Raw genomic sequence first — 288358 nt, 5'->3', positions numbered from 1 at the left:
TAAAAAAAAAATACTAATCAGAAACTTTGAACTCTGACGCTTCTAAATGCCAAGCATTTCTATGAAATATCACAGGGATTCAACGCAGGCTAAATGTGGAGCAGAGAAAAAGTTGTAAAGGTGGCTTAAAATTGGTATTTTGTAACCAGGTTCTAAGAAGCAGAGACATCACCCTGCCAACAAAAGGGAGTATAGTCAAGGCTATGGTTTTCCCAGTTGCAATTTTGGCTGTCAAAGTTGGACCATAAGGAAGACGGAGCATCAAACAATTGAAGACTTTGAACTCTGGTGCTGGAGAAGACACCTGCGAGTCCCTTGGACTGCAAAGTGACCAAACCGATCAGTCCTAGAGGAGATCAACCCTGACTGCTCTTTAGAAGGCCAGATCCTGAAGATCCTGAAGAAGAAACTCAAATACTTTGGCCACCTAATGAGAAGGAAAGACTCACTGGAGAAGAGCCTCATGCTGGGAAAGATTGAGGGCAGAAGAAGGGGACGGCAGAGAAGGAGGTGGCTGGATGGAGTCACCGAAGTAGTCAGTGTGAGCTTAAATGGTCTCCAGGGGATGGTAGAGGACAGGAAGGCCTGGAGGAACATTGTCCATGAGGTTGGGATGGGTCGGACACGACTTCGCAACTAACCACAAAAAAAAAAGGTTCTGCAAATCATAGAGTTGCTTTTTGTAGCTGGTGGCGTGTGGGTGAAGAAGAGGGGAAGGAATGTGAACTCCTTTGGCTTAGAAAATAATGAAAAACATTTGAGACCACATAAGAGGTATGGTCAGGGCTAGGGTTTCATATCTTTCGAGTCTTTTTATTGTGCTATAGAAGTTGCCACTTATTTATTTCTTCTGTTGGAAGAAATGTTCATCTGGGTTCAGTTCCAAGTGGGGGAAAAGACATTGGAAACACGGAGACTGATTGGAAAGGTGGTTTAATTGTGGACAGGATGACATGCCTTGAAGACCCTGGGTGAAGAAAAAAGGGGAAGGATGCTGCGGCTCCCTGGGTGTTATGCCCTCTCTGAATTTGAGCTTGTCAGACTCCCATGGGGCCATGAAGGGATAACTTTATAGATTGTGTTTGTTTCCCAAGCTTGGTTGAGCCTTGCTGGGTAGTGATGTAATGAAAGGGCTTTGGGCAATTCGTCCTATGGCTCTGCCTGAAGGAAGTGGATCTCTGTTATGTATAATAGACTGGCCCAGGCCTTAATGGCCCATTGACAAAGGGTGGGGGGGTTGCTGAGTTTCGGCCTCCCTTTTAAGGAAAATATTCTGCCCTTTTAATATTTCCTAAAATATCTCATTTTCTAAAGTGCTCACTTCCTACACTTCCAATTGCATTCTGTGTTTTCTCTGGGAAGGTAAGGAAGCTGGTGTGAAGATCTCATCAGATCCCCACAGTTACAAGGCTGTCAGATGGGGAGAACCCACAAAGATTGAGCAACAGCAACAAAGACAAAAAGGAAAAAGGGCTGAAGGACAATAATGACTTTCTTCCAGCAGGAGCTAAACCAAAGGGGGGAATGTGGTGAGAACCACAAGAAGGAAAGAGTAAGGAGGGAATAGAAAGGAATCTTCAGAATTATTCCAATTGGAGTAGAATTATTTATGCTGTTATTTCAATACTCCATTCGTCTGTTAGAGCTTGGCCTTGTTCCCTTGATGATATCTTCTTGTTCAGGAATGATGGGTTTTTAGCCTGGTGTGCTCTGCCTAACTGAGTGACTTTGTGATTTAGATTTTTGGAGAACGTTGCAAAGACTTTATTCTGTCCAGAGTATTGATGCTTGGGAATAGATCCCAAACCAACAGGCTGCCCATTCCAACACAGATTATATAGCTGCCCATGTTTTAACCAACTCTGGGAAGCAGTGGTGGGATTCAAAAATTTTTTACCACCAGTTCTGTGGGTGTGGTGTGGCTTTGTGGGTGTGGCAGGGGAAGGATGTGGCAAAATCCCCATTCCCTCCCCACCCCATTAACCTGCTTTCCAGCTCTGTTCTCCTATTCAGGGCAACAAAAAAAGATCTGCTGGGAGGCAGTAGGGGCGGGGCCAGCCTATTTGCTGGTTCTCCAAACTACCCAAAATTCCCGCTACCAGTTCTCCAGAACCTGTCGGAACTGGCTGAATACCATCTCTGCTGGGAAGTCTCCCAATAATAAGGTTACAAAACCTTATTAATACTATAAAACTGAATAGATTAAAACAGCCCAGTCCTGATCCCAGCTGCAGCGTCAAATGTGCAATTGGCCAATCTCACCCCAGTGTTGAGGGAATAAACTTCCTCATTGACTTTTTGTCAGCAGGGAAAGACAGAGGCAGACTCCTCTGCTTTGAATATGGCTGTTTTCAGCTGGCTGTTCATTCTTTCCTTCCTATTCATCTGGTTTTGGAAAAATAAACCTCCCAAAGGTTTTCCCCCTGGGCCGTGGAGGCTGCCCCTGCTTTGGAATCTGCTTCAGATCAATAAAAGGAACCCTCTGAACTTCCTTGATGAGGTAAGAATCCTTAATTGCTCTTATATCAAACTCCATGCAATCAATTTGCAGAAAAGAAAGGAGTTTGGCTGCCTTTTTTAAAAGGAGGGTGGCTGAGCAGTTCTGTGTCTTTAAATGTTTCTGCATGTGCTTGAAAATACACCCTGCAGCCCATTGAGGAGAAATAATAGAATAGAATAGAATAGAATAGAATAGAATAGAATAGAATAGAATAGAATAGAATTCTTTGTGGGCCAAGTGTGATTGGACACACAAGGAATTTGGTCCATATGCTCTCAGTGCATATAAGGAGAATAAAATACATTCATCAAAAATAAAAGATACAACACTTAGTGATAGTCAAGGTTACTAATAAGCTATCAAATCATACTAGGAAACATAAAACAATATAAATCATAAAGATACAAGCAACATGGTTATAATCAGAAGTGGGAAGAGATAGGTAATAGGAAGGAAGAGAATAATAATAGTAATACAGTCTTAGTAAATAGTTTGACAGTGTTGAAGGAATTACTTGTTTAGCAGAGTGATGGCGTTTGGGAAAACACTGACCTTGTGTCTAGTTGTTCTGGTGTGCAGTGCTCCATAGTGTCGTTTTGAGGGTAGAAATCAAAACAATTGATGTCCAGGATGCGAGAGGTCTATAGATATTTTCACAGCCCTCTTTTTGACTCGTGCAACATACAGGTCCTCAATGGAAGGCAGATTGGTAGCAATTGTTTTTTCTGCAGTTCTAATTATCGGTTGAAGTCCGTGTTTGTCTTGTTTGGTTACAGAGCCAAACTAAACAGCTGAGAAAGTTATGCTGATAATCAGATTCCAGGTACCTTTGATCTGGAGCAATCCTAACCACCCCCCCCCCCCCAAGGACATTGAAATGCTTCCAAAAGATTCTCCAGAGTTTATTTGCATTGCATGGAGGGTTTATGAATGTTTGAACTGAATTCGAAGGGTCAGCTCTGCCCTTTTCCAAAACAACATTTGGAATTTCCTAGAATACAACCAGAAATCTTTCTAGACCACCTTAAACCCCGCCAAATTATTTGGAGAAGGAAAAAAGGCCATGCAGCTGCTGGAAGTCACTGCTTTCACTTTCTTGTAAACATTGCAATTCCATTCTGTCACTCTGATGCTAAATTTCTATTATACAATTAAGGGAACTTCTTTTTAAACAAACTCTAACATGTAGCAATTCCCCTGGATAAAATGTCCAAAATGTTATGTGTAAGATTTATAATGTATGAAATGTTAATTTAAGATTTTAACGATGAAAGGCTTCCAATAATTGCTGTTAGAGTTTGCGCTTTGTCTTTGCCCCAAGGAGGTGTGTGAATTCTCACAAATGTGAAAGTTAGAGAATGGGACATTGTTGTTCCTATGTGTTTCTGGCCTATTGTAAGTACAAATGGGCCTTCTTGGAAAACATATTCTGCCATGCAATAGCAATAGCAGTAGACTTATATACCGCTTCATAGGACTTTCAGCCCTCTCTAAGCGGTTTACAGAGAGTCAGCATATTGCCCCCAACAATCCGGGTCCTCATTTTACCCACCTCGGAAGGATGGAAGGCTGAGTCAACCCTGAGCCGGTGAGATTTGAACCGCTGAACTGCTGATCTAGCAGTAGCCTGCAGTGCTGCATTTAACCACTGCGCCACCTCGGCTCATGCATCGTTCTTTGAGCTGAATTAAACTTGGCATGTTCCTACTTCCTATTTGAAGGATAAGCATGAAGTATTGCCCGACAGGGGATTACACAATGGCTCAATGGCTGCTAGGCTGGCAGTTCGGCAGTTCGAAACCCTAGTGCCGTGTAACCAAGTGAGCTCCTGTTACTTGTCCCAGCTTCTGCCAACCTAGCAGTTCGAAAGAATGTAAAAATGCAAGTAGAAAAGTACAAACCTTTACCTTACTTCCCAACAGAGAAAATTGAAAGGTTATTTAGACATTGAAGTGGAATCTGTTTATAACACTTCAGTATTAAAATGAGGTTGCTGGAAAACCATGCTCATATTTATCACTTATAGCTTTTATGTACGCTGGGAGCTTATGCACCAAAGACAAATTCCTTATGTATCCAATCACACTTGGCGAATAAAGAATTCTATTCTATTCCATTCCATTCCGTTCCACTCCACTTAACTCCACTCTACCTATTCTGTTCTGTTGGGTTCCGTTCAGTGACGTGCGGTGAGGTTGATACCTGGTGAGGCTCAGCAGGGCAGCGGTCGCCTCAGCGGGGGGGGGAATTGCATCGCGGGAGCAACCAAGCGCCCGGGTCTGCAGCAAAGGCGTTTGGTGGCTCCCGCAATGCAAAGTGCCCCGCTGCCCCCCCGCTGTCCCGGCCTGCGTCCGCTGCTTCTCCAAGCTCCGCTGCTGGAAGTCCCAGATTGCCTCTGGGGGAATGCTGAGTGAAAAACGGAGCGAAGCTTCTCTGCGGCTTCCCGGCGCTGCCCAGAGGCTCTTGCAGGAGCACGTGTCAGCGGCCGGTGGCCTGGAGCGGCCCCGGCTGTGAGACAAGGGAGCACTTAAAGTAGCCGCTGCCGCTGCCGCCACCACCACCCCACCGGGCGAAGGAGGGGGGCACTTTCCCGGGGGGCTCCCCGTCACTTTTTGCAGTTTTTTCCTTTCGTGCTTAAAAAAAAATTGGGACTTTGTTAAAACGCCACGGGACACGGGACAAATTGTTCAAAAGTGGGACTGTCCTGCCAAAAACGGGATGTCTGGTCACCTTAAACTAAGTGGTAACTAAAAAAATAAAATAAGCAGGGGGATAGCCTAGAATGCCTCTATGGTCCCTTCCAACTATTCTATTCTATTCCATTCCATATTTTCTATTCTATTCTATTCCATTCCATTCCACTATTCTATCTATTCTATTCTATCTGTTCTAATAGTATGGACTTTTGATATCACATTCAAATGATTTGCCACCTCACAACGTACATTTCTACATCTGAACATTGTTTCTCTGTGTTATAAAATCTATGTGGGTATATGCTTATTTATTTATTATTTATTTATATTATTGTCATGTTTATGTAGTGTATATTGGAGGCGGTGACCTCTGAGAGCTGAATGCATTGAAATTTCATTCTAATGTATGGCAATTAGTGTACATTTAAAGTGACAACAAAGTGATTCCAAGTGGGTCCATCTGTCAAGAGGTACCATGCCAGAAAGCAGGAAGAAGAGTTATACTGTTATATAGAAATAAATCCTTTCCCCTCTACAATATATTCCCTCTACAATATTCCTACTAAGTAGTCGAGTGAAAGTTCTGTATATAACATGCGTACAAGTTGAGTGGGGTGGGGGTAACAGCAGATCTCTTTGAAAAATGGAGCAGGACGGAGCTACAGGTAATTGTTCAAGTTCATCACCTTGGTGAGGCTTGGTCGTATCATTGCAGCGATTGGTTCTCTGTGATTTCCTAATAACTTATAATCCTCTTGTTTCGTTTCAGTGTGCAGAAAAATATGGACCCGTCTACTCTCTTTATTTGGGAACCACACCCGTAGTCTTAATTCACGGATTTCCTCTAGTGAAAGAAGTCCTCGTGATAAAAGGCACAAAATTTGCTGGGAAACCAGACTATTACATTGTTGATACAATCACTAAGAAGAAAGGTAATGATACAGTTTTCAAGCAGTTTGAATGACTCTTCAAGTTTACTGTATTTTTCGGAGTATAAGATGTACCGGATTATAAGACACTCCTTAGTTTTTTGGGAGGAAAATAGGGGGGGGGGAATTCTGCCAACCAGGTATTCATTTGGCTAGTCCGTAGCCTGATAAGCTTCAGCACATTAGTTTGCTCACTGGTTTTGAGGTTGGGAATGGTGGGGGCTGTGCAGGGGTTGGTTGCTGCCAGCATAACTGCCAGTTCGGTGCGCATGCAATTTTGCCCATGCAAGTTTGCTTTACTCGCACCCATGCCAGATGCATGCTCCCGGTGCATCACCCAGCAAGGTTCAACCAAACTTCATTCAGACAACCTAAAAAGTTAGCTATGACCTATAAGATAGCTACAGGATACATTTCTTGCACAGGAACAGGAAGCTCAAGGGCAAGGCCCAAGAGAGAGGAGAAATAACACTCACTCTACACTCCATGTGCTCATCTGCATAGGACCTAAAATCCACGTGCTCCTGTCCATCAATAAACTATCTTTCCAATCAGCCTCCATGTTTGCAGTGTATTTCTCCTCACTTGGAACTGAACCATGATGGATATTTCTTCCATCAACCTTTTGCAACCTTCTGACAAGCAAAGCCAATGGGGAAGCCACATTGGCTTGATGGCTGCATAATTCACTTAACACCTGCTATGATTCTGTGCCAAGGAAGGTCATAAAACAGAGCAAAACTCACCTACTGTCTCACTTAGCGACTGGAAATTTGGGCTCAATTGTGGTTGTAAGTCAAGGACTACCTGCATCAATCTTTGACTTGACAGGCATAATCTCACAGTCTTATGGTGAAGTGTTGAAGGAGCAAAAGAGGTTTTCACTGAGGCTGTTCAGAAACTTTGGCGTGGGGAAAAATCTGATGGAGGAAAGGATCCTGGAGGAAGCATCGTATTTGACTCAGGCTTTTACGGAGAACATGAGTAAGCTTTCCCGGGAGAGGGTGGAATGGTTGGGAATTGTCCTTTTGTAGCTGCTCCCTTTTCCATAGGATACAGTTGACCTCAAAGTTGGCAATTGAATTGGTGCACTCACGCAGAATGGGAGAAACGTAGAATTATACATAAAATTCGAAGCCCTATTGGCCAAAATAAGACCTACCTTTTATTTCATTTAACTGTAATGTTTCTAAGGTTGAAGTGCTTAGTTCTTGGTTGGCAGAAGGTTGATAGAAGTTTGGGGTTACGTGGGAAGTTTCATCATGTCTAAAATTCTAGAAAATGAAACGAGTCACCGACTTTTGATTTCCTGGAATACTGTTTGCCACCATTTACTGGGTATATATATAATGTATCTACCTACCTACCTACCTACCTACCTACCCATTGATCTCTATCTTATCTCTCTAAGATTTCTCTCCCACTACTATTATATGAAGATAGATAGATATAGAGATAAAGCGAGACAGAGACATATTGGTTCAGTCCTTCACAACGGTCCCAGGTGTTCATGTGGCAAAAATATTCCCTGATTTATAGTGATATCTTTCATTTCATTCTGCAGGCACAACTTTGGAGCCTCACGAGCTCCTTGAAAGTGCGGTCACCAACATACTTTCCACCATAATATTTGGGAAACGTTTTGAATATGACAGCAACTTCCTGAAATGCCTGCTGGACCTGACCCATCAAAACTTCAGACTGCTGGCAGGACCCTGGGCTCTGGTATCCTAAATGAGAATCCAGACAAACGTTCAGATTTAAGGCACAGCTGGTGGGGATTAGAAAGTCAATTTTCTTGATGTTACCATCGCCAGACCTTGAATGAGAAAGGTCTCACCCATCTGGGGAAATGGATTTTCCTTGCAATTAGAGGCCTTTGATCAGAGTGCCAGGAGGAGTGGGTGAAGGCTCTCTTGAATAACAGCAGTTATCCAAATTGAATTGGTTATAATTCTTCTTCTTCTAGGGTTTTCTCCACAACTTCAGGATCGGTTGGTTCTTGATGTTGTGGGTTGCGAGAAACTGACTGGCTCAAAGTTACCCAGCTGACTTTTATGCCTAAAATGGGACTAGAATTCACGATCTCTTGTTTTTTTAGACCAACTCCGTCACCAGTGTCCAAAGTGACTGAATTAGGTTCTATATTCAAATTTCAGTTCATTTCAACATTTGACTCCCTTTCAAACTGTGAGAGATATTTATATGAACCCTTTAGGGATTTCTTTTATCTTTCAATATAAAGCAATAGCACTTAGACTTATATACCGCTTCACAGTGCTTTACAGCCCTCTCTAAGCAGTTTATAGAGACAGCCTTTTGTCCCCAACAATCTGGGGCCTCATTTTACCCACCTGGGAAGGCTGACTCAACCATGAGCTGGTCACTTCTGTCTGTGGGCAGAGATAGTCTGAAATACTGCATTCTAACCAAATAACCATTTTTTTTCTTTTCTTCTGTTTGTTGGCAGCTTTCCAATGCTGTGCCCTTAGTGAGAAATCTTCCCCTGCCCCATCAGAAAATATTAACAAATGCCCATAAAATGTTTGCTTTGTTTGAAAAAGAAATGGAGGAGCACAAGGCAACTTTGACTCTTGGAGAACCCCGGGATTTCATTGACGCATATTTGGAAGAAATCCAGAAGGTAGATTTCTTAGTCTTGTTTTTCATTTGTATATTATATTTTTTTCATCTCACATCTCTTTCTCTAACATAACAAGTTGTGCGAGTACAACAGTTCTTTAGCACATGGCTGTAATTTAGTCCGGTGTTTAAAATACCACAAAGGTCTTTTGGGGGGGGAGGGGTTGTTAAAAAATTACAGTCTTTCAGAATTTGTGCCCCTTGTGCATTTTGTCCAGGGAGAAGGAAATCAGAGAAAATTATTTGGGTGCTGCTATCGGTCTTTGCTTAGCTTGTTCTGTAAACCTAGCAAAGAGTGAAACTTCCCTGTTAAAATCAAACTCTTTGAATCTGAATTTCAAACAAAGCGCAGCTATAAATACTATAAATATGCAGCTATAAACCCACTGAAAGGAACGCAAAGTCAAGAGTCCACATTGGCTCTTCTGCGATATGCAAACCAGCTCACTAATATTTTTCAAACCTTTTCTATCTCTCTTGCAGTCTCTCTCTTGTGTTTTGGTGGCCCCAAAATGAAATCAAATCAGTTTATTTCAGCCATAAATACAGAGATACAACAAAATACCTAACTGAAGATTGTTACATGCATTATCCATCTATCAACTGTCTTTCTGTCTATATATCTACAGTCTATCTATCATCTCGTATCTATCCATCCATATCCATCTATCGACCAGCTATCATCCATTCATCCATCATATATCTATCTATTTCTTTTTCTCTTTATCTATCCATCCATCCATCTATCTATCCATCCTATCTATCTATCTTTGTTTCTTTCTTTTCTTTCTTTTTCTCTCATCTACACATCCATACAAATCCGCCCCCTCTCTCTGAAAAACGATGAGTTTAATAAGCTCTACATATGAATAAGAATATTGTAAAAAGTGAAATAAGTACCCAAACTTAGTTAATGGTGCGATGTACTGTATAGATGGCAGTGCAAAATGGGACAACCTGGGAGGAGATGTTTCTCTGAAAGAAGTAACAGTAAGCAGAAATTCCACTCCCTGCCTGGAAATTTCTTCAAGATCAATTAAATGAAGATCTTGTAGAGCAGAGTTTCTTAATCTTGGCAATTTTGAGACAAATGGACTTCAACTCCCACAGCCAGGAAACAGTGGGGACACTTCCTTTTCATCATTAAATTCCTGAACTGTTTTTGCCCTGATGAATTTTTGGAGAAACTTGGGCATTTGAAAGATTTGCCGTTTCTTTGCTTGCTTGCTTCTCCTCCTCTTCCTCCTCCATCTCCACCTCCTGCTTCCTTTTCTTTTTTAGTGATACTTTTCAGAATGAAGTCTTCAGTTTGCTTCCTTTCCTTCCCTTCCCTTTTTCTATCTTCCTTCCCTTCCCTTTTTCTATCTTCCATTCCTTTCCTTCCCTTCCCTTTTTCTATCTTCCTTTCCTCCCCTCCCCTTTTTCTATCTTTCTTTCCTTGACTTTCCTTCCCTTTTTCTATCTTCCTTCCCTTCCCTTTTTCTATCTTCCTTTCCTTCCTTTCCCTTCCCTTGAATACATAGATGTTAACAATCCTATTTCCATTCTTTTTTTTAACCAACTGAAGCCAGAGAGGAAAGGTTCAAGTTTTGAAGAAGAGCAACTAGAAGTCTTATTGTTTGACCTAATCAATGCTGGAACAGAGACAACCTCAGTAACACTGCAGTGGGCATTCCTCTATTTGGTGGCCTTTCCAGAGATCCAAGGTACAGAATTGTCAAATGCTGCCCTTTAGTAGCAATAGTAATATCTTCACCAATTACATAAAATGGGAAAGAAGGGAGTTAGCATCATGGCAGGAGATTCAGTGATCTGTGTACAGTGCTTGGAAGCAAACTAATATCCACTTAAAGTCAATGAAATGTTTTCCAGAAGGTAACTGAGCTCTTTGTTCCTCAGAGAAATGCTGGAAGGAAATAGACAAAATCCTGGGAAACAAGGCGAGACTGAAACAGGAGGATCGTATAAGGTTGCCCTACACAAATGCCGTCATTCATGAAATCCAACGCATATCAAATATAGCTCCACTTGGACTACCTCATAAAACTATTAATGATGTGCACCTTCTTGGATACAAAATTCCCAAGGTAAAGGTAGAAACCTTTGAGTGGGAAGGGTATAGCGTTGGTGATTCTCCAGGCAAAAATCTGTAGTTGTCTGATGTGAGATCTCTCTGTCTCTCTTTCTCTGTGTGTGTGTATCTCCCTCTGTCTGCCTATTTTATTAAGTTTTTATTTTATTTTTCCATTTTCATAATATATAATCACATGTATTACATAGCCAACATCATATTGTATTATTAAATGTTTACATCAATTACCACCAGCTCCCAAAAACTATTATTGGCTCTTCTGCTCCCCATACACCATATTTGTACCTTATACATCACTTTCTTCTCCCTCTCTCCTCTCCCTCCCGACCTCCTTTCTTCCCTCTGTCATCCTTCTCTACTTCCCCTTCCTCTCTCCTTCTCCTCTCTCCCCTTTCCACTCCTCATTCTCTCCTCCTCTCCCCTCCCCCTGCCCTCTCTCCTATCACTCTCTTCTTGTCTTACCTCTCTCCTCTACTTCACACTCTTCATCTAATTTACTTGGTGTATTTCAGCTTCTCAGCGAGCTCCATTTTATGTTAATGGTATTTATAATTCCTTTTCGGTATACATATTTAATTTTGACCAGTGATGTGCGGTCAGCTTTACCCCCGGTGAGGCTGTTTTTAGACTTGTGGACTTCAACTCCCAGAATTCCACAGCCAGGCATGCTCAGTTCTGATTTAAAGCGACAGCATTTTTTCCCCTTGCAAAATAAGTTTTCCCATTCTTTTTCTTCTCCCCCCCCTCCTTCCTCCCTCTCTCCCTTCCTCCCCCTCTCTAAAAACAGACACACGCACACAGAGAACTTCGATCCCTCTCTCATTCACTCACTCTCAAACAGAAACACCGAAGTTGGATTGGATATATTTTCCAAAGGCTTGAAAGCAGCTCCTCTGCCATACCCCCCCCCTTTCCCTGTTGCCTTCCGATCAAATTTTTGGAATTCCTCCCCCCTCCCCCCCACACCTTTTCCAGCTGTTTCAGAGACGATTTCAACTCTGCTTCTCCCAGCCCTCCCCTCCCCTCTTGAAAAGCCAGAGCTCTGAAGTCAGACTGAGCTACTCGCTCCCAGAAAACTCTAAAAAGCCTCTAAAAATGCCCTCTACAGGAGGCGAGAGAATACGTGCCTCATTTGAATAAGAAATTTTTCACTTGTTAACCCTTGCTTAACTCTTAAAAGGCGAAAAAATCCTTATGCAAAAGAGGCCCCTCGTTCTCTGGCCTCCTCCTAGTTAATACTGAGAGCAGACACCAAGCCACTGTGACTTGAAATCTGGTAGCAACTACCCTGGCTTTAATTATTTTAAGAAAATTATTTAAAATCCTTTCCTTTCCCTGAGGAGACTGGTGAGGCCCCGCCTCCCTTGCCTCTAGTGACTGCACATCCCTGATTTTGACATATATCTTCCTCCATTTTTAAAAAAAGAAGAGAACAAAAATGTATACATATATAATTGTGCTTTTAAACCACACACACATCAGCCTATTTTTGGCCAAGATGTAGACCTGGTTACAATTACCAGCTATTCTCATCATTATATTTATATAATTATGCATCCTTACACACACCCAATTTGTGATTGTCTTTAAATCTCAATAGTTTCCTATTGTAAGTATATTTCATGTTCCCTCTCCATTTATCCATATCTTAGATTAGATTAGCCTTAATTATCTATAAATGGCAATTATAGTTATTCTACTATATAGAATAACAAATGGCACACTTTATTCATCCTCTGAAAGGATGTGTGTGTGTGTGTGTGTGTGTGTGTGTGTGTGTGTATTTGTCCTGATAAATAAATAAAGGGAGACTAGTATAGATCTATTTCAAGCTATTTAGCTCTCATCAGCTAGCCATACCCTTACTGGGAATCGAACCTGTGCTGTCTTGCATCTTAGGCAGATGTGTTAACCACTAAGCCACAGAGTTCGACTCCTTATCAGCTGTGCCGGGGTGAAAGATATCTATTTAGAGTTACAACCCTAGAGTTGTAACTCTAAATAGATACCTTTCACCAGAAGAACTGTCTCCGTGCCGGGGAATTCCAGCTGCATTTGCAGCACGAAGTAAGCTCTCCTTTTCTCAGAACAAAGCTTGATTTATTGATTTCAAGGCGAGCAGGACTCGTATGCGAGAACCTTAATTGTTTATTCAAATCTTAGCTTCATTTTTACAAGATCTTCTTCCGATAAACTAGCTATCAAAGAGACACTTAAAATGGCGACAAGCTTGCTGACTTGCTTTGTAACAATGTTTACCCTTTGAAATTCATCGTAAAGTCCTACGGAGTTTTAAAACCTCAAAGGAAAGGAGTGATTTATTACCTCGCTCCACAGTTGTATAACTGGCCAGCAGAGTTTTACTAATTGGTCGAAGATAAAACTTGGAATGGCCTCTAAACCAAATGTTAATTTAAAGATGCCTCCCTTGGCTCCCAGAAGCTCTGGCACATCGCCCATACCTGGCACAAAGTTGCAGCCTCCGCTCTCTACGCCCCCTATAGGTGACCCACTAACGAAAGAATTCTTTTTGAAGGAACTGAATGAGTCTTTTAACACCCAGACAATAAAGGTGGAAGCCAAATTTAAAGAACTTAAAGAAGGGCTCAAAGAGGAGATATCCATGGCGCATAAGGAGTTGTCTGATAAAATTGATACCCGGGTCTCTAAAATCAGAGATGATATGTTGGGGATTGTAAATGTATTGACAGAACATGTTTCCGGAATTGAGGATAGACTAGATGATCTTTATGAAGCCAATATTAATTTGACATCGAAAACAGAGGTGGTGCAACAAAAAGTTGAAAATGCTGAAAAAGAAATTATTATGATACAATACAGACAAATGGAAATGGCATTAAGAGTAAGGGGCTTGCGTGAAGACAAGCAGGAAAACTTGAAACAGATTTTTTTCAGAAGCGTTTGATGGTCTGTTGGGAAGACCAGGGGGTAATTTTGACTGGCAAATTGACAAAGTTTATCGCGTTAATTCTTGGCTGGCAAAGTAGAAGCAGCTCCCTCGGGACATTGTTATATATTTTACCACAAGAGAGATCAGAAATACGATACTACAAGAGTCCTATAAAACTAAGCTTCAAATTGGGGGTCAGGAATTGACTGTTTTGAAAGATACCACCTCAAATGTTAAGATCCAGGAAAGATTATGCTTTTTTAGTTGAAGAACTCAGAAATCGTCAGATACAGTACAGATGGGACGCACCATTTGGCCTAGCATTCACATTTGACAGGCAAAGATACCGTCTCAACTCAGTATGGAAAGCTCAAGATTTTTATCACAATATTTTGATGGCTGGACATCCTGCACCATCCGGACCTAGAGAAAGACCACAAGAAGGACAAGATAGACAGCAAACCACACAACTACCAGATAAGATGGATCATCTTTCTCTCCTAGAAGCACAAGGAGCTATGGAACAAAGACCAAACCATATGATTACCAGACGAATGGAGCAACAATCCAAATTGCAACAACTCCAACAATCACTTGCTATCGGTCAAGAAGCTATAGTAACCAGTCTAGAAGCAGTGGGAGGAGCCAGGCCAAAGGTTAAACAGGCTATGCAGGAGGCTCTAAAAAAGCTTCAGGAAACCAAAAATGACAATTAAGCTTCTAACATGGAATGTCAATGGATTGAATTCTCCACAGAAGAGAAAGAAAATATTTCACTATCTTAAACAGTTCAAGAATGATATAATTTGTTTGCAAGAAACTCATATTAAATCAACCGATCAAAAATATTTGATTAACCCAAGACTTGGCCAATATTTTATAGCTTCTGCTATAGAAAAGAAAAATGGTATAGTTATATACTTAAGAAAAGACATGAAAGCTGAATTAATCGAAGCAGACCCCCATGGAAGATACATCGCATTAGATCTGGTACTAGAAGGGAAAAAGACATTGATTTTGGGAATTTATGCTCCTAATCAACAACAAGATGGATTCTATAGAAACCTTCATGCTAAATTAGTACAGTGGGATTATAGGTCTTGTATACTATTGGGTGACTGGAATGGTGTTATAGATACTAAGAGAGACAAGAAAGTTTCTCGCCCAAACACTCAGATGCGAGCAAAACTACCTAAATCCTTTTTCGATATGATGGATGACTTTGAATTGAGAGATATTTGGCGAGAAAGAAATGCAGAAGAATATGACTTTACCTTCTTTTCTGATAGGCATCAATCTTTCTCTAGGATTGATTTTATACTAATTACTAATGATTTGCTTTCCAGGGTGAAGAAGACAAAGATTTCGGCTAGAGTTTTTTCAGATCATAATCCAGTTTGGATGGAGTTGGGAGGGGTGGCACAGGCAAGAAGGTCTTGGAGATTGAATGAAAATTTATTCAGATATGAAAAGTATATTAATGATTGTAAAAAATTGTTAACAGAATACTTTGTTTTTAATATGAATAAGGGTACACCTATGGAAATTGTATGGGATGCAAGTAAAGCGTATATGAGAGGAGTCTTGATAAATATAAATAAATCACATAGACATAAACAAGGGCTAAAACGAACAGAATTGGAAGATGAAATTAGGAGGAAAGAGCAGGAGTTAACACTAAACCCAGGAGATACAAAGACTAAGGAAGCAATTATTATATTAAAGGCTCAATTTAACATGTTGATTTCTGATCAGGTGGCTACTAGTTTGTCATACGCAAAACACAATACCTTCTGCAATGCAAATAAACCTGGCAGATGGTTAGCTTATCAGATTAGGAAAAAACGGAACTCTCAAAACATATCTAAACTGATTTATAGAGAGAAGGAGGTGTTCCAACAGGATGAGATTCAAAAGGCTTTCTGGGAACTTTTTTACAGAGTTGTATAAGGGGGATAAAATAACAGTCTAGATATAGAGAGATACTTAGATAAAGAGAAAATACCCTTAGTTAAAGAAGAGCACAGGCAAAAATTGAATCAACCAATAACTTCGGGGGAAATTCTACAGGTAATTAAGCAGTTAAAGGCAGGGAAGGCACCAGGCACAGATGGCTTGACAGCGGCTTACTATAAAAACCTACAGTTAGAAATGGTAGAACCTCTTAAAGAATTATTTAATAAGATTCAAACGGAAGGTAAGGTGCCCCCATCTTGGAAGACAGCTTTTATATCCCTGATACCCAAAGAAGATCAAGATATTACTCAACCAAAAAACTATAGACCTATTTCATTACTTAATGTAGATTATAAAATTTTTACCAAAATCCTAGCAAACAGGTTAATGTTGGTTATTCAACAATTGATACACAGTGACCAAACAGGTTTTATTCAAGGGAGACAAATAAAAAGTAATGTAAGACTAATTATTAATGCATTAGAATATTTTGGGAAAGAACAATCAAATTCCTGCTGCGTTCATATTTTTGGATGCGGAGAAAGCCTTTGATCGAGTTAACTGGCAATTCCTGTTGAAAACATTGCAAAAAATGCAAATAGGAGAAAGTTTTTTACAATCAATCAAAGCAATATATCAACAGCAAACGGCTCAAATTATAGTCAATGGAAGTTTAACAGACTTCTTTTCAAATTGGAAAAGGTACAAGACAGGGTTGTCCCTTGTCCCCACTATTGTTTATTATAACTTTGGAAGTATTGCTGAACAAAATACGGGGCTTGGACGGTCTAAATGGAATTAAGATTAGGCAGCAAGAATACAGAGTGTGTGCTTTCGCGGATGATTTGGTTATAATATTGGATCAACCGCAGGAATCTAGTATGATCTTAATGAATACGATCAATCAATATGGTCAAGTGTCTGGTTTTAAAATAAATTTAGGGAAAACCAAAATATTAGCTATAAATATGAATACTAAACAAAAGGAAGAACTAGGGGGAATGTTAGGATGTGAAATAGTCAAAAAGGTCAACTATCTCGGAGTTAATATCTTAATCTCAAATGGGAAATTATATAAGTATAATTATGAATCACTTTGGCATAGTATACAGATAGAGATGAAAAAATGGGATAAGTTGCAGTTATCTTTGTTGGGAAGAATAGCGGCAGTGAAAATGAATATTCTACCCAAATTTTTATTTCTTTTCCAAATGTTACCTATACTTAAAAAAGATGTGAATCTTTTAGAATGGCAGAGTGTATTAATAAATTTGTATGGGCAGGAAAGAAGCCGAGAGTAAAGTTAAAAATAATGCAAGATGTACGTGAGAGGGGAGGTTTGAAATTACCCAATCTAAAATTATATTATGATGCAGTAGTATTATCCATAATTAGTGATTGGATCAATTTAACCAATGATAGGATACTGAATATTGAGGGACATGACTTGATATATGGCTGGCATGCTTACCTGTTATTTAACAAAAAAGTGGACAAAAATTTTAAAAGTCATATTTTAAGGAATGCTTTATTGCGGGTTTGGAAAAAATATCAACATAAATTAAATGACAAGATACCCATGTGGGCAATTCCTAGACATGCAATAGAAAATATGAATATAGCACAAAAACAGGATAGAATTACTTACAGACAGCTTCTTACCCTGGAAAGAGGGGTACTACAACTAAAATCCTTAGAGGTACTAAAAGAGGAGAAGGTAACTCAAACATGGTTGAAGTATGGGCAATTACAGGCCAGGTGGAAAATAGATCAAAAAATTGGTTTTATCCAAGTTGAGGATAATCTATTTAAACAAATAAGAGATCAAAGCTTAATGCATATAAAGAGAATATACAATGTATTAGTACAGATGGATTCGGAAACAGAATTAATTAAAGACTGCATGATAAAGTGGGCTCAAAATATTGAAGAACCAATAATGTTGGATATGTGGGAAAGAATTTGGGTAAGAAATGTGAAATTCACACAAGCCCAAAACCTGAGAGAAAATCTTTACAAGATGTTCTATAGATGGCATTTAGATCCTAAAAAATTGACTTCTATGTATTCGAATTTACAACCCAAATGTTGGAGATGTGGTTCTCTTGATGCTACATACTTCCATATATGGTGGACTTGCCAAAAGGTTAAAGCATTTTGGATAAAAATATGGTGGATTATACAAAATATTCTTTAAAAAAGGATAAAATTTACTCCTCAGTTATTCTTGTTAGGTATAATTACTGACTGTACAGCTGTAGAGGTTAACCTGATTTTGCACTTAATAACGGCAGCAAGACTGTTGGTGGCGCAATACTGGAAGAAGGAAGATTTGCCTACAATCCAAGAATGGACATTGAAAGTCACAAATTTAGCTGAGATGGCTAAAATATCTGCATATCTTAAAGACCATTCAAATGAGAGATATAAACGAGACTGGAAAAAATGGATCGATTATATACAAAATAAATATGAGACTAAGAAATTCCAGATAGCCTATGCTTAAGATAAGGAATGACTTAAATTGTTTAAAGTTAGTTTAGCAAGGAGGAGCTAAGTTCAACGCAAAGATGTTATTAACTTCTTACTTTTATTTTTATCAATATATCTTAGACTGTGGTTGTTAAATATCTATACCGTGTACGGGTTCTGGGAAGTCGGGGGGGATAGGGTGGGACTCGGGGGGAGGGTGGGGGGCTCGGGGGGGAGGGTGGGGGGGAAGTATACTGGCTTGATTTTAAAGCAATATGATTGCACATGTATATTGTCCTCTCTTACAACATGATATTGTCTATGTAATAATATACATGTGATTATATGTTATAGAAATGGTTAATAATTTTTTTTAAAAAAAAACAACAACATTTCAATGGGGTCCTAGAAATTCATCCAGAGCCATGTCTGACAATGAGGGTTTTCTTCAAGATGACTTCATTTGTTTTGACTTCTGCAGGACACTATGGTTTTGGTCAATATCCAATCTGCCCATCGTGATGAATCCCAGTGGAAGTTTCCCAATGAGTTCAACCCCTCCAACTTCCTGAATGAAGAGGGAGAGTTTGTGAAGCCAGAAGCCTTTTTGGCATTTTCAGCAGGTGAATGATTCTCTCTGTATTTCTCTCATTCTCTATATCTCTCACTCTCTCTTTCTCATACACACACAGACACACACACACACACACACATACTTTCACACATACAGACACACAGACGCACACAATCCTATTCTGTGTGTGTGTGTGTGTGTGTGGGTCTGTGTGTATGTGTGTGTGTGTGTGTGTGTGATGCACACGTTGACTGACAATTCTTGCAGCATGAAATGATCCCAAACAACCCAACCTTTCTTTAAAAAATCCTGGAAGTCTGTTCCTGGGCTTTGATTGCATGTCAGTGTTCCCTAGGAAAGGAGAGCCAAAAAGAATCACAGGGGACCCTGTTGAAAACTATCATTGCAGAACAACTGAAAAAATATTTTTTCTGGTCACAGAATTCACAGGGATTCGAACTGCCAAACTGCTGATCTTTCTGATCGAGAAGCTCAGCAACTTAGCCACTGAGCCACCCTTTTTCCAAGGATAAAAGAAGGCAAAAAAAAAAAAACCTTGGAAACATCTCTGCTAAATTTATTTCTAGGATATTTGCAGTTTGGCCCAATATTTCAATCAGTCAACCATTCCATTCTTCCTCTTTAGTTTCCTTCAGTTTAGCATGAGTTTAACGATCCAGCTAGATGATTTTAAGGCCTTTTTTATCTTTAGAGAACCAAGCAGGTCTAAGGAATTGTAACAGGCTGCCAATTTCCAGCTGTCTGAATCTGTCTGGCTTCCCTCTTTCTCCTTGTCTTTTCAGGACCGAGATTCTGCTTAGGAGAAATCCTGGCACGGATGGAGCTCTTCCTCCTTTTCACCAGCATTGTCAGGAACTTCCAGCTATCCTGGCCAGATAAATCCCAAGCACCAGATTTGACACCACACTTTGGGGTTACGCAATCCCCATCCCGCTTTAAGGTGTTGTTGAAATGTCGCCAGCCAAGTGGGTAGATTGAAGTGATGATCTGCAAGATAACCCATTCAAGACAACCTCTCCAACAGCTGGAGGCCTTCTCTGCTTCAAATTCACCACAAGATCACTTTTTGAAATGCATGAATAAAGGGCTATCTTATGCCACATTTTCCAATGGATGACTAGTCTTCTTTATGAGGGAGATGAAATCCATTTTCCTTGTCTCTTTTCTTTTGCTTCAAGGTTACTGAAAGGAAGAATGGAGAAAAGCAGAATCCATAGCTTCTTTATCACATGAATATTCCTGACCTTGTCGATCAGAAAGGTCGGCTGTTTGGCGGTTCGAATCCCTAGCACCACGTAACCGAGTGAGGTCCCGTTAGTTGTCCCAGCTTCTGTCAACCCAACAGTTTGAAAGCATGTGGGGAAGGTAACAGCGTTCCATGCACCTTTGATGTTTAGTCCTGCTGGCCTCATGACCATGGAGAAGTCTTTGGACAGCAGTGGCTCTTCGGCTTTGAGCATCACCCCCTAGAGTCGGGAACAACTAGCACATATGCGCGAGGGGAACCTTTACCTTTACCTCTTTAAACTAATCTCTTGCTCAGTGACCAAGTAGGTCTGCTCGATAATGATCCTGAGAATAGTTCTTCCAGATACAGAGAAATAGAGTATAGGAGAATAAAATAGAATTCTCTATTGGCCGAGTGTGATTGGACATACAAGGAATTTGTCTCCGGTGCAGAAGCTCTCGGTATATATACAACAGCAATGTGACAGGTCATAGATCATAAATCATAGTTACAATCATTAAGCATAAGGTACAAACAACAAGTGATCACTTCCCCGTTTAGCAACAGACATTTTGGGCTCCATTGTGGTTGTAAGTCAAGGACTACCTATACAGGTAGCAGTCCCCGGTGTGCTATTTGTCTGCAGGACCTCACAAGGCTGGCAGTAATCTTGTGAGTCTGAAAGTACTTTCTCCTCCCCTCATGTTTACAATCCATGAAACTAGGGGGGGTCCCTTCTAAGAACTTTGCCCTGTCTCGTTTCTTTCCACAGGCTGAGCTGCTCCTTAACTCACTGTTGCCTAGTCCACAGCTCTTCCTCCTGTCTCCCAAGGTCAGGTCCACATACCATTATATCCAAAGAACAGCATTATTTTTCTAAATCAAGTTTATAATATTGAAGATAATTTTTTCAGATCATCTAATATAAATTGTTTGTTCGTGTAACTCCTTTAAACCACGTAGCCTATGAATTTCATCTGGATCTCTCATATTGTAACGTGTGGGTTGTTGTTGTGAGGGAATTGACACGCAGGAGCCATGTGCAAGACAGATCTTTATTATAACACAGGTGACAAGCAATTCAAACGTTCCCTGCAACTGTCAGGGTATTTATACTAGCACTCAGACCAACTGTCAAAACGACCAACCAATCAGGTCGCAGCTGGTATTTGCATATTGAATATGCAACACTCCTTCCCCCCAGTTCTAAAGACCAAATGACCAGCCAATCACGTCGCAGCTGGTATTTGCATATTCAATCTCTCTCCTTCCCCCCAGTTCTGCGCATGCCCAGCTAAATTTTAGGACCAGGAAAAAAAAACAGGTCCTTTGGAATCTTTGCAGCATTGTGTTGTAGGAAGGCTCTCGTTGGTTTTAAGGAGGCTCTCGTTGGTTCGAGAAGCAAGCGGTGGCAGTGTTGCATAGGAGTGGACGTGCTCATGGTGTAGAGGACAGTCTGGTGTATGTTGTGAGTGTGCTAGTGTTGGAGAGGCTTTAGACAGGCTGAGAGAGCGTAGCCAGTGGTGCTAGGTGGCAGCTTGGAGAACGAGGCTGTTGTTGAACGCAGCGGTTGGAACGAGGCGGTTGGAGTGCCGTAGGAACAGCTGGTGGCAGGCATGCCGTAGGAACAGCTGGTGGCAGGTAGGCAGGCAGGCACAGCTGGCGCAGTTTAGCCATCACGGTCCATAGCTCGTCCCTGAGTAGCGGCGGCGGCTCCAGTCGAGGTTAAGCGTAGGAAGCCCGTCCCTCGGACGGATGGAGGCCGCGCCTGGGAGCTTACTGAGGTTGGCTACAACCGGAGGCCCACGGCGGTGGGTACTGCTGTTGATGTCGCTTGCTGGCCATAGCGGCGGCCCTGACAGGCCCTCAATGTAGGAAAGAAAATTTTTTTCCTGCGTTCACGTTGGCTGATGTTGTTAGGCTCTGCGGGAATCGCATATCAATCCCACCCTCGTCGCCAGTATTGTAACCTGTGGGTTGTTGTTGTGAGGGAATTGACACGCAGGAGCCATGTGCAAGACAGATCTTTATTATAACACAGGTGACAAGCGATTCAAACGTTCCCTGCAACTGTCAGGGTATTTATACTAGCACTCAGACCAACTGTCAAAACGACCAACCAATCAGGTCGCAGCTGGTATTTGCATATTGAATATGCAACATCTCAAGGGTCTTTGCTTTGAGCGATAGAAAACCTTCCCTTGATCTAGTCACTCTAGTCCACTCACACAGCTTTTCGGGGATATTTTAAAGCTTGACGGGAATTGTGTGAGACCAAAGTTAAGTGTGAGATCGGGTCCCTGGGATTTATCTGGCCAAGGTAGCTGGAAACTTTTCAGGATACTGGTGAGGAAGAGGAAGAGCTCCATCTGAGCCAGATTCCCTCCTAAGCAAACCCTTGGGCCTGAAAAGACAAAGACAAAGACAATCACGGCTATTCGTCTAGAGCAGCACACACTTTGATGATAATACCTCACCCTGAAACTCAGGCTTGTAATGTTATATGAAACTGGCTAGTGTCCTTATGATTAATGGATTTATATGTGTGTGTGAGAGAGAGAGGGAGAGAAGAAGGGGAGAGGGAGAAGGAAAGGGAATGGAATGGAAAAGGGGAGGGGGAGAGGCAGACGGAACGAGAGAGGGGAAGGGAGGGGGAGGGGGAGAAGGAAGGGGAGGGCAAAAGTGAGAGGGAGAAGGAAAGAGAATAGAAAGGGGAGGGGAGATGGAAGGGGAGAGGGAGGGAGAGTGGGATGGATGGGGAGAGGGAGAAGGAAAGGGAATAGAAAGGGAGAGAGGGAAGGGGAGAGGAAGAAGGAGAAGGAGAAGGAAGGGGAGAGGGAGAGAGGGGGGATGGATGGGGAATGGAAAGGGGGAGAGGGAATGGAAGAGGGAGAAGGAAAGGAAATGGAAAGGGGGAGAGGGAGAGGGAAGGGAAGAGGGAGAAGGAAGGGGAGGGGGAAAGGTAGAGGGAGAAGGAAAGGAAATGGAAAGGTGGAGAGGGAGAGGGAAGGGGAGGGGGAGAAGGAAGGGGAGAGGGAGGGAGAGGGGGATGGATGGGGAGAGGGAGAAGGAAGGGGAGGGGAAGGGGAGAGGGAAAAGGAAAGGGAATGGAAAGGGGGAGGGGGAGAGGGAAGGGGAGAGGGAGAAGGAGAAGGGAGAAGGAGAGAGAGTGGGATGGATGGGGAGAGGGAGAATGAAAGGGAATGGAAAGGGGGAGAGGGAAGGGGAGAGGGGGAACGAGAAGGAGAGGGAAAGGGAGAGGGAGAAGGAAAGGGAACAGAATGAGGAGGGGGAGTGAGAAAAGGAGAGGGGAGGGAAGAGGGAGAAGGGGAGGGAACAGCAACAGTGGTCAATGCCTGGAATGCACTACCTGACTCCGTGGTTTCTTCCCCAAACCCCCCAAACTTTAACCTTAGACTGTCTACTGTTGACTTCACCCCATTCCAAGGCAGTCTGTAAGGGGGCATGTATAAGCGCACTAATGTGCCTACCATCCTTGTCCTAACAACCCCATTTATTCATATCATACACGAAAACGTATGACTAGTTTTCTTGTTTTCTTTTTTCTTTTCCCCCTAATTACTTGCATTGGGATTGTTCTTTATACTATTTTTTAATATATTTTTATTGTTTTTAAATTTAAAACAGCGCAGCACTGAAAAGTCGTAGTGACCATACAATCATATGATATACACATAATCTCATCCATTAGCTGTCAGCCTACTTAATACATTATCTATCCTTCCATCCAATCACTTTATTTACAGTTTGTTCCAGTTTGTCACCTTGTCACCAATAATAAAATCTGTTCCAAACCTTATAATATTCTGATTCCCCTTTATTTTTTAGTTCAAGGGTAAGCCCATCTGCCTCCTCACAGGCTGAAATTTTCCTAAATATATCTAACTCTGATGGTGTATTTTCTTTTTTCCAATACTGCGCATAAGCTATACGCGCCACAGTTAGTACATGTATAATTAAATAGAACACATCTTTCTTATACTCCTCCGGTATTATGCCTAGGAGAAAAATTTCTGGTTTGAACAAAATTTGATCTCCCACCATTTGTTCCAACCACTGATTGTAAGACCATTCCGGTCTTTCTGTCTATATATCTAACATCTATCTATCATCTCATATCTATCCATCCATATCCATCTATAAACCAGCTATCATCCATTCATCCATCATATATCTATCTCTTTCTCTTTCTCTATCTCTATCTCTATCTATCTATCTATCCATCCTATCTATCTATCTATCTATCTATCTATCTTTCTTTCTTTCTTTTCTTTCTTTCTTTTTCTCTCATCTACCCATCCATACAAATCCGCACCCTCTCTCTGAAAAACAATGAGTTTAATAAGCTCTACATATGAATAAGAATATTGTAAAAAGTGAAATAAGTACCCAAACTTAGTTAATGGTGCGATGTACTGTATAGATGGCAGTGCAAAATGGGACAACCTGGGAGGAGATGTTTCTCTGAAAGAAGTAACAGTAAGCAGAAATTCCAATCCCTGCCTGGAAATTTCTTCAAGATCAATTAAATGAAGATCTGCCTAGAGTCCTTGTACAGCAGAGTTTCTTAATCTTGGGAATTTTGAGAGAAATGGACTTCAACTCCCAGAACTCCCCAGCCAGGAAACAGTGGGGACACTTCCTTTTCATCATTAAATTCCTGAACTGTAAAAACAGCCCTGATGAATTTTTGGAGAAACTTGGGCATTTGAAAGATTTGCCGTTTCTTTGCTTGCTTGCTTCTCCCCCTCCTCCTCCTCCTCCCCCTCAACTTCCTGCTTCCTTTTCCTTTTTAGTGATACTTTTCAGAATGAAGTCTTCAGGACAAAGCTTCCTTCCCTTCCCTTCCCTTTTCTATATTTTCCTTCCCTTCCCTTCCCTATCCTTTCTTTTTTCTATCTTCCTTTCCTCCCCTTCCCTTTTTCTATCTTCCTTCCCTTGCAATGAATACACAGGTGTTAACAATCCTGTTTCCATTCTTTGTTTTAACCAACAGAAGCCAGAGAGGAAAAGTTCAAGTTTTGAAGAAGAGCAACTACGAGTCTTATTGTTTGACCTAATCAATGCTGGAACAGAGACAACCTCAGCAACATTGCAGTGGGCATTCCTCTATTTGGTGGCCTTTCCAGAGATCCAAGGTACAGAATTATCAAATGCTTCCCTTTAGTAGCAATAGTAATATCTTCACCAATTACATAAAATGGGAAAGAAGGGAGTTAGCATCATGGCAGGAGATTCAGTGATCTGTGTACAGTGCTTGGAAGCAAACCAATGTCTACTTAAAGTCAATGAAATGTTTTCCAGAAGGTAACTGAGCTCTTTGTTCCTCAGAGAAATGCTGGAAGGAAATAGACAAAGTCCTGGGAAACAAGGTGAGACTGAAACAGGAGGATCGTATAAGGTTGCCCTACACAAATGCCGTCATTCATGAAATCCTACGCATATCAAGTATTTCTCCACTTGGACTAGCTCATAAAACTATTAATGATGTGCAACTTCTTGGATACAAAATTCCCAAGGTAAAGGCACGGTATAGTGTTGGTGATTCTCCAGGCAAATCTGTAGTTGTCTGATGTGAGAACTCTCTGTCACTCTGTCTCTCTGTGTGTGTGTCTCTCTGTCTGTCTTTTTTTTATTAAGTTTTTTTTTTATTTTTCCATTTCCATAATGTATAATCACATTTATACTATTACGTAGCCAACATCATATTGTATTATTCAATGTTTACATGAATTCACCTTATCATCAGCTCCCAAAAATATTATTGGCTCTTCTGCTCGCCATACACCATATTTGTATCTTATCCATCACTTTCTTCTCCCTCTCTCCTCTCCCTCCCTACCTCCTTTCTTCCCTCTGTCATCCTTCTCTTCTCTACTTCCCCTTCCTCTCTCCTTCTCCTCTCTCCCCTTTCCATTCCTCCTTTCTCTCCTCCCCCTGCCCTCTCTCCTATCCCTCTCTTCTTCCCTTACCTCTCTCCTCTACTTCACACTCTTCATCTCATTTACTTGGTGTATTTCAGCTTCTCAGCAAGCTCCATTTTATGCTGATGGTATTTATAATTCATTTTCAATATGCATATTTAATTTTGACATATATCTTCCTCTTTAAAAAAAAAAGAGAACGAAAATATATACATATATAATTTTGCTTTTAAACCCCACACACAACAGCCTATTTTTGGCCAAGATGTAGACCTGGTTACAATTACCAGCTACCCTCATCATTATATTTATATAATTATATATCCTTACACACACCCAATTTGTGATTGTCTTTAAATCTCAATAGTTTCATATTGTAAGTATATTTCATGTTCCCTCTCCATTTATCCATATTTTGGATTAGATTAGCCTTAATTGTCTATAAATGGCAATTATAGTTATTCTACTATATAGAATAACAAATGGCACACTTTATTCATCCTCTGAAAGGTTATATATATCCATGTTTCATATATTTTAACCCATGCTTAATTGTCCTTCTATTGTCATATTCAATCAATTAGCAACTCAGTTTCATTATCATGTAAAAAAGTGAATCACAAACCTCTGCTTTACAATCTCACCATATCAGTTTCATATTTATCCATATTCCATGTATTCTGACCTTTATTTAATTATCTTGCCATTATCATATTCAATCAGTTAGCAACTCCATTTTATTGTCATATTTACAAATAAACCCCTTATCTTAGCTTTATATTTTCCCATATAAAAATTTCTAGTTGTCTGATTTTTCCTAGTAACTCTTTTGTCCCACTTCTCTGTTCCTGCCTTCTCCCTTTTCTTTGTTTTGACACATCCACCCTCTTCAATTTTCCCCATTCCACCGTCAAAGAAATCTTATATATTTCTCTTTGTTGGGGCATAACCTCCTATTTCAATTTTCCTTAAGCCACTATCAACCTCCAAAACATCGTTTGTCTGCTTTTTATTCTCTTTTATTGGGAAACATCCCCTCTTTACCATTTTCCCTATACCACTGCCAAGCCGAATTGAGTTTTTTGTCTGCTTTTTATTTCTCAACGTTTCTACCCCTTCTTTAAATCCCTGCTTCTCTGGGTTCAAAATTCTTTTTAGGCTTGATTTTAATGATTTTAACGATTTATGCATATTTTTTTATAATTTCATGTAGTTCTTCAAATTCCCAGCTTTCTATGATATCCAGTTCCAAAGTTACAGTTAGTTATACAGTTCTTCTTTCAGAGTTCTGGTCCACTTTAAATTTATCTACTTCAGCTGCTATGGGGAAGAGCGACAGGAGCCATCTTGGTCTTTTGTTCTTCCTTAAATGTCCAGTTCCAAAATTGCAGTTAGTTATGCAGATCTTATTTCAGGGTTCTGGTCCACCTTAAATTTAGCTAATTCAATTTATGTAAAAATGGAAGAGAAGCTGGAGCCATCTTGATGTTTTACAAAAAAAGTAGAAGAAAAGAAGAAAATTTTTGAAGTTTTCCAGTTTTTTTTTTTAGGATTTTAGGATTTTATTAAACATTTATATGCCGCCCTTTTCCCTGAGGGGACTCAGGGCGGCTTACAACAATGGAGGGAAGGGAGTGCAAGACAAGACTTAAAAAGAAAAAGAAACGTGAATAAAAGAAATTAACCATAAAAACACACCATTCACTCAACATTCGGGCGGGGTGAGAGTAATCCTATCCCCAGGCCTGACGGGATAGCCAGTTCTTGAGGGCTGTGCGGAAGGCCTGGACGGTGGTGAGGGTACGGATCTCCACGGGGAGGTTGTTCCATAGTGTCGGAGCTGCAACTGAGAAGGCTCTCCTCCGCGTAGTCGCCAGTCGGCACTGACTGGCGGATGGAATTCGGAGGAGGCCTACTCTGTGCGATCTGATGGGATGCAGGGAGGTAATTGGCAGGAGGCGGTCTCTCAGATAGCCAGATCCACTACCATGGAGCGCTTTATAGGTGGTAAGTAAAACCTTGAAGTGCACCCGACGATCGACAGGTAGCAGCGCAGCTCACGGAGGATCGGTGTTATATGGGCTAACCGTGGTGCGCCCATGATCACTCGCGCGGCCGCGTTCTGAACTAGCTGAAGTCGTCGGATGCTCTTCAAGGGCAGCCCCATGTAGAGCACATTGCAGTATTCCAGCCTAGAGATCACAAGGGCTCGAGTGACTGTTGTGAGAGCCTCCCGGTTCAGGTAGGGCCGCAACTGGCGCACCAGGCGAACCTGGGCAAATGCCCCCCTGGTCACAGCTGACAAGTGATGGTCGAAACTCAGCTGTGGGTCCAGGAGGACTCCCAAGTTGCGGACCCTGTCTGAGGGGTATAAATTTTGTCCCCCCAGCCTGATTGATGGAACGCTAGCCGAATTTTTGGGAGGAAAACACAACAGCCACTCGGTCTTTTCCGGGTTGAGCACCAGTTTGTTAGCTCTCATCCAGTCTTTAACAGCCTCAAGGCCCCGGTTCATCACGTCCACCGCTTCATTGAGTTGGCACGGGGCGGACAGATACAACTGCGTATCATCCGCATATTGGTGGTACTTAATCCCGTGCCTCCGAATGATCTCGCCCAGCGGTTTCATGTATATGTTAAATAGCAGGGGGGACAGAACCGAGCCCTGCGGCACCCCATAGGTTAGGGGCCTCGGGGACGATCTCTCCCTCCCCACCAACACCGACTGCGACCTGTCCGAGAGGTAGGAGGAGAACCACTGTAAAACAGTGCCGCCCACCCCCACCTCCCGCAGTCGTCGCAGAAGGATACCATGGTCGATGGTATCGAAAGCCGCTGAGAGGTCAAGGAGAACCAGGATGGACGCGTGGCCTCCATCTCTGGCTCTCCAGAGATCATCGGTCAATGCGACCAAAGCGGTTTCAGTGCTGTAACCGGGCCTGAAGCCAGACTGGAAGGGGTCAAGATAGTTAGCTTCCTCCAAGGTACGCTGAAGCTGTAAGGCCACCACCTTCTCAACAACCTTCCCCGCAAAGGGGAGGTTGGAGACTGGACGATAGTTATTAAGAACTGCTGGATCCAAAGACGGTTTCTTCAGGAGGGGCCTCACCACCGCCGCCTTAAGCGCGGTGGGGAGGTGTCCCTCCCGAAGAGAGGCGGTAACAACCGCCTGGATCCAGCCTCGTGTCACCTCTCTGCTGTTGACAGTCAGCCAAGAGGGACACGGGTCCAGTATGCAGGTGGAGGAACTCACAGCTCGCATAGCCTTGTCCACATCCCCGGAGGCAACATCCTGGAACTCAACCCAGAGATGGTCTACCAAGTTATTCCCCTGTGTCTCGGCTGGATCTGCGGGGGTGGAGTCCAGTTCCGATCGAAACCGAGCAACTTTGTCCGCCAAGAACTGACTATACTCCTCAGCCTTACCCTGCAGGGGGTTCCCCGTCTCCCTCCTATTTAGGAGGGAGCGGGTTATCATGAACAGGGCGGCCGGGCGAGACTCGGCGGACGCTACCAAGGAGGCAATGTGTGATCTTTTGGCGGTTCTCAATGCCCAAATATACTCCTTGGTGCAAGCTGTCAACAGTGCCCGGTTCGATACGGACCTGTCGGACCTCCACAGGTGCTCTAGGCGTCTCCTCCGGCGCTTTATCTCGCGGAGCTCCTCGGTGAACCAAGGGGGCCTCCGCGAGCCGCTGACCCGGAGGGGCCGTAGTGGCGCAATTCGGTCCAGAGACTCCGATGCCGCCGAGTGCCAGGCCGCAGCAATAGTCTCCGCCGAACTGTGGGCGAGAGCATCTGGAATGACCCCAAGCTCCGTCTGGAACCTAACAGGGTCCATCAGTCGCCTGGGGCGGAACCACCTGGTCGGTTCCTCCTCCCCACGGTGGGGGTTTGGCCTCCGGAAGTCTAGCCTCAGTAGGTAGTGGTCTGACCACGACAGGGGAATGATCTCATTTCCCCTCAGACCAAGATCATAACTCCACTGCTCCGAGAGGAATACGAGGTCGAGTGTGTGCCCCGCTGAGTGGGTAGGGCCTCGAATTACCTGGGTCAGGCCCATGGCTGTCATGGAAGCCATGAACTCCTGCGCTCCGTCAGAGTGTTCACCGAGCGAAGGCAGGTTGAAGTCCCCCAGAACCATTAGTCTAGGGAACTCAATTGCTAGCTCGGCTACTGACTCGAGGAGCGCAGGGAGGGCCGCTGCAATGCAGTTGGGAGGCAGGTACGTTAGCAGCAAACCCGCTTGACCCTTGAGGTCCAACTTCACTAGTAGGGACTCACACCCGGCAAGCTCCGGAGCAGGGATCCTACGAGGAGCTAAAGACTCCCGGACTACAATAGCCACACCGCCACCCCTTCCCTGGGCTCTCGGCTGATGAAGCACCTGAAACCCGTCTGGGCACAGCTCTACGAGGGGGACTCCTCCCTCCGTGCCCAGCCATGTCTCAGTAATACATGCCAGGTCTGCCCCCTCGTCTACAATCAAGTCCCGGACGAGGGGAGCCTTATGAATAACAGACCTGGCATTTAGCGACAGCAGCCTGAGACCAGGGTCCTGATTGCTCACGCCATCTGACCTTGGAGTGGGACTCATAGGGCCGGAAGGAGGGATCTCTGCGATATAGCGAACCCTCCTTCCCCGGTAATGGCCAGCCCTAAAGTCCCCGCCATATCTGCCTCTCCCTGTTATGACCGCAATGCTCCGACTCTCTCCCGTGGGCATAATTCCCCCAACCACCCCAATGGCCCCCGCTTGCCCCGCCAGGTCCTCCGAATCAAACATACTCAAACACTCACACTAACAGTCCCCACAATATAGTTAAAACACGAAAAGAATACAGCAATAATAATATTAAAAGTGGGTCTTTCATACTAACACATTCAATCCCACGCACCCTTGCTATCTTCCACCTCTGGTTGGTTATAGCTGTGCAAAATATATTAATTGGAACAAAATTGCAAAAGCCAGACTCGGATATGTTTCTCTTTGCCTCCTGTTTTTCTAATTTCTGATTTATGACAGCTGGTTAATTAAAACTTCCTGCACAGTCAAGATTAGGTTATCAGTTATCAGTGAGAAGATAGCGCTTTTTTCTTGATTTTTCTCCCTAACTGAAGTTGCTTAAGATATATTTGTTGGAAGAAGTTCAGACAAAATCCCTTGGAATTTTTGGTTTCTATTTCAAATCCAAAACCAAATTTAGAGTTTATATTTGAGTGGGTTTGTCACTTCTCTGCTTTCTCCCTTTCTGTTCGAATTATTTCAAACAAATAGCTTTTTGGGAGGGGCTAGTGTTTCAACCCTCCATTTTCCCTTTATTTCGTTCCTTTTGCCAAAATCCAGATCTGTCTATTAATACTGTTTGTACTCTCAAGATTCTTTGTCTTTTCCAAGTTTTGATTTATGAATGTGCGTTAAATAAATCTTCTTACCGGTCCTTTTTTTTTTTCAAAAAAGTTTTTTTTTCCTTTCAAATTCATTCTTAAATATACATTGTTATAATTTTACTACCAGTCTTTCATCTCATCTACCGTATGCTCCTGTTCAGTGCTTTGGCTGGAAGCCAGGTTCTGTGCAGCCATGTTGCCATGCTGCCGCCCCTACTCCAATTCAGAGGGCAAATCTCTGACCTGTGAGGAACCTGTTGCCTCCCTATGGGTCTGATGAGACGCTGCCCCTTCTTTCCCCCCCCCCTCCAGGGAGGTTCTGATCCAAAAAGGATCTTGGAATAGGTTTGTCAGACAGAGTTCATGTGAGGCTCTTGAGAGCTCACACACCCATCTGTCCAGCTGGAGAGCTTCCGGTCAAATCCCGTCCCACTATCTGTCTGTCTGTCTGTCTGCTTATCTGTCTGTCTGTCTCTCTCTCTTTCTCTGCCTCTCTGTTCTCTCTCTGTCTCTCTCTCTGTGTCTCTGTGTCTCTGTTTCTGTTCTTTGTGTGTGTCTCTGTCTGTCTGTGTGTATGTGTGTGTATGTTTTCTCTCTGTGTGTGTCTCTGTCTGTGTCTGTGTCTGTGTGTGTGTCTCTCTCAGACTGTCTCTGTTTTATTGTGTCTCTGTTTCTCCGTGTTTTCTTTCTGTCTCTGTCTCTCTGTCTCTGTCTCTCTGTCTCTCTCTGTCTCCTGTGTCTCTTTCTCTCGGCTTCTTTTTCTGTCTTTGTTTCTCTGTTTCTGTGTCTGCCTTTCTCTGTCTCTCTCTCTCTCTCTCTGTCTCTGTCACTCTGTCTCTCTCTGTTTCTCTATCTCTCCATCTGTCTCTCTGTCTGTCTGTTTCTCTCTCACACACACACAGTCTCTCTGTCTCTTCTCCTTCTCTGTGTTTCTCTCTGTGTGTGTCTCGGTCTCTTTCAGTCTGTCTGTCTCTTTCTTTGTGTTTCTCTCTCTGTCTCTCTGTCTCTCTCTATCTCTTTTTCTCTTTATCTCTGTCTTCAACAACATCTCAATGGGATCCTTCTAGAAATTCATCCAGAGCCATGTCTGACAATGAGGGTTTTCTTCAAGATGACTTCATTTGTTTTGACTTCTACAGGACACTATGGTTTTGGTCAACATCCAGTCTGCCCATCGTGATGAATCCCAGTGGAAGTTTCCCAATGAGTTCAACCCCTCCAACTTCCTGAATGAAGAGGGGGAGTTTGTGAAGCCGGAAGCCTTCTTGCCATTTTCAGCAGGTGAATGATTCTCTCTGTATTTCTCTCATTCTCTGTATCCCTCTCTCTCTCACACACACACACTTTCACACACAGAGCACACATACACACACAATCTTGTTCTCTCTCTCTGTGTTTGTGTTTGTGTGAGAGAGAGAGAGATGCACACTTTGACTGACAATTCTTGCAGCATGCAATGATCCCAAACAACCCAACCTTTCTTTAGATAATTATGGACGTCAGCTCCTGGGCTTTGATTACACCTCAGTATTCCATAGGAAAAGGGAGCCAAAAAGAATCACAGGGGACCCTGTTGAAAACTATCATTGCACAACAGCTGCAAAAATGTTTTTTTCTGGTCACAGAATTCACAGGGATTCGAACCGCCAAACTGCCGACCTTTCTGATCGAGAAGCTCAGCAACTTAGCCACTCAGCCACCCTTTTTCCAAGGATAAAAGAAGGCAAAAAAACCTTGGAAACATCTCTGCTAAATTTATTTCTAGGATATTTGCAGTTTGGCCCAATATTTCAATCAGTCAACCATTCCATTCTTCCTCTTTAGTTTCCTTCAGTTTAGCATGAGTTTAACGATCCAGCTAGATGATTTTAGGGCCCTTTTTTAATCTTGAAAAGCTTCATTAAATCTGATCATAATCATGGAGCATTTCTTTAGAAGTTCGGAATGAGGGACGCGACCACAGGGTGAACAGTTAACAGGATTTATTCCAAGCTAAGTATAACAGCGATTCAGTTCATAACCAGCCCGCCAAAACCTTATATACTCGGCTTCAACCAATCAGAAACAAACATTCAGCCGGCAACAGCCTCCCTCGCGTCCTAACCAATCCGGACGGAGGAGGCTGTTGCTGGCCAGCACAATGGTGCTGAAATACAAGAACAGCTATGCCATTTGCATGGCTTATACATATTAATGAAGCTATGAATATTCAATACCCCTTCCCCCCAGTTCCGCGCATGCTCCGCGGGTGGAGCATGCGTAGTCCTGTAAGTAGGCGGGGCGGTGCCGGACCCGCCCTGATCTACGCAGTTCTCCACTAGTCGTCGGCGGAGGAGGACCTCCTTGTGGTAGCTCCTCCCGGAAGGGGGTGTAGCTCCAAGGCACGCCTTCTTGGGATGGCCCAGAAGGAGGGCTCAACTGTACTGGTGAGTAAGGGCGAGGTGGCGTGTCCACTGTGATCGTGTCGTGTTTGGAAGGCGTGTCGGGAGGGAGGAACCTTGGCCAAGGTGGGGATTGCTCTGCGGCGGTTTGAGATGATTGTGGACGTTCCCGGCAGGGGGCGCTCGGGCAGGTAGGGCCTGGTGTGGCGAAGGCCCATGGCGTGTTCTCTCCGGATTGAGTTCTCGGTTGTTGGCAGGAGAGGCCTGGAGTGGCGAAGGCCTCACGCTGGTTTCCTGGGCAGGCGGTGCCGGCATCGGTTGGGTCCGGGCTGCCGGCTGGCGGAGGGAGGCGTCTCCTCAATTGATCCAGGTGACGCCTCCATTGGGATCCGTCAGCCAATCCGACTCTAAAAGAACACGGGCCTGTCAGGGCAGTCACAGTGGCTGGCACCCATCTAGCAGGCCCCGAAAATGCCCGGGCCCATACCGCGTCCCCTAACTTAAATGAACGGGGAGGGATAACCCCCAGGTTGCTCGGCTGATCCCCTGAATACAACGGATGTAGCCGGTCCAGGGGAGTCCGCAGACGCCTGCCCATCAAGAGCTCCGAGGGGCTTCGGTTGGACGTTGGGCAGGGAGTGGAATGTTGGCTTAGCAGGTAAGCCGCCACTTTCTCCTGCCAGTCGCCCCGGTCCATGCGGCCCAGTGCCTCTTTTGCTGAGCGGACCGCCCGCTCCGCCCGGCCATTGCTGGCCGGGTGGTACGGGGCTATGGGCGCATGTCGAATCCCTTGCATGGCCAGAAATTCCTGGAACGTGGTGGACATAAATTGGGGCCCATTATCAGAAACTATCAGGTCCGGCAACCCATGGGTCGCGAACAGCCTTCTCAAGGCCCGGACCGTACTCTCAGCTGTGGTGGAGCCCATCAGGACCAGCTCCACCCAGCGGGAGTAAGCGTCCACCACTACCAAGAAACTCTGGCCGTGAAAGGGACCGGCAAAATCTAGGTGGAGGCGTGACCATGGGCCTCTCGGAGCCTCCCACTCACGAGCCGGCCCAGCTGGGGGATTAGGCCTGGATTGTTGACAGGGGTTGCAGCGGCCTACATAGGCCGCTATCTCTGAGTCCAGTAAGGGCCACCACACATAGCTACGGGCTAATGCCTTCATTCGTGCTATGCCCGGATGATCCTTATGGAGCAGGGACAGGACTTGTGGCCGCAGCGCGGTGGGGATCACCACTCGATCCCCCCAAATGAGGCACCCCCCGTGGAGGGAGAGCTCCGCCTGCCGGATTTTAAAGGGCTTGAAGCCCTCTGCCACCTTGTCCAATGGCCATCCCCTCGAGACCCAGGAAGCGACCTGGGAGAGGATCGGATCGGCCTTGGTGCAGGCCGCGACATCCGCGGCCGAAATTGGGAGACCGGAAGACGTGATGGACAGGACTGAGAGACAGGGCACTAGGGCGGTGTCGGTCTCCGGTAATGGGCAGCGGCTTAAGGCATCGGCATGCCCCAGCTGCTTGCCCGGACGGTACTGCAGCGTATAAGAATACGCTGCAAGGAACTCCGTCCATCTAGTCATTCTGGGGGAGAGGATGGGGGGGGTCGGCTTGTCACCTGCCAAAAGCCCAAGGAGTGGCTTGTGGTCAGTGACAAGGGTGAAAGGCCGACCGTAGAGGTAGTCGTGGAACCTCTTAATCCCGGACACTGCAGCCAGAGCCTCCTTGTCTATCTGGCTGTAATTACGCTCCGCCGAGGAGAGTGTCCGGGAGTAATAGGCCACAGGGGCCTCTAAGCCATTTGGGAGGACATGGCTTAGGACGGCCCCGACTCCATAGGGGGAGGCGTCACAAGCTAACGTCAGAGGCATCCTGTCATTGTACTGGACTAGGACTGCCGCTGACGTCAGAGCTTCTTTGACAGCCGCGAACGCATGCGCTTCGCGGCTCCCCCAGCGCCAGGCCGCAGATCGGTCGAGCAACCGATGCAGCGGCTCGGCTAGTGACGCCTTGTGCGGTATAAAAGGGGCGTAAAAGTTCAGAAGCCCTAGGAACGCCTGTAGCTCCGCCTTGGAGGTGGGAGCAGGGGCGTTCCTAATGGCAGCTACCTTAGACGGTGTAGGGTGGATGCCTTGGGCGTCAATCATGAAGCCCAAGAATTCCACTCTAGGAACAGCAAATGAACATTTGCTGGGTTTCAGTTTTAAACCCGCGCCCCTGAAACGACTGAGGACCTTCCGCAGTACTTCGATGAGTTCTGAGCGGCTGGAAGCAGCGATCAGGACGTCATCGAAATACGGAACCACGCCCGGCAGCCCATGGAGCAGCCGCTCCATCAGGCTTTGGAAGATCCCCGGGGCCACGGAAACGCCGAATTGCAGGCGGCGACAACGGAAAGCCCCACGATGGGTGACGATGGTTTGGGCAGCTGCCGCATCGTCATCCACCGGGAGCTGTTGATAGGCCTGCGCCATATCCAGTTTGGCGAATGTGCAACCCTGCCCCAGGGAATGGAGCAGGTGTTGCACGACAGGGACTGGATAGGGGTTTGCCTGAAGGGCCAAGTTGATCGTCGACTTGTAGTCGGCGCAGATCCTCACCGACCCGTCTGGTTTAATTGGGAGGACGATGGGGGTCTCCCAAGGGGAATGATCAACGGGCTCGATGACTCCCTGCGCCAACAACTTATCCAGTTCGGCGTCAACCTTGGCCCTTAAGGCAAAAGGCACCCTACGGGCTTTCAGCCTAATGGGAGCAACCTGAGGGTCTAAACTTAAAGATATGGGGGTCCCTTTGTAACGGCCTAACTGGCCGTCAAAAACGTCCGAAAATTCCCTTAAGGTGTCCTCGAGAGTGCTAGGAACCACCCGGTGGACCCCCCCAATTGATAATCCCAGGGCAGGAAACCAATCCAGGCCCAGAAGGGCCGGCAAGTCATCCCTGACTATAAGGATGGGTAGCTTTCCCCGGAATTGGCCATAACATACAGAGATAGGGAAGGAACCCAGCGTAGGAATCACCCTCCCTTGGTAATCCCTTAGGGAAACCTCAGATTGCCTTAGGCGTTTCTGGGGCACTTTAGGGCACAGTTTGGCGAAGAGAGACCAGGGCAGGAGGGACCGAGAAGAGCCAGAGTCCACCTCCATCCGGCACGGCTGACCTTCCAGCTGGACGGAGGTCGAGACCTTCCGGGCCCCTGCAACGGCTTGGCTCGCCGTACTGTCAAAAGTAGATGGTTGACTGGTGGACTGGTAGCAATCTTCCGACCTCTTCGGTGGCCGCTGCTGCTGGCGGCGCGGTTGTGCCTGGGAACGGCCGGGAGATTGAAGAAACGAGGGTGCCGGCAATAGGGCCCTGCAGACCTTAGCCAGGTGGCCTTCACCCTTGCACCGATTACAGATGGCATTCAAAAATGGGCAAACCTGGCGTTTATGACGGCCTCCGCAACCCCGGCAGGGCACTGCGGACGCCTGTTGGGCTGCAGGTTGCGGTTTCGGCTTCCTTTTAGGCACAGTCCTCATCTGGGCCACCACTTCTTCCTCTGGATCCTCATAAGCCAGGTCGTCCTCGACCATGTGGGCTTGTGGCGATGCGTCAGGCGGTGCTCGCTCTGGTGTGGCAATCTGTAACCGCTCAATGTCGGCCGTGGATTGCTCAGATAGTTCAGCGGCTCGGGCAGTTTCCACGGCCTGGAGGAGTGTAATTCGGTGATTCCGGAACATGCGGCTCCGCAGGTTGACATCGCGGACCCCGCACACAAACTGTTCCACCAAATTTTCCTCAAGGTTGGAGAACTCGCACTGGGCAGCCACCATCCGCAGAGCCTCCAAAAATTGACTGATGGATTCATTCTGTTTTTGGACTCGCCTGCGGAAGGCAAAACGGCGAGCGATGACTGAAGGGGTGGGTGCATAGTGATTCTTCAATCTGGCCATGAGTTCGTCCCACCCAAGTTTGTATGCTGGCCGTGGGGCTGCCAAAGCTCTTGCTGAGGCGAACATAGATGGCTCGCAGCATGAGAGGAAAAAGCTGCATTTTTCCTCTTCGGTTTGAGCCTGATTTTTGGAAGCGATCAGGTAACACTCAAACCTCTCCATAAACCCTTCCCAAGATTCTCCGGCCGAACCAAAGGGGGCAAAAGGAGGTAGAGCAGATGTCATCCTGACGGTTGTGAAGGGAGAGATACTGAGGGCCACAAAGAAAATTTTTTTTCCCTCTTCAGGCAGCGTTCGTTGCCGGTCTGGAAGGCGGCAGCTAACTGTCTGTCTCTCTCTTTCCACCCTAGCGTCGCGGAATCGCTGATCCCACCTTCGTCGCCAGTTTAGAAGTTCGGAATGAGGGACGCGACCACAGGGTGAACAGTTAACAGGATTTATTCCAAGCTAAGTATAACAGCGATTCAGTTCATAACCAACCCGCCAAAACCTTATATACTCGGCTTCAACCAATCAGAAACAAACATTCAGCCGGCAACAGCCTCCCTCGCGTCCTAACCAATCCGGACGGAGGAGGCTGTTGCTGGCCAGCACAATGGTGCTGAAATACAAGAACAGCTATGCCATTTGCATGGCTTATACATATTAATGAAGCTATGAATATTCAATAATTTCAATTTTGGAACAGTCATGAGGTTTGGGATCCTACTGTAGAGAACCAAGCAGGTCTAAGGAAGTGCAACAGGCTGCCAACTTCCAGCTGTCTGAATCTGTCTGGCTTCCGTCTTTCTCCTTGTCTTTTCAGGACCGAGATTCTGCTTAGGGGAAATCCTGGCACGGATGGAGCTCTTCCTCCTTTTCATCAGCATTGTAAGGAACTTCCAGCTATCCTGGCCAGATAAATCCCAAGCACCAGATTTGACACCACACTTTGCGATTACGCAATCCCCATCCCGCTTTAAGGTGTTGCTGAAATGTCGCCAGCCAAGTGGGTAGATTGAAGTGATGATCTGCAAGATAACCCATTCAAGACAACCTCTCCAGCAGCTGGAGGCCTCCTCTGTTTCAAATTCACCACAAGATCACTTTTTGAAATGCATAAATAAAGGGCTATCTTATGCCACATTTTCCAATGGATGACTAGTCTTCTTTATGAGGGAGATGAAATCCATTTTTCTTGTCTCTCTTCTTTTTCTTCAAGGTTACTCAAAGGAAGAATGGAGAAGAGCAGAGCCCATAGCTTCTTCTTTTTTTAATTAAAATTTTTTAATTTTTAATTTAAAACAAATACAACATCCTTCTTTACATGCTATAGAAAGTGTATCAGTTGGTTACAAATAGACTTTTGTGCATCTCTTCCACAGTCAACAAACATAATTCATGTTAACTCAAGCGTTTTAACTCAAATATTCATACATGTCACCATCATCATATATCCATTTTCATTTGACTATAATTGTTATTAAATAATAATAATAATAATAATAATCGCAAGATACCAGGACTTAAGAATCGAAATTCAACGACTATGGCACAAACCAGCAGTGATAATTCCAGTGGTAATTGGCACACTGGGTGCTATTCCAAAAGCACTGGAATTACATTTAAAACAGTTAAAAATTGACAAAATCACCATCAGTCAAATGCAAAAAGCCACACTGCTTGGATCTGCACGGATATTAAGAAAATACGTTACGACGTCCTAGGCCCCTGGGTGGGGCCCGACTAGTAACCAATGCCAAATCCGGCGAAACAACTGGCTGCTGTGATACAATTGTATAATAATAATAATCATAATAATTTTTGTTACTTAAACAACACATGCCCACACCAGTCGGAAAAGAAAAAAAAAAGAAAAAAAAACCAAAGAAGACAAAAAGAAAAAAAAAACAAGGCAGGGGGAAAAAAAAGAAAAACAAAAGAAAAACCAAAAAGAGACAAAAAAAAACACAGGTATATATTATAAAAAAAGTATATCAGCTGGTTACAACATGTTTTGGTGCATCTCTTCCATTAATTCATATTAATTCAAATATCTTAACTCAAATGTTTACCATATTGTCATCATTATACCTCCACTTTTAGTTAACTACAGTTATTTAAACATCCTTCATCCTTAACTATGCCAAAGAATTAATCCATAACCACATGCTGACATTTCATTTACTTGTTTGTAAAATCCTCTATTAACATAGAGGGGTCTTGAGCCAGGGTCTTGAGGCCGTTAAGAACTGGATGAGCGCGAACAAACTGGTACTCAACCCGGACAAGACCGAGTGGCTGTTGTGTTTCCCTCCCAACAATTTGGCTAATGTTCCATCTATCAGGCTGGGGGGTCAAATTTTATACCCCTTAGATAGGGTTCGTAACTTAGGAGTCCTCCTGGATCCACAGCTGACTCTCGACCATCATCTGTCGGCTGTGACCAGGGGGGCATTTGCCCAGGTTCGCCTGGTCCGCCAGTTACGACCCTACCTGAATCGGGAGGCTCTCACAACAGTCACTCGAGCCCTTGTGATCTCTAGGCTGGAATACTGCAATGTGCTCTACATGGGGCTGCCCTTGAAGTGCATCCGGCGACTGCAGTTAGTTCAGAATGCGGCTGCGCGAGTGATAGTGGGCGCACCACGGTTCGCCCACATAACACCCATCCTCCGCGAGCTGCACTGGCTACCTGTTGATCTCCGGGTGCGCTTCAGGGTGCTGTTGACCATCTTTAAAACCCTTCATGGTAGTGGATCTGAGTACTTGAGAGACCGCCTTCTGCCGATTACCTCCCTCCGACCGATAAGATCGCACAGACTGGGCCTCCTCCGAATCCCATCCGCCAGTCAATGTCGACTGGCGACTACACGGAGGAGAGCCTTTTCTGTTGCAGCTCCGACCCTGTGGAACGATCTCCCCGTCGAGATACGCACCCTCACCACCGTCCAGGCCTTCCGCGTAGCCCTTAAGACCTGGCTATCCCAACAGGCCTGGGGATAAGTCTCTAATTTGCCCCACCCGAGTGTTGAATGTTGAATGCAAGTTGTGTTTTTATTACGTTATTTATTTTGTTCACATATTGTTTGTTTTGAATTGCACCCCCTCCCTAATGATTGTAAGCCGCCCTGAGTCCCCTCAGGGAAAAGGGCGGCCTATAAATCCAAATAAAATCAAATCAAATCAAACATCAAATCCTCATATCCTATTTTAGCTGAACATCCATAATATTTAATACCAAAAATTCCATCTTCCATAGCTTCTTTATCGTATGAATATTCCTGACCTCGTCGATCAAAGAGGTCGGCAGTTTGAATCCCTAGCACCGCGTAACCGAGTGAGCTCCCGTTAGTTGTCCCAGCTTCTGTCAACCTAACAGTTTGAAAGCATGTAAAAATGCAAGTAGAAAAATAGGAACCACCTTTGGTGGGAAGGTAACAGTGTTCCATGGACCTTTGGTATTTAGTCCTGCTGGCCTCATGACATGGAGACGTCTTCAGATAGCAGTGGCTCTTCAGCTTTCAAACGGAGATGAGCATCGCCCCCTAGAGTCGGGAACAACTAGCACCTATGCGTGAGGGGAACCTTTACCTTTACCTCTTTAAACTAATCTCTTGCTCAGTGACCAAGAAGGTCTGCTCGATAATGATCCTGAGAATAGTTCTTCCAGATACAGAGAAATAGAGTTTAGGAGAATGTCAGTTGGTCTTACATGAACTGGATGTTTCGAAGAAGGCGTGGGAGGAGTCACACATGGGTATTACCACAGCCCTTTTACCCTGGAGACTGAGGTAAATCTTGAGGCCACACCTCCATTCCTCCTTCTGACCTCCCAGATTAACCGATGGTTCATAGCAGAGCATCTGGAAGGAAGGGACAGAGACAGCACACGCACACATCCTTCCTACCTGGCCCTGACTGACCACTGAACAACTCAGACCCCTGGCTTGGTACGCTCTAAAGGGGGAGAAGTGACTCCTCCCACGCCTTCTTCGAAACATGCAGTTCAGGTAAGACCAACTGACAGTTTCTGAAGTGAGGCATGGGAGGAGTCACACATGGGACATACCAAAACTAGGTGTCCTTGGGAGGGATCAATGGGCCTGAGCCCCTCGAGAGTCTAGGACTCCCTGAAGAACCCTCCTCCCAAGAGCCGTTTCCGCGGAGGCATAAGCGTCTAGCCGGTAATGCCTGATGAAAGGCGAGGGAGAGGACCAGGCGGCAGTCCTGCAAATCTCTTCTATGGGAGCCTGGGGGGCCCAGGCCGCCGATGTGGCTGCACTTCTGGTGGAGTGCACTGTGATGCCCTCTGGGACCTGAAGTCTCCGTGCCTCGTAGGCCTGTGAGATGGCCGCTCTGATCCACCTGCTAATGGTGGCCAGGGAAACCTTGGCTCCCCGGGTGGACGGCTGAAAGGACATGAAGAGGGCCTCTGAACATCTAAAGGGCGCAGTGCACTTCAGATAGATGCGCAGGGCTCTTCTAATGTCCAACCTTTGCCATGATCTTTCCCTATCCCTGGAGGGCTGCTGACAGAAATCTGGCAGAACTATCTCTAATGCCCTGTGGAAGGAAGAATTGACCTTGGGCATGAACGTGGGGTCCAGTCTGAGGATGACCCGGTTTTCCAGGAAGGTGCAGAGGTCCGCTCTGCTGGAAAGAGCGTTGAGCTCAGACACTCTCCTGGCTAAGGTGATGGCAACCAGGAAGACGACCTTAAGGGTCAGAAATTGTAGGGAAACCTCCCTCAAGGATCAGTGCCTGGAGGACCATGGGTAGGTCCCAGGTAGGGAATCGATGGATCACTGGGGGTTTCAGATTCGCCACACCCTTAAGAAAGCGCCTTAGGACCAGATGTTGAGACAAAGGCGGTGCATCCACACACACACCTGGACTGTGGAGAGGGCAGAGACTTGTCTCCTAAGGGTGCTGGGGGCTAGGCCTTTCTCCAGACCTTCCTGCAGAAAGTCCAGGACCTGGGGTACAGAGGCCGAAGCTGGGACAATGTCCCTTGCTTGCCACCAGTCCGCGAAAGTGACCCAGGAGGCATTGTAGATGCGAGTGGTGGACTACCTCCTGGATGCCTTAAAGGTCTTAATGACCTTTGCAGAAAAATGTGCCCCTCTCAGCTGTCCCCGCTCAATTGCCAGGAGGTCAGATGGAGCCACACCTGATCCGGATGCCCCAGGGAACCCTGGTGAAGAGACACCTCCCCCGGGGGAATCCTCCGGTGAGGAGCTGAGGATAGCTCCACCAAGTCTGCTAGCCAGGGGCGGCGTGGCCAGAAGGGAGCCACTAGGATCATCTCTGCTCCCTCTGACACCAACCTCCTCAGAACCCTGGAAATGAGGGGAAGGGGGGGGGGAAGGGGTAGAGTAGACCTGGAGGCCATCTGCAGTGAAGGGCATCCATGTCCATGGCTCCTCTGGATGGGAACCTCAATACAAAGCTCGGCAGCTGGACATTCGCTGGGGTTGCAAAGAGATCCACCATCGGGTGCCCGAACCTCTTGCAGATCTGCAGGAAGACACTGGGATGAAGCTGCCACTCTCCGTTGTCGACCGTCTCCCTGCTGAGCCAATCCACTTGCTGGTTCTCTGTCCCAGAGATGTGTTCTGCTCTGATGGACTGGAGATGCCTCTCTGCCCAGTTCCCCAATCGGAGGGCCTTACTATCGGAGAGATGGGGCCTTATGAAGCCTCTTCTGGCTTCGCTGGTGCCTCTTGAGCGCTCTCGGCATCCGTAGTAGGAATGCCAGTCACACGTCACCCACATACTCAAGATGGCGGGGTCAAGATGGCGACCGTCGACCTGCGGCCCAAGCTTCTCCTGGAGCTGGGGAGCATTGGGGCGATCTCTGCCGGATCCCCGGTCCTCCGGAGCCTATGCCGGGCTGCTGGAAGCCGAAAGGCCATTCCGCGCACTCTGATTGGTGCGGAGGCTCCTTCCCCTTCTTTGCGACCGTCCGGCCGCCTGGGGAATGCGTGCGTGCTAGCAAGGCACCAAGGCTTTCGCTAGCAGCGCTGAGCACAATCGAGGAGGGATGCAGCAATCCAATGAACTTCTTGAAAGTAAAAATGCTGGAAGGAAAAAATCTACACAAAAAAACCCCTTAATCTTCGTAGGTGAGGGAGAGTCAGATAAAACACTCCTTCTGGGCTGGAGACTGAGGTTAATCTGGAATTTGTCTCCGGTGCAGAAGCTGTTGGTGTATATACAACAGCAATGTGACAGGTCATAGATCATAAATCATAGTTACAATCATTAAGCATAAGATACAAACAACGTGATCACTTCCCGATTTAGCAGCAGACATTTTGGGCTCCATTGTGGTTGTAAGTCAAGGACTACCTATACAGGTAGCAGTCCCCGGTGTGCTATTTGTCTGCAGGACCTCACAAGGCTGGCAGTAATCTTGTGAGTCTGAAAGTACTTTCTCCTCCCCTCACATTTATAATCCAAGAAACTAGGGAGGGTCCCTTCTAAGAACTTTGCCTTGTCTCGTTTCTTTCCACAGGCTGAGCTGCTCCTTAACTCACTGTTGCCTAGTCCACAGCTCTTCCTCCTGTCTCCCAAGGTCAGGTCCACATACCATTATATCCAAAGAACAGCATTATTTTTCTAAATCAAGTTTATAATATTGAAGATACTTTTTTCAGATCATCTAATATAAATAGTTTGTTCGTGTAAAGGGGAGAGGGTGGAAGAGGGGATGGATGGGGAGAGGGAGAAGTAAAGGGAATGGAAAGGGGGAGAGGGAAGGGAGAGGGAGAAGGAGAAGGAAGGGGAGAGGGAGAGAGAGGGGGAAGGAGGGGAGAGGGAGAAGGAAAGGGAACGAGATAGAAGGGGCAAGGGGGAGAGGGAAGGGGAGAGGGAGAAGGAAAGGGAACAGAATGCAGAGGGGGAGTGAGAAAAGGAGAGGGGAGGGAAGAGGGAGAAGGGGAGGGAACAGGAGGGGGAGGGGGGAAAGTGTGGGGAGGGGAGAGGGAGAAAGAGAAGGAAGGGGAACAGAAGGAGGAGAGGGAGGGGAGAAGAGAAGGAGAGGGAACAGGAGAGGGGAAGAGTGGGGAGAAAGAGTTGGGAGCGGAGAGGGAGAAAGAGAAGGAAAGGGAACGGAAGGAGGAGAGGGAGGGGAGGAGAGAGGGAGAGAAGGGGAGGGAAAGGGAGAAGGAATGGGGAGAGGGAGAAGGAAGGGGAGGGGGAAGGGGAGAGGGAGAAGGAAAGGGAATGGAAAGGGGGAGGGGGAGATGGAAGGGGAGAGGGAGAAGGAAAGGGAACAGAATGCGGAGGGGGAATGAGAAAAGGAGAGGGGTGGGTAGAGGGAGAAGGGGAGGGAACAGGAGGGGGAGGGGGAAAGAGTGGGGAGAGGAGAGGGAGAAAGAGAAGGAAGGGGAACAGAAGGAGGAGAGGGAGGGGAGAGGGAGAGAAGGGGAGGGAAAGGGAGAAGGAATGGGGAGAGGGAAGGAGAGGGGAGTGAGAAGGGGAAAGGGACAGAATAGCAAAGTCCTGGTTGGTGAATTGGCATATTTTTCTGGTTAGCCTGCTGAAGGATGCACTCCTGAAGAGAATGAGGGTTTTCATAAATATGGTTGGTGATATCCCCAAAGGGAATACGCTTTTCAGCTGCTCCCCATTGGCCGCATTCACATGATATTAGTGTGCATCCTAGTTTTCTCCATCCAATGAAGCACTGAAGCAGAAGGTTTAAATAAACAGGGGTTGAGTCCACAGGGTTGTCTAATTCCTGGTTCTGTGTGATGGGCAGCCCTTGCCATTCAAAGAGAGAGGGGGGAGGGAGACGGGAGGGAAGGGAGAGGGGGGGCTTCCGGCTTCACAAACTCCCCCTTTGTATTCAGGAAGTTGGAAGGGTTGAACTCGTGTGGGAATTTCTACTGAGATTCATTGTGATGAACAGAATGGAGGTTGATGAAAACGGCTGTGCCCTGGAAAAGCCAGGAAAACAAGATCACATGGAAGAAAGGGCTCAGTGATGAAGGAATCTTGAATTAAGTTGGCTTAAGTTCGAACTTTTGCAATCTAGTTCAAAATTGAGCTGATGATAGTGAAAAGGATCATTCGTAGAATCATAGGGCTGGAAGGGAACTTGGTGGTCTTCTAGTCCAACCCTCTTCCCAAGGCAGGAGCCCTTATAGCGTCCCAGAGAAATGGCTGCCCAACGTCTTCTGGAAAAACTCCAGAGATGAAGAGGCTAACTTTTCCACTGATTAACCATTCTCACTTTCAGGAAATTCCCCCTTATTTCCAGTTTGGAGCTCCCTATGATGAGTTTCCATCCATTGCTTCTTGCCCTGCCTTCAGGTGTTTTGGACAATGAATTGACCCCTTCTTTTTTCTGACAGCCCGTTAAGTATTGGAAGACTGCCGTCATGTCATGTCTCCCCTCATTCTTCTCTTCGTTTGGCTGAATATACCAAGCTCCCTTTTAATTGTGCAGTTTAGCCTCCAGACCCATGGTCCACTTTTGAAAGTTTCCAATTTTACCTTGGGAATTTGATAGCCCCAAAGTTGTGCATTTTGGATGGGCGTGTGAGCTACTCCGAGAGGAACAACAGAGAGAGAAATATAGGCGTGAACTCACAGCCTCCTGATTGTGAGGCAAGAGCGTCACCTCTAGGCCACCATGCCGCTCAAGCATTCGGCCTACAATGATTCTTCTGTATTTTTCTTATGTTCATTGAATGGTATAACTGGCTGATTAATTAATTAATTGATCGGCTGATTCGCATAGCCACTCATCTCCTAATTGCCAACATAAGCGAACAACAAAAGTAGAGAGAAAAACAGTGGTTAGAAATGATATATTGGTACCTTTTTTCTTAATCATATCGTCTACAATTGGATTATCTGCCCTCCCAGCAAATTCTATGCCCTTTGTCACCAGGATCTCTTTGGCTGAAGAAAACCCATGAGTGAAGGCCGCAAGCGTTCCTCCGATGTAGAGGCTGAAGATGGGACCATATTTTTGGGCTAGCTGAAACGAAATCACCGGGATTAACCTACAACTGGGGTCGGCAACCTTAAACATTCAAAGAGCCACAAAGGTCCTAACCTGAAGCTCCCCGTTCAATTCTGGAGCCGACCGGAAGTCCAGTTCCCCAACCATAGAGTCTCCTCCTAGCATGGCATCCTTTTTCCTCTACCTGTCCTAACCAAAAGCCCTACCAATTGTGGAGCCAACTGGCAACAGGGAGTCTCAGCAAAGGGATGAAAGAACCACATGCGGCTCCAGAGCCGCAGATTGCTGATCCCTGGCCTAGAAGCATCAGGAGATCCCTTGGAAGCAATCACTTGCAAGGATGCAACACGGTTGAGATGCGAGATTTGTTGAACCTGCATCACAGGCCATCTCCTTCCAAAACCTTCAGCCTATCCTTTCCCCTTCTATTTGGGCATAGATGGAACTTCTTATATGCAGAAGACTGATGGGATCTGATGAGTAGAATTATATCATTAAATGAAATGGGTTTGATTGTAAATTGTGACCCATCCAAAACTGGATTTCATTCTGGTAAATCTGCAGACAAGCCAAATTATCTTCAATGCAATCTCCATTTACCTTCTGGAAAAAGCACCTTTGGGAATAACTATGACCTGAATGTGTAGAATTTATATTTTACCAATGAAGAAATAAAAGGGGACTAGTATAGATCTATTTCAAGCTATTTAGCTCTGAAAAAGTTTGTCACGAAAGTGGCTGCCTCCGAAGGCAGATTGGGGCTGAGAGGCGAAGGCGGAAGCAGTGTACATCCATCCCATATTTGGGTAGACCAGGTTGCCCTGATAGACCGGTCCCACTGGACCAAACACTTAATCTTTCCCCTGGTATAGTCAACCAAAGCGAGGAGAGCCTGTGGCTTAGAGGTTAAAACATCTACCTAATAAGCCAGTAACTGCCTGGGTTTGAATCCCAAAAGGGGTATGGCTAGTTGATGAGAGCTAAATAGCTTGAAATAGATCTATACTAGTCTCCCTTCATTTCTTTGTCAGTAAATATAAACTCAACACAAAAATAGTCTATCACGAAAGCAGCTGCCTGCAAAGGCTCCTGGATTGGGGCTGAAAGGCAAAACTGGAAGCAGTATGCTCCATCCCATAATTGGGTAGACCAGGTTGCCCTAATAGACTGGTCTCACCAGAAAAAACACCGAATCAACTAACTGATTCTAAAGTCAGTTAGGACTGAAGACATTTCTTGGATGACAAGCAAAATATTTGCAAAGCAAAAACTAAGGAAATCCTGTCCATTTTTATAAAACACCTTTAGGATAATTATGACTTGGATGATTGAGAATCTCCATAGGCACAGTATGATCACAGTTATCAAGCAGCCTCACTTCCCTCCATTCCCACAACCCAATTTACTTTATTAATTTGATCTTGTTTCTGAATCAAGATCAAATTGTTCTTTCATAGGCCCTAGAAAAATATTGAAACCTTAGCCGAGCTTAAAAGCTATAGAAGCACAGCTAAAAAACAGCACACAATGTTATGAAATTGCCATTTAGCTAAGCTCAGTAAAAAAGCATTTTAATTAAGAATAAGCTAACTAGTGGAAATGAAATATAAAATTGTGATACAGATGTAGATGGATGAAAGCCCATTGAAAGGGGGGGGCTTCAGCAATAGAGTGGTCAACACCTGGAATGCTCTACCTGACTCTGTGGTTTCATCCCCAAACTCCCAAAACTTTAACCTCAAACTGTCTACTGTTGACCTCACCCCATTCCTAAGAGGTCTGTAAGGGGGTGTGCATAAGTGCACCAATGTGCCTACCGTCCCTGTCCTACTGTCCCTTATTCATATCCATTTGTTATATTCATAATCATGTTTATACTTATATCCATTATCTTATACATGCTTGACAAAATAAATAAATAAATAAATAAAGAAAGAAAGAAAGAAAGAAAGAAAGAAAGAAAGAAAGAAAGAAAGAAAGAAAGAAAGAAAGAATAGGGAGAAAATTCAACAGAGGTTTTTTTTTAAAGCTCCAATATCTTCACTTCAAATAATCACGAGTGGCAGGTACATCACTACCGTCTTTTGATTACTGAAACACATTTCTTTATTTCTCTACTTATGTTCTCCAAAGTATCAAATTTCTTTCAAAGCCCACGAAGGTCAGACATAGGATTGATTTCATCTCAAAAAGCTACTAATCCTCTCGAGAGCTGCCCAATTCCATTAACTATCAGGATTCCTTCGAATCAAGCATACATCTCTACAGAGCAGAATCCTTTAATATCTAGCTAACATGCTGAAAGTTTGTTTCCCTAAATCTTACTTTGATCTCCTGTTTTGCAGCAGTGGAACAGCTGGCCATCAGAAAGTGTGGTTGCTTCATCACTGGAGGTGGATAGTCACTTCTCTGAAATGGTATAGGGTCTCCTGCTTGAGCAGGGGGTTGGACTAGAAGACCTCCAAGGTCCCTTCCAGCTGTATTCGGATTGATTGAAACTAGGGAGGGTCTCCTCTGAGATGTTTGCCTTGTCACCAGCAGCAGGCTAATTCGCACAGGCCAGCTTACAAGATTCTATTAAGGTTATCTTACAATAAAGATACAGCCAGGATTCCTGATTGTGCTTCTTGTCTGGCTAATCTTGCAAGTCGGAAAATGCATCTCTTCCCTCCTCGTGTTTACAATCCAAGAAACTAGGCAGTTTCTCTTTTGAGATTTTGTCCCATTTTTTCCCGGAGATTCAGATGCCTCTTAAATCACTCCTCTGACTCTTCCTCCTCCTCCTCCTCCTCCTCCTTTCCTCATTCTTTTCTCCTCAATTGTTGGGGGCAAGAGGCTGACTCTGTAAAGCGCTTAGAGAGGGCTAGAAAGCACTGTAAAGCAGTATATAAGTCTATTGCTATTACCCTTCCTTCCCAGTGGATAGAATGCAGTATTTCAGTCTAACTCTGCCCACAGCCAGCACTTCAATCCTGACCAGCTCATGGTTGACTCAGCCTCCCATCCTTCCGTAGTGCGTAAAATGAGGACCCAGATTGGTGGGGGCAAATAGGCTGACTCTGTAAACTGCTTAGAGGGGGCTGTAAAGCACTGTGAAGTGGCATAGAAGTCTAAGTGCTATTGCTTTGGTATCAAACCAGCTGCAAAGCTTCCATCAGTAAGGGAAGCTTTAAGAGAGGACTTCCCACTCTACTAAGATATCTGATTGATTGATTGTTTGATTGATTGTTTGATTGATTGATTGGATTCCACCAAATCACTGTTGCCTCCTAGCAACTTCAAAGGTTTTCTCCATGACGATCAATCCGTAGACTGGTCCTTCAGCTGTTCCATTCCTCATGATAGCTGAATCCACCACCTTGCGGCAGAGTGTCCTCTTCTCCTCTTCCTCTTTCCTTCCATCTTTCCCAGCATTAGAGCCTTTCTTAGAGAGTTGCTAGGTCTCCACATAATGCCCCAAGAAGCACACTTGCCTAATAAGAGAAGTGTGTCCTCCAAGATAAGGAAGCCTGGAACTGCACCCCAAGATATTTATACCTGGTCTGTTGGGGTTCCGTTAACTTGTTATTTATGTAACCTGCTGTTGTGTTATGCAAACACTAGCACCGTGATGGCAAACATATGGCACGCGTGCCAGGGGTGGCACATAGAGCCTTCTCTGTGAGCACGTGTGCCATTGCCAGCTGCTCTTCTGGTTTCCAGTGCACACATGTGTGTTGCCCAGCTGGTCAGACCATGTGCCAGAGCCCCTGTTCTTCAGCTTTCTGGGGCTCTGGCGCATGCGAAGACCAGCTGGCTGGCATGCATGGGCATGCTGAAAACCAGAAGACCAGGTGGCCATTGCATGCATGTGCACCAGCCAGTAGATCTTCAAGTTTCCAGGGCTCCAGTGCGCATGTGCATTCCGGTTTGGGCACGCAGTGCTGAAAAGATTCACCATCACCGCACTAGCATTTTTATATATAATTTGCTAGAAGTTGTTTTTTTCCAGCAAAAGGAAGCCAATGCCCTTCTTATTCTCATTTGGTGGATAAATAAAATGCGTGTGTAATATTCATATAGCCAAGCTGGAAAGGCACAATCTGCTAACATTGGAGATTGATGATGGAGAAAGGACAGCCTGAATTACTGAATTTTTGCCCAAAATATATTGAACTTCTAGGGCATGCTGTCACCTGCTGGCTCACAGAGGAACTGCAAACTCAATGGGAAAAATAGGGCAATATCACGGAAACTTAGATTGTTTGGGACTCTGGATGAGAAGGCAGTGCTTAGGGAATCCCAGGCTCATATCCCAAGGAAAGCTCCATTCTACCACAAATCCTGCTCACCCATCCCCTCGTCACCCAAAATGAAAACTAACCGGCAATTAATCATGAATTGTTTTCAGTCAGTTATCAATAGCTTTGTAGATTACTCAGCTGCTGTGGAAGAGGGAGATCAGTGGTGGGATTCAGCCAGCTCGCACCTATTCGGGAGAACCGGTTATTAGCTTTCTAAGCAGTTCGGAGAACGATTGTTGGAAGAAATCTCACTTTGTTTTTTCTCCCTTTACAGGGCTAATCCTATAAGGAAGGCAGGAAGGAAACATTCTGGTGTTGTTTTTAGCCTAATCTTTATTGCCCTGCTTCCAGAAACTGCCTCTTTGGTTAACCCTTATTACATTGCAACAACTAAGGCGAAGCGCCCATTGATGTGAGTGATGTTGAGTTAGCCACACACACACAGTCACATGACCACTGAGCCCCGCCTACCCAGCTGGTCATTAGGGCAGAGACCCGGTTGTTAAATTATTGCAATCCCACCACTGAGGGAGACCTCGTGAGTCTTGGCAGCTGGCCCGGTTTTCTCCCCTACATGGCAGCTCCAGGCCTCTGGGCTGGCTGGAGCTGACAGCTCAGCCCACTGTGATGTCATGCGTGGTGTGTCCCATTCTGCACTAGAAATCTTGTGGTGTAACGCAAAGAAATGCAACCAGAACCGTGACAGCCAACCTTTTAGGCACCGAGTGCCCAAACTCTTGTGCACACATGCCCAAACAGAAAGGAGTGCACGCAAACACGCAAAATACACATGCATGCATGAACAGACATGCACGAACGTGCACATGTGTGCATAGGCAGCAGGGACCAGCTGGCCGGTGGGAGGCGGGGCATCCCAACATGGGTAGAACGGCAAGAGGTAAAGTCTTTTTCTATCGTGAATTTCTATTTCGTCATTTGCAGGGAAACAGAAGCTCATGAAATAAATGCCATGGAGACCCGACCTGGGGTGACGGCGCATGTGCCAGCAGAGAGGGCTCTGCATGGCACCTCTGGCACCTGCGCCATAGGTTTGCCACCATAGAACTAGATCAAAAGGCCTAGACCTGACCTCTCTGGTTTTTAAAAATTGGTATAAGAGTATCATCTTTAAGCCCCATAAGCTAAACAAGTCAGATCAAGAACTAACTCATGTATGCGTACAATAGGCTAACTTGGATTAATTTTAATCTTGATTATTTCTTGGGCGGCTTATACCAGGTGGATGAGTCCAGCTCATTCCATTGTTTTATGATTCGACGTAATACAAGAATCCAGGAAATGGGCTAATTCAGTATTCAAGATGCATATGCAATATTTGTGAACAGGTGCCAATGTATTATTAGTGAAATTATTCACTAATGTATTTGGTTTCCAGCTACTGTATATACAATTTTAATTAAATGTCAGTGGTAATGAAATTCACTCAAATGTATTCATTGTCCTGGGTTTACTTGGGTCACCAGCAAATCTACTTTTCAGCGTTAATGATGTGGCACATTGTGTGAACCCCGCCAATTGTAGCTTCTTTTTCCAACCATGATTAAACAAGCTGTGATTCGGCACAAGGAACATATCGCCACAAATCGCCGTTCTGAAGAAGAGGATTCTTACAACCCAACAAAATTTGGTTTTCCAACATCGGTCTTTTATTCTTGGCCTTCATCCCTGCAATGGAGCCTCTTGATAGCTCATCATAAAAGCAGGATCCGGCTGGAATGTTCTCCTCCATGCTGCAATGCTCCCTGGCCCAAGAAGGTCCTACTGACAGTAAAAAGTCAAGACGTTTTCCTGGTTGCCTCTGATCAGGATGACGGGAGACCTCAGATCTTGCGAGAGGGTTTCCAGCCAAGCCATGTACAGGCTACTGGGACATCCCTTTCGGCCAACTGGCATGGTTCTGGAAAAAAGTGACAAGGAATGGGAGAAAGAAAACAGGTTTTCTTTCATATGAAGTCTTAATACCACCTTATAAGGCCTTGGTAAGGCCACACTTGGAATACTGCATTCAGTTTTGGTAACCAGGATGTAAAAAAGATGTGGAGACTCTAGAAAGAGTGCAGAGAAGAGCAAGAAAGATCATTAGGGGACTGGAGGCTAAAACACATGAAGAACGGTGGCAGGAACTGGGTATGTCTAGTTAAATGAAAAGAAGGATCAGGGGAGACAGGATAGCAGTCTTCCAATATCTCAGGGACTGCCACAAAGAAGTCAAGCTATTTTCCAAAGCACCTGAGGATAGAATAAGAAGCAATGGGTGGAAACTAATCAAGGAGGGAAGCAACTTAGAACTAAGGAGACATTTCCTAACCGTTAGAACAATTAACCAGTGGAACAGCTTGCCTCCAGAAGTTGTGAATGCTCCAACACTGGAAGTTTTAAAGAAGATGTTGGATAATCTTTTGTCTGAAGTGGTGTAAGGTTTCCTGCCTAGGCAGTGGGTTGGACTAGAAGACCTCCAAGGTCCCTTCCAACTCTGCTAGTATATTCTATTCTGTGTTTGTCTATCATGAACCCAAAAGAAATCAACCCTGGCTGTTCTTGGGAAGGACAGATGTTGAAGTTCAAATACTTTGGCCACCTAATGAGAAGAGAGGACTCCTTGGAGAAGACCCTGTTGTTGGGAAAGGTGGAAGGAGAAAGGAGAAAAGGACGTCAGAGGATGAGGTGGTGGGATTGTGTCATTGATGAATAAAGGTGAATTTGGTATCATTTGGAAACTATATGAGCCACGGTGGCGCAGTGGTCACAGTTCAGTAATGTAAAGTACTTCTACTGACTGCAGGCTGCCTGCAATTTGACAGTTCAAATCTCACCAGGCTCAAGGTTGACTCAGCCTTCCATCCTTCCGAGGTGGGTAAAATGAGGATCCAGATTGTTGGGGGCAATAGGCTGACTCTGTAAACTGCTTAGAGAGGACTGTAAAAGCACTGTGAAATGGTACATGTCTAAATGCTATTCCTTCCTTCCTTCCTTCCTTCCTTCCTTCCTTCCTTCCTTCCTTCCTTCCTTGTGGTTAGAATGCAGTATTGTAGGCTAACTCTGCTCCCAGCCAGGAGTTGAAATCTCACCAGGCTCCAGGTTGACTCAGCCTTCCATCCTTCCAAGGTGGGTAAAATGAGGACCCAGATTGTTGGGGACAAGAGGCTGACTCTGTAAACTGCTTAGAGAGGGCTGGAAAGCACTATGAAGCGGTATATAAGTGCTATTGCTATATTGATGCAGTCTTCCCTTGGTATTTTAGCAGCTCTTTCTCTAACCAGTCATCTTCAGCTCGTCATTAACTACAATTCTCAGATGCTGCTCACAGGTACAGATAGTCCTCGAGTTACGATCACAATTGAGCCCAAAATTTTAGCTGCTGAGTGAAACCTTTAAGAAGTGCATCCCCCCCCGCCCCCTGTACAACTTTTTGTGCCATTGCTGTGAAAGGAATCACTGCAGTTTCTTAAGTTAGTAACACTGTTGTTAAATGAATCTACCTTGCCCATTTTTTTGGCTTGTAGTAAGGTCACAAAAAGGGGATCAGGTGACACACACCCCCCGCTGGGACTCTGCAATGGTCATAAATATGAGTCAGTGGCCAAGCAGCCGAATTGAGATCACGGGGATGCTGTGATGGTCGTAAGGGCGAAAAACGATCATAAGTCCATTTTTCCGGTGATGTCGCAACTTTGAACGGTCACTAAATGAACTGTAGTAAGTCGAGGACTACCTGTATTACTCTTGGACCTGATCTCCACATTGCATAGATTTCTTCGACAACAGAAAATTCCCCAATGAAGGATTTTGCATATGTAGGCATTAAGTGTCATTGCCTTTGCTTTCTGTGGCCACTTCTCTAATCTCTTACGATTCTTTGGAATGCTTATTCCATTTTGGGGTGGAGGGAATTACCGTATTTCTCAGAGTATAAAATGCACCTTTCCCTCCCCCCCAAAAAGCGTGGAAATGTTGACGCATCTTATACACCAAATAAAGCCACTTTTGGGCTCCCAAAGTCCCACTCCCGCATCCCATTTTTGCAAAAAATGGGTGAAAAACAGGCCTTTTTTGCAAAAATGTAGGCATTTTCCCCTTCCCCCAGACCCCAGAAGCACTCTGCAGGCTTCAGCAGGACTGGGGGAAGGGGAAATGCCCCCATTTTTGTGAAAAATGGCCCATTTCCCACTCTTTTTTCACAAAAACGGGGGCATTTTCCCCTTCCCCCAGCCCTGCTGAAGCCTGCAGAGCGCTCCTGGAGGCCAGGGAGGACAACAACTGTTTTTTTTTTCTTACTTACCTCTTCGATATCTTGGTGCATCTTATACACTGGTGCGTCTTATAGTTCAAATAATATGGCAAGTATTCTGAGCGGTGTTGTGACCCAAATTTTAAAAACGGGACATGTGGGATGGGGATGGGGGGGGGGGGAGAGAGACAGACTCATAAGGCCAGAGACTGAAGTAGGCAAAGATAAGCCAACACATGTCGAAAAAGATTCTGAGTCATCCAGGTCTACTTGTCTGGAAGTTGAATTATGGCAACTGGAATTTTTTTTGTCGGTTTGAGACATTTTGCTACCCATCCAAGTAGCTTCATCAGTCTGGTTGGAGGACTTAGGCAGAGTTGTCGGAATTGACAAACTCTTGAAATTCTTAGGGGTATTCCTGCACCATAAACATATAATAATAGAGTTGGAGAGGACGTTGGAGGTCTTCTCGTCCAATTCAAGGAAGGAAGCACTCTACCATGTCACATAAATGATTGTCCAATCTCTTTTTGAAAGCCTCCAGTGATGGAGCACCCAACAACTTCTGAAGCTTCGATTGGTCAATTGCTCTCACTGTTAGGAAATTTCTCCTTAGTTCTAGGTTGCTTCTCTCGTTAGTTTCCATCCATCGTTTCTCTTCTTGCCTTTTGGTGCTTTGGAGAATAGCTTGACCACCTTGTCATTGTAGAAGCCCCTCAAATATTGGAAGATTGCTGTCATGTCTCCCTTAGTCTTTCTTGTCATTAGATTAGACATACCCAATTCCTGTAACCATTCTTCGTAAGTTTCAGTCTCCAACTGCCAAATCATCTTTGTTGCTTTTCTCTGGACTCTTTCCAGAGTCTCATGCAGAGGTAGGTTGCTACCGGTTTGCACCGGTTTGGACGAATCGGTAGTGGCAATTGGTACTGGGTCACCGAACTGGTAGAGACGGCATGCTGGCCACACTCCCGAACTGGTTCCCTGGTCAATCATGCCGTTGTGGTCATGTTTATTTGTCATTTTATAATATTCTGCGCATGCGCAAAATAATTTACAGGCAACTGTGCATGTGCAAGCAACGCATGGCAAAGCATGCGTGAAATGAACCAGCAGTAACGCCGGCAGCAACCTACCCCTGGTCTCAAGGTTTCTTCTCCAAAATGCATAGCAAGATGTCAATGACAATTCTCAGTCATGCAGGTAGAATTGTCTGGAAATTAACGGATTGGTGACTGGAATTAAGCTGCTTCAATGGGCAGCGAAATATCTCAAACTCACAACAAATAAGCCCAGTTGCCATGACTCAACTAAGCCAACACACTCCTCCAACAGCTTTTCCTACACCGATACCACCCCTAGCAACTCCTAACGAGCAAGGTTTTACATTCCGTTCATCTATGACTTCTCTTACTTACATGAAAATAAGGGCAGCATCCCGCGAATAATCCAGCAAAATTTCATTCATTCTCACTTGTCGAAGTGACTGAAATAGAAGGTAGAAAGTAGATATAAAGTTTTAGGTGTAAGCAACCAGAACAGCTCTGACAATGGGTCAAGTTAATTTCTTTATTGTTGACCACCTGCTTAACAAGAATTTCACCAGATTATCTGCCTTCATTTCCAAAATGGCAAGTATAAACTTAAGTTCAGGTTGTTAAATTTCCAGATCAACACTGAGTAACGTTCTTATTCTTCCCCTAAGAAGGTGGGCTTGAAAATACCTTCCAACAGAATCATCATCTTCTTTGAATAACCCCATCATCCTTTGCAAGGTGGAGTCTGGCCAATCGAAGGGAGCTAGCAGAGTGTTTACTGGCTGGATGCCATTCCTGTCACCAATGCGGAGTTTTGTCCAGCAGGTATATTCTCAGCCTCTACTTAGGATTGAACTCACAGCCTCCTGATTGTGAGGCGAGAGCTCCCCCTCTAGGCCACTGCACCACTCCCCTTCCAACAGAGTGTAAAAGGGATTCTAAACTTCCCTGACAGGTTAGCCAGGTTGACCAAAGGTGTTCAATGTAAACACCTGGAGTTAGAAACAGATGATGTCCTCCTCCCTACTTGCCCCCTTTCCTTGTCCTGATGTCCACCCCAGGGAAGGTCATCCGAACCTTAGCTTTGTTCTTTGCAACCTCTTCATCGGAAATTTTCCATGGGCAGCCGTGACGCATCTCGTTTACCACCGCCTCATCTTTGAAGCCATCGTTCAGTCTGAACGGAGCAATTAAGTCATCAAATCTCTTCACACTAGGAACAAAACCACCGTGAGTTTCCATCAGGAACCAGATTCTTCCGTGCCCTGGTCTTAGCCAAAAGGGGACACCTGCTTAGAGAAAGGGATCTGACCAATGGTAAGAACTAATCCTTGACTATTGTGAGGCATGCAAGACCAGGTCCAACCACAAAGCTTCAGTTAAACGGATTCATTGTTAAAAGCTTATGGAGAGGAATCTAATGGACTGTTAGCACCTGCTTAGAATTAGATAAGGGGTCAATGGCTCTCAAAGGGAATGGAATAGGAATAGAAATAGAAATAGAATAGAATAGAATAGAATAGAATAGAACAGAACAGAACTGAACAGAACAGAGTATGGAAAGAATATGGAAAGAATATGGAAAGAATATGGAAAGAATATGGAAAGAATATGAAAAGAATAGAATGGAATAGAAATACTGTAGAAAGAATAGAATAATAGAAGAGAACAGAACAGAACAGAACAGAATAGAATAGAATATGGAAAGGAAGAGAAGAGAAGAGAAGAGAAGAGAAGAGAAGAGAATATGGAATGGAATAGAACAAAATAGAGAATATGGAAAGAATATGGGAAGAATGGAATGGAACGGAACAGAGCAGAACAGAACAGAATAGAATAGAATAGAACAGAACAGAACAGAATATGGAAAGAATAGAATGGAGTGGAGTGGAATAGAATAGAATAGAATAGAATAGAATAGAATAGAACAGAACAGAACAGAATATGGAATGGAATGGAATGGAATAGAACAGAATAGAACAGAATATGGAAAGAATGGAATGGAGTGGAGTGGAGTGGAGTGGAACGGAGCGGAGCAGAGCAGAGCAGAGCAGAATAGAATAGAACAGAACAGAACAGAACAGAATATGGAAAGAATAGAATGGAGTGGAGTGGAGGGAGTAGGGTAGGGTAGGGTAGGGTAGGGTAGGGTAGGGTAGGGTAGGGTAGGGTAGGGTAGGGTAGGATAGGATCGGATAGGATAGGACAGGACAGGACAGGACAGGACAGGACAGGACAGGACAGGACAGGATATGGAAAGAATAGAATGACATGGAATGGAATAGAACAGAACAGGAATGGAATAGAATGGAACAGAACAGAACAGAATATGGAATGGAATAGAAGAGAAGAGAATATGGAATGGAATGGAATAGAACAGAATAGAACAGAATATGGAAAGAATGGAATGGAATAGAATGGAATGGAATAGAATGGAATAGAATAGAATAGAATAGAATAGAGGATTGGATTGGATTGGATAGGATAGGATAGGATAGAATAGAATAGAATAGAATAGAGAAAGAAGTATAGAATAGAACAGAACAGAGAAAGAAGAATAGCGTAGCATAGCGTAGCGTAGCGTAGCGTAGAATAGAATAGAATAGAATAGAATAGAATAGAATAGAGGGATGGAAGGGACCTTGGGAGGGGCCAGCTAGGGGTGGGATTTGGAGGTTCTCCGAACTGGCCATAACCTTAGCTACGGGTTCTCCCGAACTTGGGTGAACCCATAACCGCCCACCGCTGCTCCCAGGGCCATGTGATCACCGAGTGTGACCTTCCCAGCTGGCGTCTGACAAGCAAAGTATCAGAAGCTGGATTAATTTAATGACCACTTAACAATTGTTGTAATTTACTGTATATAAATACATTTTCAACTGGAACATGTTTTATGGTGGGATGCTGTAGTATTGGCCCATACATTAATGCATAATAATAATTCTAATTGCAACAACAACAGCAGCAGCAGCAGCAACAACAACAACAACAACAACAATGCTTTACTGGAGTTCCGGGGAGTGGCCTGTCGCCGTCGGCAGCTTAACAGAGCTGCCCCCAGAATTCAGGTTCGTTATCTACTCAATATCAAGAAGATAACTCTTTTTTCAGACAAGAAAAAAGCAGTGACAGCTTCCGGGGAGTGGCCTGTCGCCGGTCGGCAGCTTAACAGAGCTGCCCCCAGAATTCAGGATCGTTATCTACTCAATATCAAGAAGATAACTCTTTTTTCAGACAAGAAAAAAGCAGTGAGGAATCTCAGCTGGTAAGAATCTTCTTTGAAGTTCACAGTTTGTTTTTTTGTGAGCTGTGGACGGAGGGGGAGGATCAACCCAAAGCTGAGTCATTCAACTCCGATCTGAACTTCGCAGCTGTTGTTCACAGCACTAGACAGGACCCCCTCCCCCTCAGGACAATCTTTAGAAAAGAGACTATTAAAAATCAATACGAGCAAAGACCAACTTGTGAACTTTAAAACCTTTCTCTATCTGAAATACCAGCTTCAATGTTATAAAAACCTCTTTTGTTTAATTGTCTTCAAAATGGCGTTTACAGCTTCTGCATTTGTTATCTCCGGCTTCCTGCTACAGAATTAAAGAAATAATCTCTTATAATTTAATTAGAGCTACTCCCTTAAAGCTTTCAAGACTCTTTGTTGATTCAGAGACATTCCAAACATTCCAAACGGACTTTCTCTTTTGAAATCCTCCGTAAAACCCCTTGAAAAAAAAAAAAAGAAGGAAAAAAAGGAGGGGGGAGGAATTTCTTTTTCTCCACATAGCACAGTGGATTAGTAATTTAGAATAAATAATTAAAACCAAAATATAATGGCATCCAAATCAACCTCTGTTAAATTACCTCCGAAAACGTCTCCCATACCTGGTACAAAGTTGCAGCCCCCACCATCTATGCCCCCTAGTGGAGATGTACTAACAAAAGAATTTTTTCTGGAAATGTTCAAAGAATCCAGAGAACAGAACTTAGAAATGTTTAAAGAATTCAGAGAACAGAATCTAGAAATGATTAAAGATTTCAAAGATGAAATAAGGAATGAGATGGAAGTTCTATATGACAAATTTGATACCAGGGTCACTAAAATGAATATGATGGGAATTGTAAATGTGATAACAGAATATATTTCTGGAATGGAAGATAATTTAGAAACTCTCAATGAAGCTAAAACTAACCTGATATCCAAAACTGAAGTGGTGGAACAAAAAATTGATAATGCTGAAAGACAAATTATTATGATACAGTATAAGCAGATGGAGCTTGCATTAAGAGTGAGGGGGCTGCGTGAAGAAAAGCAGGAGAACTTAAAGCAAATGTTTTCTGAAGCTTTTGACCGTCTGGTGGGAAAACCGGGATCCAATTTTGATTGGCAGATTGACAGGATTTTTCGTGTTAACTCATGGGCGGCAAAACAAAGGCAACTTCCCCGAGACGTGGTAATATACTTTGTTACAAGAGAATTTAGAAATATGATACTACAAGAGTCCTACAATACTAAGCTTCAAATTGGTGGACAAGACCTGATTGTTTTGAAAGAAATACCGCCTCAGATGCTAAGAGCCAGAAGAGATTATGCTTTTCTGGTGGAAGAGCTCCAGAAGGCGTCAGATACAGTACAGATGGGATGCCCCATTCGGTATTATAGTTACAATGGACAAACAAAGATACCGTCTCAGCTCTGTATGGAAAGCTCGTGATTTCTATCATAAGATTCTGAAGATGGGATACCCTGAACCTTCGGGATATGGTGAAAAACCACGAGACGAACAAGATAAACAGCAAACCACACAACCATTAGATAAAATGTATCATCTCCCTCTTCCGGAAGGGCAAGGAGTCAAGGAAAAAAGATCCAACCGTAAGACCACCAGACAAACGGATAAACAAGCTACTACGCAACAATCTCAACAATCATTGGCCACTGACCAAGGAGCTACTGCAACAAGCTCAGAAGCTGTGGGAGGAGCCAAACCAAAGGTGAGACAGGCCTTGCGGGAGGCTCTAAAAAAGCTTCAGGCAACCAAAAATGACAACTAAGATTTTGACATGGAATGTTAACGGACTGAACTCTCCACAGAAAAGAAAGAAAATATTTCATTATCTTAAACAGTTTAAGAATGACATAATTTGCTTGCAAGAAACTCATATCAAATCAACCGATCAAAAATATTTGTTTAACCCCAAACTGGGCCAACATTTTGCGACCTCAGCCATGGAAAAGAAAAATGGCATAGTAGTATATTTAAGAAAAGACATTAAAGCTGAGCTAATTGAAGCAGATCCCTTTGGAAGATATATTGCATTAGATTTAATCTTAGAAGGGAAAAAGACGTTACTTTTGGGAATTTATGCTCCTAATCAACAACAAGATGGATTTTATAGAAATCTCCATGCCAAATTAGTACAGTGGGACTTTGAGTCTTGTATATTATTGGGTGACTGGAATGGCGTGATCGACACCAAAAGAGATAAGAAGACAGCTCGCCCGAACACCAAATTTCGAGCTAAGTTACCCAAACCCTTTTTTGACATGCTGGACGACTTTGAATTGCGAGACGCTTGGCGCGAGAGGCATGCAGAAGAATATGACTTTACCTTTTTTTCCAATAGACATCAATCTCTTTCAAGGATTGATTTTATACTAATTACAAATGATTTACTTTGTAGGGTGAAGAAGACAAAGATTATGGCGAGAGTTCTTTCAGACCATAATCCAGTCTGGATGGAATTGGGAAGGGTAGCCCAGGCAAGAAGGTCCTGGAGGTTGAATGAAAACTTATTTAGATATGAAAAGTATGTTAATGATTGTAAAAAATTGCTATCGGAATATTTTGTTTTCAATATGAACAAGGGTACATCTTTGGAATATGTATGGGATGCAAGCAAAGCATATATGAGAGGAGTATTAATGAATATAAATAAAATACATAGACACAAACAAGGGCAAAAACGAAAAGAATTGGAAGAGGAAATTAAAGGGAAAGAGTCAGAATTAACATTGAATCCAGGAGATACAAAGATTAGGGAAACAATTGCTATATTAAAATCTCAGTTTGATATGCTGATCTCTGACCAGGTAGCTACTAGTTTATTATATGCTAAACATAATACTTTCTGCAATGCAAATAAACCCGGTAGGTGGTTGGCTTATCAGATTAGAAAAAAAAGGAAAGCTCGAAATGTATCCAAATTGTGTTACAGAGGGAAGGAAGTGTTTCAACAGGAAGAGATTCAAAAGGTATTTCAGGAATTTTTTACAGAGTTGTATAAAGGGGATAAAATTAAGGACGGAGATATAGACAAATACCTAGATAAAGAGAAAATCCCCCTAGTCAGAGAAGAACATAGGCATAAGCTGAATCAACCTATAACCTCTGGGGAAATTTTGCAGGCAATTAAACAATTAAAGTTAGGGAAAGCACCAGGCACAGATGGTTTAACAGCTGTTTATTATAAATATCTACAGTTAGAAATGGTAGAACCCCTCAGAGAACTATTCAATAAAATTCAATCGGGAGGGAAAGTGCCTCCTTCGTGGAAGACTGCGTTCATATCGTTGATACCCAAAGAAGATCAAGACCTTACCCAACCAAAAAATTACAGACCTATTTCATTACTCAATGTAGATTATAAAATTTTTACTAAAATATTAGCAAATAGGCTAATGGGGGTAATTCAGCAACTGATACATACCGATCAAACTGGTTTCATACAGGGCAGACAGATGAAGGACAACGTTAGATTAATTATCAACGCTTTAGAATACCTGGGAAAGAACAATCAAATCCCGGCCGCATTCATATTTTTGGATGCGGAGAAAGCTTTTGATCGAGTTAATTGGCAATTCCTGCTGAAGACATTGCAAAAAATGCAGATAGGAGATGGCTTTTTACGGTCAATTGGTGCAATATATCAGCAGCAAACAGCCCAGATCATTGTCAATGGAAGTCTGACAGACTCCTTTCAAATTGAAAAAGGTACAAGACAGGGCTGTCCTCTGTCCCCATTATTGTTTATAACTTTGGAAATACTGTTGAATAAGATACGGGGCCTGGGCGGTCTAAAAGGGATCAAAATTAGACAGCAAGAATATAGAGTTCGTGCATTTGCGGATGATCTGGTTATAATATTGGAACAACCGCAGGAAACTAGTAGGGTATTATTGAATACGATCAATCAATATGGTCAAGTCTCGGGATTTAAAATAAATCTAGGAAAAACCAAAATAATAGCTATAAATATGACTATCAAACAGAAGGAAGAACTGGGGGCGATGCTAAGATGTGAGGTAGTTAAAAAAGTTAAATATCTTGGAGTTAATATTTTAATCTCAAATGGGAAATTATACAAGTATAATTATGAATCACTTTGGCATAGTACACAGTTGGAGTTGAAAAGGTGGGAAAAACTGCATTTGTCCTTGCTGGGTAGAATAGCGGCAGTAAAAATGAACATTTTACCAAAATTTTTATTTCTTTTTCAAATGTTACCAATACTTAAAAGAGATGCGAATCTTTTAGAATGGCAGAAGGGTATCAACAAATTTGTGTGGGCAGGAAAGAAGCCGAGGGTAAAGATGAAAATAATGCAAGATGCACGTGAAAGAGGAGGATTGAAATTACCTAACTTAAAATTATACTATGACGCAGTGGCACTATCTGTAATTAGTGATTGGATTCATCTAACTAATGACAGAATTTTGAATATCGAGGGATATGACTTGTTATATGGTTGGCATGCTTACCTGTTATTTAACAAAAAAACGGATAAGAAATTTAAAAACCACATCTTAAGAAATGCTTTATTGCGGGTTTGGAAAAAATATCAACATAAATTAAATGATAAAGTGCCCATGTGGGCAATTCCTAGACATGCAATTGAAAATATGAATGTAGAACAAAAACACGATAGAACCACCTATAGACAACTTCTTATCTCAGAAAGAGGGGTGATGGAACTAAAATCTTTAGAGGTACTTAAAGAAGAGAAGGTAGTTCAAACGTGGTTTCAGTATGGTCAACTACAAGCTAGGTGGAAAACAGATCAAAAAATTGGCTTTGTAAAAGTTGAGGATAATTTGTTTAAACAAATAAGAGATCAAAGCTCAATGCATATAAAGAGGATATATAATGTATTAGTACAGATGGATTCTGAAACGGAACTGATTAAGGATTGTATGATAAAATGGGCTCAGAATATCGAGGAACCAATAAGGCTTGAAACATGGGAAAGAATCTGGGTAAGAAATGTGAAATTTACACAAGCACAAAACTTGAGAGAAAATTTTTATAAGATGTTTTATAGATGGCACCTAGATCCTAAAAAGCTTGCCTCTATGTATCCAAATGTTCAACCTAAATGTTGGAGATGTGGTTCTTGTGATGCTACATATTTTCATATATGGTGGACATGTCGTAATGTCAAGGCATTTTGGATAAAAATATGGTGGATCCTGCAAAACATCTTTAAAAGAAGGATAAAATTTACCCCCCAGTTGTTTTTACTGGGTATATGTATTGATTTTACAGCAGCAGAGACTAATTTGGTTTTGTATTTAATAACGGCAGCAAGACTCCTGGTGGCGCAGTATTGGAAGAAGAAAGATCTACCTACAATTCAAGAATGGACTTTGAAAGTTATGAACTTAGCCGAAATGGCCAAAATCTCAGCATATCTCAAAGAACATTCAAACGAGAGATATAAGCGAGACTGGAAAAAATGGATTGATTACATAAAAAGTAAATATGGGACTAAGAAACTCCAGATAGCTTATGCTTAGTATCAGTAATAATTTAAATTGTTTAAAATTTGGGTAACAGTAAGAAGCTGAGTTCAATGTAGAGATATTTTAGACTGTGATTGTTCAAAGTTATACCATGTATGGTCTTTGGGAAGTCGGGGGGAGGGAAGGGAGGTGGGGATTTAGGGGGAGGGGGGAGGGGGGAAATAAATTCCATGATTGTATTTGTATACTGTGGCTTTTCAATGTTAGTGCGAAAATAGAACAAACCGAATATACTGGAAGGTAATAAATACCGAAGGAAAGAGTCGAGTGAAAGAAGAAGGAGGGTGGAGAGGGTGAGAGAGAGGAGGAGGAGAAGGGAGGGAGGGAATGGAGAGGGAGTGATAGGGTTAAGGTTAGAAAGAAGGGGAGGGGAAGTAGGCGTAGAGGGGTGTGTGAGAAGGAAGAATGAAAGTTGGAGGGGGTTGAAAGAGGGTGTATGGCAGGCCAAGGTGGTATACTGGGTTTGTATTGTAGAGGGCATTTTCTATATAAGTGAGGGCCGTGTTTATTATTCAATGTTATATGCCCTGATTAAGCACAGTGAATATGTGATTGTATAGAATGAAAACATAATAAAATATATAAAGAAAAAAGCAGTGAGGAATCTCAGCTGGTAAGAATCTTCTTTGAAGTTCACAGTTTGTTTTTTTGTGAGCTGTGGACGGAGGGGGAGGATCAACCCAAAGCTGAGTCATTCAACTCCGACCTGAACTTCGCAGCTGTTATTCACAGCACTAGACAGGACCCCTCCCCCTCAGGACAATCTTTAGAAAAGAGACTATTAAAAATCAATACGAGCAAAGACCAAACTTGTGAACTTTGAAAACTTTTCTCTATCTGAAATACCAGCTTCAATGTTATAAAAACCTCTTTTGTTTAATTGTCTTCAAAATGGCGTTTACAGCTTCTGCATTTGTTATCTCCGACTTCCTGCTACAGAATTAAAGAAACAATCTCTTATAATTTAATTAGAGCTACTCCCTTAAAGCTTTCAAGACTCTTTGTTGTTGATACAGGGACATTCCAAACATTCCAAACGGACTTTCTCTTTTGAAATCCTCCGTAAAACCCCTTGAAAAAAAAAAAAAGAAGGAAAAAAAGGGGGGGGGAGGAATTTCTTTTTCTCCACATAGCACAGTGGATTAGTAATTTAGAATAAATAATTAAAACTAAAATATAATGGCATCTAAATCAACCTCTGTCAAATTACCTCCGAAAACGTCTCCCATACCTGGTACAAAGTTGCAGCCCCCACCATCTATGCCCCCTAGTGGAGATGTACTAACAAAAGAATTTTTTCTGGAAATGTTCAAAGAATCCAGAGAACAGAACTTAGAAATGTTTAAAGAATTCAGAGAACAGAATCTAGAAATGATTAAAGAATTCAAAGATGAAATAAGGAATGAGATGGAAGTTCTATATGACAAATTCGATACCAGGGTCACTAAAATGAATGATAATACGATGGGAATTGTAAATGTGATAACAGAATATATTTCTGGAATGGAAGATAATTTAGAAACTCTCAATGAAGCTAAAACTAACCTGATATCCAAAACTGAAGTGGTGGAACAAAAAATTGACAATGCTGAAAAACAAATTATTATGATACAGTATAAGCAGATGGAGCTTGCATTAAGAGTGAGGGGGCTGCGTGAAGAAAAGCAGGAGAACTTAAAGCAAATGTTTTCTGAAGCTTTTGACCGTCTGGTGGGAAAACCGGGATCCAATTTTGATTGGCAGATTGACAGGATTTTTCGTGTTAACTCATGGGCGGCAAAACAAAGGCAACTTCCCCGAGACGTGGTAATATACTTTGTTACAAGAGAATCTAGAAATATGATACTACAAGAGTCTTACAATACTAAGCTTCAAATTGGTGGACAGGACCTGATTGTTTTGAAAGAAATACCACCTCAGATGCTAAGAGCCAGAAGAGATTATGCTTTTCTGGTGGAAGAGCTCAGAAAGCGTCAGATACAGTACAGATGGGATGCCCCATTCGGTATTATAGTTACAATGGACAAACAAAGATATCGTCTCAGCTCTGTATGGAAAGCTCGTGATTTCTATCATAAGATTCTGAAGATGGGATACCCTGAACCTTCGGGATATGGTGAAAAACCACGAGACGAACAAGATAAACAGCAAACCACACAACCATCAGATAAAATGTATCATCTCCCTCTTCCGGAAGGGCAAGGAGTCAAGGAAAAAAGATCCAACCGTAAGACCACCAGACAAACGGATAAACAAGCTACTATGCAACAATCTCAACAATCGTTGGCCACTGATCAAGGAGCTACTGCAACAAGCTCAGAAGCTGTGGGAGGAGCTAAACCAAAGGTGAGACAGGCCTTGCGGGAGGCTCTAAAAAAGCTTCAGGCAACCAAAAATGACAACTAAGATTTTGACATGGAATGTTAACGGACTGAACTCTCCACAGAAAAGAAAGAAAATATTTCATTATCTCAAACAGTTTAAGAATGACATAATTTGCTTGCAAGAAACTCATATCAAATCAACCGATCAAAAATATTTGTTTAACCCCAAACTGGGCCAACATTTTGCGACCTCAGCCATGGAAAAGAAAAATGGCATAGTAGTATATTTAAGAAAAGATATTAAAGCTGAGCTAATTGAAGCAGATCCCTTTGGAAGATATATTGCATTAGATTTAATCTTAGAAGGGAAAAAGACGTTACTTTTGGGAATTTATGCTCCTAATCAACAACAAGATGGATTTTATAGAAATCTCCATGCTAAATTAGTACAGTGGGACTTTGAGTCTTGTATATTATTGGGTGACTGGAATGGCGTGATCGACACCAAAAGAGATAAGAAGACAGCTCGCCCGAACACCAAATTTCGAGCTAAGTTACCCAAAGCCTTTTTTGACATGCTGGACGACTTTGAATTGCGAGACGCTTGGCGCGAGAGGCATGCAGAAGAATATGACTTTACCTTTTTTTCCAATAGACATCAATCTCTTTCAAGGATTGATTTTATACTAATTACAAATGATTTACTTTGTAGGGTGAAGAAGACAAAGATTATGGCGAGAGTTCTTTCAGACCATAATCCAGTCTGGATGGAATTGGGAAGGGTAGCCCAGCCAAGAAGGTCCTGGAGGTTGAATGAAAACTTATTTAGATATGAAAAGTATGTTAATGATTGTAAAAAATTGCTATCGGAATATTTTGTTCTCAATATGAACAAGGGTACATCTTTGGAATATGTATGGGATGCAAGCAAAGCGTATATGAGAGGAGTATTAATGAATATAAACAAAATACATAGACACAAACAAGGGCAAAAACGAAAAGAATTGGAAGAGGAAATTAAAGGGAAAGAGTCAGAATTAACATTGAATCCAGGAGATACAAAGATTAGGGAAACAATTGCTATATTAAAATCTCAGTTTGATATGCTGATCTCTGACCAGGTAGCTACTAGTTTATTATATGCTAAACATAATACTTTCTGCAATGCAAATAAACCCGGTAGGTGGTTGGCTTATCAGATTAGAAAAAAAAGGAAAGCTCGAAATGTATCCAAATTGTGTTACAGAGGGAAGGAAGTGTTTCAACAGGAAGAGATTCAAAAGGTATTTCGGGAATTTTTTACAGAGTTGTATAAAGGGGATAAAATTAAGGACGGAGATATAGACAAATACCTAGATAAAGAGAAAATCCCCCTAGTTAGAGAAGAACATAGGCATAAGCTGAATCAATCTATAACCTCTGGGGAAATTTTGCAGGCAATTAAACAATTAAAGTTAGGGAAAGCACCAGGCACAGATGGTTTAACAGCTGTTTATTATAAAAATCTACAGTTAGAAATGGTAGAACCCCTCAGAGAACTATTCAATAAAATTCAATCGGGAGGGAAAGTGCCTCCTTCGTGGAAGACTGCGTTCATATCGTTGATACCCAAAGAAGACCAAGACCTTACCCAACCAAAAAATTACAGACCTATTTCATTACTCAATGTAGATTATAAAATTTTTACTAAAATATTAGCAAATAGGCTAATGGGGGTAATTCAGCAACTGATACATACCGATCAAACTGGTTTTATACAGGGCAGACAGATGAAGGACAACATTAGATTAATTATCAACGCTTTAGAATACCTGGGAAAGAACAATCAAATCCCGGCCGCATTCATATTTTTGGATGCGGAGAAAGCCTTTGATCGAGTTAATTGGCAATTCCTGCTGAAGACATTGCAAAAAATGCAGATAGGAGATGGCTTTTTACGGTCAATTGGTGCAATATACCAGCAGCAAACAGCCCAGATCATTGTCAATGGAAGTCTGACAGACTCCTTTCAAATTGAAAAAGGTACAAGACAGGGCTGTCCTCTGTCCCCATTATTGTTTATTATAACTTTGGAAATACTGTTGAATAAGATACGGGGCCTGGGCGGTCTAAAAGGGATTAAAATTAGACAGCAAGAATATAAAGTCCGTGCATTTGCGGATGATCTAGTTATAATATTGGAACAACCACAGGAAACTAGTAGGGTATTATTGAATACGATCAATCAATATGGTCAAGTCTCAGGATTTAAAATAAATCTAGGGAAAACCAAAATAATAGCTATAAATATGACTATCAAACAGAAGGAAGAACTGGGGGCGATGCTAAGATGTGAGGTAGTTAAAAAAGTTAAATATCTTGGAGTTAATATTTTAATCTCAAATGGGAAATTATACAAGTATAATTATGAATCACTTTGGCATAGTACACAGTTGGAGTTGAAAAGGTGGGAAAAACTGCATTTGTCCTTGCTGGGTAGAATAGCGGCAGTAAAAATGAACATTTTACCAAAATTTTTATCTCTTTTTCAAATGTTACCAATACTTAAAAGAGATGCGAATCTTTTAGAATGGCAGAAGGGTATCAACAAATTTGTGTGGGCAGGAAAGAAGCCGAGGGTAAAGATGAAAATAATGCAAGATGCACGTGAAAGAGGAGGATTGAAATTACCTAACTTAAAATTATATTATGACGCAGTGGCATTATCTGCAATTAGTGATTGGATTCATCTAACTAATGACAGAATTTTGAATATCGAGGGATATGACTTGTTATATGGTTGGCATGCTTACCTGTTATTTAACAAAAAAACGGATAAGAAATTTAAAAATCACATCTTAAGAAATGCTTTATTGCGGGTTTGGAAAAAATATCAACATAAATTAAATGATAAAGTGCCCATGTGGGCAATTCCTAGACATGCAATTGAAAATATGAATGTAGAACAAAAACACGATAGAACCACCTATAGACAACTTCTTATCTCAGAAAGAGGGGTGATGGAACTAAAACCTTTAGAGGTACTTAAAGAAGAGAAGGTAGTTCAAACGTGGTTTCAGTATGGTCAACTACAGGCTAGGTGGAAAACAGATCAAAAAATTGGCTTTGTAAAAGTTGAGGATAATTTGTTTAAACAAATAAGAGATCAAAGCTCAATGCATATAAAGAGGATATATAATGTATTAGTACAGATGGATTCTGAAACGGAACTGATTAAGGATTGTATGATAAAATGGGCTCAGAATATCGAGGAACCAATAATGCTTGAAACATGGGAAAGAATCTGGGTAAGAAATGTGAAATTTACACAAGCACAAAACTTGAGAGAAAATTTTTATAAGATGTTTTATAGATGGCACCTAGATCCTAAAAAGCTTGCCTCTATGTATCCAAATGTTCAACCTAAATGTTGGAGATGTGGTTCTTGTGATGCTACATATTTTCATATATGGTGGACATGTCGTAATGTCAAGGCATTTTGGATAAAAATATGGTGGATCCTGCAAAACATCTTTAAAAGAAGGATAAAATTTACCCCCCAGTTGTTTTTACTGGGTATATGTATTGATTTTACAGCAGCAGAGACTAATTTGATTCTGTATTTAATAACGGCAGCAAGACTCTTGGTTGCGCAGTATTGGAAGAAGAAAGATTTACCTACAATTCAAGAATGGACTTTGAAAGTTATGAACTTAGCCGAAATGGCCAAAATCTCAGCATATCTCAAAGAACATTCAAACGAGAGATATAAACGAGACTGGAAAAAGTGGATTGATTACATAAAAAGTAAATATGGGACTAAGAAACTCCAGATAGCTTATGCTTAGTATCAGTAATAATTTAAATTGTTTAAAATTTGGGTAACAGTAAGAAGCTGAGTTCAATGTAGAGATATTTTAGACTGTGATTGTTCAAAAATTATACCACGTATGGTCTTTGGGAAGTCGGGGGGAGGGAAGGGAGGTGGGGATTTAGGGGGAGGGGGGAGGGGGGAAATACAATATGTGTTAAATTCCATGATTGTATTTGTATACTGTGGTTTTTCAATGTTAGTGCGAAAATAGAACAAACCGAATATACTGGAAGGTAATAGATACCGAAGGAAAGAGTCGAGTGAAAGAAGAAGGAGGGTGGAGAGGGTGAGAGAGAGGAGGAGGAGAAGGGAGGGAGGGAATGGAGAGGGAGTGATAGGGTTAAGGTTAGAAAGAAGGGGAGGGGAAGTAGGCGTAGAGGGGTGTGTGAGAAGGAAGAATGAAAGTTGGAGGGGGTTGAAAGAGGGTGTATGGCAGGCCAAGGTGGTATACTGGGTTTGTATTGTAGAGGGCATTTTCTATATAAGTGAGGGCCGTGTTTATTATTCAATGTTATATGCCCTGATTAAGCACAGTGAATATGTGATTGTATAGAATGAAAACATAATAAAATATATATTAAAAAAAACAACAACAACAACAACAATGCTTTACTGTTCAGGTCGGGGTTTCTGGTTAATGTCTGGAAGGACGTGGACCTCATGAAATCCAAGCCGAAACTTGCTTAATAAAGAGACAATCCTGAGGAAGGGGAAAAAATTAAGACGAGGTTAAAAAAAAGTTATTTCAACCCTCTTTATGATATATATTTCCTGTTTTGAGGCTCCCCGACTCCATTTCTCTATATAAATGCTGTACTTGCCACACCACAGCCCTGAATTCCGCAAGTGGGACTTACGCTTTCCGCTCTTCGTCCATCCGGTTGATCTGCCCACCGACAAATACTCGGATCTTACATTTCCCCCATCTCTTTTTGCGGCCAAGGAGGTAAGGGATGAGAAGAGTCAGACCTGGTGATGGAAAACCAGAGAGGGACCTCAATAACCAACACCTCCTCCTTCTCCTTTTGATTGCATTTAAATCCTACTTAGAACCTAGAATAATAGAGATGGAGGTCTCTACTGAAGACCTTGGAAGTCTTCCAGCCCAACCATTCCTTTGGTTGTGACGTGTCAGTCACTGGCCTCTCCAGCAGCTGAATCAGAGGATGAGGAGGAGGTGTAGGAGTCAGGATCAGCATCAAGGCAACCTGACAGCTCCGAGGGGGAAGAATTTTTTTTTTTTTAATTAGAATTTGTAGGCCGCCCTTTTCCCTGAGGGGACTCAGGGCGGCTCACACAAAAACTGGGAAGGGGGGGAATACAGACAGTAGGACAACATGTAATAAAATAGCAAACAACATACATTCATCATTCGGGAGGGGCAACTATCCTATCCCCAGGCCTGACGGGCGAGCCAGTTCTTCAAGGCTATGCGGAAGGCCTGGACGGTGGAGAGGGTACGAATCTCCACGGGGAGCTCGTTCCAAAGGGTCGGGGCTACTGCTGAGAAGGCCCTCCTCCTTGTAGTTGCCAGCCGACACTGGCTGGCCGATGGAATGCGGAGGAGGCCTAATCTATGGGATCTTATCGGTCGCAGGGATGTAATTGGCAGAAGGCGGTCTCTCAAGTATCCAGATCCACTGCCATGTAGGGCTTTATGGGTGATTAATAGCACCTTGAAGCGCATCCGGAGATCAACAGGTAGCCAGCGCAGCTCGCGGAGGATAGGTGTAATGCGGGTGAATCGGGGTGCACCCGCAATCACTCGCGCGGCTGCATTCTGCACTAGCTGAAGTCGCCGGATGCTCTTCAAGGGCAGCCCCATGTAGAGCACATTGCAGTATTCCAGCCTAGAGGTCACAAGGGCCCGAGTGACTGTTGTGAGAGCCTCCCGATTCAGGTAGGGTCGCAACTGGCGCACCAGGCGAACCTGGGCGAACGCCCCCCTGGTCACAGCCGTTAAGTGGTGGTCAAATGACAGCTGTGGATCCAGGAGGACTCCCAAGTTGCGAACCCTCTCTGAGGGGTATAAAATTTGACCCCCCAGCCTGAGTGATGGAACAGTAGCCAAATCTTTGGGAGGGAAACACAACAGCCACTCGGTCTTTTCTGGGTTGAGCACAAGCTTGTTAACCCTCATCCAGTCCATGACGGCCTCAAGGCCCCGGCACATCACGTCCACCGCTTCATTGAGTTGGCACGGGGCGGACAGATACAATTGAGTATCGTCCGCATATTGATGGTATCTAATCCCGTGCCTGCGGATGATCTCTCCCAGCGGTTTCATGTAGATGTTGAATAGTAGGGGGGATAAGACCGAGCCCTGAGGCACCCCATAATTTAGGGGCCTAGGGGACGATCTCTGCCCCCCCACTAACACCGACTGCGACCTGTCCGAGAGGTAGGAGGAGAACCACCGTAGCACGGTGCCTCCCACTCCCACCTCCCGCAGTCGTCGCAGAAGGATACCATGGTCGATGGTATCGAAAGCCGCTGAGAGGTCAAGGAGGACCAGGATGGAGGAACGTCCTTCATCTCTGGCTCTCCAGAGATCATCCATCAATGCGACCAAAGCGGTTTCTGTGCTGTAACCGGGCCTGAAGCCTGACTGGAAGGGGTCTAGGTAGTTTGCTTCCTCCAAGGACCGTTGGAGCTGGAAGGCCACCACCTTCTCAACAACCTTCCCCAGAAATGGAAGGTTGGAGACTGGACGATAGCTATTAAGAACAGCTGGATCCAAGGATGGTTTCTTCAGGAGGGGTCTCACCACCGCCGCTTTCAGTGTGGCGGGGAAGTTCCCCTCCCGAAGGGAGGCGGTTACAACCGCCTGGATCCAGCCTCGTGTCACCTCACTGCAGTTAGTAACCAGCCATGAGGGACACGGATCCAGGACGCAGGTGGAGGTACTTACAGCTCTCATGGCCTTGTCCACATCCCCGGGGGTAACGTCCTGAAACTCAACCCAGAGCTGTTCTACTTGGTCCCCTTGCGCCTCGGCTGGAACTGCAGGGGTGGAGTCCAAGTCCGACCGAAACCGAGCAATTTTGTCCGCTAAGAATTGGGCATATTCTTCGGCTCTGCCCTGCAAGGGTTCCCCAAGGGAATAGAGCAGGCGGAGAGAGGGGGTGGGGGAGCCTGGGCTGTCCGTCAGCCCTTAGATGGAGAGTCAGCAGCCCCCAGGTCTGCAGGTGGCTGATGAGGAAGAGGAGGAACAGCTGGGTCCAGTGCTGATGTGCGAATGCACAGAAGGCAGAGGAGAGGAGAGCAGTGGAAATGTGTGGGCTGGTCTTTAGGATAGAAGACCCAATGCTGCTAGCGAAGCCCCACCCCAGCTCTGGGGATCAAAGGCAGGAGGCGGAGATGAATAGGTTTTGCAGACAACTATTCATCCTCCAGCCAGATGGACTTGTTAGCCTGCGGTGAAAGAGAAACTGTTTGCTGGGGTTGCCGGTACTCCTAATAAAGGAATCTCTGAGTTCACTACAGAGGGTTGGTGGTGTTTGGGGAGCTGGGTCAGAACACCTTCCCAAAACTCAAGTCAGTGTAAGATGATGAGATCTCAGGAACCCAGGTTAACTTCCATAAAGGGGTTGTTGGATTATGGTTCTGAGATCACTTCCTGGAATGAAACAATGCCACTGCTGGCATTTTTAGAGAAGGAAATCAGAGTTTGGGCAGTTAAGAAGCTGGTTGACCAAAAGCATTGGCTGGGTTTGCCTACTAAATTGCATCCCTTAGCGGAATCCCTGCTGAGAGAATGCAAGGTCATCTAGTCCAGGGGGAAAGAGAAGCAAGAGTCCATTTACCTCTTCTGCATGAGAAAAAAGGGGAACCAGCCTTACCTCCATCATCAAACAGCCAGTAGATATCAATAGTTTTCTTGCCTTGATTCATCTGGAAAATGGTGCTCGCCTGTTGTTCCGCCACCGAAGCATCTGGATCCACTAGGAAGGGGGAAAGAAGGGGAAGGAGAAAGGGGAAGAGGCAGGGGAGGAAGGGAGGGGAGGAAGGGAGGAGACGGGAGGGGAAGGGAGAGGAGAAGAGAAGAAGGGGAAGGGAGAGGATATATAATCTCTTCCTATTTTATTATCAAAGTTACAGCCTAATTAGGAAGTTTCTCTCCTTTAAAATCAACCACTTCAAAAATGGGGCTCTTCTAGAGAAACAGCCTTTTCAAATCCAAATTCTTCATTACACATTAACAGGCTTAGAAGAGACCTTGTAGGTCATCTAGTCCAACCCCCCCACCCAAGCAGACCCTGCCCCATTTCTGACAGATGACAGTCCAGTCTCTTCTTGAAAGCTTCCAGTGATGAAGCTCTCACAGCTTCTGAAGGCAGCTTCTATTCCATGGATTGATTGTTCTCACTGTTAGAAAATTCCTCATTTCCAAGTTGAGTCTCTCCTTGTTCCGTTTCCATCCATTGTTCCTTGTCTGGCCTTTGGGCACTTTGGAAAATAGCCTGACCCCCTTCCTTTCTGTGGCAGCCCCTCAAATATTAGAAGACTGTTATCATGTCTCCCCTGGTCCTTCTCTTCCCTAGACCAGTCATGCCCAGTTCCTGCAACCGTTCATCTTATGTTTTAGCCTCCAGTCCTTTGATCATCTTAGACAGATTCAGAGTTGGAAGGGACCTTGTAGGTCATCTAGTCCAACCCCCCACCCAACTAGACCCTGCCCCATTTCCGACAGATGACAGTCCAGTCTCTTCTTGAAGGCTTCCAGTGATGAAGCTCCCACAACTTCAGTTGTGTTGGACAGAAGGTCTCAGCCCACTGATGGGATTTTGCCTTTTAAGGCATGGTTAAGTCTGTTGCAAATCTACCCCATTTGTCATAATATCAGAATTCCATGTATTACGTGAACCCAGGAAATGGATTTGGTTAGTAACCCAGTCAAGATGATTTTTGGAACTGACATGTGCCTGTCACGGCAGGTACTTCACTACTTTTCTGGGGAACTTCCGCTGGATCAAAAGCTGGATTAACTGGAGACAGAAAGGAGACAATAAACAAGGCAAATTCATAATATTCTGAACAATGAACAGCTTCCCGCATTTATATGGCACATCAAGTCATAATGAGGGTTTCCTTATCTAGGCTTCTTAGGCTGTTGAGTGTATCGAGCCATTGTAATTTTTCAAAATTTATAGCTTAGCACAGGGCTCTGCAACCTTAAATACTCAAAGAGCCATTTGGACCCGTTTCCCACAGAAAAGAAAACACCGGGAGCCACAAACCTGGGTGGGTGTGGCCAACTCAACATCACTCACTCCCACTTAGTCATATGATGACCACCACCCAGCCACGCCTACCCAGGTTTTGTGGCTCCCGGTGTTTTCTGTGGGAAACGGGTATCTCTGTGTGTATGTGTGTGTCTTTCTTTTTCTCTCTCTGTCTCTCTCTCTTTCTCATCTCTCTCTTTCTACCTCTCTCTTTCTCTTTCTCTCTCTTTCTCTGTCTCTTTCTCTCTCCCTCTCTCTTTCTCTGTCGCTCATCTCTCTCTGTCTCTGTCCCTCTCTCTCTCACTCTCTAAGGCCAGGTGAGGAGTGACTGGAAGGGGAGGGTGAGGGGTGGGGCCAGACAGTGGTAGGTTCAGCCGACAGAGAGCCACAGCAGGGGGACAAAAGAGCCGCATGCAGCTCCAGAGCCTTGGGTTGCTGACACCTGGGTTAGCATGAAGTGTACCCCCAGTTAATTGTGATTTGATCACGAAATTAAATTAAGTTTAGTACAGTGTAATGGAGTACAGTCTGGATTCCCAGGAGGGAGTGGCTGTATTCCAGAGGGCAGCTTGGAAAGTTGGAGTGGCAGAAAGAGGGTTAAAATGGCTACTCCATAAGCGATTCCCAGAATATATCAAGAATCTAGAGTCACCTCAGCAAAATGGATGACATAGAAGTTTAATAAACAAATCTATTAGTAATGGAAATAGTTGCTTTAGTCTGGCAAGATTCTGTCTGTAGGTGACGAAAACTACTCTCAAGTAACTCCTCAGATCATTCTTGGTTCTTAGAGCCTGTTGTGCAGTGTGTTAACTCATCTACAACCAACACTGCACAGAATTGATAGATGCATTTAGCAAACCTTTGTTTATTTAAACCAGTTGATTTAGATAAACAAACTTAATATAAATCAAACTAACCACCTTATGGCTTAGTGTTGGAGTTTCCCCGTGGGCCAGGAAGATCAATCCAGTTGAGGACGTTTCCTTTGGTGTCCACTTGGTTTTCTACCTACCCCAAACAACTTTTTACAATAAAATAAAAGTAAAAAGTACAACCTTGCCGCAAATTGATACATCTTTTTCCTGCATTATCTTTATTTTCCAAAGAGCAGCATCCACAAAAAAGTCAGAATGCTGTCTGGAGCTTTGTAAGTGACATTTTTTTTTAACATTCACACCACCGTTGCCTTTGCTAAAATTAGAGTGTAAGATATTTCGATGGATTGAAAATCCGAGTCATTGGAATGCAATTTCTCTTACGAAGCAGCATAAAAATGAAGACCGAGAAATCTATAAAAGAAAACTGCCTCTTTCTAAGATATTTCCCTGCTTCTGCACCTGAATCAGTTAGGCAAACCCTCTTCCTTGCACAATTTCTGGAGAAGTCGGCTAGGGGAACTCACTGTGAGCCTGCATGATCCGAGAAATATTGAGTCCCTCCTTCACGCGCATCACGCATACTCCGTATTTGAAGTCAAAAGCATCACTGGAATAGGAGAGGGAAAAAAACTACTCATATATCAGCATGAGGGAGATTTTCAGAGATGGACTAACTAGGATAGTATGGCACGAGTGAGTCAGTCTCTATCCAGGGGTGGGATTCTACCAGGTGAACCAGTAGCTCCAAAGATCTGCTGGGAGCTAACTAATGGTGGGTTCCTACTGCTTTGGACCAGTTCGGCTGAACCAGTATTAGCTTAGCGGCCTGAGTCCTGTAACCAGCAGCGACTCAGGCCTGCCAAGCCCCCAAACTGGTTCTCCCAGTGGCCCCGTAGGCACTGCCATCTCGTTTTTTGCTTCTGAGCATACACAGAGCAATTTTAGTTGTATTGTGCATGCGCGCACAGCGCACAGTGCACATTACGTGCAAAGCTTGTGCGCAATGCATCCCTGAACAAACCAGCAGTAGTCTCTGCTGAAACCCACCCCTTGAGTTAACCGGTTCTCTTCCACGACCATATGGGCCCATCCGCTCGCCCCTGCGCTTTACCTACCTTTATCTTCTCAGCTGAGTTGCGTGGCATAGTGGATTCATGCACCTCAGCTGTTTTCCTTCATGAGCAGTAATCCAGAAGGTAAGTCGTCCACAAAATTTGCACACACGCTCAGAGAACCGGTTGTTAAACCGGTAGGATCCCAACTGTGGGTCTATCCCTACTTTTTTCAAAAGGAAGGCACTCTTAAGGCCATCCAATGCCTTTTTACTTACAATGGTGAGAATTGTTTTTCAAAAGAACAGTTGAAATATAGCTTCACTTCTATAAAAAAAAAAAAAGCCAAATCTGTCCTTCTAACAGCATCTTCTCTCAATTTACTCATATCAGGATGTATTGTGATTCCTTTAAAGAGCTAAAAACTGTGATGCAGTTTTTGGACAGATGCAAAATCATCTCGATATGTAAGTTTGAAGGGCGTGTGTTACTCCAGTAAGTCATCCAGACAGGGAGGATGCAACCAAAGATAGTTGCAACTGATTGATGACATTTTCCTGAAGATCATCTTGGACTTCGAGACTTTTGGAGAAGACTAGTTTGGGAAGTCTGGCTTAGAAGATGTTTAAGACAACGGCCAGATGTACTTACTGCAGAATCCCGATATATTCCTCCACTGTCTGAGGATGTGCTGCTTGCCAATTCTTCTTATATCCAAGCACAAGAACGTTGGGTTTCATTCGCCCAAGACCTGAGGCCTTTATTAAGAAAAAGATGAGCTTTTAGGTTAAAAATGCTTTCTAAATTCATTGTGACCAACCCTTCTGCATGAATGGGATGGGATGGCATGGGATGGGAGAAGGGAAGGGAAGGGAAGGGAAGAGAAGAGAAGAGAAGAGAAGAGAAAATAGAGAATAGAAAACAGAAAGTAGAAAGTAGAAAACAGAGAATAGAATAGAATTTTACCTGCATAAGGACTTGTGCTCCAGTTCTCAGGTCCTCTGCTAAGATGCCTGTGTAGAAAGCTTTGACCTTTCGCTTGGTCAGCCATTTGATGTGGCCTTTGGAAGCAAGTCCCATTTCAGCATTTGCCTGTCTGCAGGGCCCCTGTGAGAAAGAAGCATAGGAAGAAGTCACAATTACAGGAAGACAGGAAGAAATGCGGAGTCCTCAGCGCCCTCTGAGTTTGGTTGTTTGCTTGCAGACATTTCATTACCCAGCTAGGTAACATCATCAATGCTTTATATATATTATCTCCTATTGAAATATGATCTGTGCAGGACCAACTGCAACAGTGAGGTCAAAAAGCCAAGATGGTGACCGCAAACACACAACTGAGCCCGCTTCCTTATGTACATGGTAAGACTCAAGGTGGACTTGTCCTTCCATCCTTCTGAGGTGGGTAAAATGAGGACCCAGATTGTTGGGGGCAAATAAGCTGACTCAGTAAACCACTTAGAGAAGACTGGAAAGCACTGTGAAGTGGTATATAAGTCTAAGGGCTATTGCTACATCATACACAAAGTCCAACTATTAATTTCAGGGTTTCAAAACTCCGTTTAGAAAACAGTTGTTAGAAAACAGCCAAGGTTTGTAGCCAAGCTAAGCATTTAATGTAAAGCTTAACCTGAATGTGGTTTGAATTTGGTTTAGTGTTTTGCTTCATCCCAGTAACTCTTTGTCTGTAAACCACCAATTCAGTCATGTAGGCAATATGCCATTAAAAAACCATGGCTTGATACAATCTATGAACCTGAGCACTGAGTCCAAGAGCAAGAATCCATGTCTCATGGGCTTTGTTCATACAACTTGCTTTAAAAGGTAGTTCAACATGCTAAGCTTGTTTAATACATACCCATGATGCTTTTAGCGGTGGCTTAGTGGATTATCTGTGATTTTTATTATACAGGAAAATGGGCTAATAATTTTGAAATTAAAATAGAATAGAATAGAATAGAATAGAATAGAATAGAATAGAATAACAGAGTTGGAAGGGACCGTAGAGGTTTTCTAGTCCAACCCTCTGCTCAGGCAGGAAACCCTACACCACCAGAAAAATGGTTATCCAATATCTTCTCAAAAACTTCCAGTGCTAGAGCATTCACAACTTCAGGAAGCAAGTTGTTCCACTGGTTAATTGTTTTAACTGTCAGGAAATTTCTCCTTGTTGCTTCTCTCCTTGATTACTTTCCACCCATTGCTTCTTGTTCAAACCTCGTGCTTTGGAGAATAGTTTGACTCCCTCTTCTTTGTGGCAACTCCTGAGATATTAGAACACTGCTATGATGTCTCCCCTAGTTCTTATTTTCATTAAACTAGACATACCCAGTTCCTGCAACCGTTCTTCATATGTTTTAGTCTCCACTCCTCTTTGTTGTTCTTCTCTGCACTCTTTCTAGAGTCTTCACATCTTTTTTACATCATGGTGACCAAAACTGAATGTAGTATTTCAAGTATGGGCTTAATTAAGTGTGCTTAATTATATTAAGCAAATTGGGAAAAGCAGACTTTTCTTCTACAAGAAGTTTTGATTTCGACAGTGATGGCTCAGCTTGGAAGAACATGCTCATATTGCCTTTCCTTTCATTTCAATATGAAATGCCTTTCCTTTCATTTCAATCTGAAATGAAGATTTATACACATCTCTTAGCTATCAAACTGGCGATCAAACCAGTCAGTCCTACAGGAGATCAACCCCGACTGCCTTTTAGAAGGCCTGATCCTGAAGAGGAAACTCAAATACTTTGGCCACCTAATGAGAAGGAAGGACTCACTAAAGAAGAGTGGGAATGATTGAGTGATAATTCTGGGAATGATTGAGGGCAAAAGAAGAAGGGGACAACAGAGAATGGCTGGATGGAGTCACCGAAGCAGTTGGCGTGAACTTAAAGGGACTCCAGAGGATGGTAGATGACAGGAAGGCTTGGAGGAACGTCGTCCATGGGGTTGCGATGGGTTGGACATAAATTCACAACTAACAACTTAGCTGCTTGGTATTTTTAAGGCCTAATTATGTAAAGGATTCAAACATTTACCTATTGAAATTGTCTTTTCCAAGAAGGAAACAAAAAAGAGATTGATTAATGGTGGAACATCTCCAGAGCAGAATGTCCTACGAAGATTGTATTTTTTTCTTCTCCAAAATTGTCTATTTTTATCCTGGCAATTCAAACTGCAGATGAAAACCAAGCTAGCAGCCATTCATTCATTCATTCATTCATTCATTCATTCATTCATTCATTCTTGCTTAATTAGCTTGGCGATTGTTCCAGAAGAACAATTGTTGAAAGCCAAGTGCTAGCTTTGTTATCACACTTCACAGCCATCCAGCCAAGTTCCTCTTGGCATCTGCAGTAAACATGAAATCCAGAGAAGTACTTGGGGCTATGCTTTTGACGATATGGTAGGAGGAGAGCTGTGTTCACCCTTTGCTGCTCCAGATCATTAAGTTCTGATAGCACTTTTTCAGACTAATTTTATTCAAGGGCACACATTTTCACAGCCAGACGCCTCTTGATTTTTGATTGTTGGATGTATACATGGTGGAGGGGAAGATTTAGTTGGCTAGCAATCTGCCGTTTGGATAGCAAAGGATCTCGCTTGGAGGTAAGCCACCGAAGCTGCTGAAATGGACACCTGCCAGCCGTTAAAAGCTGCTCTTTGTTATTTGAAGCCTGCTGGGCTGAAGGCTTCAGTTTCATTTCAGGTCCTTAGCAGAAGGGAGCATTGTGTCCCAGCTGAGATTAAAACTGATTTTTCCTTTCTTCACGAGCCAACATTCAAAGGTCAGCAGTTTGGTGGTTCGAATCCCTAGTACAGGTCTCCTGCGTAAGCGGAGGATTGGACTACATGACCTCCAAGGTCCCTTCCAACTCTGTTACTGTTTATCCTTCCATCACTGGAGTCACTAGTCTGAGACCTCAGTGGTGTTGAGGTCCCTGTAGATTTTTTCAGATGAATTGGAAATGCAGTTAGAAAAGAGAGATACTGTGGTATCCTGTTTCTCTTATGATCAGATGCAATCATCCTTTTAGAATGACGAGAGGGAGAGGGAGGAGAAGGAGAGGGGGGAGGATGAGAAGAAGAAGAGGAGGAGGAGGAGGAGGAGGAGAGGAGGAGAGGAGGAGGAGGAAGGAGAAGAAGAAGAAAGAAAGAAAGAAAGAAAGAAAGAAAGAAAGAAAGAAAGAAAGAAAGAAAGAAAGAAAAGACAAAAAAACAGACAACATCTGGTGTTTAATTAATAAATAATTAAACATCTGAAAGGAAAAACCAAGCTGAGAAAGCACTAAGGACTCCTCATTTCACAAGATTTGTGGCTTCCCCAAGCCACAATTTTTCTCCTTTATTAGAGAGAGAGAGAGAGAGAGAGAGAGGGAGAGAGAGAGAGATGGATAGATGATAGACAGACAGACAGGACAGACGGATGGACGGATGGACACAAACAAAAATGTAGGTAAACAATGGAAATTAGATAGATAAAGATAGCCGAGACCTGCAATTTCTTAATTATCTGGTAGGAACAAATACTCACAATCAACACATTCCCACAGATCATCAGACTCAAATTTTTTGTAAAAGTGCCCACAAAATCAACCAGTGCTGGGCGAAAGTTAGGAGGACCAGTCAGGACGAGACATTGAGGCCTGAAGATAGAACAAGAAGATATTAGTATTTGACTGTTTGTATGGAACCAGTCCACTCCTTCTGTGTGACTGCTGTTGGCTTCCAGAAAGGGCAAAAAGACAATCACAACAAGCAACTATGGTATCAGTGGTGCACAAAGGCCCATGTTTTCATGGCTGAAGGGCAGGGCAGAGGCTCATCAACATCTCTTTGCTCTTGTTTTTGTCCTCCTTCACAGAGTTGCATCTGAATTTGCATCATGGGGCTTCCTGATGGATTGAACCATAAGCAAATTGTAGCCAAACATTTGGGAGAGGGGAATAGAGTTTGGAATTTCTACCAAGCACCAAGATTCTTGAAGGGGAAAGCTGATGTAGGTAATTTTTTGCAGATTAGGGGAGACAGAGCTACATGGCACCTGGACCTCACTGGCAGAGTCTCCCATTGAAACCCAGTGTTTTGACCTAGACTTCCCCAAAAAGCAAGAGGCAGATTCCTGGTCCTGACAAAACCTCTTTTATTAAACAAATGTGAATTCCTCTCATTCACATTCAGAAAGGCCTGGCAAACAATCTTTCAAAGGGATATTTATGACCACAGACCTTATCTATCTTAGAAAGCTGCCATGTAAATATTTTCCAAACGCAGTGCTGTGCAAGGAAAGATTGGGCACAGAGTCTCTGACATTCATGGACAGATCTTCACACTCCTGAAATGAATCTAATGAACGAACAAATTGTTTCCTACAAAAGCCCCCTCCCCTTTCGCTCCTCTTTTATTTCCTATGGGAGGGGCCAATCACCTTCCACCCATAGCCTTACTCCCAAGTCGACCCTGATTTCTGAGCTGTTCTTTCCTTCTGGCAGCTCTGCGCATGCACACACTGGGAACAGGCTCCAGCTGTTCTTCTGCCTCACTGCTGTCTAGCTCTCTGTAGGCACCTGATCACTGCCAGACGGCCTCGGCCCCATATCTGCCTCCGATGCAGAGCCCTCGTCTGAGCCTTCCCCAGCCTCCAGGACTGGCCCATGCTCCTCCCCAACCTCCTCACTGTCTAATTCTGCTGCCAGCTCCACTGCCTGCTGGCGAGCCACAACATCCAGTGGCTTACAAAACCTTACCTGTAATTTTTAATATGGTCATCCACCTCATTGAGACTCACAGAATAATTCAGGGCCATGTTATAGGAACCGGCTTGAACAGATGAGCCCCAGTTAACTCCTGCAGGGAAAAAGTTACCTCAGCTCAGTTCATTGTTTTATTGAGCAGTATTTTAATGTATTTATTTTTTTAAAAAAATGAGCTCCATACCAGGCTTCTTGTAAAGAACATATCCAAGCAAAAACACCACAATCCCGATAGCGATGAGGGCAGCCCACCAGGTTAGCAGGAACATGATAACGACAGAAACAATGGCCCCAAACAGAGCTGCCCATTTGCTGTAATACCTGAAGGAGGGTCTCCAACCTGAAAGGAAAAATTACTTGATATGAGTCCATTTCAAAAGGCCCTTTTGTTGCTCTTCTCTGCACATTTTCCAGGATCTCAACATTTTTTTTCCTATTGTGGTGACCACAACTGGGTGAAATATTACATGCGTGACAGAAAATATATTAAATAGAAATGGCAGCCAAGATATATTATGATGATTAGTGGATTGGAGGCTAAACCATTTGAAGAAGGGTTACAAGAACTGGGCATGGCTAGTCCAGTGAAGAGAAGGACCAGGGGAGACACGATAGCAATCTTCTAATATTTGAGGGGCTGTCACAGAGAGGAGGGGGTCAAGCTATTTTCCAAAGCACCCGAAGGCCAGACAAGGAATAATGGATGGAACAAGGAAAGATTCAACCTAGAAATAAGGAGGAATTTTCGGACAGTGAGAACAACCAACCAATGGAACAGAGGTTGCCTTCAAAAGTTGTGGAAGCTTCATCACTGGAGGCTTTCAAGAAAAGACTGGATGGCCATCTGTCAGAAATGGTGTAGGGTCTCGTGCTTGGGTGAGGAGGGGTTAGACTAGATGACCTACAAGATCCCTTCCAACTCTGTTATTCTGTTAAACTCTTCAAATACTCTAAATAGCAATAGCACTTAGACTTATATACCACTCCACAGTACTTTACAGAGTCATCCTCTTGCCCTCAATAATCTGGGTCCTAATTTTACCAATCTTGAAAGGATGGAAGGCTGAGTCAACCTCAAGCCAGGATCGAACTGCCAACAGTGGGCAGAATTAGCCTGCAATACGCCATTCTAACCACTGTGCCACTACAGCTTCCTTACTTCTCCTTGTTATCCTTCCTTCCTTCCTCCCTTCCCTTCCCTTCCCTTCCCTTCCCTTCCCAAGCAATAGCACTTAGACTTATTTACAGCTCTTTCTGAGGTGTTTACAGAGCCATCATTTTGCCCACAACAATCTGGGTTGTCATTTTACTGACCCCGAAAGGATGGAGGGCTGAGTCAACCTTGAGCCGGTCAGGATCGAGCTGCTGGCTGTGGACAGAATTAACCTGTTATACTGCCTTCTAACCACTGTGCCACCACGGCTCTTTATTATACACTTTATTTGCCTTGTTGCAGAGTGATGATTGGTCAGCATGGGTAATGGTATGCGGGAATGGTGGGGGGGGAAATGATCAGATAAGAGAGGGCAGAGCCCTCAGCAGCATAACAGGCAGAGAAAGGAAGTCAAAAAGGGCTCCTCTAACTTCCAGTTTCCTGGAAGCTCTTGAACCCAACTTGGTGGGTGATCTTTGCTGCTAAGCTGTGGGATGAAAGCCCTCACCTGGTGAGTTGGTGATGGAGGCATGGAAGCAGCTAAAATTGATGAGCGCGTAGGAGCAGAGAAAGAAGTTGGAGATGATAGGAGCGATGGCATTCAGTTCCGCTGCAGAGAGGATGGAAAGAGAGATGGTGAGTTTATTTCTGCCTATTGTTCAAAACATAGAAATTTGGTAATTAAAAAAAACGGAGGGATTTTAACACAGAAGTCTCAGCTCGGGGATAGAGACGTGATGGAATTTTATCTGTCTGCAATTTTAAGTTGACAGATTGACAACTCCTGGACTAATACCAGCACTGGCACCTAGTTATTCTTTGGAATACAATGTAATAAGTCACATATCTGATCTTCTATTTGTGAATTATTAAAAATGGTGCATAATTGGTAATTCTTTGTATTTTCTTTCCAAATACAAGTAGTCCTCCACTTACAACAGTCCATTTCGTAACCGTTCAAAGTTACAACGGCATTGAAAAAAAAGGGACATATGACCAATTTTCACAGTTACAATGTTTGTGGGGTCTCCATGATCATGTGATTAAAATTCAGATGCTGGGCAACTGACTCGTACTTATGCCAGTTGCAGCGTCCCCGGGGGTCACATGATCCCTTTTTGCGATCTTCTGACAAGCAAAGTCAATGGGGAAGCCATATTCACTTAACAACCGAGCTACTAACTTATCAACTGCAGTGATTCGTTTAACAACCGTGGCAAGAAAGGTGGTAAAATGGGGCAAAACTCACTGGACAAATGTCTCACTGAATAACAGAAATGTTGGGCTCAATTGTGGTTGTAAGTCGAGGACTACCTGTAGGCTGTTGGCATTGTCTGGAAGTGATATTCTGTGAACGTTTGTATCTGGGCCTTTTGATTACAGACAGGCCTCACTTAGTGACTGCCTTGTTTAGTTTACTTTTTTTCTCTCTCTCTCTCAATAAATCTTGCTGAAGAGTAATAATATAATTAATATAATATAATATAATATAATACAATACAATACAATACAATAACAGAGTTGGAAGGGACCTTAGAGGTCTTCTAGTCCAACCCTCTGCTTAAGCAGGAAACCCTACACCACTTCAGAAAAATGGTTATCCAACATCTTATTAAAAACTTCCAATGTTGGAGCATTCATAACTTCTGGAGGCAAGTTGTTCCACTGGTTAATTGTTCTAACTGTCAGGAAATTTCTTCTTAGTTCTAAGTTGCTTCTCTCCTTGATTAGTTTCCACCCATTGCTTCTTGTCCTGCCCTCAGGTGCCTTGGAGAATACTTTGACTCCCTCTTCTTTGTGGCAGCCTCTGAGATACTGGAAGACTGCTATCATGTCTCCCCTAGTTCTTCTTTTCATTAAACTAGACATACCCAGTTCCTGCAACCGTTCTTCATATGTTTTAGCCTCCAGTCCCCTAATTATCTTTGTTGCTCTTCTCTGCACTTTTTCTAGAGTCTCAACATCTATTTTACATTGTGGCTTCCAAAACTGAGTGCAGTATTCCACGTGTGGCCTTATCAAGGCATTATAAATTGGTATTAACACGTCACGTGATCTTGATTCTATCTTTCTGTTGATGCAGCCTAGAACTGTGTTGGCTTTTTTGGCAGCTGTTGCACACTGTTGACTCATATTTAAATGGGACTCCAAGATCCCTCTCAAAGTGACTACTATTGAGCAAGGTACCACCTATACTGTACCTGTGCATTTTGTTTTTCTTACCTAAATGTAGAACCTTACTTTTTTCACCCTTAAAATTTCATTTTGTTAGATGAGAACTACATTTTGTACTCTGAGAACTGCACTTGAGAATGAAACTTTTTTATTTCAGGCAACTGTCAAAGGAACGGATGCCTCCTCTTTGGTTAGCCAAATCCCCCAAGACCAAGACCAGATTCTTTGTGTGAACATCTTCTCCAATCTTACCAATCAGAATGAAGCCAACTGCAATGAGGTACGTCAGCATGTAACCCCTAATCGGTTCATTGTTTTTTCCATAGCCCTTTCCAAAAAAGCCAATGGCCGGGTAGAGTTCATCCTTACAAAGGCACTGTTGGGAGAGCAGAGAGACAGTTCAGGCCACCTTCTCAAGTGCTCATGGATTCCCACAAAAAATTAAGACTTTCCATGCACGAAAATGTTCATCATCCAAGGCCGAGGGAAGGAAAGGTTGGTGTTTTCTCAATAGCAACACCTAAAATTTGACGCTGAGGGGTGCTTGGTGCTCCCTGAGCTTGCTTGTTTTCTTGCAAACGTTTCATTATTTGAATGAATGAATGAATGAATGAATGAATGAATGAATGAATGAAACATCTGCCAAAAAAACAAGTGAGATCAGAGAGCACCAAGGACCTCTCACTTGAACCCTGAACTACAAATATTCTCCTTTATTGGAGAGCACATTAAATGTAAGCCATAGTGCCTTCAACTTCAATATCAGAATCTGGGCTATACGGTAAACTTGTGGCTTTTCTCTCTAGCTTTCGATCATGTCTCCTTTTAGATTAAACTAGCTGATAACCCGGCATTGCCCGGGTATTTGTTTATAGAGGGGAAATGTCCGGACCAAACGTAATTTCTAACGTTGGATTCTCCCCCTTACCAGAGGAAGCCCCCTTGTGTGCAGTACTGTGAAGCTGTTACCATGGCAATTCCTCTGAGTTGTACAGTATAAGCCATTTTATAGTAGTATAGTAGAAGCCATTTGATGGCACAACAGGCTCTATCTTAACAGAACACACACTCAAAGTGGTGTTAGGGGTGTCTTACCCTCACAGTATTTTTTTTTCGAGAGAGTAAGTCATCTGTGTACCAAGTTTGGTTGAAATTGCTCAAGGTGTTTCAGAGTTATGCTGGAATACACACACAGAGCCATACATATACATATACATATACATATACATATACATATACATATACATATACATATACATATACATATACATATACATATACATATACATATACATACACATACACATACACATACACATACACATACACATACACATACACATACACATACTATATGCATATGCATATGCATATGCATATGCATATGCATATGCATACATACATACATACATACATACATAGAGAGGGAGGGAGGGAGGGAGGCAGGGAGGGAGGCAGGGAGAGTATATACAGACAATAGTATTGTCTTAATGCCTATTGGCTGGTCTCTGTTTTTCTATATTGCTATATTCTATTAGCAGACAGGATATAAATCTTCCAGTCAGTAAAGCAAAAAGCAAACGAACAACATCAGCAGAGGTGGGGGGAATGTTTTAATTGCCTTTTTGGAGGCCCTCAACCCACCTTTCATTCCTGGCTGTCAACTAATAGCCCAGACGGCAACATTAAGCTTCCTAAGGGAGATACCCATTCTAGAAACATTTATTTACAAAGCCCTGAAGCAGAGCAAACTCTTCCTAGAATAGCTGATCTATAATCTAATTTGGCTCTGCATGTTCCTCTAACTGAAATTATTCTTTCCCTGCTGTTTTTTCCCCACCTTGATGGTCCTGTGTCAATTCGGTCAGTATTCCTATGCCAAAATTCAGATTGTCAATTTCCAGGCAGTTCTTTGTTTGTTTGTATGTTTGTTTGTTGCTTTTGTTCTTCTGAGAAGCCACCTCAGAAAGCAACAGCCAGTTGACCATGACTGATCTCAGAAGCTAAGTAAGGTCAACCGGGGTTAGCATTTGAATGGGTGAATCTCGGAAGTCTAATGCTGCTGGGGGAAAGAATCCTGGCAAATCACTTATGTGCTGTTCCCAAGATCCCTGCTTAGAGGTAGTCATCGTACCCTGTTTCCCTGAAAATAAGTCTCCCCACCCCGGATAATAAGCCCAATTAGGCTTTTGAGCACATGCAGTAAAATAAGCCCTCCCAAAAAAATAAGCCCTCCCTGAAAATATTGCAACACAGCAGCAGCCATCAGGTGACCACGCTCACCGCCTCCTGCACCTCAAAAATAATAAGACCTCTCCGAAAATAAGGCCAAGCGCTTATTTCGGGGGTCAAAAGAAAATAAGACCATGTCTTAATTTCAGGAAAACATGGTAGCAGTTCTTCTATACACCAAGAGGTGAACATTTTCACCTTCACTCTGGCAAACTCTGACTGCAGTGCCCAGAAAGTTGTGTCCATCTTCTTCAAGCTCATGTCTCCCAAAAGGTGGGACTACACCTCCCAGTCACCCAAGACAAAGGTGGGTAATTGAGGATGTTAGGAACTTGGTGGTCCCATTTGACCCTTCCAGCTTTAGGGTTCTTTGGCTAAAATGGCAACATGACACCGGATGAAGATGGGAAAGATTTATTGTCTTCTTTGACTGATCAATATGTAATGCATCTCACCTGGAAAACTTTGGGGGCTGAGACGAGGCACGCCAAAGCCGAAGAGAGGGTGGCCCCAAAAATCCCAGCTGTGATGAGAGGGGCAAAGCCAGAAACCATGCTCATGGTCTGCAGGACAAGCAACAGATAGACAATTTAACCTGAAACATCATTGCCCAGAGGATCATGGGTTGCCCTCTCCCCTCTTTGGAAGAGCTTTATAGCTCCCATTGCCTTAAGAAAGTTCAAAACATTCTTAAAAGATCCATCTCATCCTTGGCACCCCCTTTTTTTAAACTATTACCATCTGGCAGACGGTACAGGATAATAAAAACCAGGACAAATAGGCTGAAAAACAGCTTTTATCCCAGGACAGTAACTATATTGAATTCTAGGGTACAGTGCAATACTAATGGAATATCGGGTTTTCAGTTTTAATTATATAGCATGTGAAAGATGTGTTGTTGTGTTTTTATTTTTATAGTTATAATGTACACTGAAGATGGCATTTAATTTTGTGGTACAATGTGCAATGATAATAAAGAATGACAATAAAGAAAAGAAAACCAAACTAAACTAAACTAAATGTGGATTGTGCGTGCAGATAAAAGACATAGTGCCAACCCTAAAGTGAACTTTGTTTGAGGCCACCTTGGAGGCTTCAGGGTTGCCGCACAACAAAGGGATGGGGGGAAATAGCTAGATGGGGTTTTAGCAATAGCAATAGCAGTTAGACTTATATACCACTTCATAGGGCTTTCAGCCCTCTCTAAGCGGTTTACAGAGTCAGCATATTGCCCCCAACAACAATCCAGGTCCTCATTTTACCCACCTCGGAAGGATGGAAGGCTGAGTCAACCCTGAGCCGGTGAGATCTGAACAGCCGAACTGCAGAACTGCAGTCAGCTGAAGTAGCCTGCAGTACTGCATTTAACCACTGCGCCACCTCGGCATCAAAACAATAAAGCTTTCCTGTGGGAACCAAGGACATTCTCACAGGTGGCTGGCCAGAGGAGGAGCGAAGGAACCAAGCAACCAGCCAGCACCTGGATTGGACAGCGTGACCAGTGACTTGGGGAGGGAAAGGGGAAATGTTTACTTTTTAATTGGGTGAAAACTGCGGGAACATTCAGAGTCAGCTTTTACCAGTTGTGCCATAAATTGGTGCCAGATAAAGGTCAAAAGAATTCAGGAGAGGTTGGAGTTAGATTGTTTGTGACAAAGTAAGGACTCTAAGCTGATGGTACATTTAACTCCTCCCCCCCAATTCTGCCTGCTCTTCTCCTACAAGCAGTAGATCCCAGTCCTCAGAATGGAGTTGAACTACTAGATGGTCTCCTTCCAACCGTCACACTCTACAATTTATAATTCTATACCTGATAATAATTGATGAGCCCATATCGACAGCTTTGGCTCTGAGCACACTTTGTGAAGTTCCAGCCGTAGCCACAAGCAATGCCTTCACAACCCATGGAACCAGCGAGGACAGTATCATTAACGCTCCCAGAGGCATCACGGACAACACAAGAACCTAGGAAGAACCATCAAGGTTAATTCCTTACCTCTTTTCCATTCCATTTTTTCCAGTGAAGATCGTAACCCTAACACTTTTATGAAGCTCTCTGCAGCTTTGTGCTTTCACATCAGCTAGTGTTGTGGCCCTCCAGTGGCCAGTGGAGCTGGCAGCAGACTAGGACAGTGAGGAGATTGGGGAGGAACATGGGCCAGTCCTGGAGTCTGGGGAGGGCTCTGGTAAGGGCTCTGTGTCGGGGACAGAGAGGGGGCCAGAGCCGTATGCCAGTTATCAGCTGCCTTCAGAGTCAGACATCAGTGAGGCAGATGAACAGCTGGAGCCTGTTCCCAGTGTGTGCATGTACAGAGTTGCCAGACGAAGGGAACAGCTAAAGAACAGGGGTCGACTTGGGAGTAAGGCCACAGGTGAATGATGAGTGGCCCCTCCCATAGGAAATAAAAGAGGAGCGAAAGGGGAGTGGAGTTTGCAGGAGACAATTAGTTCGCTTAGATGGTTCGTGACTCTCCAAAACTCCGTGCATATTTCCATGCAAGTTTTCCATATATCGCCCTCTCAGCTCTCCGCCAGATAAGGTCTGTGACTGTAATCCTCCCTTGAAAGACTTTGCTGATTGTGAATGAGCAGAATTCACAGCAAATTAATAAAAGGGTCTTTTGTTGGGACAAGGAATTGCTTCATGCTCTTGGGAAGCCTCAGTCAGAACAGCTAGTACTGAAAATTCAAAGAGGCAGAAGAAAAAATGTTTGTGGGATTTCCCATTACCTTCTCTGTTTGCTCTCTGTGAAAATGCTGTGAAGCATTTTTAGCTCTTTCAAAGACATTTAGAACCAGATCCATGGGAGATCATGGGAAGGGAAGGGATGGAAATTAGAATTTTTACGTCAGCCAAAAGTAGACCACACAGTATGCAGAACATAGTTGTGCTTGGTGCAACAATTGGATTGAAATGTAAAAGTCCACACTTGTGTCATCATTTTGAGAGTTTCAAATTCAACATGAAAACATCTGTGTATCTAAATACTTCCAGATTCTGCTCATGTTTCTTCTTAGGAATGTAACCAAAGGGAGACCTCTCATAGCCTTATTCCTACCTATCTGTAAACATACCAATTGTAGCCGAAAGAACCAGATATGACACAGTTGTCCAAAAAATAGCCATGAGGGTTCCTTTAGGAATTGCCACAGCAGGATCCTGGCCAAGAGAAACAAATGATAATTTGACAACTCAGATTGATGGTTGGTCAAATATTAATCCTGATGTTAATCCCCATTTATCTGGGAGTTGATTGCTAGAGAATAGGTGTTTCAAACTTTTTGTTTCCTTTTTGGCTTTTTGATTGATTGTTGTTTAATGCTATGTGCCTGTTGATGGCTAATTTGTCTGGGCGCCAGCCAGGTACCTTTGGGTAACCATCAAGCACTTAACAGTCAAGGAACTAGCAAATCAGACAAACAATCAAACAGTAAACAACAGTCTAATCAAGGAACCACCAAGAAGAAAACAACATGCCAGTACTGACAAGGCCAGCTACAGTATAATAAACAGAGATGAAACTCCACCCCTTCTAGCACTGATGACGTTACCTAGCTGGAAAAGGAAATGTCTGCAAGAAACTTAAACAGCATCAAGGATTCCATAGGTTTCAAATCCTTAGCAGGCTTAAAGCAAATAAATCTTAGTTCTCCTAAAATGAGACATCCCTAATTAATTAATGGCTCCATTCATTCCTAGGCCACTGAGCCACCACGTTCCTGCTCAGTGGCCTAGGAATGAATGGACCCATTAATTAATTAGAGATGTCTCATTTTAGGCTGAGAGTGCTGAGCTTGTCAATCAGGAAGGTCAGCAGTTCAGTGGTTCTAATCCCTAGTGCCATGTAACGGAGTGAGCTCTTGTGACTTGTCCCAGCTTCTGCCAACCTAGCAGTTTGAAAGCACGTAAAAATGCAAGTAGAAAAATAGGACCACCTTTGGTGGGAAGGTAACAGCGTTCCGTGCGCCTTTGGCATTTAATCATGCCAACCATATGACCACGAAGATGGCTGGCTCTCTGGCTTTAAAACGGAGATGAGCACCGCCCCCTAGAGTCGGGAACAACTAGCGAGGGGGATGTTTGTAGGAGACCCCACCAGTTATGGTGGCATGGGATACTTCACATTTTCTGCCTTGAGATTTTTGCATGCAAATATTGAGATGCATAGACGACACCAGTTAATCCAAGGTGTCCCACCTGGCCAGGTACCCCTTCTCCTCCCTGTGTCCCCAGCCAACCAGGCCTACCTTCAAATCACCTGAAATGTTGGCTCCTGCCAAGATGCCAGTGGCTGATGGGAAGAAGATGGAAAACAAACCGAAGAAGCTGCCATCAGGGCCCCGCCAGCTGGGAACAAAATTCTGAGCAAAAATGTTGGCTGAAGGAGGGAAAAAATGGAATATTCAGGTTTATAAAGTTATGCTTGAACTTAGGGAAGTGCATGAAGGGAGGTGGGACAACCATATCCATGCAATCAAAGTCTTGTTTCTTGGACACATAAAATGAAGGGGCACAGCGTCCATCATTTATTTGGGATTGCCCTCTTGATTTTTTTTTACCCTTCCTACATTGTGCCTGCTTGCACTCCTTTTGAAGCGATGCTTTTTCAGCTTGACCCTTTTAAGACATGTGGACTTCAACTCCCAGAGTTCGACCACCAGTTGCTAAGGTTGAGAAGTAAATGTGGACTTCAACTCCCAGAATCCCTCAGGCACCATGGCGGGCCATTGAATTCTGGGAGTCGAAGTCCACATGTCTCAAAGTTGCTAAGGTTGAGAAGTAAATGTGGACTCATGTCCTCGTCACCTCAAGGCTCGACTACTGTAACGCACTCTACATGGGGCTGCCCCTGAAGAGTGTTCGGAGGCTACAATTGGTCCAGAATGCAGCCGCGCGAGCGATACTGGGTGTACCTAGGTACACCCATGTTACACCTATCCTCCCTGAGCTGCACTGGCTTCCCATCGGTCTCCAGACATGCTTCAAGGTGCTGGTCATTACCTATAAAGCCCTACATGGCCTAGGACCTGGATATCTCCGTGACCGCCTCCTGCAACATACCTCCCAGTGTCCAATAAGATCGCACAGGGCGGGCCTTCTCCGGGTACCGTCGGGGGGGAGAGCCTTCTCTGTTGCTGCCCCGGCCCTTTGGAACGATCTACCCCTGAGATCCGGAACCCCCCCCCCAACTCTCCTGGCCTTCCGTAAGTCTGTTAAGACCTGGCTGTTCCGGCAGGCCTGGGGCTATTGATCTTGACTGAGCTTCAGCCCCATTACAACTGAGTGCATGTTGTGCTTCTGTTTTTAAGTCGTTTTGCCTCGTGTTTTTAATCTTTTTTAATATTTTAAATTGCTTTTATGTAAGCCGCCCGGAGTCCTTCGGGATTGGGCGGCATACAAATCTATTAAAATTACAAATTACAAAAAATTACTTCAACTCCCAGAATCCCTCAGGTAACATGGTGGCTGTTGAATTCTGGGAGTTGAAGTCCACATGTCTCAAAGTTGCTAAGGTTGAGAAGTAAATATGGACTTCAACTCCCAGAATCCCTCAGGCAACATGGCTGCTGTTGAATTTTGGGAGTCGAAGTCTATATGTCTCAAAATTGCCAAGATTGAGAAACACTGTTTTAAAGTATCATTTATTTATTCAGCCATCAAAATTAGCAGTTCTGAATGAAAGTTTTCATAGAAGTCTGGTCCAAAATCTGGGAAAGGAGTTGCTAATTAGAACACCCAAGCCTCTCCCACCCAGTCCGCTTCTTCCCATCCCACCCCTTGCACCAAATTAAAGCATCCTGGTAGCTTTTCAGCTGCAAACTGACCTTCCTTCATCCCACCTCTCTCCCACTCACCTCGGTAGCTGAAAAATCCTTTCGCCTGCTTCTCTTCAGTAGCTGGAATCACCGTCCCCACCACGTAGTTAATGAAGGAAATCATGATCACCACAAAAAAGAGAACTTGAGCCTTGCAAAATCAAGCAAACAATACATGAAGGGCAGTTTAAAGAGTTTAGATCAGACTTCCCAGATCTGTTCTCCTCCCTACAGCCAAGTCCATCATGACCAGTTTAGATATCAGGATAATGTAGCATAAAGTGAAGGTGAATGTTCTCCTCGCACATATGTGCTAGTTGTTCCCGACTCTAGGGGGCAGTGCTCATCTCCGTTTCAAAGCCGAATACGTCTCCGTGGTCATGTGGCTGGCATGACTCAATGCCGAAGATGCACAGAACACTGTTACCTTTCCACCAAAGGTGGTTCCTATTTTCCTATTTGCATTTTTACATGCTTTCGAACTGCTAGTTGGCAGAAGCTGGGACAAGCAACGGGAGGTTACTCCGTTATGTGGCGCTAGGGATTCAAACACTGAACTGCCGACCTTTCTGATCGACAAGCTCAGCGTCTAAGCCACTGAGCCACCGCATTCCCTAGTATAGCATAGTATAGCCTTTATTGTCATTGTACATCATGTATACAATGAAATTGGTTTTAGTCTCACTGGTGCAATCCATGACAAAAAATGCAAACAACATAAATAGTATAACGAATAATTCCTATGCAAGTAATTAGAAATATATATATATATGTGTGTGTGTGTGTCTATGTCTATGTCTGTCTGTCTGTCTGACAGACAGACAGATATTGTAGACAGACAGATAGACAGACAGACAAACAGACAGACACACACACACCTTGGCACCCTATTCATTTCTAAACTTCCATCCTCTTCAGCCAGCATGACACAAGAACTTTCTTATCTTGGGTTTACTTAACTCAGGATTCCACACAAGGGAAAAGAGCTGGTGGGGCAGAGAATGATTGCTCCAATTTGGGGTGTGGCAATTTTGTTCTAAAGCTAGAATGGGTGACATGTCAAAGTCTCCACCAACTGCTCTTTAATAACCAACCTTCTCCAATCTAGATATGATTGGGATGTAATTCCCCAAATCTTTTGCCAGTTTTGGCCAACAGACCTGAAGAATATCTAGCTATGAAAACCAAATCTACAAAGTATTGCCTCCTTCTGATATTTTGAAGGCTGTTTGCAAGATCTCAGTTCTGATTTCCATTCAGAGTAAGTTCTTTCTCCCCATTTAGTAGTATCAGGGGAAAGGAGAGAAGGTAGGGGATTCTAAAAGGTGTTGAACATCCATAGGTCCGTTCCCAGTTTCAGTGGAGTTGGCCTTGCTCATTCCTGACCTACAACTCAGTCACGATGGCCAAGATGGCCCACCATCTAAAGGATTATGAGATAACGCATTTACCTTGGCTTCCCACTCCATCCCAGCCAAGGATACTCCCAGCAGCACCGTCACAGTGACAATCCCAATGATGCGGATGTCATTGGTAGGGTCCACCATGCTTGAGTTATATTCCTTTGGAGAGAAAAATCCAACCCTCAGTCAACTGCAAATTTTCCTGGATTGGGCCACTCTACCGCCCTACAGATGGAACTCAAGGTTTTTAAAAAAAGCAAAAAGGTCTGATAGATTCCTAGCAAGTCCAGGTGAACAGTTGGAAAGCTTTGAACTGCTCACGAGAGGAACAGATGTTTCACTTTCCATGAATCTAAGAAGGCAGAAGCTTTCTTTGAACCCTGAGAAAGAAGGTCGTATGGGAAGAAGCTTAGGTTGGCCCCATCCTGACTTCATGGGGTACAAGAGGGAAGAAAAAAACAACCAGATTTTGAAGATTTTGTTACAGTAACCTATCCCAATGTTTCTCGTATCTTGACCAACCATGTAAGCCATGGGGGATTCTGGGAGTTGAAGCATGGGTGAAATGCTACCGGTTTGCACCAGTTTGCGCAAACTGGTAGGGACGATTGTCGTTGGTTCCGCAAACTGGTAGTTTTTTAAAAAAAGCTTCCAATGATCACGCTGACCTTTTTTCCCACTTTTTAAAGAATTTTTTTCCTACTTATTTGCCCGAACCAGGAGTAAAAAAAATGCTTTCAAAAGTGGGAGAAAAAAGGTTCCCACAAATCGCACTGCACAGTTGAACCTTTTTCCCTCCCACTTCTTAAAGCATTTTTACCACCGTTTCGGGTGAATAAATAGTAAAAAATGCTTTTAAAATTAAAAAAAAGTTGGCCACCCAGTCACTTGACCCCGCCAGCACGCCTACCAAGCCACGCCCAGAGAACCGGTGGCAAAAAGCTTTATATTTCACCACTGAGGTAAACATACAGGTGAACGTACATACATCATCAAGTGGTGACGGTTGAGAAACACTATTCTATCTTAATCAAGTAGCCTTCTAGTCTTCTTGTGGAATTGGTTTCTTAACTTGGGCATCCTTGAAGGGCTGACCCTGTTTTCTTCTGAAAGATCTCTTGGACTTCCCAACCTTGCCTAGTCCATAGCTTTGAGAGATCTGAGGACCTCCATTCAAATACTAACCAAAATCAGCCTTGGTTAGGTCTCAATGAAAACATGCCCCGATCAAACAAAGCAAGCATCTCCCATGCTTCCCTTCCCACCAATTGTGATCACATCATACCTGCAAGAGGTCTCGCACTGTTTCTGCAAAGCCCACGGTATGCATGGCAACAGCCACAGCATTGGCAAAAGCGAAGATGAGACCGATGGAGCCTCCCAACTCTGGCCCAAGGCTCCTTGAAATGAGGAAGTACGTCCCACCTAAGAGATGGGAGCAATGCAATCAGCACAGTCACTTTTCAAATTTATTTATTTAGTGTGTGGCATCTACAGAGGCCATGCAATCACTGACACTCAACACTAAATTAATGAATTAATGATTGTAACTATGATTTATTATGGAGTTAGCAAAGATAGCAAAAGTGGCTGTTTTAAATAACAGAATAGCAGAGTTGGAAGGAACCTTGGAGGTCTTCTAGTCCAACCCCCTGGTCAAGCAGAAGACCCTATCATTCCAGATAAATGGTGGACAACCATTTAAACATGAGCCAGCAGTCTGCAGCAGATGCCAAAAAAGCCAACACAGTTCTAGGCTGCATAAATAGAGGAATAGAATCAAGATCATGTGAAGTGGTAATACCACTTTATAAGGCCTTGGTAAGCCACACTTGGAATACGGCATTCAGTTTGGTCACCATGATGTAGAAAATAGCAATAGCAATAGCAATAGCAGTTAGACTTATATACCGCTTCATAGGGCTTTCAGCTGTGGAGACTCTAGAAAAAGTGCAGAGAAGAGCAACAAAGATGATTAGGGGAGTGGAGCTAAAACATATGAAGAATGGTTGCAGGAAGTGGGTATGTCTAGTTTAATGAAAAGAAGGACTAGGAGTGACATGATAGCAGTCTTTCAATATCTCAGGGACTGCCACAAAGAAGAGGGAGTCAAACTATTCTCCAAGGCACCTGAGGGTAGAACAAGAAGCAATGGGTGGAAACTAATCAAGGAGAGAAGCAACTTAGAACTGAGGAGAAATTTCCTGACAGTTAGAACAATTAATCAGTGGAACAACTTGCCTCCAGAAGTTGTGAATGCCCTAACACTGGAAGTCTTTAAGAAGATGTTGGATAGCCATTTGTCTGAAATGGTATAGGGTTTCCTGCCTAGGCAGGGGGTTGGACTAGAACACCTCCAAGGTACCTTTCAACTCTGCTTTTGTATTATAAATGGCTGTCCACTCTTTTCTTGAAAGCCTCCAGTGACGGACCACACACAACTTCTGGATGCTCCAACTCTGGAAATTTTTAAGAGGAGCCTATCAATTTTGTTTCTAATTGGAAACCACTACTGGATATCTATCTATCTATCTATCTATCTATCTATCTATCTATCTATCTATCTATCTATCTATCTATCTATCTATCTATCTACTGTATCTATCTATTTATTTATTCTTGCTCAAACCTGAACAAATGAAACTCTGATTTTAGTTTAATAATTAGAATGATTTGTATAAAATTATAGAAACGGCTTGAAATGTAAGACAACAAGTTGAGATTGTAATTGTTTTATTTTATACTAGCTGAATACCCATGCTTCACAACGAAACTATGTGATCGGGCTAGGCAGGTGAAATTCAGTTCACAATCAGTGAATGGTGGTCAGTGATTGAAACACATAAGGGAATATCCCTCCCGCCGTCTTGAGTCCAGAAGCAGTTCCATAGGTGGAAGGTGTAGAGATTTTGGTGTGGTACTGAGGTTTAGTACTGTAAGGAGCCCCAGAAGGCACCTGAGTGAAGGAGTGGAATGTCTGCCAGTTTGAACTGAGAGAACGGAATGTGAGGCAACTGGCAGTTGCATCCGAGTTCTTTTCAGGTGGGGAGGGGGAGTAGAGCTCCTTAGCATCAGAGCGTGTTAATTACAGTATAAGAAATACTAATGATCTGATGGTCATTTCAAAAAATCCTCTCTTACCTAGCACCTAGAAGCCAAGAGGAACATATGTGCCAAATTTCAAGTCTGTAAACTTTATTATTCTGGAGATTTAGTGATGAATGAGTGGTATTTGTTTTAGATAGATGGATGGATGGATGGATGGATGGATGGATGGATGGATGGATGGAATTTAAAGATAGATAGATAGATAGATAGATAGATAGATAGATAGATGATAGATAGATAGATGAGAGAGAGAGAGAGAGAGAGAGAGAGAGAGAGAGAGAGAGAGAGAGAGAGAGAGATACAGATTTTACTGCCCTGAAGTCAGAAGTTAATACTTTTTTTCCTCTTTCTTAGCCCTTCTCTCTCAGTTCTACAACTTTTGTTTCTTTTTATCTTATAATCAAACAATAAAAAATCGAGAGGGGGGGAGGGAGGGAGGGAGGGAGGGAGGGAGGGAGAGAGAGAGAGAGAGAAATGTAGTCCAAATATTTGGGAGTAAGCTTCTTTGGCTATGGAATAAATTGCTACCTGATTTGACTTTGCCATTGGTGGAGATGGCAGAAATGGATAATCCGGTGATGGTGGTCACAGTGACAGACATTAGAATGATCACCCAAGTCAGCGCTGCAAAATGAAAGAAGCCAATTCCATTATCTTGTGCTAGAAAGCTGTCACTCAACTGAGGTTCTCCAACATCTATACCTCTTAGGCAGGGATCTCCAAACCTGGCAACTTTAAGACTCGTGGACTTCATCTCCCAGAATTCCCCAACCAGCCAAGTCCAGCAACAAATGAATTTGACGGGACTTACCTATGCCTGCTTGTGCAGTGATCCAAGGAAGTCGGAGGTACAGGATCACACCCCAGATGTTAAGCATGCAACGGATCTAGAAGGCAGAAGCAGCAACTAGTAACTGGGAAGGACCAAAGAAAGAAGGCCCCTAAGGAAGGTCAGATGTTGGAAATGCAATCAGATAGCAGGTACTTACTTTCACATGTGGTGGACATGCACAAAGGCAAAAAAAAAATGGACAAAAATACATAACACGGTTGGAGAAAATGATAAAGCAACAAATAGATTTAAAACCAGAAATATTTTTCTTAGGTATATTACCTAAGAATAGGTATAATAAAGGTATAATAAAGGGACTACATATTTAACAATACATGTGCTGACAGCAGCGAGAATTGTATCTGCACAATATTGGAAAAATGAAGACACACCAACAGATTAAAGTATAATTAGAAAAATATTAGACTGTACAGAGACGGATAGATTGACATTACTAATAAAAGATAAGGAAGAAACAGAATATTTTTTAACATGGGATTCTTTTAATCAATAGTTAGACAAAAGAAATAGAGATTAGAAGATGAAAGATTATGGATATGTACAAGTAAAGGATACAAAAATTGGAATATACATAAGTAATATGAATGATACTATCACAGTTATTATTACTATTATTATTGTCATTGCTACCATAAATTAATTGTTCAATCAGGAATTTCCTCTCTTTCATGTTCTACCTGTTACTTCTTGTCCAGTATTAGTGTGATTGTTGCACCATCAACAAACAGTTTTTAATGATTGTTTTGAATAATCTGAAGAATCAATTGCAATTAATTGCAAACAATTAATGTTATTAGTACATTTTTATTAGAAGATACATTAAGAGGGGAAAACAAACAGGTTTACTATATTCAACTGATTACTATACCATAATTAGCGCTGACTCTTTGGCTTTGAAACAGAGATGAGCACTGCCCCCTGGAGTCGGGAATGACTAGCATATATGTGTGAGGGGAACCTCTACCTTTAATGTCCTGGCTTTGGAGATTCAAGCTTAATTTGTACCTCTGCTTTAGGACTGTTCAATCATATCATGCGATCAGAGCAGTAAATAAATGAGTTGCCCATTAGATGAGACCAAACTGGTCCAGGATGGTGGAAACAGTAGCCCAGGGCATTGAGTCGGTTGGAAAAGATCCTATGAGATTTAGATGATCTGTGAAAGCTACTCACCATCACGCCCTTGACCCATCCAAATCGGACGGGGTCTCCTTGAGTCTTCTCTTTCTGCTTAGCATCCTCTTCTTCCGTTGCTTCTTCGGAGATGCTTTTGCTTCTGTTGGCTTCATATCTTGGCGGGTGCCGGTGGCTATTTTCTTGCTGGAAAAACACATGGACAGAGAGGATGGTTTCTTTATATACTGTATGTGTGTATATATATATATATATATATATGTATGTATGTATGTATGTATGTATGTATATATATATATATATATATATATATATATATATATATATATATATATATATATATATATATATATGCAGTATATATTGTGTCACAACCCCTGGTATGCCCAAATATGGGAGGGAGCATACTGCTTCCCTTTTCTGTCTATCGACTCACTCTGGGAGCCATCCAGGCAGAAAGCCATTTTTTATGTTGCCTTGTTACATTTGCAAGATGTTACAAATGCAACATATATATACAAATGCAACATATGTGTGTGTGTATGTGTACATACGTACATACATATATACTGTATGTGCGTGTGTGTATGTATGTGTATATGTATATATGTGTGTGTGTGTGTGTGTGTGTTGCATTTGTGCTGATAAATAAATAAAGGGAGACTAGGCTAGATCTATTTCAAGCTATTTAGCTCTCATCAGCTAGCCATACCCTTACTGGGATTCGAACCTGTGCTGTATTGCATCTTAGGCAGATGTGTTAACCACTAAGCCACAGAGTTCGACTCCTTATCAGCTGTAACTCTAAATAGATACCTATCACCCCGGCTCAGCTGGTAAGGAGTCGAACTCTGTGGCTAAGATACACACATACATATAGGTGTGATGAGCCGATGGACAGAAAATGGAAGTAGTGAACTTCCTCCCATATTTGGGCATACCGGGGGTTGTAACTCTAAATAGATACCTATCACCCCGGCTCATCTGATAAGGAGTGGAACTCTGTGGCTTAGAACTTATTCCATATTTGGGCATACTGGGGGTTGTAACTAGATAGATAGATAGATAGATAGATAGATAGATAGATAGATAGATAGATAGATAGATAGATAGATAGATAATAGATAGATAGATAGATAGATAGATAGATAGATAGATAGATAGATAGATAGATAGATAGATAGATAGATAGATAGATAGAGGTATATGTATATGTAGAGGTATATGTATATGTATATGTATATATATATTACATTATTATATACATTATTATATATATTACACACACACACACACACACACACACACACACACACACATATATATAACATTTTCCATTTATTCTACATCACAATTTCAATTTTGTAACAGTGGTATACTGGTTGTACCAAGTCCTTTTAAAATATATACATGGTGTTATACATCCTGATGGTAACCGTTATTCTCTTAATCCTATAGTATAACCTCTTTTTAAATACATGATATTGTACAACATAGTTATGCCACAACATTTTATACCTTTATCGTTCCATACATTTTAACCTATCAATGCATACAGTCTGATAATACTGTTGCTTACAATATATATCTTTATTCCTGTATTTGTTTCTCATTTGTTAATCTTCTTTTATTGTTCACTTCCTAAACTCTGCACCTATTTATACCATCAGCCCCATATTGAGTAATATTGTTTCTCCTTTTTTTTAAGTTCCATCGTTAACCTGTCCATTTCGGCACACTCTAACATTTTCTTTATTACCATTTCATCTGTCGGTGTTCTTCCCTTTTTCCAATTTTGTGCATGCGTAATTCTAGCTAGAGAGAATGGTTTCTAAGGGGAGAAGGATATTAGGTTGATAAAACTTTGGAGAATGTGGGGGTGCCCAGAAATTTGTGGCGCATCAGGAACAATGGGACGGTTCAATCAATGTGTCCCCCTTAGAGGACTTCACTCTGAAACAGAAAGAGCACAAGAGCAGGCAGAGGAGAAGACTGAAGATTCTTAGTTTTGATTTCAAGAAGGAAATGGCCAAGTAAAACTTCCATCGGGAAAAGACAACAGCCGTAGCTGTGATCGTAAAGGATGTCAGGGGAGGGGAGGGGAGGAGAGGATGAAGAAAGAGAAGGAGAAGATGAAGGGGAAGGGAAGGAAGGAGAAAGGAGAGTGAAGTAAGGAATGATAAAGAAGGGAAAGGATGAAGAAGGGGAGGGAAAAAGAGAATGAAGAAGAGAAAGGGAAGGAATGATGAAGAAGAGGGAAGGATGAAGAAGAGGGAAGGAGAGGATGGGGAGGGAAGGATGAAGAAGGGAAGTGAAAGGAAGGGGAGGATGAAGAAGGGAAGGGGATGGAAGGATGAAGAAAGTTTCAGGAAGGAAAGGGAAAGGAAAAGAGGAAGAGGAAGGCTCTGAATTAATTGGAGTTGGAATATACCTTAAGAAAGGAGTGCAGGTCTGCAAGTGTTGATCTCATCTTCTTGATCTCACTAGAGATCAAAGAGAGGATGAGGAGGGAAGGATGAAAAAGGAGAAGGAGAGGATGAAGGGGAGAGGAGAGTGAAGAAGGGGAGGGAAAGAGAGGATGAAGAAGAGAAAGGGAAGGAAGGATGAAGGAGAGGAAAGGATGAAGAAGAGAAAGGGAAGGAAGGATGAAGGAGAGGAAAGGATGAAGAAGGGGTGGGGAAGATGAAGAAAGAAAAGGATGAAGGGAAGTGAAAGGAGGGGGAGGGAAGCGGAGAATGAAGAAAGGAAGGAGAGGAGGATGAAGAAGGGGAAGAAAGGGGAGGATGAAGAAAGGTTCGGGAAGGGAAAAGTGGACGGGGAAGACTGAATTAGTTAGCATATAGCCATATACCTTAAGAAAGGAGTGCAGATCTGCAAGTGTTGGTCTCGGCTTCTTGTTCTCACTAGAGATCTTGGTGTCGGCATAGTTCTCATAGTTGGGCACCACATCAACAGTATTATATCCAAAGGTCTGCATGTAGAAGGTGCCGTTGTGGGTACAGTGGCTGCTTTGGGTGATGATGTCATAGGGAGCAGCCCCCGTTTGGCTGTAGTGGTTGGTGCCGCAGCTGCCCTCCGGGCTGAAGAGGGTGCTAATGGTGAAGCGGCCATTCAGACACCCCCGATCTTCCCCTGGTTCGATCCCTGGCAGTTCCCCCATCTCATGCCCTCCCCTCTTCATCTCGTCTCCCCCTGAAATCACAGATCCCAGGGAAGGGGAGTGTGCAGATTGGGGTCTGTACCACTGCAGGTCAGACCTGTGGGCTTTTTATCACCCCTGAAACCAGAAAAAGCTGCCCTAAAATAATGGCCGGAGAGGCTCCCAAGCTCGTGGCTGAAAATAGTAGCCTGCAGGAATATCACTCACCAATTCCAGCTCTAGATCAGGACAGTGATAACAGATTTGGTATTAAGTCCTAAGGAAAAATGCTGATGAAAAATAGAAGCCTGAAACAAGACTTCTGCTGCAATTCATTTCGTTTGGGTACATTAAGTTTCCCTTATCTTCTAATTAGGTCAGACAATAGCTGGGAAGGAATTGGGGCACGGTTTTCTTGATTATTTTATGAGAAACAAGTCTGATGTGCCTCTGACTTTTTCCTAAACTATATTTGACTACGAAACTTAGGATGCTAGTAGTTCTCGACTTACGACCGAAATCTGAGCCCAAATTTTCTGAAGTCTGAATCAATATGAATCAATATTGGCTATTTGCTTTTATTATGAATTGCTTATGTTACTATGTAATTGCCACTGATTAAACCAATATTTGCCGTTTGCTTTTGATATGATATACTGCTAGAAATCATTTATTAAGAATTAAGCTTTTGCTATTGGCTTCTGCTTATATTATTGTACACTGTCACAAATTAGTTGTTTTCTAGCCTAGCAAATTGTAACCTTAATACTGGACGGCAAATGTTATCCCCCTGCTGCGTCTCGCTTCTATTCTTGGCTTCAAAGCTAGGGGCATTCTTGAAAACTAATAGAAGAAATTGTTACACGGGAATAGCAGGCCGCGTAGAGAAAAGAACCAAACTAAGGAGTTTTCCTGGCTCATAGATCCTTAAAACATTATGCTAAAAAACAACTTGGCAAAACAGGACTGCCACCCCTGGAATACTCCATAGATAAGGTAGAGAGAGACAGAACAAAAAAACGCTTTAAAAATCACGTTGGTAACGAATCTTTGTCTCCGATTGGATAAACTTTGTTTCTCTCTGCCTAAAGTGTATATAATACTCTGAACTCCTCTTGCAGGGGGTGGCTGTTCCTTACATACATTTGCTTATGTTTTGGATATAGTTTTGTCACCCAGCTTTTGCTATGGCCATAATTAAAAGCTGGTATTTTTGCAAGCCTCATCTTGAGTTTCACTCTCTTTGGCATTTCAGCGGCTCGGGAAAACTTCTGGAACTTTACAGTTCCATTGCTAAGCAAGACCGTGGGTAAGTTGAGTTTTGACCCATTATACGACCTGCCTTGCCACAGTCATTAAGTGAATCACTACAGTTTTTAACTTAGTAATGTCAGGCCCGGACGCCATCTTTTGCCTTTTGCCTTGGGCCTTCCAGCCTGCCACATTTACTGCTCTGTGGAAATGAGAGAGTGGATTATATGGTGTATGGGAGAGATATATAGTCAAAATAACATTCCTTTCTCAGAGAGTCAAGGACGTCTTCCCTGCAGCTGCGATGGTGTGACTAGGGGGCATCTCCAGTTAGGACGGTGCCTGACAGGACCATGTGACGGACATGTGGGTGCTGGGCAGGGACTTTGACTTTCACTTGTGTGGGGAAAACCTGGAAACTCTCAGATTCGGGTTTTCCCAGATGTGCCAATATATCATCTCTAATAAAATGGGACTTTGAGGAATTTCAACCCTCGGAGTCTTCATTCATTGGGGGGTCTTACTTGGAACCCTGACAAGTAACACAGTTGCTAAATTAATCTGTCTTCCCATGGAATTGGCTTGTCGTAGGGTTGTAATAGATGATCGTATGTCACTGGCCCAGTGTCTGAATTTTGATCATGTGACCACAGGGATGCTGGAACCGCCATAAGTCACTTTTTCAGGGCCGGGGTAACTTTGAAAAGTCACTAAATGAATGGTTATAAGTCAAGGATGACATGTAGTAAAGAAAGCCATTGAAAGCTAAAGGTGCATAACACAAAGTCAAACTCATCAGATAAGGAGAGGAGACAGGAGAGGAAAATAGAAGGGAGAGGAGAAGATTTAGATTTAGATTTTTAGATTTTATTAACATTTGTAGGCCGCCCTTTTCCCTGAGGGGACTCAGGGCGGCTCACATAAAATCAGGGAGGGGAAGTACAAACAGTAACATAGACACATATAATAAAAGTAATAAGCAACATACATTCATCATTCGGGAGGGGCGGCTATCCTTGTCCCCAGGCCTGACGGGCTAGCCAGTTCTTGAGGGCTGTGCGGAAGGCCTGGACGGTGGTGAGGGTACGAATCTCCACGGGGAGTTCGTTCCAAAGGGTCGGGGCAACTACTGAGAAGGCCCTCCTCCTTGTAGTTGCCAGCCGGCACTGGCTGGCTGATGGAATACGGAGGAGGCCCAATCTGTGTGATCTAATTGGTCGCAGGGAGGTGATTGGCAGGAGGCGGTCTCTCAAGTATCCAGATCCACTACCATGCAGGGCTTTATGAGTGACTAATAGCACCTTGAAGCGCATCCGGAGATCGACAGGTAGCCAGCGCAGCTCGCGGAGGATAGGTGTTATGTGGGTGAACCGCGGTGCACCCACAATCACTCGCGCGGCCGCGTTCTGTACCAACTGAAGTCGCCGGATGCTCTTCAAGGGCAGCCCCATGTAGAGCACATTGCAGTATTCCAGCCTAGAGGTCACAAGGGCCCGAGTGACTGTTGTGAGTGCCTCCCGAAGTAGGAGAGAGAGAAGGAGTGGAAAGAGGAGGAGAGAGGAAGGGGAAGTAGAGAAGAAAAATGGCAAAGGGAAGAAAGGAGGTAGGGAGGAGAGAGAGGGAAATTGAAGGGAGAGAAGTAGGAGAGAAAAAAGGAGCAGAAAGAGGAGAGGAAGGGGAAGTAGAGAAGAGAGGGATGTTAGAGGGAAGAAAGGAGGCAGGGAGGAAGAGAGAGGGAGAGCAGATAGGACGGCAGTGAAACAGGGTATATGATATATTGAAAGCAGGAGAGCAAATGACAGCTGTTTTGGGTTGAGGGAATGATATAATAATGGACAATCCCCCCCAAAATTCTGTTCAGATGTAATGGTATACTTGTGGTTATATGTATGAAATAAAAATAAAAAACTTTTTTTTAAAAAAAAAAAGAACTCATCAGTGCCTGTTGGAATGATCTGTTTCTCCAGATTAATATCTTACCTTTCCAATAATCAACAGAGGATGCTATTTGGATCTCTGACACATGGCAATTTAAGAAAAAGTGCCCTCACTGTTATTTCGTCTGATTCATAGACGATAACTGAGTTCCAGCCAAACAGGCCATGGAATGGCATAGTTCAGAAGAGTGGAAACATGGGGAGATGAAGATGTTCAGGCTGAAGAAAAGGAGGCCATGAGAATGCATGAGAACCAGTTTGGTCTGGTGGTTAAGGCATCAGGATAAAATGTTGGCAACTGGGAGTTCTAGTCTGGTCTCAGCCATGAAAGCCAGCTAAGTGACTTTGAGCCAATCACCAGGAGACGGTGAGTTCTAGTCCTACCTTATCCATAAAAGCAAGCCAGGTGACCTCTCTCTCTCCCCTCACCCCTCTCCCCAGCCTACCTCATAGGGTTGTTGTTGGGGAAAAAAGAAAAGGAGGAAGCTATGTTGGATATCTTCGCCGCCTTGAGTTATATGTAAAAATACAGTGGTGTACAAGTGAATAAATAAATGATTTCAGTATAATGATTGTATAATAAATGATTTCAAGCACAGGCTGTAGGTACATGATGGTGGTAGGAAAAACCTCAGGAATTCCTTCCCATAATTACTATAGGAAGGGAAATCATAATTTAAGCATATGGGACTTTCTTTATACAGAAGGGAAAACCTCCAGATGGCAGGATATGTATAACCATGGGACGATCTATCTTTGGCTGTAGAAAAAAGAGAGAGGCGAGATCGGGCATTCTGCAAAATCAAATTAATCAAAAATCAGTTTGACAGACCATGAACACGTACACATCTGTCCTTCTCTGGCTGGGGGAGGGGCACATTTAAAGTTCTTGCCACTCAGGGAAAAGGTGAGCAGGAAAGAACATGCCTTAGAAAGTCAGTTTACTTTGGCCCTTCCAACCTTTGTCCCAGAAAAGCACTGAGCTGCACAGTAATTTTTAAAGTTTAGGGAGGGTAGAGTGTTATTCTTGAAAATGAAGCACAGTCTCTAGGGGGTGACATTTGATATTTCTCTTTCTTAAATCCTTGCATTTGGGGGGGGGAGGGGAGGACCACACTTCTGATGACTGCCAGCTGATTGCAAGGCAGTTCGAGTCTCACCGGCTCAAGGTTGGCTCAGCCTTCCATCCTTCAGAGGTGGGTAAAATAATGACCCAGAATTGTTGGGGGCAAGAAGCTGACTCTGTAAACCGCTTAGAGAGGGCTGTACGAAGCGGTATATAAGTCTAAGTGCTATTGCCCTTCCTCCCTCCCTTCCTCCCATCCATCAATCCATCCATCCATCCATTCATCCATCCATCCATGATGTGCAGTGGTTAGAAGGCATTGTTGCAGGCTAATTTTGCCCACTGCCCAAGAGTTCAATCCTGACTGGCTCAAGGTTGACCCAACCTTCTGTCCTTCGAGGTGGGTAACATGAGGACCCAGATTGTTGGAGGCAAGAGGCTGACTCTGTAAACTGCTTAGAGAGGGCTGTAAAAGCATAGCTAAAAGAAGGGAGGGAGGGAGGGAGGGAGGGAGGGAGGGAGGGAGGGAGGAAGGAAGGAAGGAAGGAAGGAAGGAAGGAAGGAAGGAAGGAAGGAAGGAAGGAAGGAAGGAAGGAAGGAAGGATTTTCCCTCATCCAGTTCTGAGCCTGGATTTCTATCAGCAGAACAGGACAAAAGATACAAGTCACCTTTGTGATGTACCAATTTAGAAGTGTGAAAGCTGAAGTTCAAATTCATTCTCAGCCATCAAAGCTCACCAGGGACTTACTGTCAATCTCTGATGGGTCTCACAAGGAGACTCTTTGTCTATTTCACAACAACAAACTTGGCCATGTTCAGATACCTTCATGTTAGATAAATAGGCTCTAGGATTTCAAACACTGAATTAAGGGAACATTCACTGCCGAAAGAACCCCTTAAATGTTTTCCATCAACATCTACCTTGGAAAAATTCTTACTTTCTCTTTTATCCCTTTGGGTATCGACCATTATTATTTGATGTTGTATTGTGTCTTTGATGTTGTCTCTCCATCTTCTTCTGGATCTGCCTCGTGTTCTTTGACCTCCTCCTCTTTTTGTATATGCCTTGAATGGTGTAGGAACCCAAAACATTCTCTCCAGGTGAGCAAACATCTTCATTGGCTGTTTTTGTATATAGTATTAAGATTGGTTCTATTCCAATTCTTTCTCTTATGATCTCATATTTTATTTTATCCCTTCTTGTCTTCTCCAGAGGCAGTGGAAAACTTAAAAGAAAAATTAATTTTGGTTTAATGGCCCTCATAAGATCCAGGTTTGACTCGCACATCTGTCCCTTTAGCTCCTTGGGACACCTAAAATGTCATCAAAAAAGCACAACAAAGAATGTTCTTTCTGCACCAACTCAGAAAGCTCAAATTGCCCAAAGAGCTGCTGATTCAGTTCTACAGAGGAATGATTGAGTCTGTCATCTGCACCTCCATAACTGTCTGGTTTGGCTCTGCAACCCAACAAGACAGAAACAGACTTAAATGGATAATTAAAACTGCAGAAAAAACAATGGCTACCAACCTGCCTTCCATTGAGGACCTGTCCATTACACGAGTCAAAAAGTGGACTGAAAATATCTAGAGACCCCCTCGCATCCTGGACATCAATTGTTTCAACTCCTACCCTCAAAATGAGGCTATAGGGTACTGCACTATAGAGCCGAGGTGGCACAGTGGTTAGAGTGCAGTACTGCAGCCACTTCAGCTGACTACTAGCTGCAGTTCGGCGGTTCAAATCTCACCGGCTCAGGGTTGACTCAGCCTTCCATCCTTCCGAGGTGAGTAAAATGAGGACCCAGACTGTGGGGGCAATACGCTGACTCTGTAAACCGCTTAGAGAGGGCTGAAAGCCCTATGAAGCGGTATAGAAGTCTAACTGCTATTGCTATTGCACACCAGAACAATTAGACACAAGGAGTTTTTCCCTGAATGCCATCACTCTACTTAACAACTAATTCCCACAGCCCTGTCAAATAATTTACTAAAACTGTATTACTATTATTTTCTTCTTTCCTAGTATCTATCTCTTCCAACTTATGACTATAACTATGTTGCTTGTATCTTTCAGTTTATACTGTTTTTATTTCCTAGTATGATTTGATAGCTTATTAGTAAGCTTGACTATCACTAAGTGTTGCATCTTTTGATTCTTGATGAATATATTTTTATTCTTGTTATGTACACTGAGAGCATCTGCACCAAAGACAAATTCCTTGTGTGTCCAATCACACTTGGCCAATAAAGAATTCTAATGACTTTGGGGAAGCCACTCAATTCAGGCAACCTCACAAAATTGTGTGCAGGATAGAACCCCACAGACACTGGAGGAATTGTTATAAATGTCACATATCGGCTCACAGTTTGGAAAAACCTGTTGGAGTAACCCCTCCCTATATTCAAAATGCTGAATTGAGCTGATTGCTGCAGGGTAGCAAGTTGCCAAGTCACTTAGCAACTTTCAAGCTTAGACAGATAATGAGCAGGGGGGAAAAACATTTGGAATCCAGAGCTCTCTTTTTCGCCAGCTAATGCAAACCCGAGCCAGTTTTCTGCTGGGCTGTGAAGGGTGATTGAGCAAGTGCACCGTAAATTAAGATTTATTTTTAGCCGCGGCATTGTAGTGGGCTTGGTTTTTTGTTTTGAAGCTTTGGCTCCGATTACGGCTACTAATGGCACGTCTCTCTTCTCCTCTTCAGGGCTGCAGGAACTTGGTATGTCTAGTTTAATGAAAAGAAGGACTAGGGGAGACATGATAAGAGTCTTCAGTATCTCCGGGGCTGCCACAAAAAAGAGGGAGTCACGATATTCTTCAAAGCTCCAGAGGGTAAGACAAGGAAGCAATGGGTGGAAACTAATCAAGGAGAGAAGCAACCTAGAACTAAGGAGAAAGTTCCTGATAGTGAGAACAATTAATCAGTGGAACAACTTGCCTCCAGAAATTATGAATGCTCCAACGTTGGAAGTTTTTAAAAACTGGATAACCATGTGTCTGTAGTGGTGTAGGGTTTCCTCCCTAAGCAGGGGGTTGGACTAGAATAATTTCTGTAATTTAGCACTCAAATAATTTTTTTAAATAAGCTACCTAGAGAGTAATTCTCAGGCTCCAAAAACCAAGAAAGGCATGGTTCCTTCTAAACAGTTTTCTTTATTGTTCCTCATCTTATAGAGAGACGCCTGGCCAAACTAAAGCAAATAGTAGCATCATTAAAGATGTATTTACTCCGAGAACCTCTAGGGAGAAGTTATCTTAACTCCCTTCCTCCCAATTAAACTATCTCAACTTCGCTATCTCTTGGTCCTCTGAAATGCAGCCCCTCCCCCCTGAGAATCCAGGCTACATTCCACCAAATCAATAAGAACTAGAAATAATTTCAGATGATGAGGCCAACCAATCAGAACAAGAACACATAAAAATCACCATTCAGTAGAGCGTTCCCTCCGATCCAAAGAAGAATGGCATACAGAGCCATCTCTCCAGGCACGCTAGCCATCGCCCCTTGGTTCTTCTGGATTCCGGCAGGCACATGTGTGCCAGCCAGCTGGTCTTCGTGCACGCAGGAGTGCCAGAAACAGGAAGAGCAGCTCCCTGGTGAGCATGCGCACGCTGAGAAGCTGAGCTTTCTGTTTCCGGCATGCACACGTGCACCAGCCAGAAGCTGGAAGACCAGGTGACCGGCATGCATGCACACACCCAACACTGGAAGTTCAGAACTGCTCTTCCGGTTTCCAGCACTATTGCACATGCTCTCCGGGGAGCCACTCTCCTGGTTTCTGGTGCTTCCCTATGCGCATGGGCGCTCCCGTTTCAGCACTCGGGGCTGAAAAGGTTCACCAACACTACCCTAGAGAATTCAGACCCACAGATTATAAACAGAACAAGGCAATGCCAACTTCTGGACCATGGAAGCACTGAAATCTTGCTGGAACAAGTAGCAGGACCTCTGCAACATGCATGAAGGGTAGATTTCCCTGAGGATGGGGTACCTCAAAGAAGAAAAGGAGGCATAAAGAATCCTCACGTTAAGAGTTTTGCCGTCCTGGGGTAGTAGGACCAGTAGAGGAATGAAGAGAAAGGAGTTTGGGGAACCTACAAACAAAAAATTGAGTAACGCAGGCTGGAATTTGTCAGTGATCAATTCTTTGTGTAAACAAAGTGTTGCTTCACCTTCCAATGTTAGGCAAACATTTTGAAGAATGCCTCTGCTTCAGGGTTGCAACTTTAGTTAAAATATTTCACTTATAATATTTCTTCCAACATAGAACCTTTTTTAAGACCACGCATACATGGTAGAGCATGAATAGCCTTCTGGTTTAATAACTTTATTTTCTGCGCATTTAATTTGCAACGACAGCAACATGATATATCCCATTTCCATTTTCCCTGCTAGTTTGAAAAACCAATCGTCATACACTTCAAAACAACATGACCTACCACAAAAAAGTGTTAAGTTTTTCAGGGGGAAAAAAAAACACGTAGCTTTTTGTCAAAGCTCCACCACCAAATGGCCCACATGCCATAAACCAATCATGCATTTTGAAGATCAGATCTTCAACAATCCTTTTAACGTAATTTTATCTTGATTGGAATTTGCACTTTTATTTGTTTTAGAGATATTTTACGTGTTGGCATTTTAATATTTTAATACTGTAAGCTGCCCGGAGCTTGTTTCATTACAAGATGGGTGGCACATAAATTGAATAAAGAAATACATTTAAAAAAACAAAAACAAAAACCAACCTTCCCTCCTCCATTTTCTTTCTCACCGGTTCCCCACCCCAGTTATCTAAGACGTGCAAAGCCATCATTGTTCTAAGTTAAGAGTTCCTCTTGTTTGGGAGGTATTCTTCTGAAGGAAGGATGAAGAAGTACTGGAGCTTTCTTGATGTCGTTGCCAGCCCATTCGGCAAAATCTGGGCCGATCTAAATGCCGTCGACGTTTCCTCCTCTTCAGACGGAGGAAGGAAGTAACAGCCCTTCTGCTTCCAGGACTCAAGAGGTGACTTTGGAGCGAATCATCCGCATGTCGGTGACGGTTTTGTGCAAGTGGTATGATGCGACCCTGGTGTAGTGAAATAGCCGGATAGTAAGATGCACTTTTTGTCGGCCTGATTCACAACACCAGCTGCAGCAACAATACCAGGAGGTCAGCCTGGAGCTTCTGGCTTCTCATCTGCTTTGAAGAACTGAGCTTGTTCCAGGATAAATCACAATTAAAAAGAACCCCCCCCTCCCATCCAACCCCCCCTGCCCCCCCCCCAAATCAAGCATTTCTCTAGGATGATTCTATTTATCAGCTGCACAATCTCCCTACGCAAAACTAGATTCCTCTCTGGGTCTTGGGGTTGGACTAGAGCAAGAGTCTCCAACCTTGGCAACTTTAAGACTTGTGGACTTCAACTCCCAGAAGACTTCAACTCCCAGCTTCACTGGCTGAGGAAGTCTGGGAGCTGAAGTCCACAAGTCTTAAAGTTGTCAAGGTTGGAGACCCCTGGACTAGAGGACCTCCAAAGTCCCTTCCCTCCCTATGAATCTTGAGGAAACATCAGAAAGAGAACAGAGAAACAAAACTATCAGATACTAAAACCAAGAACCCTCAACAGGAAGATCTCATTTGCACAAATAGCTTATTTTTAACCAACTATTAGTGAATAATAGAAATAAATACTCCTAAACTCTCAATATTTAAATTTCCAGAGAGGAGGAGACACTCTTGAGCATTTCCTTTCCTTCTTTCTCTTGATTCAACATAAATGCTTCAACACACCTTCCTCCGCTAGTGATCTGCAAATGAATTGGACGGAACAGCTGGAAATTCTCTTAAGTTGGGTTCCTCACAGAAAATAGGACAAAATACCATATTTTTCAGAGTATAAGACACACCTTAGTTTTTGGGGAGGAAAATAAGAAAAAAAAAATTCTGCCTCTGTCTACCAGCATCCACGGTATTCATCTGGCTAGCGTTCTGTCAGTGTGTGAGAAAGTTGAAGGCTGTTTGGAAACACACAGTATTTGCTGTGTGAGCAACAAGGAAGGAGACAGCCAGGAGCCTGGGCGTGGCTTGTTCTGTACTAAAGCTGCATGCTGTGCTGATATCTGAAACTAAAATTGAAAGTGAAACTTCTCTGCTGAACTACTCTGTTGGAAAACCTGCTTTTGGTATTGTATATTTACTTCATGTGTTATATAAAGAGAAGTGATTGAATCCTGCTGAATCAGCTACTTGTGTCTGCTTTCTGAATGTGATTGCTGCTGCAAACTCTGACACCTCCTTGCAGCAAATGGCAAACAGCCAGGTGAGCATATTCAGCACATTATTGCAGCCTGATTCAGCATGAGCAGCTGATTGGCGGGTGGGTCGGCCTCCCTGAATACCCCCAATCAGCTGTTCCAGGCTGCAGGGATTGCCACAGACCTTCGCCCCCTCGGTGCCTCGTGTTTTTGGCTACATTCAATATATAAGACCCACCCAAATTTTTACTTTCTTTTAGGGAAGAAAAAAGTGAGTCATACTCCGAAAAATACAGTAAGTGTGTGTGTGGATCCATGGAAGGACCCCCAAAAGTCAGTTCATGGCTGTGCAACTGCCCATTTTTTGTACGCATATATTTATTTGCGAATTATTTCTTCCTGCCCCTGAAAGTTCACTCAAAATTAGAGTTAACCTAGAAATAATATTTTATTCTAAGAACTACATCTCTATATTGCTGTATAGGGCTTGCATCTGGGAATAATTAATATGACGATTAAAGGAGTGTGATATTCAGTATTACTTACATTTTTAAAATACTGATTCTTTTAATAGTGATATTAGGCTTCTTGGTTGCAGTCTAAACTGAGAAATCCTTAGGAATAGCTACAGTCTCAGTCACAAATCTCTTAAACAAGCAAAGAGGCGCTACAAGCTAACTTCATTCTCTACTTATCCCACATGTATAGCGGTGTTTAATTCCCATTATTTACCTTTAATTAATCAAATAGCATTTTTAACTTAGTAATGGTTATAACGGTTAAATATTTAGTTCCAGTTCTGCTTGCTTTTCTCCCAACCTGATTGGAAAAGTGTTTCATTGGACAGATTTAGAGATGTACTGTTACTCTTAGGAATTATGTAAAAAAATTATGCCAATTGTTTTCAATCACATTACCATCACAACTCTCTCCCAGCCGCCCAAGATCATACTGAAATTTAACAACCAACCATGAATAAATCTAGTATTATTTACCTTCATATGTTTTTTTAAAGGACGTAAACATAGTGGAAATTATACTCCCCAAAAAACAGGTTAAAAATCCTATCTTCTTCACAATGTCAGTCTTATGTATAGGGCTTTGAGCCATCCAGGGGAAAGAAAAATGACCATAAATTTAAGGATCTATTTCCCCCAAATATGCTAAGGCAGTTGCTAAATTTCCACCACACATTAATCCATAGATTACCCGTTTCCATGTAGCCCAGAGGATTGGGCAACCCAACCATTATGTACATTACATTGGGTTGACTTTGACAAACAAGAATCAACTGTCAATGACCTGGAATGGAGGCAGTCACGGGAGGCAGGGAGGGGCCATTAATCTTCCAGGGAATAAAATAAGGACATAGTACCTGCTTCCTCTGGTCATAACTTAAAAAAGATCTTCCCCGTTTCCCTCCAAAAGAAGAGTTTGAAAAGTGAAACAAATAAATGAGAGAACGTAAGAAAAACGTGCAAAATAAAACAAGGTATCCGTAAAGCAAATACATAAATCCAAAGAAATTTATTGCAGTTGACAAAAAAAGGCATACAAAAAGAAAAGGAAAGGAAAGGAAAACGAACAAAAATTAAATTGGGAGGCTCATCACCATCACCCTTCCAAAGTGTGCACAAAAGAAACCTCTACCGCCAGCTGGCTTCCCTGCCCAGCTAGTTCATGAGGACTTCCATCTGCACTAGGCGAGCGTTGGTGTCCCCTGATGTTCTGTAGGGGATCATCCCGGCGAAGGTGATGAGTGCCCGAGCTTGAGATCGGAGTTGCTAAGGGGCATCAAAAGAAGGGGGGAAAATTAGCCAGGTCTGGGGAGAGAGAAAGATAGCTTGGGATAGGCCAATGGTGGGAATCAAAATTTTTTGCTCCTGGTTCTGCAGCAGTAGCTTGGTAGGCTTGGTAGGGGAAGGTTAGTGCAAAATCCCCATTCCCTCCTCACTGCAGAACATGGATGTCAAACTCGCATCATCACAGCAGCTTCATATGACATATTACAACTCCCCCCCCCTTTCGCTAAACCAGGCAGGGGCGTGGCCAGCGCAGGACTCATCCGGCCCGCTGGCCATGAGTTTGACAGCCCTGTTGTAGGAAAACAAATGGCAGAACCTAGGGTGGAGTTAAAAGAGGAATCAGGCTAGAATCCCTACGTAGTTATAAGTGAACTAATTCCAACTTCCCTTGAATTCCATTGAGCCTTATCTAACTCCAAGCAGTTGCTAACTGTCAGTTGGGAACATTTCAGTGCATAGGCAAGACTAGCAATAAATCTGTTTAACTGGGTCTTCAGATCTGGTCTTTTGCACCTGACCCATCTGTGTTTAACGTCCATTAGAAAGAAGTAAGGCCAGGTAGGTGGCAAGCTAACATGTCAATGGATTTGTTTGGACCTTGTTCAGTTCTGACTGAAGGAGCTTCTTGGATGAGAAGCAAAACGTCTTTAAGGGAAAAAAATTAAGGAAGCCCAGTCGCCTCTCGAAAAAGCACCATTGGGTTAGTGGTCTGCATGTGTACGCATGCATTAAAATGCATGTGGCAAGAAATATGCAAAGCACACCTCTCCTGTGGAGAAAAGGTATCCACAGAAAGAAGATAGGGATCATCTAGTCATTGGACTCCAAATTTCTTCCTAGCTATTAAATTTCCAGGATAGCCTTGGGCAAACCTCTCTTGGCCACATTCTCCTCGTGCGGAAGAAGTTTCTCTAGTCAAGTAATTGCAAAGGTCAGCTTTGCACAGCACTGAAAAGCAGATTTTTATAATCACTACTACTCTGAAGGTGACCTTGTCTACTAAGGGGAAAAAAGAACTTACCGAATCTCGGTCCTCAATGACTCGGGTGGGCCGAGCGGGAGTGGCTGGACTGGCACATTTCAACCTCTTGTACTGGGTAAACAAGATATTCATCGTGGCAAGGAGGACCTCGGACAAATTGTGCCTGATCTAAGAAAAGTAAGAGGGGAAGAAAAAACAAGCAGAATGAAAAAGAGATAGAGAGAGAAAGAGACAAAGGCCATGCTGGTTTGATCCTAGAGAGTGTCAGGTTCCAAAGGATTAAGGAAAACAACCGAACACAGAGACGGTTTGAAAATGCAGCTTATCTCCTCCGGCACGAACTGACCAACAAAGCACTAAGGCAATGAATAAATTCTCAGAGCTGACATCCGGTGCTCCCCACCACCTTTTAGACTTTATTTGATATTTAGGCTAAATACTACCCACCCCTGCGCGTGGCACACCCATCACTTCGTGACCTGGAGTGGAAACCATCACCCGGCAGTCAGTGATGGAGAGTTAGGGAGAGTTCTCAGCTGGACAGCTGGCTTGCTTGTGGAGGAGGGAGATCTCCAGTTGGTAAGCACAATTCCCAGCAGCTCCCACAGTTCCCTCCCCCCCCCCCCAATGGCAGCTCCGGGCCTGTGGGCTTCCCAGAGCTGACAGAGAGATTGTTGAGGTGGATTGTTTCAAATTGTTCTTGGGGTTTCCTTTGGTGGCAACTAACTTCAGGAACGAAGGGATTCGGGTGTGGAAAGTTGTGAGTTACAACTGATAGCCAGGGGTCAAACATGTGGGGCTTCAAACGGTCTGCCAATTCTAGCCTCCTACATCTCCTCTCCCCTTAACAAACCAAGTTTTCAAAAAGGCGCAGTGTTGTGATTTTCTGGGCCAATTTTAGTCTGTTATGGGGCTTTAAGAACGGGAATAGAAGCAGTATGCATTCATTCACTTTTCCCAAAAAAGAAAAAAATGTGAAAAACAAAAAAAGAGGAGAAAAATGCAAACAAATTGCCCTCCAATGAGATCTCCACCTTACTATCATTACCTCTGCACCTTTCTAAAAATTTGAGAGGTTGATTGGTGACCCCCACACACTCCCCAAATATTTTAGTTTGCGGTTTTATCCCTAAGCATCTTTCTTGTTCCCCTTTTCAGCCAATATGACAATGGTGAACCGCATGACCTTGACAACAGTGGAGTGGATGCTCAAAACTCAAAATGTTTTTTGAGTTCAAAATGCTCCTCAGAAATTACCTTTCCCATTTTAACAGAAGTATTGTTGGATGCGGATGTTACTGATTGATCAATATTTAAAATCTCTAAAATTGCCTATCCTGAATAGCAGTAGCAATAGTACTTAGATTTATATGCTGCTTCATAGCCCTCTCTAAGCAGTTTACAGAGTCAGCCTATTGCCCCCAACAATCCTAGTCCTCATTTTACCGACCTCGGAAGGACGAGAGGCTGAGTCAACCTTGAGCCTGGTAGGATTTGAACTGCCAAATTGCAGGCAGCTGACAATCAGCAGAATTAGCCTTTCACACTGCACTCTAACCACTGCGCCACTGTGGCTCATAATGACAGTACCTGTGTAACTTCCCTAACTCTGTTTTTGTTTTTTTCTTGCATGGATAGTTTGACATGATTTTTGGAAAACTGGAGAACGATGGCAGTAGAAAGGTAACTTCTCGTATAGATCTCTGCCCTTGTTTTGAATAGCCCAACGACACTGAATGTTCAGTATAAGGCCAAAATATTATTTTCTTAATTTTTTTTAATTTTTAATTTAAAACAAATACATCATCCTTCTTTACATGCTATAGAAAGTGTATCAGTTGGTTACAAAAAAAACCTTTCGTGCATCTCTTCCACAGTCAACAAACATAATTCATATTAATTTAAGTATTTAACTCAAATATTCATACATGTCACCATCATTATACCTCCATTTTCATTTGACTATAATTGTTTAAACGTCCTTCATCATAAAATATACCAAAGTTTAATACATAACCACATACTGGCCTTTCAATTACTATTTCTAAAATCCTCCACGAACACTAAATCTTTATGTCCTGTTCTAGCTAAACATCAATAATATTTAATAACAAAGTTTTCTAATCCTCCTTTCCAAATCACTGTTTAAAGTTTACATCCAGTTTCCTTATGTTATACCTATATCTATATATGCATTGTTATTGGCCAAAATATTATTGAATTGTATGTCAGAAATGAAAGAATGCGCAGTGGGCTTTCTGCTATTAATTTTAAAAAAAAATTAAAAACAAATTTAAAATACAGGCAGCTGGCAGTCAGCAGAAATAGCCTGCAGTACTGCACTCTAACCATCGCGCCACCGTGGTGAACCACTTTGCGCCTACAATATTTCTGGAACTGCAATGGGACATCGATCAGAACAACTGATTTGAGCCTGGCGTGCGTCAGATTCAAAGGGGTGGGTTTTTTTTGCATGCTGTTTAAGTAACAAAACTGGGCAGTAGCATCGGTCATCATTTCCACAGTCCAAGAACCTCAATGTTAAGACAGATTCAGACAGAAAAGAGGAAGGGACAGAACGCGCTACTTGCTTACTTCATCACTGAAATGCCTGAAGGCTGCGACTCGCTCCTCCACGTACTCCTGACTCAGTGGAACTAATTTTAGCTGTTCGATGATCTGCAGAGAAAGATGCATAGATAAGGTACGATCAATACACGTAGAAAGAACGATACACTATGGGTATAACAGCTACTCCTCCATTCACCTCCATTTATTTATTTAACTTCTAGGCTGCCCATCTGGCTTACAGTTATCTCTAAGCGTCTTACAACCAATAAAAGCAACAGGATAAAACATTTTATAGACAGATGAATGTTCTATTCAGTAATCTCAAAGGTGCTTTTTTCAGGAGGCAACTGGACTTTCTTTTTTTTTCTTTTGAAGTTGTTTTGCTTCTCATCCAAGAAGCTTCTTCGGCTCTGACTGGATGGTGGGGAATGGAAGGATTTATATTCCTTGCAGACAGCTGGTCATTTGCATCCTTTTAGAGAAACACTTGGAGGCTTATCTGTGTCCTCAGATAGGGGAATGGAAGGATTTATATTCCTTGCAGAATACAATTTATAATCCTTCCATTCCCCACTATCCTGTCAGAGCTGAAGAAGCTTCTTGGATGAGAAGCGAAACATCTTCAAAAGAAAAAAAACAAGAAAGTCCAGTTGCCTCCTGAAAAAGCCCCTTTGGGACAACCATAGCCTGGATGGCAGAGAATCTTTATAGACATTTAGCTATACAATTTGGGATGAACACCCTTGGAATGGTGTGGGAGTATGAACAGATTTCCAGAATAATTGCATACTGCAGGAACCATTTGCACCACTCAGGTGACCCTGAGGACACAGATAAACCTCCAAGTGGCCTCAATGACCCTATAAAAGGATGCAAACGACCAGCTGTCTGCAAGGAATATAAATCCTTCCATTCCCCACCATCCAGTCAGAGCTGAAGAAGCTTCTTGGATGAGAAGCGAAAAATATTCAAAGAAAAACAATAAAGTCCAGTTGCCTCCTGAAAAAGCACCTTTGGGACAATCATGACCAGGAGAACGGAGAATCTCTACAGACTTCTATTCAGTAACTATAGATCCAGTTTAAAGCAAGGATTGTTACCCCACAATGTTCTCGAGATCCACCTGCTACTTCTCCGGTTTATTGTTGCTACAACTAGCCTCGCAGCGTGACGTGACCTGAGCCTGTCGGTTTTGACTACAACTGGAATGAGCAGGAATCGGAAACGGGAAAATTTGCTGTAAATACGTCTCTCCAAACCACAAAGCAACAGTTGCTCTGTGAGCTCTTGACTGGCTCTTGGTTCAGAGCAGGAAAGGGGCAACAGTCAATCCCCTTCCCTGTGGCCTCTGTATCTCCAAACCATGCCAATGAGAAGGTACAATCTTCATGTTATGTAGCATTGTTAGAGAAGGGGAGAAAACCCCTGCACTGCAAACCTAACTACTGTGTGTGCAGGTAGGTAGGTAGGTAGGTAGGTACCAGTGGTGGGTTACAGCCGGTATGCCCCGGTACGGGCGTACCGGTGCCTGCTGGGAGCACCAGGTACCGTTCCGGTACGGTGTTTCAGAAGGCCCGCGTGCCCGCTCTCCTTACCTGTATTTTACCCAACCGGGCCATTTGCGGATGCGCACACAGCATACGGTGCCTGTGCAACGCTCCGCCAAGCAGCTGGAGCGTCGCAGGGCAGTGGTGTGCATGCATGTGCAGCGGACACCAGGCTCCATCGTAGCATATCGGTTGCGACGGGATTCGGAACCCACCACTGGCAGATACCCTGTTTCCCCTAAAAAAAGACCTCCCAGATAAGCTGAGCGCAGGCGCTAAAATAAGCCCTCCCCCTGAAAATAAGCCCTTCCCGAAAATATTGCAACACAGCAGCAGCCATGAAGTAACCACGCTTGCAGCCTCCTGCATCTCAAAAATAATAAGACCTCCCCGAAAATAAGGCCAAGCACTTATTTCGGGGGGGGGGGGGTTTCAAAAGAAAATAAGACCCTGTCCTATTTTGGGGAAAACATGGTAGGTAGGTAGAGGTAGAGATAGGCTAGCAGAGTCACCATAATGTTATGACTATTTCATGTCAAGCTTAAATATATAAAATATTGTAATTTAAAACTTTGCTGTGGTCTCCTTGTTTTGTTGTTGTTGTTGTTGTTTTATTTGTGCTCGCTAAATCCCCTGCAATTTTTTTTAAAAAAAATATTTTTCCTAAGCCCTCCATTCACCTGACTCTGGATATCATATAACACTCCCCCTCTCTAATCTGTGGCTTAGTTTCAAAACTGAGAAATAACTATGAAAAAATCAAGACAACCGATTGCAAAATCCGATTAAAGCTAAAAAAAAAAAAAAAAACCACACACACATTGCAACGCCATCCTACTCAAATCGAGAATCTTTAAAAGGCTAAATTAAAACACAAAATAGGCAGAGGAATTGTCGGAATTCTGCTAACAGCCGCCACCACCTGCCCAGTGTCTCTTAATGCCATTTTAAGGTTATTTGATCCATTTCTATGGGCTGCTTCAGTTGAGACCAAAGCAAGAATGGTTAGCAAATGGCCACTTTCTCTAGTGTAAAATTCAGTCATCTCTATTTGGAGGTTAAAGTATTAGACTCATAATCAACTAAAGTTGTACAGTTTCGGAGACAAAAAGGTGAGGAAGCTTACATCAAAGGCCCGATCAATGTGGCCAGCATGATACTCGTCAAAAAACGTGATCAGGTCTAACAGAAGGTAGAACGTTGAGTCAACTGGCTTCTTGGTGCTTATTCCTTGGGCTTTATATCTGCAACAAATGGAAAGCAGACAAGCCATTAAAACTTTGGGAATGAGGATTACCTAAATTGGATAAATGGGATAGATATTAAAGGTAAAGGTTCCCCTAACATATATGTGCTAGTTGTTCCTGACTCTAGGGCGCAGTGCTCATCTCCATTTCAAAGCCGAAGAGCCAGTGCTGTCCAAAGACATCTCTGTGGTCATGTGGCCAGCATGACTAAACACTGAAGGTGCACGGAATGCTATTACCTTCCCACCAAAGGTGGTTCCTATTTTTCTACTTGCATTTTTCACATGCTTTCGAACTGCTAGGTTGGCAGAAACTGGGATAAATAATGGGAGCTCACTCCGTTACGCGGTGCTAGGGATTCGAACAGCGGAACTGCTGACCTTCTGATTGACAAGCTCAGCGTCTTAGCCACTGAGCCACCGCATGAAATTATTAATACTATTATTGTGAATTGGATGAATATAAAAAAAATGGATAAGAAATCAAGCACAAAAGAGAAGAGATATTAGACCTTTTCCTTTTATGTATGTGTAAATAATATAATGAGGATTATATAAATTTGATGAATGGAATGGAGACTATTAACAATTAGCGTGAATTGGATCAATATGAATGAGAACTTAGTCAAATTTGTTTATATAAAACATACATGAAGATAGAGATAAAGATGAGGAGTTAGGCATTTCTTGTTTATGTATGTTTGAACAATGTAATGAGGATTACTTCAATTTGATCAATGGGGTAGAGATTACTAGTACTGTTATTGTGAATTGGACTAATATGAATGATAGAACCAATTCTGTTCACACACAATACGGATGTATATATATTTTAAAATAGTAATAATTATAATTAGATAGATGATAGATAGATAGATAGATAGATAGATAGATAGATAGATAGATAGATAGATAGATAGATAGATAGCCTAGATCAGAATAGACCCATCCCTAAAACACAGGAACATATCTGCTATTTTAACTCCGTGCGTGACCTCTGGCTGCATAATCCAAGGCTTCTCCCAAGCTTCAGTGTACCAAGGTCAGAAGAAACCTGGCTAATCTGGCATGGGCAGGAATTCTCAAGCCCCCCCCCAGGCCAGTCACTTACCTCTCAGCAATGGCATGCGCCATGTTCTTCAGCCTTTCCTTGTTGGATTGGGGAGCGCTGACCTGAGACACGATGGGGCTTAGCAGCTTGTTCATCAGCTCAAGGACCTTGTCGGCGTTCTGAGGGAGGCACAAAGAGAGAAAGGGGGCATTGCAGGACCGAGTCAGGAGGCCTTTTGGAAGAAATCATGAGGGGTGGGGGAGGAAGGGGGAGAAGGGCGGGCTCTGGGTCAACCGAGAGTGGCAGCAGTGAGCACAGTCAGCAAAAAGCTTAAGAGAAGCCTCATGCTTTATATCTACAACAAAGTAAAAGCAGATCTGCCATTAAACCTTCTGGAAGGCTTCACAGCTTTTTGCTACTTCTTTTTTAATAATCTTTATTACCATATTTTTCAGAGCATAAGACGCACCGGAATATAAAACGTACCAAGATTTTGAAGAGGCAACTTTAAAAAAAAAATGTTTTTGCACTCTGCAGACCTCCCAAAAGCGGCCTATTTTTTTGTGAAAATGGGCCCACCCACCCCCCCAAAAAGGGGCATGAATAGCATTTAGGAGGCTTGTAGAGTGCTCCTGGCTGGAGGGGCAAAATTGAGCCAAAAACGGCCCATTTTTCACTCATTTCTGCCCTCCTAGCACCCAGGAGCACTCTGGAAGCCTCCTAAAGGCTATGCACAGGCATTTTGGTGAAGGGGGCGGGGTTTCAGGGGGCAAAAAAATGCTGTATTCGGTGTATAAGACCCACTCAGATTTTCAGCCTCTTTTTTGAGGGGAAAAGGTGTGTCTTATACTCCAAAAAATATGGTAGTTTATAAAGTAGCACGCAAAGAAAATACAAAAGTAAAACAACAGGAGAAATAGGGAAGGGAAAAAGGAAGAGAAAAGCCAGGGAAAGATGAAGGGAAAAAAGAAAGAAAAGGTCTTATGACTTCTGACTCCCTTCGGGGCAGTAGAAGAAGGCATTAACATCAAACCTCAACTTTTTACTTTTAGATAATAGTTTAAACCAGGGGTGTCAAACTCAAGGCCTGGGGCCTGGATCCCACCTGCTGGGTGCTTAGATCTGGCCTGCGGGGCCGCCCTGGAAACAGCAATGGACCGGCCCCTGGTGATTCTGCCAGTGAAAACAGAGCTAGGGAGGGCTGCGGATGCCCTCCCGAGCTCCGGTTTCACTGGCAGAGGGTTGCAGGAGGCTGTCGCAGCCTAAAATGGAGCTCGGAAGCCCGTTTTCGCTGGTAGAGTGACGTTGAGTGATGTTGAGCTGGCCACGCCCACCCCGGCCCCTCGAGATCAAACACAACCCTGATGCGACCCTCAATGAAATCGAGTTTGACACCCCTAACCATTTCTTTAACAACAACAAATCTATCTAACCGGTAACACCCAAAATCAAAGTTTCATTTTTTTCCCCCACCTCAAGCACAAAGTCCAGAAGTGGTTTCCAAGTAGAAGTAAAAGTGTTTGTATTTTTTTTTCTTTGATCAGAACAATCAATTTAGACATCTCTGCTAACTCCATCACAACCTGATGGGTGTTTAGAGGTAGTCCTTGACTTACAATAGTTCACAGTGACCATTCGAAGTTACTGAAAAAAGTGACTTATGACCATTTTTCCACACTTACAGCCTCTCCATGGTCACATGATCAAAATTCAGATGCTCGGCAACTGACTCCTATTTATGACTGTTGCAGTGTGCCGGGGTTCATGTGAGCCCCTTTTGCGACCTTCTGACAAGCAAAGTCAATGGGGAAGTGAGATTCACTTTACAACCGAGTTACACTTAACAACTGCAGTGATTCACCTCACAACTGTGGCAAGAAAGGCCATAAAACGGGGCAAAATTCACTTAACAAATGTTTCGCTTAGCAACAGAAATGTTGGATTCCATTGTCATAGTAAGTCAAGGACTATTTGTATTTGTATCCTGTATTTAGGTAAAATGAGGACCCAGATTGTTTGGGGCAATATGCTGACATTGTAAACTGCTTAGAGAGGGCTGTAAAGCACTGTGAAGTGGTATATAAGTCTAAGTGCTATTGCTATTCCTATCCAATGGGTGTTTTTGTCATTTGCAGTCAGAAAATGGCAAAAAAATATATTGCCAATTGTGATCTTGTGGCTACAGGATGCTGCAATCAATTGTAAATGCCAGCAAAAGTTGGAAGGGACCTTGTAGGTCATCTAGTTCAACACCCCACCCAAACAGGAGACCTTCCATCATTTCTGACAGATTGCAGTCCAATCTCTTCTTGAAAACCTCCTGTGATGAAGCGCCCACAACTTCTGAATGCAACTTCTGTTCCTTTGGTGGAAACAGAAATAATTTATCCTTATTTCTAGGTTGAATCCCTCCTTGATCAGTCTAAGTGCTACGGCCTTTTATTATTTTCACTAACAACGCAAGGCAACGGACATATCCAACGCATTTTTGAAACCCCACTTTACCTTGGCAAGGTCGTAAAGTTTGGCGGCTTCTTCAAACAATCCTTTGCTTTCTGCCACGGAGGCCACTTTGTTAATAATTGGTTTGGTGTCTCGAGTAAACTTGTCAATAACTCCAGTCTGATGAAAGATGACAAATTAAAAAAAAAGGTGAGATAAAATATTTGGAAAACCGAATAGTGTCAGGCCCAGCCCAAGAACGATAGAGAACAATCCAGTCAACTATTTACTAGCTATAGTAAGAATCTTGCCAGACTAAACCTTGACTGCTCTCACCCAAACAGAGATACCCTGAGAGATTCTAGAGCAGTGATGGCTAACCTTTTTGCCATCGCATGCCAAAAGCGGGGGAGTGTACGGGCGTCATGCAGGCATGTTCCCCCCTCCCCCCATTTTTGGCACACAATGGCACGGTGGACCCATTTTTCACTCTCCCCAGGCTCTAGACTCTAGCCCTTTCTAGGAGCCTGGAGAGGGTGAAAAAGGCCCTCCCCACCCCCAGAGGCCAGAAATGGCCCATTTGCCAACTTGCTGTCGGACCGAAAGGCCCGTTTTTCACTCTCCCCCGGCTCCAGAGACTTTCTAGGAGCCTGGGGAGGGTGAAAAAGGCCTTCCCCAACACCCCCCCCCCCCGAGGCCCTCCGGAGGCCAAAAACAGCCTGTTTCCCAAGTTCTGGTGAGCTGAGCTCGCATGCCCACCAAAAGCGGCTTTCCATATTCTCTTCCTTTGTCTTGATCCAGTTCCGGGCTTTGCTGCCTCATTTGTCCCCCACTCCACCCCTTCTTGGAATGTGCTTCCTCTTTCTGGGAAAGTGGGGGGGGGGTCTCCCACCCCCAGTCTGGGAACCGGCACCATTCCACAAGGACATGCAGGATGCAGGCAGTGCACAAACCCACCAAATCCCACCCAAGTCCCTGGAGCCCAAAGGTTTGGGGGCCAATGCTATAGTTCATCACACTGCCCGCCCCCCACTTCGTAGACACATTCCATCAGAATGGTGATCAATTCCTGAACTCTCTATAGCTAGTGATTTCAAGTACACCTAATTTTTTGTTGTTGCAATTCTTTCATCTCTTATTTATAGGTTGTATACACAGCTAGATAAGACTGCAATTAAAGATATTCCGAGATGATAAGTGAATGATTAGATAAGGTAAAGTTTCCCCTCACACATATGTGCTAGTCATTCCTGACTCTAGGGGGCAGTGCTCATCTCTGTTTCAAAGCCGAAGAACCAGCGCTCTCCGAAGATGTCTCCGTGGTCATGTGGCCGGCATGACTAAACGCCAAAGACACACAGAACGCTGTTACCTTCCCACCAAAGGTGGTTACTATTTTTCTACTTGCATTTTTTACGTGCTTTTGAACTGCTAGGTTGGCAGAAGCTGGGACAAGTAACAGGAGCTCACTCCGTTACGCAGCGCTAGGGATTTGAACCAGCGAACTGCTAACCTTTCTGACTGAAATCCTCAGCGTCTTACCCCTAGCCACCATGTCTCTAGGTCCCACAAATAATAGATAACATTGAAGCTAAATAAAATGATTTTCTGATTAAAGTGGTCACCGTAGGAAGTCTAACTTCAGCTGACATTTGAACGCATTTCCCGTTACGAAAGATGTAAAGATGAATAATGCATCTGCCATGTTGCAAAAAAAAACCAAAAAAACCCATTATATATTTTAAGCTGTCTGCTCCTTCTTGTTGCTACAGAGTTGGTAAACTCTGAAGTTTTCACCGATTCATCTGAATGCTGGCTTTGCTCAAATCGCTCTCCCAAAAAAGGTTTTTCCAAGTTATTAATATTCATAGTGAGCCAAAACATGCTAAAACATCTCAAGGTTTTTGTCTCAAAAGAGATTCCTGGTTTCCAACAGTATGTGAGAACATTTGTGAACATTTATTTTCATTTATTTTCTCCTTTGGTGTATTTTGCTATAAACAACATATATCCTCTAATTCAATTTAAACATAGAGAGCATTTCTTTCAATTTTTCTACAATTAACAATATACTATAATTTTTTGTTTCTTAATTAATTACATAACAATAACAATCATACTTGATCTACTAATGTAACTCTTTTCCCTTTTTTTCCTCTTTTAACCATTTTCTCTTGGGCTCTCAAAAATTCCACTTTTAATTCTTTTTCTTTTTCTCCCCCTATCTCCTAACTTCTTCTTTTTCTTTTTCCTATTTTTGTGTCAACCGGACGGGGCTTCAAATGGGCCATGTGACTAACTGTTTGAGAAAAGGGGGGAAACTTTTTATTTTTAATCAGGTTAAAACAGTGGGAATATTCAGTGTCGGTTTTCACCTGTATGCGCCAGTATGTCTAATAAACCAATTCTTTCAGCAACCTACTTGCCTTGGAGTTCTGTTCATTACGGATGTATTACTTGGCATCCTGACGTTCCCAATGTCTTTTTTTTAGCTTGAGATGTTGGAGGGGATCCTTCCTGAGCTTCTTTCTCTGCCCAGCTGCAGGTTCCCCTGCCCCCTTATTGGATCATTCCCTAGGCAACATCCCTATCCCCTCCTTTGGTCCCAAGGCCATTCCTACATGCCATTACATCCTGACCCTTCCCGGCCCTGCCTTCCCCAGATGACCTAAAACTGTCACAGCAAGAGCTGAATCTTCCTTAACTAGCAATTTAAAATGGCTCTCTGCATGCAAAATGAGAAGCTGTGCCAGGCTTCATATCTGACTCAGAAGGAGAGCTCCGGAAATGCACAGGGATGGCAGCGGAATTTATCTGCAACTGATTAAACAGGGAAACACGAAACATGCGGTGTTCATGAACCGCCGATGCCCCAACAGAAACCTGCATGTTTACGGGTTGGGTCGATTCACACGTGGAATGAAATAGGATCAATTTGTTCCAAATATGGAATGAAGTGTACAATTTAAACAACTGCGGTGTCAAAGTGGGAACAGTGCAGTGTTCTGACCTAGGCTTCCCCAGCAGCACGAAGCCGAATCCTTGTCCTGATAAACCCTTTTTATTTAATTCACAGTGAATTCCTCTCCAGCAAAGTCTTCTCTCTCCCACAGTCTTTCAAGTTAGTTCACAATTACCGACCTTTATCAGGCTTGGAGATATCTTTCTGCTGCCATAATACTTGGCAAGAATGCGGGAATGAGCTAATTGTCTCCTGCAAACTCCACTCCCCTTTCGCTCCTCTTTTCTTTCCTCTGGGAGGGGCCATCCGCCATCCACCTGTGGCTTTACTCCCAAGTTGACCCTTGATCCTTAGCTGTTGCCTTCATCTGGCAACTCTGTGCATGAGCACACTGGGAACAGGCTCCAGCTGTTCTTCTGCCTCACTGATGTCTGACTCCGAAGGCAGCTGATAACTGTTGGACGGCCCTGGCCCCCTCTCTGCCTCTGACACAGAGACCTCATCCAAGCCTTCCCCAGACTCCAGGACTGGCCCATGTTCCTCCCCAAGCTCCTCACTATCCAAATCTGCTGCCAGCTCTGCTGGCCGCTGGTGGGCCACAACATGCAGTCCATCCAAAAGTAATAATAGACAAATGGCATTTCCAATTCTTAAATACTTCAATAGAGGGATACAAGCTTATCTTGTTTTTAAAACAAATACTGTTTTTAAACTAACAGCAGAAAGCCCACTGCCTATTCTTTCATTTCTGACATACAATTCAATAATATTTTGGCCTTAAACTAAACATTCAGTGTCATTGGGCTATTGAAAACAAAGGAAGAGATCTATATAAGAAGTTACCTTTCTACTGCCATCGTTCTCCAGTTTTCCAAGAATCATGTCAAACTTTCCATGCAAGAAAAAAAACAAAAACAGAGTTAGGGGAGTTATACAGGTACTCCTATTATGAGCCATGGTAGTGCAGTGGTTAGAGTGCAGTGCTACTTCTGCTGACTGCCAGCTGACTGCACTTTGGCAGTTCGAATCTCACCGGCTCAGGGTGGACTCAGCCTCCCATCCTTCCGAGGTGGGTAAAAATGAGAACCCAGATTGTTGGGGGCAAATAGGCTGACTCTGTAAACTGCTTAGAGAGGGCTATAAAGCACTGTGAAGCGGTATACAAGTGTTATTGCTATTATGAATGATCCAGATTTTAATGGATACAGGCAGTCCTCTGACAAATTGCTGACCAACAGTTTGAAGTTACGACCGATCCACCAAAACTTACTTATGACATGCTCCCCAAATTATGGCTGCTGAAGCACCTTTGTTGTCATTCGCCCTTATCAGTGACCACAGGGACCCTGAAGCGGCCACACCCCACCAGGTATGATCCATCTCTCAACATGCATTCTAAATAGAGAATGGGGGTGGGGGGTGGGAATGCACCCTATGCATGTCCCAAATGAGCTTTTTCAGGAGGCAACTGGACTTTCTAGTTTTTTCTTTGAAGACCTTTCGCTTCTTATCTAAGAAGGTTCTTCAGATCTGACAGGATGGTTGGGAATGGAAGGATGTATATTCCTTGAAGATAGCTGGTCATTTGCATCCTTTTAGAGGGTCGTTGAGGCCACTTGGAGGTTTATCTCTGTCCTCAGGGTCACCTGAGCGGCGCTCCTGGTTCCTGCAGTCTGCAGTTTTTTGGAAATCTGTTCATACACCCACCCCATGAACAGATTCCACCAGCAGCAGCAACCCCGCAAAACTGCCGACTACAGGAATCATTTGCACCACTCAGGTGACTCTGAGGATACAGATAAAACTTCCAAGTGGCTTCAAGGACCCTCTAAAAGGATGCAAATGACCATCTAACTGCAAGGAATATAAATCCTTCCCTTCCCCACCATCCAGTCAGAGCTGAAGAAGCTTCTTGGATGAGAAGTGAAATGTCTTCAAAGAAAAAAACAAGGAAGTCCAGTTGCCTCTTGAAAAAAGCACCTTTGGGGCAACCATGACCTGGATGGTTGAGAATCTTTACAGACTTCTATTTTTGTTTTGCTTTTAGTATTGCTGTTGATTTTATTGCTTTTGTTTGTGGTACTATGACCGTCATAAAGATGGCAATTGTGAAACATGGAAAAAAAAAATCCGGGGATTTCTGGACCCAGCAAGAGAGTCTCAAGTGCAGAGTAGGCCCCTCTTATGAAAAGCAGGAATTCCAACCTAACAGGAGGAAAGTCACCAGATGGCCCCTTGCCTACCTCTCGGCTCTCGATCACCAGCTCGCTCACACAACGCAGGAACATGTTTTCACCTTGGCTGTCCTTCTCATTCCTAAAACAAGGACCACAAAGCGGTCAGCACCGTGGATCCCACTTCACAGTTGCAGCCATTCAAACCAGGCACCCTTCCCCACTTTCGCTTAAGTAGGGCAGGAACCAACCTGAGGAAATAGAAGTACTGCAAAGCTTCCCGGGGGTCCGTCGACTCGAACTTGCGGGTATACAACATCAGGAGCCGGACAAAATTCAGGCGCCGGGTGGCTGGAGGGCCTCCAGCTTCATGGCTCACTGAAACGGGAATGAGACAAATATCATGCAATGGCGCCGTTTTGTTCAAGAAGGAACGATGGCTATCCAGAAGGACAAAAATCTACATTGACAAGCAACCCGCTTCCAGTTCCCAGACATTCAGAATACAAAGATTGAAAACCTTTCCAAAGGTCTCTAACCAACAACCTATGACGAGAAAAGCTACTGGGAAGAGAGTAAGACAAGAAATTCTAACATTGTTGTTTTCATGCCCCCGTCGGAGCCTGGGTTTGTGGAGAAGGACAAGCCAGACCTGGAGCCGAGGGAGGTCAAGGGGGCAGCTTTGTGTCAGGGTTCCAAATAGCATCCAAAATTAAATCAGATTCCAAGGCAAAGTATTGCTAAAAGTTCCAATTTATTAAGAGAGCCACGTTGGCACATTTGGGAAAACCCAAATCTAAAAGCTTCCCGGTTTTCCCCACCCAGTTGAAAGTTCACAACCTTGCCCCCACACCCACCAGCCCATCCCATGGTCCAATCTTCCCCTGCCATGCTGGCAGTTCCACCCATCTAGTTCCGCTCAGGTGCAGAGGTGCAAAGACAAAGGATGACCTTGGCTTTCTAGAAAGAATTTTGTTATGGCTACATCGCATCTAACTACGTACAATCCCCATTCCCATTTTCCCACAATAGAAAAGGCATAGTAGAATAACAGAGTTGGAAGGGACCTTGTAGGTCTTCCAGTCCAACCCCCCACCTAAGCAGGAGACCCTACACTATTTCTGATGGATGTACAATGTCTTCTTGAAAGCCTCCAGTGATGAAGCTCCCACAACTTCTGCTATTCCATGGGTTGATTGTTCTCACTGTCAGAAGATTTCTCCTTATTTCTAGGTTGAATCTCTCCTTGTTTAGTTTCTATCCATTATTCCTTGTCTGGCCTTGGAAAATAACTTGACACCCCCCCCCCTCCTTTCTATGGCAGACCCTCAAATATTGGAACACTGCTACATTGTCACCCCGGGTCCTTTTTTTCATTAAACTAGCCATGCCCAGTTCCTGCAACCATTCTCCATGTGTTTTAGCCTCCAGTCCCGTAATCATCATAATATATCTTGGCTGCCATTTGTATTTAATATCTTTTCTGTCACACTTGTAATACTGCACCCAGTTCTGGTCACTACAATAGAAAGAAATGTTGAGATCCTGGAAAGTGTGCAAAGAGCAACAAAAATGATAAGGGTTCTGGAGGCTAAACTGCACAATGAATGGTTGAAGGAACAAGGTCTATCTTAGTCTATTGAAGAGAAGGATTAGCAGTGACATGATAGCAATCTTCTAGTACTTGGGGGGCTGTCACAAAAGAGGGCACTTCTCTAGGGCACCAGAGGGTATGGCAGGAAATACCAGGTGAAGAGAGAGATCCAAACTACAGGTAAGGAGAAATTTTCGGACAGTGAGAAACTAATCAATGGAGTAGCATGCTTCCCAGAAGTGTGGGTCAGTGGTGAAATTTATTTATTTTTACTACCAGTTCTGTGGGCGTGGCTTGGTTGGCATGGCAGAGGAAGGGTACTGCAAAATCCCCATTCCCACCTTTCTGTTAAAATATTTTTATATCTAATGATATTTTTTGTACTACTAATATTTGGATGTGTCAGTGCTTCCATTGTTGAAAGCCACATTGGTATTTCTAAATAGTATTTCCCTTTCACTCTTTCCCATATTGTGAGCAATCCATTCCTTACATAATGCCTTTGAAAATAGCCATGTGCCTTGCTTTTACCATACCACAAAAATACATGCCAACCTAGCTGCAAATCGTGTTAATAATCTTGTATTACTCAGTAGAATCCATTCTTTCAACCAAGCTAACCCCGCTGCTTGATAATACAATTCCCAATTTGGTAATCCAAATCCACCTCGAATTCTTGCATCTTGCAACATTTCTTAGGTCCTCCAGAACCTGTCAGAACCTGCTGGATTTCACCTCTGTCATGGGTGCTCTATCACTGGAGGTTTTCAAAAACAAACTGGATAATCATTCAACAGAGATGGTATAACTCCTGCCTTGAAGTTGGGACTGGACTAGTAAGACCGCCAAGGTACCTTCCAACCCTGTGGTTCTATGTTTTTATATTGTGTTTTAACTGTTTAACCATTCTTTGCCACCCAGAATTACTGGTTTGAGATGGAAGGCTATACAAATTGTATGAATGAATGAATGAATGAATGAATGAATGAATGAATGAATGAATGAATGAATGAATGAATGAATGAATAGAACCAGAAGAGTAACAATAATATCTAGTTGCATTGGTTGTGACATGTCAATCTAACCTCCAGCTACTGATAAAATAGGGGAGGAGGACCTTTCAACATTTTAGACTTTTTTTAAAGGTTTCGAATACCAAACACGAATTAATTCCTTGAAGGAAGAGAAAGAGGGAGGGAGGCAAGGATTCTTAGATTTTTATGATATCTGAGCTGAAGGTTCATATTTTCTCTCCCGCATATGAAAGCAGGACAATAAGCTCAATCTCCTGGTGTTCATTTATTTTTCTCGGCTGTTGATCTGGCTGCCTTCCACCATGTGGTGACAGTCACCAGAACTGGGGAACTTTTATAACTGCAACAGCTGTTAATGGGATTAACCCAGGAAACAGAAAACAAAACTTTCATTGAGAGACAATAATAATACACTGTGGTTACCAAAAGGCCACTGCATCGTACTTCTTAGGGCTGCTTTCAGCAAGCCCAAGAAAAGAACAAAAACACTGGTCTATGAATTGTTCCCACCAATTACTTTGTGGGCAGCTACTCTGAATAACCCAGGGTCACGCTTCTAAAATAAAATAAATGCTGATAAGAGAGGAGTATCATTGGAAGAGATATATCATGCCAAATTGTGACATTATTTTATCCTTCAAAAAGGGATGGTTGGCCTAATCTTATTAACTTATCAAATTAAGGTACATTGAGCTTTGTTTTATTTAGAAAAAAATGAAAAAAAATGTAGTGGAAACTCAACATTTTGTGCCAAATGTTGACGTTTGGAATTTTGACAGGTATACAGCATGTTACCTGTCAGCTACTTACCTGTGCAACGTGACATTATGAATAAGCCATTCCACACCCTTCGTGCAACTGTCATGAGGTCATAAGGAATCCCTTTCAGACCCTGGAATGCTGGTGGTCCACTTAAAAGGAAGCTATTCATCTGTCTAATTCAGAGTTTCTCAACCTTGGCAGCTTGAAGATTTCTGGACTTCAACTCCCAGAATTCCCCAGCCAGAATGCCCTTTGCTGACTGGGGAACTATGGGAGTTGAAGTCTACACATCCTCAGGTGGCCAACATTGCAAAATGCTGGTCAAATTATTTTAAAGTACACTACTTTTCGGAGTGTGAGACGCACTTCACCCCTCCTAAAAGTGGGTGAAAATTGCAGTGTGTCTTATGCACCAAATGTTGCTGAAGACCTGCCCACTCCCGGCCCCAATCCTTTTCAGCCTCTGCTCATTGCATTTTCAGCCTCCATGCACCCCATTTCTGGCCTCCATGCATCACATTTTCAGCCGGTTCCAGGCAGTGGGGATCAGCAGCGGTGAATGGGCTGCAGCAATGGTGAGTGGGCCACGGCAAACAGGCCGTGTCGAACTGGCCACGGCAGCAGCAAGCAGGTTGCAGCGGCTAATGGATGGTGGCGAATGGGCCACAGAGGCAATGAACAAGGTGCAGCAAATGGGTCAGAAGAATACTGGATGGATGCTAGAAGGCAAAGGCAAATTTTTGTTTCTTGTTTTCCTCCCCAAAATAGATAAGTGCGTCTTATACTCCAAAAAATACGGTATCTCTCTCTTATTATGTGTCATGTGTGTCTCACATGTCAGTCTATCTGTCAGGACTGTAGCCATGTTCCTTTTGGATATTTGGCCTGCTACACTTCTATTCTACTATGCTGTTTCTATAGTGGGGAATTGGGAGGGGGGATAGTACGGAGTAGAATGTTATGTAGCCAAAACAAAATTCCTTTATAGAAAGCCAAGATCATCCTTTGTCTTGACATCTCTGCACTTGACTGGAACTGGATGGGTGGAACTGCCAGCATGGCAGTGGGAGATTGGACCATGTGATGGACTTGTGGGTGTGGGGGGGAAGATCATGAACTTTTAACTTGGGTGGGGAAAACTGAGAAGCTTTCAGATTCAGGTTTCCCCAGATGTGCCAGCACAGCTCTCTTAATAAATTGGAACTTTGAGCAGTACTTTGCCTTGGACTCTGGTTTAATTTTGGATGCTATCTGGAACGCTGACACTATCGTTCAGATGGCTCATCCGATCTTTATTCCCCGAAGGATCCCAACACTGCGTTGAACACAGACCAACAAAACTTACAGAGTTGTGCGCTCTGCCCAGAAGATTTCAGCAACAGCTTCAATTCAAAGAGAACCAAGGCCACATGCACAGCGTGGCAACGCAAACGTTCAGTACGGAAAAGGAAAGCGATGGCTGCTTCAAACTGGGCCGTGAGGAACAAGACTTGGAAGTAGAGGAAGGGCTGCTGGTTCACGGCAAAATGCGATTCGCCTGAAGGGAAAAAAGCACAAGGGAAGGATGATTTCACAGCTGATCTTCAAGGATGCAGGGGTCCCTTGTCCAAAAACAGATCGGGAAAGCAGAAATGTTGCTCAATGGTTTATTTTATTGGTAGAGGTCATCCTTGACTGATGACCACATTTTATCTCAGAGCTTCTGTTTCTAAGCCAAACATTTCTGAAGTGATTTTTTTTGCCCCACTTTACAACCTTTTTTGCCACGGTTGTTAAGTGAATCACTGCAGTTGTTAAGTTAGTAACTCGGTTGTTAAGGGAATGTGGCTTTCCCCTTCACTTTGCTTGTCAGAAAGTCGCAAAAGGAGACCACCTGACCCCGGGATACCGCAATCGTCATAAATACAGACCAGTTGCCAAGCATCCGAATTTTGACCAGGGAGATGCTGCAACGGTCGTAAGTATGAGAAACAGTCATCAGCCACCTTTTTTTTCCAGTGTCATCATAACTTCAAACAGTCACTAGATGAATGGAATACCTATGTTCTGGTTTTCTTTTCCTTTTTATTTATTTTTTTAAACATAAATATCATATTTGCAACATTTCTACATCGTTCAGCATCCATTATACTCCTATACATATAGGTACATATATATACCTCTATCTATCTATCTATCTATCTATCTATCTATCTATCTATCTATCTATCTATCTATCATCTATCCATCCATCCATCCATGCATCCATCCATCCATCCATCCATCCAATATGTCTGTCTATCTATGTTATGTCTGTCTGTGTCTGTCTGTCTGTCTCTCTCTCTCTATCATCTATCTATCTATCTATCTATCTATCTATCTATCTATCTATCTATCTATCTATCTATCATCTATCTATCTATCTATCTATCTATCATCTATCTATCTTATGTGTCTGTCTCTCTGTCTGTCTTTCTATCTATCTATCAATCATATGTCTGTGTCTGTCTATCTATCTATCTAATATGTCTGTCTGTCTCTCTATCTTATATGTCTGTCTCTGTCTGTCTGTCTATCTATCTATCTATCTATCTATCTATCATCTATCTATCTATCTTATATGTCTGTCTATTTGTCTGTCTGTCTGCCTACCTACCTACCTATGTCTGTCTGTCCATTTTTACACATTTTTCTTATATCCTATGTACATATATTTCTCTTTTACTTCTTATTCAGTACTATTTTATATACACTCCACCTTACATTTCCCCCCTCTTGTTAATTCTGTAGCTTTATGATATTTTCTAATTTCTTAATCTTCTCCCCCCTCCCCTTTATTGTTTTCTTTCCTCCAGTCATTTGTACCATAAATTCCATACTGAGTAATACTCAAGATTCTTCTTTGCCTTTTGGTTTTCTATCCTGGGCATCCCTCGATGAAAATTAACAAATGATCCAAGTATCAACAAAATCATCAATCTACATTTGAAGGGGAGAGGTGGACCGATTTCCCTACAGCATAACCTTAAAGCAATGTGAGAGAAAATTCTTTCCTTAACATTAGGAAGGTTTTTTTTTTTTATGATTTAAAATTCTTGACACTTCCCAGAAGCCTGACACAGCATCTTAATACCTGGACAGATTTAACAGGAAAACTACAGAACAGGTGGCAGGACAGATGGAATCATAAACATTTCTTAAATATTACTGCTAAGAGAATAGTACCAGTCTGGCTTTTGAAGAAAAACCACAAATTGGCAGTTTCTGAGTCTTTACTGAAGCCAAGATGTTCATACAAGAACACATACTTTGACACATCATGTCAGTTTATTGAAGATATTCATTTTTAAAAGTCCCAACACCAGTTCTATTCAAGATCTCGGATCACCTTTCTGCATAATTGAGTTTATTTTCAGAAATCTCCAGTTACTGTCCCTAGCCAGTGGTGGGCTTCAAATAATTCAACAACCAGTTCTCTGCCCTAATGACCATCTAGGTAGGTGGGGCTCGGTGGTCATGTGACTGTGTGGGCGTGGCCAACTCAACGTCACTCACGTCGATGGGTGCTTTGCTTTAACTGTTACAATGTAACAGGGGGTTAACCGGAGAGGCAGTTTCTGTAAGCAGGGCAATAAAGATTAGACTAGAAACCACACCAGAATGTTTCCTTCCTGCCTTCCTTACAGGATTAGTCTGTAAATTGAAAAAAAGCCTGTAAGTGGGGAAAAAACAAAATAAGATTTCTTCAACAGCCGAACTGCTTAGAAAGTTAAAAACTGGTTCTCCTGATTAGGTGCAAACTGGCTTAATCCCACCACTGTCCCTAGCTGAATTTACCGTAATCTTCAAGCAGTTGTTTCTGGAATTGGGACAAAGTCAGCCTGTCTTGGGGTGCGCTAGAACTGTTCTCATCAAAGCATACTTGATTCAGCTAGAAAAAGAGGTCATCCTTGACTGATGACCACATTTTAGCTCAGAGCTTCTGTTTCTAAGCCAAACATTTCTGAAGTGATTTTTTTTGCCCCACTTTACAACCTTTTTTGCCACGGTTGTTAAGTGAATCACTGCAGTTGTTAAGTTAGTAACTCGGTTGTTAAGGGAATGTGGCTTCCCCCTTCACTTTGCTTGTCAGAAAGTCGCAAAAGGAGACCACCTAACCCCGGGATACCGCAACCGTCATAAATATAGACCAGTTGCCAAGCATCTGAATTTTGATCACATGACCAGGGAGATGCTGCAACGGTCGTAAGTATCCCTAGCTGAACTTACCGTAATCTTCAAGCAGTTGTTTCTGGAATTGGGACAAAGTCAGCCTGTCTTGGGGTGCGCTAGAACTGTTCTCGTCAAAGCATACTTGATTCAGCTAGAAAAAGATAGAAAAAGTAACTTGGGCATCTCTCTTTTCTTTCCCACGCATGCAATACATTTTTCAAAAGTGGAATGGGCCTATGGAAAGCTACAACACTGGATGGAGAGTACCAGTTGGAGCAGCTGGCAGCAAGGTCTGGCAAAAACTGGGAAGTATGGTAATCATGGAATAGACTTCACGTGGGTACAACAAGATCCAGAGGCACTCTGAAGAAATGGGGCTATCCAGTGGCTTCTGCCCTTTGCGATTGTGGTGACATGCAGAAAACAACAAATATGTGTATCTCTGTCCTTTGTGCTCTAATCAGTGTAACACCTCAGGACTCTTTGGGAGTGTGACAGAATGCAATTAATGTTGCTAGTTTCTGGCCAAGTTTCTGTTTAACTTTTAACATTTTTTGATCTTGTATTTTACATTTGTGTGAAGAGAGATTTCTTAAAACAAACCAACGATGACTTAGAAGGATAAAATTCTAGTTACTGATGAAAGTAACTAGAATGATTCCAGTGTATTTGGTACCTGGTGCTCCGGGTAGGATCCAGTACGCCCGTACCAGGGCATACAGCCTGCAACCCACCACTGGTGTGTGTCTCCTGGCACACAGGTGGCAAAGTTATCTCTTGAAAGAGGGAGAGAGAGAGGGAGAGGAGGAGAGGGGGAGAGAGAGGGAGAGAGAAAGAGACAGACAGACAGAGACAAAGAGACAGAGAGAGAGGCATGGCCAAGGAATTTACGTTCAGTCTCTGGGCAGATGGACAGAAGTTAACCCATGCTCGGACTCTCCAAGCAGAGCACAGGAAAAGCTGATTACCTTCAGCCAAAGATAATCTTCCGTTTTATCTGCAACTTCACTGTGGTTATCGGCAATATCGCACCGGCCTATGATACAATATACAGCTCTTTTGTAAGGGTCGGTGTTGTTTCTCAGAGCCCGTCGGTAATGGAGGCGAACTTTGTTCTCGGTGGCAGGAGAAAGCCTACAATTTTAAATAAGAGAAGCAGGAGATGTCTTCAAAACAGTCAAATCTGGATTTTTTTCCCTCAAAGTAGCTACCCAATACTTCAAAAGTGGTCATTTCCAAATGCATGTTGGAAGTGTAAAAACAAAGAAGGGACCATTTATTATCTATGGTGGACATGTGATAAAGCAAAATTGGATTATGATCTATCTTTTCATACAGAAAATCCTGAAAAAATGGAGACAAAGTATGAAACCAGAACTTTTCCTCTGGGCCTTAATGGAAAAAGAACAGGAGAAAAAGACTGGAACTTTGTTACTACAGTAAAACTCTGGTCACGAACATAATTCATTCCATAATTTTGGTCGCAAACAGATTTGGTTGAGACCTGAACCTAATTCTGGAAATTTGGCGCTTACAAAAAAAAAGATGTGGAAGCAGAAGTGGAACGCAGCAGGTTATGAGCAGTTCTGGAGAACTAGTAGCGGAAATTTTGAGTAGTTCAGAGAACCGGTAAATACCACTTCTGGCCCCGCCCCCATCTATTCTCTGCCTCCCGAGTCCCAGCTGACCGGGAGGGAATGGGGACTTTGCAGTATCCTTCCCCTGCCACGCCCACCAAGCCACGCCCACCAAGCCACGCCCACCAAGCCATGCACACAAAACCGGCAGTAAAAAAATTAGAATTCCACTAGTGCGTGGAAGGGGAAATCAGCCACACGCTAAAAAGTGAATGTTTTGGTCGGAACCTGATTTGGTCATGGTCAGAAGCGTTCATGACCAGAGGTTCTACTATATATATGTTGACAACAGCAAGATTATTGTATGTGCAAAAATGGAAGGACATTTTGATTTCTACTCTACAAGAATGGTTGCAGAAGCTGATGGGAGTCAGCTGAAATGGCAAAATGGACTACTTTGCTTAAAGAAAAGAACATAAGTACTTTTGTTTCCACATGGAAACCGCTTCTGAACTTCTTGCTTGATGTGGAAAAGAATGAAACTTTGACTCTGGGTTTTGTAGATTAGGCTGATAGATTTTTGTAGGAATGACTGGTTTATACTATTATGGTAAAACAAAAAGTTGTGATTGTTCTTAATGCTGTAATGCTTAATCCTGTTTCCCCGAAAATAAGACTTCCCTAGATAATAAGCCCAATCGGGCTTTTGAGCGCAGGCGCTAAAATAAACCCTCCCCCAAAAATAACCCCCCATGGCAGCAGCCATGAGGTGATCACACTCACCGCCTCCTGCACCTCAAAAATAATAAGGCTTCCCAAAAAATAAGGTCAAGTACTTTGGGGGGGGGGGGGGTCAAAAGAAAGTAAGGCCTTGTCTTATTTTCAGGGAAACACGGTACTGTAGCAGAGAGTCATAAGTCAATGCTTCTTTTTCATTTTTTTTTCAGTGATTTTTTTCAGAGTGATGCCATCACTCTGCTAAACAACTAATTCCCACAACATTGTAAATTAATTTACTAACTGTATTATTATTATTATTCTCTTCCTTCCTATTACCCATCTCTTCCCACTTATGACTATAACCATATTGCTTGTATCTTTTAATTTATATTGTTTTTATTTGTCTCCTAATACAATTTGATTGCTTATTAGTAACCTTGACCTATCACTAAGTGTTGCATTTTTTTCTTCGTGATGAATATTTCTTATTCTTATGTACACTGAGAGCCTATGCACTAAAGACCAATTCCTGTGTGTCCAGTCACACTTCGCCAATAAAGAATTATATTCTGTTTATTTTTCTTTCCTTACCCTCCCTCACTTTCCCTTGCCCCCTCCCCATCCCTGCCCTTTTATTTGCTTTTGAATTTTGTATTTTATAACACTTTATAACCTAATAAAAAAGTGATATATATATATATAAAGTAGCCTTTCTGAGCCAAGCAGCTTTCCTGTGACAGAAATACTGTTTTTGACGCCTTTTTGCTGACTGAATACTGCCGCTCATTTATTTTATATTGCAGAAACTGACCTAATAATATAACTTCAGTAATCCAAATTCAGAGTTGTCACATGGATCGAAAGAACAGTTCCAAAGAACCTCCCACCAACCTAATGTAGCTTCACACTCAGAAAGAGTGCTCAATTTTAAAAATAGATATGTTCCATTTGAAGGGGGAAAAATAAAAATGCATTTTTTTTTCCCCAAATGGCTGCACCTTCTGTGAATCCCAACTGCTTCAGAATCATTCACTGAAGGCAGTGTTTTCTCAACCATGGACACTTGACGATGTCTGGACTTCGACTTCCAGAATTCCCCAGCTAGGGAATTCTGGGAGCTGAAGTCCACACCAGAGGTGGTATTCTAACGGTTCAGACCGGAATTTCGGCTCCGCCCACCCACACCCGGCTTTATGGCATCCCATTTAGGCCCTTTTTTTTTCTCCAAAAGCGCATGCAAGGACGGATCACATGCTAGCACGCCCACACGCTGACAATTGCGAACCGGTAGGGAAGGGAAGTGTATACCACCCCTGGTCCACATATCTTTAAGTGGCTATGGTTGAGAAACACTGGTTTAACATACCAAGTATCTTCTGCACGACTTGAAAACTTGAAGCTGTTGGTTTTGGAAGGCGAGCAGAAAGTTCCAACCAGAATTAGGATTTTCAGTGGAATTAGCTCTTCTGCTTCCCCTCACCCCCTGGCATTCATACTTTCTCCCGGTCTCTTCTGGCATTACCCCAGTACCTTTTGTCTTTGCTGTGCATGTACTCCTGGAACCAAGTTTTGAAATCTCCCAGCTGGTGCTGACCTAAGTTGATCACTTGCATGGCTGCCATTAAATCCCCGCAGCGCATGCAATAGTAAATGATGGCCCAGACAGGATGGCCTTCTACTTCCCCGTCCTAAAATGATACAAGCAGAAAAAAAATGTCCAGAGATTTGACTTGTTACAGAGAGTCCTCGACTTACAACTACAATTGAGCCCAATATTTCGGTTGCAAAGAGAGGCAGCTGTTAAATGAGCTGTGCTCCAGTTTACAACCTTTCTTGCTACAGTTGTTGTTGAGTGAATCTGGCTTCCCCATTGACATTGCTTGTCAGAAGGTCGCAAAAGGAGATCAGGTGACCCAGGGACCCTACAACCATCATAAATATGAGACAGTTGCCAAGTGGCTGAATTTTGATCATGTGACCCTGGGGATGCGGCAATGGTTGTAAGGGTGGAAACAGTCATGTCACTTTTTTCAGTGTTGTTGATCACTGTTCTGACCGAGGCTTCCCAAGAGCATGAAGCAACTCCTGACCAAAACCCTTTTATTAATTGACTGTGAATTCTGCTCATTCACATCCAGCAAAGTCTTTCAAGGGAGGATTTACAGTCACAGACCTTATCTGGCTTGGAGAGCTGACAGGCCGATATCTGCAAAACTTGGCAAGCAGTCTCGGGGAGTCACGAACCAATTAAGCAAACTAATTGTCTCCTGCAAACTCAACTCCCTTTTTGCTCCTCTTTTATTTCCTCTGGGAGGGGCCGTTCATTGTTCACCTATGGCCTTACTCCCAAGTTGATCCTTGTTCTTTAGCTGTTCCCTTTGTTTGGCAACTCTGCGCATGCGCACACTGGGATCAAGCTCCAGCTGTTCGTCTGCCTCACTGATGTCTGAATCTGAAGGCAGCTGATAACTGGCATACGGCTCTGGCCCCCTCTCTGCCTCTGACATAGAGCCCTCATCTGAGCCTTCCCCAGACTCCAGGACTGGCCCATGCCCCCCCCCCCCGCAAACCTCCTTGCTGTCCGAATCTGCTGTCAGCTCCGCAGACTGCTGGCAAGCCCAACAGTCACTAAATGAATTGTTGTAAGTCAAGGGCTGCTATATTGTAGCAAAGACCTTGAAAGTAGAAGATAGGAAACACATGTTTAAAATCTAAGTGGTACGTACAATTGACCGAAGATCCCTCTGTATAAAAATAGGTCTTGCATACCGTTAAAAAAATACTCTTTGTGATATTCAAATATTGTCTGCCTCTTGGAAAAGGTGCTTTATTCTATGTGTACATATTTTTAGACATTATATCTGCATATTCATGAATGCAAATTTCATCTATCGGGAGCCTCCAAAGATGCAGGGAGCCATTTTAGCAACACTTCCATTGACACAGGATGTCTTTGTGCTCCACACAGATGGGGAATTCTTCAAACTGGTATAGAAGAGGATACGGTCAGAAGGGAATTGGTGAACGCTGTTTCTCCCTTCTTTCATCTGTGGAAAGCTTAGCTACTGAATGTGTCTTTCTGTGAATGAAAAGGCAACCCCAGAGACTGTCCATTATCTTTTCCTGATGCAGTTTTTTCTGACTCCTCATGCTGAGAAGCATCTTCAGAAATTCTATCGCAGAAATCTCTATTCAGTGCGGCATCTTCCCTAAATGTGTTTGCATGCTGCCCACAAAGAAAAAAACCACCACTTTGCCAAGCAACTTACAGAATGCCGGCGTTAAACTGGTCTCATTTTTAGAAATGTTCTCCCAAATACTCAACATCTGGTTCCTTGCAGTTTCTGCTCATTTATTCATATTTATTTTCTCTGAACGTCCCAAGGGGGGGAGGGGGGAAACAAATCCTGCTAGCTTTTCAGGATAACATTTATTATGTATGGGACCTATCAAATGCTCATTTTTTTCTCCCTTGTCGGGTTAAATATACAAGGCTGTTTTTTCTCAGCAATGCTCTTTTTAAAATGTGGCCCCCAGAAGTGAAAATGCTATTTCACAAGCAGCTTGCGGTGATCAAGACTTACGTACTTCTATAATTTTTTAATATATTTTTAAATATGTATTATTGTTGTTGTTGTTGTTATTATTATTATTATCATCATCATCATTATTATCATTATTATTTCTTTTATTTCTTTTATTTATTAAACATGAAACTCAGTCAACTGAACATTTAAAAATGTGTCATAAATACCATTGACTGATGCTAAAGGTTGATATGGGATGCTGCCAATTGTTGTTGTTGTTGCTGTTATTATTGTTGTTGTTGTTGTTGTTATTATTATTATTACTATACAATTGTATCACAGCGGCCAGTTGTTTCACCGGATTTGGCATTGGTTACTAGTCGGGCCCCACCCAGAGGCCTAGGACGTTGTAACGTATTTTCGTAATATGCATGCAGATCCAAGCAGTGCGGCTTTTTGCATTTGACTGATGGTGATTTTGTCAATTTTTAACTGTTTTAAATGTAATTCCAGTGCTTTTGGAATAGCACCCAGTGTGCCAATTACCACTGGAATTACCACTGCTGGTTTGTGCCATAGTCGTTGAATTTCAATTTTTAAGTCCTGGTATTTTGCAATTTTTTCATGTTCCTTCTCAGCTACCCTGCTATCACCTGGTATTGCAATGTCTATGATTGTGACCTTATTTTTCTCAACCAGTGTGATGTCTGGTGTATTATGCGCCAGTATTTTGTCTGTTTGTATGCGAAAATCCCACAAGATCTTGACCATCTGATTTTCGGTGACTTTTTCAGGCTGATGTTCCCACCAGTTTGTTGCTGTTTTAATATTATAATTTTTGCACAAATTCCAATGGATCATTTGTGCTACTGAATTGTGCCACAATTTATAATCAGTCTGCGCGATTTTTTTACAGCAGCTGAGTATGTGTTCAACAGTTTCATCAGCTTCTTTGCAAAGTCTGCATTTGGCATCATCAGAGGATTTTTCGATTTTGGCCTTAATGGCATTTGTGCGGATAGCTTGTTCTTGCGCAGCCAGGATTAGTGACTCTGTTTCTTTCTTTAATGTACCTGTTGTTAACCATAACCAAGTTTGTTCACTGTCCACTTTATCTTTTATTTTTTCCAGAAATTGGCCATGCAGTGCTTTGTTCTGCCAACTCTCCATTCTTGATCTTATCATATGTTTTCTGTATTCTTGTTTCGTCTGTTGGGCCTTCAGTAGTTTTTTCTTCTTTACTTCAATTAATAGATGTTCTTGACATATATATATATATATATATATATATATATATATATATATATATATATATATATATATATATATATATATATATATATATAATATTTGTTATATTTTATGCTGATAAATAAATAAAGGGAGACTAGTATAGATCTATTTCAAGCTATTTAGCTCTCATCAGCTAGCCACACCCTTGTTGGGAATCGAACCTGTGCTCTAATGCCTCTTAGGCAGATGTGTTAACCATTGAGCTACACAGCTCGACTCCTTATCAGCCAGCCAGGGTGAGAGGTATATATTTAAAGTCACAACCCCTGGTATGCCCAAATATGCTAATAAGGAGTCGAGCTGTGTAGCTCAATGGTTAACACATCTGCCTAAGAGGCAATAGAGCACAGGTTCGATTCCCAACAAGGGTGTGGCTAGCTGATGAGAGCTAAATAGCTTGAAATAGATCTATACTAGTCTCCCTTTATTTATTTATCAGCATAAAATATAACAAATGTAACAAAAAGGCAACAGTAAAAAATATTGGGTTTCTGTCTGGATGGTCTCTTGTGACGAGCCGAAGACAGAGAGTGGAAGTGTGACCTTCCTCCCATATTTGGGCATACCAGGGGTTGTGACTTTAAATATATATATTATATAATATTATTTAAATTTAAATTTATTTCTTTGGGACCTTTTGCCCATCAATAAAATTGATGGACTGATACTCATTCCTTTAATGCCACAATTTGCAAAGTGGCCCATCTTGCAATGCTTTAAGCAAATAACAAGGATTAAAACCCAAACCAAACACAACATAGATAAAGGAACAAAAGCAACATCACGATGCATCGTAATACACACAAGGTCTAAAAACAATCCACCGTTGTTGTTGTTTTTAATGATCTTAGGCTATGCAACAGATGCTTTTGGAGAAAGAGTTTAAGACTGCAATTCATGTTTGACAGCAGGCTTTTTAAAAGAATAGAGCGCCTTCAGCAATCTTGGGAAAGCGAATACAAAGTGAACCATTTGCAAATTTTATAACTGTTATAACTCTCTACCTGACTAGTGCATTTCTGCTTAGGTAAATGAATAAAAGTAAACCCAGGTGGTGTCCTGAAATGTTCCTACCTGCAGCCCCGGAACAGACACTGGGAGTTTGATGTTCAAGAAACTGCGGACTAACTGATAGGTTCCAGGTACTCCACCCAGCTGGGCTTGGTGCAAATTTCCAAAGACCGTCATCAAGGTGTAGTTCTTGTAGCTGCAAGGAATCAAGCACAGCTGATCAGTCAGGATAGCTGGACATCCTTTTACTGATTTCACACAAAGGATCAGAATCAGAGCTGGAAAGGGCCTTGGAGGCCTTGTCATCCAGCTCCCTCCTCAAGCTGGAGACCCTATACCATTTCAGACAAGTGAAAGCCTCCAATGATGAAGCACCTACAACTTCTGGTGGCAAGCTGTTCCACTGGTAAATTGTCCTCACTGTTAGGGAGTTTCTCCTTAATTCCAGGTTGCTTCTCTCCTTGATGAGTTTCCATCCATTGTTTCTTGTCCTGCCCTCAGGTGCTTTGGAAAATAAATTGATTCCTTCTTTGTTTTGTGGCAACTTCTCAAATACTGGAATGCTGCTATCCTGGCCTGTTTTGTTTGTTGTTGTTGTTTTTTGCAAAAAACAGGGCATGCAGAGGCTTTGGGAGGCTTGTAGAGTGCTCCTAGGGGCTGGGGAAGAAAGCCCATTTTTCGCTCATTTTTGCCCTCCCCAGCCCCTAGGAGCACTTTGCAGGCCTCCCAAACCCTCTGCACGTCCATTTTTGCAAAGGAGGCAGGGTTTCGAGAGGCCAAAAATGCTGTATTCAGTGTATAAGATGCACCCAAATTTTCTCCCTCTTTTTGGGGGGGAATACGGTGAGCCTTATACTCCAAAAAATATCGTATGTTCAAAGGGAGCTCAGACCTTGTTAAAATAATAATTCTACCAGGCTTATTTCCTTTTTTTCCCACAAGTACAAGTAAGTCTTTGACTTACAAGCGCAATTGGGACCAGCTCTAGGATTCTATGTCATGGCAGACAAATGGCAGCTTCCTGGGAGTCCCATCCCCCCCCCCATTTAAGGATTTGTACCTTTGCTCAAGGTATTGTAAGGCCTGCCTCACAAACTCCATTTGCACCTCCATGCTGGTCCGTGTTTTCAATGTGTCACTCGCAGGAACCAGCAGGACGTCCGTCATGTGCTTCACCATGGCCCACAAGTCAGCAATGCTCTGCAACACATGTGGAAGAGACACAGCGATCTTGAGACAACACTTTTGTAAATGATAGCATTCAAAAGACAGGAGTTAACGATGGATAGGCTACAATACACACACACACACATACACACACACACACAGAATTCTGGTGATGGACTCCCCCCCCTCCCTCTCTCTCTGCCTCTCACTGTCTGTCTATCTGTCTGTCTGTCTGTGTCTCTAGATAAATGGATGGATGGATAGATAGACAGGCAGTGAGATAGATAGATAGATAGATAGATAGATAGATAGATAGATAGATAGATAGATAGATAGATAGATAGATAGATAGATAGATAATGATAGATAGATGATAGATAGTCAGATAGACAGACACACACACATACACAAACACACACACACACACACACACACACAGAGTTCATAACTAGGGCTGTGCATGGGATTCCCTTGAGTTCCCTTGACTTTAATAAGCTGGTTCATTAAACGAGACACCACTTTTTCCAGGCTAATCTGGAAGCCTGGAAAATAGCAAAATAGCTTTAATGAGCAGCAGAAAGGCCTGGGGCTTATGAGATACGCAAAATACCTTTTCTCAAAGTATTTTTAGAGCAGGCACAACTCTGAAACAGGAGGGAGGGAGAGAGGGGGAACCAAGGAGTTTTACTCTTAAGTGACAGACTGTAATCCAAATTAAAAAAGCAGAATAATTTCTGAAGCTAAATTATAAACAATACCTTATCTTCCAATTCTGCCACAGTAGCACAAAGGTCTACCAAATTAGGCTGAAGATGTCCGCTCACAATCTTCTCATTATACATATAAATCTGAAAAAGAGCAACATAGACAAGTGTCCACCATAGTGCAAACCAGTCCCTCCCTTTGCATAACACCCTCCTCGCTTACACCCGGACTCCCCCAGCCCTCCGGAAGCCTGAAAATCAGCTGCCCAGCACACATGTGTGCCAGAGCTGACGGCTCATGCGCGGCGAATACGGCTCTGTGTGCAACCTGTGGCACGCGTGCCATAGGTTTGCCATCCCAGCTATAGGTCGTCTGCACAAGCTCAGCCTGGCTGGCTGGGATTAGACCTTTGGACCAATTGTCTTAAGACTTTTAAAATGGAGAAGCGAAAAAGTATTGGACAAAAATAAAGATATGGTTGGAAAAGATGATAAAGCGTATTGTGTTTAAACCCATATATCCCCAATATTTTTGTTGGGGATCTTACCTGAAACTTATAATAAATAAAGTACATATTTAATTATTCATGTATTAGCAGCAGCTAGAATTGCATTTGCAAAATACAAGTGAAGAGATTCCTACTGAAGGGAAGGTGATTAGGAAACTATTAGAAGGTGCAGGAATGAATAGACTAACACTAGCAATTAAGAAGAAAGAACTGATTATTATACGATATGGGAAGCAATGGTTAAGAGAATTAAAAAAAGGAAATTGAAAACAAAGGAAGAAGACAATAAGAAGAATAGAAAATACATTAAAATAAAAAATAAGAATAAAATGGCAATTGATAACATGAAAAATAAAATGACTGGAAATTGGTACGATTTCATTTTGCAAACATACAAAATCCTTAAAGTTGCCAGAGATGTCTTCGTTATAATGACGGGAGTAGGAGCGTGGGGAAAGCTGCAGAGAGACAGTTTTTAAAAAACCAAGAAGATGGTCCAATCCTGCAGGCAAAGCTTTTCCCTTTACTTCCATATCCTACAATTGATACAACTCAGTTATTGGCACAAATTGCAAAGATCTTTGCTGTAGGAAAAAGCCCAGAGTTTCCTAAAACTGCTCTTGGTTCAAGTGGGGTACTCACCTGTCGGGCGTAGGCCATTTCTGTATTGTCCAAGGAACTGCGACCTGGTGGAGGCAACTCACTGACGTAACTGGGCTGTTGAGAGAAGACAAAAAGGCTGCTCAATCATTGGTTTCAATAGAAGAGAATATTTGTATCTCAGGGTTGAACTGTGGGGTCTTGGGAGCTCCCAGAGCTTTGTGGTTTTCTTGCAGACGTTTCATGTCCATACTAGATTATGTCATCAGTGCAACAGGTAATGATCCACTGATGTGGTAACCCATTTTGGACGCTGATTACCTGGCTTACTTTTTTCTCTAAGCACCTCCCAATTTTTTTTTAAAAAAACCCAGAATTCTGCAGCATAAAATCATGCTTTTTTTTTTAACTTTACATAATTGGGTGGTCAGTAGCCAGTCAGAAATCCTGGTTCCTTCAGAAACGCTAATTCTTTATAACTTCTAAGATGTTACTTCTCTGCTCAAACAAACCCCACATATGTCATCCCATTTAGAAATTTCTTCCTTTTTAAAAGAAAATCTATATCATCAGATACAAAAAAAGTATGCAAGTTTTAAAGATAATAAGAGGGAAGGTTTGTTGGTTATATTTGCTGCCTTGAGTTATTTGTAAAAATAATAAAGGAGAGAGAAAGAGAGGGAGGGAGGGAAAAGAAAAAGAGGGAGAGAAGAAAGAAAGAAAGAAAGAAAGAAAGAAAGAAAGAAGGAAGGAAGGAAGGAAGGAAGGAAGGAAGGAAGGAAGGAAGGAAGAAGAGGGCAGAGAGGCAGGGAAGGTAAGGGAAAGTAAGGAAGGAGAGAGAGAGAGAGAGAAAGAAAGAAAGAAAGAAAGAAAGAAAGAAAGAAAGAAAGAAAGAAAGGGAAGCCTTGGCTGAATATATCTATGTTTCTGAGGATGGAAAAAAAACCCATAAGACTCATTTTTAGAATACAAAACAAAATACTGAGCAATGCAAGGCAAAATGGGGCTTTGGGGCACCTAAGAGGTGCTGTCTGCCCATCCTTAAAGCAACCTCTTCTTTTTTCTAAGATCACATGTTTGCCCTCCACACCTGCAGCACAATCCTGGCAAAATGCACGCTTGGTTCCAGGAGCTTGCAGATGGGCGCGAGGGGAAAACCGACTGAAAAGAAGCCCAAATCAGAGAGCGCTTTCCATTCTATTGAAAAAGCGTCGGGAAGCTGCCTCCCAAAAGTCACCCAGGTGTCCCCTGCTCAGGTGCGCCTGTGTGTTTCAGCGATGCGCCATGATTGAGCACGACAAACCGGATGAAACTCGGTATCGGCATCTCAAGGGGGGGAGGGGGGAGGCGTTCCCCAGCCTTCTATCAATCTCTCAGAGGCATGGCAAAAAGCTTGCGGCACGGTAAAAATAGCCATGCCATTTGGTTTTTGCACGAGTAACCAGAACGGCAGTGTTCAATAAATCATGACAGCCGAAAGTCCAATGGGTTTAGAAACGAGGATTTTTTTTTTGTTTTTTTGTGGCACGTTATGTTGCCCTGATTGGCTTTTATACTGCAAATTGAGAGAGAATTCAAAAAAGCAGAAAACCTCGCCAGCCGGAATGCAGCTGCCTTTCCCTTCTTAAGCTTCACTTGTTGCAAACGGCAAGCACCAAAGCGTGCATTATTCATGCAAGCAATCCACGGGCTACAGTTGTGCCGGGGGGCGGGGGTGATCCACCCACTGCAAGTTATAGACCACGTCTATGGAGATTCTCAGTCTTCCAGCCCATGGTTGTCCCAAAGGTGCTTTTTTCAGGAGGCAACTGGACTTTCTGGTTTTTCTTTGAAGTCGTTTCGCTTCTCATCTGAGAAGCTTCTTCAGCTCTGACTGGATGGTGGGGAAATGGAAGGATTTATACTCCTTGCAGACATCTGGTCATTTGGGTCCTTTTAGAGGGTCGTTGAGGCCACTTGGAGATTTGTCTGTGTCCTCAGGGTTACCTGAGTGGTGCTCCTGGTTCCTGCAGTCTGCAATTTTTCTGGAAATCCGTTCATACTCCCGCACTATTCAAAAGATTTTCATCCCAAAGTGCATTGCACAATGTCTATGGAGATTCTCAGTCCTCCAGGCCATGGTTGTCCCAAAGGTGCTTTTTTTTTCAAAAGTCCATTTGCCCCCTGAAAAAGCACCTTTAGGTTGGACATGAGTGGAAATAGCACCACCAAGTACCCTCTTTCGCTTGACCGCACTCCAAAGGGGCAGGGAGACCGGAGACATCGTCTTCTGGGGAAATCAGGGGTTGCTCCCTAGCTGATGAAACAGGATAAATTGCAGCTGTGCTTTTCCAAGCAGCCCTCAACTTACAACAAGTTCATTTAGCGACCGTTCGAAGTTACAACAGCACTGGGGAAAAAGTGACTTAGGACTGTTGTTCATACTGACAACCATCCTAGCATCCCTATGGATCCCGTGATTGAACTACAAATGCTTGGCAACTCGTATTAATGACGGTGTCCGGTCACTTTTTGTGACCTTCTGACCAGTGAAGTCAATGGGAAATTCACTTAACAACCATGCTACTAACCCAACAACTGCAGGGATCCAGTCAACAACGTGGCAAGGAAGGTCGTAAAAATGGGGCAAGAGTTTACTCAACAGCTGTCTTGCTTAGCGACAGAAATGTTGGGCTCCATTGTGTCCGTATTACGAAAAAAAAAAGGATAGAAGAGGGCAAACTAAGAAGACGATCGGAGGGAAGTGAAACCAGCAGATCTGAGAAGTGGATTCTTGATCTGTGCATTATTAGACTGCGCAGTTAAGTTAAAAAAAGTCTCGGGTATTTTTTTTCCTTTTAACCAGCTAGTATGCCCTTCTGTTTAGGGAGCTGTGCAAACTTCAAGAGGAGGCAAGATCTGTAGGTTGCTTTCTTTGAACTACAAAGACCATCTTGGTAATTGACTTGATGTAAGGGTAATGTGTGGGGTATTTAAAAAAAAAAAAAACAACCTTCCAAAGCTTGGAAATTGGCTCCCTTGTTGACCTGCCTCCTGCGGCATTTGGATCCGCGCTTTTCTGCTGATTTTTCCCAATCCGAGGTATCAATTAAAGCCCTATTATATTTGAAGGTTAAGAAACCTTTCTCTCTCTCTCTCTCCTTCTCTCTTTCTGCAATGGAGAAATTAAACAACCGGCTTTTAACGCAGCAGATGCACTTCCAACCTCCTGGGCCTTCTGACTCTGAAGCCGAGAACAAAACATCCCATCAAGGGTTTCTAAATGCTCTCACAGCGACACACCAAATATCGTAGCGGGGCACCAGCATGAGAGAATGAAAGAGGAGAGAATGACAGATCGGTGTTTCAATCTCTTTAGCCATTTGGGGGAGTCGAAACAGAGCGGGATTCCGTGATGCTATTTCCACCCGTCCCCTTTCTCTGAGATTCTGAAAACGCCTTCCGACCTGGCAGGGGAGCTTTGAATATTTGGTCACAAGCAACAAGTTTGACCCGCTCAGAAAGAAGTTCCGAATCGTAGGATTTTTGAAAGGAAAGTTAAAACCTTAGTTCACAAAACCCCAGAAGCAGCTGAAAGCTTTCCAAAATAGCTTGCCAAATCCATTAAGCTCTGCCACTGCAGAGCAGTAAGAGATCCTATCTATTTTCCAGTACCATTACTTGAAAAAGGAAGGGGAAAAAAACTGGACGTTCGCTGTGGCTGTAACAGTGAGTCCTCAGCACGGCAATTGCCAAGTGAGGCACACTTCCAGGAACCATAAAGAAAATGTTTCCATGATTTAAAAAAAGAAAAAAAGACTTGTAGGAAGGGGGGGGAGAAATCCGGCAACTCGCTGAGACGTTCGATTGTTACTATTTTGAAGACTCTTAAGCCAATTCCCGCAAGCAAGCAGAAAAAGGAACAAAAACGTTTCTAATGAAGAACATTTTAAATAGAAAATAGAGATGGGGAAATATATAGCTTGAAAAACTATAACTAGGGATATGGACACTGTGATTCTGGGCACGGCAGAGGTAATAATAATAATGAGGAGGAGGAGGAGGAGAAGCAGCAGCAGTAGTCAATGGTATTTGTAATGCATTTTTGAATGTTCACTTCACTGAATTTCATGCTTAATGAATAAAATAAATAATTATAATACTGGCAGCAACCCGTATCTGCAAAAAACTGCGCTACTCAGAACATCTTATATTTTAAGAAGGCACTTGGTTGATACCTAGGACGCTGGCAGCAACACGTATCAACCATTAGCACCAGTCACTAGTATTTGTGATGCATTTTTGAATGTTCAGTTGGCTGATTTCCATGTTTCATGAACAAAATATATAATAATGATGAAGAAGAAGAAGAAGAGGAGGAAGAAGAAGAAGAAGAAGAAGAAGAAGAAGAAGAAGAAGAAGAAGAAGAAGAAGAAGAAGAAGAAGAAGAAGAAGAAGAAGAAGAAGAAGAAGAAGCCAGAGTCGAAGAAAAAGAACTAGAAAAAATAATGAAATATCACGACTTGGCCATCAAAACTACACGATTATGGATGAAGCATGTAACAGTAATACCCATTGTCATCGGGGAACTTGGTACCACGTCCAAGAATTTTACAAAACATCAATAAATTGCAGCTTCCTGCAATAACACTGCAGAACTGCAAAAAACTGCGCTACTAGAAACATCATACAGTATATTTTAGGAATGTACTTGGTTGATACCTAGGACGTGGGCAGCAACCCTATCAACCATTAGCACCAATCAATGGTATTTGTGGTGCATTTTTGAATGTTCAGTTGGCTGTGTTTCATGTTTTATGAATGAAGTATATATAATAATATACAAAGCATACATCAACAAATTGCAGGTTCCTGCAATAACCCCAGCGCGGAACTGCAAAAAACTGCGCTGCTCGGAACATTGTATATTTTAAGAAGGTACTTGGTTGATACCTAGGATGCTGGCAGTGGTATTTGTGATGCATTTTTGAATGTTCAGTTGACTGAGTTTCATGTTTAATGAATAAAATATACAAAGCCAGAATTGAGAAGACGGCAATAGGCAGTAAGTGCCGCCTATGCAAAGAAGCTGAAGAAACAGTGGACCACCTGGTAAGCTGCTGCAAGAAGATTGCACAAACTGTCTCCAAGCAGCGGCATGACAAAGTAGCAACAACGGTGCATTGGAAGATCTGCAAGAAATATCATTTGCCTTTAATCAAGAACTGGTGGGACCATAAAATAGAGAATGTCATAACAAATGAAGAAGTTAAATTGCTCTGGGACTTCAGAATCCAGACAGACAAGCACCTGCCTCATAACACCCCAGACTTAACAGTTGTCGATAAGAAAGACCAAACAGTCTGGACAGTGGATGAGGCAGTGCCTGGAGACAGCAGAATAGAACAGAAGTATAGGAGAAGATAACAAAATACAAAGATGTACAAATAGAAATAGAATGACTATGGCAAAGCAAGCAAGGGTAGGACCAATAGTAATAGGCGCCTTAGGTGCAGTCCCAAAACAACTGGAGCACCAATTGAACCCCATAGGCATTGACAAATTGGCCATCAGTCAACTGCAGAAGGCGGCCTTACTTGGAACTGCTTCCATCCTGCGACGATATCTGTAACACCATCAAACATCCACATTTCCCTATCCCAGGTCCTTGGTAAGGTAGACAAAAATGCCAAATCCAGACTAAACATCTGGCTGACTGTATGATGATGATGATAATGATGATGTTGTCTAGGGGCAATGGATACAAAGATTTTTTTTGAACTGCAGGAGCAGAGAATAGAGAATAAGAGATTCAAAAGCTGGGAAATAGTTACTGGCTTCTCTCAAGCCGAGTCTTAGGCCACAGAAAAATAAAGAAAACTGCAAAATAAATCACGAAAAAATAGGCTCCATGTTAGCAGTGGCAGAATTCAGCTTTTCTCTCAACGTACAGTTCTGAGTTGCTCGGAGAACAAGTAATTTAATTATTTTATTGCAAGGGAGGATAAACAAAGCTTACACATTTTAAAAATTGCTTTTTTTGAAACGAACAAACCTGAAGTCAAACAAATAGCTGGTTAATTCACGTCAACAATTTTAAGAAAGCAACTGCTCCAGACTCTCCCCCAAATACCTCATTTTCCTGGGTGAAATCCAGAGTGTCTTCTCCGGATGCCAGCAGCGTATGAAGAATCCGTTGCTTCACTTGTTCCCACTCGACCAACATTGATTCTCGATGATATTCTTCTGCCATGGCAAAGGTCTGGGAAGAAATGGATAAAGAGAAAAGAACAAGACATCATCCCAACTTCAATGAAAGCCTCGTAGTTAGAAAGAAGCTGTAAAATGCTTCAATTTATCATCCGCCAAGGAGCTCAAAGAATAATCTGGGCTGGCTACTGGATGTCTATGGAGGTTCTCATTTAGTTTAGTTTAGTTTATAGTCATTGCACCTTGTACAACGAAATTGAATGCCATATTCAGTGTATATTATGACTCTAAAAATAAAAACACAAATACACATCTTTCACATGCTATACAATTGAAATTGAAAACCCCTGATATTAAGATTCTACACCATGGAATTCAATATAGTTACTTCCCTGGGATAGAAGCTGTTTTTCAGCCTATTTGCCCTTGTTTTTATTGTCCTGTACCGTCTGCCAGATGGTAATAGTTCAAAAAAAAAGGGTGCCCAGGATGAGATGGATCTTTAAGAACATTTAGAACTTTCTTAAGGCATCAGGAGCTATAAAGCTCTTCCAAAGAGGGGAGAGGGCAACCCATGATCCTCTGGGCAATGTGTTGACCCTCTGGAGCACTCTCCTATCTGCCACTGTGCAATTGGCAAACCATACGCAGGTGCAGTAAGTTAAAATACTCTTTACGGTGCAGCGGTAGAAGGGCACCAGCAGTTTTGCATTCAGTTGTTGTTTCCTGAGAAGTCTCAGATCGTATCATCTCTGCTGGGCCCTTTTGACCAGGGCTGCAATGTGAGTTGCCCCCAGGTAAGGTCCATTCAGGAAAAGGTTGTCCCAAAGGTGTTTTTATTTTATATATTTAAAAAAATTCCATATGAGCTGAGACTGGCCCTGCAGTCAAACTACAGCTCATGTCCTCTTAAACTGCACCTTCTATATAGAGATCCATCTCATAACCCTTCACCTGACAAAATACCTGGGAAAAACCACCAATCTTTTTTATGTACAATTGCTTTTATCAGATCAGTCCAATGTAATTCTTTTCGAATGTAGTCCAATGTGGCTATACTTGACTGAAAAAATAGGCAGTTTTTGACCGCCCTCTGCCAATCTACCAACTCATTATTAAATATTATCTTGTCTTTTGTTGTTGTTGTTTTATTTTATTTTGAGTGTTTCTAAGTTGCAAAGGTGGTCTGTGGTGGTGATAAAATTGCTACTACTCTGATTTTATTTAAAAGGCTACTGGACTTTTTAGTTTTTCTTTAGGATATTTCGCCTCTTGTTCAAGAAGCTTCTTCCATTCTAACTAACTGGTGAGGGATGAAATGAAATTCCCCCCATTAGTTGAAACTGAATAAGTTTCTTAGATGAGAAAGCCCAGTTGCCTTTAGAATAAAAGCAGCTTTGAGACCAGGTACTGGAGACTAAGTTTCCAGTTTCCCAAATGTGCTTATCTTCTCCATAATTCCAAACCTCAGTGCCCATCAATTCCAACACAGCATAAAAATCTCTCTCTCTCTCTCTCTCTCCCCCTCCCTCCCTCTCCCCCCCCACACACACATTTGGTGGAGGGTGAAATCCAAGGTAATAATTTTATAAGCATGATGGAAATGTTTTATGCTGTGTTTATGTTTTTGTAAATTTTCACGGGTGTAGGTATGTTGATCTTGTATGTATGTATGTATGTATGTATGCATGCATGTATTTGTTTTCATACATACATACATACATACATACATACATACATGCGAAATGACCATCAGATCATTAGTATTTCATATACAGTATATTAACACGCTCTGATGCTTAGACATTCTACTTCCCCTCCCCATCTGAAAAGAACTCTGTTCCAACTGCCAGGTGCCTCACATTCTGTTACCTCAGTTCAAACTGGCAGACATTCCCTTTATTCAGGAGCGGTCTGGGGCTCCTTATAGTACTAAAAGTCAGTACCTTATCAAAATATCTATACCTTCCACCTTCTGGACTCAAGGTAGCAGGAGGGTTATTCCCTTATGTGTTTCAATCACCAATTCTCACTGAGCCAATGGATTGAACTAGAGTGAACCAGATTTCTCCTGCAACATAGTTTTGCAACAAAGCACGGTGTCAGGGCTGCTTCACTTAATAACCAAGAAAGAAACCACTCAACTCCATTTTGCAGAATTAAGAGTACTTTTACTGGTTATAAGTAAATAGAAGCTAAGCAAAGCTGGATCTGAGCAAAAGCGCGCGCAAGCATAGATATCAATACATGACCCATTCCCCTCCCCTTGGTAACCCCAGCTCATAGTCCAATCCAATATCTCCACAGTTGTTATGTGGGAGACATCTTCAAAAATTATCATCAGGTTGGTATGCTGGACAGTTGGCCTTGGCGGGAAACTCCTCTCCCTGCCACATGCGCAATAGATGGTGAGAACACTCCCAATTAACAGTCCTCCTGTACATATTTCCCACACCCAAATACCATGCTCCCCCTCCCCATTTCAATGGCAGCCGAAAAGCAAGCAGCAAAACAGAGGCTGACACACGGGTATCCAGCTATTTTTTTCTATAAATAAGAACTACAGAAGATTCTAAATGCATTTTCCCCTAAGCTTTCATGGATTAAAACTTTTTCCAGTAACCAAAGTTCTTGGACTCAGATGCTTTCAAACCGCAAAAAGTAGAATTACGCTAATTGTGTTTTTGTTTTTTCTCATAATTTATTCATTTTCTTAAAAATCATGTTTGGTTTAGGAAATCCAAAGTGGGAGGACAATTTTTGGGCAATTAATGGGATGGAAAGACAAAAGAGAGATTCAAGAGATTCTGCAGGATGGAAAAAAATATACCACCCTCAAGTGTGGAGAATTGAGCCCCCATTTTAAACTTCTGCCAGAAGTCTATGCTCATTTATTTCACATCAATCAACTCTCAGAGAGACAGCAGCTCTGGGGAGGGGAGGGGCGGTGGTCTCTCTCCTCACTGGCTGCCTAATCTTTTATGCTGAAGAACGAAGGCAGGATGAATCCTTGTTCATTTCATATAAAGCAAGTAAGCTAAATGAAACCAATTTTACAGAATACAGAATAACAGAGTTGGAAGGGACATTGCCCAAGCAGGAGATCCTATATTATTTTAGACAATTGGTTGTCCAGTCCCTTCTTAAAAGCCTCCAGTGTTGGGAGCACCTACAACTTTTGGAGGCAAGCTGTTCTACAGATTAATTGTTCTAACTGACAGCAAATTTCTCCTTAGTTCTATATTGCTCTCTCCTTGATTAGTTTCCACCCATTGCTTCTTGTCTTGCCTTCAAGTGCTTTAGAAAATAAGTTGACCCCCCCTTTTCTTTGTGGCAGCCCCTCAGATACTGGTAGACTGCTATCATGTCACCCCTGCTCCTTCTTTTCAATAGACTAAAGGCAAAGGTTCCCCTCGCACATGCTCTATCTGCTAGTCGTTCCCGACTCTAGAGGCCGGTGCTCATCTCCGTTTCAAAGCCGAAGGGCCAGCACTGTCCAAAGATGTCTCTGTGGTTATGTGGCCCGCATGACTCAACGTCAAAGGCGCACAGAATGCTGTTATCTTCCCACCAAAGGTGATCCCTATTTTTCTCCTTGCATTTTTTATGTGCTTTCGAACTGCTAGGTTGGCAGAAGCTGGGACAAGCAACGGGAGCTCACTTCGCTACGTGGCGCTAGGGATTCGAACCGCTAAACTGCTGACCTTTCTGATTGACAAGCTCAACGTCTTAACCAGTGAGTCATCGCGTCCCTTATAGTCATTAGATTAGAAATACCCAATTCCTGCAACTGTTTTTCATGTTTTAGCCTCCAGTCCCCTAATCATCTTCTAGTCCAACTCTCTGCTCAGGCAGGAAATCCTATACCATTTCAGACAAATCTCTTCTTAAAAGCCTCCAGTGGTGGAACATTCACAACATCTAGAGGCAAGTTGTTCCACTGATTAATTGTTCTCACGGTTAGGAAGTTTCTCCTTTAGTGCCAGGTTGTTTCTTTCCTTGATTAGTTTTCGTCCTTTTCTTCTTGTCCTGCCTTCAGTTCCCTTGGAATGTAAGTTGACCCCTTCTTCTGTGTGGCAACCTCTCAAACATTGGAAGGTTGCTATCATGGAAGCCCTAGTCCTTCTTTTCACTACCTTGGACGGTTCACCAACAAAAGGGCGAACGACAAAACCGCGCCCGACTAAACCGCGTTGCTGATGTCATCAACAGGGCGACAACAGCGCGGAGACAGAAGCACGCTGTAAATCCTAAACCTAAACTTAACCCCTAACCCTAAACCTAACCCTAACCCTAAACCTAACCCTAAACCTAACCCTTAACCTAACCCTAAACCTAACCCTTAACCTAACTCTAAACCTAACCCTTAACCTAACCCTAACCCTAACCCTATACCTAACCCTAAACCTAACCCTTACCTTAAGTTAAATCGGCTTTCTTTCTCCGCGCTATTTAAAGCGCCCTTCTTTCTCCGCGCTGGCTGTTGTCGCCGCGTTGATGACATCAGCGACGTGGTTTAGTCGGGTGCGGTTTTGTCGTTCGCCCTTTTGTCGGGTCACAACCTTGGACAAACCCAATTCCTACAACCGTTTTTCATATGTTTTAAAAACCCCCCCTCTCTCCGGCCGGCAGTCATCTTTGTATTCAGAAGGTAGTCCTCAATTTAATGATCACAAAGTAGTCTGGAATGTCAGTTGTCAATCATTATAGTATAAGGCACCACATGAAACGACTTGAATTTATTACCATTTTTTAAAAGGTTGCAAAGCACATTGCTGTGGCCATTAAGCAAATCCACTGAGCTGCGGTGGCGCAGGGGTTAGAATGCAATATTGCAGGCTAATTCTGCTTGAGTGCCAGCTGCTGGCAGTTCGATTCTCACCAGGCTCAAGGTTGACTCAGCCTTCCGTCCTTCCAAGGTGGGTAAAATGAGGACCCAGATTGTGGGGGGCAAATAGGCTGACTTTGTAAACTGCTTAGAGGGAGCTATAAAGCACTGTGAAGCCGTATATAAGTCTAACTGCTATTGCTATCCAATGGGTGTTTTTGTCATTTGCAGTCAGAAAATGGCAAAAAAAAATATTATTTTTTGCCAATTGCGATCTTGTGGCTGCAGGATTCTGCAATCAATTGTAAATGCCAGCAAAATACTTTAGAAATTTGACATCATTTTCTTCTGGGTTTCTTTAAATTTCCAATTCAGCCATTCTCGTGAATGTTCAAGTCTATAGTCCTAGGAAGTCTTCAAAAATGATCTCATTTCTCCATATGTTTAAAATTTGTATTATACATTATTTCCACACTTATTTGAAATGCAATTTATGGAATGAGGTTATCTAAAACAAAGTATCTACTTTTTTACTTGGTTTATACCTACTGGATGCCTTTTGTGTTCCAAATATTATGAATTATGAGTAAAAGACTCGATACTGTTTCAGATTTTGTCTATCTAAACTGCCACTGAAATGTTACTTATGTGGCATTCTTTACCTGATTTTAGACGTTTAATAATTAGGCAAACAATGAAAGATGTTTGTGCAGATACTAAAAAACAAAGGAACAGAATACTGATCAAATTCAGCAATTATCACCTTTTCCAAACAGCATTATCTCTTTCAAAATGTTTTTTTTTCATTATTGACTAATAAAATTCCATTGTGCCAATGTGCTCATTATGTTTTTAGTAAAAGATGTAGATTTCAGTGTTGACATCCAAATTTAAAAATGAAGTGAGAGTTAAGGCACCTAATCTCTTTTGGAAAATTCAACATAAACTAAAAAGTAGAATGGGGATGGGGAGAAGAGGAGAGGAGAGACAAGACGAGACGAGACGAGAAGAGAAAAGAAGAGAAGTGTTTTCTAGTCCAACCCCCTGCTCAAACAGGAGACCCTACCATTCCAGAGAAGTGGCTGTCCAGTCTCTTCTTGATAACCTCCAGTGAACCCACAACTTCTGAAGGCAACTTCTCTTCCACTGGTTGTTCTCACAATTAACCAGTTTCTCCTTAATTCTAGATTGCTTCTCTCCTTAATTAGTTTTTAACCATTGTTTCTTGTCCTACCCTCTGGTGCTTTGGAAAATAAGTTGACAACCCCCACCCACCCCCTTTCTTTGGGGCAGCCCAAGTAGTTTGCCAATGAATCAATGTTCTCTTTCTGCTCATCATAAAACCTTATATCCTTTGTAACTTTAGTTGTGGGCATGAATCCAGAATAGTGCCCACTCATATATCAGCAATATATCTATGTTGCTTAACGTGACACACGTCAAGGTAAATGAATGACTGGTTTGACCTCTATTTGGAAGAGTCCCAAGTCACTGGCAATGAGATGCAACATGCAAAATATAGGCAGTCCATGACTTACAATTGTTTAGGGACCATTAGAAACTGAAAAAAAGGGATTTATAGCCATTGCAGCATTCCAAATTTTGACGCTTGGCAACTGGCATGTGCTTATGACGGTTGCAGTGTCCAAGGATGATGTGATCACCATTTGGTAACCTGCCCAGCTGGTTTCTGAGAAGCAAAGTCAATATGGGAAGTTGGATTCACTTAATGACATGATTCACCTAACAACTGCAGTGATTTGCTTAACTGTGACAAAAAGGTTGTGAAATGGGATGCAGCTCCTTTAACAGCTCTGAAAAAAGTGACTTGTGAATGTTTTTCACAGTAGTAGCATCCCTGGGACCACATCGCAGCAACTGTGAGAGGGATCTTGGGGTCTTAGTAGACAACTAGTTAAATATGAGCCAGCAGTGTGCAATGGCAGCAAAAAAAGCCAATATAATCCTAAATTGCATTAACAGAGGGATTCAATCAAGATCGTGTGGTACTAATACCACTCTAGTAAAAGCCTTAGTAAGACCACACCTAGAGTACTGCATCCAGTGTTGGTCACCATACTATAAAAAAGATGTTGAGACTCTACAAAAATGAAGAAGAGCAACCAGAATGATTAGAGGACTGGAGGCTAAAACATACGATGAACGGTTGCAGGAACTGGGCATGGCTGGTCTAGTGAAGAGAAGGACCAGGGAAGACAGGATTGCAGTCTTCCAATATTTGAGGGGCTGCCACAGAGAGGAAGGGGGGGTCAAGCTATTTTCTAAAGCACCCGAAGGCCAGACAAGGAATAATGGATGGAAACTAAACAAGGAGAGATTCAACCTGGAAATAAGGAAGAATTTTTTGGCTCTGAGAACAATCAAGAGATAGAATAGAAGTCGCCTTCGGAAGTTGTGGGAGCTTCATCGCTGGAGGCTTTGAAGAAGAGATTGGACTGCCATTTGTCAGAAATTGTGTGGGGTCTCCTGTTTGAGGGGTTGGACTAGATGACCTACAAGGTCCCTTCCAACTCTGTTAATCTTTTAAATAATCAAAATTCAGCCACTTCGCAATTGACTCATATTTATGACGGTTCAGGATCGTGGAGTCACCTTTTGTGACCTGATAAGCAAGGTCCATGGGCCAAATTCACAACTGTGTTACTAAGCTAACAACTGCAGTGATTTGCTTAACTACTGTTCCAAGAAAGGCCATAAAATGGGGGACTCATTTAACAACAGTCTTGCTTAGCAACGGAAATTGTGGCTTCAATTGTGGTCGTAAGTCAAGGACTAGCTGCAGGTCCTCAGAACCTAAATTGATCACTGTCATATTAGTTTTTTAATGGGGAAGGCACAGGCTTCCTGCCAGAGATAAAAGTCTTGATGTTCTCAGCATGGATCCCAGAAAACACATGTTCTCAGAGCCAACTCCAGATGTGCGCAGGCTAAAAATCTGAGAATTGCAATTTTGACAGCTGTAGTCCTAACAAATCCTGGGGAATGCCAGCTTGGAGAAGGCTGCACTTAAAGAGATTTGCCAACGGAACTATAATGTTATGCAGGAATTCAGACAACAAGATGACAAATTCATAGATATCATTCACAAGGGCATCATCAACTAAAATGGGCATTTAAATGTTGTTTCTCTCAATTATGTTATGGCTACACTTTCATCAAGGACTGTGTATCTGTTCCCTCCCATCCTTCTATATGACTGCTCTTACAGTAGTGGCTGAAATTGTGAAAATCTTTTGGGAAAAGTGTATTTTTGAGGTTTGATGGCGAATAATGCCACTTTATTTGAAGTAGTACCACAAACGTATACATCAATGGAAAGATAATTTAATCAAGAATGTAATTCAACAAGGTTTGTTCAATTATCTGTATTCTATGAAAAGTTATAGCCAAATATAGCCAGCAATAAAACCCAGTTAATAGAAGCGATCGTTCAATCTTGGTTTCACATTATAACAGCAGCAGTACTAAAAGACTTGGTTCACTCCATGGGAAGACGCTGTAAGGCCGTAATTCATGCTAAAGGTTAGCCAACTAAATATTAACTAACATGGTGATAATTTTTGTATATCTCATTTCACTTTTCTTCTTTATAACTGCTATTCTAATAGCAAATCCTTCATAAACGTTACTGCATTACATTCTTAATTAAATTATCTTTCCATTGATATATAATTTTATGATACTACTCCTCCAAAAAAAGTGGTGTTATCAGCCATCAAACCTCAAAAATACTGTACACTGTTCCCAAAAGGTTTCCACAATTTTGGCGGAATAATTACAAATTAAGAGTTTGAAGGGCAATTTGACTTATGGGCACAGTGCTATTTTGTGCTTGGAAAGCAGGTTAAGTTGCTGGATACTGCTTTCCTTGTTAAATCGTGTCTTTCCTCCAGTAGTTTCATTTTACCCAACCACAACCCTGTGACTAGACTGGGCAGAGAAAAAAAAAAGATATTTTGTCTGAAAGTATGCAGTTCCAGCCAAGCTGCAAAATACTCGGGGTGCACATATCTGCAGAGGTACCCCATTCCCTAATTTTTTAGCCCAAGTTGGTTGAGTCCAATTTCAATTGAGGGTCATTGATTTCTCCATAAAAATCAAGCTATCTTGCAACCTCGATGTTCTCTTTCCTTTGTCTTAACAGACATCTGTTTCAATAGGATCCTGGCTTTTTGGAAAGGAGTGAAAACATAGCTCTGTGATTTGCATGGGGAGTCCAGAATAATCATCGAATCACAGGGCTGGAAGGAACCTTGGAGGTCTCCTAGACTAACCTCCTGCTCAAGGCAGGAAACTTTATAGGATCCTGGACAAATGATTGTCCAATCTCTTCTTGAAAACCTCCAGTGTTGGAGCACCCATAACTCCGAGAGGCAACCTCTTTCAGTGATTAATTGTTCTCACTGTCAGGAAATTTCTCCTTACTTCTAAGTTGGATCTCTCTTTAACTTTAACTTCCACTCATTGCCCTGCCACTTTGTGCTCTGGAGAATAAGTTAGCCTGCTCTTCTCTAGGGATGACAGCTATTGCGTCCTCCCTAATCCTGCTCTTCAGTAGCCTAAAAGGTAAAGGTTCCTTTCGCACACATGTGTTAGTCGTTCTCAACTCTAGGGGGCAGTGCTCATCTCCGTTTCAAAGCTGAAGAGTCAGCATTGTCCGAAGACGTCTCCATGGTCATGTGGCTGGCATGACTCAACCCTGGAGGCGCACAAAACACTGTTACCTTCACACCAAAGGTGGTCCCTATTTTTCTACTTGCATTTTTTACGTGCTTTCGAACTGCTAGGTTCAGATGGATGGACAGATAGATGGATGCATGGATGGATAGACAGATAGATAAATGGCTGGCTGGCTGGCTGGCTGGCTGGCTGGCTGGCTGGCTGGCTGGCTGGCTGGCTGGCTGGCTGGCTGGCTGGCTGGCTGGCTGGCTGGCTGGCTGGCTGGCTGGCTGGCTGGCTGGCTGGCTGGCTGGCTGGCTGGCTGGCTGGCTGGCTGGCTGGCTGGCTGGCTGGCTGGCTGAATGGATGGATGGACAGATCAATGGATGGATGGATGGACGGATGGATGGATGGACAGATAGGCAGATAAATAAATGGATGGATGAACAGATCGATAGACAGATGGACAGAGGAATGGATGGATGAACGGACAGACATTCTTTTACATTACTTTCAATACTTACCCGTTTCCTGGACTCTTCAATGGCAGACAGCAAAGCATTGTCCTTTTCATTTTTTAGGAATCCCTGTAGGGAAAAGTACAATTTCCATTAAAAATCAGCTTAGCTTGGAAAGGACATTTGGCATTTCCTACAGAGTTGGGGTAAGCTCTGCTGTTAAGGTCAGACAACTTTCAGCTCCCATTTGCTTCAAAGAGAATGTTCTTGAACTTGAGGGGGGGAGAGGAAAACGCCAATAAGCTGAACGGGCACTGAAGTTCATTAGTTTCCTTTCAATAAAGTAAACAATTGGACCCTCTGAACTCTTGGCATCTGAGTCCTGGTTTCATTTTCTCTTATTTCTGGACTTAATTCTGCTCCCTCTTTCCATCGACTTACAAGAACCCCGATGAAAAGCAGGAGGGTGGCTGATGAACAGAGATAATGTCTGCTTAACCAGGTTAAATAAATTTAAAAACTGGAAGAGATTGAACCAGCCAAGGAATCAGCTGCTCCCTTAGATGTACAAATATCTGCAAAAGCATATACCTTATAAAATATAACAAATGCCTTGTGTGTCCAATCATACCTGGCCAATAAAGTATTCTATTCTATTCTATAACTGTCAGAGAGCAAGCGGCTGGACTACATTGCTGAAGCAAGAAACAATTGTAACTAACATTTTACTGAGCAGAGGAGAGTAGGGTAGGGTAGGGAGCAAAGCTGGCTGAGGAATTCTGGGAGTTGAAGTCCACAAGTCTTAAAGTTGCCAACGTTGGAGACCCCTGTTGCACACTGTTGCAGTTATTGTTGGCTTCCTTCCCTTCCATATTGAAAAAAGGAATATGAAAACTGCCTTCAGCTTCAAGGGGTGGCGGGGAAGGCAGGATGTATATGGAATGAAGGATATTAATAATCCAACGTAAGAGGAAAACCAACTTTGAAAACGACAACAAAACAGCTGGGAACACTCAATACAATTAATTCTACAAGTCACTCACACCAAAACTTTGAGAAGGAGGTTATCTGAGGGAGAGACAATGATTTGTCTCTAAAGTTGTCTGAAAAAATCTATAAGTTTTTTTTTTAAAAAAAAAATATGGAACGCTTCACGAATTTGCGTGTCATCCTTGCGCAGGGGCCATGCTAATCTTCTCTGTATCGTTCCAATTTTAGTATATGTGCTGCCGAAGCGAGCACAAAATCTATAAGTTTTTGACTACCATTCATGTCCTGTATGATCTAATGGAGATCTCTGATGCTCACTGGCCCAATTGTAACTATATGGATGATGTATCTGGGACCCAAGGAAGTATATTTTATTTTATCCTCCATTTTCCCTTGCTTCCGTGTTTTAAAATGCTTGTTACCCACCAGAATCTCCTTGAGAGCGGGCAATTATATGGGTAGGTGGGAGGGAGGGAGGGAGGAAGGGAGGGAGGAAGGGAGGGAGGAAGGAAGGAAGGAAGGAAAAGAGCGGGAAGGAGGGAGGGAGGGAGGAAAGAAAAAGGAGGGAGGGTGAGAGGAAGGAAAAGGAAGGAAAGGGGAGGGAGGGAGGAAAGAGGAGGGAGGGAGGAAGGAAGGAAAAGGGAGAGAGGGAGGGAGGAAGGAAGGATTAACCAGCATAACCAGGGATCATGGGGGATATTGTAAAATTTAGCAGACATTGTAAGCCATTAAGGGAACCATACAAATGTCCAAAAAGCGGGAAAGTAAATGGTGTTCTTCACCTATTGTAGAACCAAAAGTAGCATGTGAACACAGCTGCAAGATTCAACTTTCAAAATATTTAGAGGTTGGAGCCGGATTAGATTTTTCAAAGATCAAGTCACTTTCCATCACTGCTTAAGATGCACTGGGGGCATCTCAACAGCTTCTTAAGGAAACTGTAATAAGGAGAGAGGCTCATCGTAACTTGATCTCCTGAAGGATGAGCCGTTTGAGCTGGAGGGTAGGGTTAAACATACCATCAGTTTGGAATCATTGTGCAGCCACAACCCATGCCCATTAATTCTGTTGACCCTTATCTAGCTTGGACAATTAGTTGCTCAGATTTATGGCCAGGCACAAATAACCAGAATCTGGGCAACCAACAGTCCAAGCTAAAATGGTGCTAGATAAGAATTCAATGGAATTCACCAGGGGGGGGGGGCATGGGTCTCTTGTGGCTGTGCAATGATTCCAAACTGATGACACATTTGACCCCACCCTCCATCTCAGCCTGCTCATCTCCTACATCTTCTCTGCAATGGGCAGCCACAGACAGCTGCAGATGGACAATCTGCCCCGTTCTTAGGAAGTAGCACTCAATGGAGTACTCAAATGAAGCAAACAAAATGCTAAAACATTGTGCTATTTATGAAGTTATTTACCAAGCACATCTAAATTATATTAAAGTTAGCAAAATATCAGGTCTCTTCCACTCTGTTAATTTTTACAATCCCCAAGGAATGTCACAACTTTTGAGCAATCCCTATTGTTTGGAAGTTGAAAGTTGGAAAATTTGACGTGCCCTAAATTCACTTTTGGAATTTGGGGGGAATTTTTTGGGAAATGGGTTCCAAACCTGGGAATCCTGGCCTCAACAACCTGGATGTCACCCAGAAGATTAAAATGCAAGCATTCAAACAAACACCCTTATTCACGCTGCCTCAGAGTACAGGTACTTTCCAAAGATTCACTTCCCGTTTACCTACTTTCGGTAGCATAGCTTATATAATTCAGGAATAGGTTTCATATGTTGCTCACGACTTAAATCCTTTTTTTTTCTTATAATTATTTTTTTTTCCCAGTATAAACATACATCCTTTTTTTTTCTTATAATTATTTTTTATTTTTTCCAGTATAAACATACATATTTTATGGACAGTGCATTGACTGGGTCCAAGTCTTTTTTAAGCCACTTAAACAATAGTAATACAAACAGATATACTTCAAATCTTCCAACTTCAACAATATTGGTCTCTTTCCATAATCCTTTATCATTTTTCCAACTGTGCATTTAAACATAAATAACATTTCTTTTTGCCCCATGTTTATTATCCTCCAGCTGAATAATATCATTTAATAGTTTTAAAAATTACTCATTATTCCACCATAACTTTCAATGTCCCAAATGGGGTTGTGGATAACACCAATTATTAACAATATTTAATCAATCACGAGAATGTATTTTGAACCCATAATTTCTATTCCTTATTCTATTCCTAGATAATGTAATTGTATTAATAATATTAATAATGTGTTAAAATATATTGTGAACTCATGACTTAAATCCTAATGTTATTGCACTCTCTAATCTGATTATTTAAATACAGCCACTTGGTGTTTAACAAAGCAATTGGTTGCTGGAATTTGAGAGCTGCGCTTGCAAAATTTCTGTGTTCAATGGTTTATTATTTTTTTCTTACGGTCCTTAGATCTCTCTTTTAACCACCCCATGGTCCCATTCCCTTTTTCATATGGCTCTTATGATTAATCCACTACCTGCTTTAAGTCTCCTCCTTCCTCTCTGCCACTGATGTGGAGTGAAGCTTTGCGGCCTAAAGATACTAATTTACTGCAAGAGAGTCACGATTTTCTTGGCAATCCTATTCATAGCCTTCAAAGTGACAGTTGAGGGCCAATTAACACTCTACATGGCAGGCAGCTTATCCGTTACTCTGCAGTGGAGGGATGGAGTAAAGCAAAGGAAGGAATTCACATCTCCCAACACGTTGGAGAAGATTCAGTTTGTCACACCCACTTTTAGAATGCTGTGTGTGTGTGTGAGTGAGTGAAAGAGAGAGTGGGAGGGAGGGAGGGAGGGAGGGAGAGAGAGAGGGAGAGAGAGAGAGAGAGTGTGTGTGTGTGAGAGAGAGAGAGAGGGAGGGAGGGAGGGAGGGAGGGAGGGAGGGAGGGAGAGGGAGAGGGAGAGAAAGAGAGAGAAATTCAGAACCAAAGGTGCTTTCCGAAACTGGACTTCCTTTGTTTTTCCTTGTTCTGAAGAAGCTTCTTAGATGAGAAGCGAAACTTCTTCTAGGAAGAGACAAAAGTCCAGTTGCCTTTTGAAAAGGCACCTTTGGGACAACCAAGCTTAGAGAGCACCAGGGACTCCTCACACCAAAGTTCCAAAGTATGTACCAGCTCTGACAAAGAACTGTTTATCCATGCTCTCCATGCGCATGTGCAGTGCAATAAAAATTGTTATGCGCATGAGCAAAAGAGAAAAACAAGGTGGCGGCACCAATGGTGGCGGCGCCCAGAGAACCGGTTCGGGGGCGTGGCAGGCCTGGGTCGCTGCCGGTTCCAGCGACCCAGGCCGCCAAACCACTACCGCGTTGGCCAAAATGGTCCAAAACTGTAGGAAACCATCCCCCTGGTGATTTGAGAAAACATCATTTATTTTTTTAAAAGTTTTTTTTTTTATTCTTAAAATACTCTTATATATAGTTACAGGTATACATTCACGTAGTTATTGTTCTTATTTATCTTTAACACTTTTACATATTTGTTTTTCCATATAAAAGGTTAAAATACACATTCTGAGTTGCTTTGCTTACCATCCCATACACCTATTTTGTATTATCGCCAACCTATTTTTTCTTTTCTCCCTCCCTCCTTCTCTACTTCCTTCCTTCCTCCTCTCCTTTCCCTTGCCTCTCCCCTACTCCTCTCTTCCTCCTCCTACCCTCTCTCCTTCTCTTTCTATTTCTTCCCTCCTCCCCCTCCTTCCCCTTTCCTTCTTCCCTTGCCTTTCCCCTACTTCTCTCTTCCCTCTCCTACCCTCTCTCCTTCTCTTTCTATCCCTTCCCTCCTTTCCCTTTCCTTCTTCCCTTGCCTCTGCCCTACTCCTCTCTTCCTCTTCCCCCTCCTACCCTCTCTCCTTCTCTTTCTATCCCTTCCCTCCTTCCTCTCCTTTCCTATTTCTTCCTTCTCCCCCGTTCCTCTCTTCTCCTCTCCTCCTCTCTTCCTTTCCTTTTCTGTTGAAGAAAAAAACAACATTTTTAAAATGTACTATAGCTTTTAATGATATGACAAGATTTAAGCTGGGTGATTCAGATGTAGATTATTTTCAAACCTGTACAAGTGCAAAATGCAAACAGAACAAGCCACAATATGTCCCAATGGTGCTTTTTTTCCCCCAAGAGGCAACTGGATTTTCCGGGGGTGGGTGATGTTCCTTTGAAGACATTTCTCTTCTCATCTCAGAAGCTCCTTCAACTGTCAGAGCTGAAGAAGCTTCTTGGATGAGCAGCAAAACGTCTTCAAAGAAAAAACAGAAAGTCCCAGTCCTCTCTTGAAAAAAAAGCACCTTTGGGGACAACCATGACCTGGATGATGGAGAATCTCCATAAAGCCTCCGTATAGTTTGATGAGAGCTCATAAATTCCAAAACTTAGAATCAATTTTAAAAAAAATGATCTCATGACGGCTCTTCATCCTTCTCATCCATCGGATAGAAGAATACCGATAATCCTTGACTTACAACCACTTGTTTAGTGATTTGGTATGAAGTTACAACAGCACCCCAAAAAAGTGACTTATCACTGTTTTTCACTTTTAATAATTGTTGCAGCATCCCAGGGTCACGTGATCAAAATTTGGGTGCTTGGCTACGGGTTCGTATCGCGATGATGGTTACGGTGTCCTGGAGTTACGTGATCATGTCTCTCCCCCCACCCCAAAAAAACCTTTCTGACAAGTAAAGTCAACGGGGAAGCCAGCTTCACTCATGTTACTAACTGAACAATGGTAGTGATTCGCTTAAAAACTGTGGCAAGGAAAGTGGTAAAAATGGGGGCAAAACTCACTGAACAAATTTTTCACTTAGCTGACAGAAATTCCGGGCTCGATTGGGGTCACTTTTTCAATGCTGTTGTAACTTTGAATAGACACCGTTGTAAGTCGAGGACTACCTATACATAGCCCCACACATGATTGAACTACATTTTTTTTAAAAAAATGAATATATAAAGAACAGTTTCTCCTTTTCGGAAGGGGGTGGGTGGGGTGGAGATGCCAACAGAGGCAAAGTTAGGCATTTACTGAATTATTATTATTATTCTTTGCCATCATTGATAGGATGACACGGAGCAGATGAACAGGCCCATCGAGGAGCGAAGAAGAGTCATGTGCAGGGATGGTATTCACTTACCTTCCCTACCGGTTTGCAAATGTGAGCGCAGGCGAACGCACTTTGCTTGCAGGAGCCCCGTGCGCGCATGCACTCAGCCTTCTGCGTGCACGTTTTGTGCCTAAATGGGACAGCATAGAGCCACCCGCCCCAGCCCACCTGTGATTTCCACTACCGGTTCGGGCAAACTGGCCCGGGAAAAAAACAAAACAGGGGTCTATCCAGAGAGCAGGGGGCACGGTGGCTCAGTGGCTAAGACACTGAGCTTGTTGATCAGAAAGGTTGGCTGTTCGGCAGTTTGAATCCCTTGCGCCGCGTAATGGAGTGAGCTCCCAATACTTGTCCCAGCTTCTACCAACCTAGCAGTTCATCACATCAAAAATGCAAGTAGAAAAAAATAGGAACCACCTTTGGTGGGAAGGTAACAGTGTTCTATGCGCCTTTGGCATTTAGTTATGCCGACCATATGACCACAGAAACGTCTTCAGACACAACTGGCTCTTCAGCTTTGAAACGGAGATGAGCCCTGCCCCCTAGAGTCGGGAATGTCTAGCACATATGTGCGAGGGGAACCTTTACTATCCAGAGAGCAAAGCCTTTAAAATCTCCTGGTCTACAACACTCAGTCACACTGGTCACCAGAGTGCAATTTTCCCATTACAGCAATATTTATGGGCTTTTTAAGAGCAATTGCTGCAATTATCTTTCAATCCGTACCGGATAGATGATTTCTTCAAACAAAACATTTCCCTTTGTTTTCATTTGCTGTGGATGCATTTCCTCTTTAGCAATAGGCAACAGGCCACTCTTAACAGGATTTAGAAAAAGGCAACGCCATCCAGAATAACTGGGTTTAAATTTTAGCGTCACAGGGTAGGAATGATCGTCTCTGCATTGTTTCGAAGGGGCTTTGAAGTCTTCGACAGTCTTCTTTATGTGCATAAATGCTAATTCGACCATATGTAGCCAGCTAGTGTAGTAAGAGCTGCTTCTCCTGATTACATTTTTCATCTAATTTTATCTATACTCTTGTAACATGCATGCAAATAAAATAGCCGTGCGAGGCATTCATTCCTTATGTATTGACCTGCTCAGCTACCGAATCTTTAGAAAATTGAACAAAAATAAAAAAAACTGAAACCCAGAGCTACCGAGAGATTGAAATGTTTTGCTGGACGGGAATCCTGAAAAGGTCATTTATCGAAAAGGTCAGCGAGGTCTGATGAGAGGGGAAGAATCTGAAGCGTCCTTGGAAAAGAAACACCCGAGATTTTGATGTGATGGCATTTCTCTTTCGGGTTGATTAAAATGCAGATGAGTTGCTTGCCTCCCTAATGGCATCTGAAAACGTTCAGAAGGGGCCATAGACAATCATCCAGGAAATAAATGGACCCTCAGAATTAGACAGTATATATGCTTTTTATGTCCAATTTTTCAAAGGAAAAAAATTAGTTAGTTACTAGTTGTCTGTTGATATGCACTGTCGACTCACATCTGCAAAATAAGTGATATAATTCCGAGGAAAATCTTTTAAACCAAGATTTACAACTGTGAAGAGAAATGTGAAGCCAGATTAGACTTCAAATTTGATTAGGATCCTTTTCTTTCTTTCTTTCTATCTATCTATCTATCTATCTATCTATCTATCTATCTATCTATCTATCTATCTATCTATCTATCTATCTATCTATGGTACCCACTTACCTATCATCTATCATCCATTTATCTGTCTGCCTGCCTGCCTGCCTGCCTTTCTGTCTGTCTGTCTATCTATCTATCCATCATATTTCTATCATCTCTCTCATCTCTCTCATCTATCTATCTATCTATCTCTATCTATCTATCTATCTATCTATCTATCATATCTATCTATATCTATTCATCCATGCATTCATGCATTCATCCATCCATCTATCACCTTAAATAGACAGCACCATTATCATCTATCATCAATCTTTCTCTTCTTCCTTCTATCACCTATCTATCTATCTATCTATCTATCTATCTACCTATCTATCATCTATCTCCATCACCTTAAATAGATAGATCAATCACCATTATCATCTATCATCCATCTCTCTCTCTTTCTCTCTTTTCCTCTCTCTCTCATATCTATCTCTATCACCTTAAATAGATCTATCACCATTATCATCTAATAACCATATCCATTCATCCATCTATCTATCTTCTTCCTTCTATCACCTATCTATCACTATCATCCATCCATCCATCTAATTCATATGCCATTCATTTTGCCAACAGGTGGTTCTAGTCGGCTTACAAGGTAAAAACACCAATGAAAGGCATTAAAATATTAAAGCAATGGATATTAACATTAAAATGAACAAAGATGGCTAAGGAAGCAAGCAAAATACAAATAAGAAGGAGGTAAAAAAATTTTCCCATCCACCAGCACCTCCAGTATGGAACGGCTCCATCGGGACCCCAAGTCAATGGGCAGAGTCAGGTTTGAAGACCTTCCTGGAAAGGGTCGTTTTCTTTAGCATCGCCAGATTTTCGAGTTAAAAAAAACACCAACAACTTGTGGCGCGTAAAATCAGTCTGAGCAAACTATCCATGGAGTTTTTAGGATGTCAGTTGCACCACCAGAAATGCAGGCCGTGCTTGTGAGATAAAGATCTAAGTTGATCCAAAAAGGAGACCTGTTTGCCTCTCGGGGGACACCCACAATTTAAGCACCTGCAGGGTATTACAGTGAGTTGGGGAAATGGCAACTTGTTACATCTGCAAGATAAGAATTGGATTATAAAATACACCTACTGTTGTGGCCCGCCAGCAGAAGTGACTGCAGAGTTAGACAGTGAGGAGGTTGGGGAGGAGCATGGGCCAGACCTGGAGGCTGGGGAAGGCTCGGACGAGGGTTCTGCGTCAGAGGCAGAGAAGGGGCCGAGGCCGTCTGGCAGTGATCAGCTGCCTTCGGAGCTAGACAGCAGTGAGACAGAGGAACAGCTGGAGCCTGTTCCCAGGGTGCACATGCACAGAGCTGCCAGAAGAAAAGAACGACTCAGAAATCAGGGTAGACTTGGGAGTAAAGTTACAGGTGGAAGGTGATTGGGGCTATCTCATAGGAAATAAAAGAGGAGCAAAAGGGGAGTGGGCTTTTACAGGAAACAATTCATTCGTTCGATTCATTTCAGGAGTGTGAAGATCTGTCCGTGAATCTCAGAGACTCTGTGCCCAGTCTTTCCTTGCACAGCACCTCATTTGGGAAATATTGACATGGCAACTTTCCAAAATAGATAAGGTCTGTGGTCATAAATTCACCTTTGAAAGACTGTTTGCCAAGCCTTTGCTGAATGTGAATGAGAGGAATTCACGTTCGTTTAATAAAAGGGGTTTTGTCAGGACCAGGACTCTGCCTGGTGCTTTTTGGGGAAGCCTAGGTAAGAACACCTACAGTCCCCTACTTCTTTTAGCATTCGAACCGCCTGTGCCATGAGAGGGGCAGAAGCTGTGTAGTAGATTATTTTAAGGGGAAGGGAAGGACATGATGGAGCAACAGCGGCCTGGATCTCAGTGCGCCGAGCCAACCCACTGTTTGACAGAGCAGCATTTTCCAAAGCAGGACAGCATAGCAGTGGGCGAAACAGAAAGCATGCTTGCTGATCCTTGCAAGGGATCTCTACAACAGCAATTCAAGGACGGAATCAAAAAAATAATAATTATCCCCGATTCATGCAAGACATGAAGCTATATAAACTGCTGAAGGTGAAGCCAGTGGGCAGGTGTCATCGTGGCTTGACGTTGCTCTAAAGCAGGGGTGTCAAACTCAGGGCCCAGGAGCTGGATCCAGCCCACGGGGTGTTTAGATCTGCCCATGGGGACCACTCTGGAAACAGCAAAGGACAGGCGAAAAATATGAAAAATATGATATGAGTCGCTGTGGCGCAGTGGTTAGAGTGCAGTACTGCAGGATATTTCTGCTGCATGCCAGCTGCCTGCAATTTAGCAATTCAAATCTCACCAGTCTCAAGGTTACAGCCATTCACTTGGTGACTCTTTGAAGTTGCAATGTCATAGAAAAAAGTGACTTACAACCCTCCTACTCTTGCAATCAACAGCTGTGGTGGTGCAGTGGTTAGAATGCAGTATTGCAAGCTAATTCTGCTGACTGTCAGCAGTTCGATCCTGACCGTCTCAAGTTTGGCTCAGCCTTCCGTCCTTCCAAGGTGGGTAAAACGAGGACCCAGATTGTTGGGGGCAAGAGGCTGACTCTGTAAACCGCTTAGAGAGGGCTGTAAAGCAGTATAGAAGTCTAAGTGCTATTGCTATCCCAAGAATTCTCAAAGGATGGATCACATCAAGCCATGCTTTGAAGTTACCCTTTACCAGCTTATAGCAGTTCTGTGCAGGTAGTCCTCGACTTACAACCATTCGTTTAGTGACTATTCGAAGTTCCAACTGCATTGAAAAAAGGGACAGATGATTTTTTCCCATTTACGACCGTTACAGCATGGTTACATGGTCATAATCCAGGGGCTTGGCAACTGGCGTGATTTAGGAGAGTTGCACTGTCCCGAGGTCATGTGATTATCATCTGTGTAATTTTTCCAGCTGGTTTCCGTCAAAAAAAAAAAAAAGCCAGATTAACAGAACAGAATAGCAGAGTTGGAAGGGACCTTGGAGGTCTTCTAGTCCAACACCTCCCCTGCTCAGAGAGGAAGCCCTATACCATTTCAGACACATGATTGTCCAAGTCAATGGAGAAAGCTGGATTCGTGTCGCTCGCTGAACAACTGCAGTGATTTGCTTAACAACCGTGGCAAAAAGATCATAAAATGGGACACAACCCCCTTAACTTGCTCAGCAACAGAAATTTTGGGCTCAATGGTGGTCGTAACCCAAGGACTACATGCATGTGTCAGGCCTGGAAGCCATCTTTTGCCTTGGGCCTTCCAGCCTGTCACATTTATTGCTGTGGGAAAATGGGAGGGGGGATTATATGGCATATGGGAGAGATATAGTCAAAATAACATTCCTTTCTCAGAGAGTCAAGGACGTCTTGCCCTGCAGTTGCAATGGTGTGACTGGGAGGCATCTCCAGTTGGAACGGTGCCTGACTGGACCATGTGATGGGCATGTGGGTGCTGGGCAAGGGCTTGGACTTTCATTTGGGTGAGGATAACCTGGAAACTCTGAGATTCGGGTTTCCCCAGATGTGCCAATAGGACATCTCTAATAAAACGGAACTTTGAGGAACCTCAAGCCTCGGAGTCTTCTTTCGTTGGGGGTCTTACTTGGATCCCTGACAACACATTTTACTGCATGGTCTCTCTCTCTCTCTCTCTCCCTCCCCTCCCACTCTTTCTCTCGTGCTTAGTAAGCAGTGGCTCAGTAGCTAAGACACTGAGCTTGTCGATCAGGAAGTTCGGCAACTTTGCAGTTCGAATCCCTAGCGCCGCGTAATGGAGTAATGGAACCTAGCAGTTCGAAAGCATGTAAAAAATACAAGTAGAAAAATAGGGACCATCTTTAGTGGGAAAGTAACAGCGCTCTGTGTGCCTTCGGCGTTGAGTCATGCTGGCCACATGACCACGGAGACGTCTTCGGACAGTGCTGGCTCTTTGGCTTTGAAACAGAGATGAGCACTGCCCCCTAGAGTCGGGAACGACTAGCACAGACGTGCAAGGGGAACTGTTACCTTTAAACAACGTATTATCTGAGTCAATTTACAAACATACAGCAATAGCAGAAGTAACAGCCTTTACTTACATATAATGATATTCTTCCAGTTTCTAATTTCTGCCTTTATTATGTAACCATTGGTAAAACAAGTCCCAAGTGAAAAAGTATCCTGTGTGTTCTTTGTCCTTTATTTTTAGTGTTAGCCTATCCATTTCCACCCAGTCTAATATTTTTCTAATTATATTTTCCTCCGCAGGGGTTTCCTCATTTTTCCAATATTGTGCAAATACCACTGCCATCAAAACAGGTAATATTAAATATACTTTATCATATTTTTTCTGGCAGTATAGCTAACAAAAAATTACTCTGCCAAAACTGCTGTTTTTGTTTTAAATGATTCTTATAAAACTAGAGGGAAGAAAATACTTTAATGAATTAAAGGCAATAATTTTGAAATATCGGAGGTAGTGCTCTTTGTTGTGTCTCATTGTGACACTGCCTTGCAGCATTTACAAAGGACCCAGCCGTTCCTAAACCCCTTATAAACGGTCCATGTCTCCCTATTTGCTCTAACCCTAACCACAAAATCATCCATTAAGGAAGAAAAAAGGAAAGAAAGCAAGGGGAAGAAACAGAACCTAGATGATATATTATTAAATGAGAAAGGGGGGGAAATAGATAAGAAAGTACTAAATATACAAGTATATATTCAAGAGAGCGATATAAGGGGGGGGAAACATAGTTAGGATAGATTAGCAAAGGTAAGGGAATAAGGAATGATACTAAAATATATTTGGGTTTGTACAATCCCAAGAACACATAGACATACAATCCATACACACACATACAATACATACACATACAATCCCAAGAAAACATAAACTGAGATTTGAAAGAGACACATATAACAACAAAAAAAGAAAGGGAGAGAGGAGGAGAGAACGAGAGGAAGAAGTAAGGAGAGGAGGGTGGAAGGGAGAGAAAGAGAAGGAGAGATGGTGGGAAGGGGAAAAGGAAGAATAGGAGTGGGAGAAAGGCAAGGGAAGAAGGAAGGGGAAGGAGAGGAGGAAGAAAGTAGAGAAGGGAGGGAGGGAGAAAAGAAAGGGAGAATAAGGTGGTGTTACAACAGGCGGAAGGGATGGTAAATAAAGCAATCCAACTGTATATTATAACCTATTAAATAGAATAACAAATGTATAGAATGTAAATAAGAATAACAATTATGTGAATGTATACTTACAATGGTATATAAGAGAATAAAAAATAAAAAACCGTTTTAAAAAAAGGAAGAAAAGGGATGAAGATGGCTTCAAATTAGCGTAAGCAAGACACCCTGCAGCTCAGGCACCGCACAAGGAATGGCTCCCTCGTTGGGTGGGTAGGGAGCTCCCACATCCCCGCCCACCTCATTCGCAGATGCTCAGCCTCTCCTTACCTTGGAATGGTCAGACAGTAGGGAGACGTACATGACTATGATGGCTGTCTTAGATATAAAATTGGTCTTTGACTTACAACCACAATTGGGAGCAGAATTTTCATCGTTAAGCAAAGCGGGTTGTTCATTGAGCCGCGGACAATTTTACGATCATTTTGGCCACATTTGTGAAGCAAATCCCTGCAATTAAGTGAGTCGGGCCGTCATTAAGCAAATCCGATTTCCTCCCCCGTCGACTTGGCATTTTGTGAGCTGAAATGGTGATTGCATGACCCTGGAATGATTTCGATCGTGTAACCGTGAGGATGCTGCACTAGTCATACGTGCGAGGACAGCAATAGCAGACTTATATACCGCTTCGTAGTGCTTCCCAGCCCTTTCTAAGCGGTTGACAGGGTCAGCCTCTTGCCCCCAACAATCTGGATCCTCATTTTACCCACCTCGGAAGGAGCCAAACTTGAGACGGTCAGGATCGAACTGCTGAGAGTCAGCAGAATTAGCTTGCAATTCTGCATTCTAACCACTGCGCCACAGCAGCTGTTGATTGTAAGAGTAGGAGGGCTGTAAGTCACTTTTTTCTATGACACTGCAACTTCAAAGAGTCACCAAGTGAATGGCGGTAACCTATCAAGACTCCTCAGCTTAATCCTGCTACTGTATAAGACAGTGATGTCAAACCCATGACACGCACATAAAAAGTGACACATTGTCAAGATTTGGGTGGCACGCCAGCATTTACTACCACCCAACAATGACTGTACTCAAAAAATGCATCCTGTTCTCGTGCAATTTTTGGAGGCCGTGTGTAAAAGAAGCGTGCTCTCCAGACCCTCCCAAAATGATTTCACGCATGTTTCATTTTCATGTTTCAATCATTTCACATTTCGTTATATTATATGTAACACCACGCAGGATGGTGGGTTGTATTTTTATTTTTTAGAATAAACGAATAAATATGTTTTTTTAAAAACCGTTTCTCTTTTGGTTGGGGGGGTGGGCGGGTGCACATGAGAAGAGACCAGCAGGATTGAGTTGGGCGTTTTCCCGAATTTTTGACAAGCTGAGCTCAAAAAATATATATATATATATATATATATATATATATATAATATATATATATATATATATATATATATATATATATATATATATATATATATATATATATATATATATATATATATATATATATATAAGAGCTCAGAATTCGAGCAGTCTGTTTTCAGCCAAGAAGGGCTCGGACCATTGAGAACAAGGGAACCAAATTGGTTGGGCAGTCGAGTGCATCATTTCACGGGACATTTCGCTGCAGGAAAGATGTAGCGAAAGGAAGAAGGGGGCGCTAAATGGTCAGCACTGGTGACATTCTTGGATGGCGCCTGAAGCCATTTTGTTTCTTTTATTTTATTCACTGATTTTATCTAAGCTGCCTTCGGAGGCTTTTGGGGGGGTGGGAAGGGGAGTGAAGGTAGGATCAGAACGCTTAAAACAGATTTGTTTTATTGGCTAATTAAACTCCCTGCTCTCACTTAGGCAAAATTGATAACATTATTCAGTCTCTGATCGTCTCCGCCTCCTCGCAATTTTGTTCAGGCGGCATTCCCACCGATTTTGATAAATAAAACCAATAAATTAATGTTTGCAGTGGGTGAGTGGGGCATACAAAATGCCTGCTAAGGATTTATTTAGAAGCCATTGTTTGACTCTACTCCAGGAGTTTAGTTCTGCATTGATACTCTGCTAAAAGGAATAATAAGGTTATTTATTTGTTCGGTTTTCTTTGTGAATTTGGGTGCCAGACGCTACTGCTCACATCTGAATTTTCTCCCACAAAAATAGCCTTATGAGGAAGGCAGAAGCTCTGGATGAGACATTATAATTCTAAACGAAAGGAATGGTATTCCAAAGAAGGAGTTTTGTAAATATTTAAAAGGCAAAACATAATATGTTTCACCAACGTTCCCACTTTCTACTTTTCTCAGTGCTTGAGGACTTCAAAACTTCACTTATGTTTGCTGCATGAAATAAAAAAAAGGAAAGATAAAGAATTTGTCTACTACAGAATAACAAAATAACAGACTTGGAAGGGACCTTGGAGGTCTTCTAGTCCAGTGGTCCCCAACCCCCGGTCCGCGGACCGGTGCCGGGCCGTGGAGAGTAACTGGCACCGGGCCGCACAGCGGCCGGGGGCCATGATCGCTGCAGCGGCCGGGGGCCATATTTGCAACTTTGTAGTCCTCATGAACGCGCCCTTTCTCTGCCCCCCGCCGCCCCAGATGTGCGGGGCTGGGGGGGCGAGGGGAGGCCCGATCTCCCCCCCCGCCCTCTTGCTCTGCTCGCCCCGGGAGGGAGGGGGCGGCGGCGGCGGCCTCGGCCCGAACTTGGGATGCTGCTGGCGGAGGCTGCCTGGAGACGAAACTTTGTCCGCGGACATCACCCGGCCCGCCTGCCCCGTGGAATGACGAGGGGGGGGCAGGAGGGGGCGGCGGCGCTGCATTTTCCTCCCAAGGAGAAACTAAGGTTGCGGGGGGGAGGGGCGCAGCGCGGCCGTTTCGGGGGAACTTGGGGAGCTTCGCCGTTCCGAGAGGCGCTTCGCGCGCAGCCCCACCCAGGTGGGAGATGTTTTCCTCCGCCGAGGCGGGGAGGGGGGGCTTTACGTAAGACTCGCGGCGCAGCTCTGCCCCCCCTCCTGGAGTGTCACCTGCCTCCCGCCCCTCCCCCCCGCCGCTCCGCCGAAGCGCTTTTTGTGTCAGGCTGGCGGGGCTCTCGGGGGCCCTTCGGCCACAGCCCACCTTCTCCCCCTCTTCCCTTCATGGAGCGCGGCGCGGAGGCCCACCCCCTCGGAAGCAGCCGGCCTCCGCCGCGCCAGCCGCCGCCCGCCCGAAGTAGGACACAGGGCCATCTTTTTCCCCCGCCGAACTGCAGCGAGGAAAAAGGGCTGCCCGAGCGAGCGGATCGCGGGGTCGGTTCCCCCTCCCTTCCCCCGGCGGCCGAGGAGGAGGAGGCGGGGCGGCCTCACGGGCTGTCGGCCTTGGCGTGAAGGAAGCCCCCCCCCCGCCCTGCGGAACGCGCGCCCAGGATGGCCGCCTTCCCACCCGCCGGTCCGGAAGGCCGAGGGAGGCTCGTCTGACTGGTCCGCGGCGATAAAAAGGTTGGGGACCACTGTTCTAGTCCAACCCCCTGCTCAAGCAGCAGAACCTATACCATTTCAGACGAATGGATGTCTTGTCTCTTTTTAAAAGCCTCCAGTGATGGGGAATCCACAATTGGGCTGGAGGTTTGGAGTCCCATTCTTAAATTTTAATCCATGGCCAAATCTGAATTTGGGATTAATATGAAGCTAAATTTAGGGTAAATCCACATAAAACAATATTATCAGAACAAAGTAAGTTATTAACCAAAATTCCATTGCAGCTTTCCAGCTGGTTCAGAAATTTCTGAACCATTCTAAAATTTCTCAGAAATAAACTGTTCTGAGCTGAGATATTAAATGTTTTTAGCATTAGCTTCATCCGTTTTAAAGGTTGTGAAATGTCTCATAACCCTGTAACCCATGCTCTGTACACAGAAAAATGCAAAGTGATAAAAAACAATGCTTCATATTTTCTGAACTAGCCATCCTGGCATTCATATTATACTTTCCACCAAATACATGTTTTATGAATGGCCACAAAATATCATCCTTGGGCAAATGCCCAGGCGTAATTAGCACTTCCTCAGATTTCTCCAGCCAAACAATAATAGTGATAGAAGGGATAACCATTTGATTTATAAGGCTGCTAATCAAAATTAATTCAAGGAAATCCAACCAATTCCCATCACATTAATCAATGCACTTTCTCAGAAGTGGGAAATGCCAGAACTAGACTAAATAATTTTAGTCTAGTCCCAGGAATCATCCCCACCAACAAGATTTAAAAGTTTTCTCTTATTTTATTTATTTATTTATTAAAAGGAATTCTTTCTGAATCTGGAGCCAACGGGATCCGAACTAATCAGAGCATCTTTCTCTAAATGAGCAGGGGGAACGCCCTAAATCAGCTCAAGTCTTTTTGTGATGCCATTTTATGGCGTTGTGCTGCCATTTTAGTAGTAGAGTTACCCAGGGGAGGGTATGGAAAGGGGGGGGGGGGAGAGAAAAGAAAGAAAAATCATCTCCTTTTGCAAGCTTCTCTAGTTTATTTCGTTCCTGCTGGTTATGTTGAGTTCTGCACTTGAAGTTTGCAGGGCACAAAGTCAACGACAGATCGACAAGGACCCCGCCTTAATTCTCCGCAGTCGAGATAGTTTAGAGACATGTGGAAATGCCCTTTTTATGCAGGTATGTAGAAAATGGAAGGACCACTCTCCCCCACTGCCCCACCCTAGACCACCATAAAAGCAGGTCGTCTTTCTTGAAGAAGGAAGAAAAAGGAAAAAATATGGACTTGCTTTCTCTCATTCCTTGCTTCCAATCCGGAAGAAACAGTTATCAAATTTTACTAGGGGCCTTTGTTTCTTTGTTCCACAGTTTAGATGCCAACAAGTTAGCTGTTTCAGGAAATCTTGGGTGCTCTTCGGTGAGATGCCAATGGATCAAAGCCTGACTTTGCCGTTCCCTTGTGGTAGGTTTGACCCAAGGGATGGGTATAGCACACCCTACTATTTCATTTTATTTTATTTGGAAGCCCACCCACTCAAGCCATTAACGCTGCAGCCAGACCCTCCGCTCAATTTCTGAGATTTAAAAGGCAATGGATGCCTCTTCGTTCTCTGCCATGTCACTCCCACTTTTATTTTTTTAAGACCAAGCTCTTTGGGTGTTCTCTCTGTAAGGAAGACTTTGGCACTTTTTATTAAAATAAAAAAGTACAAATGACTTCTACAGGCTGATTTTGATAGCACAGGCGTGTTCTTGCACGTGGGCAGGGTTCAGAACTTCACATCACCCCCATCCACTTAAACATATCACACGTAGGTGCTCCATGCTCATTTCCCCCCCACCTTGCCCATCCTACCCACTCGTTCACCAAGAGATGCTTGGATTCCCTTAAGCTTCAAAGCTTATGGCTGTTTTAAATAGGATGCTTCATTTTCCCTCGGAGCCCAGGGTTAACCTGTTTGCAGTGGAAGCATTCGAGATTTTTGTGAAACGGAAGATTGGCATGGTGTGTCGTTTCTCCCACAGCCCCCCGCCGCCGCAAACCCCCCCCCCCCTCAAATCACCAGCACCATGTACATCTCAAGTGCTCAGCATCTGCACACTGACTGGGCAACGCCTGTGATTCCGTGAAACCTCCTTTGACAGCAACTAGCATCGAAATAGGATAACTAAGTTAAATTTTAAAAAATGGCAAAATCCAGGACCCGGGTAGACTCACTGCAGCACTTTTGACAATCCTCATTTGTGGAAGTGTTCTTTTGGGAAAAGATAGCAAGGGACAGGAGGGGATTCTTGCAATCCTCAAACTTTTGAGGCTGTAAAGAATTATTTGAATAAGCTACTATGATGGGTACAAATAAAGGTATAACAAAGAGGCAGCCAGAACAAAGCATTAATTACACTGGTTAAGATTGTAGTGTGTGTGTGTGTGTGTGTGGTGTGTGTGTGTGTGTGTGTGTATGTATGTATGTATGTATGTATGTATGTATGTATGTATGTATGTCTTTTAAGCCATCTGAAGCGATGCAGTGAAGTTATCTTTGAAAAGTCTGAATTCAAACGATTATAGATTATTGAAAGAATATTGCTGGAAATTAATAGTTCGTCAGACTGACTGGAGTAGCTTGTAAAATAAATATTGCTTCCCTTAAGCAGGGAAATCACTCTTGGCTAAAAAAAAAAAGTTTTTAAAAGAAGGTGGTCAGTTTAGATTTTCCTTTCAACCAAAACCAATAATACTAATTCTAAAACTAAAACATATACGTTCACTGATGCTTCTTAAACACGTTGCTGTATTTTTTCCCCCAAAAAACATAAATTGCTACAGATACAGAGAAATTTAATATACTCTAGCACTGTTTAAAATGCTCTGCAAACGTTTAAATTACCAGTAATTCCCACATTTTAACCATTCCTGTTTTAGAAAGATTTGTACCAGCAAACCAAGATATAGAAGATGATATACATCTATTAAATACTCAAAGCTTTAAGGAAAGAAATGCAATTTCTATGATGAAATAGCAGATTTAAAGTTTTTCCACTTAAGATCAATATAGAAAAAGCTTATCAAAGACAAAAGGTTTCCATTTTTCCCCCTTAAGTGTATGCATCTCCACACCCCTCTATGTATGTGCTTCTTAAACAAACCAAAAAAAAAAATCCTTCCTCCTTAATGTGCAAAAGATACATCACAAAGAAATAAGAACTGAAATGGGTGAACTACACACAAAATGACACTTGTGACCTTCAGTTAAGACTGTACAATAAGAAAGCGACTAGAAGTGAACCCAAGAGAGAATAGGTGATTTTTTTTTTCCCATCGTGTGTTTTCCTTACACGGTTTCCCACCCACATCAAACAAAAGGAAAATAATTTGGGAAAACACAGCATAAAAACTGTAGGAACCATTGAGACGTCTCCCACGGAAGGGACAGTGGCAATGAGTCCTTCCATCTTCACATGTGCATTTCATTGTCTTTTCTCTTTGGTCAAACCGTGGAACTAACTGAAGTGCCCTTTTCTAGCAGGCTAAATACACCTACACAACTGTTGGATCACTCAGTACCTGTTTGCCAAACCAGCTGAGATAGATAGATAGATAGATAGATGATAGATAGATAGATAGATAGATAGATAGATAGATAGATTTTTTTTTCAGAAAAAGGAAAGGTGCTTTGGAAGGTGATAAAGCAAATATGAAGTATGCACATTTCCTGTCTCTGAGCATCATCTCCAAAGTGAAGCGAGAATCCTAAATCTGGTTTTTTTCTCTTACCAGGAGTGGTCTAAAATGGAAACACTTCCTTGGGTCCGGTTTATTCATCAGGTTAAAATACCTAGGTTATTATCTAGGTTCACTTGATCGAACAACAGTCATAAACTCGGATATGTATGCATGTATGTATATGTATACATATACATACATACATACATACATACATACATACATACATATATGAGCATACATACATACATATATATGTACATATATCACACATGATATATATATCAAGCAGTCACAGCACTATGTTTCTTGGGTCATTTTAAATGGCTCGGAAATTTACAGCTTAAAAGTACTGATTTATCCCTTACATCCAATATATTAAAGATCACTGAGCATCACATCCATTTGTTTCCACATAATAGAAAATAAGAAAAAAAAAGAGAGAGAATTGTCTTCTCGGAATCCCAAGAACAATTCCAGAAGATCAGGTATGAATTTCGTATTTTAAAATGAAAGACCTTGATCACATTTTCCAAGAAAACCTTTGAAATATAAAGCAAGATTACCTAAAAAAAAAAAACAAGACACGATACATATTTGAGCACAACTCACGTTGTAAACCCATTTTACACAACACAAAATGTCTTTTCTATACTTCTTAGCTAATAAAGCCAGCAAGTTATCACCTAGAAACCTGATACTTCTGACTGCTACTCGATTTTTAAAAAGCAAGTCCGGTGGGGGTCTTTTTAAAAGCAGACAACAGATGCCCCACCCTGCAGCTAATAAAAGGAAGAGAGAAAATAACGAACACAAAAAAATAAAATAAATCACGATCGTTTAAATGCATCATTGGCTATCCTCCTATATTAATTTTCCATTTCTTTCAAAACATTCTATAGTGGTTTCTTTGCAACTCGAATAAGGAAGATGCTGAGCTGATAAGACGGAGTCTTTTTTAATATATATGTGTGTGTATATGTGTGTGTGTATATATATATATATATATATATATACACATATATACATACATACATATACATACATATGAGAAATAATTTCCTAATCTGAAGATTATTAGAGAATTGAAACAATAACCAACCTTTTAAGGGTCAGCCGCAGCTGCGATATTTTAAATGCCGGCTATTTGATTCTTTAGGCAGCTCCATTCCTCTGCTACGAATGCTCAGTTTTCCTTCTTAAGGGAGGGGGAAAAAACACCCTCTGATATAGCTGAGACAGCAAAGAGGACAGCAAAACAATAAGAAGGCAGCTGTTCTCAGAGATGAACACCACTGGCCGGCAAGCATCTCTGGCATTTGCTCGGGGGGCGTTCTAGACCAAGGACAGGACTGGTGTGAAACCAGTTATGGAATAGAGCGTCTATAGGTTAGAGAAGGATATTTTATTGTCAGCGGAATGTACCATGTAAGATTTAAGAGTGGGGAAGGGGGGGGAGGAAGGCAAGGAGATGGGAGGCAAGCAAAGGGAAAGATTTGGCTTACGTTCCTCCCAAGTACCCCCCACCCCCACCCCACCCCAGTCACTGCAATTACTCTGATGTGAATTTTTGATGACTTCCGACATCTTGCATGCTTAATAACCATTTCAGCTGTCATGTTTGGTTAATGTGGAAAATGGGTCTGCTGCACCGGAGGTGCAGGGCTGTGGCCAGAGATTGCAACACCACTTTGGTGAAGCTATTCTCTTTTTTAACGGGGCGCCCACGAGAATGTGCACAGCGCAGGAAAGCTGGAGTCGGAGGAGGAGGAGGAGGTAGCTCGGCATCAGAAACAAGCCATAACAGCACCTCTGCCATCTTAAAAACATCGCAGGAGTCCCCGGCACAATGCATATACGTTCACCTCCGAACGACGGCTGGGCTGCTGATTGGCACCTTTGTTCGTTAAAACAAGATGCCTGCACTGTTATTCTCGGTGGCCTGGATGCCATATTGGTCCATGCATGCTCAAATCTGTTGCCGAACAACGCCGAATAATAAATATGGTGCCTTTTAACCGTATACAGACACACACGTGCGTGCCAGGCAGACATAAAGGAATAAGGGTGAAGGGGACACAACGAACGATGCAAAACATGGAGGTGACAATGCTGCAGGAAATGAAAAAAAAAAAAATTAAAAAACCATGTGCAACGTACCACAGGCACAGATGTGTATGGACAGAGAGAGAGATTTACACGCCTGTAACGACAACAATAAAATTGAGTTCTATTGATAATTAACAAATGAAGGGTGTGGGGAGGGAGGGGAGGAAATACCCTCTCTGGGTTTAGTGTCGTTATTAGTAGGAAATTCTATTCGGGAGGAAGGACATAGATACAAGGATGCGTAGGAAGAAGAAGAAGAAAGGGGGGGCGGTGGAAGAGGAACCAAGAAGGAGGCTGAGATGGCCAGTCACCCCATGATTCAAGTCAGGCCAGGCTGTACCAAAAGTCAGGTGATGGCACCACCATGACAATGCAGAAATCCGGAGAACAATTCGAGAAGTGGGTGTTTCCCCCCCCCTCTTTCTTCCATCCTGCCTCACCCCAGCTCCAAGGAGCATCAAGTGTTAACAGATGTAACTGCAAAGATGCCGGATGCAAGGCCCGGGGAGTGGGGTGGTGGTGGGATGGGCTGGGGAGCATTTTACAAAGCACGGCTAATGCTCTCTGCCCTCCATTAATGCATTACACTCATAATTGATGCGGGCTCTTTTCACCTGCCCCGAGAAAGGCCGGCTGGTATTGTCTTTTGTTCCGTTTCGTGCAGATAGGCACGAGCCGGGGCGACGGAGACCCGGCTTTTGCAAAGAACGAAGGTGGCTGATCGGGGGCAAGGAGGCTGTTTCCCAATAAAGCCGTTCGGATTTATCGCTAAAGACACATGCCAAGATGGGTGGCTCTCCTTCCGTCCGGAAATACCTCTGCGTGACTTTGTTTCGGAGCGGGTCTCAAAGAATTGGGCAGTTCACTACATGAAATTGATTGTTAAAGCAGGTAGAATATGTTAGGATCCAGACCAATTCAGGCTTCATAGATCCAAACTAGCATTTTAAGTAGTTTGCAAAAGAATTAAATAAAGCTAGTGGAGATATTAAAGGGGGTGGGGGGGAAATGATCCCTAATACACTTACGTGTAAGCAAACTCTATTGGGGGGCATGTGGACATGCTTCTGCTAAACTGAATATTCCCATACAGGCATAAGATTTAACCTCTTTGAGAGTCTGCGCTATAATAATATGTAATTATCTCAATTTACTAAGGCAAAAATGGGAGGTAAGATATTGGGTGGAACAACACAACAACCTTCCGTAAATTTGTGGTTCTGATTCTAACAGACAGCATAAGGCAAGAAACTCTCGGGCTTAACTCAACAAATGACAGTTTCCATGCACGGCGGCAGTTATGGCTGCGTGCATCCTATTTGGAAAAGGCTGGCTTGGAACCTGCAGGAATGCCAAGGCAGCCCTTACCTGCAACTGGCTAAAGCTACAAAAAGACAGGGTCTCTTTAAAGACATGGAATTGAGGTGCAAAGTTCCCAGCCTTCACACCCTAAAGGTCCTTGTTGGAACCGAGTCCCTGAAACATTCGTACAGACCTAATGGGAATACAAAGGCAAATGGCAGGTCTCCAGCCCTCCTTTTATGCAATATCAAAGCTTTTCCCCTCTTTTTTAAATCCCCACAGGAATTTCAAAACACTTCCGATTCCAAGATACTTCTAGATGGCAATCCCCTTTTTCTGGAAACCGTTTTTTGGACTTTGTGCTTGAGGTGGAGGAGAAAAAAAAAAAGAAACTTGGGTTTTGCCGATTAGATAGATTTGTAGTTATAGAAATGGCTAGTATTCTATTCTACTATTGTATAAAAGGGAAAAGTTGAGGTTTCAGGTTACTACCTTATTCCACTGCACCAAAGCGGTCAATGCTTTTCTTTTTCCTCTCTATCCTCCTCTGTTCTCTCATCCCTTTCCCTCTCTTATTTTCATTTTTTTCTTATACGCTTGTATTTCGATGAACTAATAAAAGGTGGGTTGCAATCCCTTTAACGTTTAGAGAATCTTGTGCTGGTGTGACTAGTATAAATATGATAAACAAGCTAACAAAGGCTTGTGGGTGTGTTCTAGCATTCATACGGACAGCATAAAGGCCCATCAGAAGAAAAAAGACAAGAGAAATGGTGGGCATCTTTAAAGATAGTGAATAGGCTAGAATTCAACATTCCCGAAAGTATAGAGACAAAGACCCAGGAGGAAATTGCATACATGTTAAGTGAAATTAATGTCCGTGCTTATTTGGGTGGGAAACAAAGTGGTTTCCTTAGATCTACAAAAGATATCCCCCGCTTAACCTTTTGCTGGTTAATTACTTTCAGTGCATTGCACAAGGGGCAAATAGGTAATAAGCAGCTATTCTGTTAATATTCTTGCCACTCCTAAAGGTCTTTACTAATATACATTATATCGGGTTATTTTGCCCTAGCTTATATTTGTATGAAAAACATTGGTCATTTTGCAATTGGAATGCATTCTATAAAAGCTTTGCAGATTTTTGGAAAACAGGAAACTGGTGAATGCAGACACCGCCACACGAATAACAGAATACAGGTGGTGATTTGTTTTCTGGTTTCATTCCCCAGTGCCAATATAAGGGTCAAGCAAAACAAAAATAAAAAATCCTTGATGGGCTGGAACTCTATTTTATAAGGGAAACAAATGGTGCCATAGCTTCATAAGTAGGCAGGCAGGCAGGCAGGCAGAATACTAATATCACAAATTTCAATTCCAAATACAGTATAGATTCGCGAACAATCTGAACAACTATCTCTCAGTTGTAGTTTCTTATTTATAAATTTGGGGGATGGAGGAAATTGGATCAGAAATCGGGAGAGAGGAACACAACGGAAAAAAAGGACCATCTTAAATCTGTCTAACTAGTCATTTCTCTTTCATTTTGCCATTACATTTGTAAGATGGAACCACCGTGCATTAATAACTTTTCATTTCTAACATGCACTGTAAAAGAATCTGTAACTCAGAATACTGACTGTTCAATCTCTTTGTCACAAAGTAAAAGTTTGCTTTTGGTAACATGCAACATTTCTTCCATTTGAAAGTCAGGTTTCACCAGCCTGAAAATTGGCTCTTGAATCAGAGTAGCCAGCTAGCATGTTATTCCTTTCAAATTAGCAAAACCTATTTTTAACTTAAATAAATCCTGCAGGAAGAGGCTTCTAACTCAGCCTCTTGGGATTTGATGTCAAACAACTACGTTCAGAAGCCAAGTCTTATTTTTACACTCTGAAGGATGATTAGAGGATCTCTGATTCAGATCTTCATAAAAGGGGAATCCTCTAGGTACCCCCCCCCAAATAACACCCCACAATAACCCAGCCCTTTTTACAGTGGTGTTCAGAAAGGAAGAGACATTTCCCCTGCGATAAAACCTAACCTAGGTTTTTCCTAATCCGAATAGATTTAATTAGTCATCTACAATAACACAGGTTTATCAACCCATGCTCAAAAGTTTGCAATAGAGTCGAATGGTTTTAAAATGCACGCAAAACAATCCATTTTCTGTCTCAAGGGCAACTAGATTCTAGGCAATTTGATAACCGAATCAATTATGCAAATAAAGCAAAATGTCTGTGTTGCTTTTTTTTTTTTTTGCATGATTTATTTCCATCCTTCCCCAAGACTACTATGACAGGAAGCAGTACGCAGGAAATTCAAGACATATCATGAAGAGAGTGGTATTTACTGGGTAAGAAATTGAGCACATGTGCGCAGCAAATACCCACTGGCGGTGGGGAATAGAAAGGAAGAGAAGGGAGAATTATTTATCCTTCTTTTTTTTGTTGGTAAAAATGAATAGACTCGATCCATTATGCTGGAAGAGTTTCAGAGCTGAATGTCAGGACTTCTGCTGTAGAAGGAGCAGATTCAAAGATCAGCAGATGGCGTTGAGGAAAATTCCTACTTGGGAGCCAGAGGGATGATATTCCCGGCTTCTCAAACGGTGAACAAGGATTTTTCCAGATTGTTCAAACTGTGGAAATGTCAAGATTTCAAGGTGGTCCACAGAAGCACCAACCGGGAATGATACTACCGTGTTTCCCCCAAAATAAGACCAGGTCATATATTAATTTTTGCGCCAAAAGACGCGTTGTGGCTTATTTTCCAGTTAGGTCTTATTTTGGGGAAAATACAGTACTAAACTGTAAACCTCCGTCTGCTGACCTTCTTAGCTGGGGCTTATTTTGGGGGTAGGGCTTATATTATAAGCATCCTGAAAAATCATGCTAGGGGTATTTTCAGTTGGATCCTATTTTGGGGGAACCGGGGTATTATTTTACATTATAATTATTATAATGCAGGGTGTTGTTTTATTTACTTCCTAGTATAGTCTGATGGTTATTAGTAACCTATGACTATCACTAAGTGTTGTATCTGATGATTCTTGATGAATGTATTCTATTTTATTTCTCTAATCCGCTATGGCAACTTTACAACCTGTAAACTTCAACTCCTAGAATTCATAGAGTAGAGTAGAGTAGAGTAGAGTAGAGTAGAGTAGAGTAGAGTAGAGTAGAGTAGAGTAGAGTAGAGTAGAGCAGAACAGAACAGAACAGAATAGAACAGTTGTTCCATTGATTAATTGTTTCTCACTGCCAGGAAATTTCTCCTTAGTTCTAAGTTGCTTTTCTCCTTGATTAGTTTCCACCCATTGCTTCTTGTCCTTCCCTCAGGTGCTTTGGAGAATAGTTTGACTACCTCTTCTTTGTGGCAACCCCTGAGATATTGGAACACTGCTGTGTCTCCCCTAGTCCTTCTTTCTATTAAGCTAGGCATACCCAGTTCCTGCAACTGTTCTTCATATGTTTTAGTCTCCAGTCCCCTAATCATCTTTGTTGTTCTTCTCTGCACTCTTTCTAGAGTCTCCACATCTTTTTTACAGCGTGGTGACTAAAACTGGATGCAATATTCCAAGTGTGACCTTACGAAGGCATTGTAAAGTGCTATTCCTGAGCATGGCAGGAATTCTGGGATTTGAAGCGCATAAAATTGCCATAGTGGCCCACTAATCAGTTTTGTAAAGAAGAATATGAACTGGTCTAGGTGGTGTTGCGTTACCAAAGAAAGCAGCTTAACTCAATTCCATATGTTCGTTGGCAGGCTGGGAATATGAAGGAAGCTCCAATTTTCCAATTCTGATAATTGAGTTATCTCAGAGATCCGGATTGCACGTTAATGGAGAAGGGTCATGGTATGTCTCCTTGGGCCGGCAGGAGGAGTGAAGCAGACTGGTGTGGAATCTGGACTACCTTTGTTTAGAGAAAAAAACAGACTCCAAATTAAAAAAATGGAGCCAAAATTTATTAGCCCTCAACTTACTACAATTTGTTTAGTGACTTATGACCATTTTTCACACTTTCACATTGCAACCGCCGCATGGTCACGTGATTTACATTTGACCGCTTGACAGCTGGTTCATATTTATGATGGACAGAGTGTCCCGGGACCATGTGATCCCCTTTCACCACCCTTCCGACAAGCAAATCACCGGGGAAGCCGGATCAACGATCGCATTATTAATTTAACAACTGCAGTGATGATTCGCTTAACAAACGTGGCAAGAACAGTCGTAAAATGGGGCAAAACTCACTTTAACAAATTTCTCACTAAACAACATAATTTCTGGGCTCCATTGTAGCCATAAGTTGAGGATTATCTGAACCGAAACAATATGCAATGGCCATGTATAATTATAAGAAAGATGTACAATGGCAACAAGCAATTAGAGGAATTAAGTCTAATAATTAAGCCAAGAAATTAAAAGAGGCTTGCTCCTGGGGAAAAAATGCTATGGCAAATCTAGACAGCATACTAAAAAGCAGAGACAATCACCCTGCCAACGAAAGTGTGCATAGCTCTGGTTTTCCCAGTTGCAATGGATGGCTGTGAAAGTTGAACCATAAGGAAGGCTGAGCGCCAAATAATGGAGGCCTTTGAACTCTGGTGTGGAGAAGACTCCTTGAGTCCCTTGGACTGCAAGGCCATCCAACGGTCAGTCCTAGAGGAGATCAACCTCGACTGCTCTTTAGAAGGTCAGACCCTGAAGAGGAAACTCAAATGCTTTGGCCACTAATGAGAAGGAACGACTCACTGGAGAAGGCCTCATGCTGGGAACGATGGAAGGCAAAGAAGAAGGGACGGCCCAGAGAAGGAGGTGGATGGATGGAGTCACTGAAGCAGCAGGCGTGAGCTTAAATGACTCTGGGGGATGGTAGAGAACAGGAATAAGCAAAATGATGAGACCCCAAGGAGAAGGGAAATAATCTGGTTAGCAATCAATATCAGCCTTTGGAGGCAGCCTTTTGGGTTGGGTTGATGTTTTTGCCCCCTCTTGCAAACTTAAAAGTCTGATTGCTGCATAATCAGGATGGAGCTCCTCCTTTCTAACTCTGGCAAAACACACAAGACATGATGACTGGGCCTAAAAAGCAATGACAACGCTGGAAATTTAACATTTTTTGGGGGAATGTGGTGCAGGGGGACTGCAGTATAAACAAGGAGGGAGTTCTCTCCCCCCCCCTTTAGCCACAGGGGAACGTGGGAAGCCTCTAAAAAAGGCTGGCACCGGCCGTGGGCTTGGCTGTGGAAACCCCACTCGCCAATTAATGGTATCATTCCCCAGGCTGAATGCGACTTGCTCACAGTTCAGCAATCTTTCAGAAAGGGCCACTTTCATAAGGCAAGGCGAAAAGCAAAGGGCCGTTTTTTTTTTAATTAGAAGCCTTTTTAACAAAAGATCCGGGGTATTAAACCGTACTCTTGCCATCAAAGTCATCATTGAGATGTCATCAAACAAAGAGTAACAAGTGTCTATTATGCAAAGGGAATTGTTCTTAAAGGATCAGTCTTACTAGAAAATTGTCAGTTTGCAGAGAGGTTTGAGGTATATTTGGAGGGGGGGGACTCCTAAATTAAGAGGTGCTGTGAATATGCAAAACACTTTTTGTTCCCTGCAAGATGGATCACTTTTTTAAAAATCAGCTCCGGACCCAAATGGCCAGCGTGCAGGAAATTATGGGTTTTAAAGTGGAAACCCAGTGTTAATCTGTGATACGATGGGCAGCCAATCAATTTTACAAATAAAAATAAAAACTACTGTAGACTAGCTTTGGTTGGGGGGGAGGGAGGGAAAAACACTGAAATCTGCTTCCTACATTCAACCACCATTGAAAGGAGGCATTCACAAGCTAGCCAGCCGACTTTTGAATAATGGAATAAGAGAGTTAGAAGGGACCTTAGAGGTCTTCTAATCCAACCCCCTGCTCAGGCAGGAAACCCTGTACAATTTCAGGCAAATGGTTGTCCCATCTCTTCTTTAAAGCCATCCAGTTGTGGAGCATTTACAACATCTGGAGGCAAGTTGTTCCACGGATCGATTGTTCTAACTGTCAGAAAATTTCTCTCCTTGATCAGTTTCCTTCCATCATTTCGTGTCCTGCCTTCAGATGCTTTGGAGAATAGGTTGACTCCCTCTTCTTTGTGGCAACCCCTGAGATGTTGGAACCCTGCTATCATGACGATGAGATGGTTAGATAGTGTCATTGACACAATGAACATTTAGAATGGAATGAAATGGAATGGAAATAGAAATAGAAATAGAAACAAGAATAGAATAGAATAATAGAGTTGAAAGGGATCTTGGAGGTCTCTAGTCCAACCCCCCATGCTAGACAGGAAACCCTACACCACTTCAGACAAATGGTATTGACATCTTCTTAAAGACTTCAGTGTTGGGCATTCACAACTTCTGGAGGCAAGTTTGTTCCACTGGTTAATTGTTCTCAACTATCAGGAAATCTCTCCTTAGTTTCAGGTTGCTTTTCTCCTTGATTAGTTCCACCACCCCCCTTTGCTTCTCTGTTCTATCCTAAGATGCCTTGGAGAATAGCTTGACTCCCTCTTCTTTGTGGCAGCCCCGGAGATATTGGAACACTGCTATCATGTCTCCCCTAGTCCTTCCTTTTCATTAAACTCGACATACCAGTTCTTGCAACGTTCATGTTTTTAGCCTCAGTCCACCTACTCCTCTTGTTGCTCTTCTCTGCACTCTTTCTAGAGTCTCAACATCTTTTCTTTTCAATGCATAGAAAGATGCTCAAGAGAACACTGGTCTTACTAACAAACCAGGATCGCAGTGAGAGGGGTGGGGCAGCTCTCTTTACCATCAAAAGGAAGTAACTTACAACACGCTCACGGAGCGTGTACAATGCAGTATGGATAGCTCGGCCACAGCAGGTATTCCAGGAACAGCAAAAAGCAAGGCAGGCAACGCCATCAACAGGAGGTCTAACGCTTAGCACCATCAATTAAAGTCCCACTGCAACATTCGCTGTGAAATTATTATTACCATCTACTTTGGCGTATTTTTAATACAGATAATTAACTTGTCTAATCAACTTTTTCCAGATATCTGCAACGGTAGAAATGTCAAACTAGGATCTCTCTTGCTAACAAAAAAAAAACCCGTCCGCTCACTGCTAGGTGGACACTCCTCACAGAAATCAAATGACTGCCACATTAAAATGCCTCTACAACTGTTCAGACAGATTGTCTTTGGAGTTGAGATGCTTTCACATGCCGCTACAGTAGCTCTGCACACCTCCCCTACACTCTCCCTTTTTCTCTCTCTCTCGCAAACACACCTACACAACTTTCTAGCCCATTATAAACAGCATGCTTTCAAATGGTGATGTTGGAGAAGGCTCTTGAGAGTCCATTGGACTGCAAGATCAAATCCAGCCACTCCTGAAGGAAATAAAATCCTAATTATTGCCCCAAAAAGTGCTTTTTCCAGGAGGCAACTAGATTTTCTGGTTTTTCTTTGAAGACGTTTTGTTCTCATCCAAGAAGCTTCTTCAGCTCTGACAGGACGGTGGGGAATGGAAGGGTTTTATATTCCTTGCAGACAGCTGGTCATTTGCATCCCTTTAAGAGGGTCCTTGAGGCCACTTGGAGGTTTGTCTGTATCCTCAAGGTCACCTGAGTGGTGCAAATGGTTCCTGTAGTCTGCAATTTTTCCTCTGGAAATCCGTTCCTACTCCCACACTATTCAAAAGGTTTTCATCCCAAGTTGTACAGATAAAAGTCGGTTAAGATTCTCGGCCATCCAGGTCATGGTTGTCCCAAAGGTACATTTTCAGAAGGCAACCAGACTTTCTGTTTTTTTCTTTTGAAGACGTTTTGCTTCTCATCCAAGAAGCTTCTTCAGCTCTGACAGGATGGTGGGGAACCCTAGTTATTCTTTGGGGGGAAAATGTACTGAAGCTGAAGTACTCTAGCCACCAAATGAGAAGAGGGGACTCATTGGAAGAGACCCTGGTATTGGGAAAGATGGAAGGCAAAAGGAGAAGGGGACGGCAGAGGATAAGATGGTTAGATGGTGGCGTTGACACAATGAACATTTAGAATGGAATAGAATGGAATGGAATGGAATATGGAATGGAATAGAATAGAATGGAATAGAATAGAATGGAAGGAATAGAATATGGAATGGACTAGAATATGGAATGGAATAGAATATGGAATGGAATACTGCTATCATGTCTCGCCTAGTCCTTCTTTCATTAATCTAGACAAACCCAGTTCCTGCAACCATTCTTCATATGTTTTAGCCTCCAGTCCCTAATCATCTTTGTTGCTCTTCTCTGCACTCTTTCTAGAGTCTACACATCTTTTTTACACTAGGGCGACCAAAACTGAATGCAGTATTCCAAGTGTGGCATTACCAAGGCATTATAAGTGGTATTAACACTTCAAATGATATTGATTCTATCCCTCTATTTATTTGGACAAACTGCAGGAGATATAGGTAGTAGACAGTGTCACAAACAGTTAGAACAACAATATAAGCAGCATACCCATTTAAAAGAGAATCCCAAGAGTTATAAATCCAACTGATACCAAGATTCTGAATAATACTGCCAAGTAATCTAATAGAGTCGGCTACTCTACGTTTGCAACATTCAGCAAACAATTAAAGATATTTTTAGATGAACGTCAAACCTGAAACTCACAATTCTGAATCCTTTTAATGTGGAGAGCAAGGCACATCACATCCACCCCAAATGTTACTTCCGCTGCCAAACAGACTTTTATCCAACTGTCCTCTGGCTTAAAATGCAGGCTTAAAAGCATCTTAAGGAGCATCATCACAGATATTGAGAGATCACAATAGATAAGCGTCGTTACATATGATAAAGCAACCCCCCAAAAAGGAACATTACGTTTTTAATGTGTACTTAAATTGCAATGCTGTCTCAGGCAGCTAAGCACTGCTGCCTTCCAGATGTATTTCCGATCTGCTTCAATCCCATCAACCCAAGCCATTACAGCCGATGGAAATGATAGAAATTAGTTCATGCATAATACGTTAAATACAGGTAGTTCTCAACTTACAGCCATTTGTTTAGTGACCAAGGTTACAACAGCATTGAAGAGAGAGACTTATAACCGTTTTTCACACTTACAACCCTGGACAATTTATGTCACATTCTAGACATCAATGGTTTCAACTCCTACCCTGCACTGCACATCAAGACAACTAGACACAATAACAGTTTTTCCCGAATGCCATCACTCTGCCTAAACAAATAATTCCCTCACCACTGTCAAACTATTCACTAAGGCTGCATTACTATTACTATTAGTCTACTATTAGATCATTCTTATCACCCATCTCCTCCAATTTATGACTGCAGGACTGGAACTTTGTTGCTTGAATCCAATTTATATTGATATTGATTATTTCCTGATTGCCACCTGTGGCCTTCCTTCCACGTCGGCCCTTGTTCTTTAGCTGTTCCCTTCGTCTGGCAACTCTGTGCATGGGCACACTGGGAACAGGCTCCAGCTATTCGTCTGCTTCACTGATGTCTGACTCTGAAGGCAGCTGATAACTGGCATAGGGCTCTGGCCCCCTCTCTGCCTCCGACACAGAGCCCTCATCGAGCCTTCCCCAGACTCCAGGACTGGCCCATGTTCCTCCCCAACCTCCTCACTGTCTGAATCTGCTGCCAGCTCCGCAGGCGCTGGCTGGCCACAACACTTCTAGACCAGAGGCGTCAAACTCAAGAATTGCATACCAGATTGTAGATTGTAGATAAATTTATTTATAGGCCGCCCTTTTCCCTGAGGGGACTCAGGGCGGCTGACAACGTATAGGGAAGGGAGTACACACAATGACATATAAAAACAGTACGTAATTAAAAATAGAAGCAACATTCATCATTCGGGAGGGGACGGATTATAATCTTTAACCCCAGGCCTGACGGGATAGCCAGATCTTGAGGGCTGTGCGGAAGGTCTGGAGGGTGGTGAGGGTACGAATCTCCACGGGGAGATCGTTCCAAAGGGTCGGAGCTACTACTGAAAAGGCTCTCCTCCGCGTAGTTGCAGTCGACACTGACTGGCAGATGGAACTCGGAGGAGGCCTAATCTGTGTGATCTAATAGGTCGCAGGGAGGGTAATTGGCAGGAGGCGGTCTCTCAAGTACCCAGATCCACTACCATGGAGGGCTTTATGGGTGGTAAGTACGCACCTTGAAGCGCCACCGGAGATCAACAGGTAGCGAGCGCAGCTCGCGGAGGATAGGTGTTATGTGGGCGAACCGAGGTGCACCCACAATCACTCGCGCGGCCGCATTCTGTACTAGCTGAAGTCGCCGGATGCTCTTCAAGGGCAGCCCCCTGTAGAGCACGTTGCAGTATTCCAGCCTAGAGGTCACACGGGCACGAGTGACTGTTGTGAGAGCCTCCCGATTCAGGTAGGGTCGCAACTGGCGCAACCAGGCGAACCTGGGCAAATGCCCCCTGGTCACAGCTGACAGATGGTGATCAAAGGCCAGCTGTGGGTCCAGGAGGACTCCCAAGTTGCGAACCCTGTCTGAGGGGTATAATATTTGGCCCCCCCAGCATGAGTGATGGAACCATAGCCAAATTATTGGGAGGGAAGCACAACAGCCACTCGGTCTTTTCCGGGTTGAGTACAAGCTTGTTAGCCCTCATCCAGTCCCTAACGGCTTTCAAGACCCCGGTTCATCACGGTCCACCGCTTCATTGAGTTGGCACGGGGCGGGACAGATACAACTGGGTATCGTACCGCGTATTGGTGGTATCTTATCCGTGCCTCCGAATGATCTCGCCCCAGCGGTTTTCATTAGATGTTAATAGTAGGGGGGACAAGACCGACCCCTGCGGCCACCCCATATGTTAGGGGCCTAGGGGTCAATCTCTGACCACCAACCAACACCGACTGCGACCTGTCAAGAGGTAGGAGGAGAACAGTGCCTCCCACCCCCACCTCCCGCAGTCGTCGCAGAAGGATACCATGGTCGATGGTATCGAAAGCCGCCGATGAGGTCAAGGAGAACCAAGATGGAGGCATGCCTCCATCCCTGGCTCTCCAGAGATCATCGGTCAATGCGACCAAAGCGGTTTCTGTGCTGTAACCAGGCCTGAAGCCGGACTGGAATGGGTCAAGGTAACTGGCTTCCTCCAAGGACCGCTGAAGCTGAGAGGCCACCCACCTTCTCAACAACCTTCCCAACAAAGGGGAGGTTGGAGACTGGACGATAATTGTTAAGAACGGCTGGATCCAGGGATGGTTTCTTCAGGAGGGGTCTCACCACCGCCGCTTTAAGTGCGGAGGGGAGGATCCCCTCCCGAAGGGAGGCCCGGGTAACAACCACCTGGATCCAGCCCCGTGTCACCTCTCCGCTGTTGGCAACCAGCCAAGAGGGACACGGGTCCAGTACACAAGTGGAGGCACTCACAGCTCTCATGGCCTTGTCACGTCCCCGGGGATCTTGATTGCGGATGCTTAGATCTGGCCCAAGGGGCTGCCCTGGAAACAGCAAAGGAGTGGCCTGTAGTGCCCCTGCAAACAAAACGGAGCTCAGGAGAGCTACGTGCGGCCCTCCCGAGCTCTGTTTTTGTTGGCAGAGGATTGCAGGAAGCTGTCACAGCCAAAAACAAAGCTCGGGAGCTCATTTTCGCTGGCAAAGCTCTTCAATGTGAGAGATGTCAAGCTGGCCATGGCCCCCCCCCCGAGGTCAAATGCAACTCTGATGCAGTCCTCAATGAAATCGAGTTTGACGCCCCTGCTCTAGACCCTTCATAATTTTTGTTGCTCTCCTCTGCATTCTTTCTAGCGTCTCAACAACCTTCGCTATGGCAATGACCAGAACTGGATGCAGCGGTATGCCAAGTGTTGTCTCACCACTGCAGTGTAAAGCAATAGTACGAATGCTTCGCTTGAAGCCTGAAATTATCCTTTTGTGGATGCAACCTAGGACTGCGTTCCCCCCCCCCTTTTTTTTTTTTTTTGCTGAAATGTCCCCCCCCACCACCACCATTTCGTTGGTGCTCTTCTGCCCTCCAAAATTAACCTGTCAATTTTGTCGCTCAGGATATCTCTCTGCCCTTGACCGTCCGAGATTTTAGGCATGAGCCTAACGAGCCACCTGAGGCTGAATGGTGGAGGACTCAGCCAGGTCTGGCACGCGTTCTGGCACTTTGGCTTTTTGCCCTGGCTCTTCCACAGACTGGTAGTGTCTTCCTCCTGTCCTTTGGGCTTTGTGATTTTCAAAGCAAAGCCATCAACATTGGCAAACCTGAGTATGTACCAGTTCCAGTAAGGGAGCATGGATAGGCGTACAGACTGGGAAGGAAGGCCTACCCTAGTAATCAAAATCCATTTCAAATCACAAGAAGGGTTTGAGGATAAGGAGAGAAGGGAGGAATGGAGAGAAAGAGAAAGAGAAAGAGAGAGTACAGGAAGGGGAAGGGGAAGAGTAGGTGTAGGGGAGAGGTAAGGGAAGAAGGGGAAGGAGGAGGAAGGAAGGAAGTAGAGAAGGGCGGGGAGAAAGAAAGGGAAAGTAAAATGGTGTTAAACAAGGTGGATAAATAAAGCAACCCAAACTGAGTATTATAACCTTTTAAATGGAATAACACATGCATAAGAATGACAAATGTAAAGAAGAATAACTATGTGAATGTATACCTATAATTGTATATAAGAGAATAAAAATAAAAAGCTTTTCAAAAAAAGAGAAGGGTTTGAGGAATGCAATCAAATCCTGGTCCCTCGTGGTCTATGAAGGTACCTATTAATTCACCCTCCCGTAGTCAGTTTATTATCCCTTACAACAGCAAATAGCTTAAAAAAAAAAAAAGTGGAGCAGAGCGACCCAAATTGGCACAGTAATTATTTAAGACTATAAATAATCACGGTCACCGAATAAATTAAATAATTAAAGCGCTGTATGATCATGTCCCTTTACACCGCTTGTAAAAACCTAAACCGTTCTTGCTGAAATATGGCAATGCACAATGCCCTCCAAATATTGGACATTAATCCCTATAATTCCCAGCCAAAAATGCTTTTAGGCCATGCCATCTGGGAGAGAGGAGAGGGGAAGTGCAACTAAAGGAATGAGGAAGGCTGGGAGGCTATACAATTATCACTGGAAGGGAGCAATTGCCATTGATGGAGCATATAGAAGCATACCCAGAAACACTTAATACCGACTCTAAAATCTACTCTGTCATTGCAGGAATGGAAGGAGCCAAGCTGAATTAAGCCAAAGGCTTTATGAGACTAGCACCTTGTATTACAGAGTGTCGAAATGGATGCATTCAGAAAACTTGCAAATACCCTGTTTCCCTGAAAATAAGACCTCCCCGGATAATAATCCCAATTGGGCTTTTGAGTGCATGTGCTAAAATAAGCCCTCCCCTGAAAATAAGCCCTTCCCGCCCCGGAAAATATTGCAACACAGCAGCAGAGAGCATGAGGTGACCATGCTCACTGCATCCTGTGCTGCAAAAATCATAAGACCTCCCCAAAAATAAAGTCAAGCGCTTATTTCAGGGGTCAAAAGAAAAAAAAATCCTGTTTTATTTGGGGGGAAACACGGTAAGATACAGAGGACCAACCCTTTTCCTTCATGGCTCTTTAACAACCGATATTTAAAATACATTGTGAAGGGTCCTTGGGCTCTCTGAGCTTGGTTGTTTTCTTGCAGACATTTCATACCCCAAACTAGGTAACATCATCCAGTGCTAGAAGGGAATGTGGATGTGAAGTAGAGGAGGACAGGAGAGGAGGAGCAGGGGGAAGAAGAGGGAGGAGGAGGGGAGGAGGAGGACGATGACGATGACTATGAGGTCCTTGGTGTTCTGTGAGCCTGATTTTCTTGCAGATGTTTCATTACCCAACTAGGGATGTGTATGTTTGTGTGTATGCACACACACACATATAATTTTTCTATTGAAATGTGATCTATGCAAGACTATTTACAAGTGTAGGGTCAAAAATCAAGATATTGACCACAAAAACACAATTGAGCCCTATTCTTTATGTACAGAATAGCATGCATAAAGTCCAACTCTTTATTTCAGAGTTTCAACCCAATTTAGCTGTTACGAGATCAGCCAAGGCTTGCTAGATGCTCTTACCACGCTAAGCAATTAATTTAAAGCTTCATCTAAACGTGGTTTGAATTGGGTTTAGTATTTGCTTCAGTGCAGTAACTCCTAGTTTGCAAAGTATCAATTCAGTCGGTCAGTTGATGTAGGCAATAAGTAATTAATGATGGGTTCAACCAAGAAGCTCAGATGAGCACCAAGGACCCCTCACTTCACCGAGTTGCAAATATTCTCTTTTAAAATATGTTGTTCTAGAAAGATTCAGACAAGAATTGGGAAAGAAGCAAGAAATTTGCGATAGATGGATTTGCCAAAAATTGTGACTAGTTCCTGAAACATACTTAAGCAGGTTAAAGATGCAACAGTTCCTACACAAACATCATAAAGTAACCATTACTAAATAAATACATAAACCTGCTAAGCTTGATCAGTATTGGCCTTAGTTGGTTTCTTTTTCTGGCTTAACGTACATCATACAAACCAAGCCCATTTAAGTTACTCTGTGGCTGAATATCTTGTGGGATCCTGAAAATGGGTCAATCTGGGGTCCCTCTGGGAGGAAGAGCAGGGTATAAATAAAATTAATAACCAATAACTAAATTAAGCACAGTGTTGCACTCATGGCGTATAAGTAGGTTAATTGTAAGAAAATCCCAGGTTGCATTTGTAAAGAGTCCAATTTTGCATGGTGTGCAGTCTATTGTGTATTAAGATTTTAGTTCTAATTTGGGGGGGGGGGTTTAAGAAAGTATACATATCATTGAATCAACGTTGTACTGATTTCGCTTTTCAAATTTTCTTCACTGTGGTTATTTTTAAGAGTAGCTTTCTTTTCCGGATTGTTATCTTTAGTGCTGTCCAACTGGTAGGCTGCTGTGACGATTGACAAACTTATATCTATTCTTTATTCAAGAATTATCACAGCTGTAAGTAACCAACAGTTCAAACAAAAATCCAGCACACAGCACTGCTGTTTTTCATTTACATATTTATCGCACACAGAGTTTAATCACTAAAAGTTATCATTTCTCAAAAGGTGTTCATCTTTAATTGTTTTAAAATACAAGGATCGCATTTTTTAAAACACTTTTAATTCTATCGCAGGAAAGGTCATAACAAAACACTCATGGGCACCAGGCCAAATGCAGAGTCCGAAAATTAAGTGCCATTTTTTAAAAATTCTCATAACATGTCTGTATTTTTCCTAGGTTCTGCAAGATTTTAGGCAGAGTGCTAATAAATACAATGATACTTCTGATGTAATCAGAAAGTTGAAAAGTGGATGGAAAAGCACAACTAGATCTTGGGGCTAAGATGACAATTTTATTTATTTGTTCGTATGCCACTGAGGGGGACATAAGCAATTGAAAATGATGGTATCAATCCTTTGCACAGCAGAACATTAAGTTAAATGCTTTCCTGGAAATAAAAGGGAATGTCATCCATTTCAGGGCTATGAGTAAAATAAGGAAAAACGCACAATCCGTTGAGAATTGAATTTGGTGTTAGTGGAAAAGATTGGAAGAGAAAGTGGAGAATGTAATGAATAACCCAAATAAGTGAGCTGGTGAAATGTACGATTTGCCTTCATACTATCACATTCTTTCTTAGTTAGGTGTTGGTCATGCCTCATTTAATTTGGCAGCTAAACAAGAGGGACATAAAGAATAGTTTAGGTCCCATTGAAAATAAAATCCACCAACAGATTATTAACTTCCTTTCAAAGTGAGAGACCTACTTATAAACTCTTAAAATGTAAAGGAAAGCTGGGCTGGATGAGGATAAACCTTGGAATACTGTAAAAGAAACCCCATAACTTTGAAACTCTTGGCAAAATTACAACAATCCCAACTTTAGTTTTTTATAAGAGGGCTGTGAAAATATCACATACTTCTCACATCCTGGGTATAAATTGCTTCAACCTCTACCCTCAAAACTATAGGGCACTGCACACCAGAACAACTAGACACAAGGTCAGTGTTTTCCGCAGTGCCATCACTCTGCTAAACAACTAATTCCCACAACACTGTCAAATTATCTACTAAGACTGTATTACTATTATTCTTCTCTTCTTCCTAGTTGCTATCTCTTTCTTAGTACCTATCTCTTTCCACTCATGACTATAATCATGTTGCTTGTATCTTTAAATTTTATATTGCTTTGTTTCCTAGTATAATTTGATTGCTTATTAGTAACCTATAACTATCACTAAGTGTTGTATCTTATGATTCCTGATGAATGTATTATATTTTATTTTCTTTATGTACGCTGAGAGTCTATGCACCAGAGACAAATTCCTTGTTGTCCAATCACACTTGGCCAATAAAGAATTCTATTCTATTCTATTCTGAGATCTTCACTTGCAAGTCATTCTGAAAATCCAGCATAAAGGCAACTAATCATTACTCAGGAAAATACACAATATATAATTGCAATTCAAATACAGTATGTTTTAGGGCCGCCACTTTTACAAAAATGGAAAATGCTTTATCATCTCAACATCCTCATTGGAAGGCAGGGGCTATGGTTTGCATTTTATCAACAAGAAAACTGGCCACTGGCCCAAAACAGATGTTATTCTCCTAATCCCTTCAATTACGTTTAGAAGAATCAACATTTCCTTCACCTCCTCCTTTCAGAATCTAAATCAAGGTTAACATCAGAGTTCAACTTGTAACTAAGAATGAATAAGGCTTTCCGTGAACTATTCTTTAGTATTGACAAAACCTCATGATGATAAAGTTCTGTGGAGTGTGGAGATTCATTTATACATGATATTTTCGGATAGAGAAACTACAGAAAGTGACTGGGCTGTCTTGATACCTAAGAAGTCACACAATTTTTTATTTAAAACTTCAAATATGTGATTTAGCCTATCCATACGAATCCACAGCAAAGGGATAAACATAAACTTACAAGTCTAATTGCTTGTTCGTTTGTTATGAAACATTGAGGGGAATAGTGAAGAAGATATGAAAGCCATTTGGGGGGACAGAGTTCAGAGTGGACTTTTGGTTTAAAAAATGGATATATATAAAAAACAAAGAAATGAAAGAAACAAGAATAAAAGACGGCAGACTGCAGGAAGAGAAATGAGTCATCTATAAAAAAAAGTACTAGAAGGAAGATTAATCTTCCAAAGTAATGAATGGAAACTGAATCTAGAAGTCCTTGGTTGAAAGTGAGAAAAAAAATTAACATTACATACAGAATGCAACAAAGTGTGCAGTCACTGCCAGATATGTAGATCTTTTATCTCTCTGCATTAATGCTGATGTGACACACTCTTGATTGATAAAAAGCAAGATTCTGCAATTAAATAGATACGCTTAGGGTTTCTGTCTGCAAGGAAATGTTTCATTTGTAATATCCATCTGTTTTTGCCAGGCTATTTTTTAAAATAAAGGTTGGGAGTAGCTTGGCATGCAGATTTAAATTTACACGGTAAAAAACCCATACTTTAACAACTCAGTTTGCTCCTTATAGATATGGACATCATCATAAGAAATATGAAAAAGGATGCTTGGTGAATTCACGACGTGACAGAGACTGTGGATGGGGGAAACTCGTCTCTGAGAATTATTGCTGCAAAAAACTAATAGAAGATACAGGCTCATACCTATCAAAAGACTATTGCAAAGAATGTAATCAAACAGCCAAGATGAAAGAAACAGAAACTGTAAAGCTATTTAGATGGAAATTTAAAAATATTTCAACCGTGGGCGGAAAAGCTAAATAAGGAGCCTCAAGTAGAATGAATGGAACTAAAAATAAATGAAAATGAAGTAAGGGAATGCTTGAAGAAGTATTTGCTGGATGTATATCAGAATACAGGTAGTCCTCTATTTGTGACCACCATTGAGCCCAAAATTTACGTTGCTAAGTGAAACATTTCTTAAGCGAATTGTCCCATTTTACAAACTTTCGTGCCACGGTTGCTAAGTGAATCACTGCAGTTGTTAAGTTAGTAACGCGGTTTGTTAAGTGAATTGGACTTCCCCATTGACTTTTCTCATCAAAGGAGGAGGATGTGACCCTGGAACACTGTGACCGTCATAAATATGAAGCGTCTGAATTTTGATCAGATGACCGGGGGGGGGGGGGATACTGCAATGCTCATAGGGTAAAAGAAATGGTCATAAGCAGGGTTGGGCTTCAAAAATTTTAGCAAGGGGTTCTCTGCCTGGTTGCTGGGTGGGCGTGGCCATGGTGGGTGTGGCCTAGTCAGCCTCCTGCATCACGGACGGAGGGGTTGCCCTCCCCGAACTCCGGAGGCTTTTCTCGAGCCTCCGGGAGAGCAAAAACAGCCTGCCCAGGGTCTGGAGGCTCTCCCGAACTTCGGGTAGGCCTGTTTTACGTCCTCCCTGACCCTCTGCATGCACCCTGCACTTACCTGCATCCAAAACGGGCCGCATGGGGACTCCCGGGAGGGGAGGAGTGAGCGGGGACAGCCAGGAGTGGGATTGGGGGGGGGGGTGTCTTCGAACTGCAGAGAATCTTAGCTAGAGGTTATCCCGAACCCCTGCAAATCCCCAGCAGCCCGCCCCTGGTCACAAGTCACTGTTTCAGTGCCGCTGTAACTTCAAACAATCACTAAACGAGTGGTTGCAAGTCAAGGACTAATCTGTACAGGGATCCTTGTCAAAATTAACAGCAAAGCTGTCTATGCCAAAGGAAAAAAATACAGAAAATGGGAAGATTGAAATTTGCTATAGGCTACCAATGTACGTGGTCGGAATAGTTAAAATATGGAGTGCCTATGCAACTTGTTGGAGGATGTGCTGGGAATTAAAAGTTCACTGTTTTTATTCACCTAGATCAGGGGTCAGCAAACTTAAACACTCAAAGAGCCATTTGGACTCATTTCCCACAGAAAAGAAAACACCGGGAGCCACAAAGGTCTTAACCAGAAGCCCCCCGTTAAATTATGGAGCTGACCGGAAGTTCAGTTCCCCCACCATAGTCTCCTCCTAGCGCGGCATACTTTTTCCTCTACCTGTCATAACCGAAAGCCCTATCAATTGCAGAGACCACTGGAAAACCCTCCCCTTGCCATAGAGTCTTCTCCTGGAGCACTATGCTTCTTTCCCCCCTCCCCCCACCGGAAGCTCCTCTCAAAATTGTGGCGCCGACTGGTGACGGAGCTGCAGCAGAGGGAGGAAAGAGCCACATGCGGCTCCAGAGCCGCAGTTTGCTGACCCCTGACCTAGATCAGCATTTTCTCAACCTGGGCACCTTGAAGAGATGTGGACTTCAACTCCCAGAATTCTCCAGTCAGCAACTCCCAGAATCAGCCATGCTGGCTAGGGAATTCTGGGAGTTGAAGTTTACCCCTCTTCAAGAATCACTGATCACTAAAAAGGAAAGAGAGAACGCCATTGGTATAAACTAGAGTTACAGTCCTCGACTTAGCACCACCATTGAGCCCAAAATTCATGTTGTTAAGTGAGACATTTGTTGAGTGAGTTTTGCCCCATTTCTTGACTTTTCTTGCCACAGTTGGGAAGTGAATCACTGCAATTGTTAAGTTAGTAATCCGGTCATTAAGTGAAAATGGTTTCCCTGTTGACTTTGTTGTCAGAAGGTTGCAAAAGGGGATCAAAGGACCCAGGGACATTGCAACCGTCATAAATATGAGCCAGTTGCCAAGCACCTGAAATGTAATCACAAAATCATGGGGATACTGCAAAGGTCATAACTGTGAAAAATAGTCATAAATCAAATTTTTCAGTGGCGTTCTCATTTTGAACAGTCACTAAACGAACTGCTGTAAGTCGAGGACTATCTGTGGTTAACTTTCCTTCTTATTTCACCCTTTTAATTTAGTCTCTTTACTTTTTATTTCATCTTCTCAGCCCTGCCTAACAATGCTTCCTCAAGGAAAATCTTTGACTTATGTTTGTTTAGTGACAGTTTGTTTACCACACCAATGACCATTGCCAGCCGGTCACGTGATCAAAATTTGGACCCTTGGAAACTGCCTCGAATTTATGATGGTTTCAGTGTCCCGAGGTCACGTGACTTCCCTTTTGCAACCTTCTGACAAGTCAATGGGGAAGCTGGATTCACTTAACAGCTGTCTTATCAACTGCGATGATAACATTTGTGACAAGAAAGGTCATAAAGGTAAAGGTTCCCCTCGCACATCTGTGCTAATTGTTCCCAACTCTAGGGAGCGCTGCTCATCTCCCTTTCAAAGCCGAAGAGCCAGCGCTGTCCGAAGACGTCTCTGTGGTCATGTGGCCGGCATGACTCAATGCCGAAGGCGCACAGAACGCTGTTCCCTTCCCACCAAGATGGTCCCTATTTTTCTACTTGCATTTTTTGCGTGCTTTCGAACTGCTAGGTTGGCAGAAGCTGGGACAAATAATGGGAGCTCACTCCATTAGCCGGCACTAGGGATTCGAACTGCCCGACTGCCAACTTTTCGGATCGACAAGCTCAGCGTCTTAGCCACTGAGCCACTGCGTCCATAAAATGGAACATAAAATGGAACAAAACTTGCTTAGCAACAGAAATTTTGGGCTCAGTTGTGATTGTTAAGTGTTGACTTAACAACTCTGGTGAGAGAAGTTGTAATAAGAGGCAAGACTCACTTAACAACTGTCTTGCTTAGCAACAGAAATGTTGGCCTCAGTTGTGGTTGTTAAGTGGAGGGCTACCTGCATTTCACCTTTTCTCAATTCTGCCTATCAGAGGAAAATATATGCACGGTGCATATAGCTGGAGAGCACCAGGTTGGGGAAGTCGGCCCCAGGCTGAATATGATGCTTCGATCTCCCACTTGATATTCTATTTCCACAGGACAAACCTCAGTAAAGTACATTAAAGAGCCCTCTTTCGCTATATTGGCAGAGCAATAAATATTAAAACAAAAGAAACTGCAGGCTTCATCTACTTTTAAAATTAAACCTACATTAGTACTGCGGGATAGATAGCCAATGTACAATATCAACTATAAAATTGCAACTTAGACTGGCCCAGAGCCAAGCCCTTAATGGATGCTCAAGGCACCAACTAAGGAAATAGTTTTGTATTAATGCCTAGGAGTAAAGCAACAATCAATGCTTTCGTATTACTGTAAGACATGATTCACCCGTTGAAGCTTGCTCTCCATTAAAAACCCCACCTCCGTTTCAAACAAAGCAATAGAAATACTACGGAAAGCTGAAAATTCAACTTATTTTTCACAGCCGTCCAGATAGATTTATTTCCCTAGTCGGCAAAACGCTTTAATTGGCGCAAAAGACTTTTTTTTTTTTGTCAAGGGCCCTCTGGATGCTACAAGCAACACCAGGGTATTTTTCTTTTTTTAAAAAAAAGCAAAATAATATGGCAGCTCAGCAAGTAGACAAAAACGACAAATGGTTCAAGAATTCAAGAAGTGCCTTTCAAAAAGAACCAAAACACACACACACACACACACACAAACACACACACACACAGCTCTGGTAAAACACGTTGTTTCTGTGCTGCTTCCAAATCCTCGGGGTATGAAAATGATTTATTAAAAAAAAAAAGTAAGATGCACAAATTCAATGAAGGACCTAGCTCTGTTTACATTTGGAACTTCTATAAAGGCACTCTATACAAAATCAGACACAGCTTTGGTGATCCCACAGCTTTGGCTGAGATTGGCAACGAGTCACTTCCATCTTAAGTACAATATAAATCAAATTGCGAAGGGATCTTATGGTTGGAGTGAAGCTCTAAAGAAGTTCTTGGTTTAGATGTTCCTTCTTCCTTGGAGAAAACTCTTAACTCTTCCTAAATCCCACCTTCTTGGATGAGAAGCAAAACATCTTCAAGGGCTTCAACAACCCTCTAAAAGGATGCAAATGACCAGCAGTCTGCAAGGAGTATAAATCCTTCCATTCCCCATCATCCAGTAACGGCTTCAAAAGAAAAAACGAGAAAGTCCAGTTGCCTCCTGAAAAAAGCACCTTTGATGACCTGGATGACTGAGAATCTCTACAGACTTTTAGCCATACAATTTGGGATGAGCACCCTTGGAATGGTGTGGGAATAGGAATGGATTTCCAGAGGAAAAACTGCAGACTACAGGAACCATTTGCACCACTCAGGTGACCCTGAGGACACAGGTAAACCTCCCAGTGGCCTCAACGACCCTCTAAAAGGATGCAAATGCCCAGCTGTCTGCAAGGAATATCAATCCTTCCATTCCTCACTATCCAGTCAGAGCTGAAGAAGCTTCTTGGATGAGAAGCGAAATGTCTTTAAAGAAAAAAACAAGGAAGTCCAGTTGCCTCTTGAAAAAAAGCACCTTTGGGGCAACCATGACCTGGATGACTGAGAATCTCTACAGACTTCCCAAATCCCAAGTTTCAGCTGCCTTAGAAGGTCCTTTAAGGGGAATGCCTGAAGGACAGTCTGCAGTTCTTCTAGGGTAGTCACAAAAAGGAAGCAGAGATTAAATTGCCAATCAAACATTCTCCCCCTTTTTTGACATAGGCATCCAAAGGGCTGTTTCAGATTTGCATTCAATCTGGTCCCATTTATGTGGGAGCAGAGTTTGGTTCCTCCAGTGAAGTTAAAAAAGGGTGGTAAAAGGCTTCTTAGGATTTTCAAATTGTGCCTCTTTAAATTGTATATATTTGTTTGGAACATAACATGCTTCCTTTCTCCCTAACCCCAGTCTTTGTGTATATCACGCGCTGAATTTGCCAACAGGCATTTCCAGAGTTTCCTTACCACAGTTACATTTTGAGAAAATTGGCTTATCTAATATATTTGCACAGATCTGATCTGTTAGCATGGGCAAAACATTCTCCTCTTAAACCATAATTGGTTCATAATGCCAGGACTGATACAAGAGGCAGGCACCTATTGAACGTGGGTTTTGATTGCCTCAATCTGAATAGGGGCAGCAATTATCTCCCGAGGGTTCGTTATTAAAGCCCTTCCTAAAATTACTGATGGGGAAAACACGAGTCTGGCCAGGGTTAAGCTGGTTAGTGACTTTATTCATTAGTTGACTGATTGCATCGAGAGGTAGCATCAACTATCCAAAGAATTAAATACAAATAGACCAAATATCCAAATATAAATATACCAAAGCACCATATTGGTGTCAGGCCTTGCAGCCATCTTTTCTTTTGGATCTTTCGCCTGCCACATTTTCTATTATTCTATTACGCATTTTCTATTGTGGAAAAATGGGAGGGGGGTTGTAAGGAGTGAGATGCTATGTAGCCCTAACAAAATTATTTATAGAAAGCCAAGGTCATCCTTTGTCTCTGTACCTCTGGTGAACTGGATGGGTGGAATTGCCAGCATGGCAGTGGGAGATTGGACCATGGGATGGACTGGTGGGTGTGGGGGGCAAGATCTTGAACTTTCGACTGGGTGGGGAAAACCGGGAAGCTTTCAGATTTGGGTTTCCCCAGATGTGCCAACATGGCTCTCTTAATAAATTGGAACTTTGAGCAATACTTTGCCCTGGATTCTGATTTACTTTTGGATGTTATTTGGAACCCTGACATAAGTTCAAAGTATACAGTGGTACCTTGGTACTCATCCTGGATTGGTTCCAGGAAGCGCAATGAGCACAAAAACGATGAATTCCCCATACATTTTTCCCATCAGGAATAATGTTGTCAGCCACAAGGCAGCCGGTTGCAACAGGTTCCAGCTTGTGTATCGAGCAGCAAACAAACAATGAGTAACAGGGACAAAATGTTCATGTCAAAGTGCATTGAAGACCGAAATTGCTGAGTTTCAAAGCAGTTGAGTACTAAGGTGCCACTGTATTCAGATCAATGCATCACCCTTACCTGTAACACTGATCTGCTCTTTGTAGCGAGCTCTGAACAGCTTTGACTATAAACTTGGCAGTTCTGCTGCCTACCTGTTTATTAATGCCCTGAAGGAGGCAGGACAATCGGTTGTTAAGGTACCAAAAGGCTGTTCTCTCAAGTCATGGTTATAAATATTAGCTTCCGGTTGGGGCATTTGATTGACACTCAAATAAAACCTGTGCTATATATTTTTTTAATAGGGACCTCAAAATACAAGCATCATCTCGTTATACAACACGTGGCGAAATCACTTGTGCAGGCAGTTAGCGACTTACAACAGTTACGACATCACTGAAAAAGTGACATGTCTATTTTTCACACTTACGACCCTTGCAGCATCCTGGCGATCATGTGATCAGAATTCGGACGCTTGGCAACTGGCTCATATTTATGACGGTTGCAAAGTCCTGGGGTCACTTTTTTTGCGACAAGCAAAGACAATGGGGAAGCCAGATTCACTTAGCAATCATGTTACAAACTTAACAACTGCGGTGATTCACTTAACAACTCTGGTGAGAAAAGTTGTAAAAAGAAGCAAGACTCACTTAACAAATGTCTCGCTTAGCAACAGAAATTTTGGGCTCCCCGTGGGGAAGATTTTACAATTGGTTAGAAAAAGAATAATAATATAGGGGGGAAAACAAAATAGAAGCCCAGGTGACACACTATTAAATGAAGGAGGGGGAAAGAGGGGGAAAATAGAAAAGTATTAATATACAAATACATGTTCAAAGGATGAGGTATGTGTAACTAATAGAATGGAAAATGAAATGAGGAAGAGGGAATTTAAGATGGTAATGTAAATACGGAATTGGGTTTGCTTGAACGCCATCCCAAAAATATATCAGATTGAAGAGGAAAATATATAATCACAACAACAGAAAGAGGGAAGGGAGAGAGGAAGGAAAGGGAGGATGACGAGAGAAGAAGAGAGGAAAGGAGAGGGAAAGAAGAAATGGGAAAGGAGAGGAAGACACGGAGGGGAAGTAAGAGTACCAGAGAGGGCAGGAATGGGAAGAAAAGGAGAGGAAAGGGAAGAAGAAAAGGGAAAGGAGACGAGGAAAGAAGAAAGTAGAGAAGAAGGGAGGGAAGGAGAAAAGGAAGGAAAAGCAGGGTTGTAGCAAAACAAGATGGATGTATGGGATGGCAGATAAAACAATCTCGAGTATATATTTAAACCTTTAGATGGGGAAATGAATTATTATATATGTTAAAAGAACACACAATCTTAACAATAACTATGAGAATGTATATATGTTAACGTATATGTTGAAATTAAATATGTATATTGAAAAGGAATTATAAATACCATCAACATAAAATGGACTTTGCTCAGAGGCTGAAATACACCAAGTAAATGAGAGGAAGAGTGTGAAGTGGAGGAGAGAGGTAAGGGAAGGAGAGAGGGATAGGAGAGAGGGCGGGGGTGGAAGAGGAGAGAAAGGAGGAGTGGAAAGGGGAGAGAGAAAAAGGAGAGAGGAAGGGGAAGTAGAGAAGGATGACAGAGGGAAGAAAGGAGGTAGGGAGGAGGAGGAGAGAGGGAGAAGAAAGTGATGGATAGGGTACAAATATGGTGTATGGAGAGCAGAAGAGCCAATGGTTGTTTTTGGGAGTTGATGGCAAGACGAATTGATGTAAACATTTAACAATATAATAAGATGTTGGTTATGTAATAGTATACATGTGATTATTTGTTATGACAATGAAAAAAGTTGGGGACTATCTGCACTTCCCCTGGGGCTGGCCAGTGAAACTCTTGTCTAGCACAGGACAGAAAAGTGAAGGAGGAATTTCTGTAAAGAATTACATGTCAATTCTATGACAAAGGCCGTCGTTACAATAAGGAGCTTGTCTTTTCTTTTTCTTTCTTTCTTTCTTTCTTTTTTTTTCCAAGCAGGCATTGACAAAAGTGCCCAGTTGCAAAACCGACAACAGGATATCACATGATCTTCATGGCTCCCAGAGGAACCTTCTCAAGGCAGGAAAAACGATCGCTCCATCCCATAGAAGCACTCAGATTTTTTTGTATGTGTAAGCAACCAAACAAATGAACCCCGCAAGTACTGACAACGTGGGTTAAAAGGAGGCGGAGGCGGTGGCCCTTTTCTCGCTTTTGCTTTCTCTGCGGAGAGAAAGAAGGCGATGGGGCTTTTGATGTGCCGGCCGGCCAGCAGGAAGTTGTGCTCGACACTCGTGTGAATAAATGTAATACTCTACATATTTCTATTCGACAGCTGAAGGGAGGACAAAATGGCTGGTTCTAGTTTTCTCATCATTTCAGGGTCAACAAGAGGCTGCTTGGGAGAACTAGAAAGAGTGCAGAGAAGAGCAACCAGGATGATTAGGGGGGCGGAGGTTAAAACGTATGAAGAATAGTTGCAGGAATTGTGTATGTCTAGTCTAACGAAGAGAAGGACTAGGGATGATGACATGAAGCAGTCTTCCGATACTTGAGAGGCTGCCAAAGAGAGGGGGGAGGTCAACCTAATTTCCAAAGCACCCAAAGGCCACACAAAGAATAATGGATGGAAACTGAACAAGGAGAGATTCAACCTGGAAATAAGAAGGAACTTTCTAACAGTGAGAACAATCAACCCATGGAACAGAAGTTGCCTTCAGAAGTTGTAGAAGCTTCATTATTGGAGGCTTTCAAGAAGAGATTGGATTGTCATTTGTCAGAAATGGTGTAGGGTCTCCTGCTTGAGCGGAAGGTTGCACTAGATCAGCGTTTCCCAACCTTGGCAACTTGAAGATGTCCGGACTTCAACTCCCAGAATTCCCCAGCCAGCATTCCCCAGCCATCTTCAAGTTGCCAAGGTTGGGAAACCCTGCACTAGATGACCTACAAGGTCCCTTCCAATTCTGTTAATCTGTATCTAAAGTACCTGAAGGCAGGAAAAAGGAGCAGTGGATGGAAACTAATCAAGAAGCAACCTAGAAGTAAGGATAAATTTCCTGAACAATTAATCAGTGAAACAACTTGTCTCCAGAAGTTGTGAATGCTCCAACACTGGAGGTTTTCAAGAAGAGATTGGACAACCATTTGCCTGAAATGTATAAGGTTTCCTGCCTGATCAGGGGGGTTGAACTAGATGACCCCCCAAGCTCCCTTCCAATTCTGTTAAGAGTGAAAAGTACACTGTGTAGAAGAGCCTTTTGTTGACTTCTAGAAATGAAGCCTACGCCTCCTTAAATAAGGCTAAGAAAGAAGACTTAATTATTCCCAATTATGAAAATGCAGGTAATCCTCAGATTACAACAGCAACTGGGTCAGGGATTGCGGTCACAAAGCAAAGCAGGCATGAAGGGTGAAATGCCATGTGACCGCTTAGTGCCAACAATCCCAGCAGTCCCAAAATCCAAAGTGAGAAGAACCTCCGGTGAGTAGCAAAGGGGGGGATGCCGCGGAGGACACCGTAAATTCTACTGTACACAACTACACGGTGGCACAGTGGTTAGACTGCAGTACTGCAGGCTACTTCTGCTGACTGCCAACTACCTGCAATTTGGCAGTTGGAATCGCACCAGGCTCAAGGTTGACTCAGCCTTCCATCCTTTCAAGGTGGGTAAAATGAGGACCCCAGATTGTTGGGGGCAAGAGGCTGACTCTATAAGCCGCTTAGAGAGGGCTGTAAAGCACTCTAAAGCAGTATATAAGTCTAAGTGCTATTGCTACACGACATCCTGTTTATCCAGCTTCCGCTGCGAAGAAAGGCTGCACTACTTTATACAGTCTGTTCTGAGGCCTCATCCATTATCAGGAAACTAGTCCATCCATACTGGTAATAAAAGTCCAAAGTTTCAAGCAGAAATTCTTTATGGTCTTATCTGCGGAGGCCGCCAAATGAATCAGATCTTTTATAATGAAGGGATGCTTCTAGAATTCAGGGGTGTCAAACTCAATTTCATTCAGGGCCACATCAGGGCTGTGGTTGACCTCGGAGGGGGGGGCTGTTGGCCAACTTGATGTCATTCCCCAAACTGCTGGCATGTTTCCTCTTTGCATTGGGTAGACCAAGCCGAAGCAATGCGGGCTGGCCTCCAGGACAGCCTCGCAGGAGGGATCCAACTACATTGCAGGCCGGATCCAGCCCACGGACCTTGTGTTTGACACCCCTGTTCTAGTTCCACCAAGGTGTAGTTCTTTCTTTGTCTAAAACAAAGGGCTAGCTATTTTGAGTAAAGCCTGTATTCCCATTCATTATAGTAGCACAATTCAGATCGCCTTGGTTAGTCATATTAGAAACTAAGATTTCAGGTGGTTTGTTTTTCCCCCCCATGAATTAATATAGCTCCGTGATGGCAAACCTATGGCACATGTGCCAGAGGTGGCACGCAGAGCCCATTCTGTGGGCATGCACGCCATCTCCAGCTGCTCTTCTGGTTTCTGATGCTGGTTTTTGTGAGTGCTAGGGCACCAGAAAACTGCCTGTTTTTCAGGCCTTTTTCCAGCCCATTTTCAAGCTGTTTTTGGGCCAAAACCAGCCTGAAATGCCCCCAAAATGGCCAAAAACGCGCCAAATCAGGTGTGTGCACGCCGCCCAGCTGGTCTTCAGGTTTCCAGTGCGCTGGTGCATGCACATGCATGCGCATTCTGTGTGGGCACTCGGCACCCAAAAGGTTTGCCGTCACTAATATAGTTAGTATTGAGTTTCTGAAACAATATATAGTACGTTCTTTGTTTTTAAATTATCCATCTGTGTCACTCAATAGGCAAGGAGGTCTAGTTCAGAAGTCATATTAAATTGTATGAACATGACTCAAGTTTCTTGGCTCCTCTGTATTCTTCTAGAAGAAAAACAAGGAGACTAAAAGCTTTCATTTCCAGTAATTACATTTTAATATATAAACTCAAATTATAGTTCATACCTCTGACGTAGACATCATATCTGATGCAATCCAGCATAAATGCAAGCATCCTGCTTTTTTGCTGAAGAACTCTAGGGAAAAGCTTTCCCTGTTGCTAATGTTTTGTTATTAATAATTGCATAGAAAACTCTTTTAACTTCCTCTAATAGGTCTAATAAGTTTCAGTCTTATATTCTTCTACAATGTATGCAGGTAGACCTCAACTTACAGCCACCATCTATAATATCTATCTATCTATCTATCTATCTATCTATCTATCTATCTATCTATCTATCTATCTCTATCTATCTAGATCTATCTCTTATCTATCTATCTATCTATAATCTCTCTATCGATCGATCTATATCTATCTATCTCTAATCTATAATTTATCACCTAACTCTATCTCTGTATGTATATGTACATGTACATGTACATATACATATACGTACATACATACATACATACATACATACATACATACATACATACATATATACACACACACACACAAATAAAATCTATATCATCTATATCTATCTACTATCTATCTATCATCTATCTCTCGGTCTATATCTCTTATCTCTCTATCTCTGTGTATGTATAAGTATGTGTATGTGTGTGTGTGTGTAATCTATATCTATCTATCTATCCACCTACCTACCTACCTACCCTATCTCTATCTATATCTACATCTCTCTATCTCTTATCTATATCTTTATATCTATATCTATCTAACAAATAAACTATGCATATACACACATCCAAATTTTGATCACATAATCATAGGGACGCTGCAAAGGTCATAATTTTGAAAAACAGTCACAAATCACATTTTTCAGTGTCATAACTTTGAACGGTCATTAAACAAATTATTGTAAATCAAGGACTACCTGTACTGGTAATCCTTACCTATAGATTGCAATAAAGACCAGCAACTCTATCAAGTGGCAGAGTCATTAAGCACAATGTTCCATGACCCACCAACTTCCGATGTTGGTTCTGGTTAAGTCATGAAGTGAATCGTTGCAGGTTGTTAATCACAATGTCACCTGACTGAGACTTGGGACTTCCTACTGACTTCTCCAATGACTTTGTTGGAAGCTGTCAGGGAAGGTCACAAATGATGACCATGTGACTGTTGATGCTGCAACATCATAAATGTGATCTGACTGTCAAAAGAGCCCAAATCTCCATCCTGTGACCATAGGGATAGTATGAGAGTAACAACTTCAGGTAGCAATCGTTTCATTTTATCAGAATCACTGTAACTTCAAATGAGTTATGGAATTAATGATTGCCTAATGAGGACTGTAATGTACTAATTAAGAACAGTAAATAGGATAGGATAGGATAGGACAGAGAATAGAATAGAATAGAATAGAATAGAACAGAATAGAATGGAATGCAATACAATAGAAAATAGAATAGAAAATAGAACAGAAAAGTAGAGTAGAGTAGAGTAGAGTAGAGTAGAGTAGAGTAGAGTAGAGTAGAGTAGAGTAGAGTAGAGTAGAGTAGAGTAGAGTAGAGTAGAGTAGAGTAGGAACAGGAACAAAGAAAGGATAGGACAGGACAGGACAGAATAGGTAACAGAATAGAGTAGGAATAGGAATAGGAATGGGAATAGAACAGAACAGAATTCTTTATTGGCCAAGTGTGATTGGACACACAAGGAATTTATGAACCAGAAGAACATGTAGTGCTTCCATCGTAGAACTTACAAAGGAGAAATATAGTAAAATATCAAGGTCATTTTCATGGATAACAGTCTTGGAGCAAGGGTATCATCAAGAACTATTGAAGATGCAACATAAAATGGCTTCAACCACTAAAAATATTCAGAAGCAGAGAACTCCTGTTTAACCATCTCCAGTTGGACAACAAACCAAAGCTCTTTTTATAAAACGGGTAAAGTTTCAAGGTGAAGAAACGCGAGACATCTTACTCTGAAATCGGGTTGTCTTCTCAGCCAAGAACATGACATAAAATGCTAATGAAGTACATCAGTGTGCAAAAGTCTGCCTTTCGGGACAAATGCTGAGTCTTACCCCTATCTTGCATTTCAAAGAGCTGACACTGGCTCCTTTTCAAAACCCTGGTGGAGAAAATAAAAATAAAAAAACACCATTCTGACCAGACCGAACCAATAGTTACCAGATTATCTGAACAGGCAAAGGAAGACAATTGGAAAGGAAGATACAATTATCTGTTTAATCTTCTTGGCATCTGCAATAAAAATTGCAGTGAAAAACTGTAAAATAAAAAAGTACTTAAGGTCAGTGGTGAAATTCAATTATTTTACTACTGGTTCTGTGGGTGTGGCTTGGTGGGCATGGCAGGGGAAGGATACTGCAAAATCTCCATTCCCTCCCCAGTCTGGGGCCTGCCAGAGGCGGTATTTGCCCGTTTTCCAAACTACTCAAAATTTCCGCTACTGGTTCTCTAGAACCTGTCAGAACCTGCTGAATTTCACCCCTGCTTAAGGTCATAAAATGAGGCAAAATTCACTTAAGAAATGTCTCACTTAGCAACAGAACTTTTGGGCTCAATTGTGGTCATAAGATGAGGAATATCTGTACAATAATTCTTATGTCCTCCCGCAGTTGTGAGGCTGTGTCTCAAAGGTGCTTTTAAAAGGCAACAGGAGGAGGAGGAGGAGGATTATTTTGCTCGCATTGTGCAATATCTCGATGACCATATTTCTCACACTTATTTCACAAGCACATGGCTTTTGTCATCTATCCCTGTGGTCCCAATGAAGGAACAATCCAGATGTCTGAAATTTAAAAGGAAAGCAGGAACACATCTCACTCTTAAAATTTCAAATCCATAAATCACTGCCTGGGATGAGGGGAGATTTCTATATCAGAGTCTTGTTGCACCATCTCTTTGCAAATTGCCACCTTAAATTTCTGATTCCTTAAAAAGTAGAAGATGCAACCAATTCTCTGCCATCAGAGATTGTTGCAGAGAAAATATATTCCCCCTCTTGGGGAATTTTTATTTCCAGCAGAAGCTAAAAATGGAAGCCAAGTACTATAGAACAAGATATGTACATCTCCGCTTAGAGCACATTACAGATATGGCTGTGGATCATGAAGAAGGAGGAGGAGGAGAGGAGGAGGAGGAGGGGGGGAAGGAAGGAGAAGAAGGGGAAGGAGAGGAGGAGGAAGAAGAAGAGGAAGAAGGAAGAAGAGGAGGAGAAAGAGAAGGAGAGGAGGAGGAAGAAGAAGAAGAGGAGGAGGAAGGAGAGATGGAGGAGAGGAGGAGGAAGGAGAAGGAAGGAGAGGTGGAGGAAGGAGGAGGAGGAGGAAGAGGAGGAGGAAGAGGAGATGATGATTTTGCTTCTCATCCAAGAAGCTTCATCATCTGCATCTTCTTCTTCCTCAAAGAAAAACCAGTCCAGTTCCCTTTTGAAAAAGCACCTTTGATATAACTCCAACCTGGACGACTGAGAAATTTCCACATGTGTGGAAATTCCATCCGTGAGAAGCTATGGCTACACAATTTGGGCCAGCTTTCTATGCCACCTTTGCTGCTTTGTTTTCAAACAAATTGAGCATGTATGTTCAGCCACCCAATAAAAAGCATTAGCATTTACCAGTAAGACCACAGCGCTGTTTGATGCCACACTTTCATCAACTGGCATTTCCAAGCATTTGCCTTTGTTACCCAGGGACAAAAAAACGAGACCGGCATTTAAATCAGAGTCGGTGGATGCCCGCCGTAAACACGCCAGCTTGGCCAAAATGGAATGAGTCTGTCTCAGAACATTAGGAGTAAAAAAATTAATTTATCACTTGGCTAATCAAAAAGTCAATGAGGGGCAATTATTTGGACCATCAATACTGCAAAATTACAAGGCTGGCCAAACAACACCGTCAGAAAATTTCTGCAAAGGAATAACACAAGTGTGAACTGTATTTTCAGATTGCACTATTGATCCTTTTCATTAAACTATGTGTATGTATCAAATATTTCTTCTGTACATGCTGACTTCCAAAAGAAGTCAGATTATCAATAAGGGAAATATTTAAAAATTCAGGGATTCTCCCCCCCCTGGCCAAAAAAGAAAAGCATGGAACCTTTTCCAAGAATTCCAAGAAGAGAAATGATGCTTGAACAATATTTGGGGGGGGGGGGGGAGATGAAATCATCAAAAGGACCAGAAAGTTGTCATCTTTGGTTATGCTGGAGTCCATTCAAAAGTAATTCAGTTTGAAACTTTTCATGGTAAAGCTAAGTAGGAAAAGCTACTTAAATCAATGGTACATTTGGTAGCATTTTCAAGACAAAATAAGGTCATACGTTTCTTGAATAAGCTGCTTAAAGTTTTGAAGAGGGTACCAAATTGTTCAGGTTGAAAAATCTCCCGGAATAAATCAGGAGGACATCCAAATTCAGAATAACAGAATTGGAAGGGACCTTGGAGGTTTTCTAGTCCAACCCTCTACCCAAGCAGGAGACCCTATACCATTTCAAACAAATGGCTGTCCAGTCTCTTCTTTAAAACCTCTAGTGATGGAGCACCCACAATTTCTTAATGGAAGCCACTGCACTGATTAATTGTTCACATTGTCAGGTAATTTCTCCTTATTTCTAGATTACTTCTCTCCTTGATTAGTTTCCATCCATTGTTTCTTGTCCTGCCTTCAGGTTCTTTGGAGAATAGTTTGATGCTTCTATTCTATTGACGCTTCTTTGCGGCAGCCCCTCAGATATTGGAACACTGCTATCATGTCTCCCCTGGTCCTTTTTTCCACTAGACTAGATATACAAAATCCCTGAAACTGTTCTTCATATTCTTTAATCTTAACTCCCCTAATCCTCTTTGCTCTTCTCTGCACTCTTTCTAGAGTCTAAACATCTTTTTTATATCGTGGTGACCAAAACTGGATGCAGTATTCCAAGGCCTTATAAAGCAGTACTAATACATCACGTGATTCTGATTCTATCCCTCTGTTAATGCAGCCTAGGATTGCATTGGCTTTTTTGGCGGCTGCAGAGAAGAAGAAAAAAATCTAGCGCTTTTGCTTTTAAGATGGACAGAAGTCAGCCAGAGAGTAAAACACATTGCAATGCAGTACAAGTTGAGATCTGGCTTGAGAATCATTCTATGCCAGAATATAGCAATTCTTGTCTTATCAAGAATGGGTCAGCATGCTGAAATGTATTGCTCAATTTTCTCCTTTTTAAAAGAAGGACAAATCAGGGATCCTTAAGCAATCAACAGATGGAGGGGCTTTGGAGTGGGAGTGATCAGGCAGGGGCTTCCAGGAGGCTTCCGGAACATTTGCACAAGGCTGGGTGTTTTGTTCATTACAAGAAATCTGAAAGCAAAGTTTTTCCCACAATAAATATTGTGGTCCCTCTAAGGCAGGGGGTCTCCAAACTTGGCAACTTTAAAGATTTGTGGACTTCAACCCCCAGATTTCTTCAGCTTCTACCACTTGGCAGTTATCCAGCCATCTTTGATATAACCAGATACCTGCTGATCACTTATCCCACTGCATTGCTTGGAATGATGATGCATAGATGATTCTAAAGCAAGCTATGGTTTGTGTGCTCGCTTGTGGAGTGGTATAAAACAGGAGTCGGCAACCCATGGCCCTGGAGCTGCATGTGGCTCTTTCATTCTTCTGCTGCGGCTCCCTGACGCTGGTCGGCACCAAAATTTTGAGAGGAGATCCTGGTTGGGTGGGAAGCATGGTGTGCCAGGAGGAGACTTTCATGGCAAGGGACAGGTTTTCCATCCAGCTCCACAATTGGTAGGGCTTTCTGTTAGGACAGGTAAAGGGAAAAGGACACCGTGCTAGGAGGAGACTCTATGGTGAGGGAACTGGACTTCCGGCCGGCTCCAGAATTGAACGGGAGGCTTCCGGTTAGGACTTTTGTGGCTCTTTGAGTGTTTAAGGTTGCCAACCACTATTATAATATGTGAATGCAATCATGCTTTGTAAACCAAGGCTCAAGAGACTGTGTGACTCCAGGCAATAATGTATTGAATCAAAAATATCTAAGAACAATGCATCAATCTGCTCACCATTTTGTTTGAAAGCTAAGGGGTTTTTTTCTCCCCCAGAAAAATATATTTCTACTGAATGAGGATAAATAGAATGCATGTTTAAAATAATGCTTCGTATTTTTGTCATTCAGAGGGTATTTCTGAGCAGCTGAATAACAGAATAACCATAAATAACCCCCAAATGCATGGATCAATCTATCCAATTTTACACGCTGTTTTTCCCTGAACACCATCCCTCTGCTAAACAAATAATTCCCTCACCACTGTCAAACTATTCACTAAGGCGGCATTACTATTACTATTAGTCTTCTCATCGTTCCTATCACCCATCTCCTCTCACTTATGACTGCAGGACTTTTTTATTTGTATCCTTACGATTTATATTGATATTGATTGTTTACTGATTGCTTATTTATACCCTATGACTATCATTAAGTGTTTGTACCTTATGATTCTTGATGAATGTATCTTGTCTTTTTATGTAGACTGAGAGCATCTGCATCAAGGACAAATTCCTTGTGCGTCCAATCACACTTGGCCAATAAAGAATTTTATTCTGTTCTCTTCTCCTCTTATTCTATTCCACTCTATTCTTATTCTATTCTTATTCTTATTCCTATTCTATTCTATAGTCTATTCTATTTTAATTCTTATTCTATTTTAATTCTTATTCTATAATTATTCTATTCTATTCTAATTCTTATTCTAATCTATTCTTATTTCTATTCTATTCTTATTCTAGTCTACATTATTATACAATTGTATCACGGCGGCCAGTTGTTTCGCCGGATTTGGCATTGGTTACTAGTCGGGCCCCACCCAGGGGCCTAGGACGTCGTAACGTATTTTCGTAATATGCATGCAGATCCAAGCAGTGCGGCGTTTTGCATTTGACTGATGGTGATTTTGTCAATTTTTAACTGTTTTAAATGTAATTCCAGTGCTTTTGGAATAGCACCCAGTGTGCCAATTACCACTGGAATTATCACTGCTGGTTTGTGCCATAGTCATTGAATTTCGATTTTTAAGTCCTGGTATCTTGGGATTTTTTCATGTTCCTTCTCGGCGACCCTGCTGTCACCTGGTATTGCAATGTCTATGATTGTGACCTTATTTTTCTCAACCAGTGTGATGTCTGGTGTATTATGCGCCAGTATTTTGTCTGTTTGTATACGGAAATCCCACAAGATCTTGACCATCTGATTTTCGGTGACTTTTTCAGGCTGATGTTCCCACCAGTTTGTTGCTGTTTTAATATTATAATTTTTGCACAAATTCCAATGGATCATTTGTGCTACTGAATTGTGCCGCAATTTATAATCAGTCTGCATGATTTTTTTACAGCAGCTGAGTATGTGATCAACAGTTTCATCAGCTTCTTTGCAAAGTCTGCATTTGGCATCATCAGAGGATTTTTCGATTTTGGCCTTAATGGCATTTGTGCGGATAGCTTGTTCTTGCGCAGCCAGGATTAGTGACTCTGTTTCTTTCTTTAATGTACCTGTTGTTAACCATAACCAAGTTTGTTCACTGTCCACTTTATCTTTTATTTTTTCCAGAAATTGGCCATGCAGTGCTTTGTTCTGCCAACTCTCCATTCTTGATTTTATCATATGTTTTCTGTATTCTTGTTTCGTCTGTTGGGCCTTCAGTAGTTTTTTCTTCTTTACTTCAATTAATAGATGTTCTTGACTTTCTTTTAAATAATCAGCCAGTGCATGTTTTTCTTCTTCAACTGTTTGCTTCACTTGTAATAATCTTCTGCCACCTGATTTTCGGGGCAGGTACAGTCTATCAGTATCACCACGTGGATGTAAACTGTAGTGCATTGTCATTAGTTTCCTGGTTTTTCGGTCCAAAAGGTCCAAATCAGCTTGTGTCCAGTTAACTATACCAGCTGTGTATCTTATAACTGGTATTGCCCAGGTATTTATGGCCTTGATTGTATTTCTACCATTCAATTTAGATTTCAAAATTTTCCTAACTCTCTTGGTGTACTCTCGCCTGACAATAGTTTTTACTTCTTCATGCTTGATGTTATCCAACTGCAGAATGCCTAAGTATTTGTAGGCTTCATTTTCGTTGCATTTAATTAGTTGGGCATTGGGCATTTCAATTCCCTCACATGCAGTGATTTTGCCTCTTTTTATGGATACAGTGGCGCATTTTTCCATGCCAAACTGCATTGAAATATCGGTGCTGAATACTCGGACTGTATTTGTCAATGATTGGATTTCTATTTCTGACTTTCCATAGTTTCAAATCATCCATATATAGTAAATGCGAATTTTTTTCAGCTTCTTTGGCTGTTTGGTAGCCTAATTTCATTTTTTTTAAGATTACTGATAGTGGGATCATTGCGATGATGAAGAGAAGAGGTGAAAGTGAATCACCCTGGAAAATTCCTCACTTGATATTAACCATTCCGTAGATCTCATTCCCTACTGCCAACTCAGTTTTCCATTGTTTCATCACCTTTTCAGTAAAGGATGTAATATTTTTGCTAATGCCAGTTGTTTCTAAGCATTTTATGATCCAATTATGCGGCAGTGAGTCAAATGCCTTTTTGTAATCAATCCAGACCATATTCAAGTTCGTTTTTCTGTTCTTACAATTTTCTAATATCATTTTATCAATTAGGAGCTGATCTTTTGTGCCCCTGCTCCTTCTTTTGTTGCCTTTTAGCTCTACTGGCAAGATGTTGTTTGTTTCCAAATAATCCATCATGTTATCTGCAATAATGCCTGTGAGTAATTTGAAGGTTGTTGGCAAGCATGTTATTGGTCTGTAGTTTTCAGGTGTTATTCCTTTAGTTGCATCTTTCTGAATCAAGTATGTTTTTCCAGTTGTCAACCATTCATCAATTTGGCCCTTTTGTAAAATTTCATTCAGTTGCCTGGCCAATATTGCATGTAAACTGGTCAGATATTTGAGCCAGAAACCATGTAATTGGTCCTTTCAAGGTGATGTCCAATTCTTTACCTTTTTTACTCGATTTTTGACCATCTCAGTTGTTATTTCTAATACTTGCATTTGTTTGTTGCCAATGCTTTTCTCAAAGTCATGTATCCACTTTGCTTCCTTATTGTAGTCCTTTGCATTTTCCCACAATTCTTTCCAGAATTCAACTGTGGCCTGCTTTTCTGGTTTTTCACTTTTGGTGTCACCATTCACATTAAGACTTTGATAAAAACGCCATTGGTTTGATCGAAATTGCTGATTTTGTTTATATTGGATGATTCGTGCCTCATATCTTTCAATTTTTCTAGCTGTTGCTGTTATCCGTTGTTTTGCAATCTCTACAGCTTCATTGATGTTTCTTGTATCCAATCTATATCTTCTGATTAGCTGATCTATGGTTTTGTTGTTTTTAAGCCGTTGCTCATGCATGTTCTTTAAGTTACTAGCATCTGCCCTTAATTTTTTGACTTTTTGTTCTAATCGGATTTTCCACTTTGGCTTTAATGCTTTTTCTGTTGTGTGACTAGGTACTTTGATTTTAATGCCTAGTTCATTAGTGACTATTACAGTTGCGCTGTACATTAACTGGTTCGTTTCCAAGATGGATCCCGATTCAATTGTTTAAAACACTGCATTAACCATTTTCATGATAGGGGCCAAAATTTTCTTAGGCACAGTTTTTAGTGATGGTAAACGTTGCCTTTCCTCATTAAGCAGAAAATGCTCCATGATCTTATCCTTCAATTCTTTTTGTTTTTGAGTTAGTTCATCAGTTGGTTCAGTGATAACTGGTTCTAGTGGTGGTGGTGTTATTTCCTCCCCAAGAGCTTCTTCTGGGAGTTCTACTATAATGTCTTTAGTTGTGTCTTGAATATCAGTTATTTCTGCTTGTGATATTGTTTTTTTGGTTTTGCAATTTGCCTGAATTTCCTCAAGTTCAACTTCACTAAACACTTTGATGTTCCCAGTAGTTTTTGCTGTACTCAAATCCAAACTTTTGGCACAATTTCCAGTATATGATCTTAGCAACGTGGTCATGGCGTTGTAGGTAGTCAGTTTGTGAAAGTTTGCTGCACCCACTGATCAAGTGGTCGAACTGTCTCGTCTTTCTCCAAATATTTGCAAGTCCCAGTACTTTGTGATTTTTTCTTGCTGCTTATCTTCAATTCGTGCATCACCAGGTATTGCAATGTCAATGAACCAAACCTTTTTCTTCTTTATTATTTTCTACATTATTATTGTTATTGTTATTATTGTTGTTGTTGTTGTTGTTATATTCCATTCTCTCATCTTTTTGGCAATAACTTAACTACAGATTTCAAAGTAGAAAAGATTGTTGTTTGGCTGTACCATTTAGGCAGCTCCAGAAAATATCTCTGTTCTTGTTATTATAAAGATACATTCACATTTACGGGATGCCTTATCATGAATTCTAAGGAAGATTAAGTGGGAATGGTTTCCTGCACAGATTAATACCCGCAAATTTAGCAGCAATAACAGCGCATAATCAAATTAACATTGCAAGAGAAAATATTGTATGTGAAAGCTAAGTCTTCTTTGTTTCGTTATTTGGGATGCATTTCCACATCCAAATTCTGTAGTACGAATAATATATTTTAGAAACACTCTTGGGGGGAGAAAACCAAGATGCAAGGTTACACCAACTTCCTGGAAGCTACAAACAGATACTCAACTTCTGTGGAGATTCTCAGTCCTTCAGGTTGTCTCAAAAGTGTTTTTTCAAAAGACATTTCTCTTCCCATTCAAAAAGTTCCATCAGTTTGTGAAGCTTCTTGGATGAGAAGCGAAATGTCTTTCCCCCCCGTTTCTTCCTCAAGGAAAAAAACAGACCAGTTGCCTTTTGAAAAGCACCATTGAGAGACTCAACTTCAACTGAAGGTGATTAAAGGCTAGTCTGAAGAAGTCCACTTTAGGTGTTTAAGTGGTGAGAAGTGCATTAATTCTCAATGACATCCTCCAGACTTTTTCAAAATTTAACATACTCTATCCACAGTGACGTGCGGTGAGGTTCACGGCCGGTGAGGCAAGCGGGCAAAAGCCGCCCTATGTCTGCCAGCACCAGCTGCCTCCGAAGCCCCGACACGTCCTGCTGTATGGCCGGCACAGCAGCATGCACTTTAAAGTGTTGGCGCGCCTGTCCGCCCCCGAAGCCCTGACACGTCCCGCTGTATGTGCATGCCGCCATGCCGGCCATACAGCAGGACACGTCCGGCGCTGTATGGCCGGCACTTTAAAGTGCATGCCGCCGTGCCGGCCATACAGCGGGTCGTATCGGGGCTTCGGGGATGGACAGGCACGCCGGCACTTTAAAGTGCATGCCGCTGCGCTGGCCATGTAGTGGGATGTGTCCCGCTCTATGGCGAGGCGCAGCGGCATGGCTTTAAAAAATAAAAAATAAAGTGCCAGCCCGCGCACCAGCAGAGGCGGGTAAAACACACACACACACACAAATTACTTATAATAATACAAATTACAATTACTTACAAATTACAATAATTTTGAATTCCTCCCCCCTCCCTCCAACCCAGGACTCACATATCTTTTCCAGTTGTGTCACAGAGGATTTCAACTCTCCTCTTGTCTGCCATGATGAAAATGTAAAAAATGTAAAAAGAAAAAGGCAAGGTCAGGCTGGGTTAGCTGCTGCCAGAGTCCCCAATGGATGACTCTGCTTAACTGTTTTAAGCCTCTAAAAAAAGTGCCCTCTGCAGGAGGAGGCAAGAGGACCACGTGCCTCCTTTGCATAAGGAATTTTTCACCTTTTAACCCTTGCTTAACTCTGCTCAAGTGATCATAAAGATAGACTAAAGGAGGGACGTGGTTCTCCTCCTGCAGTTAAGCACTAAGCAGAGTCATCCACTGTGACTCTGGCAGCAACTACCTCAGCCTTTTTCCTTTTAAATTTGTTGTTCTTTTTCATGATGACAGTGGTGAGGCCCTGCCTCCCCTGCGTCACCTGACTGCACGTCACTGTCTATCCACTGGAGAGTGTTGTGCTTAGCATTTGCCCTGCTAAGTTGCAAGTTCTTCCCTCACACTCACCTAATTCTTACAGAAAAGCACGATATGACGAGGATTTTCAATTTTTACCCATTTTTTCATAGAGTCAGAGGGCGATTAGGTCTGAGAAGAGGGGGTGACCCAAATTACCCTACTTAAGGGAGGATTCAAACCTGTTCTCGAAGTGTAGGCCATCAAAGTCGATGCTTGCTAAATGCCTCTAGAGCAGCATACACCAATTGGTGGTCCGTGGGCCACTGGTGGCCCGCGAGAAAATTTTGCTTATCCAAAGAAAAATTATTTGCACTTTTTATATTGCACTAAATCAGGGTTGTCAAACTACGGCCCCTGGGCTGGATACGTGCCATGAACGCTTGTGTTGCTGCAGAGAGTCTCCCCCTTCTGGGTCTTTTTGTGCAGGTCGGAGCGGGGAAGAAATTCTGACTTGGCTTCAGCCTCCTGGTGTGGGGCTTTGGGAGAAGGCTGGCGGGAAGAGCCGCTGGTGGCAAAGAGCCAGAGGGAGAGCTCCACTGGGACTGCATCATGGCCTGGAACTAGCTGACCATCTCAGCCCACTGAGCCTCCAGGCGCCAGTAAATGGCTTTGCACTCCAAGTCTTCCTCTGCTTGGAAAGCCTATGCTCGTAGTCCTCAGTGAGGTGCTTCTAGTGAGCCTCCTTCTCGGTCAGATCCAAATTGAACTGAGCTGTTTTGCCAGCTCTTTCTCATGGTGTCTGCTTAGCTCCAACAACTGCTTCCTGTTGGGGCCCTAAGGAGCCTGGGCAGGGAGACAAGGAGTGGCTGGGAAGGTAAGAGAGGGGTGAGTAGAGGCTGGCGAGGAGCCCCTCGATGTGAGTGACATTGAGTTGGCCACACCTACCCAGTCACATGACCACCTAGCCATACCCACCCAGTCAGTCATTAGGCAGATCATATTAATGATCCATGGGATTTAAAATTATGAATTTAGTGCTAGTCATTCCCAACTCTAGGGGGAGGTGCTCATCTCCCTTTCAAAGCCCAAGAGTCAGCGCTGTCCGAAGACATCTCCGTGGTCATGTGGCTGGCATGACTAAATGCTGAAGGTGCATGGAGCACTGTTACCTTCCCACCAAAGGTGGTCCCTATTTTTCTACTTGCATTTTTTACATGCTTTCGAACTGCTAGGTTGGCAAAAGCTGGGACAAGTAACAGGAGCTCATTCCGTTACACGGCGCTAGGGATTCGAATCGCCGAACTGCCAACCTTTCTGATTGACAAGCTCAGTGTCTTAGCCACTGAGCACCACATCCCCTGAACAATATAAGCAGCACACCATTTAAAAGAGAATCCCAAGTGTTATAAACTCCAACTGATACCAAGATTCTGAATAATACTGCTAAGTAATCAAATAGAGTCGGCTACTCTATGTTTGCAACATTCAGCAAACAATTAACAATATTTTTGGATGAACGTCAAACCTGAAAGTCACAATTCTGAATCCTTTTAATGTGGAGAGCAAGCCGCTGAGCCACCTAGTAATAGCATCCTAGCAAAAGCCAAAATGAGATCTATCAGTGGGGAACATACTGCGAAGCTGCCCCAGGGCAATCGGTACAAAGTGATGGAAGAGTTAGTTGCTATCAAACATCTTGTACCAGAGCAAAATGGATCTCAGATTTAACATTATGTTCGGGGGACGCGGGTCCGCTGTTTAAGAGCGATCACACATTCCAACCCTCATCACACCCCTGGGTGCTCGGGATTACAGGACCTTGGTCTCCGGCTGGTGTCGTTTAACGCCAGGTCCGTGGTACATAAAGCTCCACACATTTACAATCTCATACAAAAGGGTAGAGCGCACCTGGAGTGCATTATGGAGACCTGGTTGGGCCATGAGGGGGGTGTTCCCCTTAGTGAATTATGCCCACCACGCTTCCGGGCGTTTTACCAACCGAGAGCCTAGAGTAGGGGGGGGGGGGTGGCAGTGGTTATTAGGGAAAGCCTCAGACCTCAGGAGGTCACTGTGCCTCAGATAGGCGGGTGTGAGTCCCTTTTTGTGAAATGGGGCCTTGGAGTTCAGGTGGGCCTTTTTGTTACATACCAGTCTCCCTGCTACGTTTCATCGGCCCTGCCAGAGCTGTTGGATGTGTTAGCTGAATTGGTGGTTGATTTCCCCAGGCTTATGATCCTGGGGGATTTCAATCTGCCTTCCATTGGCGAGATATCCAAGTCAGCTCGGGAGTTCATGGCTTCCATGACAGCTATGGACCTAACCCAGTTAATTCAAGACCCCACCCATAATGGGGGACACAAGCTCAACCTGATTTTTGTCAGGTTGAGCAGTGGACTAATGATCTAGATTTAGGGGATATTTCTATCCAACCCTTGTCATGGTCGGATCATTTCCTCATCAGGCTTGACTTCCATACTGCTACCCCTCACCGCAGGGAGGCGGAACCGACTAGATGGACCCTGAAAGGTTTCTGATGGAGCTTGGGACTTTTCCCGAATCCCTTGCTCACAACTCGACCGCAGCCCTAGTGGAAGCCTGGGATAGGGCGGCCACTGGGGCTTTGGATCGTGTTGTGCCTTTGAGGCCTCTGACCCAATGTCGATCACAGGTAGCTCCCTGGTTTACTGAGGAGCTCCGGGAGATGAAACGCCGGAAAAGACGCCTAGAGAGTGGTTGGAGGGCCAGCCGGTCTGAATCTGAAACTAGTAAGAATTCATATTAAATCCTACTAAGTGGCGATAAAAGCAGCAAAATGGCAACATTTTTCCGCTCTTATCGCGTCCGCAGATAACTGCCCAGCCACCCTGTTTAGGGTGACCCGCTCCTTACTTAACCAAGGAGCTGGGAAAGACCCCTTGCAGGGTAGGGCTGAAGAATTTGTTCAGTATCTGCAGGATAAAATCGCTCAGATCCGGACAGGCTTGGACTCTGACTGGGTAGATTCAGACGAGTCGATGGGGATGAATCTTGTGGAGACCATCTGGGATGAGTTTGATCCTGTGACCCCCGAGGGCATGGACAGGAATATGGGAGACTCAGTGCTGCCACTTGTGTGCCGGACCCGTGTCCCTCTTGGTTAGTCTCGGCTTCCCGGGAGGTGACATGAGGCTGGCTCCAGGTGATTACCAATGCTTTGTTGAGAGAGGGGTTCTTTCCCACTGCCTTGAAGGAGGCGGTGGTGAGGCCCCTCCTTAAGAAGCCTTCCCTGGACCCAGCTTCTTTAGCCAACTATCGTCCGGTCTCCAACCTTCGCTTTGTAGCGAAGGTTGTCGAGAGTGCGGTAGCACATCAGCTTCCCCAGTCCCTGGATGAAGCTGTCTACCTGGATCCGTTTCAGTCAGGTTTCAGGCACAGATACAGCATGGAGACGGCATTGGTCGCATTGGTCTGGGTGAGATCATCCATGGTTTTGGAGTACAATATCATCAATATGCTGATGATACCCAACTTTTCATCTCTACCTCAAACCACCCAAACAATGCCCTCGGCGTGATGTCCCGATGCCTGGAGGCTGTGCGGATCTGGATAGGGAGGAACAGGCTCAAGCTCAATCCCTCCAAGACGGAGTGCCTGTGGTTTCCGTCATCCCGATTTGTGCATCTTGTTCCATCTTTGATGACAGGGGGAAAAATTTTAGTCCCCTCAGAGAGGGCCCGCAATCTGGGCGTCCTCCTGGATGCGCGGCTTAATTTAGAAGAACACCTGACGGCCGTGACCAGGGGGGCCTTTTACCAGGTTCGCCTGGTACGTCAGTTGCGCCCCTTCCTGGATCGGGATGCTCTGTGCACAGTCACTCATGCCCTCGTCCTTTCTCGCCTGGGCTACTGTAACACTCTCTACATGGGGCTCTCTCTAAGAGCCGAGGTGGCGCAGTGGTTAGGGTGCAGTACTGCAGGCCATTGCAGCTGACTGTTATCTGCAGTTCAGCGGTTCTAATCTCACCGGCTCAAGGTTGACTCAGCCTTCCATCCTTCCGAGGTGGGTGAAATGAGGACCCAGACTGTGGGGGCGATATGCTGACTCTGTAAACCGCTTAGAGAGGGCTGAAAGCCCTATGAAGCGGTATATAAGTCTAACTGCTATTGCTATGGGGCTGCCCTTGAAGAGCACCTGGAGGCTTTAACTGGTCCAGAATGCGGCTGTGCGGGTTATCATGCGGGCACCTAGGTGCTCCCATGTTACACCCCTTTTAGGCGGCCTGCACTGGTTGCCGGTTGTCTTCCAGGTGCGATTCAAGGTACTAATTATGACCTTTAAAGCGCTCCATGGCTTAGGCCCAGGGTACCTGCGAGACCACCTACTGCCACCTGTAGCCTCCCACCGTCCAGTGCGATCCCACAGAGTTGGCGTCCTTAGGGTGCCGTCGGCCAGACAGTGTCGGCTAGCGACCCCCAGGGGGAGAGCCTTCTCTGTGGGAGTGCCTTCCCTCTGGAATGAGCTGCCCCCAGAGCTTCGTATAATCCCCGACCTCCGGTCCTTCCGATGCGCCCTAAAAAGTTGGCTTTTCCAGCAAGCCAGCCTGGCCTGAACAAAACAAAATAAATTATTGATCATTGTTAATTTTAATTCGATTTTTTTAAAAATGTTATTGTCAACTCTAATTGGGTTTCTTTGGGATATTCTATTTAATTTTTTTTTAACTTTTGTATTATGTGTTTCTTTTAATGTTGTACGCCGCCCTGAGTCCTTGGGAGAAGGGCAGCATATAAATCTAATAAACTTAAACCTAAACCTAAACACATACAACAAAAATACTTAATGTACTCTTCCTTAGCCAGTGCATGAAACCCAAAGCAAGCAAAAACCAATTACTCTGGAAAGGCTTAAGAGATAATATGCAGCCAACAACTGCAGTATTTTTCTTCATTAATCATTACTGCATTCTTCCTTCCTCATTCACGCTGGAGATCCAGAAGCATCAGGAGGAGGAGGAGCGAGCAAGATGCTTAAAATCTCAAATATGAAAAGAAAAAAAAAACACCTTATTTGCTTCCCATTGTTTTTGATTTAGGAACCCTTTAAAACAGAATTCAAAGTACTCAAGGATTGGAATATCTCAGGAAAAAAAAACATTGGTTTTATTTGCATTATCATGAATTCTCTACATTATGAGAGTGTAGAGCATTAAAAATTTTAAAAGGGCAGGTGTATAGGTAATCCTCGACTTACAACAGTTCATTTAGTGACCATTCAAAGTTACAATGGTGCTGAAAAATGTGACTTATGACCATTTTCCACACTTATGACCGTTTCAGCCCCTCCCACAGTCACACGATCAAAATTCCAATGCTTGGCAACCGGCTCGTATTTACGACAGCTGCAGTGTCCTGGGGTCACGTGATCCCCTTTTGCGACCTTCTGACAAGCAAAGTCAATTGGGGAAGCCAGATTCACTCAACAACCGGGTGACTAACTGATCAACAGCAGTGATTCGCTTAACAACTTCAGCAAAGGAAGGTCGTACAATGGAGCAAAACTCATTGAACAAATGTCTCACTTAACAACAGAAATAATACAGGTGGTCCTCAAAGGCAGTAGAGCTCAAAATTTCTATGGCGAAGTAGAGGCAGTTGTTAAGTGAACTTTGCCCCATCGTACGACCTTTCTTTGCCACAGTTGTTAAGTGAATCACTGCAATTTTTAGGTTAGTAATACGGCTGTTAAGGTAATCGGGCTTCCCCCTTCATTTTGCTTGTCATGACCCCAGGACACTGCAGTTGTCATAAATATCAATCATTTGTCAAGGGCCTGAATTTTGATCATGTGACCAATGACGCAACGGCCATTAAGTGTGGGGGGGGGCATAAATTGTATGTTGTTTTTTTTCACAGTGCTGTTTCAACGGACAAGCCCTCAGTTGGAAAAGCCTACTTCACATAGCAACCGTCTTACTAACAACTGCCGTGATTCACTGAACAACCCTGTTAAAAAGGTCGTAAAACGAGGCACAACTCACTTAACGATTGTCTTGCTTAGCAATGGAGATTTGGGGCTCAATTGCCGTTGTCAGCAAAAGACCACCTATAACTATGATGGCGAACCTCTCTGTGGGCACATGCACCATTGCCAGCTGCTCTTTTGGTTTCCGGCGTGCACATGGATGTCAACCAGCTGATCTTCTCGTGCGCCAGGCCACTGGATACCCAAAGAGCAGCTGGCCAGTATGCATGTGTGTGCTGGTCACCTGGCCTTCAGATTTCCGGCGCTCCAGCACATGGGAAGACCAGTGTGCAGGTGTGGACTGGAAACCTAAGGGCCAGGTGGCCGGTGCGCGCATGTGCTCCAGCCACCTGGTCTTTGGATTTCCGACATATGTGCCCGTGCGCGTTCAAGTCTGGGCACGTGGTGCCGAAAAGGTTCGCCGTCATTGACCTAAAATAGCATTCTTTACCAAATAGCGCCTACGATTTTTTTAAAAGGACAAGGGGTTTGGTTCCAGCTTTTTGTAAGCATTTCTTCTGGGAGGGGAAAAAAGCTGAGCTGTGAGGGGTGGAACATCTAAAGGGCACTGAGGAGAGAATGTGGAAACCAATCTGGTCTTCTGAAACAAGCGAAATAATTGTGTCTGCCGTAGCAGCCATTTTATGAGGATGCTGCATATGCTCACAAAAGCCCCCCCCCCCCAAAGGATCTCTCAGAAATGCCCATCCTTATGCTCGCCTACAAGACGTCCGCAGAGTCAGACCCCCGTCTGGCTTGCAACCCCCTCCAGAGCTCTGTCTGTTGAGGATGGGATGAGTCCCTGATCTGAGATAATAAAGGCATTATTCTCTTTTTTTTTTTTCCAAACGTAACGGGAATCGCTCGCCCCAGGCCCAGAATCAATTATGAGATCCAAGGGGAGACATCTCCGCGTTATTTTCCCCCTTCTTCTATCAATCACCTAAGTGTTATTACCGCTAAATAATTCACAAAAATTAAGACGTCAATTGGCACGGCCCCTTCACCAGCACTAAAATCTAAAGCTTAAAAAGCCGTTTCGGAGAAAAAGAAAAGACGCCCCGCTAATTATTACGACAGCCACGAGGTTTTAAAGAACACCTAGGTATTGTCTGCGGGTATAAATTCTTGCTCGAATAGCAAAAATGCACAAATTGCTGCCTACAAAGCTGAAGGTTGAGGCTCTCAGAAACCCACCAAAATTTTGTCAGTTCCTAGAATGTAGAAACTCTAAAATTTTACTGGTAATAAGTGTTTGAACCTTGTACACTGATATGGCCTACAGCCGTGATGGCAAATCTATGGCATGCGTGCCAGAGGTGGCACACAGAGCCTTCTCTGTGGGCATGTGTGCAATTGCTAGCTGGTTTTTGCAGGCACCGGACCACTGGAAAACAGCCTGAAAACGACCCCCAAAATAGCCCAAAACAGTAAAAAAACAGGCCCTTTTCCAGGGCATTTTCAGACCATCTTTTGGACCTGAAAATGGCCCAAGAAACAGTAAAAAAAAAGGCACGCGTGTGCTGGCCAGCAAGTCTTTGGGTTTCCAGTCTTCTGGAACTTGCAAAGAGCAGCTGGTTGGCACATGGGCATGTCACAAACCTAGAGACCAACTGGCTGGCACACACATGCGCATCAGGCAGCTGGTCTTTGGGCTTCTGATGCTACGGCGCACACACATGCACACATGTTCCAGTTTTGGCACTCAGTGCCAAAAAGGTTGGCATTATAGGTTAATCAGTCTAATAATAATAACAACAACAACAACAAGCCTTAGCCACAAACTACATGAAGGCAAAAATTCAACATGTTACCACCAACAGAAAATGTCGCCTCTGTAATGAGAAAGACGAGACAGTCGACCACTTGATCAGTGGGTGCAGCAAAATTTCACAAACTGACTACCTACAACGCCATGACCGTGTTGCTAAGATCATTCACTGGAAATTATGCCAAAAGTTTGGATTTGAGTACAGCAAAAAACACTGGGACCATCATGTTGAGAAGGGTTTGGAGAATGAGAAAGTCAAGATCTTGTGGGACTTCAGAATCCAGACTGACAGGCATTTGGCCACAACACACCTGACATAATAATAGTTGAAAAGAAAAAAGTATGGTTCATTGACATTGCAATACCTGGAGATGCACGAATTGAAGATAAACAGCAAGAAAAAATCACAAAGTACCGGGACTTGCAAATTGAAGTTGAGCGACTGTGGGGGGGGGAAATCGAGTGTTGTCCCGATTGTAATTGGAGCCCTTGGAGCAATACCCAAAGGGCTACCTCACTATTTGGAAATTTTAAATTTATCAGACTTGAACATTCTGATTCTAGAAAAAACCATCCTACTTGGAACAGCTTATATCCTCCGACGTTACCTTAACAGTTCCTAGGTCCTTGGTTAGGACTCGAGCTGTTGAGCTACCAACCAGCCCCAAAGGCTATGAATCTCACCAAAGATTAACCACTTAATAATAATGTAGAAACTCTAAATACAACTGAAGATGAAATAATTAAATGCATCGGGAAAGATACACAGATGGTCCTCAACTTACAACAGTTCATTTAGTGACCGTCCGAAGTTAAAAGGGCACTGAAAAAAGTGGCTTAGGACCATTTTTCACACTTACGACCATCGCAGCCATCCCAAGGCCACATGATCAAATTTCAGAGGCTGGGCAACCGACTCACACTTACAGCGGCGGCAATGTCCTGGAGTTACACACGATCCCTTTCTGTGACCTTCGAACAAAATCAGTGGCCGAAGCCAGATTCATTTAACAGCCATGTCGTTAACTTAAGAAGTGCAGTAGATTCACTTAACAACTGCGGAGAGAAAAGTCATGAAATGGGACAAAGCTCGCTGAACGAATGACTCGGTTAGCAAAACAAAAACAAAAACTGGGACTCAATATGGGTCCCTGTAATGCGATTGTATTGATTTTTAAAAACAAGGATGTGCACTGCTGATATGTAGAAAAACAAAAATAAACAAGAATGCTCTGGATATGATAGCACTCATCTTCCATTACAAGAATACCAACTGATAAAACCATCTCACCTACCATTATACAGCACTGAGACAGTCAGACAGGGGGGTGGGGTGGAATCAGAATCAGCAAAGCAAGGAACATCATGTTACAAGCAAAACGGGTTGCAGTTTAATCCTACCGAAAATTCAGCCTCTGAAATACTCAGATTTCACACTAAAATTTAGGGAGAGGCACCGCAGAAAAGCAGAACAAAGAAATATAAGGTACTACCTTGTATCAAGTTAAATCAGTCGTCCATCAGGTTCAGGGGGGAGGGGGCCGTTGCACCATGCACCCACCCACCCATAATTTGCAGATTACAACATACAAACAGCTGGAAGGCAGTTGGATCCGAATTCCGACTGCAAACCCAGTAAATTCTGGCAGAATCCTGGGATCAAAACTCAGAATGTATGATAAGGAAATGTGCAATTTATTACTCTGTTACAGCCCTTCCCTTAACGATTCAGCTAGATTCAGCTAATAATATATTAGTACATATTCAACAGTAAGATACAAAGGTGGGGGGAAACATAATCAGGATAGATTTGAGAAGGAAAGGGAACAAGAAATGATGTTTAACTATTTTTGGGTCTGCGGAAGTACCACTCCAAGAAAATAAAAATTAAGAGCTGGAAGAGACACCTACAACAATAGAAAAAGAAAGGAGGAGGAAAGGAGAGGAAGAGGAGGGAAGGAAGATAGAGGTGAGGAGAGGAAGATGGAAGGGAGAAGGAGAGAGGACAGGAAGGGGAAGAAGAAGAGAGGAGTAGGGGAGAGGAAAGGGAAGAAGGAAGGGAAAGGAGAGAAGGAGAGAGGACAGGAAGGGGAAGAGGAAAAGAGGAGTAGGGGAGAGGAAAGGGAAGAAGGAAGGGAAAGGAGAGAAGGAGAGAGGGCAGAAAGGGAGAGAGGAGTAAGGGAAAGGAAAGGGAAGAAGGAAGGGAAAGGAGAGAGAAAGGAAGAAAGTAGAGAAGGGAGGGATGGAGTAAAGAAAGGGAAAAGAAGGTGGTATCATACCAGGCGAAGGATGGTAAACAAAGCAACCCAAATGGTGGGTTATAACTCTGTAAATGGAACGACAAATGTATAAGAACGACGAATGTAAAAAAGAATAACTATGTGAATGAATACCTATAATTGTATATAGAGAACAAAAAATAACTTCTTCAAAAAAAAGATTCAGCGAGAGGAAACTCAAAAAATAAACACACAAAGTCTACGCTCTACAAATTGAGATCACTGCAGTGTTGCCCTTCGAATGAATATACACCAGCTCTTTCAGCAAGTAAACAAGCCAAGGTAGGCAAGCCTTTCAACGGTGCCTCCACCGAACACAATGACATGCACAAAGAGGATGCCAATAACTGAAACATCGAGACACTTAAGCATTCAATGCAAAATGCAGGCTTTCACCCTTCAGCAAATAAGAGCCTTCTCCCCATTCCGGGCAGATTTTCCCTTGAACAAGGAAATGGGCACATTTACCAAGGCATCTGCACGCAAAGCATTGCAAAATACATGCGCTTCTTCCATTAAAGAGAACATACTTTTGTCACGTATGACCCTGACCTGTATATCGGTGTCTTTCACTGGCTCTAGAGGTTCAAATGTTGTCACAGCGCTCAAGCTTTCCAAACGCTGGGATATGTGGGATATATCAAGGCCTCTGGATCCAAGAAGAACGGATCTGGAAGACAGGTTAAAAAAAAAAAAAACAGAGGATGAAAGGCACAGAGATAATAAACAAAACGACAGTCATTTCTTCCCAAGGTAAAAGGTAAAGGTACATATGTGCTAGTCGTTCCTGACTCTAGGGGGCGGTGCTCATCTCCGCTTCAAAGCCGAAGAGCCAGCACTGTCTGAAGACGTCTCCATGGTCATGTGGCCAGCATGATTCAATGCTGAAGACACACAGAACGCTGTTACCTTCCCACCAAAGATGGTTCCTATTTTTCTACTTGCATTTTTTTACATGCTTTCGAAATGCTAGGTTGGCAGAAGCTGGGACAAGTAACGGGAGCTCACTCCGTTATGCGGCACTAGGGATTCGAACCACCGAATTGCCTACCTTTCTGATCGACAAGCTCAGCATCTTAGCCACCGTGTCCCCATTTCTTCCCAAAGCAAAATTAAAATCCAGAGGTCTCGTTAGCACAATGCAGGTAGTCCTTTGACTTACAAACATTCGAAGTGATAATGGCATTGAAAAGAGTGACTTATGACCAGTCCTCACATTTACAAGCACTGCAGCATCCCCATGGTCACCTGATCAAAATTGGGGCACATGTACAGTATTTAGGAGAGCTGCAGCATCCTGGGGGCATGTGATCATATCTGCGACCATATTTCCTAGCCAGCTTCCAGCAAGGAGAATCAATCAAGTCAGATTCACTTAACAACTGGATGTATCATTTAACAACAATAGTGATTCACTTAACAACCTTGGCAAAAAGGTGGCATAATTAGCAATTCACTTAACAACCGCCTTTGCTCAGCAGCCAAAACTCTGCTCCCAAATTGTGGCCCTAGGTTGAAAAATTATCTGTACTAGTTTTTGATCTTGGAACTTCTACACAATCTGGATTGAAATAAACCTTTCAATAAACAACTTTTGTTTGCCTGACCATTAAGCATCCAAAGCCTCAGTTGAGGGGAACAGTGTTGATAAGACTTCTAAAATATTTTTCAGCATCTGCTGATTGACAGCCTGCACATGTTCCCCAAAATGTGACCACATTTGAGTCTGGCACAACATGCCTGCCAATGTTTCAACAGCCATCTCATTTTATTTGGCATTTTTCTTCTACGGATTCTCAATTCGGTCTGATGAAAGAAAATCTGCTTTAGAAATTATCTCAATCAGGAGAGAACTTCCAAGAAATTCCCCCGAGGAAACTGTGGTGCTCTTTCGACAATGAATGCCAACCAGGCGGAAAGGATATAAGCTGAGATAAATAGTGAGGATGATGTAGAAGTGAGAGCTGGGGGAAAAAATGAAACGTGAACATAGCAGAAATGGTACACAGGTAGCTACGACCACAATTGAGCCCCAAATCTACAATGCTGTAGAGGCCCACAAGCAGAGCTGGCAGTAGATTCGGACAGTGAGGAGGTTGGGGAGGAACATGGGCCAGTCTTGGAGTCTGGAGAAGGCTCTGATGAGGGCTCTGAGTCGGAGGCAGAGAGAGAGCCAGAGCCATCCCAACAATTATCAGCTGCCTTCAGAGTCAGACATCAGTGGGGCAGATGAACAGCTGGAGCCTATTCCCAGTGTGCGCATGCACAGAGTTGCCAGACGAAGGGGACAGCTAAGGAACAAGGGCTGACTCGGGAGTAAGGCCACATGTGGACGATAAATGGTCCTTCCCAGAGGGAATAAAAGAGGAGCGAAAGGGGAGTGGAGTTTGCAGGAGACAATTAGTTTGCTTCATTGCTTCGTGGCTCTCCGAGACTCCTTGCCAAGTTTTGCAGAGATTGGCCTGGCAGCTCTCCAAGCCAGATAAGGTCTGTGACTGTAAATCCCCCCTTGAAGGACTTTGCTGGATATGAATGAGGAGAATTCACAGGAAATTAATAAAAGGGTTTTTTGTCGGGACAAGGAGTCTGCTTCATGCTCTTGGGAAGCCTCGATCAGAACAATTGCTAAGTTTGTTTAAGTGAGTTTCCCATTTTGCGACCTTCTTGCCACAGTTGTTAAATGAACCATTACAGTGGTTAGTTTAATAACACAGTTATTAAGTGAAGCTTGCTTTCTCATTGACTTTGCTCGTCGGACGGTCACAAAGGGGGATCACAAGACCCTGGGACACTGCAACTATCATAAATATGAACTGTCAAGGGTCTGAAGTTGAATCACATGACCATGGGAATGCTGCAATGGTCATGTGAAAAACAGTCCTAAGTCACTTTTTCCAGTGCTGTTGTAACGTTGAATAGTCACTAAATGAATTGTTGTAAGTCGAGGACCACCTGTACTTAGGAAATAGGTATGGTAAGACAGGAAGAGATGGATGGGTGATGGATGGATGGAAGGCAAAAGTGAATGAAAAAAGTACAATGAGGTCGTTTGGTCAGATAGATATATAGAATGAATGATTGAATTGCAAAATATATATACTGTTAATCCTTGACTTACAACCATAACGGGGACCAGGATTTTATATTGTTAATCTAGGTGGGTTGTTAAGTGAGTCACACCCAATTTTGCAACCTTTTTTATTTTGCCACGGTTGCTAAGCAAACCACTTAAGCCAGATGTCTTCAAACTTGGCAACTTTAAGACTTGCAAACTTCAACTCCCAGAATTCTCTGGCTGAAGAATTCTGGGAGTTGAAGTCCACAAGTCTTAAAGTTGCCAAGTTTGGGGACCCCTGATTTAAGCGAATCATGAGATGGGTACAATTTGAAGTGACAGTACCCCTTTGTATCACACTGGTTCGAAGAATTAGAATTCGAAGTGTGATTAGATGCACATGGGATTTGTATCCGGCGCGTAAGCTCTCAGTGTACATACAACAATGGAGCATTATCATAGTCATCGTAAAACTACATTGATCACAATACATTTGATACAACAGTGATATCACACTTAAGTGAGACCACACTTGGAATGCCACATCCAATTCAGGTCACCACAACACAAAAAAAGATGTTGAGATCCTAGAAAGCATGCTGAGAAGACTAACAAAAGGTGATAAGAGGCCTGGAGGCTAAATCATAGGAGGGACAGCTGAGGGAATGAAGTATATCAAAGAGAAAAATCGGGTGTCAGCTGTCCCACTCAGTTACCTTTTTATCAATGGAAATAATGTCAAAAGAAAAGTAGCGGATAACATGGATCGCGTTGTTATCCCACATGGAAATGTCCATGCAGGACAATTGTTCACTCTCCTGCTAGGGTGGGGGTGGAGGGATGTTGGACTAGATGACCTACAAGGTCCCTTCCAACTCTGTTAATCTGTTATGTCATGTTGTCCAATGGCGAGGAGGCCGTGGTGAATTGCCCTAAACCTGGGGTGTCAAACTCAATTTCATTGAGGGCCACATCAGGGTTGTGTTTAACCTTGGGGGCGGGCTGGGAGGGAGCGCCCGTGGCATCCTGAGCACTCTGCCAGAGAAAATGGACTTCCGACCTCTGTTTCCAGCTGTGATTGCCTCCTGCAGCCCTCTGCCAGCAAAAACAGAGCTCACCAGAGCCGAAGGACACACAAACACACACACCCTCCAGTTTTGCAGGATGTCTGTGGTGGAATCTCGCTACCAGGAGGGGTGCCCTATGGTCATTACTATGAGCCCATGATACCTCCGACAGGGGGCATAACCTTTCCAGAGAACAAGGCATTGTAACCACCCTCTGTATACCACCTGATAGCTAGTACACTTCATACTGCAACTTCATACTTCATACTGCAACTGTTCCTCATCTACAGTGACTGGGGCTGGCGGCCGTAACGGGTCTCCTCTGATATCAGATGCCTGAATTGATCGGATCAAGCTGCAGTGGGCGTGTTCTCCGCATTGGGGAGGAGGAGCCTTAGCTGCACTGTGACGGGATTAACAACCCACACGATGGGGAAATGCCCAATGAATTTGGGGCCATGCTCCGTTGTTGATCTCAGAGGATCGCGGGCTGGTCCTTCGCTGATTCCAGGGCGGCCCTGCAGGCCAGATCTAAACACCCTAGGGGTCGGATACGGCCCGTGGGCCTTGAGTTTGACACCCCTGTTCTACACCCTTCGCCGGGCTTTGCTCTCTGGAGATGCAACTCCAGCAGCCACCCACAGAGGTTTTAAGCAACCCGGCGACTTACGCCTTGACGTCTGCTGTTTCTTGGGAGGTGCGGGTCAGGGTCCGGGAACGCAAGCGCTCCCCGGCCTGTTGGATCTCCTGGAGATTGCGTTCGACGTGAGGAAGCTCCGCGATGCCTTCTGTCTCAGCTGCTAGCTGTTCCGCCTGCTGCAGCAGCTCGCCAAACCCTTCTGCGTCCATCTGCAGGCCTGGACGCTATGTGGGAGACCTAGAGGAGCAAGCAGGAAGAATAGAAGTTACCATCAAGTCAAGTCCGACCAAAAAGCCAATCACTGATCTACTCTACCTTTTCTGATTGCAGGTAGTCCTCAGGTTATGACAATTGGGACAGAGTTTCCATTACTAAGCAAGGCAGATGTTGTGCCCAATCTTACTAACTTAGCATGATCGTGCTGGAACCTGGAAGAGAAGCCACCCAGCACGCATACACGTACTGGGAAGATGATCTTCTTGTTTCTGGCAGGCGCAGGGGCATTGGCCAGCTGGTATTTGTGCACGCACGCATGCCAGAAACTGGAAGACCAGGTGGGCGGTATGCATGCGCACAGAACCTGTATGAGCAACTGCCCAATGCATGCATGCGCACCGGGCAGCTGCTCTTCTGGGTTCCAATACACGCATGCTAAGTTAGTAACTTACTGCATTGTTAAGTTAGTAACCCGGTTGTTAAGTGAATCTCGCCTCCCCATTGTCAGAAGTTTGCAAAAGGGGATCACGTAATTCTGGGAAACTGTAACTGTCATAAATGTGAATCAGTTGCCAAGTGCCTGAATTTTTATCACGTGCCCATGGGGATGTTGCAAAGCGTGAAAAACAGCCATACGCCCCTTTTTTTTAAAGTGAATGGTCACTAAATGAATTATTGTAAGTCAAAGACTACCTGTGTACAAGCTGAGCGCGGTGAATTCATTTGTGGTGGTACTGTCTATCCTACGCAGTCCTACCTATCTTACCAAGAACCGGGCTATGGTCTACTCTATCAAATTCCTTACTGAAATCGAGATCTACCAAATCCAGAGCATTTCCTTGATCTGCTCATTTAGTCTCTTTATTATCAAAGAAGGCAACAAGGTTTGTCTGGCATGATCTGCTTTTCGCAAACCCCACACTGTGTCACCCGGAAACAGAATAGAGATGATGGAGACCAGCTTCACCAATCAAATTATCTGCCAGGCTGCAAAGAATTTTATCCAGAAGTCTGCTGGCTGGCATGCAGCCATACTTTAATGAATGGCACTCAGAGAAATTTAGTGCCAATCAAGGATCAATGGAAGGATAACTGCGAGCTAAATAATGGAACCGTTCAGGTCTGGGTGCAAAGATAAGACCACCTTATTATGGTCTGGGAAATTTAGGGTAGGTTTAGGGCTATTGAGTTTGCTCTACATACATATAGGGGACGTGGTAGGGTTGGCGGGTTTTTCATACAGGCAGTCCTTGACTTACACCATTTGTTTAGTGACTGTTCCAAAGCACTGAAAACAGTGACTTATACTGTCACACTTACGACAACTGCAGCATCCCTGTGGTCACGTGATCAAAATTTGGACACTTGGCAACTGGCATATATGATGGTGGCAGTGTCCTAGGGTCATATGATCCAGACTGGACTGGACTGCACTGGAGACTAGACACTAGACTTGACTAGACTAGAGACTAGAAACTAGAGTAGACTAGACACTAGACTAGACTAGGCAGTAGACTAGACTAGGCACTAGACTGGATACTAGACTAGACACTAGACTAGACTCTAAGTAGACTAGATTAGAGACTAGACACTAGAGTAGACTAAGACTAGACTAGAGACTAGACTAGCCACTAGACTTGACTAGAGACTAGACTAGAGACTAGACTAGCCACTAGAGTAGACTAGACTAGACACTAGACTAGAGACTAGACACTAGACTAGAGACTAGAGACTAGACTAGACACTAGAGTAGACTAGAGACTAAACTCGACTAGATAGTAGTAGACTAGACTAGACACTAGACTAGAGACTAGATACTAGACTAGACACTAGACTAGACTAGACACTAGAGTAAACTAGAGACTAGCGTAGACAGTAGCAGTAGACTAGACACTAGACACTAACTTGACTAGAGACTAAACTAGACAGTAGACTAGACAGTAGACTAGACTAGACAGACACTAGACTAGACACTAGACACTAGACTAGACACTAGACTAGACACTAGAGTAGACTAGAGACTAGACTAGACAGTAAACTAGACTAGACACTAGAGTAGACTAGAGACTAGACTAGACTAGGCAGTAAACTAGACTAGACAGGAGACTAGACACTACACTAGACACTACACTAGACACTACACTAGACACTACATAGACTGGACTAGAAACTAAACTAGACTGTAGACTAGATTAGACACTAGACTAGATACTAGAGACTAGACTAGACTAGAAGCTAGACTAGACTAGAAACTAGAATAGACTCTAGACTAGACTAGAGACTAGAGACTAGATTAGGCTAGACACTAGAGTAGACTAAACTAGACACTAGACTAGACACAAGATTAGGCTAGACAGTAGACTAGACAGTAGACTAGACCAGACTAGACACCAGAGTAGACTAGAGACTAGACTAGACTAGGCAGTAGACTACACTAGACACTAGACTAGACTAGACACTAGACTAGACACTAGACTAGACACTAGACTAGACACTAAGTAGACTAAACTAGAGACTAGACACTAGAGTAGACTAAGACTAGACTAAACTAGAGACTAGGCTAGAGACTAGACTACAAGATCAGATCAGACCAGACCACACACACCTCACACCACACAATCTGGAAGGGACCTTGGAGGTCTTCTAGTCCAACCCCCTGTTCAAGCAGGAGTACCTATACCATTTTAGATACGTGATTGTCTAATCTCTTCTTAAAAACCTCCAATGATGGAGCTCCCACCATTTCTGGAGGCAAGCTGTTACACTGGTTAATTGTTCCCACTGTTAGGAAGTGTCTCCTTAATATCAGGTTGCTTCTCTCTTTGATTAGTTTCCATCCATTGTTTCTTGTCCTGCCCTCTGGTGCATTGGAGAATAAGTTGAGCCCCCTTCTTCTTTGTGGCAGCCACTCAAATACTGGAAGACTGCTATCATGTCACTCCTAATTCTTTTTTTCTCTTGACTAGCCAGACCTTCCGTGACCTTCTAACTAGCAGTCAATAGGAAGCCGGATTCACTTAACCATCACATTACTAACTTAATAACAGCAGCAATTCACTGAACAACTGTGGCAAGAAATGTCGTTAAATGGAGCAATATCCACTGAACTACTGTCTGCTTAATAACAGAAATTTTGGTTGTAAATTGAGGACTATCTGTATTTACCTTTAGGTCTGATCGTTTAAAAGCTAGTTCAGCCATGCTTGAAATTCTTCTTATATTTCAGGAAAGACTGGCAGACAAAAAAAGTTTGGCCAGAAATGTAGTAATCCAATCACAATTTTCTTCTAGAAAATCCACCAGGGGTTTCCATTCCAATATTAACACTTTTCACATCTATTCCTGCGTAGGAGTCGTTTCAAAGTGCTCTCAGGGAAGCAGCCACTGTGCCAAAACAAGCAGCAATCTGCTAAGTGCTTTAAAAGCCAAATTTATGAGGCTTTTATTTTCACCATGCCAGCCTCAGAACAGCACCGTTAGAATTACTTTTTTTCCCTTCCGATTTCGCTTCCCCACCCCATCCCACCCTGCTGTCTTCTCGGAGGATGCTTTATTGTCATGTGAAGTTGGGTCTAATTTGACAATCAGGAAGAATTCCCAGGGCGTTTCATCCAGCCTCTCTCCCCTCCATTGTGTTACGGAAAACATTTCACAATTAGATTGGGAACCGCGCAAGCTTTATTTGACAACTCAGACAAAGTGGGAAACGATGGGTAGAAAAACTCCCTTTACCTTCGCATCCAAAAATGAACAAGCGGGGTGGGAATGACTGTGGTGGAATCTGGCAGCTGAGCTGCAGGAAAGAGACCAAGAAAGGATCCTCCCTAAGTCTTCACAGTATTTCTCTGACAGTTACGCAGAGTGTGCTTTAGTCTGGCAAGACTCCGGTCTGTGGGTGAACAGCAAGAAAGAAACTTCTCCGAGCAGTTCATTGTGTCTTGTTCTTGGTTTCTGGTGCCTATTTAATCTAGATTTAGGGACAATGCCTTCTGGATCTCTTTCTGCATACCAAGTCTGCGTTCTGCATTCTCAATTCTGATGTGCACTTCTTGGTTTACAACAGATGATTTGAAGTTACAACAGCACTGAAGAAGATGACTTATGATGGGTTTTTTCACACTCATAACCACTGCAGCATTCCCATGGTCCCGTAATCGAAATTCAGACGCTTAGCAACTGATTCGTATTTATGACGGTTGCAGTGTCCTAGGGGGCATAAGATTCCCATTAGGGTCCTTCTGACAAGGAAAGTCAATGGGGAAGCCAGATTCACTTAACAACTGTGTTACTAGCTTAACAATGCTCGTGATTCACTTGATTGCGGAGACAAGAAAGGTTGTAAAATAGAGTAAAACTCGTTTAACAACTGTCTCGCATAGCAACAGAAATTTTGGGCTTGATTACAGTCCTAAATCAAGAATGACCTGTAGTGATTTTTTAAGCAAATAATGTTTAGGTAAACATTAGCATGTCCTGAATATATTTGTATCTCAAACAAATATCTTCTGTTAGCGTTCCACCCCAGATTTGCATAGCATAGATATGTGGCCAGGACCATAGGAGCCCAAAGCTCATTGGTATAACATCAAGCCACACGAATGGCTGAAAAGTCCTCTGCTAAAAATAATGGATATTACTGCAATAAATGTAAAAAACTTCTCTATAGCTCTGGGTAGCATGGTCCTTCCCTGGCAGGGACTTTACAGAAATCTGCCACTTGCTTACTGGATGCTGTACACAGAACATAGGATAATAGAGTCAGAAGGGACCTTGGAGATCTTCTAGTCCAACCCCTGCTCGAATGGAAGACCCTTTACCATTTCAGATAAATGATTGTCCAGTCTCTTTTTGAAAGCCTGCAATGATGGAACGCCCACAACTTCTGAAGGCAAACTATTCCATTGGTTGATTGCTCTCACCGTTAGGAAATTTCTCATTAGTCCTAGGTTGTTTCTCTCCTTGGTTAGTTTCCATCCATTGTTTCTCATCTTGCCTTTTGGTGCTTTGGAAAATAGTTTGACCCCCTCATCTTTGTAGGAGCCCCTCAAAAAGTGGAAGTCTGCTATCATGTCTCCCCTAATCCTTCTTTTCATTAAACTAAGGTAAAGGTTCCCCTCGTACATATGTGCTAGTCGTTCCTGACTCTAGAGGGCGGTGCTCATCTCCGTTTCAAAGCCGAAGAGCCAGCGCTGTCGGAAGACGTCTCCGTGGTCATGTAGCTGGCATGACTAAACGCTGAAGGGGCACGGAACGCTGTTACCTTCCCACCAAAGGTGGTTGCATTTTTTACATGCTTTTGAACTGCTAGGTTGGCAAAAGCTGGGACAAGTAACGGAAGCTCAGTCCATTACGCAGCGCTAGGGATTCGAACCGCCGAACAACTGACCTTCTGATCAAGAAGCTCAGCATCTTAGCCACTGAGCCACCACATCCCTTCATTAAACTAGACATACCCAATCCCTGTAATCATTCTTTGTATGTTTTAGCCTCCAGCCCCCTAATCATTTTTGTTGCTCTTCTCTGCACTCTTTTCCAGAGTCCCACCATCTTTTTCATATTGTGGTGAACAGAACTGGATGTCAGGGTTCCAAATAGCATTCAAAAGTAAATCAGAGTCCGAGGCAAAAGATTCCTCAAAGTTCCAATTTATGAAGAGAGCCATGTTGGCACATCTGGGAAAACCCGAATCTGAAAGCTTCCCGGTTTTCCCCACCTAGTTGAAAGTTCAAGATCTTGCCCCCGCACCCACCAGCCCATCACATGGTCCAATCTCCCACTGCCATGCTGGTAGTTCTACCCATCCAGTTCCGGTCAGGTGCAGGGGTACAGAGACAAAGGATGACCTTGGCTTTCTAGAAAGAATTTTGTTATGGCTACATCGCATCTCACTTCTACAATCCCCCCTGCCATTTTCCCACAATAGAAAATGCATAGTAGAAAGTGTGGCAGGAAAAAGACCCAAAAGAAAAGATGGCTGATGGCCTGGCACTGGACTAGAGATGGGTTGCTCTCAGTTCGCCCCGGATTGGGCGAACCAGTAGTAGTAGTGGTGGGAGGCTCCATCTACCCACCCGGACACTTCTGGGCATGCGCCGAGGTGTCATGCATGCACAGAAGCATTGTGCATGCGCAGGCGGGCAGGAGCATGCCCGAACCAGTAGTAAAAAAAATTGGCAGCCCACCACTGAACTGGATGTGGCATTCCAAGTGTGGTCTTACTAAGGCTTCGCAAAGGGGTACTTTACAAAGTACCTCTTTCGAATTTCACAGGGATGTACACAGCCTCTGTTACACGAACAAACAGCCCTCTCTTCTCCACGATAGGTTAATTTTGTCAAGGGGAAGGCAAAACATGGCCTTTCTTCCCAGAAATGTCATACAGACATCCAACTGCACAGATCAGGCCAGTGGCGCCAAGGAACGGAGATCGCATGAATCTTCCCCTCAACGCAAGCCAGCATTACTTTGAGGCATTAACCACCAGCAGCCTTCGATAAGCCAATAAACAGCATGTGCGATGGAGACAGAAAGTCAGGGAGGGGAGCCCAGCCACGGAGAAAAAAGCATTTCTATGCCCTGCAATGCAGTAAGGTTCGGCCTCTCCATGCAAGCTGCTTCCCTCCTCTGGCAAAGAGCAACAGCCTCTGCTGGCAGACAGCATCCAAAGCAAGTCGTATTCTCGCTCCGATAAGGTTGCGCCTGCCAATTTCGGAAGCAGCCGTGCATCTGTCTGTGACTGCAAGAACGGCAGATGCTGCTTCTATCGGATTCACTTTCTCTTTTATTTATTTTTTTCATTCATTGCACAGCAGCAAACTTCCCATCAAGCGTGAGACGACGACAACAACAAAAAAAGGCGCAAGGACAGCACGCACTTTGGGGTTTGTTTCTGCCAGGGCACTTCCTCGCTCGCTTTTTTTAAAAAGGCGACCCCGGGAAGTAGCTGCAAATCGGCCAAATGACAGTCGAAACTGGAACGGTTAAGCCAACAAATGTCAAGAGGAGATTCAGGAGAAGTTGGGAGACGCAGAATGGCTGCCACTCGGCTGCCTGAACCCTTATCAGGTAGAATTCGACTTGCAACAGTTTGTTTAGTGACCTTGTACATTGCCAAGTCGCAGCGGTGGCTCAGGGGCTAAGACGCTGAGCTTGTTGATCAGAAAGGTCGGCAGTTCGGCGGTTTGAATCCCTAGCGCCGCGTAACGGAGTGAGCTCCCGTTACTTGTCCCAGCTTCTGCCAACCTAGCAGTTCAAAAGCACATAAAAAATGCAAGTAGAAAAATAGGGACCACCTTTGGTGGGAAGGTAACAGTGTTCCATGCGCCTTAAGCGTTGAGTCATGCCGGCCACATGACCACGGAGACATCTTCGGATAGCGCTGGCTCTTCGGCTTTGAAACGAACATGAACACTGCCCCCTAGAGTCAGGAACAACCTAGCATGTATGTGCGAGGGGAACCTTTACCTTTACCTTTGCATTCCCGTGAAATTCTAAAGCAGGACTTCATAAAGTACCGCTTGACAGAGCCTTATTAAGGCCATGCTTGGAACACAGGGAGGCCTCCCACTCACAACTACAATTGAGGCCAGAATTCATGTTGCTAAGTGAGACACTTTATAAGGTGAGTTTTGCCCCATTTTGCGACTTTTTGGGCACATTAAGTGGATCACTGCAGTTGTTAAATTAGTCACACGGTTGTCAAGTGAACCTGGCTTCCCCATTGACTTGGGGTGTCCAAAGGTTGCAGAAGGCGATCAAGTGACCCTGGGACACTGCAACCGTCATAAATGTGAGCGGGTTGTCAAGAACCTGAATGTAATGTAAGCTACTAAGGAGATGTTGCAAATGTCATAAGTGTGAAAAATGGTCATAAGTTACTTTTTTCAGTGAGTGCCATTGTAACTTCAAACAGTCACTAAGCAAACTAGTCCTGGACTTACGACTACCTATACAAGTGATCAAAATTCAGACATTTGGCAAGTGACTCATATTTATGATGGTTGCAATGTCCCAGGGTCCTGTGATCACATTTGGCAACCTTCTGATAAGCAAAGTTATGGGGAAGCCAGATTAATTTAACAACCGGGTTACTAACTTAACAACTGCAGTGATTCACTTAACAACTGTGGCCAAAAAGGGTTGTAAAATGTCGCAAAAAAATCACTTAAGAAATGTTTTGCTTAGCAACAGAAGCTTTGGGCTCAACTTGGTCACAACTTGAAGACTGCCCATATTTATAAAAAAAATAAAAATAAAGGCGGGATAACAAACAAACAGAAATCAATTAAAAATTCATTTTTACTGAGGGCTTTTATTCATAAAAATAACTCGTCAAACTTGTACCCTGCCCAGCTTGCAATGCTGTAAGATTTACAAAATAAAGATAAACGTTGGAAAACACAATGTTGTGAGTATTTTACCAGTGGATTATCATAATATTGTATACCACTTTAGATCAATAACGTTATTAGTTGGCACATCAGTGTAACGAACAAGCGAACTGCAAGAGATTTAATTCAAGCACCAATTGGAACATGGTACATTGAACTAAACTCTCTCTTTTTTTTAATGCATTGTGTTCCTACCAAGTTGGGTCAGTTCCGTAAATAAACAAATATAAATGAACTCAAAGGCTCACCGGGATTCTGAGCTGGAGTCAAGTTTTTTTTTTAAGTGTTCTAGCAGAGAATGATTTAAGGAGTGGGTCAGTACTGGCTTCCCCCATATGTCTGTTTAATTGACCATCCTTCTTCTAGGTTTATTGAGCCTATCTAAAAGCTTTCTCTCAGCATAGGTTGTTATTTTGTTGTCTGTTGAAAAGTAGCAGAAAATTGTGTTGTTACTTTCTGGTTCTTTGTAGCCAAATTTCAGGCCAATAATCCTGAGCAGCCTGAAAAGGCAAAATTAATCACTTTCGGTATAAATTAGTATTTTAGGATGACCCTCTGCTCTCAGATATGCTTGGATTGGAAGCAAAATAAAAATGGACAAAGCAATACAATCCACATCCTTAGAACATTTTATGCACATCCTGCAATTATCCCACCTTCTGCATTATTTGTAGAATGGAAACATGATTCAGTGAGAAAAAGTAATAAAATCAAATTGTTGGTATACATCAAATGGAAAAAAACCTGATTGCGGTCATTAGCCAGCACATGGAAATCAGTGTGGCAAATATTCAAAACTAAATTGATAACGTAGGGGTAGTTAGGTGATCTGAATGCTGATCACGTGACGAGAATGTTGATCACGTGACCAGAATGTTGATCATGTGACCAAGGGGATGCTGCAACGGTGTGAAAAACGGCCCTAAGTCACTTTTTCTGGTGTAGCTTTGAGCGGTCACTAAAGGAACTGTTGTAAGTCGAGGACTCCCTGTGTAAAGCATTTCGGATTTAATGTTGGCTTGAAAAAGACAGGAGTGAGTTGGGGAAAGGAGGGCGTGGTGGAGCAGCCTCTGATTCCATTTCTATTGTTTGCAGGGCACATCCTTCTATTGTCTAATGGCTGTTTATCCTCCAGCTGATGGAGAAACACAGCCTTTCTTTCAAATTGACAGCTTTCAAATATTTATTTTTTTCCCCCAGACCATCAGTGCCCAGACATGGAACCTTTACAATGGAAGAGGGGGAGGAAGTTTGCTGCATTCAAGAGACTGCAGACAGACTCTTGATGGGAGTTCAGCACAGGGGAAGATTAGCAGAGTCATCATGCCAGGATATATGAGGAAACTGCAGCAGCACAGATCGGAGAGACAGAGAGAGAGAGAGAGAGAGAGAGAGAGAGACAGAGAGAGAGAGAGAGAGAGAAAGAAAGAGAAAGAAGGAAAGAGAGAGAGAGAGACAAAGAGAAAGAAAGAGGGAGAGAGAGAAAGAAAGAAAGAAAGGAGGGAGGGAGGGAGAAAGAGAAAGAAAGAGGGAGGGAGAGATAAAGAAAGAGGGAGGGAGAGAGAGAGAGAAAGAGAGAGAAAGAGAGAGAGAGAGAGAAAATTTCAATGCCAATCGAAGACAAATCCAAAAACCAGAGAAAGCAAGATTGTTTTTTTTGGTTTAAAAAAATAAAAAGGATGATCTGTCACTAGTAAGACCCCACCTAGAGTACTGCATCCAGTTTTGGTCACCACACTGTAAAAAAGATGTTAAGACTCTAGAAAAAGTGCAGAGAAGAGCAACCATGATGATTAGGGGACTGGAGGCTAAAACATATGAAGAATGGTTGCAGGAACTGGGCATGGCTAGTCTAGTGAAGAGAAGGACCAGGGGAGCCAGAGGAGGGGGCAAAGCTATTTTCCAAAGCACCCGAAGGCCAGACAAGGAATAATGGATGGAAACTGAACAAGGAGAGATTCAACCTGGAAATAAGGAGGAATTTTCTGACAGTGAGAACAATCGACCAATGGAACAGAAGTTCCCTTCGGAGGTTGTGGGGGCTTCATCACTTGAGGTTTTCAAGAACAGACTGGACTGCCATTTGTCAGAAATAGAGTAGGGTCTCCTGCTTGAGGTAGTTGGACTAGATGACCTATAAGGTCCCTTCCAACTCTGTTAATTGTTGCTGGTATTCAGCCACAAATTATATCCCCTAGCACAAAATTATTCATTGGAGTGCTCCTAAAAAATGAAAAATTTTAAAAAATTAAGCTGGTTTTTATTTACCGATTAGGAGATTCTGGAAATCTAAAGCTTAAAACAATGGGTCAGGCTAAAATATTTATTATTGGGCCCAGTGAAATATGTGTAAAATCAAATGTGGGGAGACCACACAATCCATCGTACAGGTAGTTCGAAAACCTCCCCAGAGCCACTTCGGACTCAGTTTCGAATCCTGACCGCTGCCTCTTCCATGGTCATGTGATCACCTTTTGGGCACATTTATGGCCCATTTGCAGCATCCCGCAGTCCCATCACCAGAATTTGTGAGTTTTTTCCCCAAAAAACTGGTATTTACTTTCAGTTTCTGGCAAGAAATGACTGTTGGCTAAAATCAGTTCGCTTGATCACCGCTGCAAAGAAGATCATAACATTGTGGGCATGGACCTGTGGGGAGTAGCTTAATGACTGGCACAATAGCAATAGCAGTTAGACTTATATACCGCTTCATAGGGCTTTCAGCCCTCTCTAAGCGGTTTACAGAGTCAGCATATCGCCCCCACAGTCTGGGTCCTCATTTTACCCACCTCGGAAGGATGGAAGGCTGAGTCAACCTTGAGCCGGTGAGATTAGAACCACCGAACTGCAGATAACAGTCAGCTGAAGGGGCCTGCAGTACTGCACCCTAACCACTGCGCCACCTCGGCTCCCTGCACAACGTATGACCTACCATATTTTTGGGGACTATAAGAAGCACCGGTGTATAAGGCGCATCAAGATTTTGAAGAGGTAAGAAAAAAAAGTTTTTCTCCTCCCCAGCCCCCAGGAGTACTCTGCAGGCTTCAATACCTCCTTTTTGCAAAAAAAAAAAAAAAACAGCCAAAAATGGCTGTATTCGATGCATAAGATGCACCAACACTTCCATGCTCTTTTAGGGGGTAAAAAGGTGTATATTATACTCTGAAAAATACGGTAATTCCATGAATTAGTCTTAAGTTGAGAACTATCTGTACTTTCAGCTCAAGTATAAAGTTCTCTGATCTCCAAAAGGACAGTGGGAGAAAGAAAAAGGCACACAGGAGAATGGTCAAGCTCTTCTGTCATTGCTGGGGGGTGAGGAGAAAGAATGTCAAAAATAAATAGAAATGAGACACCTGAATAAGTTGAGTATAGAAAAAGCATGAGGGTCAGCTCTGCAGGAATGCCTCATACTCAAGCCCCAATGAGACAGGAAAAACTGGAAAAACCATGGCCTGCTTATACTTATGGCAGGTTAAATAAAACCATACAAAGAATGGTTGTTGGAATTGAGTTTGTCTAGTCCAGTGAAAAGAAGGCCTAGGCGGGTGACATGAGAGCAGTGTTCCAGTATTTGAGGGGCTGCCACGAAGAGGGGTCAACCTATTCCCCAAAGCAGCAGAAGGCAAGACAACAAGTAGCGAATGGAAGCTCATCAAAGAGAGAAGCAACTTGGAACAAAGGAGAAACCTCCTAACAGTGAGAACAATTAACCAGTAGAATGGGTTGCCTTCGGAAGTTGTGGGTGCTCCATCACTAGAGGCTTTTAAGAAGAGCTCTTTCGTCCCTCTGCTGCAGCTCCATGTCACAGGTCAGTAAAAGGACAAAGGATGCTGCACTAGGAGGAAACTCTATGGTGGGGGAACCGGACTTCTGGTCAGCAAAGAAAAAAGGATGCCACGCTAGGAGGAGACTCTATGGTGGGGGAACCGGATTTCCAGTTAGCTCCAGAATTTAAGGGGGGGGGGGCTTCCGGTTAGGACCTTTGTGGCTGTTTGAGTGTTTAAAGTTGCCGACCCCTGGTATAGGGTCTCCTGCTTGAGCAGGGGGTTGGACTACAAGACTTCCAAGCTACCTTCCAACTCTGCTATTCTGTTAAATTACAGGTAAAGTGAATGATGATATGCTGTAGTTCAGGTATTAGAATAACACAGGGGTCTCTAAACTTGCCAACCTTAAGACTTGTGGACTTCAACTGCCAGAAGTCCCCAGTCAGCTAAGGGACTCAACCAGGGAAGTTCACCCATGGACTTCTAACCATGACATCTAAACATAGACCCAACCATGGAAGCTTACTGGGTGACTTTGGATAGGTCTCTCTCTTTCAGCCCAATCCAACTCACAGTTGTTTTTAGGAGGAATGAGAAGAGAGAATGACGTTCAATGCCTTGAGTTCTTGAAGGACACCCAACAATAAAATGAATTGTGCCTATTACTCACAAAAGGCCACGTTATACAGTGCCACATGTCTTACAGATCTCGATTCGGGAAGTGGGTTGCATCTGAAATACTAAACCTCCCAACTTAAAGAACTGTCGGGGGTGTGGGGTGTGGAATAGAGACGACACATACCAACCAACCAGTTTGCCTTGATGAAAAAGGAAGGCAGGCATTCCATTAAGCCCTACGCATTGCCCACATAATTTAGGATTCATCAGAATTCAGCTCTGCAATGCAGGCCTACCTAGTGGATATGTATAATCGCCAGCGGTCAATGCGTATTTGCAATGCAAACAAGCCCAAGTAGTTTTTTTTAAAAAAATGACCCTGTATAACTCGAATGCATAGCCCTGTGCCCAGGAAGAAGAAAAATGGTCCATTGTCCCATGTGCTAATTTCTGAAGCTGCACAGAAAGAAGGAAAATAGTCTGTTGATCCTGTATACTGTTTTCTGAAGCGGTATAACCACAGAGGTCTTCAGGCATTAATAAGAGCAAATCTATATTCCTTATAGTCCAAGAAAATTCAAACAATCTGACCTAAAAAACAATGTCAAAAGCTTCCTAATTAATATTGCGGGCTTCAATATCAGACACCAAAGGCATGTAAGCAGAAACAAAGCAGCTCTTGCAGAGAAAAACTCCTATCAAAATATTGGAAAATGAATGATTTATTCCAGCAATCTGAAATTCATCACCATGTACAAAACGTATTTGTGCAAAAATGCTTTATGAAGGTCTTCTGCTATAGAATAAAATTATTAGTTCAATTTCTATCGCGTATTTCCTTGGGAGGGTAATTTGACATATCCGTACATTTGTATGACTGCCTTGATTTCCCCACCCCACCCCCCAAAAACCCTCCAAAATCCTGAACTTGGTTAGAATGAGCGACGACTATCTCAGAATCACATTGGGAAACTTCAACCTGTAAGGATGGACTTTACCTATCTCTCCAGGTGACACTACTTCAAAATCTGGATTATTTTAGCACATTCAGGATGCTGTATTCACACATCATTCAGAACCACAAATTAACCAACCACATTTAAGGCTAACCCTCTAGAAATCCAAACTGCATAGTTCATTTATGGATGATTTTATTGTGTTAACCCACAAAACTGGAGTCATTGCATCAATTATTGTTTACATCAATAATGTAATGGTGTATCTGGTTCTTGAGGCTCTACTTCACCATTATGGGAAAAGAACGCCATAATGGAGAGGCTTAACCCTGATCCAGCCTTTTTAACTCTGTCATCTGCACCTCTATAACTGTCTGATTTGGTGCTGCAATCCAACAAGACAGAAACATACTTCAGAGGATAACTGCAGGAAAAACAATGGCTACTAATCTGCCTTCTCTTGAGGATCTGTACACTGCACGAGTCAAAAAGAGGGCTGTGAAAATATCTACAGACCCCTCGTATCCTGGACATCAATTGTTTCAACTCCTACACTCAAAATGACACTATAGAGCACTGCACACCAAGAGAACTAGACGCAAGAACAGTTTTTTTTCCCAAACGCCATCACTCTGCTACACAAATAATTCCTTCAACACTGTCAAACTATTTACTAAGTCTGCACTACTATTAATCTTCCCATTTGTTCCTATCGCCCATCTTCTTCCACTTATGACTGTATGACTGTAACTTCATTGCTTGTATCCTTACGATTTATATTGTTTCATAATATGATTCGATTGCTTATTTGTACCCTATGACTATCATTAAATGTTGTACTTTATGATTTTTGACAAATGTATCTTTTCTTTTATGTACACTGAGAGAATACGCACCAAAGACAAATTCCTTGTGTGTCCAATCACACACTGTGACCAATCACACAGAATTCTATTCTATTCTATTAAAGCACTGTGCCTGCCAGGTGACATGGCTCTGCATGCGACTTTGGGCATGCATGCCATAGGTTTGCCATCAGGAGTATAGCCTTTATTGTCATTGTACATCATGTATACAATGAAATTATTTGTTATTCTTCTCATCCTTCCTATTACCTATTTCCTCCCACATATGATTATAATCTTGTTGCTTGTAACTTTACGATTTATATTGTTCTGTTTGCTTCCTAGTATGATTTGAATTGCTTATTAGTAACCAATGAGCAATGACTATCACTAAGTGTTGTATCTTATGATTTGTGATGAATGTATCATCTTTTTATGTACACCAAAGACAAATTCCTTGTGTGTCCAATCGCACTTGGCCAATAAAGAATTCTATTCTAAATGCTAGTTAGCCAGATGACAAAAGTCAGGGGAAATATTAGCCCAAATTAAACCTCCATGTCCGAGTACCAGGACCTGCTTCTGGGACTCCTAAGACAAACAAGCCTCTGGCGCACCTGCTTTGGGATCGGGGAAGGGGGAGTCCCAGCAAAATTGAAAAGCGGGGCTGCTGCTTGTTCATGTGGCAGGCAAAATCCAACCCACGCCTTCTTTTTCCTCCATGTTTTTTTTTTGGGGGGGGGACTTCAATTCCCAGAATTCCCTGAACGGCTCAGCCATTGGTTTTACCGCTTAGGGAATTCTGGGCAAGGAAGTCCAAAAGGCTAACGGAAGCTGCTTTGCAGAAAGGAAAGATGGACTCTCTAAAGGACGCCTCGAGGTACGACTGCCGCATTCCGGGAAGCCCAAGGAAAGAGGCTCGCCAAAGAAGCCACATGTTCTAACCTCGCCGCGGCCACACTTACCGTGCCCCTCGTTCCGCCGGCGCAACGTCGACGGCGCGCCGCTGCCCGCCGCGCGCAACGATTGGTGGAGAATCCGGCTTTTCCCATCAGCCCTTGCGGCGGCGCGCCAAGCCGGCCCCGCCCACGTCCTTATGACGCTAGAGAGGAAGGGATGGGGGGGGAATAGGGCGCTTGAATAATACGAAATAAAAACGAGACTGGCTTAATATGGGAAATGCTTGGTGTTCTTTCGTTCTTTCTTTCCTTTGTGTGGATCTTTTCTTTCCTTTGTGTTCTTTGCCCGGCGTATGGGCGGGATGAGATCTGGGTGGCGGCCGTGAGACGCCTCCCTAAATCACGACTAGCCAGGCTTCGTTGCTATGGAAACAGAAGGCCGTACAGCTTCCATTCGGTGGCCCTGAAAAATTCCAGGGGGAGGGAGTGGGAGGGATGGTAACTGGTGGAAAACGCATCTGCAAAAAGGAAGAATACATTGTACAATAAAGTCTGATCAAAAATCCAATCGCTGATTAGTCCTTGACATGAGCCCAATTGGGACCAGAATTTCGGTTGCTAAGCAAAGCAATGATCTTTCCCACCCACCCACCCCCATGATTCCTATGTGAATCATGCAGTTGTTAAGTGAGTCCAGCTTCTCTCCTTGACTTTGCTTGTTGGAAGCCAGCTGGGAAAATTGGAAATGGCAATGGCATGACCCTAGGATGCTGCCTTCATCATAAATACATGCCAGTTGACAAGTGCTTGGATTCCAATCACCTGACCATGAGAATGCTGTGCTAGTTGTAAGTGCGAGGATTGACCATAAGTCATTTTTGTCAATGCCATTATACTTCGAATGGTTGCTCACTTAAGCTTGATTTAGACTTCTGCATCACTGCGCATCAGGGAATGTGTGTGTTGTGTGTTGTTTGAAGATACCTGCGTAGCTGTTGCATCTCTGCAAACATTAAAAGTTTAAAATTGAGTAATAATACTGTTGAAATAAATCTCCTTCTGGGTTCAGCTCCAAGTGGGGAAGAAGACACTGGAGACATGGAGGCTGCTTAGAAAGATGGTTTATTGTTGGACAGGACCACATGGCTTGAGCCCTGAACAGAAAAGGTGATCACATGTTTCAATGTTGGTGGAGAGGAAGATAAGGGCTGAGGAAGGGGCTTGCTAGGCTTTTTATACCCCGTTTAGTCCCACCTCTCTGTTTCCTATTCCTGTGTAAAAAATGTATTCTGATTGGTTGTCAGACTCCCATGGTGCCATACAGGGGGCTACTCTCTAGGCTGTTTTGAATCCATAGATGAGTTCTCAGATGCCATGTGGAGACCTGAGTAAAAGGCCAATCATGCCTTTCTGTAGCTGCTGCTGAAGTCTTTATTATGTAAAGTGGGCTAGCCTGGCTAGTCTTAATGGGCCTATTGACAAAGTGGGGGTGGGCAAGAAGCTACAGGCAACTATTCTGTCTTTTAAAACATGCTTCTTTTCACATCCAGAGAAATATTCTGCCTTTTCAATATTTCCTAGGATATTTCATTTTTCTGGAAGAGGGCTGGATGATAACTTCCCACAATACTGTGCAATTATTTCTCTTCTGCAGGTTCCAATCTTGAAGGGCAGGCTTGCTTGTACACACTGCAAGAACATCAAAACATGCTACAACATCGATTAACAATGGTTGAGGCTGCCAGAATGTTGACTTTCCCTCGACACCCAAAGCAGTAAAAGGGGAAGTAAATAAGATGATGATAGCAGCAAGACAAAGGATAGAGAAGTCCTTTGGGATTCTGACTGCAAGATAGTGGATTCTTGGGCAGCCCATAAAGTTACCCAGATAAAATCTCTGATATTGCTCTTCACAATCAAATTCAACATAATGTAAGATTCCAGCAGTTTTCCCGAGCCACTGAAATGCCAAAGACAGTGAAACTCAAGACGAGGCTTGCAAAAAATATTAGCTTTTATTTATGGCCAAAGCAAAAGCTGGGTGACAAAACTATATCCAAAACATAAAAATAAATGCATGTAAGGAATAGTCACACGCTGCAAGAGGGAATCAGAGTATTATATACATTTTAGGCAGATAGAAACAAAGTTTATCCAATCAAGAGAAAAGTTTCGTTTTACCAACATGATCTTTAAAGCTTTCTTTTGTTCAAGCTCCTGTCTATGTCTACCTTATCTAGGGAATATTCCTATGGCCTTGTGTAGGGAGTGGCAGCCCGCCCTTTGCCAAGTTGTTTTTCAGCAGAATACTTTAAGGATTTATGAGCCAGGAAAACTCCCTAGTTTGGTTCCTTTCCCTAGTTTGGTTCCTTTAACTATGCAGCTGGTGTAACAATTTCTTCTATGTTTTCAAGAATGTGTCTAGCTTTGAAGCCTAGAATAGAAGTGAGACGCAGCAGTGAGATAACATTTGCAGTAATGCCATCCAGTATTAAGGTTTGCTAAGCTAGAAAACAACTGATTTCTGACAGTATACACTAATATAAGCAGAAGCCAAGATAGATTCATATTGATTCATATATTCCTTCAATACTAACAACAAGAAATGTATCACCTAAGTTTGTAGACACTCTTTCAATATCAGATGGGATACAAGAGGCAGAATGGAGGACTGTCAAACCCCAGAACATCCCTTGCTGGTGCAGGAGTCTGCAGGGACCTGAGGCAGTTTTTACAGGCTCCAGAACCTCCAAATGTGCCCTAGCAGGATGCAGTGTTGAGATGTGTCACCCTAAGCTGATGTGTAAATGTGTAGCAGAAAACTCACACTGCCTAAACCACACACCCTTTGATGTCATCATCAATAAATGTCCTAATAGAAGAATCTCACTGTTGTCTGGAAGTGTGCAGCTGTTTTTCTATTGTTTTTAACCTTGTCCTATAATATAACAACAGTAGTATTAACACTTACAATAATATTAATTATTATTAATGGAGAACTATAAAGGCTAAGCAGGAAAGCCAATACAGAAGGCTGTAAAATTACTTTATATTGTTATGTATGTTTTGTGTTTTCTTTCTTGTTGTGTTTTGCTTTCTGCTTTGAAAGATTAAAACATTCAATAATTTTTTTAAAAAAAAAAGAAGTGTACTGCTGTATGTTTTCCTACATGTAAAGGTGTTAAGATATGTTGTTGTTTTTTTAAACATAACCACAAATCTACCACCGCAGCGAGCGGCGCAGAAAGGCGGCGAGAGGGCGCTGCAGAGCCGGCCTCCCAGGCTTCCTGCAACGGGTCCTCCCGGGTCGCTGGGAGGCAGCCGAGCGGCCAGCCCCGGAGGAGCAAGGGCCGCGGCGCGGAGGGGGAGCCGGGAGCAGCAGCCTCGCCATGCCCTACGCCAACCAGCCTACGGTGCGCATCACGGAGCTGAGCGACGACAACGTCAAGTTCATCATCGAGAACACCGACCTGGCGTGAGCAGCCGCCGCGGCCCCGGGAGGGACGCTTCCCAGTCGCTTCCTCCCTCGCAGCCCGACCCCCTCCCCGCGCTTGCTCGGACCCGGGGAAGCCGGTCTGGACACGCGGGTCTTTCCCCACTCCCATCTGCGCGTGGGGAGAACCAGCATGGGATGGAAGAGGGATCCATTGAGTGGAAGGGCGACACGGGGGTCTCTCCCACTCCCACTCCCCGCGTGGGGAGATCCAGCCATGGACAGCCAGTCTGGACACGCGGGTCTTTCCCCCAAAAACTGGAGGGGTGGGATCCAGCTACGGACAGCTGGGACACATGGGTCTCTCCCACTCCCACTCATGCGTGGGGAGATGCAGCATGGGATAGAAGAGAGATCCATTGGGTGGAAGGGCAACACAGGGTCTTTTCTACTTCCACCCCACCTCACCCCGCATGGGGAGATGCAGCCATGGACAGCCAGTCTGGACACGGGGGTCTTCCCCCCCCCTACCTGTGCAGCAGAGGGGGTATCCAGCTACAGACAGCTGGACACAGTTCTTTCCCACCCCCACCTGTGCGTGGGAACATCCAGCATGGAGGGAAGGGTGGTCCATGGGGTGGAAGGGCGACGCGGGGTCTTTCCCACTCCTATCTGTGCATGGGGACAGTCAGCCAAGGCCAACTGGTCTGGACAAGCGGGTCTTCCCCTCCTAATCTGTGCTGGGGAGGGGGGAAATCCAGCTATGGACAGCTGGATCTGGACACATGGATCTTTCCCACTCTCACCCATGCGTAGGGCAATCCAGCATGGGGTGGAAGGGAAACATGTAGGTCTGTACCTCCCACCTATGCATAAGGATATCCAGCAATGGTCAACTGGTCTGGACACGTGGGTCCTCCCACCTGGGGCGTGAGGAGCTGCAGGCATAGATGGAAGGGACACACCTGTGGGCGATCCAGCGTGGGGTGGAAGGGAGACATGTAGGTTCTTCCCTTCCACTCACGTATGTGGAGATGCAGCGTGGGGTGGAAGGGAGACACACAGCTCCTTCCCTTCCACCCATGGATGGGGAGATCCAGCCATGGCTAGCCTGCCTGGACACAAGGGTCTTCCACTCCCACCTGCCCGGGGGAAGATCCAGCCACGCCAGCTGGTGTAGACACGCAGGTCTTCCCCCACATGTGGGGAGACTTAACAACTGACTTGCTTAGCACTGGAAATATTGGGGTCACTTGTGGTCATGAGGCAAGAACTACCTGTATTGCAATGGGTCTAGATCAGTGGTCACCAACCAGGGGTCTGTGAACATCTCGTCGTCCGTGATAAAATTTTGGTGGTCTGTAGAAAAATTATCTGCATCTTTTATATTGCACCTAATACTATTTATCTTTTTTTAAAAAAATCATATTAGTGGTCTGCAGGATTTAAAATTATGAATTTAGTGTCCCTGAGGTCCGAAAAGTTGGTGACCCCTGGCCTAGATGGCCCTTGAAGGCCAGCAGTCAAGCTGCGGTTTGGCAAGGAGGATTTTGGTGGGGGGCTCGTTGCTCACTCCAGCAGGCCCCATTGCTTTCTCATACGTGGCAACTTTAAATCGGGCAAATTAAAACCACATCATGCACCCAACTCCCAGAATTCCCCCTGACAGCCTGGGAAATTGGGGTCCATTGCCCAGTCAGCCAGATATTCAAACTGGATTTGGAATTGTTATCCACTTATCGATCCCTTCCTAAGAACTGAGATCATTATTACAACTATTGCAATATTAGATATTATAAATATTGTGGGGTTTTTTATTCCAGAGTTGCAAATTCCATCAGGAGGGTATTCATAGCAGAAGTTCCTATCATAGGTAATACCTCCAACATCTGTCACATTCTCTCATTCATTCATTTATTTCTCTTTGCATTAATTTTTTTGGGGGGGGGATTCTTTGTGTTTACTTCGTTCTTATTGTTTTCAGCTATCGACTGGGTTCAGATCGATGCCAATTCATCAGTGCTACACGATGAGTTCATCGCGCACCGATTAGGTGAGTATATTTGTATTTGTATTTAATAGATTTATAGGCCACCCAATCCCGAAGGACTCCGGGCGGCTTACAGAAAGTAAATTTTAAAAAAGAATTAAAAAACAGAGGAAACAAATTAAAACCACATCATGCACCCAATCTGGCCGGGGCTGGACCTCAGTCATCAGGTCAACAGCCCCAGGCCTGCCGGAATAGCCAGGTTTTGATAGCCTTTCGGAAGGCCATGAGAGTGGGTAGGGCTGGAGCTGCAACAGAAAAGGCTCTCCCCCGGGGAGTCGCCAGCCGACATTGGCTGGCAGATGGAATCCGGAGGAGACCTAACCTGTGAGATCTAATTGGTCTGAGAGAGGTAATCGGCAGGAGGCTGTCTCTCAGGTACCCAGGTCCGATGCCATGTAGGGCTTTATAGGTAGCGACCAGCACCTTGAAGCGGATTCGGAGACTAATAGGTAGCCAGTGCAGCTCGCGGAGGATAGGTGTAACGTGGGTGTACCTTGGTGCACCCACAATCGCTCACACGGCTGCATTCTGGACTAATTGGAGTCTTCGAACACTCTTCAAGGGCAGCTCCATGTAGAGCGCATTACAATAATCCAGTCTTGAGGTCACAAGGGTGTGAGTGACTGTCTGAAGGGCCTCCTGATCCAGGTAGGGTCGCAATTGGTGCACCAGGCGAACCTGGGCAAAGGTCCCCCTGGTCACAGCCGACAGATGGTGTTCTAAAGTCAGCTGTGGGTCCAGGAGGACTCCCAAATTGCGAACCCTCTCTGAGGGGCATATAATTTCACCCCCCAGCCTGAGAGATGGAATACAAGGCCAATCTTTGGGAGGGAACATCAGAAGCCACTCGGTCTTGTCTGGATTGAGTGCCAACTTGTTTGCTCCCATCCAGACTCTAACAGCCTCCAGGCACTGGCACATCACTTGGTACACCCAGTATCGCTCGCGCAGCTGCATTCTGGACTAGTTGTAGTCTCCGAACACTTTTCAGGGGCAGCCCCATGTAGAGCACATTACAGTAGTCAAGTCTTGAGGTGACGAGAGCATGAGTGACCGTTTGAAGTGCCTCCCAATCCAAATAGGGTCGCAACTGGTGCACCAGGCGAACCTGTGCAAAGTAATCATAAAACAGAAGGAAAAAGCTTTTTTTTTCTATTACACTTTTATTTTATTCAGAAAATGAAAATGCAAGAAAAAATGTCCAAAAATGAAACAGGAGGAAAAAAAGCATCTCTAGGAATCCATATTGGCAACTTTTAAAAGATGTGGACTTTAACTCCCAGAATTCCCCAGCCAGCTCTGCTAATTCTGGGATTTGAAGTCCACGTCCTTTAAAGTTGGCAAGGTTGAGAAACACGGATCTAGATCAAATCAGAATTATTGCTGTTTACAGAGTTCGACAGTAAGGAGGTTGAGGAGGAACACTGGCCAGTTCTAGAGTCTGCGGAAGGCTCAGATGAGATCTCTGCGTCAGAGGCAGAGAGTGGGCCAGAGTCATCTGGGAGTTATGTGCTGCCTCCGGAGTCTGACAAATAGTTCTGACTGGATTGGAACTTTTGATGACTATTTTTCATCGTCAATTTCTCTTCCCCTTAGGCCTGATTCCCCTTACCAGTGATGGTGTGGTTGATAAGCTGCAATATTCCAGGGTGAGTCTAACTAAGCCAGCGATAAATTATATTTCTGGAGGATCACTATGAAGAGGGAGTTAAAGACAGAGGATCAGTCAGTTCTGTGAGTCAGTTGCCAAGCCTCTGAATGTAAATCACGTGAGCATGGAGATGCGGCATCGGTCATAAGTGTGAAAAATGTTCATTAGTGTTGCCCACTGGCTGCCGGCAGAGCTGGCAGCAGAGTTCGACAGTAAGGAGGTTGAGGAGGAACACTGGCCAGTTCTAGAGTCTGCGGAAGGCTCAGATGAGATCTCTGCGTCAGAGGCAGAGAGTGGGCCAGAGTCATCTGGGAGTTATGTGCTGCCTCCGGAGTCTGACATCAGCGAGGCAGAAGAACAGTGGGAGCCTATTCCCAGTGCACGCATGCACAGAACTGCCAGAAGGCAAGAATGATTAAGACAAGAGGGGCAACTCAGTAGTAAGGCTTGGAGATGATTGGCCCCTCCCATAAGACATAAAAGAGGAGCAAATGGACTTGAGCCTTTGCAGGAAGCAAGTTTGTTCATTCTGGTTGGTTCAAACTCTGAAGCTCTGTTTTGACTCTGTGTTCTGTTTGGCCTTGCAAAACTAATTGGCAATTAGGTCTCTGGCAGCGTTTCAAGGGAGATAAAGGTGGATGCTCATCAGCCTTATCCTGAAAGACTGGTAGGCATCTATCAGACTCTTTACAGATTGTAACATCATTATGGGCTGCGAATGAACATAATTCACTGCCGTTTAAATAAAAAGAGGCTTTTTGGGGCTAAGCATGTGATTTATACTGTCTCAGGAAGTCTAGATCAGAACAATAAAACTCCTTTTTTCAGTGCTGTTGTAACTTCAAACTGTCACTAAGGGAACTGTTGTAAGTTGAGGGCTACCTGTATTTTGCTCCACTTATAGAGGGCATCTGACCCGAAGTGGTGCGGTGGCCTAAGGTGGAGCTCTCGCCTCACAATCAGGAGGCTGTGAGTTCGATCTTAGGTAGGGGGCAGATATTTCTCACTCTGGGCACGTTGAGAATATATCTGCTGAATATAACTCCGCATTGGCAACAGGAGGAGCATCCGGCCAGTAAACATTCTGATAGCTCCATTCAGTTGCCCAGACTCCACAAGGGATTATGGGGTCGTTAAATGAAGATGAGGATAGAGGGCGTCTGATCATGCCCAGTGCAAATTTGGTCCAGTGTTAGTGGACTGAAAGTCCCTGGGTGAGTTGAGCTCCAGAAGGACCCCTCATCATCCTTCCTGCCTCCCCTTTTTATCAGGACTGCAACTGTGATGAATTTTGTCCCGATTGCTCGGTGGAGTTCTCTCTCGATGTCCGATGTAATGAAGACCAGACACGGCATGTCACATCTCGGGACCTGATCTCCAACAACTCCCAAGTTATACCGGTCAGTGTCCTGTCCTCTGTCTCCACACTGCAGTTGGGTCAAGACACAAGCAGGGCTTAGATCCCAAGGAAGCCACAATGGTTGCAAGGGACTATTTGCAGACTGTAGAGAATTGGTCCAGAAACTCTTGCTTCTTGTTATTTGTTGATTTATTATAGTTACCAGTTGATAACCCGACGTTGCCCGGGTATTTATAGACGTTGAAGTGTTTGTCTGACAGGGAACCATTGAGAAGGGCCTTTTTCCCCTGTACTCCTATGCCCATCATCCCTGCCCTCTCCCTTCCCCTTCCCATGCGCTCCTCTTTCCTGCCCTGTCTACCGTCCTGGCACTTTGTCCCAAATCCATCAGGCGCTTCCCCATTGGTCCACTGGAGGGCGAACGTCACAGCTGGCTTTCCAGAGGAAGCTGCAAGGGAACTGACATCACTAACAATTGCTGCTCTAGGATGCCACACTCCTTAATGGCCCAGGCATTCCAGAGTTATGCTGGAACACACACACACCAGTGGTGTCTCCCCCAACCCCCAGTATTTGTTTCCAGAGAGTAAGTCATCTCTATACCAAGTTTGGTTGAAATTGCTTGAGGCGCTCCAGAGTTATGCTGGAACATACATACATACGTACAGCCTTTTATAGAGAGAGAGAGAGAAGAGAAGAGAAGAGAAGAGAAGAGAAGAGAAGAGAAAATAGAATAGAACAAAATAGAATAGAACAGAATAGGAAATAGAACAGAATAGAATATAGAATAGAATAAAACACAACAGAAAATAGAATAGAACAGAACAGAACAGAATAGAAAATAGAATAGAACAGAATAGAATATAGAATAAAATAGAACAGAACAGAAAATAGAATAGAACAGAACAGAACAGAAAATAGAATAGAACAAACAGAAAATAGAATAGAATAGAATAATCCAAAACCATATTCAAATTTCATGAGTTGAACTGTCAGATCTGCTTCAGCTTTTCAGCTTCAGACCTGTTTTTTTTAAAAGTAAAAACGATCTTTACCTCCATAGGTTGATAAAGGTATCGTTCACTAGAGATCAAATGAATTACAGCAGTTCAAAGCCAAAATTAAAGAGTTTTTCCCCCAATTAATTTTCCGTCCTCAGTCCCTTCCCATTGCTTGTCTCTCATTGGCCAATCAATTTTAAAAGAAAATAAGTTTTGGAAGCCGTCACTCCACGTATGGCATTCTTCTCCCAGGGAAACGCCCTTGGGAACTTTGTAGGTTCTGTTGGAAGAAATGTCCACCTGGGTTCAGTTCCAAGTGGGGAGAAAGACACTAAAGAAACATGGAGGCTGCTTGGAAAGATGGTTTTTAATGATGGACAGGACCACAAGGCTTGAGGTCCTGGGCAAAAAGGGAAGAGATGCTGAGAGTGCCCTGGGTTTTATGCCCTCTCTGGGCTTTTGAATTTGAGCTTGTGTTCTGATTGGTTGTCACACTCCCATGGGGGGCCATGCAGGGGCAATTCTGTAGGCTGTCCTGAGTCCCAGGCTTGGTTGAGCCTTGCTGGGTGATGATGTAATGAAAGGGCTTTGGGCAATTCCTCCTATGGCTCTGCCTGAAGGAGGTAGATCTTTGTTATGTAGAATAGACTGGCTCAAGCCTTAATGGCCGGCCCATTGACAAAGATGTGGGGGTGGGGGGTGAGTTATTCTCCCCTTTTAATATTTCCTAAAATATTTCATTTTTCTAGAAGTGGGGTGGGTGCTCCCTTCCTACAGTTCCCAAAGAGAAATCTTCAATTCGGTTTCATTTTCCTCCAAGCCTTTGCCCTCCCTTCCCTACCCTTCATGGCAGACTGGCCATGCCTCTCCATTGTTCTGAAGAGGAGACACCTTCGTTCTTTGTCCTACCTTCCCTTTGTCCTCTGCAGGTGACGTCCAGGAGAAGGGACAATGACCCCAATGACTACGTTGAACCAGATGGTGAGTTCCCAAACATGGCTGGGCTGGGGGAATTCTGGGAGTTGAAGTCCACAAGTCTCCAGGTTGCCAGGTTTGGAGAGGCCTCTGCTTTAGGAAGAAGGAGCATTCTGGCTGATCTATGAGCCATCCCTTGAGTAGCACATGCCACAGCTGCAGTTGGTAATAGGAGTCCATTGGCATTGGATAGCTATAAGAAGTTTGGGCAGATGGTGGAGGTGATGATCAAGGAAGGTATCTGGATGGAGAAGACTTCTGACCAAGACATCTAGCATCTTGCTTTATAGCAAGAGCGCTTAGACTTATATACCACTTCACAGCCCTTTTGCAGAGTCAGTATATTGCCTCCAACAATACGGGTCCTCGTTTTACCGACCTTGGAAAGGACGAAACACTGAGTCCACCTTGAGCCACTCAAGATCGAACTGCTGGCAGTGGGCAGAGTTAGCCTGCAATTTATGGGCATTCTGCATTTATGGGCATCCCTCACGATTCTGATAAGCTTCCACTCCAACAAGACGCACTGTTGTTGTTCTTTTTTTTTCTTCTTTCTTTTAGACATCCTGATTGTCAAGTTACGGAAAGGCCAAGAACTAAGGCTCCGGGCCTATGCCACGAAGGGTTTTGGCAAGGAGCATGCCAAGTGGAACCCCACAGCAGGCGTGGCCTTTGAGTACGATCCAGACAACGCCCTGCGTCATACAGTCTACCCCAAGCCTGAGGAGTGGTAGGTGTTCTGACCCAGCTCCCCAAACACCACCAACCCTCTGAAGTGAATTCAAAGATTCCTTTATTAGGAGCGTCGGCAGGACAAAGGATGATCTTGGTTTTCTAGAAAGGATTTTGTTATGGCTACATAGCATCTAACTCCATACTAAGGTCGTTTTGTAATCAGTAGTAGCATCTTACCTCCTTGACTTCTTGATATCCTGCTTTTTTATTGCTTTTGATCTTTTCCCAGCATCAGGATCTTCTCTATGAATGTTTAACTTCACAACTCAACATCAGCTCTTGTGTTTCTGCCTCCTTCTAGGCCAAAGAGCGAATATTCTGAAATCGATGAGGATGAAGCCCAGGCACCTTATGATCCCAACGGGAAGCCAGAAAGGTGAGGGATCGAGATATCTGAACTAGATTTTTCTCCCAACTGGAACTCAGCTGGTTGGATAAGACAGTCCTTGACTTACAACTGTTCACTTAATGAACATGGGAAGCTACCGCGGACTTCCGGGGGGGGGGGGTGATGTCTCAGCTGGAGTTGAAGTTACAATGGTCTACAATGGTCAACAACGTTTTTCCCCACAAACCAGCATTTACTTCCAGTTTTTTTAGCAAAGCATTGATTTGCTTAATGACCTGGATTCACTTAGCAACCGCGGTAAGTGGCATAACAACCGCAATATGTTGGATTAGTAATGAGGGTAACCCGGTTTACAACAATAATGGGTTATAACTGTGATGGGCATGTTTGATTACAGTCATAACTTGAGGACTGCCTGTGCTCTAAGCAGCTCATCAGGGCGGTGGCATTCTCTGACCTCCCCTGAAATCAATACAGTACTTGGTTCACACTTCAGTTTAACCCATGTTTTGTTTTAATCCTGGTTTGTTGAACACCATAATTAATGGTGCAGAATAGAATGACAAGGAATAGAGAATACAAAAAATAGAAGAGAAAATAGAGAAGAGAAGAGAATAGAGGAAGGGAAGGGAACAGAACAGTAGAACAGAAAGAATATAAGAGAACAAAAAGAATACAATAGAATAGAAAACAGAAAAAATAGAATGGTAATGGAGTGGAGTGGAGAGGATTAGAATAGAATAAGAAGAATGGAATAGAATAGAATAGAATAGAATAGAGGAAGGAAACAGAATGGAATGGAGTCCTTTGGGATTGGGCGGCATATAAATTTTGATAATTAAATTAAATTAAATTAAACAGAAGAGTAGAACAGAAAGAAGAGAACAAAAAGAATAGAAAGCAGAAAAAATAGAATGGGAGTGGTGTGGAATGGAATAGAATAGAATAACAGCAAAAATAGAATAGAATAGAAAACAGAAGGAATTGAATAAATAAAATAGAATTTAAAACTTTGGCACTTTAAATATATGCTAATCAGCATACATTAAAATATATGCTAATCAGCATACATACTCTCAAAAGATAACCATTATGCATAATATACCCAGATATACACAAGTGCCTGACCCAGAGAACCATCAGTCTAGTTTAGATGTATACCTATACATGGCAAAAAAGAGAGAGAAAAGAATCCTGTGAATTTACACTACGGATAACCTAAGGAACCAGTCTGTTAACAGAATCTATAAATCCTGCTATAGCCTCTTCGGAATTTCCTCCCAGAGAGAATACCACAATGATGGATCAATGGCCAGGAGCCCCCTGAAGGTTCCATCCAGGGGCACATCCGTGCAATAATTTCATTAAGAGAACCACAGATTACGAACCCCAAGCGCTGGGCTTGAATCGCGTGTTAAATGAAGGCGTCCTGCAACCTTTTTATCCCCACTCAGGTTTTACTACAACGTGGAGTCCTGCGGTTCTCTGCGTCCCGAGACCATCGTTCTCTCCGCCTTATCTGGGTTAAAGAAGAAGTTGAGCGACCTCCAAACTCAGCTGAGTCAAGTGATCCAGAACGAAGTGCTGACGATCAACTGATGATCCTAAGTTGACCACTTTGGATCAACTCTGATTCTGGGGAAAGCTGAGATCACAGCAGGGCCCGATTTGCTCAGTGGGAACTATTCTGCCTCCATATCCGATACCCCTCGGGGGCTTTTCTCTGGCTAACTTCGTGTCAAAACAGGTTTTGTTCTAAATCGGCGGGGGGTTTTTCCCCCAACCTCATCCATTTTAAAATATAGGGACTTCAACTCCCAGAATTCCCTAGCCAACATGGCTAGACCGCAACTCCATGTTGGCTGAGGAATTCTGGGAGTTGAACTGCAAACATCTTAAAAGTTGTTGAAGTTGAGAATGGTTCTTCTAAATTGCATTCAACATTCCTCTAACAAAATATCGGCCTTAGGTGAGAGATGGCCAACCTTGGCAACTTTTAAGACTTGTGGACTTCAGCTCCCAGAATTCCCCAGCCAGCCATGCTGGCTGGGGAATTCTGGGAATTGACATCCACAGCTTTTAAAGTGGCCAAAGGCAGACACTTCTGCCTTGGATGTAAGAATGTGCAGCTTGAGAACAAAACCACCAACCTTATCTCTTGTTTCCTGTTTTTGTCTCTTGACGTCTGGAAGGAAAGATCTCCAGTTTGATGGAAGTTCATGTTACACAACCGGTGTTTGTTTAGTACACAATAAAAATAAATTCTGCTTTTGAGAAAGAGGTGTCTGCAGTTTTGTTTCTATTTCTTCCATCAGCTCAGAACATACTCCAGAGTTTGACGGAATCTGTGCAAGGGTATAGAATCTCTTCCCAATCAATTACCCTTTAAATAAAATGGTTTTCCTTTCCTCAGCCACAATTTGATACGAAGCAGAGATTGATTTTCCGTGGATCAGGTAAAACCATAGGTTTAACAGGTTAACAGAGTTGGAAGGGACCTTATAGGTGGGTTCCTACTGGTTCGGCCCGGTTCAGCCGAACTGGTAGTGGGTATGGTGGCCTGGGTCACTGGAACCAGAAGCGACCCAGGCCTGCCACGCCCCTGAATCGGTTGCCCAGTCGCCCACAGTGCCGCATCTTGGTTTTGAGCTCGGCGCATGTGCAGAACAATTTTAAATTTGAACTCTGCACGAAGTGCATGCACCATCGAACCAGCAGTAAAGTCAGCTGGAAGCTACCCCTACCCTACACCATTTCTGACCGATGGCAGTCCACTCTCTTGGAGGCCTCCAGTGATGAAGCTCCCACAACTTCCGAATGCAACTTCTGTTCCACTGGTTGATTATTCTCACTGTCAGAAAATTCCTCCTTATTTCCAGGTTGAATCTCTCCTTGATCAGTTTCCATCCATTCTTCCTTGTCTGGCCTTTGGGTGGCTTGGAAAATAGCTTGACCCCTTCCTCTCTGTGGCAGCCCCTCAAATATTGGAAGACTTCTATCCTGTCTCCCCTGGTCTTTCTCTTCACTAGACTAGCCATGCCCAGTTTCCTGCAACCGTTCATCGTATATTTTAGCCTCCAGTCCTTTGATCGTCTTAGACAGGTTCAGATTACAGAGTTGGAAGGGACCTTGTAGGTCATCTAGTCCAACCCCTGACCAAGCAGACCCTATACCATTTCTGACACGACAGTCCGTCTCTTCTTGAAAGCCTCAGTGATGAAGCTCCCACAACTTCTGAAGGCAACTTCTGTTCCATGGGTTGATGGTTCTCACTGTCAGAAAATTCCTCCTTATTTCTAGGTTGAATCTCTCCTTGGTCAGTTTCCATCCATTATTCCTTCTCTGGCCTTCAGATGCCTTGGGCATCATGGCATCTGTTGGTGATAGGCACAAAGGTTTGGGAGCGATATGCACAAAACTGCCATGCTAAAAGTAACCACTGGGTGGCACCAGTACTTGTGGATGAAAATAATGTCTTTAGTCTATGGTAAGACTTGAACTCGTAGTAAGACTGCCTGCAAACTACCTGCAAGTAGGAACATCACTCCAAAAGCTAGGAAACGATTATTAACAACATCACTTCCAAAAGCTAGGAAACGATATTAACACAAATGTTCTCTTGCTAACTTTCTGAAATACAGCATATGCATGTTATTGTGGATTCTGCTCCACAATCAGCTAATAGCTAGATTTAAATATATGGCTTTGTATTTCAGCTTGTTTTTAATCAAATGTTCTTTTAAAATAATGGCTACGTTGAGCTGATGTAGGGATGGATTTCGCTGTTTATCATGATTACTTCTGTTTCAAAGGGATTATTGATACTCTTTATGCATTGTATACTGGTTTTTAAAATTGCTTTTATTGGAGTGTTAAAAAGAGATTCTTTTCCCAAGGGATGGAAATAAGGAGATGTGAGTTCTAGTCCTGCTTTAGACATGAAAATCAGCCGGGTGTCCTGGGACCAATCACCAGGAGATTGTGAGTTCTAGTTCTGCCTTAGACATGAAACTGGCTGGGTGACTTTGGACCAGTCCTTCTGTTTCAACCTAACCCACAGGGTTGTTGTTATGGGGACAAATAGGAGAAGGAGGAGGACTTAGGCTTGTTCACAACCTTGAGTAACTTATAAAGTAATAAAGGTGGGATAAAAATTTGATCAAACAATAAAATGCCACTTGGTAGGAATTCATTTTTTGTCTTCCTCCCCAACATGGAATGGAATGGTGAGAAGGCAGGGAGGCTGCATAGTCATACAATCAATGAAATGATAGTGCAGTCAAAGACAGGTTATTCATTCACACACACACAAACACACACACAATCCCTTAGCCCTTTAAGAACTGAACAAGAGTTAGAATTTGTTGTTGTTAGTTGTAAAGCCATGTCAGACGCATCACGACCCCATGGACAACATTCCTCCAGGCCTTCCTGTCCTCTACCATTCTCTGGAGTCATTTAAGCTCACGCCTGCTGCTTCAGTGACTCCATCCAGCCACCTCATTCTCTGTCGTCCCCTTCTTCTTTTGCCCTCCATCGTTCCCAGCATGAGGCTCTTCTCCAGGGAATCCTTCCTTCTCATCAGGTGGCCAAAGTCTTTGAGTTTCCTCTTCAGGATCTGGCCTTTTAAGAACAGCCAGGGTTGATCTCCTCTAGGACTGACCAGTTGGACTACCTTGCAATCCAGGGACTCGCAGGAGTGCTTCTCCAGCACCAGAGTTCAAAGGCCTCCATTCTTGTTATGCTCGCCTTTCTTATGTCCAACCTTCACAGGCCATCCATTGCAAATGGGGAAAACCATAGCCTTGACTACACACGACACATTTGTTGCAGGGTGATGTCTCTGCTTTTTAGTATGCTTTCTAGATTTGCCATAGCTTTCCTCCCCAGGAATCAGATACCACTGGGAAAGGGCATGCAAAAAAATCTCCTGTCCTTTGAGAAAAGTTGTTCAAAGCTTCCTCCCTTTCATCAAATCCCATGGGAACTTTGTAGAGGAGCAGCGACCTCACTGTGCAAATTTCTCTGCAAACACATGGTCCCTCCCTTTTGCCCGGGCCTCCAAAGACCTGAATCCTGCTGGAGAATTACCCTCACAACTCTAAGTTGCTGACTGCAGCAATACAGCTGTGAGAAACTGTATCTCAGCCCGAAGCCATGTTCCTTGTGACCTTGGCAAGAAGGTGCCCGCACGTTTCCCTGGTCCTGTGCGTGCCTTACCTGGGCCGGCTCGTAATAAGAAATCTATATACTACTAAAATAACGGAATAACAGAGCTGGAAGGTGTTCTGACCGGGCTTCCCAAGAGCCTGAAGCAAACTCCTCGTCTCAACAAAAAACCCTTTATTAATTTGCTGTGAATTCTGCCCATTCACATCCAGCAAAGTCTTTCAAGGGAGGATTCACAGGATTCACAGACCTTCTCTGGCTTGGCGAGCTGCCGGGGGGATATCTGCAGAACTTGGTAAGGAGTCTCGGAGAGTCACGAACCAATGACGCGAACTAATGGTCTCCTGCAAACTCCACTCCCCCCCTTTTTTATTTCCTCTAGGAGGGGCCATTCATTGACCACCTGTGGCCTTACTCCCCAGTCAACCCTTGTCCCCTAGCTGTTCTCTTTGTTTGACAACTTTGTGCATGCGCACACTGGGAACAGGCTCCAGTTGTTCGTCTGCCTCACTGATGTTTGACTCTGAAGGCAGCTGAATACTGGAATACAGCTCTGGCCCCCTCTCTGCCTCCGACACAGAGCCCTCATCAGAGCCTTCCCCAGACTCCAGGACTGGCCCATGTCGTTCCCCCCCACCCAACTTCCTCACTGTCCGAATCTGCTGCCAGCTCTGCTGGCGGGCCACAACAGAAGAAACCTTGGAGGCCTTCTAGCCCAACCCCCCTGCTCAAGCAAGAGATCCCATACCATTCCAGACAAGTGACTGTCAGTCTCTTCTTAAAAGCCTCCAGTGATGGAGCACCCACAAGTTCTGGTGGCCAGCTGTTCCACTGGCTAATGGTTAGGAAATTGTAATGGGATTTTTTCATTTTGGTTGTTTTGAAGAACTACCATTTTCCCCTGGTGGTCTTTGTGCTTTATTTTTATCAGTTTCTAATCATGGTTCTGAAAGGTTGTCCTGGGCATGTTTTGTTATGGGGTGGGACATTTTGTTAGCTGCCTTTGAATAAAATAAACACACACACACACACACACACACAAGCCACAGGACTCCAACCTTCTCACCTTTGGGGAAACGTTCTAATAAATAACTAGCTTTTCCAGACCTGGGTGATTTTAAATCTGCAGTTGAGGTTTTTAGACACTTAAAAAAAAAAAAGTTAAAATTCAGGTTACACCCCCACCCCACCCCGCCAAAGGAAATGTTTTGTTATCTCCTTGTTATCAAGTTTCTTTTGGATTGCTTTTAAGGTGAGTTTTAACAGTTTGGAATGCCCTCTGGAGTGACTTTTGCAATTAGGTGGCCTATAAATTGAAAATACGGGTGGTGCGGACTACAATGGAGTCCAAGATTTCGGTTTGCTAAGTGAGACCTTTGTTAAGTGAGTTCTGCCCCATTTTGCATGACCATAGGGATGCTGCTATGGTCATTAAGTGTGAAAAACAGTCGTAAGTCTATTTTTTCAGTGCCATTGTATCTTTGAATGGTCAGTAAAGAATCTGTCGTAAGTCGGGGAATACCTATTTTTCCTCTGGATCACCCCTTGGTCAATTTTGGAGCTGGGAAAACTGAAAATCCTAGGCAATGGTGCCCATCTGCACATAACCCTTTTTCTTTTAGGATAGAATAGAGTTGGAAGGGACCTTGGAGGTCTTCTAATCCATCCCCCTGCTCAAGCAGGAGACCCTATACCATCTCAGACAAGTGATTGTCCAGTCTCTTCTTAAAAACCTACAGTGATGGAGCACCCACTAACTTCTAATGTCAAGCTGTTCCACTGGTTAATTGTCCTCAAACTGTTAGGAAATTTCTCCTTAATTTCAGGTTGCTTCTCTCCTTGACTAGTTTCCATCCCTTGTTTCTTGTCCTGCCCTCTGGTGCTTTGAAGAATAAATTGACCCCCTCTTCTTTGTGGCAGCCTCTCAAATACTGGAAGACTGCCATCGTGTCATCCCTAATTCTTCTTTTCTCTAGACTAGCCAAGCCAAATCCTGCAGCCACTCCTCCTATGTTTTGGACCTGAAAGAGTTCAGTTTTCCAACCTCTGGTTCTCCCCTTCCCACCCTCCATTTTCCCCAAAACTGGGCAGTTTTTATAGTTTTATGATTTGCAAGCAGTAGGGTTGATGAAAGAAATGTCATTCTGGGTTCGGCTCCAAGTGGGGAAAAAGACACTGGAGACATGGAGGCTGCTTGGAAAGATGGTTTATTGTTGGACAGGACCACATGGCTTGAGCCCTGAACAGAAAAGGTGATCACATGCTTCATAACTTCCCACAGGGCCAAGGGGTTGAAGAAGAGATTCCTTCTTTTTTTCATCCTCAGCCTCTTTAGGAGGTGTGGACTTCAACTCCCAGAAGCCTCCATTTGGATCCAATTCTCGGTTATCAGGCAGGTGAAAACTAGACAGGTAGGGATTCCACCACGTTCTTTCCCAAAATGGTGCCTTCAAGATTCATGTTACTCAATCTCAGCAACAGGGGAATTCTGGGAGTTGAAGTCCATCCATCTTAAAAGTGACCGAGGTGTGGACTTCAACTCCCAGAAGCCTCCATTTGGATCCAATTCTCGGTTATCAGGCAGGTGAAAACTAGACCAGGTAGGGATTCCACCACGTTCTTTCCCAAAATGGTGCCTTCAAGATTCATGTTACTCAATCTCAGCAACAGGGGAATTCTGGGAGTTGAAGTCCATCCATCTTAAAAGTGACCGAGAAATACTGAGCTATACAGCGACAAGCTTCTACTTGTAGGCTTATCATCTCACCACAGGGCCATCCCTGCCCCCAAGAGAAAACTTACCTGTCTGCCTCTCTGGTTTTCAGCCACCTTGTCTCTCAAGAGATTACTTCCTTCCCACCTCCTACCGTTCCTCTGTTTGCCTGCAGCCCAAGCTGTCATCTCTCTTGTTTTTGGAACAAGTTTGTAATTAGGTTGATGAGACTAAGGAGAGCCCTCCTGGGCCCTTTGGGTTTCCCACCTGTTTACTTAAGAAACAGGTGCTGCCCTTACTCTTCCCAGGAAGGCAGGGAGGGCAGAAAGAGGGCAGAAAAAAAAAATGAATTGGCAATGCAGGAATTAGTACAGCCAGGACAAGAAGCTATGGGTGGAAACTAATCCAGGAGAGAAGCAACCTACAACTAATAATTTTCCTAAAAGTGAGAACAATCAAGCAGTGGAATGGCTTGTCTTGAAAAGTTGTGGGTGCTTGCATCACTGGAGGTTTTTAAAGAAGAGGCTGGGACAGCACTTTACCTGAAAGGTTATAGAATCTCCTACTTGAGCAGAGGGTTGGACTAGAAGACCTCCAAGGTCCCTTCCTGCTATTCCAGAGGGTTCCACCACAAAACCGCGTTCGACTAAAGGGCGCTCGATGAAACTGCGTAGCTGATGTCATCACAGGGCGACAACAGCTCGGAAACAGAAGCACACTGTAAACGCTAAACCTAAAATTAACCCCTAAACCTAACCCTAACCCCCCTAAACCTAACCCTAACCCTAACCCTAAACCTAACCCTAAACCTAACCCTAAACCTAACCCTAAACCTAACCCTTAACCTAACCCTAAACCTAACCCTAAACCTAACCCTTAACCTAACCCTAAACCTAAACCTAATCCTAACCCTTAACCTAACCCTAAACCTAACCCTAACCCTAACCCTTAACCTAACCCTACCCTAACCCTTAACCTAACCCTAAACCTAACCCTAACCCTTAACCTAACCCTAACCTAACCCTAAACCTAACCCTTACCTTAACTTGAATCGGCTTGCTTTCAAAGCGCTATTTAAAGCGCCCTTCTTTCTCCGCGCTCGCTGTTGTCGCCCTGTTGATGACATCAGCGACGTGGTTTAATCGGGCGCGCTTTAGTCGAGCGCGGTTTTGTCGTGCCACGATTCCAGAGGTCATGGCTGCTCCATCACTGGAGGCTTTTAAGAAGAGACTGGGACAGCTAATTGTCTGAAGTAGTATAGGGTCTCCTTCTTGAGTAGGAGCTTGGACTAGATGACCTCCAAGGTCCCTTCCAGCTCAATTCTAAGTTTATGTGCAATTATGATGTAGTCCTCAACTTACAACAATTCATTTAGGGACCATTCAAAGTTACAATGGAGCTGAAAAAAGTGACATGTTTTTTCACACTGACAACCATTGCCGCATCCCCACAATCACAACATTTATATCTGGATGTTTGACAACTGACTCACATTTTGGATGGTTGCAATTCTGACGGGGCCATGGGATGACCCTTTTGTAACCTTACGACCATGGGGAAAAGAGATTCACTTAATAACCGTGTTACTGATTTAACAACTGCAGTGATTCAAGTTAACAAAGGGACAAGAGGAGTCGTAAAAACGAGGCAAAACTCACTTAACAGAATTGCTCACTTGGCAATTGGCAAAAATATTGGGCTCAATTGTGCATCTGAAGCTGTTGACAAATTCTGCCTTCCCCAATGTGGTTTGCCATCAGGTAGGCCCGGACCACATCTCCCATCATCCCCAATCAAGGCCAGATGATTTCCAAATCTCCAGTCACACAATTGTCAAAGATATCCTATGTCTCAGAGGTGTCCAGCCTTGGTGACTTTTAAGATCTGTGGACTTCAGCTCCCAGAATTCCCTAGCCAGCATTCTGAGAATTGAACCTCTAGCCCGTGGCAACCAATTCTCATTGACAATCATTTGCAGCATCCTGTAGTCCTAGGATTGCAATTGTGCCCCCTTTTTTGCCAGTTCTCATCAAACAAAACCCATTGGGGAATTTGCTTTAACCATCATTTGATTCGCTTAAAGTAGAAACGGTCAGGTCCGGTCCTGTGATAACTCATTTTACAACTGCCCAACTTATGATGGAAATTTCTGTCCCAAGAGGGTCAGTTTCTTCTCCAATGCACCAGAGGGCAGGACAAGGAGCAGTGGATGGAAACTAATCAAGGAGAGAAGCAACCTGGAATGAAGGAGAAACTTCCTAACAGGGAGAACAATGAACCAGTAGAACAGCTGGCCTCCAGAAGTTGTGAATGCTCCATCACTGGAGGTTTTTAAAGAGATTGTAGAGACATTTGTTTGGAATGGTATAGGATTTCCTACTTGAGCAGGGGGTTAGACTAGAAGACCTCAAAGGTCCCTTCCAACTGTTATTCTGTTAATGATAGTTGAGGACTGTGTGGTCCTATAGAGAATGAATATTAGTGCTCAGGATATGCAGAATAGGAATAATTAAGGTAAAGGTTGCCCTCTCACATATGTGCTACTCTAGGGGGCAGTACTCATCTGTTTCAAAGCCAAAGAGCCAGTGCTGTCTGAAGATGTCTTTGTGGTCATGTGGCCAGCATGACTAAACGCCGAAGGCGCATGGAACGCTGTTACCTTCCCACCAAAGGTGGTCCCTATTTTTCTACTTGCATTTTTACATGGTTTTGAACTGCTAGGTTGGCAGAAGCTGGGACAAGTAATGGGAGCTCACTCCGTTACACAGCACTAGGGATTCGAACTGCTGACCTTTCCGATTGACAAGCTCAGTGTCTTAGCCACTGTGTGTGTGTGTGTGTGTTCAGGATATATAGGATATTTATATTTGTGTTGTATTTGTGCTGTAACAAAGGCAACAGTAAAAATATTGGGTTTCTGTCTGGATGGTCTCTTGTGACGAGCCAATGGACAGAGAATGGTAGTAGTGAACTTCCTCCCATATTTGGGCATACCGGGGGTTGTAACGCTAAATAGATATTTATATTTATTTATATTTTATATGTATGTATGTAAAATCCACTCTGTGGACCCAAAAGCAAGCAAACCACATTGCAAATTGATTTAGACCACCATGTTTAACAAAACCAAGATACATTCAAAAGACTGCCCAGAGTTCCACTGTAGCTGATGACCTTTAAAACCAGGTTAGTAACTTTGAAGAAAACCCACCCCAAGAAACCCAGACAGACTATGCTTTGTCTGAAGTCAGCTTTATTTTCATGCTCTCAGGCTTTTAAAAAAACAAGGGCAACACATGTTGCTGTAGCCTGAAAAAATCATTTTGACTGCACAACAGATTTAACCTAATTACAAAAAGAGGAGGGGTGGGGGGTTCAGGGGCAGCAGCTGCATTTGTTCAGAGAAGGGTCTTTGCAGACACAGCCTTTTGCACAGTTGTCACAGCTGGCAGGGCAGCAAGAACAGCAGCCTGGAAAGAGCCAGAAAAACAGGAGATTAAATAACTGTTAGAAATGGGATACAGTAATCAATGCATCAATTTGGATACTCGAAGGCGTAGAAGTGGGTTTTCTAGATCAAACTGAATGTCTACGCTGAACAGTTCGATTCCCACATTCAAACTCAATGTGGGTCAGTTGCCAAATGGACAGCCCATATTTTGCCCAATTTACACACCTAATAAAATGTGCAACCAATGACTTTATTGTAGCTTCCCTATCCATAAACCTGGTTAGGTTGTTCTTGTTCAGAATAAAATTCCCTAGAATGCAGTAGGATTAAACCTAAACTACATCCTATTGCATATAACCTTAGAATTGGGCTGGAAGGGCCCTTGGAGGTCATCTAGTCCAAGCTCCTACTCAAGGAGGAGATCCTATACCACTTCAGACAATTGGCTGTCCCAGTCTCTTCTTAAAAGCCTCAATGATGGAGCACCCACAACTTCTGAAGGCAAGTTGTTCCAAGGTTGATAGTCTGTTAGTTCTAGGTTGCTTCTCTCCTGGATTAGTTTTCACCCATTGCTTCTTGTACCTGCCTTCAAGGTGCTTTGAGAATAGCTTGACTCCCCTCTTCTTTGTGGCAGCCCCTGAGATATTGGAACACTACTATTATGTCTTTTCACTAGACCAGACATACCCAAATCCTGCAACCATTCTCATATAAGTTTTAGTTTCCATTTTAATGGGTACTTCATAGAGCAATTACATGGACTAAAATATCTTTCAAGAGCATTCACTCTATATCTAAATGCATGCTCTTATTCATGGGAGTTGATGTCCACAAGTCTTAGAAGTTCTCAAGTTTGGACACCCCTAACTTAGGCTATGTTGCAAGTCTTGGGTCAAATCAGATGACTTACAACGTTCCCGCCCCTCTTCTTCTCAAAACCTTGACCTTTGCATTTTTAACCAATTGATTTTCTAGAAAACAAAAGACTTACTTTTTTTGCACGAAGTACATTTGCAGTTTTTGCATTTGCACGATCCATTGCAGGAGCAGGAGCTGCCTGAAATGTTAAAACAGAGAAAGAACAAATGTCATTGCCTGAAAGAGAATAATCACAAACCACAACCATGATTCAAACCCTTTTTACTAGAAGCTCCTATACACTATTCCGTGCAGCTGCCTGAGACTAAGCGGGCAATGCATGCTGTAAACTAGAGTTTGTTTAGTTCTGGTTTTGGCGTGAGCGACCCCAGCCTTTGGAAGCCTGTAAAACCCATGGTTAATCATGGCTAATGAGGTCTGTTAAACCTTGGTTAAAGGTGGCTTAACCTGAAGTTGTTCCCCCCTCTGGGTAGACCATAATTTTTAAGTTTGAAGAGTTTTTGGGTGGGTGCACTAGAAAAAACTTCAGAGAGAACAAAATCTCCCAGATCCTGGTTTTAAAATAACTAGGATGCCCATAAATTTCCTTTCCCTGGACTACCTGACTACATTTATTTAAACTGCTACTCCACTACACTGAAATGGTGTTTAGTTTTTGCAGAAAGATTGTTTCTGAACCTTTTTGACAGCCTTTTATGACAATTCTAATTCCGAAACTTATTTTGCTTTAAGAGCTTTTGCAAACTCCCAACTTGTTAGGGATACTTTTCTCAAATGTCCAATTAAAAAAAAATGCTTTCAGACACAGGATAAAACTTGGGAACATTTTCCTAAGTCTCCTCACAGCTGTTCTGAATGGGAAATTGGTTTTCCTACTACTAATTTATTATTAGGCTGTTGTTTTTTTCCCCAAAATGGGGAAACTAAGATGTTGCCAGTCAATCTGCCTATTCTGGCCAATAGTTCCTTTGAAAAGAAGTAACTGGTTTTCTTCCACTCTTACCCACAGGAGCTTCCATAGAAACCTGGTCTTGGATCCTTGGCATATAACTAGCAACCCCAAGAAGGAGCGAGCAGATTAAATGTTCAATGCTATATTTTGATGTCAAATGAGCAAGTCTTAGTTGCTTAAGGCCTGCCGAATTTTATCTGGCCTGGAAGCTGGCCAAAAAAAAAAAAGTTTATCTGAGAACAGAATTTTGGGAACTGTTTCTGTATCGGTAGATACCTTGTTCTCTCTGTGCGGGGGGGGGGGTTACACCCCGTTAGAGACCTCACACAGACTTCCAGAAAGTGTTCATGGGGTTTGGGGAGAAGAAACTGTCTCTCTCTTGGAGAACAACTCTTCGGAAGTTGTGGGGGCTTCGTTACTTGAGACTTTTCAAGAAGAGAACTAGACGTATTTATCAGAAACGGTGTAGGGTCTCCTGCTTGGGCGGGGGGCTGGACTAGATGACCTACAAGTCCTTTCCAACTCTGTTCATCTGTAATCAGCACGGACGGAGCGGGACCAAACCCCGCTGCTTTCCCAACCCATCGAGGTCCCGCAACAACTCCAACCCAACGACAGCAACGGAGCCGCGGAGCCATACGTTCCCTCCGCAGCATTTGCGCGCATCTCCTGCGCTCAATACCGGCTTACAGGATTCCGGACACGCCAAACCGGGGTTTCTAAAGGAAGGGGATTAGGGTTTTTTCTTAAGGCAATGCAACCCGCTGCATGCTGGAGGGAAAACAGAAACAGAGACTTACCGGTGGCGCAGCCGCAATTCTGGGGATCCATCACAAGTCGAGAGACGAAAAGAGCTCAAATAGCCCAAGGCGGAGGAAAGATGCAGAGATGCTGGAGGGCTGCCTGCCGCCGGCTTTTTATAGCGGCCGTGAGGTCAGCGAGGCGTGTGCAAAGCGCCCGTCCCTCCCCCCCTCCCTATCCTGCGCACGGGCCGCAGCGGTGAGGATGGGGCGCAAAGAGGAGCCGCTTCAGCGGCCGCGCGCAAAGCCCCCGCGTTTGCAAGCGGCTCCCGCTGCCCCCTGGGCTCCGTAGGGGCTACACGCTAAGCCAACCCCGACATTAGCCTGACTTGGTCCCCCTGGAGCGAATGGAGGCGCCGGTGGTGGGGTCTCGTTGATTGAAAACGGGGTCCTGGGGGGACCTCCAGGCAGCTGTTTGAGGGGGTCGCCTCCCCCCCCTCACGACTGGTCATAGGTCCTCATTTTCTACAGCTGGAAGCAACAGGTGGGGGGCTCCAGGTTGGATCTCCGTGGCGTTGATTGGGGGAAGGGTGGAGATCCCTGGGTTTTGCAAACACCCCGCGTGGGGACTCCCTCCGAGGTGACCTGCCATCCTGGTTGAATGGGGCTTTCTCCCATGTCCATCAGTCAATCAATCAATCAATTTAATCAATCAATCAGAATAGAGTTGGAAGGGACCTTGGAGGTCTTCTAGTCCAAACCCCTGCTCTACGGGGAAGAATTCTGCTCTCCCTTCTCTAACCAAACTGGGACTGTCCATCTCTGGCCCGGAGTTTATGGCAGGAGGACCCAGGGCAGTGGGCCTTCTTTCTTACATTAGAATAATATTTATTTTATCTATGGATCAAGATGATCAATGATTTTGCTTTGAGGTCTCTGCTTTTTCTTGACCACAA

General features: G+C 43.3%; 5 protein-coding genes and 1 non-coding gene across 12 annotated transcripts; 2 read left to right on the top strand and 4 right to left on the bottom strand.

Moving 5' to 3' along the window:
- The first annotated feature begins 2082 nt into the window (after nucleotides 1–2082).
- On the top strand, nucleotides 2083–38801 carry LOC116518154 (cytochrome P450 2J5-like). 6 transcript variants are annotated; one of them, XM_032231432.1, is made up of 9 exons: nucleotides 2083–2500; nucleotides 5966–6128; nucleotides 6957–7109; nucleotides 7690–7850; nucleotides 8596–8769; nucleotides 25040–25181; nucleotides 25375–25562; nucleotides 32498–32639; nucleotides 38482–38801. In XM_032231432.1, exons 1-9 carry the CDS (start codon nucleotides 2342–2344, stop codon nucleotides 38670–38672), a joined length of 1473 nt encoding a protein of 490 aa, XP_032087323.1. In that variant the 5' UTR covers nucleotides 2083–2341; the 3' UTR covers nucleotides 38673–38801. The 6 variants fall into 6 exon arrangements, with proteins under 6 accessions (XP_032087323.1, XP_032087325.1, XP_032087326.1 ...); XM_032231434.1 differs by having other exon boundaries at nucleotides 2085–2500; nucleotides 25375–25415; XM_032231435.1 differs by lacking the exon at nucleotides 38482–38801 and adding an exon at nucleotides 38027–38064 and having other exon boundaries at nucleotides 2085–2500.
- Nucleotides 38802–52210: 13409 nt separating this feature from the next.
- Nucleotides 52211–105078, bottom strand: SLC12A3 (solute carrier family 12 member 3). Its single transcript, XM_032231402.1, has 26 exons — nucleotides 104813–105078; nucleotides 102001–102147; nucleotides 100786–100861; nucleotides 100503–100598; nucleotides 98152–98291; nucleotides 96915–97025; nucleotides 95503–95614; nucleotides 93895–94025; nucleotides 92722–92806; nucleotides 91457–91611; nucleotides 90102–90209; nucleotides 87667–87790; nucleotides 85748–85849; nucleotides 84271–84426; nucleotides 84081–84180; nucleotides 82868–82979; nucleotides 79303–79443; nucleotides 78988–79094; nucleotides 77809–77891; nucleotides 76098–76166; nucleotides 75021–75122; nucleotides 72036–72147; nucleotides 71792–71878; nucleotides 57282–57417; nucleotides 56586–56653; nucleotides 52211–52836 (listed from the first exon to the last, which is right to left on the bottom strand). Exons 1-26 carry the CDS (start codon nucleotides 104936–104938, stop codon nucleotides 52698–52700), a joined length of 2925 nt encoding a protein of 974 aa, XP_032087293.1. The 5' UTR covers nucleotides 104939–105078; the 3' UTR covers nucleotides 52211–52697.
- A 12024-nt stretch (nucleotides 105079–117102) lies between these two features.
- NUP93 (nucleoporin 93) lies at nucleotides 117103–262084 on the bottom strand. Of its 2 annotated transcripts, none has more exons than XM_032231363.1 (22): nucleotides 262008–262084; nucleotides 246278–246484; nucleotides 242038–242155; nucleotides 167283–167345; nucleotides 157174–157302; nucleotides 151104–151178; nucleotides 150007–150096; nucleotides 149142–149281; nucleotides 148145–148277; nucleotides 143781–143938; nucleotides 140922–141087; nucleotides 140011–140104; nucleotides 137108–137299; nucleotides 132624–132750; nucleotides 132442–132514; nucleotides 131042–131086; nucleotides 127300–127416; nucleotides 124855–124973; nucleotides 123624–123741; nucleotides 120975–121058; nucleotides 118419–118547; nucleotides 117103–117376 (listed from the first exon to the last, which is right to left on the bottom strand). In XM_032231363.1, exons 2-22 carry the CDS (start codon nucleotides 246454–246456, stop codon nucleotides 117266–117268), a joined length of 2460 nt encoding a protein of 819 aa, XP_032087254.1. In that variant the 5' UTR covers nucleotides 246457–246484; nucleotides 262008–262084; the 3' UTR covers nucleotides 117103–117265. The 2 variants fall into 2 exon arrangements, with proteins under 2 accessions (XP_032087254.1, XP_032087253.1); XM_032231362.1 differs by lacking the exon at nucleotides 140011–140104 and adding an exon at nucleotides 139579–139672.
- Nucleotides 168352–168458, bottom strand: LOC116518183. The gene has a single exon (XR_004256509.1). It is a non-coding gene; the product is annotated as a U6 spliceosomal RNA (small nuclear RNA).
- A 3150-nt stretch (nucleotides 262085–265234) lies between the features above and the next one.
- POLR2C (RNA polymerase II subunit C) lies at nucleotides 265235–275776 on the top strand. The gene is made up of 9 exons (XM_032230910.1): nucleotides 265235–265416; nucleotides 267198–267247; nucleotides 267359–267427; nucleotides 269024–269076; nucleotides 270350–270478; nucleotides 272369–272420; nucleotides 272976–273144; nucleotides 273451–273525; nucleotides 274953–275776. The coding sequence occupies exons 1-9, from the start codon at nucleotides 265331–265333 to the stop codon at nucleotides 275095–275097; spliced, it is 828 nt and encodes a 275-aa protein (XP_032086801.1). The 5' UTR covers nucleotides 265235–265330; the 3' UTR covers nucleotides 275098–275776.
- An 8837-nt stretch (nucleotides 275777–284613) lies between these two features.
- On the bottom strand, nucleotides 284614–287634 carry LOC116518152 (metallothionein-2-like). Its single transcript, XM_032231428.1, has 3 exons — nucleotides 287463–287634; nucleotides 285823–285888; nucleotides 284614–284850 (listed from the first exon to the last, which is right to left on the bottom strand). Exons 1-3 carry the CDS (start codon nucleotides 287491–287493, stop codon nucleotides 284756–284758), a joined length of 192 nt encoding a protein of 63 aa, XP_032087319.1. The 5' UTR covers nucleotides 287494–287634; the 3' UTR covers nucleotides 284614–284755.
- Nucleotides 287635–288358: the final 724 nt, after the last annotated feature.

This window comes from Thamnophis elegans, chromosome 14 (assembly GCF_009769535.1).
Source record: "Thamnophis elegans isolate rThaEle1 chromosome 14, rThaEle1.pri, whole genome shotgun sequence".
In the NCBI taxonomy this organism is placed as follows: Eukaryota; Metazoa; Chordata; class Lepidosauria; order Squamata; family Colubridae; genus Thamnophis; species Thamnophis elegans.
Note: the sequence above shows the minus strand (reverse complement) of the source record. Positions and strands in the feature narration are given on the sequence as shown.

Bases quoted from the DNA above. Each gene is read 5' to 3' on its own strand.
- LOC116518154 (XM_032231432.1), top strand. From the start codon at position 2,342: ATGGCTGTTTTCAGCTGGCTGTTCATTCTTTCCTTCCTATTCATCTGG. The intron at 7,851-8,595 runs GTATCCTAAATG...GTTTGTTGGCAG, and splicing joins TGGCAGGACCCTGGGCTCTG to CTTTCCAATGCTGTGCCCTT. The intron at 8,770-25,039 runs GTAGATTTCTTA...TTTAACCAACAG, and splicing joins ATTTGGAAGAAATCCAGAAG to AAGCCAGAGAGGAAAAGTTC.
- SLC12A3 (XM_032231402.1), bottom strand. From the start codon at position 104,938: ATGCAGACCTTTGGATATAATACTGTTGATGTGGTGCCCAACTATGAG. The intron at 94,026-95,502 runs GTGAGTGGGAGA...TCCCTCCTTCAG, and splicing joins AGGATTTTTCAGCTACCGAG to CCAACATTTTTGCTCAGAAT. The intron at 76,167-77,808 runs GTGAGTTCCCCT...TTCTGTCTCCAG, and splicing joins TCGGATCATGCAGGCTCACA to TTAATCCAGCTTTTGATCCA.
- NUP93 (XM_032231363.1), bottom strand. From the start codon at position 246,456: ATGGACGCAGAAGGGTTTGGCGAGCTGCTGCAGCAGGCGGAACAGCTA. The intron at 143,939-148,144 runs GTAGGAACATTT...GTATCATTTTAG, and splicing joins TGTCTGTTCCGGGGCTGCAG to GACGGGGAAGTAGAAGGCCA. The intron at 124,974-127,299 runs GTAAAGTGGGGT...TGCCTCCCTCAG, and splicing joins AACTTTACGACCTTGCCAAG to AACGCCGACAAGGTCCTTGA.
- POLR2C (XM_032230910.1), top strand. From the start codon at position 265,331: ATGCCCTACGCCAACCAGCCTACGGTGCGCATCACGGAGCTGAGCGAC. The intron at 270,479-272,368 runs GTCAGTGTCCTG...TGTCCTCTGCAG, and splicing joins ACAACTCCCAAGTTATACCG to GTGACGTCCAGGAGAAGGGA. The intron at 272,421-272,975 runs GTGAGTTCCCAA...TCTTTCTTTTAG, and splicing joins TGACTACGTTGAACCAGATG to ACATCCTGATTGTCAAGTTA.
- LOC116518152 (XM_032231428.1), bottom strand. From the start codon at position 287,493: ATGGATCCCCAGAATTGCGGCTGCGCCACCG. The intron at 285,889-287,462 runs GTAAGTCTCTGT...TTAACATTTCAG, and splicing joins GAATTGCGGCTGCGCCACCG to GCAGCTCCTGCTCCTGCAAT. The intron at 284,851-285,822 runs GTAAGTCTTTTG...GGCTCTTTCCAG, and splicing joins ATGTACTTCGTGCAAAAAAA to GCTGCTGTTCTTGCTGCCCT.